Source organism: Cyclopterus lumpus, chromosome 1, assembly GCF_009769545.1.
Source record: "Cyclopterus lumpus isolate fCycLum1 chromosome 1, fCycLum1.pri, whole genome shotgun sequence".
Classification (NCBI taxonomy): domain Eukaryota; kingdom Metazoa; phylum Chordata; class Actinopteri; order Perciformes; family Cyclopteridae; genus Cyclopterus; species Cyclopterus lumpus.
The window spans coordinates 9456766-9737526 of NC_046966.1; the positions used below are offsets into that span (position 1 = coordinate 9456766).

A 280761-nucleotide genomic window follows, 5' to 3' on the forward strand; every position below is an offset into this window, starting at 1 on the left:
TAAGCATCTAATTAAAGCAGGCTTTTGTTTCCCTGTGTGACAACACAAGCTGCTCTACGAAGTGAACTTGGAGAGACATTTTGAGGGACAACCTGGCACAATGTGTGTTATACGCTAAAGATAAGAGCAGGAAATGATTTGTAACTGAATTTAGTTTAATATGAGATACATGGTGATATTAACCAGCTCTCACACATGCCATCTATCTGTCACAATCCCAAGCTGTCACCACTTTTCACACATTAGACACAGAGAATATTAGTAGAAACTGGAAATCAGATAAGTAAGTGGAGCCTCTTTCTGCCTGTGTGTTTCACACTGAACCGTCCTCCACTAGGTGTCAGAGCTTGCCTGCGTATCTGCAGCTCACTGGCTCTGTGGCGTTTCTCAGGCCGCAGCTTGATCTTGAGGGACAGCAGTCGAGATCAATTAAGTCAGCATACAGTAAAGGAAAGCAGAGAGCGACTGACGGCTGATATATGTGCTTCTTAGCCTCCTAAACTTCTTTACGGTCTGTTTAATTTTCACATCCCGCCGGGCTCTCTGCAGACTGAAGCTGTTTGGACTTAAGGGGCGTGTGGGTGGCATTAAGTTGGTTTATTTGAGCAGACCAGTACGCATAAACCAACTCTGTCTGTGGCAGCTATCATGGGAATTGGACGGGGAATATTCCAACTCAAAACTAACATATTAATACTCTAGAGGAAATGACCAAATGTATCATGATGGGGGATCAGTTGCTGGGGTAAAAACATTCACATTGTTTTACCTTTCATTATAACCTATAGCTTTTTATTAAAGATGTGTACTTTTAATCATTGTTGTAGTATTATCATAGACTTAATGACATACATTGAGATGTTTATGGTTTGACACATTGAGATATAAGTGTGAAATGTTCATTTTAAACGTATATCCTCCCAGGTGATAGAAACTAGATCAAGGAGAGAGAACATTTTATATTTTGTTCACAATTTACGATAATCCTGAGAACAAACTGCTTCTGCTTGGTTGCTGTAATCTCTTTTTTTGTTGGTGGAGCATTGTCAGTTTATAACTAAAGAGAAGTTTTCCAAAACAAATTCTCAGTGCCATCTGGCTTTGCTTTGCTCTTCATTGAGTTGATTTCTGATTTAAATAGTCTAGTTTGAACTCATGACTTCTTTTGACTATTCTGTATTTTTTCAGTGATCTCCTACAATTAAAGAGTAGTTTAAATGAGCGACTTTTTAGATGTTACAGTGTTTTTGGTCAAATTTAACTTTGTATTGTATCAGAGCCACATAGATCAGTAAACATTAAGGCTACAAAATATATAAAACAGACGTATTGGATACATAGTGTATGAAAATAATAACTAAAGAACGCAAAAGAAATCAAACAATGATGTGGTGGATAAAAATGTCAGCAATGAATATACCATAACAGATCATATAAAAAAAGATATCTTAAAAATAGATGGGAAACTAAATTCTAAAACCTGCTCACAATAAATAGTACAAGTCCTCCAAAAGAAACAGTTTAGAAACAACTAGAGCCACATCTGACATGAAAGTATCTATGTTGTTTACATGAGCCTTCTTGATGTGCTGCCAGGTTAAATAATTGTATCTGTGAGGATGTCAGCTTCAGGAAACACAATGCTTTGTCTTACTTTCACAGCTTATCCACAAGCAGCACCTCACCTATCAGCGCCGAGGACTGTTACTATACGACCTCATTCCTCTTTCTAAGTCTCTCCCATACGGGTCCTTATCAGGCAGCGTTATCATTGTGTGTTTTACATTTAGAGTCGAGGTATTTTCATCCACGGCAGCTCACAGCGACCACACAGGTAAGATTTCATGTCTTGCTCAATGACTCGTGGGTATTAAACACGCTGGCTTTGACCCCAAATCCTCATGATAAGTCACTATTTCCTTCACTCATTACCTCACCCACTTCCCCTTTTTTTCTCATGCTTCTGATTCTGTGTTATTTTCTGTTTGCCACAAAATGTGAGTTCTCCTTTTGAAACAGATGGCGACCATTGAATCAAAGCAACGTGAGGCCTCGGTTGACCATATGACCGCATTCCCAGCGTGGCCCCACCGAGGGTTAAGATTTATGCTCAGGGGCTTTTTAATAGAATCCTTTATTCAATTTTTTTGAGTCATGAAATGAAGTCAACTCAATCATCTCTCCTATAATCTTCCCCAAACCCTCCCCACTCTCTCTGACTGGCCAGTGAATTCCTGACCATCCCTCATCGCCGTGCCTCACCCCTCCTCCGCCTCCCCCATCTCCGTGTTTATACAGAGGCTGGTGGGGAATTAGCATTCTGGCGTGATCCATTTGTTCTGACGTGGTTCAGTGGGAAGGTCCTGCCTTGATTTATTGCACTTGTCAGTTAAACTTGTGCGGTACGTTTTAGTATACAAAGGCTGAGTTGTGTTTGCATGTTTTCCTCTTTCATTTTGATTCATTCTCGTATCAGAGATCTTGGTGCAGAGTTGGAGTGACTTCTGTACATGCTGAAAGACTCGCTGCTGGTCGAGGTTTATTATATATAACAGAGGTTATGAGAAAGAAAGGCACTAAAGGAAAATGCAAGATTGTATTTATGAGGACCAATATTGTTAAGTGTGCTTGATTCTTTTATTAAACACACTATCATGATATCCAGTGTAGTTCAAATGATGCAAAGAGTGAACTTGTGAAATTTCTTCATACAGTAAATTGTACGTACATAAGGAGAGGAACATGTGAATTCTTATGATTGGGATCATAGAATTTTCTGTGTATTGTATAAATATTCAAAGTACAAAATAATTGTAATTTAGAAAGTAGAAATACAAGTAATGTATTAATCGTGGTTACCCAATTCACATAATCTTTACAGCATTTGCAGAAATATTTTTTCTCAATCAATTTAGTCTCACATCTGATCCTTACCATTGCAGATATACAGTATCAACCCACTATTGGATGCATTCAGAGAGCCCGAAGGCACTTCAAATGAATCAGATTATGTGCATAATGTAAATTAAACGGACCATTTAAAAGGGACATTACACTTGTTCAGATATGTTGTGCAGCAGTGGAATCCTGTATTAATTTAATTTGCCCGTTTCAATTTTCATTAACTTCACGGTTGTTTCACCTGTAATCCAGTATGAGTACGGGTTCAGGTCCCGGGCACATACTCTGTGTCAAAAACAAACAAGAAAATTAAAGAATATCAAACTGTAATGCTCAAGTCGAGTTCAGTCAAGCCTGAAGCTCATTTCTTACTCTGCATTTTTTTTAGATATGTGATTTAATAATTCTTGCTGTCATCGCTGCTCTGTCCAATTATAATCGAACTTAGGACGTTGAGGCCCAAGTTCTATCAAAAAGAGGCTCGTACATGATGCATGGCCCATAAAACATGCTAATGGAATACTTCCTTGACCCCGTATGACCCTTGACCCCCATACTGTACTCCACAGGAAATGAGCTCTGGGCCAGTTTATTTACAAATGGTGTCATACAAACACAGAAGTGAGCAGGGAATGAGGAACACTGACATACAAATACCTAGGAGAAACATAACTGTGTGTGTGTGTGTGAGAGAGAGTATTCTTCAGAGTGAGTGTCCTGTGTGTACTGTAGCAAATAACATTAATAAAGTCAGTTAATGCTTTCCCTTTTCCCAGACAATTTACATCATAGTTTTACTCTCCATTACTCATTTCAGTCTTTATAAAAACAAGCTTTTATCATAGAACAACAGAATAGCTCATACATAATATTCTAAAATCGGACAATATAATTTAATAGTCTCTGCAAATCTCGGCTTTCGCTTGTGACAGTATGAGTATGAGAAAAGACCTGTTGTCATATTAAGTTTCTATGAAGTGGATGCTTACATTAAACATTCTTAATGTCAGCATCCTTACATTAAAATGCATGTTTTTGTCTTGCATTCATCAATATCTTTTTACTGATATTACTGTAAAAACTCCGCCACAAAGACATTTTCAATTCTTCTGGCTATTTAGATCTGTGCTGAATTATCAGGCCACCACACGCACTGCTCCAACAGGATAATAAAGCTGTCAGGTGGAAGAGTTGTAATTAGGCAGCTAGGTGTAAACACCTGTGTGTACCTGTGTGTATGCCATGTTTCCAAAAAGCTGCAATAATCACACACCACAGCCATAGACACAGACACACACACACACACACACACACACACACACACACACACACACACACACACACACACACTAAAGCCACAGCCACACACGCACAAATTAAACATATCTTCTCAAATGCACATTTTTCTTAAAGTCCCATGGGAGCGCCATATCTTCTTAAAATACTAACTGCACATCTATCTCTCAAATCAAGAGCTATCACCAAACTATAATAACACAGTACTACTAAGTAGGATGCTTCATCCCCCGCACCACGCTCAGTTTCAGCCCAGATCTGTGCACTGTTGGCTGGGCACCAAGCGCCTGCTGCCTCCCTGAGGATGTCCAGGTCCAATCTTCTTGCCGGTAGTCGATGCAGTTTGGCAATTGGGCCTTAGAGGCACCGTGCGACCGAAAGCAACACACTTGCTGTGTTTTCTCCAGACAGATTCTTTGTTTGGGCTTTTCTTAAGGCCGGGATGGCCATCTGCAAGCAAGAGGCTGCATATCCACAAGAAGGAAATTAAGTGTCTCAACAGGACAGGAGATTTGTCTCAACTGATGTGAATGAATTTCAGTATTTGTCCCGAAGGGTAATTAAAGGTCAGCTATTGTTTGTGAAAGTGCTGCTACTGAGAACTATGGAAAGAGGACGTGTTATAGTTCATCTTTTTTTACGAAATAATAATAAATGCCAACTGTTACAAACAAAGTTTGTCATCATTTTGCTCTCAAAAAGCCATGACCCTGTTTCTCTGGCCGTGCATCCCCCCAAAACCCCATGACCATTTGGTTCATATTCAGCACATGTCAACAAACAGGTTTATATATAAACTGATCCAAATAACAGGAAAAGAGCTCTTAGTAGCAGCTCTCCACAAAAAGTCCCCAATGATCCACCACTTAGATGTGTTAGATACATACCAGCAGGTCGGACTTTATTTCAATATATTTTATCCCTCATCACATAATGCCACATGCTCTAATTTGACCACATTTAAGAGAGACAAGAACAGAAAAAAGTTCCCATGAACTGAGAACACCTTTCTCTCTCGGCCTCTCTACTGCACGTGGGAAAAAAAGGATTGCAACATCGTTTTACTTCAGCCTCAAAAACAACATTACAATATAAATATCCTGTCAGTTCAACAGACGGAGGTTAAAGGTGATAAGGTGACTGATGTTCAACTGTTGGGTGGTTTTGTATATTGTATTTCTTTTTGCGTTTAATTTTTAAAAAATGCATACGTGACACAATTTTTTTGGAATCTGAAACAATTTCTCTGTACTATTTGACTATTAATATTGACATTTGTTTTAAATGTACTTCAATATATCAATAAATAAATCAATAAAAGTCATGAATGGGTAAAAATATACCTCATTCGTTAAATTGCCAAAACATTTGCAAGGTGTCGAAACAAAAGAGGTGACGACCATGCAGAACACACACGCACACACACACACACACACACACACACACACACACACACACACACACGCACACACTCACACACACACACACACTTGTCCCCTAACCTTAAACTAAGTATTCACCCTAAAATGTAGTGATTTACATTATGGGGACATGCATTTTGTCCCCACAAGGAAGGCAAGTCCCCACAATTTGACTTACAAACTAATTTATGTCCCCACCAACAACATGGGAAATACTAGCACTCACACATATAAGTGTATGTATTACGTGCTTGAATGTGTGTGTAGACCCTGCGGGGGTCCCCGCTGAGTTAATTCTGTTATCTGAACAAAGTCCATCAGACATCTATTTATCTTGGTATGTGTGACAAAGCAGACTGGGGAGTCTTAGTTAAACAGTTTCTTCAAAACAAACTCCTCCTCCTAAAGCTGCTGTTGGCCAGAGGACGTCTGAACTGGAGTGAGGGGAACTGAGGCCAAAGAGATGATCTCTGGAGAGAAGAGGAGCAAAGAGAACAACATCTTTCACCATTGGATATGCTCATGTCAGAAGGAGTTTATGAATCTGGACCTGTGGCATGTGTGACAAAGGACTGTGATGTTAACGTTGTCATTACTTTCCCTCATGTCACTTTTATCGCTACACTTCCCTAAATTCTTCCTCTACAGGACACATTTATTGGATTTGACAGGAGCAGATTTATCAAGCCTGGCCAGACAAGGGCATCCTCGGTCCTTGATCATTTACCTCCAATATTGCTGTATTAACCTCTGGACCTGATAATACAGCTACTATCTGCAATCCATCAAGTCAAACCAGGTTTCCCATTTTTGAACGGCTCCCGATGAGATAAGGCACTTTTCTGAAAAGCAGCACTGGAGAATGTACAATGATCGTTGTCACTCGATGAAGCAACATTTCAAATAACATTAGTGTAGATTGTATTTAGATTAACGAGCCATTCATCGTGAATCTGAAGAAAGACAAATGGCTGGTGCACTTTGTGAGGTAATATGTCATTAGCTGAATTTCACTGTTGACCTTTCAGCAACCTGTTTAATGTCTAAGAAAGAAAAAGTGAAGTTAAATCAAATTTGGCCACATTGATTGAGACGAATGACGATATATTTTCAGAGCGACACTCTTCCTTATCTTAATGTAGTTGCCGACATTCACAAGGATCATTAGCAAGTTATTTTACCTCAGTTCAATGTGCCTGCAGTCATACAAGTTGTGTATGAAGAGACTTTGGAGAAACCGCAAATGGCAATTCATTAGTTTTCTTAAGCACCTTTATGCACCTTCAAAAACACTATTTACATCGCTGATTATGAGTGAAAAGCATAATATTTATACATGAGCAGTGCCAACACGTATCCTCGCTCTCACATCACTGATGGATGAGCATAAGGTCAAACTGTGTGACATTGTCGATGGACCGCGGTTCAGACCACCGTTGTTGAGGAGAAATTTACCATTATACTTTTCAAAACATCACTCGTCTGTAATGTTGGATCCATTACAATAATTAAACTGGGATTCAGTGTTGCAACACAACCTGCCTACTTCTACTTTCAACATGTTCTACTAGGTTGGACTTTGAGACCGAAATTGTAATAAAAAGTAGCTGCATGCACATATAGATGTGGTAGTTTATTAGACCATATAAAGCTTAAGCGTAAGTTCACTCAGGAAGACTATACTCTTGTGTGCTTAGGTTTGTAGTTTATTTCTATGTCAATCACTTCTCACGCACGCTCACTCATTACTTACTTGCTGTCATTTCTTGAGGCTGTCAGTCATGACATCAGCTGTTTAATTCAGCGGGTCTCCTCTATCCAATAAGACAATGGAACAATGACATCGTTAGCCTATCATCTTGCTGCTGTCTCTTAAAAATATGACTCTCTCTCTACCTTCAGTTCTTTCATGTTGCCGTTACGCACCCCTCCACCTCCCAGTCTTCGCAGGGCCATCATCAGTTTCATCAACTCATCAATCTATCAGCCTCATCAGCACCACCACCAGGTCTGGACTCCACTGGGGGATTTATCTTGTTGTAATTGGGGCAGACTCTGTTACAAATCCCCCTGTAGATTCCAAGAGCCAAAGACTCTGTCAGAACGTTATCATATCACATATCATCTGTTAATAATGAACAGTTATCTTTTCTTTATCTGACTGCTCTCTCATGATTGAACTGTGCGATTGCTCTGACACACACATTTCCAAATGTGTGTGTCCACACCGGCTGGATGTAGAATCCATTTCCAGCAGATGCAGCTCCTTTAACGGCTGCCAAATGCTGGTTGAAAAATCAAACTTTAACTGTATGGAAGAGAGTGAAACCACTCCAACTTAAATACAATAGAAACGACGTCAGAGTCAATACAGTGTGTTTACATAGACTGACAGGTCCGTCAAGTTTCAACACTCAGCAGAGGTCAAAGCCACTTGACCCACCTAAGCTCCATTCAGGCTCCAACACGTTGACCAACTGTGGATTGTGTGTCTCCAGCTACTGGCAAAGATGGAAATGAAGGATAGATTTTACAGGACTGAGGCAAAAGCTCTACTGTAGCTTTGTTTAGATTGTAGTGTGATGTAAGATTGTCTGTAAGTACATGGATTCTGAAAACACTATACACTTCACAAAGCAACAAGTGACACAAACAAATCAGAAAATAGATGACAGGCTTCTGGCAAAGCATCTTAGATAAAAAGGAAGAATCAAGGATTCATTCCTTGCTCTTCACTCTACGACGCCACTGTAAACAGAAGGCCAGACACGGCGGTTCAGAGTACTGTCTGCTAGTGATGACTGTATTTTTAGGCTAAAGAAACCTCTGTAAAAAGATGTATTAAAGTAAATGGGATCATTCAATCAAATTAAATTGTTTCCATGTTGCCGTATAGGGAGCAGTACAAAGATTCAAGTTCAGGACCTCCCGCCTTGACCGGCCTAAAGGCTCAAAAGAAGCTATTACAATCAGATTTAATGCTACAGAGGAATTAAAAGGTTTGTGAATGCCAGCGAGGAATGTACTGTATCATAGTCATTGCAGACTCTACTGCCCTTTACACACACTCATTTCCCAAAACTGCTTCTTATCAGATAACAAGCATGCATGTTTCACAGCGTTGTCTTTCCTTCCATCCACTTCAGCTAGAAATCTCTTGATACACGTTTTTGCTTTTCAAATGCACATGCAACTGATCACATTTTTTACAGTAAATAGTCAAAATGATTGACTGTTTTTTGGAACAAAAAGGAATTTTCCTTTGACTCCCTTGTGACATAATTAGATGGGCAAGCTGAAGCCATATTTTCAGATGGATGACATTATTCTTCCCGGGGCAATTTCTCACTCATCTGAAAGCTATTTCTATGTATCCCGTCAATATCACCGCAGAGGGAAACCTGCCACTGAATGATGACATGGTGACGCTAGTAAACTATCTCTCAATAAATAAACAAAAACACTCTCTTTGCATTAAGGTAGGTGCATATTGTCATTTAACAAACAAATCAAGTTGTAGCTGAAGTATATCCAAGTTGAAAGAATGTTTCTTTTTTGTAGTAGTAGTCGTCCCCATTGATGGCAATCCACGAAGAAAATGTTTAAGAAAAATAAAAGCTTTAAATTCTCCCTCTCTGAAGAGGACCAATGTCTTTTTGAGTCAGTTCCCTTTTTAGTTTTCTGCAAGGATTTTCTTCCCGGGACTTGGCGTCCGGTTCTTTAGATGAAAGACAACATTTATTATCCAAGAGTTTCAATACAGCTATAGGAAAAAATATTGCTGACTCACTGATGGCTCAGAGAGATCCAAATAGGAATAATGAAGCGAATGAGAAAATGTCAACTGTACCCTGACCATTAACCTGAAACCCTATATTTTAATGGAAGCCTGTGGACAGTCTGTTTGGTCAGTCTCATGTTGTTTATGTGGGTCAGTCACTTGCTCAATTCAATGGGTCAGTTATCTCTACATCAAAAGAAGGACGACATGTCTATTCTTAAGTGCACATAAAATGGTGTCTTCTGTTCCAGCCAAGAAAATGTTTGCAGCAATACCAAAAATGATGACCAGATGATCCATCATGGAACCAGTCAGATGGCTTTCTCAGCACTCGAGGGAGCTTCACTTCATCTTGTATTTGAAGCTAAATGTAAGCATTGCTTGTTTTGTCAGGTTCTATATCTGTAGGAGTATGTAAAAGCATTAAATCAATATGTCCTATTCAACTCAGTGTGACCTCTCAAATTGTGTTTCTATTAGCGGCTAAAGCCGTGCTACTGTAGCAGCTCTGTGGACGCTGCACTTTGAAGTCAATGCTAACATTAGCACAGCAATTTATCAGTGACCACGCTAACGCGCTAATATTAAGCATGTATAGTGTTTACAATAACCACCGTCTGTTTTGATCATGTTAGCATAATTAGTTTATCAGTTTATTAGTTTCGCAGGTATTTGGTCATAAACCAAGGTGTTGAAAAGTTTAGGGATCGCCAACATTATTACAGTATTCACGCTGAGGGCCACGTAAATGTCTGCCCCAAATGTCATGGCAATCCTTACAATGGCTTTTGTGAAACGTTACCTGAAGCTACAAATGTTAACATTAGAGTGAAGTCACGTTAGAAAGAACAAGCCGAGTGATTACCAAAGTTATTAGCATTCATCTTCTGGGCACCATGTGCAAATGTCATGGCAATCCATCCAATAATTAATGAGATATGTGTGGCTAATGATAACTAGATTACATACAAGTGACTGGATCTTCTTTTTTTCTATTGATGAATCACGTAGTTTGATGACTTGTTAAACTCCAGTTTTCAAATTTAGTTTTTCAATAGTTTTAGTCACACAAAATAAATATTCCATTGTCCTTCATCGTATTCAGTCAGCCGCAGAAACAGAGATCTTGAAATTAACCAATAAAAGACAGAAATGGTATGACTAGTGAGGGAAAGTAGGAAAATATGGTTTCATTTAGCTGGTCTTTTCATAAAATGTTCCTTCCTTTAAAAATGCATGTAAAAGATGCATAACATTTTTCAAACGCTGCATAAATTGAAGACATCACTTAATGCTTTGCAGGAGAGGACATGGAGCTACTGCATCTGACACATTTTGTTAGTGCGTTTGGAGAACAACAGAACATTATAAGATCCAGACCTCATTCCACTCTGGGAGACTTTCCACCAACATCCTCTGGAGAGGATGCACTGTGACCAAACATCTGATGAAAATCAAATCAAAATGATTTAATTTGACATGTTATTTTGAACTTCAGGGGAAATTTAATCCAAGAATGTATGCTATTATATAAAAGATTTTTTACCACAGTTAAATATTTGATTCTTACTCATTAAGTAAAACAGTCCATCTTGACAGCGCCATATTACAGGCTTAATATGCCACACATTTCTAATCTATGAGTAAGGAAACTGGCCAATTTTTCTGAATCCCACTGATTTATGTTGGCATTGGCAAACACTACTATGTCTATGTTGGTTTTCTCCCCATGTTGCCCAAAACCTTGTCTCTGGGAACCACAAACTTGATTTGGGAGTGCCTACATGACAAATAAAGATGACCCAGGAAACATGTACACATAACTCTCTGGGAAAAAGATGTCACCAAACACTCTAGAGGGATCATGCAAGTGTGGGACGCAGGAGTTGTGTCCAAAAATAGATACAGACCACTTGTCTGGAGATGTTTAGAGGAATGCAGCTCCCACCCTTCCTTGTTTTCACAGGATGGATAAGGGAAGGAGACTGTTGAAGCACCAACCACATTCAAACTCATCACTCATATTAAATTGAGTAAATTTGGGATTTCTCTTTAGCCCTCATCCCTGGAGAGACAAAGAATTTGGGCTTTTAGCTACAGGCAATAAAACTGGCAACACTGTGTTTTCCAAAAGGCATTGATCAATCAAGGAAAGACGCAATATAAACAGGCCTTATGCTGAAATGTTGACTAAAATGTCAAAATGAAGAGGAGAATGTGTAGCTGTATGTTCACCAGCAAGCCAAACATCTGCCTGTCAAACATGATGCACCGACACATAGCATAATATTCATGTGGTAGTGCATAGAGTAAATGGGAGCAGGGACCATTTTGAAAACGCTCGTTGTGGCCTGTTCAAGGAAGTTCGGACATCTGATACCTGAGTCATCTTCCACAAAACGTTACATGTGTTTTAATGTAATGCCAAGAATTAAAAAATAGTTACAGTCGACAGTAGATTAGCCATCTACAAGGTTTTCATATCTACAGGGTTAACTAAAGCAACTTTCAAGCTGAAATAAATGGAACCAATTAGCTGCCCTGAAGCTAATGAATGGTCTGCTGTGAAAAATGGTCAACAGGACAAAGTATTCACAATCTGTAATAAATGGGCTTCAGCATGTAAAACCCCCAGTATTTCCCTTTGAGAGTTTGGCCTAAACACCTCATAAACAAAGATTGTCTATGACCCCATTTACAGAGAGACCTCACTCTATTCAGCTGTGAACATCAAAAACGTGAGCAACACATGACACAACGCCACTGAAGTGCTTTCTAATCAACCCAAACAGGGGATTCTTCAAATAGTTCCTCCCTAATGCTGCCCGTCTCTTCCCTCGCAGTCCGACAGGCTTCTCTTTAAAACGTGGACAGTTTGGGTCCGGTCTTCCAACCCAAACAGTGTAATCTCATACTCTGCGGCTCACGGTACAGTGAGCGCACTCGTCCAGGCGTAGAGAGCGGGGAGGGAGGGAGGTATTGGGTTATCTTCCCTGGAGATCAGACACACACGAAAGTGCTGTGCTTGGGAGGCCTCCACCAGCTGGACTGGGCTGCTGCGATGGAGCTCCTTCATTCCTGAGGTCCTGCTGATGTCTGAGGGGGGCTCTTTCAAATCAGTGCACGCTGACAGGATTGGTGCTTATACTCATTTGATAATTTAATTAGTCTAACTCCAAAATTAGATATCCACCACAGCCACGTTTTGGCCAGCACAGAGATCAGTGTGTAGCATTGCACCATATCATTTCAGTGATTGAGCAAATGAACATTTGATTTAGTCAAAACACATTGAACTGTTGAACTGTTCTCATATCTCATGTGATCCACATCTGGATTATTAAAAAAATGTATTGCAACAATCAGGTCATTTTCTTCATTGTTTTCTTCAGAAGTCTTATGTTACTCTTTACTGTAGTCGAGTTGAATGTTACAATTCATTTATACATGTAATACATTTTTACTTTTCAGGGTTTTGTTTTTCCTAATTTTCCTAATGGATGATTGGAAAGATGTTTTAAATTAGAAAAGGCAATTACTGGTGGCATGCAACCAACAAACGTCCTACGTGAAAAGCTGAAACTTGCAACAATGCTTTTGATTTTTGTCATTAGGGGGGACGTTGGCTTGGTCAGATATGCATATTCATGTTTTGGTTTTTCACCACCACAGATAATTAAATGTAAATAATATAATATATTAATAGATGGTATCTGTATTATCAGCCAAACCACAGTTATGTCCATTATGGTGGAGGTCATAGTTCAAGTCCACTTATAGAATATCCAACATGGGAACACCCGCTTTTGACATGATGGTTGATTTGTTTTAATGCATTGTATTATTTTGGGCGATGATGATGAAGTACGCTGTCAACTCGTATAAGTGAAGATGTCATATCATCTCCTCTTGATTTATGGATAGTTTTCTCAGTGGAAAAAAAATGAATCACTTAAATAGTTGTACTGTCACATCCATACACCATCATCCACACCAGTTATTATTCATCATTTTATCATCAAGGGCCTTTAAAAAGTGGACAAAATCTTTAATAGTGACAGTTGTATCAGGGACATAAACTGCTCTGAACACATCCAATCATCACAAAGCTTTAAGAAGGCACTTATGATAAGCCCTTTCAATCCCCACTCCCACATCAGTGTTATCATATGAGTCCTTCATCTGATCACAATCACGGATGATGAATCACTGCAGCATTGGTACATATTTGTCTTCATGGAGAATTTAGCGTCAATCTGAATCTTCATTGCGATGATGTTTGCTGAAATATAAAACTAATGTTTGCTGAGCAATGGTGTTATGATTCTATATCATAGCATACAAATATATATTCATAATATATTCTGAATTGATTGTTATTATGGGCTGCACGGTGGTGTAGTGGCTAGCACTGTCGCCTCACAGCAAGAGGGCCGCGGGTTCAATTCCCGGTCGGAGCGGTCCTTTGCATGTTCTCCCCGTGGCAGCGTGGGTTCTCTCCGGGCTCTCCGGCTTCCTCCCACAGTCCAAAGACATGCTGCAGGTTAATTGATCTCTAAAATTGCCCATAGGTGTGAATGTGAGAGTGAATGGTTGTATGTCCCTACATGTGCCCTCGATGGACTGGCGGCCTGTCCAGGGTGTCCCCTGCCTTCGCCCTATGTCAGCTGGGATAGGCTCCAGCGCCCCCGCGACCCTAATGAGGATTAAGTGGTATTGAAAATGGATGGATGGATGGATGATTGTTATTATTGTTAGAAAAATACAGATTTCTTACTATTATGTAGTACTGAGATCCTTCACTATATGTGAGAGTACTGTTACCTCAATGGAAAAATATACCATTGCAATTAACCGTACTGAACTATTATCAATGATATATATATATATACATATATATGTATATATATGTATATATATGCAGTTTAATGACCAACTTTTACTTTTCCTTTGGTTTAAAAAGTAACTAGTAAAAATAAATGTAGTGGAGCCTCCAATATTTATATATATAAGTAGATATATGACACACATTTAAAAGCATGCAACTCAAAATTGTATTTAAGTACAGTACTTAAAGCTACTGCAAAGAAGTGTCCACACTACCACCAGTTTTAGCACCCGAAACGGATACATTTGGAAAAGCTCCCGAAGACGTCCAAGTGTGAACGGGCGTAAACGGATGAGTTTGGAAACGATGACGGAGAAAGTTACGTTCGTTACTTGATTGTGTCCTAGCACTCACGGCGTGTCCTTCCATCACAACATAAAGTATGACTATATCCAAGTGTGTGAGTTCCTCCTCTAAACTTTCATAAGCTGAATTATTCTTGTCAACTGGCATACAGCCCCATTACCAAACTGCACATAATAATTGAAAAGTGTGTGTGCAGACACAGAGGAGAGGCAGGTCAAAGTTACGTTGTCAAGATGTTAAACAGCCAGCTTAATGTTACTACAACAATGCTTTATGATTGTAATTGTTTAAGTTGGTAAAATACTACAGTACATAAGACCACTTGGTTTGTGTTATTACTAAATGGGTTCTGCACATTAAATAGATATATCTGTGGCTTATGTAATCATAAATTTGCGGCCTCAGTTGCGTTGGTTTTGTCCGGCCGTCTTTCACATTTCACTGAAACAACAAGTGCAGAGATGCTGCAGACCCAAACGATGACTAACTCCACTTAGAGGGTTTATTTTAAAAAGCAAAGGTCAAACATGGGGTTGTATAGACTAAATTCCTCCACAAGTTCATAGTTGGATTGGCCAAACGTCATATTTGAAAAAGATCAGGTATGAATCCATGTGTCACTACATTGTGAAAGGATACGAGGAGAGCATCTATAAAATGTGTCTCAGCCGTGTACAAATGACTCTCGATGGAAGGAAGGGATGACGAAACATGATTCATTCTGGACAAGTGAGCAATCGCATGGATCTTCACCTCTCCTGGATACAATGAGGCCTACACATGCAGGTTTGGTCGAACATTAAACAGAAGTGACCCTCTGCCTTTGAGGGCCTCACTCCCACCACATCGTTCAGATGCGCTCGAAGCGCCTTCGCGCTGGGAAAACAAGGCCTCTCCTAATGGGCGCCGTGAGAGCCCGGTCAGGGTACACCTCAGAAGTGCCAAATCGTTACCCCAAACATTTTTCAGTGTCGCGCTGAAGGCCGTGATCAGCTTGTCAACGTGTAGACTCGGGCTGTGTTAGCTTTTCCTCACCTTCCCCCTCGGCCAAAGTTGTGAACCGGGGGAGAGTTTATTATTTCTACTCAATTAGAGCTCAATCTGATACTCCAAAAGGTCAATTTTTAGCTCCACACCTTAATACACAAATAGATAAAGTGACTCCTTAATTACTTACTTGTCACTGTGATTGAGGATGGCATCAGAAGGACAGTTGGCTATATCAAGTCCTCATTGGAGAGTATACATCCACTGGGTGGGATGTTGCAGAAACATGTCTCCATAGAAACAATCACATTCATAATAATCTCTAAAGTGTTGTGGAAGTGTAGGAATCTTGAAGCCCTCCAGAAGTGTAATGTCCCAGTTAGGGTCCCGTAAGGCCTTTAATATCTTGCAGTCGACATTGGAGCAAAGCAACACGACCATTAACTGTGATTGTATTTGGCCATAAGGTATTGATTTTAATCTGTTCTGCAGTCGTTTGTGTTTCAACACACGATGACACCATGATGACATAAAAATGGAAACCAGCTGAGCTCCCTGCACAGTTGGCACTTTATTAAAGCTTACATAAACCTTTTGGTGCTGCTAATAAATTGAGCTGCAGTGATTATTGTCGAGGTGTAATTGCGATATTCTGGGTCCTCAGAGACACCGAAGCCAAAGTCTCGATAAAAGTTACACAGATGAAACCACAAGGGATTTCCTCACCTCTGAATAAATACTTGTGCTAATTAAAATGCAACTCATTTGATGACTCATGAGATGTATGTTTGAGTATCAGTCTTCATCCATCCGTCATGCTCCAAAGTTAATAATTTCAACTGATTTTAAAAAGTCACTAGTATTTATTCAAAAATATTGAATTTGACTTTTAACGCTTGCAGTGGCAGAATATGGACATTTAAATGAATTGTAGCTATTTAAACTGTTCCCAGTATCTTTTTTTGGTGATGTTTTTTCTATAAAGTTCTCTACTCGCTTACTAACTAGGTTTCACTAATGCGATCGTGTCACTAACCATAATATTTTGGCTAAGAAATGGAGTCCTTTTGCATCGTCTCGTCGGAGGAAGGTTTGTGCATGGTTCACTTATGTAATGCAGCTAGGCTAAAGCAATACTAATACCTGGTTAGGGTTTGTAAAAAAGATCTTGGTTGGGGTTGAAATAAGCATTGTTTGGGAATCACTGGTTTACACAATCATTCAGGTGCTTGGAGCCAAAAACCCTTAAACAACCACCATAACACATTTGGCAATAATCCGACCGTAGTGCAAGGGGATGGCGGTGCGCAGACAGTTACCTTCCAAGCGCTGAGAGGCAGGTCGGCTGCACATGCAGCCTGCGGGACAGGAGTATGAGGGTGGAGATCATTAGCATGGCAAAACAGTCATACTAACGCAGACAGACAATGGATGCATTGATGGAATCAACACCCCCCCACGCGGACTTTGGTTGGCCTTTTAATTCCTGTAAAGGGGTCATGGTGGTGCTTTGGATGCAAGGTCATGTTTCTCTGCTCTCCATCTCTCTCTTCATCTTCTGTCCTCCTCTCATTTTCTATGGAGTCTTGTGTCCATATAAAGTTGCGGTGAGATACCTTTTTTACATTTGCGTCACGGGATTACACATTATCAAAATAATGCTGAGACGAAAGTGAGAAAATTGGTTCAGACATTGAAATAAACCACTAGCCTTCTCTTATTGCTTCGGTTAAATTTCATGCAGTGTTAATTATACTAAATAAACAAGGCCCAGTGTTTGTCCTGCCTACCTCATTCTACTGAAAATAGGTCACACAAAAACCCGAACACATAGCTACACACACACACACACACACACACAGATCCAATCTCGCTAACACGCAAACGCACGCAAACATCAACACATACACATCCATCCCAACCGGAGACCCTCGTGAATTCAAGCACACCCAGACGAGCCTGCGTGACTGCAGTAATGAAACGTCCAGCATCCAGCGAACACATCACAGTGTGTCTCGAAGTATATATTTCATTGAGTTGATAAACATTTCTACATTCTGAGAGAGGACCCAGCGGACCCCGCTTTGGAGGACCGTTGCTCCTGAGAGCCAGTTGGTTTCCATCTCGTTCATATTCGGGATGCAAAGTACATTTACCACATTGTGCTGCAACTCTTTTTGAGTAAAGAGTACATTTTGAGGTTGCTTGGTTTTCGTTTGTTGCTCCTTTCAAATACCAGTCCTCCTGTAAGAGCAACATTACCCAGATACCTCCTCTTCAACTTTGGAATACGGTGTCATGATGTCTCTGCCCTTTTGATAAATTACTGTCTGGAGCAGGTTCCCTGTCTGCAGTCTGTCCTCTTGATTACCGCCCAAATGCTCAGCAGCTGGCTATCCACAATTATTGTCCATATAAATCCCCTGTACTGTATATCTAATTATTGCAAAAGTCTGACCAAAATATGCCTATGTTCTATCTCAACAGCTTGGCCTGAACAGGACTTTGCCAGAAATCATTGTTTATGCACAAATAATGTCTCAATAAACATCCAGACAAGAAACAATTGTTGCTTAGTCTGATCATTTGGGTATCTGGGGACTGTTTTGGTCTCCTGTATTTAAATGTAAAGTTGAACAATAACCAAGAGTTCATCTGCGGTGATGCATTTGAATATTTTGTTCCTTAATTTCCCTCGATCCTTCTCCCACCGCATCCACATGTCTGCACTCAATGTCTACGGCAGCATCTTCTCGTCCTGTTTTTTGGCACTCTATGTCATGTTACCTTGCACGGCAGATGGATTCTCACGCGTGAATGACGGGATCACATGTCACACACAAATCTTGCCGGGCTTAGCGTTATCGTGCTCGTGTATGGTGCACAGGCCAATCAGTGTCCTGCGAGGAGCTATCGGCAGCCACAGGCGTGGTGACCGGACTCAAGAGGTGACTGCTCTAAAATACTAAATATTGAAAAACGAGCAGCACAATGAGCAGCACAATGTTAGAAGTTATACAATTTGAGTTAGTGCCACAGAAAGTCTCTGCACCTGCTTTTCAGCAGTAAAGAGACAAAAGAAAAACATCCAGACTGTAACAAACCAAACAAATAAAATCTGCAGTTGAGTGAGAGAGACTCGAGTGCCAAAAACCATAAACACTCGACCATAAGCATCACCGCGGGGAGCGGCCTTCACCGCAACGCAGCACTCTGTGGCAGACGAGATCAGATCTGGATCATAAATCAGACAAAACAGACGACAACCAGAAGAGGTGGAGCTCTCCGTCGATCCAGAAAAAATAGACAAATCTAAACTAGAGTGGGTTTTAACGCTCTCAGTTGTTTGGTTTACGGTCACTGCTCCAGCTAATGTAAAACTACCAGATACCAATCTTACGCTGTGTATGGTTAATGTGGCTCTATCCCACAGATCAATCATCTGTTTCTTCTCTGTATCAAAGAGCAGAGACTCGTGTAATTAGTGTAATTCAGGAAGTGCATTTTGGTGCAGCAGGCGATGATGACTCTATTTTATGGTTATTATGAAAAACAGTACCCCGCGTCCTGGTAGTGATCAAAATGTGATTTGTTTGAGTCTGGCTTAGGTTTGTTGTTCTTTTACTTTGGTGGAGCATTTGTACATTTGGATTTAAACGTTATGACAAATTCCTTAAAAAGCAATGAGACTGTATCCTATGGTGCAGTTAAGGTAATATAGCAAATGACGTAAATGAGTGTCAGGGTGTTTCAGCTCTTTGAAATTTCCAGCCAACAAAAGCTGAGGATAATCAAAGCTCTCAATTACTTAATGGCAGCATTATGCACAGTTATCAGCCATTTCTAAAACGTTAATCTCATCTCTAGCATGTAAATCCATTACAAATCTCTGAACATTTATTTTTTGACCAGGACGCTTTGAAAAGACTAGAAACGCTATCTGACATCCATCAGAGGCTATAAATCATCATAAATGGAATAGTTCTTCTAAAGAGAAACAGGTTCTCGTGGCTCGATTGCTTCCATATGAGAAACCGTGTGTAACACACAGACACACACATATGTGCGCATGAATAGGTGCATCCGTTTCAGCCTGAACTAAACCATAAACCTTACAGACGCACGCACGCATGGCAGACAGTGATGTTGGAGACCTGCAGCTGTTCAGATCGAAGTCAGCGCTGAATAGACCTGCTTCATCAAACTGTCCACATCTCCGTTTGAGTCGACTGTAGCTGCGTTTCATTCATTGTCCATTCAGCACCTCACAGAGTGGTCCAACAGGAATTTAACAATCTGCGGACATTCGGGGTTAAATCTCTTACTTATTTCATTTCATTAAGACATCTTTCCAAAGCAAATGTTTTGGATCCACTTGCCTCGATATTAAATGTTTTCTAAGCCCTCAGAAAATGTAGGTTTTGGCATGCTTCTCTGCTCTGTTTAAATCCAGTTCAGCTTGAAGTCCACGCTGCACTTTGGAGCTTGAGGGGAAACAACGTGAACCCAGAATTGTATTAAGTCATGTTTTAGCAGGATTCTTGATACATGAACAAAGAAATGAATGTGTTCTTATCTGTTTTCCACAGAGCTTCATATTTTTAAAGTCAGGTGATAGATGTGTTATATTATGAAACGCAGATATACACTTTCACATACGGTGTGTCAGGTATTTGGCTGAGATTCACTTTTGGCTGAGATTCACTTATTGAAACTTAATCCCGTGCTTTAGGCTGGTGCTGAACACATGTTGGCTAATCTTGTATTTAGGAAGACCCCCTCGGAGTTTGCACAAAGACTTAATATCTCGGCAATAAGATGTTTATTGTCCTATATATAAGAAGCTTAAGCATAAGTCTATGGTGCAATATTAAACTACCATACATGGGATAAAGACACACATAAAGACACACAGGTTTATTTTGCAGCTTTAAATGAGCTAGCAAAATAAATATGAACCTTTAAGTGCTTTGTTTGGTATGTCTTCATTACAACAATAACTCACTAGTACGTCCTACACATTCCCATGAGCACCTCTCCTCTCCATAGCGACAGCAACTTCGGTCCTTACATCATCACCCAGAGCAGCTTCGGTCCACTTGCTGCTCCCAAACTCACTTCAGGTTGACATTAATTTGGGTTCCAGTTAGGGAAAACCAGACTTTGTGATTGGCTCAGACATACATGGTGGTGATCGGCAGCTTGCAGGAGGGCTTTCCATTAAGAGGGCTAAACTTGACCTCTGACCTCATAGGAACTGCTAATATCCCAGAGTATCCGTGGGGTTAAAAGCTCAGTGAGTTAATAGTTGTGATGACCACACGGCGGGAAGTCAGAGGTCAGAGGTAATAGGAAATGAGGCATTGACAAGACCATACATGGTGTTTCCTCTGTATGTGTTGTAACTGACCGATCCTGTGAGAATTTTAAAGGCTTCTGACGCGATCAAAATCTTCATCATCATTTTATTAGTGTTACAAATTAAACCGTTTCCATGGTAACTACTGACTTTCGTAAATAAAGGCCTTTGCACAATTAGTCCGTATTTCTCGTCTAAAACAAACATCCAAAAAAATACAACCTGACGGTGTGTCAATCATTTACAATGAAGCAGGCGTTGGCATTGAACACTTTAGATCTCAGGCTCCAGCAATGCTCATTTATATATATATATATATCATTTTAAAAAGTTACATTAATGTCACCATCAAAATGCTTCTTAACCTAAAGGCTGTGTGTTTTAAAGATTTAGATTGATCTCTTGACTTTCTGATTTCTTTGACATATTTAAGCTATAAATAAGAAACGGGACAATTCTATGCTGTTGATCTTGTGTTTTATCTTTTTCTACGGTGTTTATATTTATTTTTCCACAAAACAAATATCTTGAACGTGATCTTGAAAGTTACAACATTTAAAAATGAGTATTTTAGTTAGACGTCTGACGTTCCTGAATAAGCTTGTATTTCCACAGCGGCCCGCTGCTGTCTGCTGACTTGTTCATGTGGATTTAACAGGACAATAAACAGCCTGTTGCGGTATTTCCACTTTGTGATCTCTATCAACACCACATGAGAGGTGAAACCCTCTTTGGCACTGACTGCAACATTGGACGTATCTCGATTTCAGTGGACTTCCACAGGATAAATATGTTTGACCAATGAAATTATTTATTTGAATGCTTCTGAGTGTGGACCGATGGGACCTCGGAACAATGGGCATTTGCTTTTGGGATAACGAACTGTCGGGTACATGGGCCATGTGGTGCTTTGGAATAAAGGGCCTTCTGAACAATGGATGGCCCTCTTCTCAACGCCCAATAATGCGCAACAAACACGGCTACGACTACTTTACCCAACAAAGTAATAACTGGCTTGAGATTGCAGTTGGGATACAATGAAGATGGTTATGTTACTGATATTCAGTTGCTAACTTTATATGTTGGTCACGGAACGGGGCTAGCCACAACAACTAGCGATAGCATCGGATTTGGGGTCCGATGGGTCTTTGTGTCCCATACATCTTCTGTCTGGATAGATATTGGTGTGTAGAGTGGACACTGGAAAGTGGAATAGGACAACGCAAATAAAAATAAAGAATTCCTGTGTGTCAGTATGTAACTACGTAAATGGGACACGGGATGGTTCTTTAAGACTAAAAGGATATTGTCATAATATAAATGACGAATGTAAAGAAAGATTCCAAGTATTCACCGTATCAGTTACCGGTTACCAACAGATTGTCGTTGCCTTTCTTGGTTCTCAGAAAACTGTTATCCCATTATCTTATCTGTTCCTCAGCAAACTTAAATATGTGGTTGCATGTGCAAAATACACATGTTAACATGCTCATCTGCTGACATGCCTGATACACACGTCACCCTCCCGGGTCAGCGTCCATCACTCATCACCTCATATGAAGAGGTTAAATTGACTTTCTCAACATAAAAAAAAAAAAAAAAAAAAACTCCTCGCTCTGGTGTTGTTTTTTTCGGTTCTGGGATCATTATTCAGAATGTCTTCATTCAGTCTTAAAACTTCTGAACCCTGAGGGTCTTTTTCAGCTTCAATAAAGGCGGATGTGGAAATAGTCCAATCCAAAAATCCTCTCCTACTTGGCACTGGAATGTAACGGCTGTATGTGCTCTTTCGGAGGAACATTGGGGCCATTCTGTGTATCAAGTTTCCTCAATTTACAGCGAAACAAAGCAACACGTCCTCCACCCTGCAGCAGCACAGGGAAGTGAATCATTTTCATGATGGAAGCTGTATGTTTCACACTTTCATCAAACAAACCTACACAGTGACACACAAAAAAAAATCATGCATTCTTTTTCAAATACAGGATTATTTTGTGAAGTTTAATTGTTTCTGCGTTTGTCTCTCTGAGGCCAAACTGTGATATCTGTGTTTGACACTTGCCTGAGTTAGAGATTGCTAAATGAGCGCTGTGTGGATAAATAACTCTTGAGTTGAAAGTTTGAAAAACATTCGTCACGGCCGGCTGCACAGTATCACACGTGGATCATCTAGATAACACTTCCATTAAGACCACTTTGATAGAACACTATTTCCTCCTTTCATTTGTGGTGACGAGAGGAGATTAATGTGCGCTCAGTCCAAGTGCAACATCTGGCTGCTGAGAGGTGACAGGGGTGATGGCCGGTGAATGAAAACACAGGGTCTCTTCTCATGAGATGTTAAAATATTCTGTATTAGAGCCAATCAAATAATGACAGAAGAAGCCTGGATTTGTACTGGGTTTTTTTTGCAGTGAAACCCAATAAGCTCATTAGATTTGCTGATAGTTTAAAGCTAAAATGAAAAGATTAATTTAGTTGTATTGCAAGCCATGTAAATCTCTCAAGTCTTATTTTATTTACATAAAAACAAACACACTATGGGAAAGATGGACGGTGTCTAATTGGCAGAACGACTTGACCGCTGACAAGCTGACAATGCCGTGCAGCCATGTGTGGAGGTAAACACACAGAGCCTCTTCCCCTCCGTCCTCCCGACTTGATCCTGACACCCCCGCCTCGCCACCTCTTCTCCAGCTCATTGGGTCGACACCAGAGGAGCTTTGATCCCACTTGTTCTGGTTCACCAACGCCTGGAATTCTCCGATCAACAGGAAAAGTATCCTCTCGGTCCTGTGAGACAGCTAAAAGCTTGTCGGTTTTCAGGAGGGGCGGGGGTCTCGTAAACCTGTCGGACCCGACGGTGTCCTTTTACCTACCCAGATCCAGTCTGAGTTTTCCCGGACGCTCTTAAATGTCGCTTTATGGGTACCCTGTCAACCCCGGGATCACCAGAGGTTATGGCTGACCAATAAATACACTGCTGTGGTTCGGAAGCTCCCTAACTCATCTCCCCTTTTCAAACCCCAAGCCCCAGTTCACTCTTCCTGTCTCCAAATATTAGGAGACTATTAGGAGGAGACCCCAATAAACTCACCACCTTTTCCCCACTACTCCTCCATTTGCCTCCATCGTTCACGTTATCTAAGGCCAGCTTAGATTTTAAAGTGACAACCTCCGCTTCTCAGTTCTGTTTTTCGGTTTTTATTGCCAAACTGGCACGCTCAGTATGAATAGATTTTAATCTGAAGCGTTTTGGGTTCTTACAAAAGTAATGATTTCATTCCAATTAATTTTCTTTTCTTTTTTTCTTAAGTCTCTATTTGACATTTTGGAAATCAAAGAGAGATATAAAGATACGTTTATTCACTGTCTTGTGGATGGTCAGAGGAGAAGATTGAGACCACTCTCATGAGTTGTCCTTTTTCAACCCGGTCGATTCCAAAAGTAACAAAACCTTTTCAATTAATACATTATTAATTATATAAATGTGTTACTTAGATAGCTTTGGAGGTGGTGGCATGCCGATTTTGTCAGGCTAGTTTATTCCCAGTTCCCAGTCTTTATGCTTTAAGCTAAGCTCAGGTAACCGCCAGCTGTACGTCATATTTACCATGCAGACATGAGAGTCAATATTCACATTTCAGAAAGGAAGCGTCTAAACCTATTTCCCAAAACAAAGAACATTCCTCTGTGGCTCTAAATACTGAGTTTATTTCTGTCTGTGTATTTATCTCCCTGAATACTACCGATGACATAATATCCAGGAGTCCAAGTATAATACACAAAGAAAGAATAAAGAGAAGGAATAGATGTTCCCAGAGGTTAAATTTAAGTTGCGGGTGTGTTTCCTCAGATGGTTGACTTGGCTGATGAGAGCGATACAGAAGCTCCAAACATTATAGTGAGAACGCCACATGGCATCTAAACAATGTCTCGTCTTTAGAAACCTCTGGGAAATGTTCAATGTCAAGTGAACATCCATCACACGGAGTAAAGATGGCGCATGTTGTTGTACTTCCGTGACGTTCTCTCTGTGGAAGACAAATAGAAAAATGTTCCCTCTCTCTTTGTCTTTCTTCCTCTGTTTATCTCTCTCTGTCCTTTCTAAACACTCGCTAACATTATCTGTCCACTTGGCAATGTGGTATTTTATGCATTTTTACTCTATTTCATGCGTTTTTTGGTGGTCAAACTTTACCGTGGCTGACCTTTCTTTGCTTGTTATGTCCATCAAAGCAAACATTGTTGTTTTCTTACATGCGCAGCCACAAATTGGGGACAGTTTTAGACGGGGACACTAAACGTGGTCAGTGCCGTCCATAAAATCAGCATCTGGGGTCAGTGACACTGGTTTACACGGCGGTCCCTGGTTATGGTTTACATGACAGATGGAGGAGTTATGGCTAAACCAACATGTATCCCATATATCACAGCAGGGAGGATTCAATGTTTCACACATTTCTGTCTTTGTGTTTGAATGTGTCTTGAAGTGGGCTGTTTGGAGAGTTTGTGTATCTGTATTTATTTATCTTTTCACATTTGGTGCCATAGTTTTATGATTTACATTATTATTATTCTCATTGACTATATTATGATAAAAAAAAATGTATTTTGAGGTTTCCGTTTTTTGATTTTAATATACTTTGGGCTTTATCCGTTCCTTTCAGTCACAGTACAAACAAAATACACCTAAATCAGCCAGATGGAAACACAAGTATGTTATTCCACAGCATAACCGGTTGATTAAGTTGATTGGCGTCGGTCAGCAGCTGGTATTGAGCCGTAAACAAGGTCGGTTACATTGTTATATGTTGTTGCAATATAGTCTTTTACCTTTTGTCCAATAAGACACTTGTGTGCTCCAGCGGCACCTTTTATGTGAAAACATGGGACTGAAGCACCAACACGACTGAAACTGGATTCTTTACATCCTGCAGGTTTTGAAAATGCAAAACAGAAAAAGATGCACCTTTCTCCATTTCTTTGTGGTTCTTTCTTGCCTTCTCAAGAAGGATTAACATGTTACGATAACAGGCCGCACACACGCTGGCTGAAACACCCCTCAGAGGCTGTGAGTGGAAGTGAGGCTCGACTGACTGTGTGAGGCCTGAAAAACGCCAGCTGGTGCTGAAATAGGAAGTCACTTCACCTGCTTTCTTTACATTAAAAAACAACGTAATTCTCTTCACAGCAGAAGACCATGTTCCTGGGCTTTTAGCAGAGCTGTGATTTTATATTTTAATGAAGTTGTTTCACTCATGCATGTTTCTTTATTCTTTGTACAGCTGTATAAAGAAGTACTGGCCTCCACTGAGGGACTATTTATTTCAAATTATATTCATTCTCCCTCAGAAGCCGAGGTGAGACCGGTCCTGGATGTGGAGAGATGCAGCCATTTTTATTCATCTTATTAATCTTGTGTTTTTCTTTATTGTGAATGTACCACACAATGACTGGATTTATTTCACGCATGGACAAGAAGCACAAATCCTCCAGATCCATTTCCAACCGCCTCTCTGATAAATGGCCGGGTACTCAAAGATGTTCCTTGTCTCGCAGCCACTCCTCCAGAGCCTGTCTGTACATTAACTCATTTACATCACAGCTGTGTATTACATTATATTTAGGAATCTAAGTATGTGTTTTAGCAAATGCTGAAAAACTAGAGCAGATTATCAAAATACACTATCTCAAAAGTATCATTGGGTAATAGATCACAGGGTAAAATTATACCCTTTTCCCACCAAAAATTAAGATTAACATGCCAAAACCTGAAGATAAAATAGGCGAAAGAATTGCCCCTTTAATTTTTTGTGCGCACCGGAAAGTCATTGGCAAAAGCTCCATAAGGGGCACTTGGTCGTGCACCTCTGACATTGTGTCCGTACTGTGTATGCAGTCTAAGCTCTTGAGACATGACAGTCAGAAGTAGTTCACTGATAAAAACACTATTTACACGTTTTTATGAAGAAGGTCACTTTGGTTGTTGTTGAACGTCTTAAAAATCTACATTTGAGTTTATATTTTGTAGCCAAATCAAATTGTTTACAGGATATTCAACCTCCATTTCTTTATAATGCATTTTGTACTGGACGTCTATCCTTACAGGCCTTGTATAAAGACATTAAAGTAGTACATGAATATGAGATATGAGTTACAATTGCTCGTCGGCATCGTGGAGGTTGGTTAATGGTGCTTTGCTGGTTACACTCGTTGCTCTCTTGCTTCTTCACAGTACATTTTGTTTGTCAGTCCTCTTGTGTTTCAGAGAATACTGCACAACAGTGCGTTGAGCATTAACACTTGAATGTGATTAGTTCCTTTTTTTATATCTGCCACTTGGAAAGCCGACAATTATTGTAGTATAGTAGTTATCTAAATCCTTGTCAATTTTATTTATTATAGATTCATTCCAACTCATGTCACATACCATCACGCGTGTCCACCCGGGTGTCGATAAATACCTGTCACTACTGCAGAGTCATTTGTCCTGGGAATAAATGCAGATTTGTAACATTCCCGCTGAAATCAAAAGACAGATGTTAGAGGGCTATAGTGGGTTTTTCACATTACATCTTATTGGTGTTCAAATTTGATCCAAGGTGGAATTTAATAGGGGGGAAAAGACATTTCTTACACTTCAAATGTGGGACTTAAGACCACATATTTGACTCAAGCTTGCAAAATAACTTACTTGTTCTAAACGTATAACTCAGAAGTAGAGAATCGTAAAAAGAAACATCTGCCTGTGGCGACCACAGCACCTCAGCTGTCAGAGCTGCATACTTCAAAAAGGTTTTCATCTTCAAAACGACACGTAATTTTTTACACATCCCTGCATCTGATTTTGCATTTCAACACAATATAATACATGCCTCTCTGCTGATGATTAAATACCTCAATTTTTACCCCAGCTGCCTCTGGAACCACAGCACCTCAGACCTCAGAACATAATCCACTCACCCATTAACTAAATCCATGATAAACACATGCCAAGACCGCAGTAACACTTCCCCTAAATGCTCGTGTGTGTCCCACAGCCTGACCCTTTGCTCCCTCTAAGTGGACCATAACTCTCAACTAAAAGTCATCTGGTCTGGTTTACAGCATGCAGGGGGTTTAACTCTATCTCTATCGCTATCTGCACCAATCAGAGCTGCTCTGTAACATTTATCAATTGTGTTGATTAGTGACGACATGACAGGGGCGACAAAGTGAGACAAGATGGAGAAAGAGAGAGTGAGAGACAGGAATGAAACAGGGCAAATGTTGATTTTCTTATCATAATTGAGCTTAAATGCTACAGCAAATGATAATTGCGTGTTCGATAGAAATGCATTTGTTGAGCAATGACAATTGAGGAGAGCATTTAAAATCTTTCAGGTGTGTTTTCTGGCACAAACAGCAGGAACCATATGGTTTTCAGAGAGAAAGACACATGAAAGGAGATCAATGCAGGTGTTGCCTTTCCCCAAAGGGATTGTGGGGATCATTGTCCGTCAGCAAAGTAACAGCGATCTGAGACGGCACTCGCACTGACTCGCTGATAGGATAAGACAGAGCTGTCGGTCCATGTAGGAAAGTCGATGGAGGGAGAGATATAAAATGGTCGAAGAGTGGGAGAATTAAACGATATTGAAAGACAGATTGGGAAATAGACAGCCCTGAGAAACTGAGAACTGACAAGGACTATTCATGAGGTGATGAGTTTGTTTATAAATCAATGAGTTTGGGTGCGAAGCAGATGCAGGGAATTTGAGACCAAGTTAAGACCGAGACCAGAGCAATCGAGTACAATTCAATAATAAACAATCTAGTCTCATAGTCTCTATATTCTTCGGCCAATGTAAAAAAATATTCTGATCCTACATTAATCAAATCGTTTAGATATATTCTAGTGTTAGTCTTCTCTTATTGTGTTTCTATTCCTCAGAAAGCACAACCAAATAAAGTACACAAAGCCTTTATTAGCATTGGCGGCGTGGGATGATTTCTAGAAACCTGAACACTGGAGACATCTTTTGTCAACTGCTTAGTCACCTGTTGTCAATCACCTGACCAGCAGTGCTAACAACATCAGCAAATGCTGTTGGGAAAAAACTTTTGTAAAACGCACAGATTTTTTTGCACAGAGTTAGATAAGAAGATTGACACCACTCACGTATGAAGTTGCAAGCAGCAGCTGGTTAGCTTAGCATGAGACTAGAAACAGAGTGCTGGCTCTATCCAAAAGAAAGACAATAAAGAATCTGCCAATGAGTATGTCAGAAATAACCACTCCTCCATGTTCTCGACAGGGCTAACGACTAACGAGTGCAATCCCTCTGTTTTCATCCCTGTTAAAGGTTTTACTGAGATGCTCTTTGCCTCTTTGATACCCGATTCTAAAGGTATGAAACGTTGCAGCAGATGTGTTACAGAGGCCATTTCTTAACAAAATCCACACTTTGTGGATTTTTACCGCAGCTCAAAGCCCACCGTAATCTTTCATGTTAACCTTTTACGGCAACGAGGTCACAAAAGAACATCTGTGCATTAAAAAAAGTTTGAGAGTTACTCCAAAGACAAGGCATGTTATGCAGACTGACAGACGAGTTGCTTTTTTTCCGCTGGAAAACAGAGAGGTTTGTAATTCAGAAACAAGGGAGAGGCGGAATAAAGACATATCATTCTAAAGAGTGAATAGGGGTGGCCTTAGCTGGCCTTTGGACCTTGGTGTTGTTCAAGACGTTCTTAATGACATTCATCAAAAGCCTGAACATCACCAAAAGGCTCATTCACAGTCCGGTGCTCAAAGGTTGACCACGGACTCAAACACGTGAAAACTCTCCCCCTTTGCAATTTTTTCTTCCTCAATGGAAGCTTCTCAGCCTTTGTGGGTCGGCCACTGGAACGAGATGGGTTTTGAATGATGGCTGTCCATTTGTGTGGAGTAAAAATGTGGAGTGAAAAGAAGGGCAAAAGAGGACCCCTGTTTGCGATTTGCCTGGAGACTTCACAAAACTAACATCCTATAGAGTGGTTTCTATAGAGGCCAGCGTTTTTGTCTGTGGAAGTCATGGGGTTAATGCTATTCTGGAAGAAACTGGGTTCCAGTTGGTTCCTCTATGTGGTGAAGTGGTCCTTGTTGACTCTGGGTGTTTGTGTGTCAGTGTCCGTGCATTTTTGACAATCAATCGACGTGTGTGTTCGTGTTTGTCTCAGTTTGTCAAATAAAAGCTATGAGACACTGATGTGTGAGTATTAAGTTATTTCAGCCTTAAATAAATGTGTGTGACAAGAACACGACATTAAATGCAACTTTGATTTCTCATAAAGTTAAACTTTGCTGTACTGATACCGCAGACCAATAGCAAACTGGCTCGACATAGATAGTCCACAATGGAGGATCGTATAGCTCGTTAGCTGTGTTGCTACAACCACTTTTATTTAATGACGAGAACCCACTGTGTCGACATCATTTTGTGATGGAGAAACAGACTTCACTTTATATCTTTTCAATGGAGAATCCAATTTCCATGAGTTTGGAGCAGCTCTGTCATTGCCTTGGTTATACTAACTCATAACGGTTGCCTAAAGCATGGGTACAGTTTTCCTGGCAGGTGTGTCCATTGAGTTATCGAGGAGGACAACTGGCAGCCAAGTGGTAATCGTGGAGGCTCATGACGGGGGGGATTTTAGCTCCAAGCATACTGGCCATTATTGAGGTGTAAAAAAGGAGAGTATAGAAGTCTATAGGAGTACAGAGCCTATATGCCAACAGACCCCTTAATCCTCAGGCATGAGGAGACTCCCAACACTCTAGTGAGTCCAAACAGATTGACACCGTGATTGAGACGTTTAGATTTGCTTTTTTTGTTTTTCTTCTCCCACGTGCTGGCGAGAATGCGCTGTTTTGGGTGTAAATGATGTGTTTAATTGCGAAGTGTATGCCTGGGGGAGTTTTCTCTGACCGAGAGTTCATTTCCAAAACACTGGAAATCCTTTTTGTTAAATATCTGCAGTCGCTTAAAAACCAGAAGGTCCCAACTGCTATCGTTTGCAAACCAAGAATACATTAATCTTTTGAATGTATCATCTTGTAACAGTTGGTATCTGTTACTTTATTGTATTCATTATGTTTGTGATCCCTCTAGTAGCACAGCATGAGACCTCGGTTTCAATTGGTCCTCAAACTAACTTGGACCAGTTAAAGATACTCCCCCAGTGTGTTCAGGTAAAGCTAACAAATGATTTTGGTACAGCGAGGACATTAAATAAATCATTTTGGACATATAATAACACTGTCTGTTCTAATGTAGTGGATTCCTCTCCAGTGCAGCTGGTGCGTACATGTAATAATCCCAAAGCAGCATTTGAATGCGCTCTACACTGATTAAAGCAAACAATAGAGAAAGTGAGAAATCTACTGTTTATGTAGGAATTGCCTTGAACTGAATCAGCATGTTGACAGACATCCAACCGCATGCGTGTGTGAATGCTTTATGAAAAACAGGGGAATATGCTTTTGGGTGTGGAGAGTCCAATTTGATAGATTTTTCACCAGCTGGGTGGTAGCTTTAAATGCCCTTGTTTCGATTGTCAAAGATATAAAGATCAAATTGATCTTGGTATTTATTATGGATTAAGGAAAAGAAAGACTTTACTTTATAAATGAGCAGGGCTTTTAATTTTGATGCCCTCATGATGAAAGAGGAAGTGAAGAGGAAGTGATGGAGGAGAGATTGGTGCTAAGTGGATTGACCCCAGACATCATGATTAAGGCCACAAGGAGGGTTCTGGTCAGAGGTTATTAAAGGATCATAAAGGGATCTAAGGGGTTATAAAGGACAGGTCTGGAGAAGATTAACCAACAAGGCTTCACATTCCACACCAGTTTACACACTGGAGACCAGTCCGTTTAGCTGACTTGCAAATACTTTCAATCACTGCGTCGTTTCAATTCCAGACACGAGTACAATCCAGGTTGTGTGTACCTACTCAAAAAAACATTTCATTTTTACAAATAGAAATGTGCAACTGTAGTTTGACTAGAGTAAATAGCTGTCTGAATATGGTAAAGAGGGATGTATGCAGCATGAGGACACAATGCGACAATGTTGTTGACTAGACAACAAAGTGAAATGGCCAGACATTTCTTTCATGTGCCTCTTAGAGTTATTTTGCTTTATAATTGTCATTTTGTTCACAGTCAGGCTCTAGTTCATAGTAAAAACAAGGCACGACAGTGGCCTCATGCCTGAGTTTCCCTGGATCCCCCAAAGCCCCTACCTGCACCATCCTCCGTGCACCAGACAGGTCCAGAGAGGTTAAACTGGGCGGTAATGGAAACCAGAACACCAGCGATTCCTCGGCTAATCACATGCAGCCACCAGCGAAGACAGCGGCACCATCACTCTCTCACAACACCACCACATCGCTCTCTCTTTGCTCTCCTCGTATGACGAAGCCTTCGTGTAGTCCCGCCCCCTGCTGCATTCACTGGTCATCCCTCTTGTGAATTTACAGCACTGTCATTTCATTTCCCTTATCCTTGTTGGAACTCCTTTTCAATCTGTCAGTCCTGCTTTAAGCTCTTAATCTCTCTGTCTTTCTTTTCTCTTTCACTCTCTCTGACACACACACACACACACACACCATTCAGACTTGTGTTTAAGCCATTCATCAGTAGCTAATCTCACTTGTCTGCTTTGAGGTGTTTTGGGGCCACGTGCACAATATGAAAAATAGCTCTTGGGCAGAGTAAAAAACAGATCACTGTGTGTGTGTGTGTGTGTGTGTTTGTGTGTGTGTGTGTGTGTGTGTGTGTGTGTGTGTGTGTGTGTGTGCGTGCGTGTGTGTGTGTGTGTGTGTGCGTGTGTGCGTGTGTGTGTGTGTCTGTGTGTCTGTGTTTGTGAGTTTCCTCACTAGTGACCAGAGGTCTAACTTACATAAATATTTGGTCCCATAAAGACCGTTAGCAGCGGCGTATGAATCATAATGCTCGTTTAACAAGAGTGTAAATAAACAGTAAAGCGAGCCCTGGCGCCCCGCCGAGCTCGCTTTCCTTCCATAACTCAGTCTGGGCTCTGCCTGCTGTGGACGGACGTGTTCGGCTCTCCACCTGGGCGACAGGTCCCACTGTTTGCCTTACTAACCTGTTCAGCTTGGCTGAGTCGGACGAGAAATGTAAATGAACTGAAGGTGGGTGACCCGGGCGTAGACTTGTGGAACAGATCGCTGGAGGCTGAAGCTTTGGACTTGTTTGGAAAAATCCTTTTGACTCTTGTTTGCTCAGAGGTGATTTCATTTACGGGCTTTGTCTTGAGGAAGGAGTCAAAGTGTACGATGCATGGATGATGATGTCATAATGCAGACCAGACGGACGGAGTAAGTGCGTGTACACTTGTCTTTGTGTGTGTGTGTGTGTGTGTGTTGTACAAAAGCAGTTTTCAATTATTTCTATTTACCTGAGGATTTCAGATTATGGTGGTTTGTAAATAGATACGACGAGCTCGTACGCTTATGTCCAGGTGGAATTGCATTCATCAAACCAAACATCTGCACAGGTACAGATTCGACACTGACGAGTATGAACTGGAAGAGAGGTCAAAGCTCAGGATGATAAACGGGCCGTAATATCACTGGTGAGACCAACACTCTTCACAGTCTCTTTTTTAAATTGATTTCCTGGACCACTGTGCATGTGGGAAAGGTAAAGTAGCATTTCTCTTTTAAAACTGATATAAGAAATCATTTGGTTTTCAGTTGGACATTTTGGATTCTCAAAGAATGCCAGTAATACAATATATTCCACTTCATAAACGTCTGTTCCTCCTGAGTCACACTTCACTCTCCCATATCGTCTTCCTCTACATGCTCTGGTACACTTTGTCTTGACAAAACACTCCTTTGTACTCATCTCATCAGCGCTTCTTTCTCTTTCTCCTCTTCCAAGCTTTTCTCTCTCCTATACACAACCACACCGGACCAGGAATATTTAGCTTCAGTTGTTTTCTGGCCACTGCTCCTCTTGGCCCTTACTGTGCACACCATAATTCTTTTTCCTTACAGTCTTTGTAAATTAGAAATCCAAGTCACTCCATAAAAGAGAATCAGCTGGATGAAATATGAAGAGCAAAATGTAGATGCGCTTCAGTCAAAGAGTATACATTCACGACATTCATATCACCAGTTTTCCAACAGGGCGTTAATTTATTTGATCCCTGAACCCTCTTTTCACTTGCTCCTATTCAGAGAGGTCAGACCGCAGGTTCGACCATGCAGCAGCAACCCTGGAGCGGGGGGAGATGCAGGGTCTTGCTCAGGGACACTTCAGCAGGGTACGTTTGCTGATACTGGTTTAAAATCAGCAACTATGCCCTGAACTCTGTTTTCCAGAAGTTATGTTTATATGCTACTAATTGCAACAGAAAACACATTGCGATTGCTTTGATTCCTTTTTAGCCATGATAGTGGCTGTAGGAAAGACAATGTCTGTTGCCTGTCTGCTGATCCAGATGGAAATATCACAACAACTATTGGATTGGTTACCAATACATGAAATGTTGTACAGGTATTCGTGGTGGACTTCTGACTCTTCACAGTTGACTTTAGTGGATTTAAGTGAAATATCTCTGCTTCTGTTGTATGCCGCGGAACCTGGTACACACATGTGTGCACCCCTCAGGATGTATTGTAATACATTTTGTGACTGTAGCTTGTATTTTAAGTCAAAATGTATTTTAAGTCAAAATGTGTCCAATACTTTGGTGCCGAATTCTCACATCATCCTCTCTTGTACTTTGTGTGCAGCCTCACAGAACAGGAAATGGGAAACATTTATCTCTACAAGTAAACATCTCCGACTGCAGACTGATGCAATGGGAAATGTATTTTATGATTTGGAAATAGGACTCTTACCACGCTGCTGTCGGCTGCTGTAAATAAAATGACAAAAGGAACACTTGCTCATGTGGGTCCCAAAACAACTAGAAGTAGTTTGACGCCCAGAATGCAAACACTCCTTCAGCTGGACCGTGTAATCCAGGCATCTTTTTTCCTTTTTCCATTCACCGGGCATCTGTGTAAGTGGTGTCTTCAGAGCTACCGGCTCCTGTGTTAACCTCCGACAAGCTCTCCTTTTGTTTGCTGCTGCACGGTTGATGTGGTGACCTCACAAACCCGACGGTTATTGTCTCACGCCGTTAAGTGCCTCCTGATTGTGGGCTGAGCTGTGATAATGTCTACCAGATTCTCCTGCTGTCTCACACGCTGTGCATACATGCAGCAGCACGTAGGCATGCATTGCAGCGCACACGCAGATCCACACACCGGCCGCTCTTGGCTCTCGATCCCAACGGCAAACAGTTTAGTGAATCAATGACACTTCAGTTTTCAGATGGAGGAGGAAGCCGCGTCAACACGCAGCTGACATGTTGACAAGCGGCTGTTGAGACATGTGTTTGTTTTGGAGGCTGCATGGAGCAAACTCATACCCTAATTAGCCTGACTTTCTTAAATATGTTCATGTTGCTGACCTGAACCTCCACTTTGCCTTGGTATCCCTGCAATTTGCACTGCTATTAAACTGCCATCACCAACAGACCTTTTTTTTCATTTTCTTTTAATTATTTAAGGACTTGGTGGAGGATAAGGTCTTGTATGAGGGGCAGTGTTGATAGAGCCCACAAAACACACACACAAACATATTCAGTACATACTCACACATGCACCTCAGCAACCAATTTCACATCAGCCCTTCACCCTTCTTCCTCCTCTCACCCTTGTAACCTCAGCCTCCTCCATGGTGACTCCAGCTGTCAACAGATGGCCGATCCCACACGCTGAGTGTTGATTCAGTCAAAGATGTGAAAACAAACCAGGTGTCCTCTCTTCTTCCTGTCTCTCCTGCAGCTTCTAAAACCCTCCTTTTTTGTGGGGATGAATCTAAATCAGTTGGTTTTTTTCGTTGATACTTTGAAATCTTAGTCGGTACATTATTTAAGTAGATCATCATCTCACTTGCTATTTTTTAACTGAATTACATGGGAACCCAGATTTCCCCTTGAGTATTGCCAAAGCCATGGAAACTTTGTACCAATAGGCAGATCCAAGGTCAGTGCTGGCCACTATTTTAGGCACATTTTATCATCTTATGGGCACTCTGGGGGTTACTGTTCTCAAATCTAACGGAAACTGGGTTTGGAAATCTGTTTATAGAAGCTACAGGAACGAAGACGGGGACGGGGGTCCTTATGTCCTTTTTCATAATAAACATCATTACGGAAACAGAGGCTTTGGACATACCTCTCCTTTGGCCTGCTTACATTTGTTCTGTTAGTCTGATAATATGTTGTCTTTTGCAGCGAAACGTGGCTCGATTTCCGGAAAGCGCAGGTTAATTAAAGTTGTAAAAGTTGGAGAGCCCATATTTTCTGCTCAGACGGAATCTGATGCTTAACCTGGTCACCCATTTAAGAAAAACACACACATCTTAGTGCAGTAACAGCTGAAGATAATCGATATATATATAAAAAGAAAATGTGTGGACACAGTTTTGTACCTTGAATGCTGACAATAGAGGCAGAAGTCTAACACAGTGTTCCCCTGTTCCCGGGCCTGGCACCGAAGGTCAGAGAGTGTGTGTGTCAGTGGACAATGATCCAGTCGGACAACCCCCCCCCCCCCCCCCCCCACCACACACACACACACACACACACACACACACACACACACACACACACACACACACACACACACACAGACACACTTCAAACAATGAGACTTTACACCGCGACCAGTCTGTTGGCATCTTTCAAGACGGGTATTAGGTGCACGGAGAGGTGAGAGACGAGGACGGAATTCATGTGTGTGTGTTTTTGAGTGGAGGTTAAGTGTGTGTGTGCCTCTCTATATGAGACTTGTCTGCTCACATCCACATATCTAGCCATGCGTTTCTCATACACAAGAGGATCAGGCCCTTAAAAGCAGCACAGATGAGCATCTGATCAATACAAACAGTCCAGAAGTGTTAACGTCTGCTCGTCTCTCCAGAGTAATATTAGCCTTTACTCTCATTGATTTCTAAAGGAAAGATCATTATGGGTGGCTGAGCTGTAGAACACTTAAGCTTTTTTTTCCTTTTTCTTTTTGTGAGTTCCTTCATGGCTCAGTAGTGGACCTATCTAGCGTTGCCAGAGATAAAGCTTTGAAGGACCAAACACTCCCAAAGCTTTTGCCAGGCTTCATTTCATGCACCTCATTTCACTTTGCATCCTTGTAAACCTGAAGGTGAGAAATATGAAGAGAATTGGAGCATAAAGAGCATTGGAAATCCTCCTTGTTTATTGGTTATATGTGCGTAGACTATTTGGCTGCCATGAATACTAACAAAAGCGTAACATGGGTCTCAATACTATAAATATTATACATTTACTCAAATTTGCTGAACAAATGCTTGTTTACACAATCAGCAGTTAAAGAGGAACATTATCATTCATTTGGAATCCTGTTTCTGGCCACATGATGAATGCAAGTCCAATATTCACTCTCTTTTAGCTCTGTTTTTGGTCTCTACCAACTCCAGTCTCTTTAGCTGCTAAACGGTCCCCAGCTAGTCGCTGACTGTGTGTGTTTGCTGTTTGGTGCTGAGCAGGTAGCGTACAGTTTGTTTTGGACACAAACAGCACGTGTTGTTGCAAAAGACAACGCTATTAGAGCAGTGAGAGTGAAGCACAACAGTAATGTTGTGGGTCTGACAGCTAAACATTGAACTGAAACTCACCATAAGGGGAACTGCAGCCTCAGGTGATACTTATTTATAGGTTCATCACAACAACACCTTTCACATTGTTACATTGTTTTCACGTTGTCATTTGATACGTCCATCCATTATCAATAACCGCAGGGGAGACGATCCCAGCTGACATTGGGAGACGGCAGGGTGCAACCTGGACAGATCGCCAGACTATCGCAGGGCCACGAACCAGACCCACGGATCATTTAGAGTCATCAATTATCCTGAGCTGCATGTCCTTGGAAGCTGGAGAAAACCCATACGAACACATGGACAACATGCAAACTCCACATCAAAGGGCCTCCAACCCGGCATTGAACCCCGGCCCCTCTTGCTGAGAGGCTCCTCAGTTGATGTATTGTAATTATGAAATATTGATTATAGCCACTTGAATATATATAATATTGAAAAGCGGACTAACTCATCGTTGTTTCTTTGTGTTTTTATGTGATTTGTTAAAAATAAAAAATAACGCCAGCCCATCCTTTAGGCTGGTGTGATGGCATAAACACATATTGAATAGATAGTGTTAGTCAGACACTTTTCTCCTTCTGTGCATTTCAGATGATCAAACACTCAAACTAACTGAAACAGCGGGCACAAATGATTTCACATGGTGCATTTTATTCTATCTCTGTCAAAAGAACAAGAGATTTACAAAACACTGTAATACCATTATCTGAGTCATTGGCAAAGGAATGCAGTGTCATTTCAAAACAAATATAAAATACATACAGGGAATACATACAGGTTCCTTAATGAGCTGAAGAAATATCGGACAAAGTGATAAACGGCCATCGTGTCATTATCTTAAGAGTTGTCAGTTGGTGTTGAAGATATAGACATAAAGCTTCATCAGATGTGTGTCCCCATGTCTACATCTGCAAAACACTATAATGCCTGTCATGTTTTACCCCCCTCAAGGTATAAGGCAATTGTTTTTATTCTTCACAGGGATTAAGAAAAAAAAAACCTGTGACCAACCTTTGCCACTGTTTCAGTGGAAAGTGACATGTGGACTTTGATCTGTCACTTCACATTTAGTGTGACGGTTTATGACTCTCTTCCATCTGGGAACCATCTTACAGGGACTTCAATGGGGAGTAAAGCTCTCCTCTTTGTATCCCTCCGTTAATAGAAGAAGGAGGAGGAGAGAGAAAGTCCTGTCGTGTTTTCACAAGCGGGTCATAAATTGGCGATACGGAGAGGCGGGACTCATAATACCAGTTAATGGGTTTCCAGTAAAAGCCAAAAATCATTAGAGTAGCAGCCTGTTTTTAGTCTTGAAATGAAACACATCTCAATGGAAATATGTAATGTGATTGAGATCAACTGCAGGATTAAAAGGGGGGATGTTTACATTAAAGCGCAGCACGATTAACAGTCAAAAGGCTTTTTATTCATCACCGACGGCTTGTTTTGAAGTTCAAGACCTCTCAGCTATAATAGAACCAGTATTCTTTCTTGTTTCTACAGACTAAATATACATGGCCCCCATTTCAAAACATTTGCTGATGTATGATATTGTATTCTATTATGTCTGTATATTTACAGCCGTTAATCAGAAAACATTGTGAAATGGCCCATCCCACGAGAAGAACTGCTTGTTGGAGATGAGAAATAAGTCGGAGATTGAGAAGCATGTTGAACATCTCATTCCTCAAGAACTGCACATTTTCACTGCGATGCAAGTGTGTTCATCATATAATGCAGATGCTTGTAATGAAAAGTGTAAACAAATGTATTGCCCAGACATGTCTTAGAGACTATAACTTCTTAGTGTATGGGATATTAGTGAAAGTGAAGGTTTTGATTCAAAGAGTCAGTTGGGGTAAGTTGTTGTCTTTCCAACAAACAGAAACACAAGAGCAGAAGTGCAGAGAATGGATGAAACAGTGTTTGTTCATTCTTAACCAAGGTGCATAGATAGTACCCCCTCAGTATGGGATTCTTAGGGGCTATGAAACTATGTAACACCGTCCTCAACTGGACACTCGCTGAATCCTTTCAGCCGCAACCCGAACAGAGGTCTCTCCTTCACTGGTTGAGGGAATACATCCAAAACCAGAACAACGTTTGCTCATGTTCAACCAAAAAAAACGAGCGAGCCCAGTCGAGTGGAGCCGTGCCGTATATGCAGCTATAAATGCCTTAGATTGTCCCTTCTGTTTCCCGGTTTCCACTCTAGTGTATGTCCCCGGTTTGTCTCTGTGTGTGTGTGGGGGTGTTGTTTCCACTCTAGTGTATGTCCCCGGTTTGCCTCTGTGTGTGTGTGGGGGTGTTGTTTCCACTCTAGTGTATGTCCCCGCTTTGCCTCTGTGTCTGTGTGGGGGGGTGTTGTTTCCACTCTAGTGTGTGTGGGGGGGTGTTGTTTCCACACTCTAGTGTATGTCCCTGGTTTGCCTCTGTGTGTGGGGGGGGGGGGGGGGGGGGTGTTGTTTCCACTCTAGTGTATGTCCCCGGTTTGCCTCTGTGTGTGTGGGGGGGGTGTTGTTTCCACTCTAGTGTATGTTCCCGGTTTGCCTCTGTGTGTGTGTGGGGGTGTTGTTTCCACTCTAGTGTATGTCCCCGGTTTGCCTCTGTGTGTGTGTGGGGGTGTTGTTTCCACTCTAGTGTATGTCCCCGGTTTGCCTCTGTGTGTGTGGGGGTGTTGTTTCCACTCTAGTGTATGTCCCCGGTTTGCCTCTGTGTGTGTGTGGGGGTGTTGTTTCCACTCTAGTGTATGTCCCCGGTTTGCCTCTGTGTGTGTGGGGGGGTGTTGTTTCCACTCTAGTGTATGTCCCCGCTTTGCCTCTGTGTGTGTGGGGGTGTTGTTTCCACTCTAGTGTATGTCCCCGGTTTGCCTCTGTGTGTGTGTGGGGGTGTTGTTTCCACTCTAGTGTATGTCCCCGGTTTGCCTCTGTGTGTGTGTGGGGGTGTTGTTTCCACTCTAGTGTATGTCCCCGGTTTGCCTCTGTGTGTGTGGGGGTGTTGTTTCCACTCTAGTGTATGTCCCCGGTTTGCCTCTGTGTGTGTGTGGGGGTGTTGTTTCCACTCTAGTGTATGTCCCCGGTTTGCCTCTGTGTGTGTGTGGGGGTGTTGTTTCCACTCTAGTGTATGTCCCCGCTTTGCCTCTGTGTGTGTGGGGGTGTTGTTTCCACTCTAGTGTATGTCCCCGGTTTGCCTCTGTGTGTGTGTGGGGGTGTTGTTTCCACTCTAGTGTATGTCCCCGGTTTGCCTCTGTGTGTGTGTGGGGGTGTTGTTTCCACTCTAGTGTATGTCCCCGGTTTGCCTCTGTGTGTGTGGGGGTGTTGTTTCCACTCTCACTCTCCCGGCTCCTGGCTCCCTGATTGCTGCCAAGCTGTTTCACTTGCTCAGAGCCACACACCTGCAATCCATCAAGTCATCATCAGCTCTGCAGAATATCAACCCCGGCTTCCCTGCTCCACTTTGAGCGAGCACTCTGTGGAACTAGAGCTATAGCAGACATTTATCAGGCAGCCAACTCCCAATCTTCTCATAACTGTATTGAATGCCTTGAAGTCGATACTAGTCACACAGATGGTGAAGCGTGAATGAAACAGTTGATGTCATTTAGAGCAACTTCAGTGGGCCGCCTTGATATGTCGCTTCATTATAGGCAGAGCGTGTTGTGGTCCCAAACAAGTGACCGTTGAAAGAACTGCATCATGAGGCATCTGGTTGTTAATAATAACCGTTATTGGGTCTATGCATAAATAGTGTTGCATAGAAAGCTAAAAATGCACATAAAGTGCAAGACTTCTAAAGTGGCTTGATAATAAAGTGTTGGTGTGTGTGTCGAAATATACATGTTTCAAAACTGTGTGTGTGTCTGTCTGTCTGTCTGTCTGTCTGTGTTTATATATATATATATATATATATATATATATATATATATATATATATATATATATATATAACCAGTCTGGGTGCACTTAAACCGTTGTCTTTGTTGATAGGACGGCTGCTGAGTTCCACTAGATCCAATCCACTCTCCTGCTGGGTTTTCTCTGCTGTCGGGGAGAACAGGCTCTAATGCTCTGAAAGCAAGCCTGCTGCTCATGTAGATGGACAGAATAAATGACTGGTAACATTAGAAGAGGCAAGACCAGTGTGGATGAAAAAGAAAAACATTCAAAAAGAGGAGGCCATTTAGGATGTCTCACGTAATAATCTGTCTCAGCTAGCAACCTGACATTTATCTGAGTGAGATGTTTGACACAAATAGGCTCAAGATGGTGTCTGTGATATATCATACGAAACAAGTTCTCACCATATCTTATGAAAACTGATATTCCTGTTTTTCATAACAAGCTCAATTTGTATTTGGTGCAATTAAATTGCTCAAAATGTTTAAGTTAAAGAAATGAATTTTGTGTAAAATAAATAAATATGTTTTACTTCAATATGATGGCAAGGCTATGCGTAAGATGCGCTTGTATTAAGATTATGATATTTTTTATTTCATATTGTATACGTCATGTTATACAACACTCTTTATGTTTACATAACGCTCATATCGTGATTCAGTTTCCCGAATATGCACTAAAAATGCTGCCAATCTTTCATTTATATTTGCAAACGTGGCCTCCATTATTCTCGACCAGGAAAGGCAGAAAAAACACACTTCAAATACAATCAAAATCATCGAGATGCCAATTTGCCTAGGACTCATATGATCACATGACATCGGTGTTTGGAGATATATGGTGGAATTGTCCTTCTCAAGTTATGGACATGGCAGATTCACACAGGATTCAGATGAAATGACCTCTGCAATTATTAACAAATAATAGAAGGTTAAATGTAAAAAGGGCTTTTGACAACATCTTGAATCATCGGCATCGGGCATGTTGCATTACCTACTAACACGTTACAGTAATGTCATCCCTCTTAATACATTTTAGTAACAAGTAACCTTACAATTTGAAGTGCTCTCAGTAACACTACATGTTGAAGGGTCTGCTTGTTTGCTGTCTAGCCGTGCATTTAAATCTCTGTGCGTTCAGTAGGGAGACTGTTGTGGACGTGTTGGCTTACCAAAGGTACTGGACGCATGGTAGCATGTGTATGTAGAATTCGCCTGCTAACCATAGCCACTGATAAGTCACCAAACAGGAATCAACGAGTTTTGTTCAGAGTTGGAGGGTTTCACCTCTTTTCTGTGAGCACCACTGAAGTGCTACATGCCGTCTAAGCCATCTGTTGATTGTCAGTGAATATTTCCAACTGGGGCCTCAGCTGGCTGGTTGTAGAGGTTTTGGTACTTTAGACCCATGGAACTGGCCTGAGTAGCAAAGTTAGTATTTAACAATAATGAGTAATTAAGAAGATAAAGTGACTGACTGTTACCACATGTATTTAGTAATTGATGCAATGTTTCAAGTAAGGTGATTATTCAAATATTCCATCTTCGTTTGAAGCGCTGACATGACAATAGTCCAGAAGAAATCCATTTGGACCATTCTGCTATATTCAAGTAGATCCAGTGCCAAGTAGGATCGGGTGTGATGTTCATAGCACAGTTAAAATTAGGCATGTGGAGGCTAGGAAAGCATCCCAGCATTAATAACAAGAGAGTCAGTGTGGGCTTTTGTTCATATTTAACCATGGCAACTGTCCAAACCTAATTTTAGCCAAGTCCTGTTTGGCAAGTGGATTAGAATAAAACAGCTATCCAGAAACAGTCTTTCTCTGTTTCCCACTGTTGGCTGTCAAAGCACCAACACTCTGTCCACTATTGTAGCTCTAACAGTTTGGAAAGAGAAAGTCCTGCATGAATCCCACCTGCCAGACTTGTGACTTCTGGCCAAACTGGGAACAGAGAGTCAGACTCACTCATACTGGCTGTCCAATCTGCCGGGGTCATGACTTCAGCTCCATCCCAGCACTCTGAGGAGCAGATCCCAGCCTGGCCTCGGCTCTGGACTCGATCCCCAGCGCTGCTCTGCTTTTTTGTGCGTCGATCATGGAAAACACGTGGATGTATGCGGCATCTGTGTGTGGCGTTTGAATAAAAGTTGTGTGTGCCAAAGCCAACAGATTTGTTCCTGATGTGCCAGACGTACATACCATTAAGCCTTCAGAGCCCATAAGTAATTTACATCACAAAGACGGCATCCTTTCTTATTTGTCTGCACAGGTTTTTATACAATGAATTGCCTCGGAGCAGAACAAACTGCAGATTTAGCTCAACACAATGTGCTGCTGTTTGCAGAGTTGTTACTATCAAAGCTGGAGCTTGAAGATGTGTGTGAGCCAAATCCACTTAAATTTGACAACGCCCAAAAGCTCAGCGGAGGAATTCTTTAAAACTATGCCATGTAACTTGGTGTTTTCAATTTCTCTCCGACTCCTCTTGGCCTCCGTCAGATTTGGCTTAAATTAAACGTGTCAATTTGAAACAACCCCTTAATCACGCATTGTCATGGGACTGTTGACAGAGGAGGGGCAAAAGGCGGCTGCCATTAGCGTGTCTTTTCCACCAAGAATCTCAGAGGTGATGTCATGAAAGCTGTCACATCCAGGTGAATCCAAAATGAGAACACCCACACGCTTGTTCTGTGCCATCATGCTCGGTGCACACTCATGCGTCTGATGGATCTGTGAAATAATAGAAATGCACTGCAAACTTGCAGCTGATCACGTTTCTCTATTTTTTGTTACTACATTCCAACATCTTTTGCATTCCTGGAAATCGGCATCCATTTGTTACACTGTTGATTGTATTATTCTTCTGTTGATGTCTAGGTTTAATATGTTCTTATACAGCTGGCCAACATTGTCTGCAACTTCATGCTGTCTACTGAACTGCTACCTGAAACCTATATGTCATTGATCGTGGGCTCCCAAAAATGACAACTTTTATTGTACCAAACGCTAAACTTGAATAGGATTAATTGTGAAATTATCAAGGGCATTTATTTGGTTCAATGTTTAAGAATGTGTGGGTAGTCAATTAACTTTGAAGGGCAGTTTTTGTCCCAGGCCCTTGTTCTCACTAGCAGCCTTTACACACAATAATTTACCTTAAACACGTCCGCGGTCACTGAGCGTACACAGGACATCCCATCCAATGAGAGTCTGAGTTGTGATGACCATCCCGTCATATGGCCTCCTGCTCTCAGCGTATTCCTGAGAAGAAGAGCACACAACTGCCTAGCATTTAAAACACACAAAGTCTTGCACACTTGAATGTGGCACCAGCACTCCAGTCCGCCCTCTCTTTTCTCAGCATCCCATAATATATACAGTAAACACATGTTCGGCCCTATACAGAAGCTGAAACCATGGCAACAGGGTCAGATAAAAAACATGCTCTTGACAAATATATGAAAGACAAGAGGGATTCAATGTGCTTGTGAAGCAGGAAATAAGGAGCAGGGAGGGGGAAGGGAGGGGGAGCGTAGAGGAGGGGCGGCCATTTTTTTATTACCTTCGCAAAATACTTTTGCGGAGGTTATGTTTTGATCGCTGTGTATTTATTTGTAAATATGTCTGTTTGTTATTCGCATAACTCAAAAAGTATTAAACCGAATCGCATGAAATTTGGTGGGATGATTGGCTGTTATCCGGGGACCATTTGATTAGATTTTGGGAGCGATCGGGTCAAAGGTCAAAATCATAAAAATTTAAAAATCATCTTTTTACCATAGCGTGTCTAATTTGCATGATACTAATGCCAAAATGTTCAGAACTTAATGCCCAATTGTGTGATATCCACCACGACACAATGCCGTCATTACCCTTGTTAGCGAAATGGGGGTCAAAGGTCAGGGACTCACGACCTTCCAAAATGTGCGTTTTGTGTTTTCGGCTGTTTGCAGAGACCTTTATGCATGATGGTCAACGACTAGGACCGGAACAAATGCTCAAGCAGGACGTTAAATGCTTTCGAGTTGAGAGGCCCCTCGACCACGGTATTCACAGAGGAGGCATTATGATTCAGGCTCCACAGGGGATGGCTCCAGCGAGTTTGGACAGACTATCCACAGCACTGGAGTACACAGGAATCGCCCTCCACACCCACCGAAGGACAATCAACATCGTGACCGTGTACAGGCCTCCATCGCAGGGTCCTACGATTTTCAAAGATCGTCTTCAACAACTGATGACCACACTGGACACAGAAAACCTGACGGTCCTCCTCGGAGATTTCAATTTTGACAAGCTGGACACCCCTAACCATGACATCCTCCAGCTGATGGCTCACCACGGTTTCAGCCAGTGTGTAACCGGACCAACGACTGACCAAGGATCACTGCTGGACCACGTCTACGTCAACCAGCCAGTCACTGTACATGTGGATGTCGTGGACACATATTATTCAGACCACGATATCATTTGCGTCTCTCTGCAAATGTGACTTTTCACCTATGATGAGATGTATTCCTACTTCTAGTTCTTGTATATTATACACAATTATCACTGGTTCATGTATGACTGCACACGCTTAGGTCAGTTAGAATACTACGTTTTATTTTCGGCTGATGTATTGTTAGTAACATCTAGTTCATGTATTGTGTTTCAATAGGAGTATATATGGTGTTGTAAGTCTTCTCAAATTATTCTCAACGCAAACAAAAGTTTCAAAATTAATAAACAAAATCACAGGTATTAATCTTCATGCATTTGGCCTTGATGTTTCAATGGTAATGTTCAGGGAACTTGTTTCACGAACGTCCGGTTTTGGACATGTATGTTCAGGTACTTGTCTAAATACATATCAACAGAACAACCATTTCTGTGTCTTATATCTTCGCAGCACATACAGTCCAAATTGTATCAAATACCACTACATGGTTTTCTTTCGAAATGAATAAATCAAGGCTGATGTTCATACATAATTCTTTTGTGATGTTTACCACAATATCTGGTATCAAGTTACATCAATTTACTGTTCCCCACACTCTCATGCCAAGTACCAAAAATTGGCTGCGGCGAAGGTATGCGCTCTACCAAGTGCCCGTTCTAGTTTTTTTTGCCTTTGTTTGGAAAAGCATCTATTGAGTGGCATTTGGTGTCATGCCAGATGCTCTCCACTCCAGACAGCCACAAAGTAAACTGGATTAGTCACTGAGAAGCCTTTCTCCCAAATCTGACAGCCAAGGAGAGCTGAAAACTTCAAACGCATTCAGGACGTTTCTACCTAAAGACCAGTCGCTTATTCAAATGGAAATGCCATTATCATCCCTCTCTGCCAGCATCCATAGCTTTCTGACTGTATGTGCTGTACATGTGAATGGGAACTGCAGGATTAAAATGGCCAAGAGGCCGACTCTCCAGGTTTTATTCAGCCTCTCTGGTGTTTCATGTAATTCTGTGCTAGTATTTGTAGTTTACTCATTTAAACGCTTGTATTGTGTGTGTGGACAATGTTTCTGTCACGTCATTGTTTCTTTATTTCATTGCAAATGTCGACTTCTTTCACTGTTATCAAAGCTAATGTGCCTTAAAATGATTCAATGTTGTTAAAGTGAAAATAATGCTGCTTTGCTTAAATATGTTAGTTAACCCGGAGCATACTGTGCACTTAATGCTTGAACATACATGTTATATTTGAAGTATGTCCTTTTTTCCACAGAAATGTTGTATCTTACATGTGTTTATATTGACAAATAAGTGTAATTTAAAGTGCCATGTGTGCATTTCAATTTTGACCTGATGGTTGCGCTATAGATGAGAAGTCAGGGGATCAACAAAGTAATATCAATGTCAATATCTCAAGTGAAATAATCAGGATGCTGCTCTGTCACTAAGTCTATTAATCTGAATCTGATCTGTTAGAAGTGCAACACAGAATATTTGATTCATTACTGATTAACAGGTTTATCATCTCACCACATTAATCCTCAACCAGAAGTGTGTGTGTGTGTGTGTGTGTGTGTGTGTGTGTGTGTGTGTGTGTGTGTGTGTGTGTGTGTGTGTGTGTGTGCGTGTGCGTGTGCGTGTGCGTGTGTGTGTGTGTGTGTGTGTGCTCCCCTTGAGAGGCCAGCTGCTGAGGATCAGGGAAAAACGTGCCAACTGATAACAGCCACATCACACATCACACACACGTCACACACACACACATCCCCCTCTTTAACCCTCACAGCCACAATAAACCCCCAAAACCTCCCGTTTATCGTGTTTGCAGGACCCTGCTTCAAATCACCACCATAAACACAAACACACACACACACACACACACAATTCTAGTTATTGGAAAACCCAGACTCTTGAGACTGTAAATCTTTCGTAGCCCAACTTAAAGTAGATGAAGACGGCATAGTTTTAACTCAACACTTTCCCTTTTAATGATCCAGCTGATGCATTTGGTGCTCTTGAGAATTTCTCCACATGTTGATTAATGCGTGTTTACGTGCCACATTTTGAGCCTCTCATTCAGCTCCGACTGTGATTGTGAACTACTGTTTATTTTAGCCCAGTGGAGGGAAACCTTTCATCTGCCCTGCCACTATAAAATAAAACTCAACACCAGACTCAAACTGCTGGACAAACACAATAAACTCCGGACCACAAAGCAATCTCCACATAGAGATCCCAACAGGAAAGTCGGGATCTGCCGTGGCATGGGAGATTACCCAAAAGATTAGTCTGTTTATTTGGGTTCATTTTAACATGGAGGGGCATTAAAGACATTAATAATGTGTTTGTGTAGGTTTGGTTTAAGTGCTATGACACACCTGCTGATGAAAGATGATTATTGAAGTGGACAGAATGCGTTTATCCTTTTTTAGTTCAGATGGCCATTAATGTGAGTTCATCTTATTTTGGAAAAATGTTAACTTCTAAGACTATTTACATGTGAAATTCCACTACAAACCATCAGTGGAAGAATGGCAGGAAAACAGCAAGTTTACAAAAAAGAGGTACAAAAAAACAAACATTTGGATGTTTTTCTTCTCTCATTTAAAGCCCCATTAGTTCTTATTTAACCACATCCTGATACGTCCTGTTGTGATCAAGGTTTTGTTTTACAAGAGACGTCACATTTACAGTGAAAATGAAAACCTTTTTTGCAGCGAATAACCTTTTAATTGGGCAATTACTTAATTCAAATAGGATGCTCTTGCATGTGTGGACCTGATGCCGACCATCCATCCAGACCACATACTCGTCTGCTCTCCATCATGTCCCTCATCATGGCCGCCATTTGTGCGAGCTTGTCTATCAGGACTGGTCCAGAACAAAGACCTGGCAGCCTGTAACTCTATACAGGGACATGAAACGCTGACCTCTGACCCCACGTGTGATACAAGTGGCAGTGTCGTCCCACAGGTCAGTGGTAAACGTGCCAAACGCATTCCCGGCCGCCATCGCAGCCGTGCCTCTGTGGCGTGTTAGCGCTGAAGCGGCTCAAACACTTGTGACATTTGTTTTTGTGTGTCAGTAAATAGTTTGGGGTTTATCTGAGCTAACTTGTAAATGTTATTGTTTGCATGAAACATCATACAGACATATTTTCCATCAAACGTCTCGTCATAGAAACATTGACTCCGAGGAGGAAATCCAAACATTGTATGTTGAGGGTGTGGAGCACATTGTTCAAATTAATCAAATCAAACCTTATAACCACACATCTGTTTCCCAGCTGGCATTAAAAACTAGTACCGGGGTCCTTTTTAAAGTCCATAATCTAACGCACAAATGATGTTCAAGAGTCAGGTCATCCAAAAATACAATTTAAAAAAACTATATTTTTTCAAATTACCACGAGTGGAATCTAGGGTGAAATTGTTTTAGTTTTCCTGGTTTCTGTTTGAACCCCAATGTAATGAAGTTGAATGGCATTTGGTGAATGGTGCTAACAACAGGGATTTTAACAAGTCAAACATCCTGTTTAATATGGAAAAAAGTTGTGTTGATGATTTGCCAAAAATGTTCAAGTTGTGTCACCTCTGCACATGAAACATATATTATTTTGTTTCATCTGAAGAGCCTCCTTTACTTGTTTTTTTCAATGTGCAGGATTTTTTTTCTATGGAAATGAGATTGCTGATTTTGAACAGTGAATTTCTTTTTTTTTAAGCCTGGATTCAGGAGCACAAACTCCTTTACAATTATTTTTACTCTGGCTAAACCACACACTGGAAACTTTATGATAGGACTGTTTCTCTCTAAACTCCCATTGAAAACTGTTCACAATGTGTTCTGGGAATTATCCATAGTAATAATAATCTTGCAAATATTTTTTTAACAAGGCAGCAGAAATCTCTAAAGCAAGTATCTCAAAACCTACCTGTGTGGCTAGATACTTGTCATAATTAGGTTATAAAGTATAGATTTTATAATGTGCATGATTAAAGCAGCTTATTACTGTTAACTGATGTTAAAGTTTGTGCTACTTGGGCCATAAAACAATAAAAAAAACATTGTTTGTGTAAAAAAAGAAAAACTGAGTAAATTCCTCTCGAGTAATTTGACGTTTGTCTCGTCACAGCTCAGTTTCATCTCCTCTGTTAACGGCAGTTACACTGGGCGGCACTCTAGCTAACAGTAAACACCCTCTCAGGTTTACGGCTTCCAGCAGGACTCTCTCTCAGCACGCTGCCACGGTATGGGCCTGTAAACTGCAGGGGACGACTTTCAGTGTATGAATTGACAGGCACTCTTTAGCAATGTAGGGCTGCAGATGAGGGCGGGGCTGTTGAATCACCTCCAACAGCTCTGACAGGGAAGGCGTCAAGTTCTGGCATGAAGACCAGTTTCAGTTCACCAGCTGCTGGATTCAATGGAACGGAGGGAAAGGAGACAAAAACATGCTTAGTCGCGGACATGTTTTTAGACACACACACACACACATGTACGGACATGTATTTACTCAACTAACAACACAGCAACCTCTACACACACATCTGGGTCCCTTTACATTGTTGCTCATTGCTTGAGTCCATTTTTCCCAGAAGAAGTTGAACGTTTTCCGTCAGTTAGAATATAAGTGCTTCAGAAACACGGGAGAACTTCTAAAAGTCCCAGAAGGCTTTTATTTACCTCCCACCTGTTATAACACCCCGTCTCTCTCTTTGCTGTATGTTTGTCACGTCTCCAGCAGAAGTCGTCTAAAATTCAGATATTCCTGCGATAACTTTTGTCAATGTCACTATCCGTAGTTTTACACACCATATCAGCTATCCATACTATAAGTCCCACTCACACTCGTTAGCTTTAGACATTTTGAAATTTATATCTAATCTAATCTAATTTATCTGCTACTCAAAATATTTCCATTCAGTCACTCTTAATAATTGACTGATTCACTTTAGTCGATATTAGCTTTTGCAGTTTGGCTGCATCATTACAAAAAGGCCTCACTTTTTGAGTTATTATCTTGGGACAGCAGGAATGATGCCGTGCCTTTTTTATATTTGTAATTTTAAAACATATTTCACTTTTTCAGTCATCCTATATACTGCAAAATGTTTTCTTTACTTAGTATTTATATATTTTGTTCATGAAAATGCTTATGGGAGTTACTCTCTTACAGTAGCTCTACATGTATATTAAGATTGAATTAATTATTACTCTTCATATAGATTAATTGTAGTAGGGGGAAATAAACACAAACAGAAAAGGTGATCATTTACATGCCATAATTGATGGTTCAGGAATCTAAATGTACACAATAAGGAATCAACTGCAATTTTAGTTGCCAACATATTAGGAAATGAAACCCAGATCATCCTTATTTTACCTTCCTCATATTTGGTCAGATATACAGGTTCCCAAAACGTTTCATTCATTCATATGATGATAAAAAGAACTATTAACAGTTTTTCTTCTTCCTCCTTTTAAATATGTCATTGGAAGCTGAGGAGAAATAAATCTGCATTTTCATTCATTACTTAACAAACAACAGCAGCCAATCACAGAAGCGTCCACTCCAAATATCTGCTTGTTTTTTTTCAAATATAATCTTGGCCTGGAGAGTCACATTAGTCAGTTGTAAACCGTTTATATAATGAAACCACATGACTCGCCATTTTATTCAACACAGTTTCTCCTATTCTCATTTTAATGATGCAGTTGGCAAGTCTAAACAGTCCTTTAATAGAGCCATTACAGAGCAGACAGTGAAACTGACATGAAATCCAGAGGGCCCCGATAAGAAAGCTGAAATATACAACAATATTAGTGCAACAGCAGGGAGCCCTGGCTATGGAAAGTAAGATTGTGTGTGTGTGTGTGTGTGTGTGTGTGTGTGTGTTTGTGTGCGTGTGTGTGTGTGTGTCTCTCTGTCTCTCTGTCTGTCTCTCTGTCTCCATTAGACACGTTGTACCTGTCTAAAGGGGTCTGTGTACACAGTCACTTTGTGGGGACTCACCTTCCTTGTGGGGACCAAATGCACGTCCCTATAACATAAATCATAACATTTTTAGGTTGCAGACTTGGTCTAAAGCAAGGCTAAAGTTTCCAATTAGGGTAGGTCTCCAGGAAATTTATTTAGTCAATGTAATATCCCCAAAAGTAACGAAAACACATCCGTGCTTGTGTGTGACAGGTGGCAAGAAGAGGCAAAGACAATGGAGAGAAATCAGGCAAAAAGAGAGAGAAAGAGAGAGAGATTTCCCGTCAGACTTTCTCCTTGATTCCCAGCCAACATGTTTCTAATCGAGGAAGTCTCATACTAAACTCACCCCTTCCCCTCCTCTCCTCTCCCCTCCTCTCATGCTGGGACCCTGCCCCCTCCCTCCTGAGAAAATGGAACTGCCTTCTCCCTCTCTCTCTCTCTTCCTCTCTCCCATCTGAAGATTTAACACAGAGCAGAGCTGGCGGTCACAGTTGCTCCCTGGATTGTAGCAGAGAGAGAGCAGCCCTCCTGCAGCCTGTTAGCCCACCACCATGGATGTCAAGCTGCTGGCACTGATGGCTCTGATGGCCGTGGCCACACATGTACCAACCTCCAACGGTGAGTCCAGCAGAGGGACGGGAGACTCGGGCCGAGCTTTTAATGGTGCAGAGAGATTGTTGGTTTGGTCCTGTTTGAGGGTTTTCACTGAGTCTTGGGTGAAGAAATGTTGCTGGATGAGATGTTTTAAAAATGGGGATGTCGTTAGCATTTGGATTATTTTAATCTTGGCTGTGTAGGACGTAACATTTCTGGAATCAGTGAGAAAATCAGGTGAATGTCTTAAATCTAAATGAAAATTAATTTTGGCTTCATGTTTTAACTTCTTGTTTTTTTAAAGCTTAACTTCTGGCATTGTCGGCCCGTGGCGGTCAACTGAATTTTGATGGTTTGATGGAGTTTTATTTGTTGCTGGAACAGAGACCTTTTGGACAAATTCCTTGTTGCACTTGTGGCGGTTTCACTCCAGCACTTGGGATGTGTTTTGTAACATCTCATCGACAGTTCACAAAATGTAGACATGTATTCCAAAATCATCCATCAGTCCTTATAAGAATTACTTAATATCTGAAACAATTATACGATTAATTGATAACAATTCCACAGAAAAGTAATCTGCAACTAGTTTGATAACAGATTGAGATGGAAGCAAGTTTTTAAAGGAAAAGTGCGACAGCTAATTTAATGTGTTTGGATCTTGAAGATGTAAATGATTAATTGTGACGATAACACTTCGGTAATTAGTTAGTTAATTGCAACCCTTTATTATTAGTATATCAGTGGAATTACATAATATTGCCTGTGATTAGTAATCGACATTATTACTGCACGTTTGTAAAACATTTTAAGCAATCCTTTTTTTCTAATTTAAATATTTGAGCAATAAATCTGGTTGCAATTTTCCCAGTGACTACAGTAATAAGTATTTTGGACTAAAATCCTTAATGTACCATATGAGGAGAGAAGTTTGCACCGTGACCCCACGTTAATGTTAACCTTGGTAGGAGACAACAGGGTGTTGAGGCGTCTGGACTGCATTATGCTAAGCTTGTTGTTTCAACCTCAGTAAGACCCCCGATTGCATATTAAAGAGTTAGGTCTAAATGTGTGTATTTGTCTTTTCCCTTTGCTTTCTTTTAATTAGTTTCTAATTAGGGATAAACAATGCGGCGGTGATAGCAGTGGATGCTCGCTCCTGGGCTGCGTGCTGCATAGTGATCCCCTAGTTTGCATGAGAAAGGACCCTGAATGGGTGTGAATCATTAGGCTGATATTACTGAGGATTTAGCCATTTGTGGCACGACATTTGGTGTTGCATTACACACATGCATATCAATGGGAATATGTTTAACCCCAGAACAAAGGTCTGTTTGCTATACGTGACTCACTTGATTACATTTATTTTAGTTTATTATGACAGGAATATATTGATACAAATTTAGCTTTTGTACCCACTCTGTAGCCTCAAAGAAGTATTTCCCTCTTTTAAAACATTTCTATGAAATAAATGGAATAAAACACTCTACAGGGCCTTTAATGTAAAGTGTGATTGTACTTTTGTTTCTCTTTATCTTTTTACTTTTTTTATTTTTACAACCATCATCCTTCAAAAAGGCGAATTAAGTTCAAAGCTAAAATCAGTTTGTTATTGCGTGCAGTCTGTGGTCCTCTGGGCCCCCACAAGCCTCCATGGAGTCCCACGGGTGATTTGTAATCATTTTAAGAATGTACTTGAGGTGATTTCCTCAGAGGCTGTTGATGCCGTCTGAGCCGCAGAGTGCTCTTTCATAAAAGGGGCAAATATTGGAAATTGAATGAGGAGGACCCTTCTCCACCAGAGTGGCCACGCTGAATGCTCTCGGAGTGAAAAGCTGAAATTCTGCATGTGTGTTTGAGTGTGTGACTGGTCAGAAAGGGCTAATCTCTTTTTAATGAACATGATGTTCAGAGCAATAGCAGGTAAACTCATACGCTCCCATGCTTTGTAAGGGCCTGTTACAGTAGATAACACACACTTTGCATTGGTCCGCTGAGGGAAGTGATGCATTTAGTTACAAGTGAAATGAAGTAGAAGCTGCTGTGATATCATTTTGTATCTAAAGTTAAGTTGACATTAACTAAAATGACTCCATCTCTGTTTCATAAACAATGACATGTTTAAATTGTTGAAAGAGAAAAAACATAAAACAGTCACTTTAGTTCTGAACCACAAAATTATCAATTATTGAGTTGATATAATCAAGTTAATTATTTGTGAAATGCCACAATGAGCATAAATGTATTTAAAAAGCCTACAATATTAAAATATGATCATAAACTTCAAAAATAATCAATAAATAATGTTTCTTCCTTAAGTTAACAGTATCCTCTATAATTAAGTGTTAGAGTGTGTGTGTGTGTGTGTGTGTGTGTGTGTGTGTGTGTACTCATAAATCTGTTCACACATTGTGGGGACCCACAAGATGACACCATAATGTAAATCATTACATTTTAGGGTGGAGACTTTACGGGTAGGGTTAGATTAGGTTGCGTTAACTAAGCTTAAAAGCAAGTAAATCAAAGTGAATTATTTAACTTAACTTTATGAAAAACTTCTGTTTCCTGTTGAATGTATTATTAAGTTGAACACAACACCGAGTTTCCTTTTGAATGTTGTCCAATGTTGTTTATCCTTTTTTGTTTTACCGCTAATGCTCATGTGTGACCTTCCTTTGCAGCAAAGCCCATCAGTCTGGTGGAGCGCTGCTGGTGTCGTTCCACCCTCAACACGGTTCCTCAGCGGTCCATCAAAGAGCTCAAGTTCCTCCACACACCCAACTGCCCCTTCCAAGTCATGTAAGTGAATGATTGTGCATTTATTTGGGTGATTAACTTGAAGAAATATCGTGCCTCCAATTATCTTAAGGATGCTTCCACTCAAGAGAAGTATTTTAGATGTTGGTGTATTCAGGTGCATGTTGGTCAGAGTCAGTGCTGCCTTTAGAACAACTCTAGTCCAACGCTCTGACAAATAACCTGTTTGGCTTTTAAATTGCTTTTTTGTGAACCTGATCCGTGGCTGATGCTCGCTGGGTGATTTGATATCTTTGCTGTGCCTGAGTGAGTGAGTGAGTGTGTTCTCCCACCCCGAACACCGTTATGCTGAGACGCAGAGACGGTACATACTTATTTACACGTTTGCTACAGAAATCCTTCAGACATATTCATATTATTAAATGTGATTAGTTCATTAATAATAACATAACTAATGTTAATAAATTAATTCTGAAATTATTGTGAAAAAACAAGAATCTTTTTTTATTTTGTATGATAATAAAGAGACGATACACTCACACATATATGCACACACACGTCATACAACAGAAGATTTGAGAGCAGCAAGTATGAAACTTCAAAACGCATTGAAATTTATTTGTGAGCTGTAAAAGCGTCTCTCAATACATCACCCTTTCACCATGAGTTAGCTCCATTTACTTTCCATTTTATTATTGATAGATACACCATTTTAAAGTCGCTGTCACATGACATATACTCCTTGCTATTAGCCTGGCGTTTCATTATCCTAATTTTGTTTAATGCTTTTACTTTTTTAAAACTTTTTTTTTCCCTCACTTTTGACCTTAAAAAAATGTATACGCCCAACATAAAAGTAACAGTGCAGATAGAGTGAAAGTGGATGTGTGTGTGTGTGTGTGTGTGTGGTGTTAATATTCTTGTATTATTTTCCTAATGAGAGGCCTGAGTTTAAAACAACATGATCCTCTCAGAAAGAGGAAAGCGGTAACGGCTTGTGCTCAAGGGGGACATATATGTTTTGCAAAGGAAGCAATAATTAAGGGTCAAAGTGATTGCCTTTGTGTTTCCACTGACCCCTGTGTCCCTTATACACTTTTTTTTAATAACCTGCCCAGCAACAGTGAATATAATGTCACCAGTCTGGAAGACATTTACTAAAAGGCCTCATTCATTTGTTCGCTATAGAAAACGGGGCGGCAGAAGCCTCACAGCCAAAAGGCCGATGGGCTTCTGCCAGAAAGGGAGGGGGGCTAATGACTGTTAGAAGGGGTGAGCGAATGGCAAAAGGTCAAAGAGGACACATCGCGCTCCAGCCGGGACACAAACTCCCTCTAACCTCCCTCCAGAAAACTGCCAGAGGAGTCAAGAAGTCATTCAGACGAGGAGCTCACAGGGTTGCTCTGATATCTCTATTGAGGCAGATGAAAGAAAGCCAGTAACACTATACCCGCTGTCCCGCCTTGCCCCGCTGCCCTGTGTCCCACCGTGCACCCTCATCCTAGCCCCACACCCGCCCCAGCATGCTGTTGGTATTAACTTGCTGTGAAGTAATTACTACCTGCTGCTTGTGGAACTCAAATTCCAGCCAAGTCAATTAGGGTTTTAGGCTCTCAGTTGGTCATCCAGACAAGCAGACAGATAAACAGGATGAAGGGAGATACATCAAAACAGCAGAGAGCTCCTGAGCGGATGAGCCGACCACCCCTAATAAAATAAAAGAGGAGGGGAAAAAAGGAGACATCCCTGGAGGAAAAGCAAACACAGATCGTGTTACTGGGCTGTTAGTTTGAGGGATTTGGGGCTGATGCCTGGGTTGATGCTCCTGAACTGCTCTTTTCGGTTTAGGTGCCATTTGCTCATGTGCTCGCGCGTGCGCATCTAAATGGGGCGAGGAATAGGGGAGGTGGCGTATTAAAGGGGGTAGCGAGGGACTGAGGAGGAGAGAGTGGGGGTTCAAATTGAATCAGAAATCAAGCAGTGATGAGACAGCAGCGATGAGGCGCAGAGGAATGTGTTTAATTTGCAGAGCCGTGTGATGGAGAGACAGAGGGCGGAGAAAGGAGGAACAGTGAGGCGAGACACCTCCTGAGTTGTTAACTCTCATACACAACCTTTTGCCACCGAGGTGTGAGATCCACATGTTTGGAGGGGAGGAGGGGCGAGACTTCCCTGCCCCTCCCCTCCCCCCTTCACGCCAACAGATCTGACACTCTCTCAACAGCTTCTGATAACAGAACAAATCCTCTCCTAAATATTTGGTTCAGCGCTCCATCACCAGGTCATCACTCACTTGAACGGGCAAGTGGTCTCATTTTAAAATCCCTGCAGCTCCGGCTTCTGAGTTGTAAAAGAAAAATTTCATAGGAGAATTTATATTTTCACGGTTTAATAGAAGGAGAAGAGAGATCTTGTTTCTCGAAAGGTTTTTTTCATTTATTTTTTCAATGTGAGGGGTGTCCCCTTACTCATGAGCCCAGATTGTGGGTTTCTTTTAAACCAGTCTGAAGGAAACAATCTCCCCTACAAACTCCACATCAAAATACGGTTTCCGGTGTTCCCTGTGCGGTGTGGGGACACCTTTACAAGCCACACGGGGCAGTGCGAGCCTCCTCTCCAGCTGTCCCTGAGTGGAAACAGAAAGCGGTGATTTTTCACCGCCGACTGGAGAGTGACAGCCTGTTATGAGCAGTAATCCTCCGCTTTGCAGCTCGGATGTGTTGTAAGATGTGGTGATGCTTTTAGAGCTTAGCTGAGGTGTTTCTGAGCTCAGCCTTCATAAACCATATCAGATATTATCCTGACATATTGTGCTTATTTTAACATCAAAGTCCATTGATTTATTCAGCAGGAATCCGACCACTTCTATTTTCCGATATGGAATCAGGATTATATTTCCGTTTAAAGAAATAATGCAGGTTCACTTAAAATTGAATTCTGACTGATATTAAGGTGACAGCTTGTTATGAGTAATAATCCTCTGGTTTAAACTGGGATGTGTTGTAAGATTGTTGTGGGTTTTTGGAGATAAAGTTGAGCTTTCATTGAAGTGGGCTTTCATTCAAAATAAAAGACATTATTTGGATTTATTAGTCATAAAAGAACTTAAGTTAAAGACATATCTTTGGATATTGCCTCTTCAATTTAAACAATGTCACCTCCCAACAATCAGTATAACCACCTGTATAGTACTTTTGGGAATTATAAATGTTGCTCATTGTGCATTTACTTTTAAACAACCATATTTTACATTCCTTCCCACCATTATCCAAATGATAGGCAAATGGCTAATTTTCCCACATTGCAAGAATCCATTACTCTCCATTATTTTCAGCACTTTATGCATCAACTTGCAGAGAGTAAGACATGTGGGAAAGATGTTCTGTGAAGTGAAAGACAATTAAGGTGATTAAGGTAAACCTTTAAAGCCTGATTGATGTTGGTGTCAAAATCCGTACTCCATCTCAGAGGCGTAACTCTATCAAATCTGAATACACAGATAAACATTTATAGATTCACTGTGAGGACAGACGCTCCTTATAAATGATGACGTTTTAATTATATCAATGAGCTAAAATTATATATATATTAAGTAGGGATCAATTTGTAGCCCACAGCTGACTCCATGGAAACCTTATACTTCCTGTTTCCATCTCCCAAAGTCATCTGTTTCATCTGAGGGGGGCTACAGTGTCAGACTTTAAAAATCCCTGCTTTGGAAAATGGTCTACAATCATCAAGTACAAAAAATATAATAAAAACCTTTATTTACATCTCTGATTCACAGCTACTGCATGCGCTAAACGTGTGGTCCTTAAAAATGCCTTAAAATAGATTCCTATAGAACCAAAATAAGGAGCTCAAGTTTTCTTGGAATCTGTTTTAATTAAACTGCCACACTTTTTCCTCAAGGTTGCTGTGAGGACTTATTACACTTTGCTTGACCACGCAGCTAATAACAGATATAATCTATCGACTGTCCAACATCACCAGATGTTCTCCAGCAGTCTTTGAACCTGATTTATTTCATGCAAGTTTGGATTAGGCTGAAATAGTTTGCTTTCTCTGTGTCTCTGCTTCATGTGAACAACTGTGTGAAGACATTTAACAGATATACTGGCATCTAATCCCTCAAATTCTTCTTTTTTTTCCTCCATCAGTGCCAAACTGAAGAACAACAGGGAGGTTTGCATCAACCCGGAGACCAAGTGGCTGCAGCAGTACTTAAAGAACGCCATTAACAAGTAAGAAAGAAACCCTGACCGTCTTTGTGCAGACGCAAGCTGACAGAGACCGAAAGGAGATACCGCTCTCTCTCTGTCTCTATCACTGACACGGTCGATGTAAGAAGCTGAGTTATTATCTGTGAATTAATTAGCATGAGGAAAGAATAGTGTGTCTGCCTCCTGTTTTCTCAGAAGCATGTTTCTGTGACTTCAGAAAGTCATGTATTTATTGATTTCTTTTGACATTTTCCATATAATTATCATCACTAATTGCACATCAGCATCAGAGTTGTCCCGGTCGGATTGCAGCATTGTGGGTAACATCTTGTCATAGTAAAAAAAAAAAAAAAGTGCAGCAGCTCATTCAATTTAATGAGCTATGCAGTTAAAATGTGTGCATTCCTCATTAAAAAAAATGCTCCAAACATGTCTGGTGGTGATTATCGCCAGGCTGCATGTCTGCTTCTTAAAACACCATAAACACCTAAAGCACAATGTAAAAAACAACAATATAGTAATTCTGAGGATCTATATTTACCGTTTTAGTATGGAACAGGGCTTTAAATTAAGTCTTATAGCAGTTTATTGAAGTCTGCATGTGGAGAGATCTTTTATGCATCATAACTGTTGAGCAACAAGTGTCCACTGAGTCAGTCAAGCCTTTGAGCTTATTCAATGAGGCGTTACATGCAGCAAATATGTGGAAACGACCAAAACTTCACTTAAAGAATTAATCGTCGGAACATAAAAAGCAAATCGCAACTTGACTTTTTTTCTCCTTCATCTTTTTAAAAGAGACCTTTTTGATAGCATGACTTCATGTCAGCATCACCGTTTTCAAGCTCTGTTACAGTTACATACATTTGTTCACCTTTGAAAACTGCGACCCAACACCTGAGGCCCCCGACATGTCCCTGTCTGTCTGATACGAACAGATGTGCATTAGCAACCCTGTCTCCTAGAAATTACATTCATATGCTTTTTACTACTACCTTTTTTGAAAGGAATCATTATTGCTGCCTGGATTATGTACCCCGACAGCATTTCTCTAGTGTCGGCGCTACATGTATGTACTTCACGCAAGTCTTAGGGAGGTTTGTTATTTTTTTTTAATATATTTTAAAGGGAAAGTGAGTGAAAATACAGTATTTGGACAGTTTGAGTTTGTTGGTTTATTTGTTCTTGACCAGACAAGCCCGTTGTGACATTTTAATGGTTAGAACATCAAGTTTAATCATTAGATATGATTTAACTCCACAACAACATTTTCAGTGAATCTGCTGGTTCTAATTCCCCGTACTGATTTCCCCATCTGGTCCAGGAAAAGAATAGAAACAACAACCGTATTCTCTTTACAGGCTAACATACAAGTTATCCATCTGTGTCTCTCTCCAGGGTGAAGAAATCTAGAAGACGCAAAAACAAGATAAACTAAACGCAAGGGAAGAAATGTGTGTCGTCAGGCATGGTCTTCCCGAGTCGAACCCGTATACCTCCCTGTCACTGCTATGGATGTATGTAAACACGCTGTATGTACCCGTCCACCTCTCTGGACCGCTTGCAGAACCAGCACTTCACCGCTAAACCGTGTTGTCTCAAGCACCGCCACCGATCCCTCTGGACGCCCACGCAGTCACCTCCAACACTCCCTGTTAGCACCAAGTGCAATTATACCTTGAGATGGCGGGATGCATGCTAATGTCAGATATGTGTGTGTGTGTGTGTGTGTGTGTGTGTGTGTGTGTGTGTGTGTGTTTGAATGCAACATATGACTAACTCTAAATGTGTGTCTGTATATAGTATGTTCTCACTTAACACAGCCAGAGAGGAACAATTTGAGGTTTCAGTCTCACACAAGGCTTTGTGGGTAATGGCACCTTTACGTCGTGGGAAAACAAATACTGACACCGGTCTCCGAGAAGCAATTAAAAAAATTGGCATTTTGTTGGCTGCCCTACAGTATATATTCATTATGAAAGAAGTGTTTCATTTAGAAAACACCAAAGCTTAATCCACCCAAGTTATTTTCACAGTAATATCTCAGCGCATACAGGTTTTTACTCCATGACTGAGGGGTCAAGGGGCAGTAACAGAGGCTGTCCAGTGGGGTTAAGCCTTCACAAATGACCAATCAGGGCCGGCCGTGCTACAACCGTATCTTAAATTGTCTTCACGTTCCAGCATCAGGAACAAAACAGATAGAAGCTCACAAACACTGTTAAGAAACAAGCACTGATCTTGAGGTGCCATATATTCAGTATACGGGGTCAGAGCCATTGACATAATTATATTTCACTGTTTATTATATGCAAGATTCAATATGTGATATTGTGACCTCTGTCTTATATAAAACACAATTTTGTTTTTTACCAGTCACAAGATATTTGAAGCGCTGTTGTTAGAGTTCATGTGGAAAAAATGAAATAGAAAGCTGATTTTATGTGAAGGCCATAGTGCCATTGTATTGATAAATACTATAAGGAAGTTAAACACTTATCAATGCATCATTTTTGTTATTGAACATATCAGTAAACCAAATATTTTAACCGTAAAACATGCAACTTGAAGAAACCTGTGAAAGCATGACTTTCAATTTCATTTATTGTTATAAAAAAGGAGTAGAAGATTGTCATAGTTCCTAATTTTTTTAACTCAACAAAGGGACTAAATGTAAATGTATATCATGACTAGAGCAATCTAACTGCAGTATGTTCATACCAACACCTGTCCTTGGTAGGAATGAAAAGCTAAAAACTGTCACATGAAACAGACCATGATAAATATCACAATGGTAATTTGTCCATTGTGGCAAAAAGGTTTTTGATTAGTCTTTTTATATATATTTGAGCCACTTTATTATCAGATGTGTGATTTTAAATGTAACTGTTTTATTTTTATATTGTGTATAATCTTACTAAATGCTTTTTAATGCAATGTACAGTAGGCAGTAGCTACTAAATGAAGGCTAGCCCATAAAATGTAACAAACAGTATTAAGCTTAATTGTTAAGATGTCATGCAATACACATGTAATGGTTTGTTACTCCACAGTATTCAACACTGAAATACCTTTTTTAATCTTTTTTTTTTAACAATGTTGATAAAAAGAAAATCGTCCAATCAAATCAGATATCGTCCTCCTTGTTTGTTGTTGTTGTTTCTCCGTATTGTTTCCTTTCTCAACCAATGGGAGATGTATCAATGGTAAACTGAATAAAATATATTCAGGTCAACACACAGTGATTGAAAACAAAAGCCGCTGTCATCGTGTTACATGTGACAGGAAACTATTCGGCCCACCAGTCGCCCCCATTGAACACTTGATTCAGTTTTTTTTCATAGTTTTACTGAGGCTGATGTATGATGTGTCAATAGAGCCGCTGAGCCAAAACCAAACAAAACTTTTGAGTTGAGATGCCAGCGACCGACATGTGCTTTCAATCTGGACACTCCCAGCACCCCACGGGCTTTCTTTTTACTTTCCCTCAACTGTTGCCATGCCGCAACCATTTTTCCCCTAAATTGTTTGTGGTCGTTTCTATGTTCTATGTTTCGTTCTGTTTTCCACGGTCTGTCTGCTGAGTGCCTGCTCACTCGGGATACTCGTATCATATCTCAATATCAATTTGCAGCTAATGGTGCAATAATCCTGTAAGTGTCAGTCATTTCCCATTAAACTAATAGAAGTTAATGGACACTCATTTTATATGATTATACTCATGTGTTTCAACACATTGCTGAATAAGTTAAAACCCTCCAGTTTCCAAACGCACTGATATGTAATGATAAAAGTCTAATTTTATTCATTGTGTAAATTCAAATCAAAACCGCCGTCTATTCCCAAAATACTTTCAAGGGTTAAAGATGACGTTGTTACTTCTGTAAATGTAAACCTTTCTCATATAAAACGTGATAATTATCTCAATAAAAGGAACAACTCTACTGCATTACATGTGGAAAAACCTGTTTAGTGTGACTAAATAGTGTCAGACATTGACATTGACTCTTTTATTATTTTGCAAATGGAGCATTTACAGGAGGTTTTTGTGTCTATTATTTGGACCAATTTCAAATTCAGGTTCACATTGATCGTGTATTAGTAAATCACTCAAAATGGGTGCATGTCTTTGGACCCTGAGACAATGTGAAATATATTTTTTAAAGCAGCTTCTGACACATATTACGCTCTGTATTGTCACTCTTTATAAACCAAGAGGTGCTCTTTTCACTGTGATGCTCAAGCCCTTTTTAAATAAAGTCAAATGAAATAAAGTCACGTGTCTGTATTTTATATGTGTTTATCTGTATAGTTGGAAAGACACCCTGAATATGCAGCTGGCTTGTCAACGCATCCAGCAGACGTGGATCAACATGAGCACCCCGTTGAGTTTCAGCCAACCTTAGTCCAGTATTAATTTTTCTTTTAGCTTTAACTTGTTCTTCCAACTCCGGAGATAGATGATAAACTGAACTCAATGATGATAGATGATGTTAGACTTTCTTCTCACCGGTTTATTTTGGCTCTCAATCGAGTACATTTTATTTATACAACCAAATATCACATTTGGATAAGAACTCTCTAGAAAACCTTTAAAGGGAAATAAATGTCCAACACCTCAGGAAGAATAACTGGAGGAGTCACTGTCCCATGACAGACAGACGTCAAATAAATTACAGTATAGACAATCCAAATGACAAACAAAAATATACATATATCGTGAACATATATGAAGAAAATTAATTTAGGATGTCAAGCATCTTCCTGGTGTTGCCCAACAACTGAAGCTTGAGCCACACAACCTCCTCTCTGCATCCCTTTTGACTGTAAGTTGCTTTAGGGCTGTTGGTGAGAGCCACACACTCTATGTGTGCTAAACATTTGGCATTTGGCATAAGTCATTTCACATTACAGGGAGTCATTTGGTCTAATACCTTAAATGTTACTTGATTCAGCTCTGAGGTGGAAATCAAGGAGAAGACATTTCTTTATTTCGAGGACTGTCATAAGGAGTTACGTTCTCATTTTGATGGTAATAAATAGTGTCTGCAACCCACCTCAGACAGGTGGGCTAAGTTGTACTACAGACCATGAAACCACTCTTTCCACAGAGAATTATATCACAGGAGACCAGACTTCCTGCTGTGGCTTCATACAAATAATCCAGGTCAAAAAGAGAGGCTTCGCAAGGCCAAAACCTAACGCAAACAGTCTTGTATTGCAAAGGAACAACCAAGGTCTGATATATAATTCAACAGGACTATCACTATCAGGACGTTTTCCACCTTAGAACTGAAACCTACTCAGCTAATCTTTTTCCAGTAAAGGAACAAAGAGGAAAGGCACATGCAATGGCCATCAACAACCCTGTAGGATATTCTAACACAAGTATTCATTTGTGCTGGTTCATTACTCGTCCACAGTACCAGGGAGCCATGTCGCGTTATAAAGCTGTCAGCTCTAATAAAGTGGGATTAATTTCATGGTACAGCTCTTACCTCTGACCTGCGTGTAGATATAAGGAATATGAGACATACTTTTGGACATATACCAAGCAGTTTAGAGGGCAAGAGTTGTATGTCTGGCCATTTTGGGCACATTCAGAAATGATTATGGGATTTCTATGCTGTGCTTACTCAGCTGAGACCCGACTGTGATGGAGTTGGCCGACATATGTGTGCAATGTTTATCAGTATGTATTTTTACTGACACGTTGCTCTGATCCAGGGCAATTTAGAGGTTTTTACAACGAGAGCGAGGCCTCAGGTCAATGTGTGAAATATTCTGAATAAAAGATAAAATATAACAAGCCAGTTGTGACCAATAAAATAAGTCCACTGGGCTAATTAAGAGTCTGTATCAGACGTACGCTGTCCAATGGAGAACAATAAAAGCATAGATTGATGAAGATACGTATCAACATATGAAGCAACAAAGAAAATGTTGACACAAATGGTCCAGGACCTCACAGAGTTCAAGGAGACAGCCAAGGATATATGATGAAGCGTGTGTAAGTGTACTGCCAGTACACAGAAAGTCTCTACATCTTCCGTCGCAAACTAAAAACACATCTTTTTCGACTATACCTTGAATAGGGAAGGTAGAGCCGTAGTAGCACTTTAGTAGCACTTAAATATCCCTTACCGATAGCACTTTGTTGTTTAGCACTTTAGTAGCACTTAAATATCCCTTACCGATAGCACTTTGTTGTTTAGCACTTTAGTAGCACTTAAATGGCTCTTACTGATAGTACTTTGTAGTTTAACGTTATTGAAGAAATTGTACTTGCTTGATTCTTGTTGTTCTGAGTTTAGACTCACGGTTTAATGCACTTATTGTAAGTCGCTTTGGATAAAAGCGTCAGCTAAATTACATGTAATGTAATGTAATGTAACACAACTATCATAGGACACGGTAGAGTGGGTCAAACTGTGCTTTCAGTCAGCATATAAAGGACAAAAGGTGATGCAGGAACTCGTTGGCTGATCAGTAACACGATGCATCATTTTCATTCGTTCATCCTTTATTAAGATCAAATTGATGTTGTTGAACATATGTTTGACTGAAGCAAAGCACTTCCATAAGGTTCATCATTGTACGAGAGTTATCAGAACCCAGTGTCATGAAGATGACTTTTACATGTGAAACAAACGCTGAAGCAAACAGCGCTGCCACATCGCGTTGTGCTGCTTGCATTATCCCGAGCATGCCAAAGGCCTTAGACTTGCTTACCCGACTCTCTCATTTACCCGCTCACCCGTTTCCATTTTCATTTTCCATATAACCGTAGGATTTCCACTGATTCCCTGTCAGATTGTCAATTTTGTTATGATGCTCATAGCCTTTGCATTCCAGCTTTCTCAATTACTTTTCGAGGGAAACATATTTTCTCCCGGATCACGGTCGGAGCTTTAAATGCATGACTGTGAATTGAAAAAAAGATCTTGGTTTTCCTTTGAATAAGTAAAAATGTTATCAGGAGAAAATTCATTTCCATCCAAACATAAAGAACAATGCAGTGTTGTTGTCTGGGAACGTACATTTTAGGAGCCAAATGTACCTGTTGTCTATTCCTGCAACACCTTTTTGCATCTGACTTCTTTGTTTTCCATTACAGATCCACATTCAGGGAACAACAAAGTTTGGAACTGAGTGACTTCAAACTTCTGCTGTTTGCAATTGTTGTTCCAGACCTACTGTGCACCTGCACTGAGCGCAGTGGTCAACCAAACATCCAAAAGACAAGACAAAGTCGTAAAATAGTGACAAAATGAAAACAACACTGCTTCGCTTGGCACACAGCAGCCTTCAACTTAAATCAGCTGAGACAGAGAACATAACCAGGTTGGACAACAAATTGCCCGGCTGATTTGGTGACTTGGAGGTTGTGGGTAATCTGCTGTGATTTGAGGCTCTCAACCATACATCTTTGAACAACTTAATACCAGACAGCTGAATGGAAGTTAATAGGAAACACGTTGGCTGAACATGTGGCAAAACCACACAGGGAAGTGTGTGTGTGTGTGTGTGTGTGTGTGTGTGTGTGTGTGTGTGTGTGTGTGTGCGTGTGTGTGTGTGTGTGTGTGTGTGTGTGTGTGTGTGTGTGTGTGTGTGTGCGTGCGTGCGTGCGTGTCTATACTGCAGCTATCTTTGTGAGGACCAATTCATTTTTAGACCTTCAGAGTGAGGACATTTATAGAAAGTGGAGACAGATCTTAAAAAACCTGTTAGATGTTCAGGTTATAAAATGATGTTTTCTTTAGGTTAAAGGTTGGAGTCGGCCATTTAGTTGTGATCGTTAATTTTAGGGTAAGGGGCTGTAGAATGCTTCATTTCAATGAGTGTCCTCATAAAAATAGGAGTACAAGGTTTGTGTGTGTGTGTGTGTGTGTGTGTGTGTGTGTGTGTGTGTGTGTGTGTGTGTGTGTGTGTGTGTGTGTGTGTGTGTGTGTGTGTGTGTGTGTACAATCTGTAATTTCTTTGGTTTCCTGAAAAAAGTCACAGAATGAAAAGAAAGCCAGGGGAAGGAGAAGCTAACATGATGTTTCCTGCTCAGGATATATGAACATGGACCTGAGGCTGAAAGGTCAAGTGAACACACACACACACACAACGATAAAGAAAGAACCAACGCATATAGAAATGTGTGGTTAACTATTCGGTATAGGTGCTGACTCTAAAGCAAGCACAAATGTACCATCAAGTACAAGTTGTGACACTCAAAATGTGAAGATGCAAATTCCTGGGTGATGTGCAGATTAAAAATGCCACCCAACAAGTTCACATGGATAAACTAAAAACTGCAAAAATAAAAAGTAAATGGGACATTTTGACTAGTAAAGATGTAGAGCTATAAATGTAGTGTATCAACCTTTATGAACCTGTGGTTGAAACTATAAACAGGCCTGGGGCAAAGCTTTGTTAGTTTAATTGTACTTTGGCTAAACCTATCCCCCAAACAGGATCTTAGCAACAGGAGGAGAGAAGGGGATGTTTTCTCAACAACATAAATAGATATTAGAGATAAACTATGACCTTTTTACAATACCTCTAAGCAGCTTTGGCTTCACTTTTCAAACCCATGATGGCGTCTGGTTGAACCACTGTGCACGAGACTAGAAGAGCAACACTGTGCATTCAAAGAGAGCGCAGTTTCACGTCTTTCTGTAGCCTTTACAAACAAAAAGTATAATGAATTAATTCTTCTTCAACATGAACTACAATCACCAACTATTCTTACTTACACTTGTAACAACTACTCCCAAAGCCAAGGAGCACATCTCTAGATTGTTTTATGGGGTAACAGGTTATGTTAGGACTGACCCATCCAGTGTGTGAGAGCCATATATACAGTTGTGTCAGTGCTGGCTGTTAATACACAATAAAGTATATGACGCCACGGGAAACTGCATACCTGATTAACCTCACCCAGGAGTTGACCGCTCTGTGGTCCCCCATATCTCTGACTGTGTGGTGACCCCTCCACATAAATGCAAGCCATGGCTATACCCCCCACAGACATTCAGCTCCAGGCCTAAACATACACACCATCAACAATCTGCTTCAACAAACACAGGCTCCAAAAGACGAATGAGGTTTGAGCTGCCTACAGTCATCACTCTTTTTCAATAAAAGAGGAGAGTCAAAGGCAGTGCCGTTGTCGAGGGGAATAAGGATAAAGGAGTTTGTATTTCCAACCGTCATAGAAACCACATATCCCACAAGACACTTCTTCTCTATCAAACCGACAGCTGTTAGCGTAGCCAGCTCTGGCGGGGGAGGGGTGGAATGTGTTCAGATCTATCACGGCCGAGCGTTCAATGCATCCCTAACCTTACAGTGGAGAAAGGGGTCATGGGTAATGCTATTGGAAACAGGTTGATGGCTGTTTCCATACAAATGAATCCCCGATGTTTGACCGAGAGACGAGGCGGTGCAAAAGAGGTAGAGAAAGGGAGATGAATATCATCATTTATCAACGATGAATCCCAATTGTTCCACAGCAGAGAAAAGAATGCCATACATCTTTGTTTATTCTCATTTTCTTCCAGAAAAAAAGAAGAAATAAAAAAGGCAGATGGAGGGGAAGGGTGTCATTATTCACGGCACATTTTGGAAGACGTCACGTACAAAAGGCTTGCAATGATCCCCATTTAATGAGTAATTCCACTGTGATGCGGGACCAAGCGGATTGTGTCCTTGTTGCCTGGTCATTAGACTGGTCTGCTGGCATTTAACAGACAAGCATCATTAACTTGGTGGAGAGCAGACTTCCCAGATATTTCCATTTGTAAGGAAGGCTCTTACGTCTGAACCACTCTGACCACCCTGTAAAAGCAATGTATTCAACATCTAAGGTGCGACCAACATCGTTTTGAGAATATGCAATGGTTTAATAAAGTTGCTAATATTGTATGTTTTGCTTCATGTAATTGATAGCTTCAGTCACAAGTTGCTTAAGATTTTACATACAATAATGGGGTTGATGAATTATTAGAAATCAAAATACCCAACAGTATAGAACATATTTGTATTTAGCTGTACCTCAACCAACAGAAAAAAAGGAACTTGCACAATAATGCATGAGTAATAACAATCAAACAAAAGTAATTTAACACTCACAGGGAAGTTGTTCTGTATTGCAGTATTGCTCTTTTTACTTGAAAGAAGTAACTGAATACCCGATCCCATCATCAGCAAAGAGATTCCATGCATCCTTTTACAATCTTGATTATTTATTAGATATATGAAACAATTTATGTGATTAAAATATAACTTTTTTCAATGTTGCATCATTAATTGCCTTGAATGAAATTGTTCGTCATTTCAATTCGTAAAAGAATAATAATAATAATGCAATAACAATGCATTTAATTTATATAGTGCTTTTTGTGATACTCAAAGACGCTTTACATAACATAATTATAACATCCTAAAAGTTAAAGAAAAACTAAACTAAAATTACAGGTACAACAAATAGGGACTTTCTCAGTTGCTCGGACCCTAATAAATAAAAAATAATAAGAACATAATGAACATGCTGACCTTATTTTCAACATAATATGACTTTATCTGCATTTGAAACATATGTTTTCACATTAGATTATAACTTTTCACCTTTTCTAGGGATTAATGCCTGCCTGAGTATGTGACTGAAGTTTGAATATCATAATAAACCTGTTATGACATGACGTTTTTTACAGCATAACTCCATGCAAGAGCAATTAAGAGGCGGGCCTTTGAAGTCCACATTTCTCTGAAGTCTGATGAGCCACGGAGAGCCGAGTTCAGGCATATCCGCCTACGTTTCTCTGAAGCACATCTTAATTCGCTCCCCAGGTCTGAGACCACACCCATTACTGCCGCTGCTTTCTCTCAACTTCCTCATTGTTTACCATTATTCTCGGTGTATTATTGTTTTTACTGGTCGACTGTGTCATCTGTTGGATCTTTTTCACACATCTGTAACACTTTCTGGTGACAGAGGAGACGGCTTGAATTTTCTCCACGGTGTTCGATGAAGCCCTTCATCTCAGAGAACGAACATACCAATGTTCGTGTTACCATAACCTATTCGGCAGGATTTACAAAAACGTCGCTTTTACACCATATTTAAACAAGTAAAACATCTTGCTTACTTAAAGAAAATGAATATTGTGCAAACCTAAATGCAACATTAAATGCATTATGAATGATCTGAATTCCTGTAAAGTCACGGCGTGTTGAACAAGGTAACGACAAGCCTGGCTCCTCCTAAGCAAGCAGTTCCTCCGGCTTTGGTCCAAAAGAAAACACAAACAAGCATCCAACATATTCTTTTCTCAGTGTGGTTATTGGCCAAGACGTCACATTATATTGGACTGGACTGGCGGACTCTCGAGAGGTTAAGTTTTTCTCATACCCTGTATGGAGTCCAGACCGTGAACTTTACTTTACATGTGAAAAGGGCAAAGTGAAATCCTCATATGTGTTTCATAAGTTTCTGTGTCATACGGCCTCATTTTGTAGGTGTGATGTAAAATACAGTGCGTGAACAAATGAGCAGGACACAAACACCAAAGGCAGTCAGCAAATGTAAGCACATGTAACCAAACTCCCTTTGGAGATAAAACTGCAGGCAACTGACATCCCGGTACAACAGTTATTTAATCACGTGAAGTCAAAGCTCAACACATGTGATTCAGCACCGTGTTTTAGGCTTAGTTTTATTGTTGTCTGTTGCAGACAATATACAGAAATGATCATGGTTGAGACGGAAGGGTCACACAGTGTAATGTGAACCATAATTATCAAATGTAAATGCACAACCAGTGTATGTGTCCTCTGGTGTTAATGCTCTGTTCTGAGTTACACTCCAAGCAAGGTAGCGGTGGCATCAAGTTTAGAGACGCAGGCTTGTTGCCTGTTCAAATCCCCAGACTGACTGAGAACTGTGGGTAGGAGACACACTGACACGTCTCCATTCCCTCATCAACGATATGCTTAACCCCCTTGTATTACAGCACAGCTGGTCAGAGGCCCATGTGTGTGTTCAGGGCAGCTTCCAGGTGTGCATGTGCTGAGCGAAATGATGGTGAAGGCATAACAAGAAGATTTGCCTCAATAAATACGTTGAAGTCTTAACAAAATAACTATGTTTTACTGTGGCAAAACACTGAGGGAAAACCATACACTCCTTGGATATGGCATCACAGGGTACGTTTTAGAGATTGTATCTGGGTTTCCTCCCCACTGCAGTGTTTGTCAACAACTGGACCCAAGAAGTCCATATTTGGGGAGGTGGATTGAACATGCAGCATCCACCTCAAGTGTGACACACGTCAATCAGGTCAATTCAAATCCCTTCAAACATTTTAATGCTATGTCTGTTTTCTTTATAAATCTATAATCTGTTTTTCTAAACGATGATGCGACCACTTAGAAAAAAAGTAAAATAAAGTTAACAAACATTATAGTCAGTGACTACAAACCTCTGAACTGAGCTGTACAGAGTTATTTGTGATTATTTGTCATAGATAGCATACATGTAGATATCGACCATGCGGCAACCTCCGGGTCTGAAAAGGGAAGCCAATCCTGAAGTGCCTTAACCTTGTATTCTTTCTAATAGCCGACTCCTCCGGTTACAAAAAATAATCTGATTAATTTGATTTATTACCCCCAGTAAACATTGTAAACATGAGTTTATGGTCACTCAATCAAGTCTTCTTCAATACAGCATTATGGTCCCATTTAAAGTAAAATAGACCATAAATCAAGGTATGCTTCAGGGAGTGGCTACTTTGTGATTGACAGGTCTCTACCACAGTGTTGTCCTAAGTTATCCTTGTTTTCCTCTTACAACTTTCTCGATGTGTTTTTGCAGTTCATGAAAGTTAACGGAAACCTTTTTGATCTCCTATATGTCTTGTACTTCTCTCCACCCTTTCGTGTCACAAAAAATCCAGATGGTGACAACTGAAATGCTCAAGACATCAACATGGCAGTTCCCACACCACTCGGGGACGTCACAGTCACTACATCCACTTCTTATTGAACGTCTGTGATGTTATAGGCCTGTTAGCACTAGCATAGCTTCATCAGCAGATGACAGTTTGTAGTGTGGGAAAGCCAAACAGTGCTTCTATCTCATCTTCATTTCACTCCAAAAGAGGAGGTTCATGCACAGCCCGACAATGGTCTCTTGAGCTATAGGGACCGCATCGAGGGCTAAAAATCTGTCTAAATATTCTTTGGCAACAATGTTGTCTTTTGGCTTTGCAGCAACAATGCAGAGGCATCTCCTTACATGGCATTAAAAAAAAAAAAAAGGCAGCTATAAATAAGAACAGAGCTTTTCCCCCGTCATCAATCATGAGAAAGTTTGTAACGACTGATGACTTGACATCTTTTAGACATTAAACTGACAAAGTGTAAAATACATTGACGTCTGACCCCGTTGGTCAAACTTGATTCATAACACGGAAATCCTTGTTTTTTTATTTGTTGCCACAAGGACACATTAAAAAATAAGCATATACATAGCCTCTCACATACGGTATACGTAAGCAAGCATAAACACACACTCACGAATACACAAAGTGTAAACTTGGGGTGTAAAGATTTATCAATTTGCAGCTAGTAGACAAATAACTCAAAGTGCTCACTATGGGTGGGAAAGTACAATAAAACGCTGCAGTGGAAAACAGCTGATCCGTGACTACCTCCTGTGGAGAGACAGGTCACATGATTTGACAGCCAGAGAGGGAGGCCACGAGGGTCAAAGGTTGTGGAACTACCTTGGGTGGCATAGTTTAGCTTTCCCCCGCAAAATCGTCCCTCAGGGAGCCACGAGGAGCCTTTTAATAGATGTGAACCATCCTGGACCAATGCATGCTGATCTCAGTGCCCCGCTACGACTTCACATTTACACACGATTCCCCTGCTACACATCAGGGCACACTGGGAAAGAGCTGCATGGATATGTTAATGATGAATGTATATATTTAGAGCGGACGGACAAACGGCGGCCCAGCTGAGTTTCAGAGACTTTCAGGGCATGTCCATGCTAATGTGAATAACATTAAAAAACTCAACGTATGTCAAAACGTTTCAAACCGTCCTCCTCTGCCTTTTCCTCCTCTCTTGATTTATTTGATGAAAAACTAAATTGTTCCTCAGTTCTGGTAAGATGGAGCTGGTTGGAAATTATATTTTAGATTATTTTCATTTACTGATCACACAACCATCGTAATGCCCTGGCTGGCATGCCTGGATGGAAACCACACTTTTAAATTGTTTAGGTATTGATACAATTTAACACAGGACTGCTGGAGGCAATCGGCCGAAAAACACTTCCATCCATTAACAAAGAAGAAATCCTTGCCATTTTTTATTTGAAACAGTTTGTAAAAATGGTCTTTTTTAAATGAATACATTCATCATTGTTCCATGATCTCTAGAACGACACACAACAACATTGTTTGACCATACACAGGTATGGTTATGGTTTGTTTAGGATTAGACACACAAGTGACTTGTTAGGTGAAGGAGAGGTCATGGTTTGGTTTAAGATATTTTTTCCATGGTAAGAAAAATATAGTGGTTTGGGGTCAAATATTTTCATAAAATTAAGGTCTCCTGACTGTTAGGGGACCTTCGTCATCACGGTTACAACAATAACCACTTGGTAACTGCTCAAGAACATATATAGTCATGGTATAGAAATCAATGCTCACTGTCGGCAGGTAGCAGGAAAATACAGTCACACACCTTCCTCCTTTGCTCACGACAGAACAGGAACATAATTCCTTTGTCTTGTTAACTTAAACTTATGTTGTTTTGGGCATTTGCTTTGGAGAACCGTCTTGGTTTATGTTGACTTAAATGGAGGACCCATCTCTCTGTATCTATCTCTCTCTCAAAAACGATAACTAATCTGGGTTATTTTAACATGCATCACTCACAAAAAACACATCCAATCTGTATGGTTTACCTTGTCATGTATGTGGATGTGCATGTGTGTGTGTGTGTGTGTGTGTGTGTGTGTGTGTGTGTGTGAACATAAACTGATTCACCTCAGATGTATTTTTGAAGTGCTTTCAACAACAGAGACTAACAACAAAGTACATTTCAGAGAACACAGGACATGAACAGAACAACTATCAGACAATCTCTCACATATTGAGGAGATTGCAGGCGGGGTAAGGTTGGTCTAAAGGGGATTTCAGAAGGCCACAGGAGGCCACTCAACCAACATAAAAGATTCTGGTGCTTTCCCCAACCATTCAGTCCTTGCTCAGTCTCCACTAGATGGTCTGATAGCCACTTGTAAACAGCTGGTAGATCCATAATTCTAAGCACTGGCTGCCACCAGAACCAGACGGAGACAGCAATAGCCGTAGCCCACTGCCGCCACACATAAAGCACTTTGATTCATTCGAGGGAGGACCAGATTAGGTTGGGAACAGCGAATGAAGATGTCAATCTGAATGAGAAATGAGAATTTAGGGTCACGGCTGCCATCGTCCCTAAAACAGTGCGTCCTTTGTTGGAGTAAATGGCGTGTTGAAGTCGAGAAATGCATCGGAGTCACGCGTGGTGAGCAAAGACAGAGATCTGAAAGTGTGTGAGTCAAATAAGTAATTTCTTCCTCGATGAAGCTGTTGTCCTCAGCTGATTGAAATCATAAATCTTTTGCTTCCCAGGAATTATTATATATATATATATATATTACATTGCACATACTTTCCAGATGATTGAAACAGTCTGTGTGGCCAGTGGATGATTTTGGTGTCTGGGAAGCATCAGAGGCCGTTTGTAAGGGAGAGCGGGTGTACTGAGAGGATTCACAGGACGTCCCACTTAGCCACATTTTTGTATCATAAAGGGAGGTATTTATCAGCAATTAAAAGGTCATATTTATATTCAACATAGTCATTTAACATCAATGTGTAAATGTAACTCATGTCAAACATGATGCCTTATGTACTTACTTACTGTAGAAAAAGACCATGGTTGAGATGACCGAGACCACCATGTTGCTTCCTGTTTGCCTCGTTTGTGCTTGAATAACGCTGGACTAATCCCTGTGCTTTAAAGAAAGAAATACAAAACATAAGGTGGAACATAACATCAAATTCTGCCAATCTCGTTTGTTTTATGATTTTGGTCTTCGACCTAATGGCTCTGTGAGGCTGCACTAGGTACAGAGGTGTTACCATGCTAACATTTGCTAATTAGCACAAAATAGATGATGACAAATTACAGCTGGGCCTAATGGGAATGCCATTAGTTAGTTTTGCAGGTAAGTGTTGGAGAAATTTAAATTTGACCTGATGATGGCACTAGATGAAAAATGAAGGGATTAAGTCTGCAGAGAGTGGGTCATGGAGAAGAAAACAAACAAATTGTGCTCTCAATGTAATATCATATTATTTATTTTGGGCAGTACAATCCTGTGCTGCAGAACAATCAGCCATAAGTTTAAAGAAGAACTTTCCCAAGAGCCCAACAACATTTTTAGTCAACTGGTTGACCAAAGTTTGTGACTCTTGTCTTGTAAAATACATTTAAGGGATCTCAAAGATAGACTTTTTACAGAGATTTTACAGATAAATGATGTTAAATACAGAAGGTGAATTACTAAAATGTGTGCAAATGTAATTTTTCTGTATCACTGAACAGCCACAGAACTTCAAGCTGCTTGTTTTGTCTGCCGCTTCTTCCCAGGCCAATTATGTCCTCTGGTGTCTGAGGAGTTTTCATGCAGTCAGTGGGTAGAGAGAGAGAGATGGGGGGGGGGATGCATGTGTGTTAAGCATATCACTTCCAAAATGACAGGGTATTTAGCCATTTGTTGGGTGTGTGTGTCTCTGTCGACAGCTCTGTCAACACAGCATGACCGTTCACACCGCATTTTATCTGTTGACTGAGGAGTGAGCCATCACCTCGGAACAGAAAACCCGGTGTTAAAAAAGTCATTAGTCTTGATTAGCTATCTTTGTAATTATTCATTTTAACATGAGATGGAACCAAATGCTGCCATCTGCTCTGGCAACTGCTGCCGCACACGTCAAGAGAGCCTAAAACACAGAGCAAACATGCAGGCGGCCAGTATTCAAGCTGCAGTATGAATGCAGGCAAAATGCCTCGGGCACAACAAAAGACAGACGCTCGGCTGGCTGGTTAGCCGCCGAGCGCAGTTTGACCATAAAATATTTGGCAAATGTTTTGAAATTCTAATGAGCGAAAAATATAAACACAGATACCAATAAAGTAAGCATAGATTACAAATTCAAAATAAACACACAGCTAAATACAGGAAAAGACGAGTTGGTGTACTATTGGCTCAAGCCGTCGTGCCAATGCCACTCCGCCAAAGTAAGTATGCACTTGTGACACAAGCCTTTCAAATAAATAGTTTACGAAGCCAATTCAAACCTGCAAGACAAGCTAACTGATTGTTTTATTACTCAATACATTTGCGAACATATTCTTTTGCTTTCTTTCTGTTATTACATGTTTGTGCAGTATCCAGTGTACTGTGAGTTTGGGGATGATTGCTGAGTAAACTTTGGCTCTGACATGAGGTGATGAGTTTTCTCAGGCAGACTCTATGAGTGCAGAGCTGTTTCTGGACTGTTTGTTGCCCAAAGAGAGGCATCCACTGGCCCTTGGGGGGCTGCTGTTTTCATTACAATGTTTTAAGGCAATTATAATAACGTCATCATTTGTAACTTAAATCAACTTCTTGTCCGACTCATGCCATCTTCATCACATCGTCTGTGTGTTAGTACCTGTACATGTACACTAGTCTCTGTTATGTGTTCTCCTCGTTTTCTCGTCAGTCCTTCGCATCACTATTTCATTTCATATTAAGAATATGATGTGAAATATAAGAACCCTGGTTTGGTTAAGGTGCAGGTATTGTTGTTATGATTTAATAGATATTTCAGTCCATTATGGTCTTTTCTTGCTGCAGCGTGGCTAAAACCTTGACTGTTGTGTCTGTCCTAACTCATTTCTGATGTAAACACACTTTTTGCAGAATAACATAAGCCATACTCCAACCAAGCAAATGTTAGCATGAGCCAGTCTCGTTGTACAGCCGTGGCCTTTCCTCTGTTGCTCATTGGCTAGAATTGTGTCGTGTGACTGGGTCCAAGCCACTTTGTTGGTTTCCCCTTTACAGAACCGCGGCTGTGTATGAACACCTGATTCTTATTCAGCGCACACACAAAACCGACAGTTAGTGGACCGTAAGTTGATCGCTGAATTGTGTATTGTATTAGAACCACTGACTGCACCTTTACATTGTGGTGGTGGGGAACCCTTTGAAGGCAATTTGTGATTTCTTTCAACAAAAAGCACACGCAAAATAGTTGTGCATGTTTTGCAAGTCCACTCATATTTACAGACACGCCCTTTAAAGTGGGACTATGCAACTTTTAAAAGAAGGAACTAAACATTCTTCCTCTTTCAAATAAAGATTTGAATTCATTATAAATAAAACGTTTGGTCAGTTTTGCTGCTACCGCCTTGTATGGTCTGTTTGGTTTCTCTGCTGTTTCTCTCTCCAGGGCTGCAGACCTGATTGAGTGTAATCAGTGTGCGGCCGGGGCCACAGACGGGCACCACGCACGAAAGCCAGAGCAGCAGCAGTCCTTAGTTGGCAGATCTGCACTCTTTTCACCCCTTACCTTTGTTGGGGCTTTTGGTTTCGTTTCCTCGTTTTTACAAGACAACATCCATACAGCGTGCACTCCCTGTATACGCTACTTATTTGACAGGTTCCTCCCATCTATTTGTTTGACGTACTTTTTGGTTAATAAATCACTTTAATTGTTAAGTGGGTCTGCAGTTTTTGTAACAGTTGTAGAGGCGTGCTGGGACAAGCTTACGTTAGCTGTAAGCCAATGTTAGCAAACTTACTCTTGTGCTACTGTTATGTTACATTTTTAGCATTTATCATTTTCATATAGTTGCCAAAGGTATTGGCCACATTGGATTCTGTTCAGCATAAGTTACAAGTGTCCCTTTAAGGCCTTTAACTTCAAATGAAGCTAATTGTTGGATTGTTTAACACACAAACTCTTTATTTACTTAACTGTGTAGAAACAACTACAGCAGCTTGAATGCATTAAAGAAGAGACTTTCTGAAAGTGCAGTGCCGTAACGTGAGCAGCGATAGTGAACTGCAGTTATTAAGCTTCGGCATAAAGAGCCGCTGCACACCACGATCTAAACGTAGTCTGCAGAGCCCTGTAACCCCGCTGCTGGGGCTTGGACGTGCAAATGCGTGTAGATGAACGGATCTCGAGATATGCAAAGAACATTTTATGCATGTACACATACAGACAGAGATTCCTAGTTTATATTGTGCATACGTTTCAAACGTCATTAAGAAGCGTAGTGGGGAGCAACAGAATATGCAAGTTCACTTTAAGTCCGAAGAAATCCAAAAGCTCAATGGATCTAATTTTGAAATAAAAATGTGATTTACAGTGAACTGTGCAATATAACAACACGTGGGAATTCTATGAACAATCTGGGGCAGTTAAATTGTGCACCTAAAACGAGTCTAAACTACCACGATGACCACCTTCCCTTTCCTCTCCACGGTCTGAAAGCAGTCGGGTTCACAACAACCGCCTGCCTACACATCAGCCTTTGTTCCCATGCGTCCCTCTGGAGTGCTGCACCCTGCTGTTAATGCAAAACCACTTTATTCACACAAAGGCTCAAATCCACCGAAAGCAGATACATCATGTTCAAGTCCCCGTCAGGCCATTCTGAATACTGGAGGAGAGATCTCAAGACTAAAGAGGGTCAAGCTGTTACAAATTAAATTAGAGCGCAATTTCCAAATACTTTAAAGGGGAAGTGGTTCTGTTGACAGTGTGAACACATGCACTGCAGACATGTATATTTGTCTTCATGTGTAATGGAGGACCATGCAAGTGATTCATCATTGTACAATCCTGTCTGTTGTATTAGTGATGTTTCCTGATTGAGCTGACTGAAGTGAGGTCACCCGAGGCTCAGAGTTGAAGGGTTTAAGACCTCAATAAAAGAAAAGTCCTGTTCACTGTCAGCTTCAAGAGAGACAGCAAAGGGCGGCATGGCCAATATACGACCTGCTGGCTCTTCATCCCATCAGCCTCAGCTCTACTGTGTCTCGTGCTAACTAAAAAAAGTAGCATGCTAAAACACTAAATGAAGATGGTGAACATGGTCAACATAATATCTGGGAAACATCAGCATGTTAATAATTCCATTGTGAGCATGTTAGCATGCCCCTTTTGCATTTAGCTCAAAGCGCTGCTGTTCAGCCTCATGGAGCTGCTCGCATGGCTTTCGACTCTTCTTACACCAATGTCTGTGAAATCACAAACTAATGTCAGTATTAGACTGCATGATGTCTACTAAAATAACGTATAAAGCATGTCATTACCGGAGAACTGTTCACACCTAAACTATTTGCTGACATATATCGCTTGCCATATCAGCTAAAAAGGTGATGATATGTCCGCTTTCTGTTCACAGCTCGTTTCCACTGCACGCCAAGTGGCCAAATTACATTAAAAAATGTGTTTTGGCCAAAATAATAAACGCAATACATGTTTTAAACCAGGATATTCCTCCACCAATTAACCAGCTGTTTTCAATGCAGCAAAATCAGTGTGTCTGTTATTAAATGTAATAAAATCAATTTAATCATATCACTTAAAATGTTCTGATCACCCTGGGTGGAAACTATATAGTGAATGACGATGGTTGATTATATTTCACAAATGAGGATCATCAGAATCTGTTTATATTTGATGAGGAATGATACTCACAGTAATTTCCACTGAAACCAGAGGCCCTCCAAAAAGATGACATATTGGCGCTCGTGTCTGCAATGAGATCAACAGCAGATCGCTAATGTCATAGTCAAAACAACCCACTTAATCATCACTACAATCTATCACATACACTTTGCCTCTGTTTGGACAAACTCATACCCCACGAACGGTGAAATAACAAGCTTTTACATAAGGCTCATGGAGTGTTTCCTTTCCTCATCAGGACCAGATGGCATCAGCCATTAGTTAAGAACTTGATCTCGGCTGCAAAATGGTGGATTTCACAGTCAAAGCCAATGCCTTATGCGCCATCGCTACCTGAAGTCGATGACAACGCAAAACAGATGCTTTTTAACCCGTGAATATTAGTGATCTATTAAAAATAGAAAAGATAATTGTGTCCTGCAGTGTTTAGTTTTTCTGTCTTAGTGATCACCTTCTGGGATGATTTCCCCTGAAGCTACCTGACTTCGCACTCTGAACTGTTTATATAGACACGCTGAATATACACATGAAAGGACAAGTGCTATTAGGTGAGGTGAAATGAGCCTAATGTGTGTTGAAGGCGTAAAAGAAAATATGAAACATGCTTTGGTAGAGGACCAAAAAAAGCCTTTCAGATAACATATGAAGCCAGCGGGTACTGGTCTAGGTCTAAGTAGCTCCGGGTCCAGGCGTCTGCTGCCAGCTGAGCAAATAAAACCACAGGAGCTAAGCGGAGGGTCACAGGACAGAAAGTGAAGGAGATGTGGAGGGAGATAAAGGACATTTATACTCAGTGTTTGCATTAGGAGAGATGTAAAAGATGGATGCATGGAAGACGATGTGAGTCTAACTCCTGCAGTGCAGTGATCATTTACGTTACACGCACAAATTAACATTGTTGTTGAACATCTTATTCCAAACCACTGGAACCTTAACAAGAGCACTAGTGAGGCACTGGGACAAGGAGTGGGTCTTCCCCAAAACTGTTGTCTCCAACTATGTCCTTTTTTGCTGTGCAGTGTCCACATACTTTTGGCCATACCGTGTTTGTGTGTAGAAAACTAAGCAAACAAGTTAACAGCCTGATATAGACGTAGTTGATCAAAATCAATAGTCCAAGTGGAATGTTTTTGCTTTTTCAGCGGGACAGGGTTTGTTTACAATCTTTAATCTCTTGCAATCTCTCATGGCAACATGTGCAATGTTTAACAGTATCTCCGCAATTATTATAAGTACTCTTGATCAACACAACACATCCAGCTGTTCCAGTGACACCTCCTGCTCCATGGCCACCCAGCGTGTCTGCTGTCATCTTGATAGAGAGCAGAGATGAATTTTGAAATAATGGGCCTTTAACACAGTATTTGGGATGATTTCTTTACACGTGTTCCATCGCACCGCCACACTGAATTTATTTTAAGAGCATCGAATACATATGCCAGAACAAACATCATGGTCATTTGACATATAAATTACCCCAATTTACGCTCTCTGCGAGGTGAGAAGCCCGTATAAACATGCCGCTCTGAATCCTGCAGAGCTGCCAGGACACTGCAGCTCAGTGGAATCTGTATTCTTTGAAAAGTCAGAGCTGGAATTTGCCCGCATACAATTCATCACACATATATATGATGAGAAAACCAGAAAATGATCCTGAGCAACGTCTATTCAGGGGGTGCATGTGTAACTTTTAATATATTTACATGTTTTGTTTTTAAATTCTTTGCAGTCCTCTACTGTTTTAGGGTATCCGTTATTGACCAAAAAACAAGACTAAAGCAAAGAGTACATTTGAGTTCAGCATAGAAGAGTACAGTAGAATAAAGCCACCTTTCTAATCTCTTGTGCCAGACAGGGAGTCTGTTTACCTGCACAGTGTTTACGGGAAAACCTGGAATCCCCCTCTTGAACAATAAAAGGTGGACGTGTGCACCGTGTGTGTGTGTGTGTGTGTGTGTGTGTGTGCGTGTGTGTGCGTGTGTGTGTGTGTGTGCTCAGCAGTCTGTTGTCCAACTGCATCTCTGATTTGTTTAGGTGTGACCAGCTCTGCTTGGAGCCTGGCCTAGTGCTCTCTCAGAGAGAGGGAGCAGCCCTAACCTCCGTCTCTCGATGCGGAAACAATGGCGACATGCCTCAGGGTGACAGCAGGAGACAGGAACAGGCACAAACACAGGAACTGTCCATTCTGCCACTGAGGCAGACCTGCAAAGGCCTGAGAATCCGGAGGAGGAACTCTCTCTCTCTTTCTCTCTCTCGCTCTCACTCCCTTGCTGCATTGCTCTCTCTCCCTTTCTCGTTATGCCCTAATATGACAAAAAAGTGAGACACTTGATTGTATGCCGTTATTAGCCGGAGGTCCCCAAGGGGGAGGCTCCGAGCGCCACTGAGTCGAAGGGAATGAGATATTTTAGGACACAATGATCTTTCAACTCATAGGCTACCTTGAACCAGAACTCAGATGATCTTCAATACAGCGTGGTGCTCATTTCGTAAAAGATGTTCCCATTAAGAGTAAAGCAGATCATAAAGCAGGTTATGCTGTTGGGCGTGGCTACCTTGTGAGTGATAGGTCGCTACCACAACGTTGTTCATGGGGGTGTTGTCTTGGTATTCATCTCACAACTTTAACCCTGTCACAGTGTGGTGACCTATAGTAGTTCATTGTATGTCCACTTATATGCATTCTATGATTTGGAACAACTTAAACCCAGTGGTGCAGGTATTTATGGCAGGTATAATGCTTTTAGCAGGTTTAATGTTCCGCCGGTCACCTGAGGCTGATGGGAATGCCATTAGTTTGGCCACAAACCAAAGCAGTCTAAACATTGTGGATGATGAACTTTAAGGGAATAGAAATAAGGTAAAATAATTTCACGGCTTTTTAAAAAGAGCTATACGAAACATGGAAAACACCCAAACTAACAGAAGGTGCCCTACACTCATGCTTGCCTGTGTGTAAGTGGGTGTAGATAGAAACACCAGCAATACCATGGCAGTTCATAGCAGAAATAATGAATGTCAGGCTCCAGTTTATAGTTGAAGAAGGGTGTAGTCTGTGCTGATCAAATGGGCCTTGAGTTTGGACCGAAACACCAAGATTGTATCCTTGAAAATACAAGTTATTGTAAATCAACTCCAGAGTTTTCTCTTGACCTGAGGAAAACCTTCAATCCTAAAAAGTGAATAAGAGCAAAACCACAGATTTACTGTTGATTTGGACTTGAGAAGAGCCTTTGTTGTTTAAGATTAGAAATATTATTTATTCATGTATAATAAGCAAATTGTAAACACTCAAATTATTATTTATATATATTTCTTTGAAAACTTGTTACTGAAAATGTGGTCATACTTTTTGTACGTATGTATTTTTAAGTAAAAAACAGACTCTTGATTTGAAGATGATAAATGAAAAGGTTGTGTTATGTTTGGGTAATTACCTGATCGCTTTGACCACATGAACACACACCTACTTTAAATGAGCTATAGCCAGTCTTAGCCTAATTCATCTCATGTGCAGCTTCATGAAAAGTATTAAATACATACATTAATCATTGCTGATGTTACCTTGATGTTCTTTATCCCCAGGGCCACAGTTATTTGGGGGGTATGATGTTGAAAAATGAATGTGTACTGAGCTCATTTGTCAACAGTGTTCTCTCGTTATAATGTGAACAGTAATAAAAAACGTGTCTGTGGTTTAGATGCTGTCCCAAGAAAACAATGAGGTATTAATTTGTACATGAAGCATTTGATTCTGGTCCTGACTGTCTGGTCGAAAGGTGCTTTGTAAAAAACCTTTGAGGGATTATTTTATGGTGCAGATTTTTATTTCTCTGAGGATGTCATATCACCAACAGTAAGCAGTGAGTAAAATAATTGGTGCACTGAAACTTGACCCTGTCACAATGAACTCGGCAAAACCAAATGAGGGCTTCACATTTATTGCAGTGAACTGCCTCGCTGGTGAAAAAACTGTCTGCAAGCCAAATCAACCTCTTATGTTCGCATATGCAGACAGAATGCTGTCTGACATGGTGCAGGGAGCTAATGCCAGCAGGTTCAATGTGACTTGAGGTTGACCTCTTAAACAGACATGTTATTTTTTTTGGGGGGGGGGGCGCTTAGGAGCAGTAGACATGATTTATGTGAGATATACACATAAATAAAATAACAACCAATCACAGATAATTGTGTTTGCAGAAGGATATCAAGCCTTCTTGCACTGCATATTCTAGCCCCCCCTCCCCCCCAAAAAATGCTGTATTCCATTGCCTATCCTACAGTATAGCTCTTGGTCTAATCTCACTAAATACATAAGGCAACTCATAAACTGTACTTTACACAATGGAGATGCTGATAATGGTACGATTGCGCTATAAACCTGCCAAAATGTGATGTACACCAAAACACTGACTTCCTGACTTGGTCATTGTGCTGCACTCAAGGTAAGTACTTGAAGCCTCGAGGGGCAGCGCTATACAATGACTGACCAGATTACATCACTCAGCGCTCAGAGGGCACCCACCTCGCCTCACAGTCACACCCTCCTGCTACCTCCCTCCCTCATCCAGTGATGTGGCATTGTTCAGTATTGATGAGACTGACCTTGAGGAAATCCCCTGCAGCTTTAAACTGGAGACTGTCAGTCTGGAGAGTAATGCCAAGGTAAACACAGTTAATCAGCCAATAAGACACCTATCTGCTGTTCTCACCTACCGGCAATCAGGAATGTAAAACCAGATTGGGAATGGCACTGGGAACACTGGGGCCATAATGTTGGGAGCAGAGCCGTCTTCCTCCCTGCATGCTGCATTAGCCTGTCAAGGCCGAGGTCTAGTCGCGTTCCTCTTTTCAGCAGGAACCCCCCACTGAGTGAGGCATCGCTTTCAAAGAATTAAGATGTGCAGCGTGGCCCACAAGGCCTCTCTATAGGTCGGGTGTGAGAACCGGTCTTTAATGCTCGCTTCTATGTGTTTTTCTTAGGGAGGGAAATAATACAACAAAGATGCAGTCCAATTGGGGGTAGTGCAGCCCAAAAGGATAAAACGTTGTACATGTTAAGCCAATAACTTTGCTGGGTTCCCTGTGAGGGTGTAAATGCAACAGGTCGACTTCAGAGCCCTCAATTAACCTTTTATGGAGAAATGGAGCATAAGTCCATCCAGTGTTACTTTATAGGGAAGACGGCCTTCTGCTGTGTACACATTTTCCCTTTTCCTTAATCAATTGTTAAATGTCCCCTCAGTGCTGTCTAAATACCCAAACACAAAAATAGAACATTTTTGTTGTGGATTCCCTGATGAAAGAATGCTGTGCTGTTAAAACCAAAAGGAAAAAATACATTTTAGGTTGAGTTCAAAGGATGGAATATTTGGGCTCCACGGATCAAACTAGAAGACATTTCACCCGAGAACACAATGGGTGTTGTGGTGCGGATTAGCCATTGTCTATTGTCAGATTCTCCCTGCTTCACCCTGTGTTACCCCACAACACATCCCCTCCCCTGCTCCTGGAGAAAACATAGGGTGAACCAGCAAATCCCTAACTCTTTTTGTTTTGAAAAACATCCCACTACTGAGATCTTTGTATGGCCTTGGCCTGCGTTGCCAGGGCGGTGAGCGTCCACGCTCTGTAAAAACAATTGATGAAAAAGATGATGGCGTGAAGCGTGTCCGAGAACATGGCTTCCCAAAGTGGAGGGGAGAGCACATCTTCCAGAACTCATTTTTCTCTTTTCTTTTTAAAAGAGAAAAATCCTTTCTTTCTCACTCATCGTTAGCTCTGCAGACTGGTTGCTATATTATGGCTCGTTTGTGGAAAAAAATACAAAGTAACAACCACTAACTTGAGAAAGAATTTGATGAGATCAATTGTCAGACATTTTTCTTTGTGGAGAATCAGAAATGAGCAGCACAGTAGTACAGTTACAAATATGTTCATATGCTACTGTATGTTTTTAGTTTTGGTATGGTTTAACTGTATGGTCTTCAAATGTCGGCACTTATTGTGTTAATTCAGGAGGATTCTTGAATCGACCTTGCAAATTAAAGTGTTTGCCCTAAATCCAACTGTCAAAGATAGAACTGTTTTCCAATGTGTGCAACTATAAAACAGCTGCACGTATCCAAGCAAAATGCATGTATTGTGTGTTAGCAGGGATAAATTCAATTTCCTGTCTATTGTGGCTTTGAACCAAAAGTAACTGTTTTCACTTCCTGAAACATGATTTCCCATCATTAATAAATAAGGGCTCTCATCAGACTTAAGGTTTGCCCCATCTCCATGTGTTTTAGATTTCCTTGGACGCCTCGAGGATAACGGATAGTGAGCGGATCAGTGATTGGCGTCGGCGGCTGAAACAAAAGCTTGATGCTACACTGCAGAGTTCAGCAGAGAAGCATCCGCAGAACTAGAATGTTCTAGAAGAGCACTGTGTCATCATCATTGGAGGGTATAACTGCTAAACGGCTCGATATTCAGAACTCTGATTTGTTTTCACAAATGCTTAGTATAAATATACACTAATAAACTAAATTGTTGTCCCATGCATTCACAGGTTGGTTTAAAAATCTTTGCTTTATACGAGTCAACCTGCAGAGCCATGTCTCTGGCCTCACCCCATAGTTCAGTGATGTCTAATTGAAACGTACAGTAAAAGTATGACGATTCACTTCCCTCGCCTCATTACCTTGTCTCATAGGTTCTCTCCATCCTGCCCTCCCATCCACCTGCACATTCTAACGAGGTGATCGCAGCGCTCGAATACCAGACTGTGATCACATCGCATGCCTGCCCCATGTGTACACTTTCCTCTCTTTGTTAGCCCACAGCCTCGCACACACAGGGAGGCCCGGGCTGTTTCCTGCAGGCGAACGCAGGGAGGTGTGTTTCTAATTATAAACATGATGCAGGGTTAAGCACACTCTCTGCAGGCCACCACAGCCACCAGGATTTATGGTCCCGGGGTCCAGGCTCCCATCCCCCCGAAACCCACCAGAGACGCAAAGCTGTTCACTTTCCGTGGCTTTAAATCAGAACAGTATGGTCGGGAGCTGCCAGTCTATCGCAAACTAATAGTGCTGTATCCTGCAGGAGGTGAGAAAACAAATCTGCTCCTTGCACTCTTGTTAGATACATGTGACACTTTAATGCCTCTATTCCTGTGGGCTTTTCATTATTAAACTTGATCTTTTATGATTATTCTCACATAATGTTGCTTTTGGCCACTCCAGTCCTGCAGAGAAAAATGTATGACAGTTTCAATCAGCAGGTGCAGAGAGCCCAGCAATGTCACTCAGTAGCTTCATCATAAATGCTGCATTAATATCTGCAGGTGAGCAGTTAAGGTGGACTCTACTGTAAATTAAGTGCAGTTCCCTTTTATGACCAAAATTGTAAAGACAAAACAATTAATCTATTGCTTAAGCCAAATCGGTGTGATAATACACAATTTTCCAAAAAACACTTGTCCTTGACATATTTGTTAATGACAAATCAATCAATATAATAACACTTCTCTTGTTTGTATTCCTTTTAGAATAAAAAAAGTAAAATATTCTGTTTTTAAAGGTAAATGTTTACCTATGTTTAGTGCACTATAGTGCTTACACTCTTTATGTTAAGCTAAGCTAATCACCTCCTAGCTTTGGCCATGGAAACCCATCAACGTGGGAAGATCTGGGTAATTTCATCTGAATCTTATATTCGAGTAAATGTTTTGCTTCACGCGCCACTTGGAAAGAACGCTGTATCCAGTTCTCTTTATATATCCATGCGCCAAATCCTATACACTGCACATTTAAACGTTTGTGCTAATAATGTATTGTTTTGAGATCGTATGGCTCTTGTTTTAAGTTAAGCAGGGATTCATTCAATGAGGAAATGAGCCATACATCTTGACAATATCAGGTAAAGAATACAAGGACTGAAGAACAGTTTGTTATTATGATTGGTCAAGGTCAAACACCAGTAAAAGGTCACATAAAAAAAAATTCACAAATAATAGTTTATACCAAAAAAACATGATGATCTAAAATTTGAACCACGGCATAATGAATCCAACATAACTTTGATTATTAAAAAGGAGAGGAAATCCTTCACAGGCAGGAAGGTTTCCCTTTTTTGTAATAAAATATTGTGCCAAAAACAATCTGGAATGTTGTAAACAATGTTCGGGAACAAACTGCCTGCATGGAAGCTGTGTGATACCAGGATCTAGCATGGCTGGACAATTGATCATTGCAGTAAACCCCAGGGAGTAATAGCCTTAGTTAAGCACGACTAGGGAGTGATGCAAACATGATGGTATCCAGGTCGCACTGTGATAAATCCCTCTTTGGGAAAACACAAGCGGTCAGGCATACTTAAGAGTATTACACATCAGTTCTAAAAACACTGCATGGGCCTTCCTACATATTGTTAATGACAAATGAGTCATAGAAAAGCAGCCAAAATCTTCATAAACACAGGAAATTGTATTGAATATAAAAGCAGAATCACTCCAGCAGGGATGGAGTCGAGGTCAATGCAATATTGTTGATCATAGGAAGCTCGTCTCGGTTATTAACAATGACAAAAACAAACAGAGGTGGGTCTGTAGTTGGAGCAGGACAGCAACAAGTAAGTGGGGTTTTCCTTCAGTGGACCAGGGCTCTCCAGGGTCCTTCAGGACATGAAAGAAGCCTTCTGGGCTGCCAGAATCCCTTTCAATGCACGGAGGTTTTGCTGAGGAAAAAAACTCCAATCCAGGACCTTTGTTCTTTTGTTCATGTTCTCAAGTAATCTTTTGGGAACCCAAAGGTGGACTGAGGGTGTTCTTTATCCAAGGTGTGACGGCAACCACACAACAACATCCAGTGCGATCTGTTGGACATTTCAGTAGTAGATGTCCAGATTAAAAGAACGCAGTTATGTAAACAGCCAAAAACCAACCATTCAAAATATGACATGTAAAGTGTAAACCATACAGTTCCCTAGCATTGCCACCTGGTGCCAGATCAGGAAGCATGTTTATGTTTTTGCACCCATGCCATCATGCAGAAGAGGGACGGAAAAAGTAGTGTAGAGAAGCAGCAGGTAGTGGCTGGATAACAGTCCCCAGTTCATTCGATCAAGGGGCCACTGCTGCCTCTGCATTGCTGACCTGGTTCACGGACACGGTGCTCAGCTGCTAAAGACCATAAACGTCTGTATATCAATTGGAATCTTTTACTTTTGTCTTAAAGAAGGCTGTTGTTAACAAGTGGTTAAATGAAACTACAGAGGTTTGTTTATAGCTCAACGTTAGCTTTTTACTTCTGAAGGTTGCTTTTTTGCTTCAAAATGCATAAACCTGGTCTTTATTTGTGAAGATGATATTACTGCACAAAATGTGTTAAATATCATATATTTGTGTTTGCTTTGGAGCTTTTTTCTGCACTAATCCAAAATCCAATGAAAGAATTGTCTCTGTGTTGAGGGAACCAACGCGATTCTAACTTCTGGAGTTGGCCAACAACAATACATCCCTGCAGCTCTGATTTTATAAATTTTTCAGCAACATTATATGGAGTCAAGTGTCACCTGGCGTTCTAAACTTCACAATACAGTGAAGCAAGTGGTGGAGCTCTATGCAGACCATTAAATGGAGGAAACCGAACAATTTCTTTGACAGGCCTTTCTTCTATTCGATTATGAATTTGGAAATAATGTGACTTAAATTGTTCTTGTGGAGTAGAGTGACGACCACAACCGATCAATAGAGGGCAAAAAAGTGCTATACTAAACTGCATATTAAATTAGTTAAAATCAGCACAGCCTTCAGCATCTACAGCAGGAGAATGCAAGATGCACATTAATGCAGCAGGAATATTAATCAAACAAACATTATCCGACAGTAAAACACTGACAGCGACCATTTGACTGCAGAATGTTTCAGAACATCACATGCATCAATCACAAGAGCACAGAAAACCCCTCAAACTAATATTATAATGTTTGATAACCCTGCCTTTTATGTTATTACAAATACTTTTACATTTTTCGATAGGCAAAGCGTGCAGCTGCAATGGAGCATGACAAAAGACTGCACACCTGTGGAATCACATAATGCGTGTTTTTAATGGTCTTTTCTCTGAAAAAGGATCAGTGTTCCATCCAAAGTTATCCATCTATCACCTGCATCAGGCCGAATTTAGTCAGACACATCAATAAAATCCAAAAGACATCAAGCTGCTTCCGCATAAACTCCACATATTGTATGAAGACACAACACACTTTTTCATGTATTGGACATGTATGTAAAGTCAGGCCGTGAACAAGGGCACAAGAGATTTCTGATGAGATAGCACCACCATGTGGACGTTTAGTAAACACATTATATTTTTGGCTTATAACGCCTGAAACATGAGGTCAATAAATCAAATCTTTGTTTATCCGGGATACGTCACAAATGCCTTTCTTAATGGTTAAGGGTGGCATCTTTGAAATTATAATGATGGATAGGTTTTTGGGTACAGGCCTTTGTAAAGAGCTTCTACGGATTTATTATTGGCTTGATTAATGGTTAATAAGCTATGTACCAATGCTTTATGGGTAATTTACTAACCATTAATAAGAATACCTGTTGGGTTGCCAGGCTGTGGGAAATTCTCCATCACATTTGCCTTGTATATTTTAGATGTCAGAAAGATGAATGTTTGACCACTTGTCATCTGGAAAAGGGTTGCAGGACATCAGGAACAGCATTTATTTATAACAACTTCAATAATAAAAATATATAAAGATGTACAACTGAAAAACGAATGGGTTACCCACACTTGTTTATGTATGTAATTGTCGTTGACTCATGAGTTTCCTTTATTAATGACTTACTACCATGTCTAGCAAAAAAGTAAGACGTCGTCAGTGAAACGTTAATTTTGGAGAAATCATGAGTGAAACTTGAGAAATAAACTTTTTTTAATATTCAAATGATGATCTTATATTAATAGACATAAACAAAGCAAATATGGAATCCTTTTTTACAAGGAGCGTCTCCCCTCTGTAATCTAATGTGTTAGCCAATCACCCTGAGATCAAGTCCATATCTGACTATTATTCCACAGATCTGACTATGGTGATGGAAAAAGTGCAGAAGCTCATACACTCATCATTTGTATCAAATAACACAAATTACCCCATTAAAAAAAGTCCAAACCCTTATTCTGAAAATGTTAATATTATTATTATTATTATAAGTGTGTGTGTATATACACACACACACGTATAACAATAATATTTATTAATTAATAATGTATTAAAAATATTTAGAATATATATAATATCATATAATATTATTTTGTGAAAGCTTTTACATGACACAAAAATCATTTATAGCATTTAGTGTGTGTATATATATCTTAAAATCTTCTCTGTGATGGTATTACCAAATGCCCCATTCTAAAGTAGATCGGTCACTGTTCACATCTGAGTCGTTAAATAAAATGTGCTTCATTACTTACCTTTAAATAGTTATTTTCTTAGTAAAGGATTTTGTGTGTACTTTTGTGTGTCATTGTTTTAAGATGCAATATTTCTGTTTGTAAAACATTAGGACAAGCTCACTTTTAACAAGACTTTATTAAATGTGTTTCTCCTTCGAACATTAAGACCCTGGTTACAGACCAAAGCAATTTTGGTCAATTATCAAATATTTCCAACCACAAGCTTCATTAAATAATTAATTACTCATTAGAACATATCTCAGTAAAAGTTCATACCAACGACAGTCTTCCACTGCATAATCGTTTTCACTGAGAACAGATCATTCTCATTATAACAAGTTATACCGTAATTTGGACAGAATTAGGATAATTCCCTGTTGACTATTACCATTTCAATCCGTACAATTTGAAGCAATAATAATTTTTAAGTTCCAAACACCTTCTCAAAACCCTGTTGGTCCACCACACGTCCAAAATGAGTGGAGAAATACAGCGTCTGTGGACTGCTGTATCTCTTAAGTTTCAATATTGTCTCGTTTACAAATTCGCCTGTATCCGCGATCGTCATAACATCCGACACAGGGAGATAGATATCGCATCGCCTGCCCCAGAAGGTGAGGTGGGACACTTTGAGAGTGGTCTGGGACGAGTCCAGGTACATCATCCCCACAACCCTCCTGAAGAAGTGACTGGCAGTGTACAGCATGGCACCAGCAAACAGCGCTGTACCCGTTGTGTAGCTGACCAGAGAGAAGGGGACAACTCCCTGGAGGTAGAAGATGAACACTGGGGGCAAGATGACCACAGTGAATGCAGTTTGGAGCAGTTTCAGCCTGGACACAGCTCTGAGGAGCTTCATGTGTGGCAGGGTGTAAATCATAGTGTACTTGTGTGTGGAAAAGTCAGAGTACCTGCCCAGGGCTGTGATATTAGGTAAAAGAGGTCCCCGGAAGCTCTGCTGGATGGGTGTGTGACCTGGTGCACAAGGCTGCACACCACCAGTTATCCGACCTGGAAGTAGACATGAGCCTCTGGAACAGGACAGGATGTTTGACGTAAACCTGCGCAGCAGCAGCACTGAACTGATCTGTAGAAAAATAACAGGTGCATTAGACGCTAAATAAATCTTTCATTGATTAGAAAAGGTATCTGCAAACATTTTGATGAATCCATTCATATCATTTTGCAAATTATGTTTTCAGCATGACAAATATGAACATTTGATGTTCTGCTGAATGTCACTATGACAGTAAACTGAACGCCTTTGTTGATCGCACAAAACAATGTCAGCAAGAAAATATTCAGCAGATTACTTGATGGTGAAAATAATAGTTACAACCTCTGCACTTAATTATACTATAATAATAATAATAATAATGCAATACATAAACACACACATAACTCCCTAACTCAAAGTTGAGTTGTTTACGACACAATGTAAACATTAGTAACAGGGCTATTTGATTGCATAACATTACACAGGTGTACTTAATGAGCATTATGACGATGTTTCACGGTGTTTCACATCCGGTTCAGTCCTCAAGGAGAAACGCAGCCAGTTGAATGAAAGTATGAACAAATTAACACGCGCAATAAATCATATGCACCTGTGTTGTTTTAATTAGCTTTATTATTAGAAGTGATGTGGAAGGAACTAACTAAACATAGTTAACAAAACATCTCCTGACCGAGCTGTCATACATTAACTTAAGCAGCTCATGCGGCTAATAATTCAACTTTCATATTAGTTTCCAATATAGGACTTTGAGAAAAAAAATGGGGCTCACCATGACCGACGAGAGGCTTAATGCAAGAGAGAAAATGTAGAAACGCGATTCTTCTTTTCAGATTTCAGTGTTGGCTAACATGACGGGAACCCTCTGACCCGGAAGTACTCAACAGACGTGTTGGTGTCTTGTTTTCCCCTTCACGGGTCGTAAACTTAAGTTATATGCATTTCATTGAGATCTTAATGAAATCTGTCCTGACTCCAACCCTCTGAATATCGCTTTAAAGGTCATTCAGCGTGCGCAAGAGACGCCTAACTCGAAGTGTCATATCCGCCGTAACGTGAAAACTGTTCCTGTTTCTGACGCGTCGTTTCCGACACTGCGTCCCTATGGACCAAGCATTACGGTAAGAACTGGTTTCAAAATAAGAGCACACATCCGGTGAACGTGATAGTCGGGCAATACGCCTTTAAATACAGATACAGTAATACATTTAACTAAATGAATGTGTGAAAAATCATGATGAATTGAAAAAAATATAGGAAGGTACCTCTTCCCATATTGGGTCATTCTGATGTTGAATTAAAAAATAAAAGCTCTAGAAAACCACATTTATGAGCAAATGTATCTCTAATTTTTATTTTAAAGGATATGTGCATAGTTACAAACAAATACATTTCACTTCAGATTAATAGTAGACTACCTTAAGATGTCCTTTAGAGTTACAAAATAAAGGCCCTTCAAATCTCCTTTATGAGCTAACTTCAAATTAGTTCATGATACAATTTACGTCTAATTTTAGATTAGATTTTTTTTAAATGACCAATAGTTAAAACTAATTTCACTTCATAATAATGGTAGACCACCTCAAGATGTCACTCGGATACAATCAAGACATTCTGATGTATGATTACAAAAACAAGCCCTTCAAAATCTCCTCCATGAGCTAATTTCAAATCACATTTCATGAACCAATTTACCTCTAATTAAGATTAGATTTAAAAGGAAATGGTCCATACTTAGAAAATAATTTTACTCCACATACATCTTTTTAACCAAACAAAAAGACTTGGCTTTCTCACCCATTAGAGGACTTTCATATACCCTCTATGTTGTCATTTTTTGTTTTAGGGGGTAACAAATGTTTCACGATACTTTTGGGGAACAACAATGTGCTATGAGGGTGTGTGTCATAATTATGACCATATAGTCATTGGTTTTACTTTACTATCTACTGATAATTACAGAAAAGGACTCAGGAACATATGAGCTTAACAAACAAGATCAGGCGGTTAGGGTCATTTAATAAGAAATAATTAGGAGGACAGGGGTCAGTCAGCAGAGCTACGTGTGTGTTTCTGTGCGTGTGTAACATCGTGAAAGACTTTGGCGTTCTTGGTAAGCATTGTATAATGCATTGTGGGGCGTTCTCCACCGGGATATGCGTGGAACCTCTGCCACTTCTTCATCTTTGTTTTAATCCACAGACTCTGTGTCCTTCAACAAGCAGAAGCACAGATTCTAGAGTGTCATTTACCCTTCTTCATCCACTGACATGCATACAAACACACACACACACACACACATCACACACACACACAAAACACACACGTACTCTCTCTCTCTCGCACTCATTTGGACGTTGGTTTACATGTTAATGTTGTCAAAATAAAATAAAATAATGATTGACACATTATTAGGGACCCCACATTCCCCCAAAGTTGTGTCCCCGTGTCTCCTCTATCACCTTCTGGCCTCTTTTAAACTTAATATCTGTTTAGTTTAAAAACTGAGCATTTTGACAACAGATAATGAAACGGACTGTCTCGCGTGTTTTGTATTAGAAATGATACGTCGCTTTAGGGTTGCCGTAGAGAAAGAAGTAACTGGAATTGGGGCTGAACGACATGTCTGATCTCCCGACTCTTATAACTCTTATAAGTGCACCTCACACACGAACCCAAAACGCTCGTTCACATGACTGTATCTGTATGTAAAGGCGTATTGCCTAACTATCACGTTCACCAGAAGTTTGCTTTATTTTGAAGTCCGTTCTTCCACACTCGTACCGTAATGCCTAGTACATGCGCGTACCGAAAACAAACCGTGTAGGCTGGCGTGACTGTTTTTGGAAGTGTACGTCCCTTTCTGTCCTTTGACACGCTCCAGTCAGAAACACGTAAAAAGAGGACACAACGATGCTGCAGCTCGGAGATGAAGTCGCCCTGTACTCGGTCGTCTTCGTGCTCGTCCTGCTGGGGACGCGCAGCCCGGTGTGGTCCACCGCCCTCACTGCCTCGCTCTACCTCTTTCTGGCCATGTTCCGGTTCCCCCAGGTACCAACCAGCCGGGTCCGGCAGGTGCTGCACCCGGCCAAGGGCGTGCTGGGCTCCGGCAATGTGTCGGTGGTCGCTCACCGGTGCGGTGGGCACGACGCACCGGAGAACACAATTGTTGCCATCCGGGAGGTGAGAAGAGGATGGGAGGTTTGGGGGCTTTTATTTTTTTTTCTTTAACCCTTCACAATGTGTGTGTGTGTGTGTGTGTGTGTGTGTGGGCAAGGTGTGTGGGCAAGGTGTGTGGGCAAGGTGTGTTGTGTGTCTTCATCCCCAACTAGATTGAGACAAAAATAGTTCCATAGATGAACAGATTGCAGGGAGTAACATTATTATTATCTTTCCATCAGGATATCATTGCTCACGTTCAGCACTACTGCTGCATGATTGATCCACACTGCCATTCATTGCAGGCTATTCATTGCAGGCCAGTAGTTGCAGGCCAGTAGTGAGAAGTCTGGGACTGTGAGAAACGTATACACCTACAATACTTGGCCTCCAACACTTTTTTATTCATCTGTTCTTCTCTAGTCTAGCAAGAATGGGGCCACGGGCGTGGAGTTGGACCTGGAGTTCTCAGCAGACCGTGTCCCAATACTGATGCATGATGAGACTGTGGACCGGACCACCAACGGGTCGGGACCACTCAGCCAGTTGAGGCTGTCCGAGTTGGGTGAACTGGACGCAGCTGCTAAACATCGACTCCGGTAAGACAGACAGAAAAAAATACATCTTAGAATTCACACAACACACATGCAGACAGATGGGCAGACATTACACTTGTTATGGCATTTTTTGCAGCTGATACTTTTAGATTTAGGATCTTAACATTACTGTTTTTTGCAGAAGGTAATGTTGTCATGTTTAAAGTAGAAACTGTATGCACTCTATTAATCCTTGCTTAAATAGCCAGTGGCAGTGTGAGAAATGCGAGCTAATTGGCACAATATGTTGGGGGACAAAAGAGATAAAATGAAGGGACAATAGGGAATGTATATAGTCATGCATGTTTTCGGGGCTAGCTGGAGGTTTGGTGTTGAATACTGTGGGCGTCATTATATTTTAGTGCTTTGTGACTTTATGTTTGGTTGCAACTTGCTAGTAGCCTGTCTTTAGCAGCATGTCAGAGTACTGTCCACTGAGTGGCTTGTTTGAAATGTACTTTCTGAAGCAGAATAGACTGGTACAGAATATATTGTCCATATACAGCCGGTCGGGGATATTGAATTGATCATTTTACAGTTAAAACGGTGTGAATGGATACTGGAGGGCTCCAAGAGAGTTGTAAGGAAACACTTAAAGGAGAAGTTGAAAGCACATTTAACAAACATCTGTTATCAATACAGAAACAAGAATGGCAAGTTGCTATTAATACGGAGGAATGCCGTCAGTAATACACGTGAGACAAATGCCTGCAGGCTTCTAAAAACAGCTCACTTCAGGACAAATAAAAGAAGAAAGAAAAAAAAAAGTTAGGACAAAGATGCAAACGTCTACACAATAGATTTAGAAAGTATAACAGTGAGTGAAACAGAAAATGTAATTGAATTGGCATTACAAGAAATGTAAGAAATAAAAAATTGTAGTCCTTTTTATTTTTATTTTTAAACATGAGCACATCAGACATTAGCCTGACTATACTATGGATCTTACTGGTTACAGGGCATCACAAACCAAACATGAAATAATATTATGACCGTCCCAGAATAATAAACTACACATAACTATAAGCTTTATGAATGTTGCCCCTAAGTTACGTCAATACAATTTATTTGACTTGATTCCTTCGTGGCTTCATAATGTCGAGGTTTGAAAAGCACTGACACATGAGTGTCCTTGGTCACCAGGGAAAGGTTTGCTGGAGAGAAGATCCCAACTCTGGAGGAGGCGGTGGAGGAATGCATCAAACTGCAGCTCACCATCTACTTTGATGTCAAAGGTCATCCAGATGAGGTGCAGCCAACAAAATGAACACACAAGAGTTTATTGTGTGCACTCTGTCTGTCATACTCGTTAATTTAATTGATATGTACCGAGTCAGCATTTAATCGTGAAGAGAACATGATTATTATGTTCCAAAGCCAGCTGTTTTTCTGCTCTCGTATACAACGAATTTAACAAACTAAGCTCAAGTAAATATGTAATTAATGTGCTTTCCTTACTCAGAACATTTTATGGGATTAAGGAATGGAGAGCTGCCTTTATCGTTGTCGTTTAAGGCAGTGCAATTCTTGAGGTCCACACTCATCGAGACACACACACACACACACAAACACACAGCTGCTAGTTACCACCAAGTGGTTGCACAGGAACACACACACACAATGATCCTACAATAACCGTGTGCTTCTCTCCCTCCTGCCAGGCAGCTGCAGCCCTTAAAGAATTGTATAAAAAGCATCCGGTCCTCTACAACACCAGCATTGTCTGCTCCTTTGAGCCAAAAGTCATCTACAGGGTAAGAGGGGTCTTTGAAGTTTAAAAAGATGAGACTGGGAACATTTTGATAAGATTGGGTAAGCAGCCTGCACACATTGCTGCAAACATCACCAAATAAAAGAGTTTGTTCTAATTCAATCCCTCTCATGTTGCCTATATGAATATATATATATATATATATATATATATATATATATATATTATTGTGTGTGCCATAAGCTAAATACCCATGTTTTCGATGATTGAGTATGAAGCCTGACCACTGTGGGAAAATAAACGGCCACCTCAGGTGATGCCGTTCCAAATTACTTTGCATGTTTGACATATTTCCAAATATATAACTTTACCTGACTTTGACAGAACAGTGCCAATACAAACATGTCGTCCATGAATTACCTGATCCATAGAAATATAACTGACAACAAATGGCACACGTGCTAAATTAATGTAACAATACAAATTTATTTTCTGCTAATTGAAAAATAGATTTAAAAAAACAGAATGGGCTGGCTTTCTTTTTTACCATCCTGGTACTGATTCATTAAACTAAACTATTTGCTATGATGACATTCCTGTCATTTGTTGCATTGTGGTTGCATGTATCTCTTTGCTAACATTCACCATTACCTTATCTCCTGCTCTGTTCCACTCCGGCCCAGATGAGGCAGAGCGACCCAGAAGTGGTCACAGCATTGACCCACCGGCCATGGAGCCTGAGTCGGTTCGGAGATGGTGCCCCGCGTTTCTCGTCGCTATGGAAACACCATTGGATGACGCTAATGGACGTAGTGTTGGACTGGGCGCACCATCACGTGCTGTGGAAGCTCTGTGGCATCTCGGCCTTCCTGATGCAGAAAAACTTTGTCTCCGTGTAAGTTTCCACAGCTGAGGACAACCATCATCATATTCACGTCATATTCTCTCATCGTAACGAGAAGACTGAGACTGAAATTCCTGATAAATGAAGAGAAAAGAAGGACTGTGTCTAACTCTGTTTTCTGTCTGCAGGGACTATGTTCAGTACTGGGCCCAGAGGGGGGTGGAAGTGGTCGCCTGGACAGTCAACACTAAAGTGGAGAAAGATTACTACCAGGAGTTGCTGCAAGTCAACTACATCACAGACAGCCTTGTGGAAGACTGTGAACCCCATTATTGAAGAAACATGAACCCAGAGCATGATGTGATAACAACTTAGTCATTGACAAAAGATCAAGTAGATATGAAAGGACATTTCACTATCGACTCGTCACCCATAATGTGGCATCAGGTAAGATGCCACATGCACGCTGTCTTTATTGTGAGTGTGTTTGTTTGAGGCAACCGAACTGACCAGACTGAGGGCCGTACTCGATAACAAGAGGCAATTATGTGCATTTCTTGACCTCTTGGCAATAAGTCACTGTAAAGAAAAACCTTTTATCAAATGTTCTTTATTCACCAACTTTGCAGTCGTGTCTGTCTTTCAAGACCTGAAGTGTAGTGTCATACACCGTCTGTGCTTTTTACTCCGTAACGGCCACTAATCTGGTGGAAACTACCTAGAAGTAATTTTGTCACTCATTAAATATGTATATTATTTAAGAGTAATATAAATGATCATTTCATATCTTTGGCAAATGTACATATGGAACTGAAATGCAGAAAACAACGCATTAATGAGTGGAGGTTACTCTGAGACAACAGCTGACGGTGACGACTACAAACTGAGCTCTTTTGCACAATGCAGCAGCAGCTCACACACAACATGACAGACAGTTGGTACACTGTATGCCACATAAAGTAGGCCTTTCTTACAGCAGACATGTAACTGCAGGAGAAGCACAGGTGTAACACTGTCAATGTCTAGGTGAATGGGAAAACCTAAATGGAATGCAGCCGTTATTAATGTTCACCACAACTGTGTTTGACAAGGTAACTTTGCCATTCGATCAGTTTCCAGACTCAAGTGCTCTGAAATAAATGGATTAAAAAAAGATAGACTACTTCGGTCTTTGATCCAGCTATCAACCATTTGATATATTCTTGATTTAATCTAAACCGCTTTGACAATTTAAGAATGATCAAAAAATAATTTCATGCGATTGAATATGTTTTTGTGGTGAAGCAGAGTGGGCGGTAGAGTGGAAATATGTTTAAAATGCTGGGGACACCAAATGGGTCCCTGGAGATCAGATGTTTCAGCCATAAATGCTTTAACATCTTTAAAAACAAAAGGGCTACATGTATTATCTGCTACAATGCAAAGTGGCCACAGTGCTGTTGGTGCTAAGCCTGTGTAGTGTGGACTGTTGATGATTAGCCTCTCGCCCTGGAGTCTCAGGTGATTGACCCAGATAGTAGAGATGAATGGGGGAGAGATGGGGTGTTGAATATCAACCTGGATAAGCCTGTCTGAGCCGCTTCTTGTCTCGGCCGATCTTCAGTGACTAAACAGACTGTCAGCTCAGTGTGGAGTCGCTCAGACGATCTTCACTTGAACGACAGGTTAGCTGAGATGACTATTAGGTCTTTGATATATGTCAAATATTTCACATCTACAGGGTAGCTTCAAGGGTATCCAGCAGTATACGCCTGTATGTGAATGCTACAGTGGATGGCCACTACAGTGGATGGAGTTTATTACACCAAGCATATCAGTCCTTAGAAATATGAGTTAAATGGTACATTTTCTTCAGGCTCTCTTAGTTATCAATAAATAACTTAAATCTGCAAACTGCAGCTAAGGGACAGCTTTATTTCAGTTCGTCTGTCTCACGTCTATAGGTGAAAGGTAATCGCTCCCTCTCGAGGGGAGTGCAGTGACGTCACGGAGGAGGGGGGTGGGGGGGGGTTGCCCCGTTCCGTAAAGCAGTCCGAACAGAGACTAAAGAGAAACAACCACGAGAGCGGAAATGAAGAGACTCTAACTTCAAAATAAAACCCACACACATTAGGAAATTGTCATCCACTTTAACGTCCTAGTGAAGGACTATCGTCAGCCCACTCAGCACATTTACGGAACTAGCAACCCGTAGCTCGGTGCTATCAGAAAAAGTCAGATAGCAAAAAGCAAGAGGACTCCACACAGATTAAAAATGTCTTTTCAAAATCCTTCTGCACCAAAGCATCTCTGAGATATGAGCCAAAGAACACATCAACATGAATCGATTTAGCGCTTACAGTCACAAATGTTGCTTATCTTTGGCTTTTTTTTTTTAAATTCATTTTTCTTCTTCTAATCAACAAATACTGCTATATTTGGATGTATTGAACACCATAAGTAATATACAAGTGAAATATATGGTTTGGTACATGAGAAAATTCAAATTTGCCCAAATGCCCATTTTGCCTAATTTATCTGTACTAAAACCTCTCTAACTTTGTTCTGCTTTACTTTTTCAAAGTCAAACTGTGCAGAGAGACTGATCACATAGTGAGCTATGACCTCTGAGGTGCTTTTCTGTTTCTGTGCATCCTTCCAAGAGATAATCATCCTGAAAGTGCTTTTTTTTCTAGGCGAAATTAGAAATTCAACTTTTGCTGTCTTTCATCTTTATTTACTCTTAACCAGTAACACATATAATAATATTTACACATCTTAACAAAAGCACACATGATTTGCCTTTATTATAACACCAACATTATTCAAATAGCCTTTGTGGTTGCAGAGATACGCCCTTTTTAGTTTAGGTATGTTATTTCGAGCAGAAACTTAGAAAATAGCTTGGGGCTTAAATATTGTAAAGATTTATGGAATTTTGTAAAAAATGAAATTCACAAACCATGCCTCGTTCACTCGGGTTAACCTCATGTTTCTTTTTAAACTACGGTCTGCCATATAAATAAAACACCCTTTTTCATAGTGAACAGTACGAAATAACATTGCAGTACCTCCCTATCTTACTCCCTATCTATTTTAAAGAAAACCCCTATGCTATTGATGTCAAAGTCAGGTTGGAAAAAACGTTTCTCTCTAGTCCAACATATAAAGTGAGTACAGATAATAAAGTGCGATAGATACAAAAAACAAACAAAAAAATATTGAGACAACATATAAAAAAGATATCATTCTGTATTTTTGCAGCAGTCAGACAGGGAGTCTTAAAGGAGAGGGAGACAGTTCAGCTTCCTGACAGCATGGTGGAAGGAGCTGTTTGAAAGTCTGGTGATGCGACCACAGAGGCTCCGGTATCTCCTCCCAGAGGACAGGAGGCTGAAGAGACTGTGTGAGGGGTGGCAGGAGTCGCTCACAATCATGGTCACTTTGCGGGTGAGGCGGGTGTCATATATGTCCTGCAGGGAGGGCATTGAGGCACCAATCCGTCCAGCTGCGTTCACTATGCGCTGCAGGGCTTTTCTGTTGTAGTCAGTGCAGCTTCCGCCCCACACAGTGATGCAGTTTGTCAGAAGGCTCTCAATGGTGCCTCGGTAAAAAGTGCACATGATGGGGATGTGTGTGTGGGGGGGAGTTCATGCCTTCTTTAGTTTGCGGAGAAAGTAGAGGCGCCTCTGGGCTTTCTTTGCTAGTGATGTTCTGTTGGCTGTCCACAAGAGGTCCTCACTGATGTCCACCCCCAGGAATGTGGAGCTGCTCACTCTCTCTATATCAGCACCATTGATGATCAGTGGTGGGTGTTGAGTGTGGCCTCTCCGGAAGTCAACAACAATCTCCTTGGTCTGGCTGTTATTCAGAAGGAGGTTGTTGTCTCTGCACCACGTGGTTAGGAAGCTGACCTCCTTCCTTTGGTGGACGCACCAGAGTTGTATCACAACCTTTTGAGAGAATTTTTTTTACATTTCTATTAATACTAAATAGTAAAAGTCCTCTAAAGACTGTACGTATTTTATTAACTATTCGTGTTATGAGTGGTGCTCGGTGATCTGATGCAGCATAGGTAATCAAACACCTCTCGTCAAACTGGCATCGCAATATGCTGAATATCTATGGTATTTTATTTTGAAAGCTCCAGTCCGGAAGTCACGTTCTTCATTCTCGACGGCTTGACGCCGGCCGAGCATTGAAGCTTTCCGTCCTGATGAAAATACCCACAGTGTGCGTTGTCCTTGTGTTCTGTCGGAGAGCGCAGGTGTCGCAGTCGGTCCCGAGCAGAGGGTCCCGCGTGGAGTGTCACTGTCACGCGCGTCAGGAGCCACAAGGTCCCGCCTCTGACTGACTGACTGGCTGATCCCCGGCGCGTGGAGCCGCTTTCTCCTTGGATGACCTCCACGCAACCTTTCGTAATAGCAGCAGACGTCGGTCCATTACAACTCAACACCTGCTGGTTCGGAGCCGCAACGGAACCGATATCCAACAGCCGGAAAGTCAAAGCGAGTGTCCTGCAGGCTTCAGGCCGACCGTGGAGCAGCTGACCCGGGTGAACAAGAAAAGAAAAGCAACACAAAAAAAAGAAGTCACGCTGCGAATTTTCTTCTTTTTTTTTTACCATCGTTAGGGGGGAGCTGGGAGTGGATCAATGCACTTACCTGGTAATTCATAAGAGAGACCGGTCTTTAAACACAGACACTACATGATGTACACAATCACCAGAGGTCCCAGCAAACTTGTTACGCAGCGGAGGACAGGTTAGTGAATGTATCTGATGCAATGTCGCATCATTGCTTCTTTTCTTTTTAAAGGGGAAGGTTTGGGGCAATTGCAATGGTTCAGTGGTTTTCATGCAGTGCGTTATAGAAATTACATGCATTATTATTATTATTATTATTATTAAATGTAAATATGCACGAGCGTAAAATCAATAAAGTCTGGATTTTGTCCCTCAGGTCCCACACAACAAATCGAGAGCAAATTCAGCGACTTGAAGCTCAAGCCGACGTCTTGGCTCTTATCGAAGTAAGTCTTGTTCGCTGCTCTCCGTCTTGGAACTGTTTTGTTTTATTTCTGCAGGATCATTTATGCCGGCTGTTTGAGCCACTTGGGGACCAAATTACTCCGCACGTGCTCCGTCGGTGCGATTGTGGATCGGTCGTGATCGGGTCGCACTCGAGTCGTGCAGTTCACGGGCTGTGCAGTCGGTTCGTCACCTTTGACCCCCCCCCCACCTGCCCTCCTGTTGCTTTGTAAACAAGGCTCGGGTCTTGAGCTTCCTTCAGGTGCTGCTCGGAAATACCGACATCACCTAAAGACGCGCTGACTTGCTCATGACGTGTATATGTATATGTATATGTATAACCAATGCCGCCTCAAAGCAGTACTACCTCACTCCTCCGTGTCATTGAGGACATGATCACTTTCATGAATGTGGGATGTTTTGCAGAGCGGTATTAGAATGCCTTTAGTTTTTATTAAGTGTAATAAACTGGTAACTGAGTTTAGGTGAATTTGACAGCAGTAAAAGTGTTTTAATACGTACAAGTACTTCCATTTAAGTTGCTGAGTAAATAAGAGTAAGAGCTTTTATTTAGACTTTATATCTGTATCAGTATTTAATATGTAGCTTAACGGGGGAAACGCATTCTGGAAGAAGCAAAAGCAACTAGTGATGTATGTTCCAGCAGAAAAACTCCATCAACCAGAATGCATTGCAACTATAAGATGCGTTGCATGTTGGAGATGTTGATTGACATTATGGAATAAAGTAACCGTTGGTCATTTTAGCGTAAATGAAACAAAGTTCAAACTCTAATTTTTTAAAGCTCTGATGAAACTTGGAGTTTTTCGTTTTGTCAATTTATACTGTCCAAGCTCAATAATGAATGTGCTCAACTCCTCTGACCAGAAGCAACCAGCCTCATCTTGTGTCATCACTGTGAGATGGACCTCTTGTGTGTCGTTGTGTCACGTGTCGATCCCCGAGCATTCTTTAATTATCTCCGTCAAATCTCTGCAGCTCTCCGCCCCCAAAGATTGTGTTCAATCGTCTGAATGGGAAGAGCTACCACGGTGCGGACACACAGAAGGCCGCGAGCCCAGCCGAGGGGTTCCCTCCTGCTCATGAAGAGAACGTCAGATTTGTGTATGAAGGTGAGACGTTATGAGGGTTGAGACTGGGACATCAGGTTTCTTCTTACTCTTTAACCTCAACTTCCTTGCTGAGGTGTAAATGGCTGACTTGTAGAGCTGAATCAGCATGAACCAGTTAACGGTTACACATGGAGAGCAGCCACTACAGACGGCTCTGTGGTGAGTGAACTATTCATTCAGGTTTTAAGGTCCCAGTCAGGATGCTCGTACATATTGTGCACCAGGATAGAGACACATTCGGTTTTTTCTACATTCAATAAAAGATACTAGAGATATTGGGGAGGGGGTCCTCCTTTAAGACAAGGGTGTTTTTACTTAAATGCGGGTGTTGCCCAAAATGATTAATTCTAATTCATTTATTATGGATAGCCCAGAGAACTTGACGTAGAGAGGGCAGAAATGAGTCCCAGCATCGCGTGAGAAGTGTCACGGTAAGCCAACGAGTAAAATGTATAAGTTGGCACCGGTCCAATGCAAGCGCTGTATCTACACATTCGTCTTAAGTTCTCCGGGCTGCACAAACTGTAAGTATATAATGCGTTACTGAACGTTTGTGCAAGGCGAGCTGAAGAGCCATCAATTAATAAAGCCCAAACCTTGAGGCTTATCAGAAGGTACGCCAGAAAACCTTCACCCTTAGCAAATACACCCCAAAACATGGAGCGGTTCAGTCTTCTACAACTCTAGATGTTATCTTTCAGTGGACAGCGCTATGCAGATGTTGTCTCAAAGTCAACAGCTGCTTTATTTGTGATGGCAATCGTTGCACTTCAGGGCTGAGTTGAGAAATATAGACGGAAAAGAAAGAAACGTTAAAGTGTAACTTCACCTCAATGTCTGAGCCCAAGTCCACACACTGCAAAAAAAAGAAGAGAAATGAACAAGGGGCCGATAAATGAACGACTTCTGTGTGTTGAAAGCCTTCCTGCAGCGTCAACAAATACAACAGCTACAGCGACTTAGAAAATAGCTCAATGCATGAGGCACTGAATTGAACAAGTATTCTTTGAGGTTAATTCAGCGTATATATTCTGTGTGTGTGTGTTTTTGTTTGCTTGCAGCATGGCAGGAGGTGGAGCAGAAGCTGGGGGACGGGGAGCCAGCTGACAGCCAGCGGCCCATTCAGTACACTGAGAAGACTCCCGGTGCTGCGATGAAGAGTACGTACCTGCATCTCCACCTCTGATTAGCGCACTATTTCCATTCATTCATCTGATTATGACATTCAATCTAATCTCACCACCAAGTTTTATGGCATCAACGGATCATGTTCTTCCTGCTTAATGACCCCCCCTTTTAACCAATAATCCTGCCTTTTTTTTTTGTTTGGCTTAGTAATGTCCTTAGTCAGAGGTTATCTAATTTAATAGTCTGCTTTAATTTTGAACTCGTCTATGAGAACCGGTCTGTTCCAGATAAACCAGCTCTGACTGCTGGTCTGGTCTTGCCCCACACACACCGGTCTAGTCCAGTTTCTTTTGTGGCTCAATGCCCTCAAAGGTTGTGACAAATTCCCTTTGGAATAACTGAGGCAGACAACCATTCACACCTACGGGCATTTTAGTCCTCAATCAACCTCAGTACCTATATTTGACCTTTTATTTAATTACATACTGTACTATGACAATGCTAGGGATGATTCATTAGTTAGGAATTTGATTGCTTTTGGAAATTGAAAATATCCATCAGACCTAAAAATACAGACTACATTATAGTCATTGTTGAATTAAAAGTAATATTTATTTATTGCATATGACATTTAAAGGATTTCTTTCATATTACTTATGTAATTTGTATGATTAATTTACATTTTTAGAACATTAACTTATTTTTCTAACAATCACCAGGGCTTCTCAACCTTTTGTCACTTGGACCACTTTTGATTTGGCTTGCTAACTTACTTACTTTTAACCTGGTATTTGTGAATTATTGCGCATTTAGATATAAAAATAACTAGCTCTGTAAATTACCCCAAAATATATATTTAATTTAACTATTTGACAGTACCTCAGTGGTTGAGAAAAGCTGATATACTCTGACATTTATGGCATATTACACTGACTATCACGTTTCTTTGAAAAACGTTTTAATGGCATATTATGACTTTTGCTGTCTTATTCTGACACTTGTATTACTTTTTATAATGTACTCATTACATTTTAATGTCATTTGAGTATTGATTATTAATTCTTACACCAAATAAATCATTGTAATAAGTTACTCAATCAATAACCAATTATAGTATTGATCATTTGTTGCTTTTAATTTTACTTGGGTGTCCATGTGACAAATGAATAGTTAATGAACGATCCTAGAATATGAATTAGTCTTTAAATCCTCTTTGTTTCTTTGCAGACTTTGTGCCCATAGACCTAGAAGAGTGGTGGGCTCAGCGCTTCCTTGCCAACATTGCCAACCTGTCCTGACTGAGGCTCTGAGGCGGGACAGGAAGCATCACGCTGATGCTCCCTTGTGAGGGCGTCCCGAGGGTGAAGAGGAGGAGAGTAAGACTCCAGGAGCTGAGGCGCAAAAGGGTCGTTCATAATTTGGAATCTGATTTGTTGCCCTGTGCTTCACGCTGCTGTAGAGAAAACTGAGTGCACAATAAAAACCAACCCCCCTGAACCGCCAGCGACCCGACTGAACTCTCAGGGCTCTGACTCGGCGTTGAGCTGCTACGGAGGACCCGTCTCTCCACATGGATGACGTATCAGAACATGTGAGAACCCTCGAGTGTCCTCGGCTGTGTGTACGACTTGGCTGATCTCCGGATATAAATCTATTGGAGATCAAAAGCAGTAAAATGTTTTTAAAAAATGTCTTGTGTGAAGTCATTTGTAATTAATTAGGCACTAATAATTAATTAGCAATTATTGTACTGAGTTTTTCCATGAAACCTGACTCGATTGAAACATTTATTATTGTGATGGTACCTGGCTGGATTGTTTTTGTACCATCACATACATAAGATGACAGAGGATGCTTATCCATTTCATACATAAATACAAGTCATCCTTCTTACCATTTTTAAATGTACAAAGTTGGTTCATAATGCAACATTCAAAACAGAGTACATAAATTGCTAAACCTGTCCTGAAGAAACAATTCAACAACGTGGTAAACCCGGACGTCAACTCTTGAGGAATCTCGTGTCATCTGTCCAGGAACAACTTCTTCCAAATCTGCCGTAAGTTATTGTCAGAAACGCTCAAACCTGCCACCTCGCACGGTTTCTACTTGATTGCCTACGTGCCGTTCTAAAGTTTTAAATCAGGGCTGTAACCGGTCTTTTGCGGCCCACTCCCCGGTCACCCTTTGCCCCCCTGCCTGTCCTCTTGCCCCGCCTCCGGGCGGGGGCGGGGTGGCCCGGCTTGGCCGTGGTGAAGGTGATGCACTGGGAGTCCAGGTAGTCCAGTAACTTGGCAGCACCCAGACGGATCCCGGCCGCTTTGAGTCGCTCCTGGAGCTGCGACAACGCCAGAGGCCGGTACTGCAGGATCTGACTGTACAGTTGGGGGTCGGACAGGATGAAGGAGCGCACCGCCCGGAGACGGTCTTGGTGGCGGTTTGCTGTCTGGGAGGCAGAGATGCCGCCATCGCTGTCTGAGTCGGAGGAGAGGCACAGCTCTGGGTTGGACCTGCTGAGAGAGAAAGAATAGAAAACATGCCCATACTGTATTCATGGGAGTTTTTTTTATTTACCATATTTATGTGACAATACACCGTCTTATGAAAAACGTTTTGTCTCGCTCAATTGATCTTATACATTTTCCCTCCCAAAAAAAGACTAGAAACACATGCCTACTGAGAACAATTTGAACTCAAATACAATAAAATGATTCCAAAAAATAAATATTTTGTAAACAATGAACGCTGCAAACTGGAGCGGTCAGAAAATTGTGTACAAAATAAAGATTGAGCCGTCTGAAAGTTTGTAAAGCAACAACACGCATGTTCGATGCCTGAAGTGTGCCGTTACTCAACACCTGAGATGATGCGAACGCTTGAAGAGACATAAGACCTTTCAGATTCTTCAATGGCAGCAGTTGAAGAGGTGTTGGAGCCCTGCGAGGCAGAAAGCAGCTCCACCTCCTCCTCTCTGGTGGGCTTCAGAGGGGAGATGGCAGCGGGCCCTCTGGGCTCTTTAAACTTCACTCTCTGGGTGCAGGAGGCCGGTCTGCCGCCACGAACGTCTGACCCGGTGGTCGGTCGCTTCGTCGGAACTGTGCGGCTCGCAGACGGTGCCTCCTCCTCTTCCTCAGAGCTGACCAGCTGGTGGGTGTACTGGTGGATCTCCTTCAGTTTGAGGATCATCTGGCGCTTGGGTAAAGGCCGAACACCAAACCTGCAGAGGAAAGTAAGAAAGGACAGATGGACGGGGGGCAACGCAGCCAGAGCCAGACTAAGTTGACAGGGACACTGTGGGAGGTAATCGGATCGGCTCCTCAGTTAATTGGCTTGATAAGAAAAATAAACGTGGCCTTTGTTCACCCTTTCTTTGAGGTCGGCGTTGGGCTACGAGTAAACCTACTGACCTGTTGAGTTTGTTCTTGAGCTCCGGTGTGTCCATGTCAGAGTAGTGGGGCAAGGGGGTGATGGGCACCAAGGTGCGACGCCGGTTATTATGTAATGGTGCTGATGAGACAGACAGGAAGGCTTTGTTGAAGACGGTTTCAGCACCAGAACATCACAAATCAGAGATAACTGAATGCATCAAATTCAAACGTTCTTTAGGTAAATAGTGACCACATAACACATCCCTTAAAATAACTGAAATGAACTACCCTGTCTCTCAGAGATTTATCTTTTAAAGGCATAATGGACTTTGGTCAATATACACGCTTCCCCTCAGCTTGCCTTCCCTACTTGTTAGGAATGAATTTCACGGTGAGTTTGCACACCGTTAACATACCGGAACTAGTTAATTGTGTGTGGACAAAATGGAGCAGCACTGCGTTCTCCAAACACCAGTTCCTGGGTCTGCAATGTATTCTGGGGCTGACACCAAAACCCAAAGAATTGGCTAATGTAACGATTTTAGACAGCTTAAAAAATGTGTTATCCAACGCCATCATGATGCCAAACACATACCCAGATGTGCTACCATGTTGTATTCCTTTGGCCAGTCATCCATGGCAATACAACAGGAAACACGAATGTTAGGGCGGTTTTAATTATCGATTCATTGTTGATTAATTGGCTGTTTCTTGAGCAGACGGTCCGATTGGTTTTAAAACACCTTTCTGCATAAATGTGCACATGAATAGAGGAAATGTGACTCCATTCCAACAGCTACCGCTTCATTCTGTAATGCTTTAAGATAATTGAAGGCAGGATGACATCAATGTGTCTGCATGATTTGGGGAAACAAAAAAATAACTGCAATACATTTGATTTCTGTAATTCACTAGAATGCACATCTGAAGTTTTATAAAACCTCCATCTTAAGATGGAGGTTTTATAAAACTTCAGATGTGCATTCTAGTGAATTACAGAAATCAAATGTATTGCAGTGAGTCAGACGACTTACCTGGTGTTTTGAGCTGAGCGCAAGGGTTCACCCTCTGAGAGAGAGGAGGAGCCTCCTCCTCTTCATCTTCCTCCCAGCTGTCCCATATGTTGGAGCCCAGGAGGCTGTTGATGATCTCTGGAGTGGTCTGGTTTGTGGGGTCAGGAGGTGAAGGGGTAAAGGAAAGGCCTGCATGAGCTTGTACACTGGTGGATGGAGGTGAGCGGTGGGCTTTGGATGGAGGTGAGGCAGTCACATGGCTGTTCAATAAATGGACACTGTGACTGCCTGGGGAAGGTCGGTGGTCAGTAGGGGAGGACGACCTGGCTGCATCTCGTTGTCCCGGGCCACGCTCGCCTTGCTGGCTGGATGCTCCGCTGTCCTCCAGCCTCAGACTGAAGCAGCCCGGGTTTGCCTCCAAATCTACTGCATCGAAACCCCACGAGTCACTGAAAGCGATGGGGGGCTCGTCCATGGCCACGAAGCTCTGTGCGAAACTGGATTCAGCAACATCTGCCTCTCCCCTTTCTGCTCTCTCCTGCTCTCCTTCATCACCTGTGTCTTTCTTTCCACCTCCCCTCTCTCCTTCTCCCTTGTCATTTCTTAATCCTCTCCCCTTGAGCTCAGACCCTGTGTTGTTGTGACTGCTGAACTCAACAGAGCGACGACTTTGACGAGAGGATTCACTCTGCCTCTGTGAACCTTGAAGAGCTCTGTCGGAGGAAGACGAGGGTGGATGGGAGCGGTCAGACAGGGGTGACAGATGAAAGCTCCCCAACTCTGTCTTCTCCGGGCTTTCAGACGGCGCCCTATCCTTTCCTAGACTTGTCCAACTCTTATCAAGGTCGCTATGTAGCGGGGAGGTGGCAAGAAGAGCGGGGGCCCTGTGGAGCTCTGTGTGCAGGGGAGTGCTGCTGTAAGGGTGGGGCTGGACGTGGAAACGTGTGTCCTGCTTCGAGCATGAGAGCTTAGGTTGGCACGGGGGAAGTGCACACACGCCTCGATCCTTGCTCACACCACAACTACTGGGGCTTTGAGAACAAACGTTGAGGTCTAAGCTGGAGTGACAAGTCTCATCCAGGTTCAACTTGGGAACACTGCCCTCTGTTGGGCCAACGTGGGCAGCGACTCCGACAGGACTGTTGGAGGTTTGCGCTCTGTTGTTAATAGGTAAAGCAGGGGAAGAGAAAACAGAGGACATGGAAGTGTTGTTGCCTTTAGGGAACAGCTGTGTCCGGCACATGCTGCTTTTAGTCTGAGTGGAGCTGGTTGTGGTGCTTCTTCCGGGCTGGACCGGTGTGGATGGGATCAGCCAGGACACTTCTGGAGAACAGTCTGCTGGATTCTGCTCACACCAGGGACCTAGATGACTTTGAACTGGCGCCGCAGATGGATCATCAGGACTCGACTCTAAACTACTGGACTGTTTATTCTGCAGGGTGGAGGGTTCATCAGGTTTCGGGACTGGCTGAGGTTTTAACTGGGTGTAGCTCTGCGGTTTCTGGACGGCGCCAGAGGGATGTGGCGAAGAACTGCGGGAACTAAGAAATACCTCCATCTCCTCGCTTGAGTCAGACAAAACAATGAGCTCAGGTTCCTTCTTTTCCAGAGGGACACAAATGTTACGAGGACCATGACCGTTGCCCTTTAAAGCCAGATCCTCTGTTCCCTCGTCTCCACCGTCACCCCAGTCACTCACTGGACCAGGAGACTGACCCGGGATCGGCAGGCTGGACGCATTTGCTAAAGGGCTGAGGGAAAGGTCGTCAACCACGCTTGCTGAGGACCGAAGCAAAGAGGGTTCAGATGAGGGTTTATGAGGGGACTGGTGTTGCTGGTATTGAGGGGTGTGCGTCTTAGTGGGGGCAGAAGTGGAGGGTAAGGAGGAAGGGTCTGCTTCCTCGTAGACCCCCCAGGAGTCTGAGAAGAGGCGGTTGTAGCTGAGATCCAGGCCAGGCTCCGGCTCAAGTTGAGAGTTTGGCTGCAGTTGTTTTACGCCGAGGCCTGATGGACTTCTTTGGGGTTCCGTCGCTTTTGTTAACACGTCTTCTTCCTCGTCCACCTTCTCCTCCTCCGTGCTGTCTTCATCCTCCTCCCTCTTTCTCTGCGTGGCGGCAAACTCATAGATCTCCTCGAGCTCTTCCTCGTTCACGTTCTCTTCGCGGATCTCCCGGTCCCCTGACGCAAGGTCTTCGGCTTGATGATCTTCCAATTCTCTCTCTTCGTGCCTTTCTCCATCTACACCTGGGCCCCAGCCGTCTTCATCCTCTCCGTCCCACATGGAGCGGAGCAGTTCCGCGAAGGCCTGGTCCGTTTGGTCGTTGCCGTTCTCCTCCCGGTTCACGTGGTCTTCCTCATCCTCCTGAGTCGCTGGGTTCTGTTGGTGACGCTCGCAAAGCAATTGTAGCTCCTGCAAGTCAAACCTTCAACACAAAAAGAGAGAAGAGAAGAGTCGTCACAACACGGACAAACAATGTTATCTTTAGGCTTCAACAATTTTTATAAGCATCTCTTGAACTACTAAGTAATACTTGAGCAGCACACAGAATCACAGTAAAGCAGATGTGGGTTCTTTACAGTTATCAATACATCATGCTGCTCAACAAATACAATACAACAAATCAGAACAAAAACCTGAAGGTCACCAAATCATCCAACATTTGTTAAATTGTAAGAGAAGAGTGTGTAGAAAGGTCCCGGCTCGTATACTGCCTACTAACCGAGATGCCAGCTCCAGCACATGAGCCCGTAGCGATGCTGGGATGGAGCAGCGGGCCGTGTAGAGATACTGCAGCAAGGCCAACACCGCCTGTCCCGGGACGTCATTCATCAACACTCTTTGGACTGCAGGCCCGCCTTCCTCCTGCACCCCAAAACCACTTTCATGTACCTGTGAGAGGAGCAGGGAAACAAGGAGAAAAGATGATTCTTTCGCATTCTCTCTTTTTGTTTATTACAGCTTTATAATGCAACAAAAACAAAAAGACAGAAAACAGTGACAGGGCAGGATACAACACAATAAATCCCACAAAACTATAAACACAAATAGACTGGTTCTAAGCACCTGACAGCCTACTCAACAACAGGTGAGGTGCTCAGGTTCCCTCCATTGGGACCAGGGTAGAGCGTGAAAGATACTGATCCTAAAGCCATTTGAAAGCATGTTTACAATAAAGACATTCATTGGATACAGGTTTACCACCAGCTGTAAATAATGGGTTCTTCCTTGTGGGAAAAAGGGCATGGATAAACCAGATGTTAAGATATTTATGTAATGCTTTAACCACTTTGCACAAAAACAAAATGAAAGGCCCTTTAGGCATATTTAGGGTGATAAAAGACGGAAGCTAGCCAAAGAAGGAGAAACGTTGTTTAAATGTAGAACTTGTAAAACGGTCATCTAGATTGACTAGCTGAATATATAAAAAAAACATGATTCATATGATTTATTAGAGGGGCTAATACAACTTATTGAGTCCTCTTCCACTATACGTATTATTTAAGAGTCAACTATGAAAACAGATTTGTACAGAATTATGCAGTCCTGGTTCTACTATTTGAAGGGTGTGTTTGGCAGTTTACCATTTCTGCCAGCAGGGGGCATCGAGCATACAGCATGAAGGAATGAGCAAAGTAGACCTCTCCACTGTCCACCTGGAGCTGCAGGTCACTGAGCTGAGGGTTGTTGACCATGCTGCTCAGGTCTGAGGCCAGTCTGGATAGCGCCACCTAGAGAGGAAACACCAGCAGGAAACACTGGGGTCAGGGCACTGCAGAATTATTACGGGAATCTCCTCGTCACATAAAACACTTTTTTTTTTTTTTTTTTTTTTTTTTTTAAAAAGGACTGTAATGAAGAGATCTGCATCTCAAAAAGACACAAGATGTTCTACATAAATACAACTGATGAGATCAGATACAAATGATGAAGAAGATTAGAATCCAGAAACCAGGTCGAACATGTCAGAATGAGCGATGGTGGCCGGTCTCACCGAGTGGTGGCCGCCTCGCTCATTTGCCCCCGGCTGAGCCATCGTCCTCCTCGCTCGGCAGCGGGCGTCCTCTGAATGTGTGTGCGTTGGTTCTGGTAGGAAGCCGCTCACACAGAGGTCGGCCTGCTCCTCGGACTCCTCCAGGACGAAGCCGCTCAGGCGAAGGTTTGTGATCTGACCGGCACTCTTGTCTATGGGAACAAAGACGACCAGGACCCAAAACTGATGACCAAATAAGTCACTACTCAACCATTTGGGCTGGCGAGTTGCTCCCATGGGTTGCAACAGTGTGGCAGTATACTAGAATGCAAAAGCAGAACTGTAACAAATACAGGAATGTATTAAGATTCAAGATTTTTATTTGCCATTTGTGCCTGGACCAAGAGTCCAGACACATTGGACTCTCAGTCAGCGTTTCAGAAATAACATTATACATTATTACTACACAGAATAACCCGAACAGAAAGGTTCAAAGTAATTTAGCCAGATTTGACATCCCACACAGGCAAGTAATCCTCTTGTGACAAGTACAGCTCATCGCTTATGGTAACGGTACAACATTTTTATTTTATTTATAGTCACCCCATTATAAATTGACCACTGATAAAGTTACCTTTGTCAGGGCCTGAAGCAGTGTGACCACACTGGGTGAGGGTCACGCCATCTTCAGCCAGCTCCATCAGGTCCATGAGGAGTTCCCGGCTGGTGGAGAAAGCCGTCTGAGAGGAGGACATCTGGGAGGAGGATGGCAGCATGGAGGCCCTGGTCTCTGGGTCAGGGGTTCCTTCACTCACCAGTTGGCCAGAAGACTGAGGCTTGTTGGTGGTGCTGGAGGAGGCTGCATCAGTCTAGAAGTGGACGAGAACAGCAACAATTTAACTCTGGGCTGGGATTTGATCCACAGGCAGCTGATGAATTATAAAAATGTCTCCCATCACAGCTTCAGACACTTGTGTTGACATGCCCTTTTGTATTTCTAGGGTAGGACGGAGAACCACACACACACACACACACACACACAGTCTGGTAGTTCCAGCTTGAGAGGCATTTGATTAAAGCTCAACATTCAGTCTGATATAAATTCCCCATTCAGTTCAAAGAAAGTACGTAAATGTGTCTTTGGCCTCTCACCGTTGCCGATTCCCACGGTGTGATGAACTCCCTGAGCTCGGGAGTGTAGAAATCAGACAGAGAAGCGGAGGCTCCGCCCAGCAGTGTACACTTCTGCCAGAGGACGGCAGCACCGCTCCAGCCGGGCAGACTGCTGGGGCAGCGGGTCGGGGTGGGGGGGGAGGGGGCGCGGCTGCGCGGGAGGAGAGCAGAGACGCGCTCCTGCAGCCTCGTCAGAGCCGCCTCTGCATCCTGAACGAGCAGGAGTGGAGGAGGGCGAGGCACGGCGCCCTTTTTCCTCTTCCTACGCCCCTTACCTGCACCAGGAACCGCGGAGGAGAGAGACAGAGAGAGCTGGTTAGAACAATGACGAGGCAGGCCACTGCACGGTTATCTTAAAGTATGCAAAAAAAACAGCATTCATTTGCTTTATGTATATTTAATACACCAAATTGTTGCATTTCGAGTTATTTCATCATGTTCAAATAAATGAAACCGTGGTATCGGAGTTGATACGTGGTGTACACAATATTTGGATATAAAGAACAAAAAGTAATTTATTCAAAACAAACCACACCCTTTGCATAATTAAATGGATAATTAATGAGTTCATAACAATTTTGAAAATGTAGCATAAAAGCTGCTGCATACCTGAGTTTGTGCTACACGGTGAGCTCTAACATTCGCTGCATATATACTGCTGTTCCTGTGCTTGTACCTGTGTCTGGCCTCCGCTTCAATGCTGAAGTCATGGAGATGTGAGAGGCAGCAGCGTTCGTTTGGGATTGCGTCTCTGACTTCTTGCCCCGCTGCTCCTGTTCCAGCAGGGAGGAGGACAAAGCCAGGGCCACCATGGTCTCGTCGTCCAGGGGCGCGGTCTTCTTTCTGGGCTTCTTCCTCACCGGCAGGCCCGGCTTGGACAACCCTTTTCTTTTGGTGCCACCAGCCTGTGTGCTGAAGAGAAGAAAACAAATAGACAAAGTCCTCATATTATTATTAGGTGATTGGCAAGCAATGACACATGAGGTCCAGTTCTCTCCGTTACTCAGTCTCACTGAAACCATGCAACCGTAAGTCAAAGAAACTTATGCCTATGTGTGGATCATCATCAACAGCAACAGTTTGGATATCACAGAAATGCTTGTGGAAGTAAGCTCAGAGGTGTATTATTGTGCTACTTTGGTGTTGCTGTGACTCACAGGGTGTAATCAGTGGGGACATTTTGGGTTTCCTCAGTCTGCCTCTGCAGAGCCTGCAGCAGCACAGCCGGAGCGACACCCATGTCTGAGGAGCAGCGCTTCAGGTGGGCCGAGCGACTCTTCTGAGACTTGAACTTCTTGCCACAGATGGGACAGCCGGGGACACCGGGAGGCGGCGGAGGGGGGGCTGGAGCGCTCCCTTCACTCTCATCCAAACACCTGTAGAGAGGCATCACTCGCACTTTCAGTGTGTCCGCTACAACAAGTGTCAGTTCATTTCACTCAGGGGAAAAGCATCAGTCAATGGAAAAGTCCAAACCTGTTGAGATGCTGCGTTCGCCCCTCGGGTGTCATACGTGACAGATCTCGGTGGCAGATCTGACAGAAGAAGAGGCCTCTGTCCTCCAGGTCCACCGTCTGGGCCTCTGCTGCCTCCCTGTCCAGCTCCTGCTGCAGCCGCAGGGCCAGAGCCTCGTCACTGTCCGGGGGCTCCGGGTGGAGACCTGAACCGGAAGAGTGCGGCGTACCTAGGTCCAGCGACACAGACAGATATGAGTTACATTGTGCTGAATATAAGAACATAATGATAGAGGAAGATAGTATTGTGACTTTAATGGATTCATACTATAATATAGATCCAGTTCAATAGTCATAAATGATTACACTTATTGTATCTGAATGATGTTGTTATCTGCACATCCACATCTCTTCAAATAATGTCTCAGAAGCACTGATGGGCATCATCAAAGCACCGTGGGGTTAAATATGTTGAGACTCAGCGAGCTCTGCGGTTTGACATCACGGAGAATACAAACATGAATTCCCACAAATGTGCCACATGTCCTACATCTGGCATCACGGTGCACTGAAGGCAGACACACATCAACCCAACAGGAACAAATGACCTACAGCGAGGTGTGCCAAAGCCAGATGTATCATCTCAAATCACAGATGATGATGATGATGCTGGCAACAATGCTGCAAACTAACAATCTGTGGCAACAAGAGCATCGTGTCATCTCACCGTGTCTTTGTGTCAGAGGAGGAGCGCCATCGTTCTCGTGGTTTGCCGGGTGACCCTCGTCCTTGTGCACCATCCTCTGCGGACCGGCTCTCTTGAACTGCTGCATCCGGTGGAGGACTTTGTCTCTCGCCAGCGAGCCGCTCGGTTCTGGTTCTGGTTCTGCTGAGGGCACAGAGGACGACTGGGCATCTCCTGAATCGTGTTGTTTCCCTCCACGGACCACATGCTGGTCTGCACCAGTACGAGACCCGGAGTCCCCGTGTCCCCCTCTTCTGTGGTTCCTCCGCCTCTTGTCTCCGTCGCTCGGCTGTCTGGACTCACCCGGTTTCTTGCGGACTCGTTTCAGCAGCTTCGAGCAGAGATCCACAAAGTCCTGGTCCGAGTCATCCATGATGGAGCACGTCGTCTCACATTAGAAGGCCACGGCAGCACGTCCCCATCTGTGCCCATACGCAAGCAAAGAGAGCCGGTTTAAGTGGGAGACATTGGTGGACAAAGTTCGGCTCGGGGATCAACAAGGGTCCGTATTGACAGAGTTAAATGCTGTCGTCAGCGACATTAAGGAGCCGGTGCTGCTCGCTCACTGCACGGAACACAGCGGTGGACTCCTTCAAGGCCGCAGCACATGCACCGTTATTGTTGGGACAGTTGACACGCAGATAATGTTTGAAGCTGCGCTGTCGTTAGCTGGCCGCTCGTGCCCGCACGTTACTCCTCACCCAGGTTTGATGAATTCGCTCTTTGGCTTTCGTCGTTCATCGGTCTGCGCGACGAAGAGCGACTCTGACTGACTTTTAAACACAAGCATGCGTCATAGATCCATTATTATAGATATATTATTTTGCTGATAAAACAAGCAAAACAAAAACCCGCCGGGGTTTGTTTTCATTTTAAAAGCGCGCAGGCTCAACCGCTCCATGTTGAGCTTCCGGTCACGTGACGGTGAACGAACGAATGCGTGTCTTGCACGTCACGCGACTGCAACGCATCGATATCATGGATCTATAAGGACCTCCGGAAGCGTTTGAAGAATTTACAATCGCCTGCAGACTTTAGCGCCATGTTTTTTTGTTTTGTTATCTTGACACAACCAAATGTACATTTACATAGGAGTGAATTGTTTTACTTCACATGACTAATTCAAATAAATCAATACGATTGCACTTTTTTTATAGAAAGGTCCTGCGCTTCCGATCCACTTAAAAATTACAATGTCATATTGTAAGTGAATGTGCCCTCATCAAATACAAAGGCGCAACATAGTGTTATGTCAAGGTTTCCATTAGAAATTAGTTTTTGTTATTTTGTTTTCTAAATGTAGTACAATACGCCTTCCCTTGATCATTCATACTTCAGTAACCTTTATCTGAAAAGTGAGCTCCATCTGCGAATTGCTGCGTCACCACTTCAAACTCACCTCTTTACTTTTCAATCTGTAGAAACTCAGGTGCAGGATGACGTTAGTCATTTCAAAATAAATAGTTTAATGGCTGTTTTAGGGCAGAAAAGTGTTCTGACCACAATCACTATTTCTTAAACTCCGCATTATCGGCAACTGGAAAACCAAACACTGCTGAGCAGAAACACATGAACACAACGTAGTACACAAGAGCGATGCCTCCTTACTTAGCCAACAGAGTACTGGAGTTCTTCTGCTGCACAGAGTTTATTTAACAATATGGTATAGAAGTAAGAAAGGAGTCTTTTAACCGGTTTATACAGTGTTTTCATTTTTCGTCCTTATATTTATAGTATTTTGCTTAATAACTTGATTTACAACAAGAGAAAAAGTAAATCCCCCTAAGTTAAGTTTTTGAGAGGAATGAGGGTTGATAACTCAGGGTGAATCGCAAATGGGCCCTTCATCCATAGAAAGTACACCGCTTAGTGTAGAATTTAGAGGATGAAGAGTCATCAGAGATGTGGCCGACAAACAACCGGTGATCATTCCACCTCAGCTTAGGAGGCTGGTCTCTTTCTCACACCCTTTACACCATTTGTATGACAAAAAGTATGACAAAATCTTTTTAATGTCAAAGCAACACTGTCCTACACCGGCAAGACAGATTTTCCAAATTCCAGGTCACTGAGATGTGGGTTGCACTTTGTGTTTGTGAAACCAGTCAGAGCTGTAGTTATTTTAGTGACTGTGAGTGTTTGTGTCAGTGTCATCGTGTGCCCCTGTATGCATGCCCGTGTATATAAACAACTGCCCCAGTCCATTTCCTATTTCAATACAACCGAGTGCTCTTCATACACACAAAGAGGGGAGCGGTCCCTGAACGCACCGTCTTGGAGTAATGGTACAACACTAGATTACAATTGCCAGGAATGACAGCTTGAGAAGAGAACGAAAACCTGGCCCAATTCCCAGACAAAGTATTTTTTTTACACTTTCAACACAACAATGCTTTAAGTTTCTTTTCCAAAGGTACAAAATAAAAAGATATGAATAATATAATGCAATTGTACATTTTCTTTAAAAAAGAAAAATAAACGAGAAAGGCATGTAACCATACCAAAAACAAACCAAAAATAAATTGAGTATTGAACACATTTGGTCTCAACCAAAAAATATATTCTTTGTGGTTTAAATTCATTTAACAACCAACCTTTCTTTAGGAAACAATTACATTCCCCCCTTTTTTTTTTTTTCTTTTTTTTTCTTTTCCCCCCTCCCTCGACCAAATTCTTTTTACAACAGTTGAAACCTTTTATATGTCAGTACAAAAAAAACGTTCTCAATCTTAGAAAGAACAAACAAAGCCCTCTAACAGGATAACGAGTCTGAGGGGAAACTAGGAGGAAGAGGGGTGAAAGTATGGGTCCCCGGGAGAGAGATTGTGTTCTTTAGTTCAAAGCAGAAATGCTATAATCCCTCCACAAACTTCTCCAGAGTGTCCCCTGTAGCATCTCCCGCCATCCCCAAGTCACTGTTCAGTCCCACTCTGTTGGGCGTGTTAAGCTGCGGTAGCATTGCGCTTTGTTCTGGTGTCCCCAAGTGTCCCTGTTCCATGGACCCTGACAACGGGCTCCCCAGTACCGGGTGGGGGGAACCCGAGTGTGGTGGGTGTGGATGCTGCGGTGAGGGATGGTTCTGGACCTGCGGTGAGGGACTGGAATGTGGACGCTGCTGCTGCTGGGGCTGCTGTAGCGAGGGCGGACAGGGGGACTGGACTGGAGCGGGGGAGCGGACCTGGTTGTTGAGGGTATTTGCTAGTGTGGGCTGGCCGGGTAGGTGGGCTCCACCCTGGGGCTGGACAGCCAGCAGGTGGGTCTGGGGGCTCATGGGGCTGGGCTGGGCAGGGGTGCCCATCTGCTGCTTGAGGATGGCCTGCTGCTGCTGGGGAAGTTGCTGCTGCTGCTGGAGCATCCGTTGATGTAGTAAGTTCTTGGTGGAGTCCATACCCATGCCGGTCTGGGCCATCTGAGCCATGGGTGGGAGCTGGCCCATAGGAACCCCAACTGCTCCTGAACCTGCCTGCATGGCTAGCTGCTGCTGTTGCATACGAAGCTGGGAGTATGTAGCTGCTGTACCCTGCGCCTGAGCAGGGAACTGGCCAGGATGGCCCTGAGGCACCACTCCCTGTTGTTGTTGTTGTTGTTGTTGCTGTTGCTGCCTTAAGAGCTGCCGACGGTAAAGCTCCTGGATCTGGGGGTTGGTGTTGTGTGCTGCGTTTATTAGCTGCCCTTGAGCCCCTAATGCAGCCATGCCCTGAGCAGGAGGCTGCTGTGGGGGCATCGTCGGCCTCTGCACCGCGGCTCCTGGCATGGCCAAGGCCTGCATTGTTGGCATGCCGGGCTGCTGTGGCTGACCTGCTTGCTGCGGCTGGTTGGCTTGGTACTTGGCCGTTCGCTGTTTGATGAAAGCAGCCATTAGCTGAGGGTTGGATTTGAGGATGTTTAGGACTTGTTGTTGCTGCTGGGGCGAGCTGGGAGACTTGAGTGTGCGGAGAAGGTCCTGCAAGGCGTTTGGTGCAATAGCACCGGGTCTCTGGGGTGTTTGTGGCCGGACACCAGGCTGCTGTGGAATCAGCATCCTCTGGCCCTGCTGAGCTAGCTGCCCTGGGGCCATCAAGGCTCGCTGCATTGTCATGGCCTGTTGTGGAGTCTGGCCTGGGACAATGCCTGGTTGTTGAGTCGGAGCCTGCAATGGCCTTGCAGCTGCGGGCCACTGACCTGGAGGAATGCCCGGTTGCATGACCTGTGGTCCCCTTGGCCCTGGCACCATCTGCATGGGTGGCTGCATTGGTCCGGTCAAGCGCTGCTGTGGCTGCTGGGGGTTCATGGGTAAGCCGTTCATGTTGACCCGGTAGTTCTGCTGGTTCTGCTGCGCCTGTGCCATCATCTCGATGTGCCGTGCCATCTTGACTGCAGCAAGGGGTGGCTGCTGCTGCTGTAGCTGCTGAGGTGGCTGGGGCGGCTGGGGGAGAGGGGACTGCTGTTGGTGTAATGGGGAAGCTTGGGGTCCATGTTTGCCCTGGGACACGGGTGTTTGAGGCTGGCCATTGTTGGGAAAAGAGGGGGACATGACGCCTGCTGCATTGGGGGTCTGCGGCTGGTTGCAGAGAGGCTGTTGGGGTTGCTGAGGAGTGTTTGGCTGGGCATGGGAAGTGGGAGTGCTGGGAGCAGCTGTGGCCGGTGGGGACGGTAGTGGCATGGTTCTGCCTTGCATGGTAGCCATTCTTCTCCTCATCAGCTGGGCCTGCTGGAGCCTGTGCTGCAGCTGCTGCTGGCGTAGCTTGTGCTTGATGTTCAGGCAGAACGGGACAGGACACTTGTTCTCCTGACAGTGCTTTGCGTGGTAACAGCATAAAGCGATAAGTTGCTTGCATACAGGGCAGCCACCGTTGGTTTTGCGCTTGCAGCCCTTTGTGTGCTGCACCACTCGCTTCATCTTCTGGCAGGACGGCAGAGAGCAGTTGGCATTGCGACACTGACAAGCGTGGACCAGGGACTGGATGCAGCGTTGGATACTTAATCGTCGGCTCTCCTGTGGGCTCTTGGAGGCCTCTCCACTCTGGCTGTTGCTGTCGTCGTCCAGGCCAAGGCCCCATTTCACCATCTGGTGTTCGTGACCCCTCACGTTGTAACAATTAATGCACAGATCAAAGTCCTGCAGACGGGAACACAGTAATCAACACACTTAACCAAGTCTCATAAATAGTTTTGACAAGAGTTTCACAAATGTACTCATGCGTTTAAGAATATCAGTATTTTTAAGTGGTATATAAATATCATTCCAGATTTACCCTTGTTTGTCGAGTCTGTAATCAACACTGACTGTCTTTTATTTTTATATTGTGTATACAGTTTAATGCACAGGACACAGAAGTAATTCCTGAGTGATAAACACATCAGAACATACCAACGGTAGTCGTAGGAACTCACCTCGCACACAGTGCAGTGCCAGCGTGTCTCTACATGGTGCTTGCACTCGTTGCAAGTGTAGACAAAGCGGTCCTGTCCCTGGTTGTGCAGCTCAACTAGCATGCACATGGTGCTCCACTTGCACCTCCTGAGGGAGCTGAACTCCCAGTGTTTGTCCCTGGCCAGAGTCAAGAAGGCATCACGGCCATCCATCAGGTCACAAGAGAGCATGGGGTCAGGGTCAGTGATGGGCGGCAGGGTGTTGGCCATGGGAGCAGAGTGGAGGTGGATCACAAAGAACACCTTCAGACAGAAAGACGCACAGAAATCTGAGTTAGAAAAGCACAAGCAAAACTGAAACGCTATTAAGACATATTAAATGATGTCCACTTTAAATCACTACTTAGACTGGAAGTATTATTTAGTCAAATAGTAAATAGTCTAATGTTTAGGAAATGCCTGTTTATCATGAGCTTAATATTTTAAAACAATTAAGAAATAAACCTCTTTGTGTTTCTCCAAGCTGGCATAAAGCTTCTGGGACAGATCACTGGCTACATTAAGCATCCCAGGTTTCTTCTTATTGGTTCGGCTGACGCTGCCCTTATTTTTATTGGTCTTCTTGTTGTTCTTCTTTTTAGCGTTTTTGCTGTCACCTGGCGTACCACCCTGCAGGAGACAAATATTAAAGAAAACAGCTGATTACATGTTCTCCACCAAGTTAGGACTCATTACAGTAGGATTTTGTTTATCGTCATCATAACATATGTTCTTCAGTTACATTGTGTTGTCCCCTTAATTCAACGTGTCATTGTCAGATATGCTGAAAACAATATTCCAATTTAAAAAAAAGTAAAAAAGCTGTTAATGAAAACCAGTCGATAGCTTTGATAGCACCATATCATCAAACCATGACACAATGTTCCCACCTCAGGGGTTTCAGTAGCAGCCGTGTTCTCCTCCTTCTTCCTCTCCTCCTCCTCCTGCTCCAGCTCCTTGATGCTCTCCTCCAGCACGTTGGGCCAGAAGTCGCCTTCAAAGTACGGCAGCTCATTAGCGCTGGTCAGACGGTCCTCTGTCGCTTGTTTGCAGATGTCCTGAGAGGAAGATTAAAAGAACATGGTCAATTCAAGTTATTCAAGATGTATATTATTCGTTAATCCAACATGCTGAGCATTTGCATATGTATTGTGTTTGCCTGTTATCAAAGACAAAATAGCAAATGTGTTAAACTATAACACAGAAAGCTCCCAGGAAATGTGATCAGGAACACAGTAAATCAAAAAGTAACAGATACCATAAGTCTCCCTTCACAAATAAATTAAAAGGTTTGCATCTACGCGTAAATATTGCAAGCCGCTTATTCAGACGTCAGCCTTGCGTAAGTATTTAAAATGCAGTTTCTCCTCCTTACCTTGTAGTCATGCAGAATCCTCTCTGCAAAGGCCTTGTCCAGCATCTTCCTGTACCACTCTTGCAACCTCTTAGGCTTGGGGATCTTCTGGTCAGGAGGATGACAGTGGAAAATGTAGTCGTCTCCTTCACTGGGTGGACATGCCCAGATGTGGCCCTGGGCATACCTGCGGGGATACACAGACCAATAATAAGACCAGAGACTAAGTGGAAATTAGGTCATTGGCTTCCTTAAAATTAAACCACAGCACAAAGTTCACTCCAGAGACTCTTCCTCATGGTGTTTCTTTCAACTGGTGAGGTGGAAAAGAAGCAATTCAGCAAGGCTTACCCGAGTTTCTTGACATATTCTAGATAGCCGATGAGGATCTCGTGGTACACAGCTGTTCGTAGAATCCGAGGTCTGAAGAAGTGAATACTGTCAAGGTATGATATGTAGACCCGTCTGCAGAGGTAGAGAGAGGGAACATGGTACATTTCACTCATAAAAAAGAACCCGTCCTTTAATCGCCATGTGCTACACACAATAATTGGCTGTACAGACCTAGTGTTGGGGAATGAGCACTCAGAGCCGTACTCCTGCACGTGCATGCCAAAGAAGCACACATCCACGCCGTCAATCTCCTCAAAGGCGTAAAGTGCTTTGGTTCTGTAGGGAAAGGTCTCGGGCATTTCACCTGTGTCCACAAACCTGTGGCAATGAAGAATTGAAAATAAAATATTACAATATGTGAAAAACTAAATGTGATCTCTAGGTAGATGGTGAAACTAGAGCATGTTGTAATATCCTGTATTGGGCCTGTATATCACCAGCTAAAACGTGAGATGATGGTGTACTCCTGAACGCAACACAATCTATACAAAAGGTGCCGACTGTGCAAAGACGTAGATATATATATATATATATATGATGGTTTCTGTTGTAAAGGTATGTTGCCACAGTTTAAAATATGTATTATCTGTATAATACTCTACATAAATGTTTTATAGGAACAGTTTCAGGCATTAAAACAAACATTTGGACGATAAAGCCTTCTAAAAGGCCGCCCAAGAAATTGCCTTCTGTGTTGCTGCTTTTAGCAACACACAAGAGCATGATGGGACAATTCAAGTGAAATGGCTCAATTGAAAAGAAAAGCGGCCTTAAATCAGTCAACCTGAAGATAACAGGTTCTCGAACGAGGGCTTCCTCCCCGCGAGGATGGTACGAGCAGACTTTGATCATGTGTGAGGATCAAACAGTGAACAACTCTCTGAAGTACGGCAGGAGGGTGTGCACGCCATCTTGTCAAACAATCAGGTTCCACAATCAGTACAATCGCTTTACAGAGGGCATTCAGCTTTGCATAGCAGGGGAAATAAAAATATGCTTAGGACAAATATGGTCTGCGACAGTAAATCAACAAAGAGAGACAGGTGTTTTGGTTGTCTAGATTATGGCATCCCTCATCTTGACTGTTGACTCCTCAGTTGCTCATATATTTGACTACGCCACATTTAGTTGCGAAATATTGATCCAGTAATTTAAAGTATAAAGTCATTAAAATGCTTAAACACAGCAAAGCATACATTACACACACACACACACACACACACAGTTCTCCTGTCTTCCTGTCAGTGATGCTCTCACCTGGCTTTCATGCCTGGTTTTACTTCCGTCATTTTGTCAGAGCTCGCCACCACTCGCACAAACACCTCGCCGGCCTCCGGGTGGTTCTGTCTCTTCAAGTATTTATTCACACGGTCCTCTATGTACATTCCCAATCGTGTCGACTGCAGCCCTACAGTGTACAAACATACAGGATAAATCTATGAAAAATGGCAATTCTTTTAACCGGGATAAAAGAACAGCAGAGAGGCATACGCAGCCCATGTGCAGGTGGTTTATAGTATCTTGTGTCTTCAGTGCTTGCAAGACAAAACTGCAATAATCTGTTGACATTTCAAACACATATGGAGGGATTGGAACTAACTTTTTGCAGAGAACTTGTTTTCCTTTCGCGTTTTTGCACTCTTCTTTAAACAATTCTCACAGATGAATCTGGAAAGAGAAAAGGTAGATTTACAATTAACATTAATAATATATGCCAAACTATTATGCAAATTTACAAAAAGTTCAAGTCTCACCCAGAGGGCCAAATGACCTCGTAGTGTAAGACGCATATCTGGTGCATCTTCCGTCCACAATCTTTACATTCAACAAACCTAAAGAAAAGCGAGCATACATTCAGACATCTTTTTATCAAATTAAAAAAAGTTCACAGAACTCCTTTCAAGGTGCCCCTGAATAAGATATTCCACACTACCTGAGTCACCCTTTACTTACTACAATAAGTTGGTCAAATAGTAAAGATTTAGCAGTACAATGGGCAACAGCATTGTCCTGTTACTTCTACATAGGCGCTGACGTGGACGACTAATGCATTGTTTTTTAAATTTATTTTATGCATATGCCAATTGCTATCCCAATTCTCAAAACTGTCCGAACCATGATCCTGAGGGCCATCATTTTTATAACTGATGATATCTTAACTGCTGACACAGCAAGCAACCAATGCCAGTGTGCCTTAGTGAGAGGACATCTTATTTAACACAAAGTCAAAATGACAGTGTGAACTATGAGAACAGCCTGCGTTCCCTGATGGGGAAAACTCATTGGTCAGACAGAGTTTTGACACGAAGCAGCTGTGGCTGCCAAGTTGCCCCGAGGCCTCACTGAAATCTAAGTGACTGATCTGAGGGCTCCAGAGAAAATGTGCAGATTGTTCACCAAAAACACAAAGCCAGATGTGAAAGATGTAAGATGGGATGAGGAACATGCAACTGGGAAAACTTTTAAATAAGAAAAACAGAAAGAACATGACATGAGCCCCTTCTCACTGAGGGTTTGCGTCTACTTACGGTTCAGAGTCGAGCACATCGTTCTTCTTCCGTTCAAACTGGTCTTTTGATATCATCCTGGGGTGTCAGAGAAAAGAAGGGGAACAAGTCAGGAGCGGTAGGGAGAATAACAAGACACATAGAAAAACACTCGATTTTATTTCCATCTTCAGTTCTATGCTCTTCGCTTTTCTCATTGCTGGCAGTCTGTGTGGGGAACATCCTTCAATAAGACTCTAAAAAACCCTTGGGCTGTGAAATACACAAGTTGATTATTCTGAAATGCAAATGCTATAAATAATGAATATTAAATCACAACATTTTGGATGAATACCATGCAAGCAACATGTAAAACAGGAAGATGCTTCTCACAGCTGGAGACTCCATTTTATTAAAAACTGCATCTAATAATTGTTTTCGAAGGCAAGACTGACTACATAGTTGCTGTTTAGAAGCAGAGCTGGTATTGAATGAGGGGAACATTTCCTTTTGCTATTCAAAAATAACTTGACGAGGGGAAGTCTTCCCTCACAATACGTTTCTAAAAAGAGGCAACTGCAACTTTCTATAGTTGGGGGCTATCACTAGCCAGTTCATCACTAGCCAGTTTACTCACGTCTGTGGCTGTGCAGGATCGTCTCCCAAAGTCACACTCTCCCCCTGGATCTCATTGAAGCACTTCTCACAGAAATGATACCTGCAAAATTACACATTTCAAATTCAGCACATTCCACACTCGCTTAGTATTCGGCTACTTGTGTTCAATACAATTCTGCACAAAATAACACTTGTCTTTAATGTTTTATAACAGATAGCGGGAAACCCCTGAGCTCCCATTTAGAGTGTAAATGAATTGTGCTGCAGGAGCCTCATGTTGTCGTTCAGGCTGTGCTGTATCACGACTGCTTCTGAGCTGCTCGGCATTAAAGTGGCCAGTTTAGGTGTGGAAAAATGGGCTGCAGTAACCATGTTTATGCAGCAGGGGATGCAAGGGATTGTGGTGCAGGCAGTCATCTGCTGGATTTCAAGTGAAAGGAAAAGGCACTGATGGGCAACGCCGTTTGTGGCCAAAGCGTTATATTTTCATCAGTCAGTCCCACCGTAGACGGTGAGCAAAACACAATCAACGCACTGCTGTGTTGCTCTGTGCCTCTTTAGAGTTTAAAGTCTTCAGTGTGTTTTCCTCTATGTGCACCACTGGCACCAACTTGCCAGTGGTAAAAAAAACATGTTGTGGTCCCATGCCGTGTCAGGACCTGGAGGCAGAGCCATTAAAGCCAAAGCTGCCAGATTGACACTACAGCCTGGATCACAGTGGTCCCTCTAGAGCTACCGAGGAACAGACTCCAGGCTGCAGGCGGTGGCTATTGCGGTTCAAATAGCTGCACTTATTTCCCAACACTTAATGAACAACTGTGCATGCAAATGTGTGACGCGTATACAATTATTCAGTGAGATTACAATTCCGACAGATTTTATTTTATAACAAATACATATTTAGGTTGAACGACCAACACATTTATGCATACACAGACGCTTGTACCTGTTCTGGTAGCTGTAGTATGTGCCTCCAGTAGGTATGGTGCAGAGCTGCTTGCCATAGCAACAGAGGGTTTGAGGGGAGAACTCGTACTGCAAGTTACAAGCAAGATGACAAAAGTGGTGAAAAAAAAAACCAAGATGTATTTATTCCATAAATCATTTTCATTAAGACTAGGAAATAAAGTTTACTCTTTGGTTTAGCTTCTAAATTTGCCTCATCTTTAGTGCTGGGCAACGTGGACAAAGCACTAAAATATTCACAATGGCATGGTGAAAAGTAAAACTCATACTCATCCTTCTGAGTCGCTTCACCAAACAAAAAGTAGTAAACATTGGCATTTTAGTAATTGGGCAGCAATGGAACAACATTTTTTTTTTATTACAGCCATTATGGCGAAAGACGACAAAAAAAACATCCCTACTTCCTTAATTGCATCTTTAACACCCCTTTCATCTCACCTTCCTCCCGCAGCAGTATCCCAGGCCCTGCATGACAGGGTCGATCTCGGACTCAAACACCTCGGCCAGCTTGGAGCAGTACTTGTAGACACGGGATGTCTTGCGGTTGTAGAGCCAGGCGTTGTTGAACATCAGCCAGACATCGTCAACGTATTGCCAGGGCTCTTGGTATTGGCCTGTGTCAAGCTTACGCTTTATTGTGGACAGGTCTATTGGGTTCTTAACAATGTCAAAGTAGTCCTGCAGTGAGAAGCACAAATAAAACGTTTGTGTTAAGAGATCAATAGAACAAAAATAGTGCAGCTGAATTACAGGCATCTATCAAAACTGTACAATATTTAACAAACACCCATGGGCAAAACGTTGATCATGTCAAAGGTTTTATTTGAAGTAACAACATTAGGTGGCAAGTGCATGTGTGCTACGTACAGGGATACCCAGAAGCATGGGGTCTACTGGCTGTCTGAAGGGCAGTGACTCGGGGTCCTGCCTGTAGAGAGACTCCAGAGTCGGCATCAGAGCCTGGCGCAACTCCTCAGGCTTAAAGACTGGAAAATGAACGAGGTACATGTTAGTAATCCAAAAAGGTTAGGGGGAAAGCAGAGTTTACTGTGCAGGGAAAAAACTAATTCCCATGCTGGCGCTTCAAAGACAGACAACTATTGACCTGTTGGTAAACAGCAACATTAAATTCTGGCCTAGCTGCATTTTGTCATCAGTATTACATCACCTGTTTTTAATTATCAAAACACTTCAACAACGGAAACAAAACATCAACAACAATATAATTTGTCGGCTTTATTCTACCAGCAGGTGCACAGCCTGTTTGTTATTTGTATAAAATGCAGCCAGGCTCAAAGAAGACTTTCAAGAGTCTGGACATCGTTCAGACTCAGTGCCAAACTCATAATAAGTCATGACTGTCTCACAGTTAGCACAGAGGGGATGTATTAACATTACTGGCAATGACGGAAACCCACTCCGCTTACTGAGTGGATGGGTCAGACTCCATACAGATTGTATTCATTCGTTGGCATCAGACTCACTTTTCCTTCGTGACTGAGGGGGGGATGAAGAGGCTGTGCTGTTGGCTCCACCCTCTTCCTCTTCTTTGGGTTCAGTCTTCATTTCAGTTTTTTTCTCCTCCACCTCCATTGGCTCTGGCTTTTCCTCTGGCTCCTCCTTCTTAACCACCGTTGAAGCAGTGTCTTCCTCAGTCTATAGACAAAAAGGCAAATGACGCATTATATAAGTCATGTTTTAAAACTGAACATTATATTATAAAATGTTGGATAGCATTTGTCTCTCATAATCAATGCTTTGATGATCATCCCATGAAATGGTGCGAGTCATGGGCCCACTGTGACGGAATGAATGCAACTGATACATCAAGAACTTTAGAAAGACATTGACAAAGAAATAATTTAACATGGATTGATCACGCAATGCCCGATATCTGAGCCGCTTAATAAGGTCTGGACGATACCTATCTGACCTTTCTTCTTCTCTTTTCACACCATAACAAAAACTGGTGAATGCTTATCCTCAGATACGATACTTTGTTCCTTGCATTGTTTAGGTTAAAGTCTACTGGTAGTTTAGATTCACTGCCACAATAAATATGTTTAGGAGAAATAATGATGTTCAAACAACTGCAAGGACTTTTAAATATCATATAACAAACATGTTTTTTTTTTTTAAATGAATTTACAGGGACTAACACCAAATGGTAAAATATATGAATTGATGAACAAATGTATAGATAGATCAGAAATCTATGCAGACTACGTAAAGATATATCTAAACTTTAGAGGTAAGAATGAATCATTGGAAAGAGAGTGCACAAATGAGTTTACAGCAGCATACATCAATGAATGGATAGATGAATAAGTTGACATTTATTTAAACACATCGATTCAACCCACCTCCATCTTGGGCTCAGTTTTGCCGCCAGCGGCCTTAAACTCTTGTTGGTGTGCCCCTGCTTTGACCTCCTGGACAGGCAGGTCTGCTCCGACATGCTGTGAGTGCAGGTCGGCACTGGCAGCTGAGGCCGGCGTGGGCACCCGGTTTTCCATACTGGCCCCTGGTTGAGACAGCTGTAGCGGGAGGGAGGGATAAATATTGAGATCGAGATGACAAATATGAGATATTGGCACAGCGCAGTTGCTTTTTTGCATGCAGGACTGAAACCACAACACAGATGAGCACCTCCGTATTTGGTTTCATTGCTCCCTTAACGTTCCCATTTTGATGGATGATACAAGCAGTGGTGAAGATGCAGTTATCAAACAGAAAGGTGGATGGGACAGTTTGGCACATGACAGTCGGAGGGATGGGAGTTTGCAGGGGAGGGGTCAGAGTGGAGGGCATGCTCTCAGTCTCACCGGCGTGGTAGGGGGCTGAAGTAGGGGCTGCGTCTGTGCTGCTGCAGGTAGTTCCACCTGGGCTAGGGACTGGGTGGGACGGGGCGGGGTGGCACCCTGGGCAGGGGCAGGGAGTGTGGGGGTGGAGCTGCGACTAGAGGGCTGGGGGTGCGGCAGGTTAGTGACCCCCCCAGCCGTGGAGGCGGAAGCAGGAGGAGGCGTGATGTGCAAGGGAGTTTGGGAGGAGGCTAGCTGAGGGCCCAGCAAGGGGCCAAGTGCATTCATGGGGGGGTTAGCGTTCTGTTGTTGCTGCTGGAGAAGGACACACACAAGTGGCAGGCGGACATACGCACACACACACACACACGAGATTAGCAGACAAACATACAGTCAAAGTCAACCAGACAGAGACAACCCACAAGTTGAGGTTTAGTGAGCACCTTGTGATTGGCATTAGAACATTTTAAGAGCAATTAGTGCGGAGTATGATTGGTGATAGTAGTTTGAGTCCCCTGGAATTAGCACAACTTTGTTGCAACACCAAACAGGATAGATAGCAAACAGCCAAACCAATCCGTTGTCTGACTTTTACTACAGCTCCACACCCTTGTCATGTCTCACCTGGGTGACGGCAGCTTGTGAAGGTGGCTGGCCTATGCCAGGCCCCACAGTGACATTCATGACCCCCGTTGCAGCGACTTTAGCTGATCCTGGAGGGAACTGGGTCTGAGCCAGAAACGGTCCCTGGCTGGCCGTCTGGCCTACCATGTTACCACCACCAAGTCCGGCTATCATGCCCTGGGCCTGGGGCATCCTGGAGGGAGACAGGCCCATCTACAAGGCAGGAAAAGATAGTTTAGTAGGAGGACAGCAAAGGGAGTTTCCACTAACCAGTTGACTACATTTTTAAATCAGCCTGAGGTAGCTTGTGTAGCGCGAGCGTGGATTCCCCAGCAACGGTGTGTTAGCATATGTTACTTATAGGCCTCTGTGTGTGTGTGTGTGTGTGTGTGTGTGTGTGTGTGTGTGTGTGTGTGTGTGTGTGTGTGTGCGCTGTGATTTGCATGCCCCTCTGCCTTCTTTACCGCTGGGACGGAGCTCATGTTCATTTGCTGCGGGTGGTTCATGGGTGAGGCAGCTCGGGCTCCCATCGGTGTCTGGGGTATTTGGGCATTGGGCAGAGCCATGTGGTTGAACTGGTTGATTCCTGTACGGAAGAGGGGTCCAACATGTTAAACAATGGACAAACAGAACTCAACAAGTATTGCAGAAGCACTATATAGTCAAAGACAGTGAACGTTTATATATTTTTCTTTTTTTAAACGCGTCTCTTCTGTGCTTGCCTTTCATGCCATCTTCAGCGAATGCTTCTGACACTTTTCCTTATTTAGACTCCCTGAAAATGTGGGCTAGTGTTTATCCCTCATCATAATTATCTTTACTGTTCCTCTGCATCTTCCACATCTTTGTTTTCTTTGTATCTCAGTTGGAAAATACTATGTGCAAATACCTTGTGACACCTGCATGCGATTCATGATCTGATTTGGCATGTTGGGCAGAGGAACAGGTCCATCTATAAAGAAGAAAGAAAAACGAAAAACATTGAACCAAAAAAAACGGCTTGAAAAACAGCATAACCGGCTGCAATGAAAAAAGGCAAGTAATCTAATCAACATTTCCGCATATTCTCAACGTTTTACAAGAATAAAAAAAAAAAAACATGATAAATGGATGTATAAAGGGCAATTGTCTGGAAATTCAATTAAGAAACCTATGCATAATCTAAAGATAAAATACCCAGATGGGAATATTCCTTTGTCAGTGAATAGAGTATCTGACAAATCAAGAAACCTCATCACAATGATGTGCAACATTTCACACAGAGGCATAAACCACAGACATTTAGACATCACAGATATCTAGCTCAGTTTAAAAGGCCTCTTCATGTTATCGGTATCAGTATGACGCAACCATAGCTGGGAAATATGTCAACTGGACCGGCTTTGAAGCTGTGAAAAATTATTTTTAATAACAAAAATGGAAACAAACTGTGTCCTTGATATCCCTGGTATGTTATGCAAACAGTTGTCCATGGTTTCTAAAAAAGTGTCCCGTTTCAAAAATCATACAATTATTTGAACTTTTCCTGAAATGCGTGTAGTCTTGTAAACATTGTACTCACTCTGTGGCCTTGGGCCAAAGGCACTGGGCTGGGGGAGGCCGGGCTGCTGGGTCCCCTGGGTGGTCAAAGGTGCCTGGTTGATGATTTGCTTCTGTAGCCTTGAGCGCCTCTTCTCCTCCAGTTCCTTTTGGATTTTATAGATTTTCTCAGCCAGGAAGTGATAGTACTCATCCTGAGGGGAGTAAAGGTAAAGTTGACAAAAACAAGCATACTACATATTTTGTGGATATGCAAAAAAAGAGAGACAGATAAAGTGAGCAAGTTATTTCCTAGTTGAAATAGTTTCAGAAAACCTACCCGGCTGTTAGCGGACTCGTACATGTCCCCCTCCACTTTTCTGGCATAGGCCACCAAGTTCTCCATTCGTCTATCCTTCAAAGCTGCCGGGTCAGGGGTTGGGAATATGGCTTGTACTCTGCCACAGAATTACAGGATGTGCATCAATGAATATCTAATTCCTACTGCTGTAGTTAAAAACTTGCATTTAAAATCAGGGTTAGAAAGAACAGTCCAGAGACGGTGACTAACAAATAAAGAGACTAACAAGTCTCCAGCAGGGCTATGCACTTACAGTTTGTGTACGAGGTGATTGCGCAGGTCCTGAGTGACGTGCTCATGCCACGATTTTCTGGTCCCTGTGGCTGAGATGGGTGATGCTGTGGGCAGGTTGCCTATTGAGCCCACAGCAGACCCATCTGACAGCAGCTGACTGGAGGCGAAACAGGACGATGGTTAGAAGTTACAGCTTATGTGCGTTTTAAAATATAGTTCTTTTTTTTCTGGCAACTGCACTTATAATTGCATCAGAAGCTGTGCATTTAAAGTAGCTACTTAAAGTTTCTTGCAATTAAAAAAAAACATTTAGGAACAACAAATGCAATGTAGTTATTGGCTGGGACGGACTTGTTAGTGTTGAGTGTGTTGGGGAGGGAGTCTGTGAGCAGGTTTGTCTGTTCTGAAGTGGTCACGGCCAATGTCGCACCTCCAAGAGCCATCTGGTTACCTGTAATACAGAAGGAAAACAATGTAAAAACTCAGCATAATACACCATTTCTACTACTAAAGATTACTATGTTACTATGCAACAAAAACATGCATAGGAATCAGTCATATCTGGATAGTCAGATTTGTTAACATACATTGTTTTACCATTTAGGAGTCTTGAAGTTGGCCATGCAGTGTAGGACTGCAACTAACAACTTCTTTCATTTTCAATTTATCTGTCAATTATTTTCGTAATTTATCAATTGTTTTTATCTTAAAAATGTCGACAACTCAAAGATATTCTGTTTACCGTCACTACTGAGAAGAGCACAAAATAAATACATTTAGGAAGCTTGAGTAAGAGAACTTTTACTTTTAAAAAGAATTACTCAACCCGATTGATTCAAAATAGTTGCAAATAATTTAACAGTTAACAACTAATCAATGAATTGTTGCAGCTCTAGTGCAATGCATTCAAGTCGATCAATATATATATATATATAATTTGGTTATACAAATATATGTTTGGTTAGCATATTTGTTTGGTTTTACCAAGTGCATTGATGGATCTTATCTGCGGAAGCGGGGCCTGTGTGCCTGCTGTCTGTCCCGTAGCCCCCCGGGCCTGCACAGCGGTCTGGCTGCTGTAGGGCAGCCCAAGTGCCTCGTAGGCTCTCTGCATGGAGCTGGGGTCTATGGGGGTTGAGGTATTGATGGTGGGAGCACTGGGCTGGCCCACACCAACTGAGGCCATGGGGTTCTGGAGGCCCGTATTGGGGGAGCTCAGCATGGCTAAGGAGAGAGACGGAGCAGTCAGGCAAAAACACTAAAATACAATCATATTGAATATACTGTCAGCAATTTGAAATGTTGAACATCTTGCTAGCTCTACTGCTGCACCAGCTAAAGAACACAAACTAAATACAAATGTTGAGGCTGTGTGCCAAGCCCAATAAATATGAGAAGAATCTGCTTTGGTGAAAACACACCAACAAGACTTCGCAAAGACCTCGTACCAAACACACACATGCATACTCACTTTGACCTCTGGCAAGATGAAGTCACATGGCAAAATGATAAGGTGAGAATATAATGTAAGGCTAAACGATTGAAAAAGCAGCGAACTGAATAAATGCGTAAATCCCTTCAGGGGACAGAGCATTAGCATATTTTTCTGGGTTCAGGCTTTGGTCGGGCTAAAAAATCTCTTAGTTTGTGAACAGACATAAATTGGAGGAGGCAGGATCAAGAAATACTGCATTCGGTTTGTGTTGGCAGGAGAGATACAAGCCTCTACATCATGTTCTTTAACATGCAAGCCAAACAGGGACAGACCAAGCCTGGAATGCTTTAAGTGATGAAAGATGCTGAGCAGAGTGGTGACGTAAAGAAAGGAAAAAAAAAAAAGAGAAGGAAAGAAAATGTAAAAGTAACTAGTGTAAGTAATCCAGAAAAGAATGTAAAAGATGGTTGGGCACAAAAGAACAGACTGAATGCGTGACAAGTTACATGGAGTGTAAAAGACAGGAAAACAGTTTTAGTACGAGGCAAAGTGTGTCAAATTCGGCTCTGCTCGAGAGGGGAGTAGCAGTAAACAGCCAATGGCTAAGCAAGACACCTCGAGCACACGCTCTCCGTTTCCTCCCTCTCTCCTTCCATCACACTCCTATCCCTCTTGTGGATCGGATTACAAGCCCAGCAGGACAATACTCGTACTCACCGAGTGCTTTGAAGAAATGTGGAGGAGCAATAAATTGCCTGAAGTGTGAAATAGAAAAATATTCTACACACAAACGCAGAGAGGAAACAGCCGACCAATACCGTCACGTTTTCAGCTGATTGGCTACAACCGGTGATCAGCCCCTCAGTGTCACATTTGCACACATGAGCTACAAGATAGTTTTACATTGGCACACAATACAATAACGTCACAGCCGCACACACGAAAGCAACTATATACAGTTATATTGTAATTAATTCAGAACACGCTGCTCAGTAATTACAACCGACTCGTCTGCAGAAAGCATCAGGCTAGAAAGCTAAAGTTAACCGAGGACGAAGAGAATTGCATTTTGATGTGTTCAAGCACTATTTAATACAAATTTGTATTGAAATTAAATAACTATCACAAATGGAATCTTAAAAAAAAAAAAAGATGAGCCTTGATGTCAATCATAGTTAGAAAGAAAAACTGAATAGGCCAAGAACACCACAATCGGTGAATCTTTGGCTGATTTCAGGAAAGCCACAAGCAGGTGTACGTCTTTCTAAGGCTGCCACTACGGACCACTAGAGCTCAATATACCAGCATAATCTGGAGATAAAGACTGGGGCCTTTGTCAGACAAACACTGAGCTTGCCATGTCTAGATGCCCTGCTCAGTGAGCATAGTCAATGAAAATAATTCAGCCTTGCGTTTGGCGTCTGTGGCGTTGAACGACTTGACAATGGTCAAGCGACAGCAGGCTCCAGGCTGCTACTTGTACTTACGTTGCTGGGTGCGCTTGTCGCTGGCGTTCTTCAGCGGCAGGCAGACGGGACAGTCGTGTCGTGTGCAATTTTTCCAGTGGGAGATGATCTGTCTGGACGACGCACAGTGAGCCACTGCAGAGAAAGAGAGACGGAAAGATGGAGACTTCCAGGGTTTAGTATTTTAATGATGACAGTTTGCTACCAAGTGCTCAACTCTATTAATCAATCAGGAATGTCACATTCATCTCGGAAATGTTAATGAGACAATATTTGAGTTACATTCTGTACGTTAGACTGCACTCATGGCAAATAACACCGTTTAAAACTGTAACAAACCATTTAAACAAAACGCCCTCAGTTTATAAAGAGCATACAAAAAGGAGAGAAGGACTCACTGACAAGCAGTGACTTGTTACAACAATTTAGATACGATTCTTTGTTTTTGGTAAACTGTTGATTACTTGCGCGGCAAGAAAAGGAATATTTCACCCATAAAATGACCAATAACTCACTGTGCCTTAAAGTGAGTTATTGTAGGACTTTGTTTTTCTTAAATGCCTACAGTCTACAGTCAAAGTCTCATTTAAAATACTTCTCAACTACCATTGTATGCTTTCTGCGAGTATCTGCTGTTATTGAAGAAAGAGTTTTAAATTGAACGATTTTGCATAGCATTCGACTGGATAAACGAGAGTTGGATGAGCCTATACTGCACAAATTGTGAGAGATTCTAATGGATTTTTCATGTAGTTTTACTTTGATTCTCCATTTATTGTGGAGGCATGGGAGAGAAACTAAGTGTTGTGAGTAACATAGGGTATAAGCCCTGTAGTATAACCACATTATACTACACAAATAGTAAAAAATTAGCAAAGAGAAAAAACTAAAGAAGTAATACAAACATTTTAAAAAAAGACTATTGGACTAAAGAAAAAAGTGTAGATTGTGAGACAGATGGACAGTGAGAGCTAATGAGAGAAAATAAATGTGTCGGCCCAAAACTCAAGGTTCAGATCACTTCACTAGTTCCCACTCTTGGAAGGCCACTGATTTGGCCCAATGTAAAATGAACTATAGCCGATTCCTGGTGCGTGACTGAACAAACTGAGGCGCTACATGTTATCTGTGGTTAGGAGCTTAATCTGATAAGAATTCACCAGCAGGCTAAAATGTGCCTTGCTAGCTGCCTGGCACGCAGAAATATTATGTACAATTACTTCCCAGCTCCAAGAATTCTGCACACAAACAATACAAAATGTAAAAGTGTTGCGTAAGATGGTCAATACTACTGGCCAACTAAAACATAGCAGGGCTATCTTGCTGGTGGCTTTCTTTCTGCTCCAACTCACCCTGGCAGGACTTGCCAGCCTGGCAGTGGGTCATGTGGTTGAGGACGTTCTTCATGGTGCGGCAGTGAGGCAGGGCGCAGGCTCTCACTTCCCCGTTGGCCTGCTCTCGCCGCTGGCACTTGTGTGCGTGAAGCAGCAGGACCAGCTGCTGCTGGATCAGCTTGCGCTTCTCTGGGTCAGCTGTGGGTCCTGCTGAAGACACTGCCACGCCGCCGCCAGCCAGTGGGAGCATCGCCGCCTGCTGCTGCGTAGTTGACAAGGAAAATGACAAATGTCAAAAGTTGTAATAGGTTATAACACTGCGTGCTCTGACAGCTAACATCGAACAAAAACCCAATGAATCATCCCCGAATTTTTAAAGGTGTTTTTAGGAATCGTCAGAAATATTCCTTGAGTCTCAGCTGCCTGGAGGGGCCCGTTTGTGTTTGATTGCCAGCCGCCACTGTTATACCATAGACTGTAAAACAAGAGACTGTAAACAGCCGACAGTTAAGTAAACATTTCTACTTTCTCAAAGGAGAACACAGAACAAGGGATTGGCAGAGCAGGTATACACGCTGTAGAAGAGCAAAAAAGCTATTTAGTTTGAGTTGGACTTTTTAACCGACCGTTCAACAAGCTTGCATCTAAAAGAGAAAATTAGTCACCCAATTAGTCAACTAGCAATCATTATGAATCAATTCAAACCAACCAATGCGTCAGCATTCGGGCCACTGCAATAGTAGCGCAATTACTTTATTTTGTCAATAATAAACTGGTAACTTTGGAATAAGATCATCAAATATAATGTCATAACAAGGCCTTTGGAAAAATAGCAATATAGTTTACTATCGCGATACATATAATGATATAGTGCATCATATCTCAGCAACTACTATCAATAAGAAAAAGAAATCCTATTTTTTAAAAGATTTAAAATGTCCTTCAAATTGCCTGAAGTCCCTGTGTGTCCAACAAGCTTCTCCTCCGCTCCGGTAACGCCACATGTCGCTGCCCATTTCCTTTTAACCTATGGCCAGTGACCTCCCAGCCGGTCACATGATCTGGCCAAAATCATAACATGGCGTCTCACAAGCAAGCAGCCTTACACTGTAAAGCGGCGCTATGTGATCCCGAGTCATTCCTGCCGACACATGATGGATGTAGACCCAGGATCTACGAAGACGTGACGAAACGTGTCAAAACATCGCTTCCTCCCTGCAGAGAGAGAGTAGCCCTGACGTGCCACCTTAGACGACTAGACCACCAATTGAAATGCTACGATTACGTGACACCACAGCACGAAAGCCGTACAGGCAGTAACATCGCAGAGTTTCTGAAAACACGGGAGGAATGTGACATAAATGGGAAGAGCCCAACCATAGAGACAGACAACTTTACTTAATGCACTTTATTTCATACAATGTTTATGTTTCTACATGCAAGTTAAGAGTGATCAGTGACACATAAGAAAATACAGTATGCATTTTATTTTTAAATGAAATTGCGGCACAGTGCATTTTAGTAAAAAAAGTGTTCAGACAATGAGAATGAGAATCCAATATGCACTTAATTGATTGATTGCTTTTTATGGAAAGTACATTTCAGTTCAGTGTGTTATCTTGACTGTGCAATACAAATACCTTTTGAAGTAGTTTTGATGTTATTTGTAGACTATCCATATCCATGTGGTATATAGCGAGCTGTATTTGCATCTCTATTTTTACATTTTCATTAACGATAGAGTAATGATATATATATATATATATATATATATATATATATATATGATAGATGTATAGCATCGTGAGACATGTGAGGTGCTTGCCAATGCACAGCCCTAGTTTTACTGGCATGAGTGGTATTACCATATGCCCCGTGGCACCCTGCCTGTAGGTCTGTAAGCCCCAAAAGGACCACAATTGCAGCTAACATCTATTTTAAAAAATGATGGGCCACCATTAGCACAACTGATTAAGACAGCTATGACATTTAGAAGTCTTGATGTTAAGACATATTATAGTTTACTTGGAGGTTATTATTTTCCCACATTAGTCAAAACAGCACAAACTTGCCATCAAAAGGTTCTGCCTTTATTTTAAATGCCAATTTGTCACGACAAGACTCCCTCTGCTAATGCAGGCCTCATCGTGGCTGTGCCAGAATGACTGCCAGAATGACTTGGTGTGGTCGAAACCAGCCGATGCTCTGGCACCATGACAGCTCAGCATGACAGTAGCTTTTGGCAAGATGGACTTCTCCAGCCCTCCACGACAAAAACATTTACAACCTCGTCTCCTCCTTCACCCACTCCCTTCTCAAGCTAATCTTATAGAGTTTGCACGAGTGGAAACAGTTGAGAACATTGCCAACATAATGTTCTTTCTTGGCAAAGTGTTTTTTTCATTTGGCTACTTCGACGGCTAATAACCACAACTTGTTAAGTTTCTCAGCTAATTAGGGCTCATAAATTAACTTCCTACACTCACACGGTAATATGTACCATGAGTTTCAATTTATTTATTTAACATGGCTTTGCAGCCGTCTATATTGTGATGAATATCAATACCGTAATTAGTATCAGCAGCAGAACACGTGATCAGGGATCTCTAAAAGTTATATTTGCTCCCTTTTTCTTTTTACTGATCCGTTACGTGACTCCGATCGGTTAGTTTATACGCAAATTTAAAACTTTTTTAATCAATTAACTTTTTAAACAGAGGGTAGATGTACTCGCATAGCACACCCTCAACAACAACAACCATGACAACATACATTAAGACGTGAGGCACCATCAAATCTGTGTTAGTCCCAAGCTATACAATCAACTTGCTGCCGCTCTCTTATCCACAAAGCTGCTGGGAGACCAGACTAGACTGCCATGCCAGGCCAGGCTGTATCCCCTCAGGCTGTTGACACCTCTCCAACAGACCAGATAAAAACGACCCAGCTGAGTCGACGAGACACTGGCAGCCTTTCAACACAGCTGAGCAGGCCGACAGACGGACAAATGCACGCGCACACACCCCCTTTGCTTCGCTCTTCCCATTCAGCTCCCCGCTCACTGACACACTCCACACATCGGCAGTCAGGACAGTTGCCAACTATCATCGGAAAGCTCTGCTGCCGGGCCAGACTATTCAGCCGAGCTGCCCTCCCTCCCTCTCCTCCCTCAATGCACTCGCCCTCTGCCATTCTAACTGATTAAGTGGTTTACAATACCAGTCCCTACGTGACTGACAGGGCAAGCAGCCATCCAATAAGCCAGAGAAAGCAAGGGGAGTGTTCATGCATTTACAATAACAATGGAGCGGGAGGGAGTGACAGCGGCCTCCAACCAACACAGATGCCCAGGAAAGAGATTTAACCTACGATTTTAGCACAATAAGCCCCACACAAAGACTTGGTCTAGTGGTTTTCATCTCTAGAGCGGTTGATGACATGATAATCACAGGAGACACACACGCACACACACGTAAATGCTGACAGTTGTGCTATTATTACAGCTTTTATTCTTTCTTGTGGTTAAAGCATGTGCACATACTCCATTTGAGAATGAATCTCGAAACACACATTCACTACATCTCGAAGTGTCTCCTCAGTAGCTTGCAGCGTTGGTGTTGTGGTTACATACCGCTTCAGTGTCTTCGCTCCGACTAAGCCAGTAAAATAGATTGCTTCCTACTGATTTCCTGTGAAACCACAATGGTGGAAAGCGTACGTATAAGCAGCGACTGACTGACACACAACAGTTAACAGGAAGGTCTATTGACTCCTCGCCAGACGCAAGAGTAGAGCAGCCAAGTGGAGTGTACATTTAATTTCTTAACAGCTCAAAGATCAGAAAATTAGTGGATAGAGAGAGAAGACTGTGCAGATTAACGAATATAGTAACCAGCAGAGTGTACAAATACAGATGTATATATACACACACACACACACACACACACACACACACACACACACACACACACACACACCACATAAAAAGGAGCATGCGAGTGGGCAAAGCCAATTGAAACAAAGCGTGAGTGCTATGGTGTTATGGCCATGAAGCATCTCCATTCTCAATGACCAGCCAATTAAAAGCTACATAAAGCAGAGTACAAGCACTTACATTATCAAATGAATTACAAAAAGTAACCACTGTATGGCGAACAAGGCCCAAATGTTGAAAAAAGGAAAACGTTTCAGGTTCGCCAAAAAAAGAAAGAAAAGAAACTGCAATTGCAGAATGATGATCTCTAAGAAAACAGACTCAAGCACTACCATATAAAAATAAAAATCGAGAATCATCAGCATCAGGCCTCAAGTTTGTCTGTCAGGAGTATGCCCCATTACAAATGGATCAGTCATTTGTGACCAATGTTTTAAAATAATGGTACTTTTCCAACCATCCACACAGCAAAGTGTCCCATATGTCTCGATACATTCTCGCCTGAAAATGCACAAAACCTATACTTAAAATGGTGATGAAACGGGTGTGTGACTCACCTTGTTCATGTTGCCTGCCTGCTGGGCTGCACCTAGGGTGGCAAGAGCTCCCATCTGCTGCCCTCCCTGGGTGAGTGTTTCTGCCAACACACTCCCTGCTCCTCCTGGTCCTGGAGCAGTTCCCTGCATTGTCGGCCCCTGGTACTGCATGCCTGTCACCCCTGCTCCCCGTCCTCTCCCAGCTTCAGGTGCAAGACCACCATTCATCCCCTGCCCAGGCTGGGACTGCCCTCCCTGTGGCAGGAGCCCAGCATGGCCCTGGCTATTGTTAATCATGGCCTGGTTGAAGACTGTTGTGTTCAAGCCCATTGTTGCAGTATTATTGTTGTTGTTGTTCTGTCCTGCAACTCCAGTTGGTGTTCCTGCTTTTTGGCCCTGTGGGGACGGGTGGTTGTTGGGGGAACCCTGGCCGAGAGGGCTCTTTCTCAGTGGTGTGCCCAGCTGAGGCCCCATACTGCCTGGCTGAGGGCTAGCTGAGTTCAGCCCTGCGCTCGTGATACTGGAGGTGCTACCGGCTCGAAGTAGCTCCGAGAGCTGCTTGTGTTTGGCGGCTGCGTCCGGTACACCACCTGGCCCGCCAGCTCCAGGTGCTGCTCCAATGTTTAAAGGCATCCCACCCATCAGGCCCAGATCTCCATTAGGGATCAACTCATCTGGAAGGTCATTCTCCAAATCATCCCAGGATAGTGATCCCAGATCTAGGAAAGAAGGATAATTCAAGAGAGATTTGGTTAATTTGATCCAATCAGATTTGAAAGATGTTTAACAGTTTCAAGTGTGCACAGTGGAGCAATTTGAAAATATTGCATATCATGATTTCAACAGTGTGTGTCAGTGAGGAACAGTCACTCTCCTAAACTACACCACCTGTATGGTCAATCAAATGATCCTGAACAAGATGGATTACTTGACAGGTATCTCTACTTTCCTCTTAAGACAGGTTTACAGTATACTCGTGTGACACACCGTGGAACGGACCTCCAGACGCTGCCAGATACGAGAATGCACAAAGCCGTTTAAGCTCAACCCTTTCTGAAGAAGCACAAAGTCAACAAGTGTTATCAAAACACCACCATAGACCAAAACGGAACTTCCAACAAGGAAGTGTAATTAACTAGAAACTAGCATTACATATTCACGGTCATACTTTAATGCATTTTTATAATCCCCCAAAATAAATAAGTCAAATATTTACAAGACGCATGTATTGGAATGGAAGTGGAAAGCTTCAATTGGATTAACATATTAAGTCAAGGGCAGGATGTTTTTTAAAACAGTAAATCTCGCATATTATTATTAAAAGTTAATTAATACTAATCATGAATCATCTTTATTTTTAATGTAGTTACTTTCAGCAGTTTTCCTAGTCATCATGTCTGAAAGGAGTTAGTCCCTTTTTTTAACCTTTGAGACAATAAGATAAGCCAGGGGACACCAAAACAAGCATATACCTAACTTTACTCCTCCTTCAAAGTCCACCTGAGCTGACATGCATAACTGGTGCAGCACTGTGGCCTTGTCCCTGCAGCACACAACACAGAAACAAGATGCAGCGCGATAATAGCAGCATCACTACTGGCTGACAGAGAATCCAGCAGCACTCAGGGTGGAGAAGGAATATTTATGTCACACCATCCAGAGGTGCGGACGTAATGCGGAGCTATGATTTATTAGAAATGAAGTGACAAACAACGAAAAACGTTGTGCATTATGACTGACGAATCAATATTTATATTTCCTTGTTTGGAATGTCACTCAGGCTTGGGTAGCATCTCATTTGGCATGCCTTCCTCACAGTTCACCGGGGTACACAGTATATGACGGTATGAGTGCTGCATTTTTGCCGGCCAACCGAAAAGTTAGCATCGCACTGTTGCCCTCGACAGGAACCAATAAGCACGGTGGCAAACGCAACCATACATCTATGAACAAACAAATCAATCACTTTTGATGTCTTGTTTATGTTAAAAAGGGCACTTTAAAAAAGGATTGCAATTTATGATAATGCAGAAACAAAGATTTCATTTTTGGGACGGCCCACCTTCATTTTGGGATGGCTTAGTTGGCTGTTGTGTGTTCTGCAGGCAACTGATCACAACCTTTGAGGTAGGTGGGGCACAAGTGGTTTTCAAGAAAGCAGTCACAGTAAAGGGTGTTGCCTGTGCTTACCTTCATGACATGTCAGAGGTGTATGACCACACGCTGTAAAAAAAGGTCGTCTAAAAAGAGAACCTGTCACCCTTCATCTACCACCAATCGTTGGTTGCCATTTTACCACTACTCGTTATACTATAAACACATTTTTTATGCGTAAATTTGAATAAATAAAGTTCTCTTTCGTCTGAGCTATGGTGCCAACAGAAAGTGCTTCAGCAACAAAACGCAGGGGGTCACATGGCAAAGAATATTGAACCTTGCGAATCATCCGGCAAAATCCTTTCCGATAGCGTTACAAACTGTTGGGCTGTGTTTTAGCACCCAATACGACCCATTACTGAAATCTCATATCTCATGGATAAAGCAAAACGTCCACAATAATAAAGCCCCTTGCACTGTTTACATGCAGAACTGGTTACAATGCTAACTCAGTTCTTCAAAGTTCAGATTGAATGGAGGATAGATGCTTTAATGTTTTATAAGGCAACAATCAAAACAGCTCATTCTTATTTTGAAATAAAGGAAAAATGAGTAGAAGGCATTATCAGCTTGCCTGCGAGTGGCTAGAAGCACCGTATAGCTCAGAGACAGCAGGTTACTGCACCTGCAAAGCTGAAGGTAGTGAAAGCTGAGGAATGACACTTTACCCAAAGTATCCAAATCAATTTAGCGTATCAGTTATTAACATGAACGATGAACAGGGCCTTGGTCTTAACGCAACAGGATTGGAGATAACAGAACTGAGCAGAGAGAGAAACAGTCAACCTCCCGTCTGCTGCTGCTGGATGTCTTCATTGAGATAGAGTCAGAATGCACCCTTAAACGAGGGCCTACGTACTTCCCAGAGTAAACACAGCCTTCCAGATCTGTTGCGCTGGCCTGCTGTCTGTCCCGGGCATCAGGAAAGCAGGTGCTCCGTGTGGAGGAAGCTTGTTAAAGGCTTGAAGGGACCCTCCATATTTCCCTTCCTGGCTTCTCACTAACCAGCAGCAGCCACATGGATGCTCTCTTACTTTAGACCAGTGGTTCTTAAACTGTGGGGCGCGCCCTTCTAGTGGGGCGCAGTGGTATTACAGGTGGGGCGCAGGGGGAAATGCAGAAAGACCTTTATTGAGAACTTCACATATTACAAAAGTACAGACATAAACCTACGTCATTAATAACTACATGGAGAAATGCCCGTACCTTCGTTTAAATGTTTACGTTACGGCGTGAACAAGTTAAGCTTGCGCATCAGCCAAGATTGTTGTCGACTCGCCACATCTTACTTCGTGAGATCGGCATTTCTGCCGTTGACTCTCAAAACAAAATACAGATCTAAGATCAACATTCAGAGTGGCCGTATAAAGTCTGCACCCGTTTTACAAGATTTGTAGTGGAAAGCCGGCTCATTGCAGCCACTAAAACAGAAACAAATGTGATGGCTCACACATATCTGCACTAATTTAGTTTAGTTTCTTACAGGTTGCACTTTGTTATCATCTTGAAAAGATATGCAGTGCAAAACAGGTTAATTGCAGCCCCAATAAGCTATTTTTGACATATTAGGTTTTTTTTTGCCCAGATATAACTTTATTTGCATTGTTCTAACAAAGTGATTGCACATTGTATTTTTTGTCTGATGGAGCAATTTGGTTTACTTGAAACTAACTGCAATTTTCTACTATTATTTGAAAAAGCAAAGAGTCACAAAAAGTTATTTCAAAAGATTCAGCATGGACCATTTTGTTGGGGCGGTGGGACATTTTTCTTCCTCCGAAGTGGGGCGTGACAGAAAAAGTGCTTTAGACACATGTGCTCAGGCCTGGCCCCACATTCATTTCTGAATGGACACACACACACACGCACACACACACACACAGCAACTTTGCCCCCAGGCTGCTTGGCTGAAGACCAAAAATGCAAAGCAATGTTTTGGTTAGGTAGCGCCACATGCAGTCAAGGGAGCCCCAACCATGGAGGGAGGGGGAGGGGAGACATGGCCATTAGAAATGGAGAACTACTCTTCTCTTCTTCCTGCTGTTGTTTTCGCCCACTTTCATTCGTTTCTCATTACTTCCTGCTTTTATGGTAAATGGACCTGTACTTGTATAGTGCTTTTCTAGTCTTCCAACTACTCTAACACTACATGACATCATTCATACACTGATGGGAGGGACTAAGGTGCCACCTGCCCATCAGGAGTATCTAACGTTTACACATATTTATACATTGGAGGCACAGCTACGGGAGATATTTGGGGTTAGGTGTCTTGCCCAAAGACACATCAGGCTAGCAGAGGCGGGGATCTAACCACCGATACTTGGATTGGAGGATGTCACCACTGAGCCACAGTCGCCCCTTAATAGTCATCCTTCCCTAACTGACTGCTCTCGCTTTTTTTGTGTTAAATCCCCTGTGGCTCCTGTCTGGGAGCTCGAGGCTATAAATACCCACAAAAGCAGCCCAAGCGGTGGTCCAGACTGGGGTTGTCTGTCATCTTGCCCAAGGATGCCTATGTCTGGCTTTAAAAAGGGACAGGTGTAGCGTATCACACCAGGAAGAGGAAGACAGCCACTTAGAGCTGGGAGAGTAATCTATCATCTGCTTTTCCAACAATACTTTTAGCATCCTTGGAGAAGGTTTAACATCTGAAGTTTGAAAGAGGTTTGAGGCAAAAGAGCTTTAATAAAATACTGTACAGATTCAATTTTCTGACAATCATGGAAGAGTTTCTGTCAATAGTAAACACAACTTGCATAATAAATGATAGAACTTCAGGTTTAAGCAAATCAGGCTTTAGTGAGTGATTCATGACTCACATTTTGTGGACCACTGGAAACATTGCCTCCATAGATAAATGTGTCAGTTACGCAGCATGCAAACCACAACGGCTTTGTTTACATTCCAGTTAGCAAACCCCACGCCTGGACCTCATTGCAGTCCACCGGTTGACAGTTGTGCTGGGAGTAGAGGGCCCCTCCCGACAGGGAGAGGGTGCAGCGGGCAGGGTGCAGTGATGATGGCAACCCACCCGACCAGTCTTAAAAACACACATCCCATCTCGTGTACCATGCTTTGAGGGTGTGACTTTTTGCTGTGTCATCGCCATTCATGTCTATACAATTAGTGCAATTATGATTAAATTATTCACTAAAGCACACAATTCTTGACAAGAGCACAAAGTTAATCATACATCTAGCCTCTTAATTTGAGTTTAAAAAGGTTCTTCAGAACAATTTAACTTAAAAATTCAGTCTCCTCTTCTCTCTCTTTAAAGAAAGTCTAGTAAATGAAATCACTTGGAACTATGAAGGTAGTCACACGGACCTTTGATTTTATCTAGTAATTCATCATCACTGAAACTATTGTCGATCTGTGAGCCACACAGATTCCCTCACGCTTTGGCATGCATGTGAACCGCGAATTAATGACAGAGTTTAACGTAACAATCAAGAGTGTGAAAGAACGTTTTACTGACAATCGTTATCCTCCGATATTCAGGAAAATGTGCACTGACTTTAGAGCTGGTGAAATTATTTTTGGGATGGTGGCCATAAATAAATAGTCTGAAGACCAGGTGCTATAATTAAACAACAATCAGCAATTAGTAGGGCCCTCTGTATAGTTATGTGCCCACCTTTGTGCTCATCCGATCTGTGACTGATCCGGAATATGATCCGAACCGTGAGTTTTATGATTTATTGCATCACTAGTTGAAACCGTAACTGTAATGATGAAAAATTGTCATTAGGTGCAACGCTACTACGAAATGCCATGAGAGTGGTGGCAGTGAACCAAAACAGTAAAGTAAGCTTGAACTCAAAATAAAAGCAGAGGGGCGTTGCAGATTCTGGTGATAATTCTGTGTCGGTTCTTCACTACGAGCAACGCCTTTCACATTGTCATTTGATATGAGATTTAAGGAGAAGATCACGCCGAGATGGTCTCTAGAAAGGCGTCGCTTGCAAAACTGTAGTTAATTATGATGAACTATATAATTTCCACCTCCTTATTCAACAGCAAGAGCTCAATCTCTGCACTTTATAAAGTGACATCACATTTGTTGGAATGAGTAAGTCGGTGTCCTCTAGTAAAATGTGAGGTCCAGTCAAATGGGAACGCAAGAGATGTAATGCTTATGCAAAGCTTAAGTTCAAGAAATATCTGAATTATTCAAAGTGTACTTTAAAAAAAAACATTTTATTCCAAAGGAATTTGTGGTGGAAAATCTTTAGTTGAAAGCCAGCTTCTTTTTTTTTTTTAAATCCCCAAACACAAAAAGATTTATTTTTCCACTCACTCACAGATGCAGACATCTCCGTGTGGAATCAGTAAAAAAAAAAAAAAGGAGATTTGTATCATAAAAAGGAGATTTGTATCATAATAAGGGGAAACAAGCCTAAAAACAAGCCCAGACACAAATTATCCAAACAAAAAATGCAAACAAAGCCAGCTAAAAAACTAAACGATGTTGTCCTAAACGTTTCACACACCCTCCTCCACCCCTTGTCTGTTTTGCTGCTCCCCCTTCTTTTCCTTAGGGTTTTTCTGGTTGCCCTGTAGTCAGAGGCATAAATGGCTCCATTAGCAGCTGCGTCAAGAGCTTACCGCCTGCCTGCTAGGCATTAAATGTGCCATTTGCATCGTAAAAGTGAACATTTGGGTGTTTCCCTATCCCCTTTTGCAAAAAGATTCTGCAATACTGCCATGATTATGATCCGCCATTAAGCCGGCTTTGCTTTTTCACAGTAAACCAAATAACGGCAGCATAATGACGACTCAGAAAACACACCTGCATCATATGGGAACAAAAGAGGCGTGGTGTTTAACACAACTGCGTCGGCGTATATTAGGACATAACATATGCGTCGGGCAGCGACTTGCAGCAGTCCATACTGTCCCCGGTATACGCCGGTTTCTCTTGTCCTCTACTCGGAGGGTAAGGAGCTCCCATCAGCGTTATTCACCAAATGTTGCTGCCATTTTTGGTTTCTGTAAGTTAGCTGCTACAAGCGTAATTTGAAATATCCCGATGTTTGGGGCACACGCATGACACGTCTCCAAACGTCACACCCGTTTCGCCGAACATCTCCGTTGCTGGCACAGCGGTGGAAGAACTCTGTCCCCACGTTGTGACTCCGTACCTTTCATATACAACAGCGAGGCAGAATAACGCACCACAGCTGACCCTTCAACAGGCTGTGTGAAAGCTACCGACATGGCCCTGACTGACATGAGTTGAACCAAGATCTCAGCAAATTAATGAATCAGTTTTACCATCACAATGAAAAATAAAGTTTGACTGTCGATGGTCCTCTGCCAATATTTTGTAAAACATTAGCTTTTTTGCTTTTCTAGTTGTTGATCTCTGATGATGTTACATTGTGAAGACCCAATCCGTGTTTAAACTGACAGAACTAGTTAGGTTAGCTGCACCGCTAACGGCTCACGAACAAATTTCTGCTGGGTGACATGTGTTCAGGCTCTGTTGAAAATTAATATAATCATTAAAACATGACAAGATTTGTTTTAGTCAATAAAAATACAATCTTTTATTTTATTTTTAAAGAAGAAAAAACACTATAGATGACTATAACATTTTGATTGTTTGATGCTTTACACTGATTTCAGATCCAGAATGATTTTTGGGACAGATGGAGCCTTGTAGACCAGCGACTATAATCAAACAAAGGAATCTGTGTCTGCCAATATAGATCAGCAATGATCAGCAATTAGTATCTGCAGCAAAAAAAAGTTATTTGCTCCCTTTTTCTTTTGTGCTGATCCAATCTGTGATCCAATCTGAACCATGAGTTTTATGATCCATTGCCCAACTAGTAGCTCTGGAAGTGCATTTACATTTTGTTATGCATGTTGTCTGAATAGAGAGACAGGGGGCACATGTTTGCTCTGTGCCACTGTAGGAAGGAACCTCCCCAAACACACATACAAAACAAAGTACACACACACACACACACACTGCAAGCATATATGCTTTACTACACATCCAATTATGCAAACACGCCCCATAAACATGAACTACAGCACACCCCAAAATGTGACGTGCAAATCAAACCAGGGGCTACTGAAAAAGGCAAAAGGTCAAATGTCAGGGACGAGGGGTGCTGCTCATAAAGCTTCAGGCATGACTATCATCAAAGACTGAAAAGCACACTCTTTATCTGCAGTAATTTACAACCAATGACAGTGTGGCCCAGTGCGGTCCCATGGGGTCCGTTAGGTCCCAATGGTAAGAGGCGAAAACAATAAAGAGTAGGCAGGCCGGGTTTAATGATTGTTCATTGCAGACATGTGGTGCCTCTGCCATGTGTGGCGTAATTCATCGCTGTCTTGTCAGCTGCTTTTGTTGAAAGGCTGTCGAATTTTATTATTTTTTAATGCAGACCAACTTAAACGAATCTTGATGAGGAAAACGCGCCATTTGATAGACGTGATCACTTCAAGAAAAACATTTGCCGAGCTACGAATTCAGATCTACATCCCTACAACTTCCCTGACATATGATTACAAAACATTAAGTATTTGCACAAATATAAGACTCTTTTTCCCCCCAGAAACCCATGTTTGAAGAGTGAGGGTCCCACATTGGCGAAAATATACTGTCAGGGCCTTAAGTATTTGGACTGTGACAATTCTTCTACTTTTGCCTTTTTACACAACTGCAATGCATTTTAAATAAATCAGTAAATATGGGGTTGAAATGTAGACGTTCAGCTTATATTTCAATGGATATAAGAAAAATATGGCATTAACTGTTTAGGAATTACAGCCATTTTTACACAATTCACCACATTGTCAGGAAGTATTTGGACAAACCAACATAATGGTGAATATATTGATCATTTGTAATACTTAGAGGGAAATCCTTTGCAGTCAATGATTGCCTGAAGTCTTACAAACATTTTATCTAAAGTAAATGAAAAGCATGCTCACTTGGGTTGAGATCGGGTGACTTAAAGAATATTCAATTTCTTTGCCTTGAGAAGCTCTGGGCGGTTTTTACAGTATGTTTTGGATCATTATCCATCTGTACTGAGGAGCACCATCCAATCAGTTTTGCAGCATTTGGCTGAATCTGAGTAGATGGTATATTCCTAAACACCTCAAAACTCATCCTGCTACATCATCAATGAACACCAGTGACCAGTTCCATTGGCAGCCATACAAGCTAGGGCTGCTCGATTATGGACAAAATCATAATCACTATTATTTTGATCAATATTGAGATTGCGATTATTTATTAAATTTGAGGAACAATATCTTTTTATTGCGCTTTAACATTTAAATGAACAAGAACACTGCTTCCACTTCCATTGTTGTGTTACAGTCTGGCTAATATACAAATGTACACGTCTTAATAATAACGTCACATAAAATGTTTACCCAAAATGTGACTAAAATGTTTACCCAAAATGCACGACATGTACTGCTCTATTGTTCTGCTTGACCATAGGTCAGTCGTAGTTGCAAACTACTCGACACCTTTGTAGTTCCCCCGATGTTTTTCATATAGTGCAGGTGATTCCTGTTTGGCGAAATAATGGAGGGGATCACGTATCTCTTGTCGAGTGTCTTGACCATTTTTCTGAAGCCTTCATTGATCACAGTATTCATTGCTTGCATGTCTTTGGCCAAATGAAATGCGATTGCAGACGTTATTTCGGTGTGTCTTTGGGAGGTGGACGGATATGCAGGGTCGCGGTTATGCTTTTCTGGGTTGACGACGTTGCACATGGACAGAGATTCAGTGCGCTAGCGTTAGTTTTAGCTTTAGCCTTAACACATTCGTCATACTGTGGTTTGTGGTGATTTTTTAGGTGGTTAAACAAGTTCGTTGAACTTTTTGAGGCTGCCGCTGTAGAGTCCGCACACATGACACACCATCCCCCCCCCCCCCCATCTCGTTCTCGCTCTTGTGGTTGGCTGACTGTTAGCTTGATTTGATGTGTGGCAGAGCAGCATTTTAAACGCCAATATCGCTGACGATCATGCTCATTTAATCGTGGCAGCCAAAATCGTGATCGCGATTAAATTCGATTAATTGTGCAGCCCTAATACAAGCTCATACCGTAGCACTGCATCCACCATGTTAACCAGATGATCGGGTTTTCTTCCTATCAGGAGCCGTTCATTTCCTTCTCTACACTTTTCTCTTCCCGTCATTCTGATTGAAGTTAATCTTGGTTTCATTTCCCAAAAAAACCTTCATCTAAAACTGATCAGGCTGATTCAGATATTTTCTGGCAAAATCTGGCCTTCTTGCTCTTCAGTGGTTTGCACATTGTTGTAAACCTTCTGCATTCAGATTCGTGAAGGCCTCTCGATTGTAGACTTTGACAAAGACACATCTACTTCCTCCAGAGTATTCCTGACATCAGTATTCATTTTATGAAAGGGGTTTTCTTCACCAAGGACAACATTTGTCACAGAGCACCAAATCGTCAGATCAGAAATCACAAAAAGCGAGGCAACATTTTTTTTTGTACATTACAACAAATTCCATCTACAACAATATTACAACAAATTATATATTGACTGTACAATCACAGGTGGTAAAGTCACAACCAGATTGGCCTGTGGGTTCATAGACTTGCTCTGTGGGATTCATGTTTTTATATTTTGTTGCAGAATTGAGCTCCCGTTTGAAACATTTTCTGTCAGTCACCCTGTGTTCTTCTCTCGGAGGCAACAACCATCTTATCACCCCACCACACACAGACCTGAACACAATAAATAAAAGGAAGTCTCTTCAGTTAAATGCAAGTGGTTTAAAAAAGATCCAGCATAGAAATCTGCTTCGCTACATTGGATTTCTTTCAAGATGAGCAGCATGTCATGAATTGACACGGCATCCGATCTTGACATAAGATTGCATTATTTGAGATTGCAAGAGAATCTGGGTGCAAAATACCACCGACTCCAAAAAGCCATTAGATCTATGATGGAAATTATAACCAACGTTTCAGTTTCCTATATAAAGTGGTTCACTGCTGTGTAGTAACAGAGTCAAGCGGATATTAGAAACACTATTTGCCAACATCCATAAACTCAGTTGTCGGTGTGAAACCCCCCAGTTAAAACTAGTGTAGTGTAATGTAATGCATACGCGCTGCAAAACATGCAACTTTACATTCTTCAACCATGTCTTTTTTCTTTTACCGTTTCAGAGAGGCGTTGCTTTAACTGAGGTCATTTTGTAAACTCTCGTGTTTGGTGCCGTCATATTTTATCGCGGTTCAACGTTACCTCGTGGATGTGTGATCTATTGCAGGACTGTAATAAGCACTGCATTAGCACACGGCTTACCCAATAAACTGGCTAGCGAGTGTCCTTGCAGTTACACGCGCACCACAGAACCAAACCACAACACTGCAGTAAAACCAGTCACTAACTACCGCCAACCAACGGGACAGCACACCGAGCTGACCTGGGGACTTCACAATGTGGGTCGTCAAAACGGTTAAGATGCCAACTCTCAAGGCAATGTTAGGTGTGTGTGCGTGTGTCTCCCCAATATGTTAGTGTTGTATCATTGTGCAGGCAGTGTTGAGGCCTTTACCTGGTCCATCAGACGCCAACAGGGCAGGTGAATTCAGTTTCGGCCGCTTAGAGTTGGGAGGTCCGACGTCCAGCAGGTTTTCAGCCATAGTTGTTCTCTGGTCCGGATGGTCGCTTAAGTTGATGATTTCTGATTACTTTATGCCAGGCAAGTTGTTTTAAATCAACCCGAACCTTCCCGGTTAACACATTAGCAAGCTGCTAACGTGAGCTAACTGGCTACTAGCTACGGTTAGCTAATTGCCTGCTACCAGCTAAATTAACTGTTAGCTGCTGCTCCGCCGAGTGTCTTTCAAAAGAGATGCAACAGCGCCCCGCTTCGCCACCGCCATTCACCCCATGATAATCCAACACCCAACACCCACATTATTATCGTTAAATACCCCAAAATAAAATATCCCCCATGTAAAAAAAATCGAAATACCAAGTGAATGTCTAATAAAAGCAGGTGAGCTGCTGCATTCCTGGGGAAAGGTCGTAATTTCTAGATGTTCGAAGTACCCATTTTTGCGTGACGTCAAATTTCTTCATGCAAAAATCGCGCGAAGCTCCGCAAAATGCACAATTGCATAAAAATGCCGTGTTTTTGCAAATCACCTCGAAAGTCGCGACCAGGTCTCCGCTCGCCTCGCGGTAAACACTACGGCTCCTGAACGGCGTCAGGGGCTGAATCGCCGCACTCTGAAGGGGAAATCAGATATAGGGAGCTTTTTTGCCCGACGACCGCCGATCCTAGTCCTGTTTTTTCGCACAAAATGTCTCCGAGGCGATGTTAAGATTTCGTTTTCTGGGGAAGGACGCTGTCATATCGCGGTAAGGATGCTCGATTTTCTACGTAAAAACCAGTGTTGGACCGAAATCCTAATTCCGAGCCACGACAAGATGGCGGCTGTTGATTCCTTCGATACAAAAAAGTTTTTTTTTTTCTTTTACAGATCGTCTGTGGAGGGGGAGGGGCCGCGCAATCACGCCCTACGTGAAAACACTGCGCATGTTAACCGCTGGGGGCGCCACAGCACCGTTTACGAATCAGATCATACGTTTAAAGTCATTTTACAAGTACATTCAAGTTATTCATATCAAACTCTATATTAAATAAAATGTCCAAACAAAATACTGTTGCACATACATTTTGTCATGTGTTGCAAGTTATTTTATTATTAACTTAATTGTGTCATCAGCTGGCTGATCAAAGATGTGGGACAAAGGTGTGGGACCTTCTTTCCTAAACTTGGCCAAACTGTGTGAATATAGCCCGACTGCCCAAATCTCTGATTTACTCAGCAATTTAAAACTAAATTGCAATTCAGTCTGATTATCAGGCTATGGTTTAACATGGATTCATCTCCATATTATACTTCACCAGTGCACTCAACTGTTTTCTGCTTGGAGATTTATTTCTCTCATACTGAAACAAAGAGCAATACAGTTATATCACTCCCACTCAAACAGACACACATTGAACCAATTTGATAATAAGTGTCGCCTTTTCATTGTTTTCCGGCAAAATCTGACACATGCACATGTATAAAAAAAAAATCATATGAGACATAAAATAACTGCATATGTACAAACACTGAGTGCTTTGTGCAAATGTGTACAGATAACGATCATGTGTTGATAAATGATACATGGGTAATGTGCACAAAAACATACATTATACATCTCATTCATGAAAGTAACACAAATACACAAAAATGTAAATCAAACAACCATCTAACTTTTGTCCCAGTATAATGTAATACACGGGTTGAATTTATCATTTTTAAAAAGTGGGGCTGTCACCATTTAAAGGAGTGATTAGGCAATGCGGTTTTGCTGTGATGATTTTCACAAGTGCTAATAAAACACTCGCCCTTATTTTTCTGTCACAAAGCAGATTTACATTTCTTAAACAAAAAGGGATGACTGAATGCCATTAACCTCCCCTCGATGCACAAGGCGGTTTTCTGCATTTTTTTAACTGGAGCGCTGGACCTCTAAAGACACTTCTTTCCCTCGGCCAAAACTAAAACAATTATTATCATACAAACATCATCAATACACTGTCAGAGAAGGATACAATCCAAGTAACCTTAAATGAGCAAAGCTTAGTGATTTGAAGAATCCCTCTTGCTGGCAGTACATGCTTCTTGTTCAACATAAGTGTGGACATAATGATATTGAAATGAAACAAAAAAAGAATGATAGACTGAACATGTTGTGTGTCTGGCAACAAAGAAAACTGCCCATTCGTCCCCCACCCTGTATCACAGATAACAGAGCCAGCAGTGTTCACTTTAATATTTTATTCATGCATGTGTACAGATGTGCACTACTGGAGAGGTGGTGTGCCCATCAACAGGTGGAGCCCCACGTCTTTAATCTACAATGGCTAGTTTCTATCTGCTGTGCAAGCTCGGGCTTTAGCGACACGTCCTGAACGTCACCACGGATTAACTAACGAGGTGAGGCCGAAGGGGCATCTGGCAAATTGTCTGGGGAAAAATCACAGAACTTTCATTCCAAACTGATACCTGATATTGATGTCTGTTTCCAGAAGTTTGTGTGGTATGGTTTATTAGGTTTGGCAAACTTGAGCGTGTTGAGAATTTGCATTAAATTAGTAACATGTCCGTTAGAAGAATATTTTAAAAGCAATGACAAGGATTTGTGGCAACAAAGCAGATTTTGTGCAGAAACGTGTGGGTCCTGATTTAGAGTGACGGTTTCCGGAGAAACTTCCTTGGATTTTAATGCATTTATGCTACTAATGTTATGATTATTTGACACAAATAATCACAGCTCACACATGCTGACGAAACATATTCCTCATTCAAAAGGCACCGGGTGTGTATGTTTAGAGTGCACAATGGTAGGGGTAAACAAAACAAAAACACCTTATATGCTATAGATGGAGACAGCTACATAATTATTGATGGTTCCTCCTTATCTCTGAGTGGCCATAGCTTCTAAAAGGTAAGAATATTAAGCCCAAATGTTGACCCGTCTCTAAAAGAGGTGGCGGTGATTTGTGTTTGCAGGATTAAATTTCCAATTTTAGAGCTTTCTTTTCTCCATTTTAAAGAACGCAACTAAGTGTGTGACTTTCCTCTAGAGATCAGGTAGCAACAGCAAATAACAGTTTAACAGTGGCCATATAGTGGATTGATTTCCTTTTGCATCCGACGACAGTGATCTCTAATTGTGTTATTGACTTGTGTAGAAATGTAATATCTTTCTTGCACACATACACCCAAAGTACAGAGGGGAAACAAGCGCTCTCAGGAGTAAAGAAAAAAACAAGAAGTGAGTAAAGAGCAAAGAGGACTACAGAGGTGCCAGCTTTTCGATGAGAACACCACCACCAAACTGTTCCAGGCAACCGACAGACTGAAAAAAAGATGGAATTTGTCAAAAAAAATAAAATGCAGAAAAACCTGCACAACGGGCATCATTTCCTCAAGCGTACAATCATAATCTATCCTCGTTATGAAAACAGCATGATAAAAAACGTTCTGAAAACCAAGATACAGTCGTACTTTTTAGGCACCACAAAACATTCAGCTAGTTTAGGTTGCACTGCACCTATAGATCACTCAATTAAAGTGGCAATTTAGGTCAATTGATACAGTAGAGGGCCCCCTCCATATATAGGCTGTGACTGGATGAAGTTAAAAGTCCCACCCCTTCAACTGCACATCACACAGCTAAAGGCAGACAACAGTATTGAATACATCTATAGTGATGGACTGACCAATGTCTGTTTTTTATTTTGGCGACGAAGGCAACGATTGGAGCTAAATTTGAGTGTGAGGTTTTAAATACATTACTGTTGTAACTGTGGTTGATCTGTGATTCGACACTTTAACCAACGGCAATGTGGACCACCCTATCATCCATCAATAACTTCCCCGTGATTGCCCATCACAGTCCCACTTCCCGTGACACTCCACTCAAAACCTTTTGAGTATCAAACTCTCACCCCTCTGCTGGCCACCACAAATCCGGTGCGTTTGTCTTTTGGTGAACAACTTCCACGAAAAGACCAAAAGCAACAATGAATTGATCGAAGGAACAAGTATCGTCTGATAGATCTTATCCCTCTGTGCCTTCGAGCTCTGTTGTTGACCAAAAACTAACAAAACACATCAATGAGCACTGGGTGCCATTTTCTTTCAATACAACACAAATGGACGCTGTATTTTCATGTTGAGTCAACGCCGCATTCACCATCCTGCTGCTGAAAATATTGACTATCACCACACTAGCCTCTGAATACAGACCCCAACAAACGAACCACTTATTCCTGTTTGAGAAACATTTTCTAAAAACTACAGGGCCCAGGAGCGCCATGCTGGTCTCTTGTATGGAGTATCACTTTAAGTATATTTAAAGTGCCTTCCTGCTTTGGTGATGATCTCCCTTTTTAAAACCCCCATTTCTTCCAAATCTAAATTCCCTTATCCCATTTGTTTTTGTGCTTTTGCTTGTACTCGTTGCGACAGACAAGATCTCTGTTTAAATGTTCTTAAAAGCTATTTCAACATTACCATCAAAGACATTAGCAACCATTTGAATAGCCACTTCATGGTAATATCTTCCAAATACAAAGTGGTCGAGAAAACACTGTGCAAGACCTGTGCTTAAAATGTGCATTTAGCTACTACACAAACTAATATCTATGCAGCGTGCCTTGAAGCGTGTCTCTTTTACTGAGACTCTAGCACAAATTAATACTGTATTAAGCCCTCAAGTCAAAGCTGAATACATAAATTAACACTGCTTCATGTGATTCCCTCATTCTTCCCATAGTTCCCTGCTCAGCCCATCATGCTGCACTGGCCCTTATATAGAATCTAAAATAATTGTCCCTTAAGTAAGGTCAAGACTTTGATCAAGTTAAAACAAATGATATGGCACAACAATATATATATATATATATATATATATATATATATATATATATATATATATATATATATTTTAAAGAAATACTTGCATTGAAAACAAAAGCATGGAGTAAGAAACCACAGCATGTTCCTTTTCCTAAACTTGTTAAAACTTTGTTCAGTAATTTATATTTGTTCATTCACTGTTCTAGTCCTGAAGGCACTTAATAACAAAAATGAATTTAAAAAAAAACCAAGAACAACACCGACAGTCTTCCTTCCCTCTGAATCCTTTTCAGCCTTCTCCCCTAATACACTGCTGTGCTCAACACAGGTCTAACCCACCCCAGCACTTAGGCAACATTACCATCAAAGACATGAGGAGCCATTTCTTTTATAGCCACTGTTTGTGTCAGAGTGACCAACTCCCTCTGCGTCATCCAACTATGCCTCAAGAAAGGGACATCCTGCCCGCTCTTGCAATCGGTCCCGGAGAGTCAGACAGCAGCTGAGGCAGCAGGGGGACAGAAGTCACAGGAAGAGGAGAGAAGGGATCAGAGACGAGCATAAAACTCCTCGTTGAGTTTTGATAGCTCGTTGGCCTCCACCTCTTCCTCGTCCTCCTCCTCTTGAAGTGCGAGAGGAGCTGGCTGCACCTGGGAGGGCTCTTGTGCAGCACTAGGCTCCGGGCCCAGTTCAGAGTGGGGGGCGAGGTGAAGGTCTGTGGCAGGGGACTGCCCAGGGAGGTGTGGAGGGTCCCTATATCCCTCCTCCCTCACCTCTGTGGACTTTGCTTGGACAGGCTCAGGCCCTGCTCGTGAAGGCCTTACAGCACTTTGTGGTTGAGGAGTGAGTGTGGAAAGGTGGGAGGAAGAAGAGGGAGGAAGAGGTGCTGCATGGGCAACAGATCCCGAAGTCGCATTGACTGTCGATGCCGTGGAAGAGTGTCCGAGGCTGGCGCCCAGCTCCGTTTGATCTTGATATATACTTTCCCCACTTTTGGGGTACAGAAAGGTCCTCATTTGACCTTTGCCCTTAACATTAACTGTACCTCTATAGTCAAACTCTAAGCCCATGGCACTGAGCACAGCATGGCTCTCCTCGCTCACCTGCACCCGACACTCCACCCCGGTGGAGTCCATGCGGCTGGCAATGTTAACCGTGTCACCCCAGATGTCATAGAGCAGTTTAGTGGTGCCGATCACTCCAGCTGTCAGCGGCCCGTGGTTAAACCCAATACGGAGCTTGAAACCAAAGCCCAGCATGTTCTTGTTGAAGTCGTCCAGGACGCCCATCATCTCCAGGGCAAAGTTGAAAAGGGCCCTCAGGTGAGCGTGTGGAGAGTCGTCATCATTCTCAGCCAACTGCCGGACATTCAGTCCGGATGCAGCCATGTAGGTGGCACCAATTGTTTTGATCTTTTCCACGCTTTTGAATTCGGGTCTGCGAAGGAGCTCGTCAAAGTCTCCAATTAGCTCATTGAGAACACGGTAGCACTCTTTTCCACCCTCGTAGCTCTCTTCATAGAACTCACTGAAGTTTACAATACTGGCAAAGATCACGCCCACAGTGTCGTGATTCTTGGAGTAGCTCTGGGTCACCTGAGGAAACAATGAAATGTGTCGAAATATGTTGAATGTTAAAATGTGCTTATATTCATGATGACAGTAATGCAACAAGGTTTCTCATTTTTATCATTCATCTTCTTCATTTAAAAAAGTTATGCTCTGGATTACAAAACAAGCAAAACAAATATATGAAGTAGGCATTAGGTTTTAAAAAAATAACCTTGAGCTGGTCAGCGACATGGATGGGGATGATGTTGCCCAGTAACCACTCAGCCTGGTCTCGCATCGTCTGGATCTTGAAGCGGTGTTTGTCAGCCTCCACATTGCCATGGTAATGGAGACGGTAGCTGACCTCGAACTCACGGTTCAGGAACCAGACCAGGAGAAGAAGCAGGAAGAAGGCCAGGACAGCCTCTGGGACCAGAAGGTCAAGAGGTCGCGGGGGAGGTTCAGGGGTGACCAATGCTGAATCACCATCACTGGATGTGGAGATGTTCAGTCTGAGTGAGAATTCGGAGACAACAGAAGAAAAGTAAGAGTGGTTCAAGATGAACATAGGAATAGCAGACATCGGAAAACGGTTCACAGGATTGATCAGAGAGATGAAATGGAGGCTGGAGAATTCCACGCAGACTGTTAAACAACAGCTGCTGATGTTCCACCGTGCATCTCCTGCACCGGCTTGTTGTGAGGTGCCGTATGAAGATGAACATATTTCTAATGCGTCCTTGGTTTGATAACAGGATTTTTGGAGTCAGTCCCTCAAAATCATTAAGCAAGATTGTACTTTAATCCTTGCAATTTTACCGCGATGTTCAAATTTATCATAGCGGAGGCAGAAATATTGGTTTCTCCACTGGCTTCAATAAATCACATTGAATACTCACAACACGCTGACTCCATAGCTACATGTTCATCTTGGGTTGTTGTCAAAAAGCATTGTGGGAGATGTGGAAAATCACCATCTGAACTACATGAGGGATACAATTATCTGTGTATTATATATTCTACCCAGATAAAAAACACTGCATCATCTTCTTCATTTACAAAGCAAGATGAAGTACTGAGAAGTGTAGTTTGATATGTCAGTTGATTTGTGATCTGAAGATTTACTTTAAACAATATACACATTGTAACCAAATTATTTGGCAATTAACACACATACTACGTACTAAGCGTACTAAGAACGGTTTGAAGGGTTGTGTGTCCTTAGAAACCCACCTCAGATGTTCCCTGCTGGTAAAAGCTGAACAATACCTGAAGACTGCAACATTGGCTCATAACATTATTTTGAACAGCAGTGTGCTCAAGTATGATTCAAGCAGAGTTTTATCCTGTAAGCCTTAAGAAGTAGCTGCCAATCAAAATGCTATCTGATAAGGAAAAAAAGAAAAGGAAAAGAGTCTTTTCCAGGCCTCTCTCCTCCTCTATAGTGTAGTCAGCTAACATGTGGCTATATGAGTCAATTCCACCCTAGTGACATTTAGCAGCCATTACTGCTGGTGCCCCCAGGGGGAGACAGAGGAAGAGAGAGAGAGGGGTATAGGTGAGTAAAGACATTGAGTCAAGACAGAGCTGCAGTTATAAAATATATGGAAAGCAAGCCGTCGCTTGTTGACCCTTCAAATGTCACTCATCCATCATCGAGACACTCACCCATGAACTGGCAAGCTGTTATTACCGGAGCTGAAAGACGACAAGAGTGGTGTCAGTCAGAAGAAAGGAACGGTCACATGCACCACATGAACGAACATAATGCAGATCATATTAAATAGAAATTACAATGTTTGAGAATAATGAATTAATATATGAATAAAACTAATCTATCAAGCACAGACGCAGATGAGGATTGTATAATGTACTGAATTATTATTTATTTATAAATGAAAAAACACAAAGCTTTACATTTCTGTGTTCACATTGAGTTCTTAATTCCTAGTTTCACTTACATGCTGCTTACATAAACTGCATACATTGATTTCTTTGACACTTTTTGTGATGATCAGTGCTTACATATTTCACTGAAATCTTGTATGACGTCTTTAATGAAATGCGAGATGCCACACCTAGTGCATATAGTATAACCATGTATGTCTGTGAATATGTACAGCCTGTGTTGACTTATTACTAGTCTATTAGGATAGAGGGTGAGAGATGCAGAAGAGGAATATGAGGAAAAGAAGAAGGAAGACTAGCCGTCTTCTCTCTCTCTGGAACACACATTGCATTAATGATAATGGGGTTAGGAAGTACCTAATATAATATTGTACAAGGACATTATGTGAGTTATTGTAGGTCTATTCCTGCACAATGTGTGTGTCTGTGCGTGCGTGCTGCAAATAACACATGCTCACCTGTACCTGTGCACAGGGCTGTACAGCAACAGAAGCAGGGCGACCCCTGTAGCAGTGGCCAGGACTGAGCGCATCCAAAAACTTAGCTGGCAGAAGTTACAATACTGGATGATTGCCAGGATGGTGGCACAGCACAGGAACATGGTCACCTGGAGAAAAGAACCTCGTCATTAAAGTGATTTAACAAACTGCAGTAGGCCATTTTGATTAATTGTTCAGCCCTATTTTGCTTGACTTCGTTCTGCAACTGGTACATAAAATGTAGATGTTAACTGCAATATGAACACATTCAGAGCTTCAAAGACATTACATTCCTGAAAACTGCATGTCTAATTAACAACCCTGCGTGAGACTACCACTTTGATCTGCAAGCCCCCGAAGAGATTGGGAGAGTGGAGGGGTGAAACTGAGCAGGCGGGGAGAGGAATGGAGAGAGAAATGGGGTGTTGAAATCCCTGAAAAACAAGATCTCAAAACACCACACATCTTGCAAGCAGCCGTTGGCTCAGAGCTGGAAAGAGAGGATCAAACTTATACAGATGGCCTTTAATCAAAACAGCACAAATAACGCTCTGAAGTATGGCTGCTCTCAATCTTCTCACATGCAGGACTCGGAGAGGAAGAAAGGTCAATATTTCTGGTGCCAAGGTCCACAGGCGAAGCCTCCTGAAGCCTGCTGGCTCTGCTGGCCTCCGAGGATCTCTGGCTTCAACCCACCATGGGCAAGATTTTAAACTGCCGACTCCTCTCTGCTTATTTTGGCTTCAGTCAGTGAGGGCAAATCATTTTAGTAGTTAGTTAAATCAGCTGCAGGACTAGTACTAATGGTGATAGTGGTTGAAGCCTTAACAGCTGGAGCAGCAATATTGTTAAATATTAGTAAGGAACAGAGAGAGAGAGATGTAGTGCAACAGCATATGTTGGATATTTGAACTTACCATCTTAGAATCATTATAGTTAATTCTCTTAAATGTCTATCTATTATTTAACTAATTGTTTCATTGTAAATATGGCACAGCACTGGTCATCAAGCAAACTGCCAACAGTGTGATATGAAGCCCATTTCTCCAGAATTCCTCAGACACACACAGACTCTGAGTGCCCACTTTCAGGACAGTGTTTACTCTTTGACTCTAACACACGCACACAAGCACACACACACACACACACGCGCGCGCACACACAGGCATGTTTACCTGGAGGGGCAAGTGGACGCTGCAGGTGAGGTGGGACAAGACGGAGATGGCAGGAAGGGAGACTAACACCGCCCCAATCGCATGACGGGGGACCCAGCCAGAGACCACCAGGAGCAGGGAGCGGGTACAGTTCATCACCTTCTCCAGATAGAAGGCCATACTGCAGAGGAGAGGAGGGCAGTGTGTTAGGTGGAGACAAACAATGACTTTCCAGCAGCATTAGCAGTTCATTCTGAATAAATAATGATACCAAAATAAGAATCAACAAAATCTTGAAGGAACAAAACAGTCACACACAAAACAGTAAAGTAAAGGAAAACATATTATCGTTCCCTGTATGACTCCACCCCTAGTCCTTTATTAAGACACATTATTAAAACATAAATATGCTGTCCCAAGTCCCAACTAGAAGATGTATTGCCTTTTTTACATAAAGCAATAAGTATGAATGAATTCCTTTTCAATTTTCTCCACACCCATTAAACACACAACAAAATAAAAAAGATCCATACAATCCATTTTAAGCACTTGAACAACTGGATGCCCCACGTATTTATTTTGGTGTGGAACTCCACCTGCTACCAGGACGTAATGTGCCGTAATGAGCCAATACTGGTCCTTCACAAACAATGAACCAGAGCCAATCATATCTGACATGGGAAGTTAATCGATTGTGGTGTGGGAGCCAGAGACTGGTTTCAGTGGAGAGTTGTGGTGCAATGGGATGGTCAAACAGTGGTTTTCAATGCTGTGCCACTGAGGCCCAACACATACCGGGGGCTTTTCAATATGCTTACTTGATTCCTTTCTTTGCGAGGAAGAGAAGCAAGAAGAGAGGAGCCGAGACAACAGGCATTTTAAATGAGACATCGTTGCCTCGAGGCCTGCATCTGAAAGCGACGTCTACCACATGATGTGTGGCGCTGGTTCATCAGCTCTCCATTGGTTTTGTTATTGCGCTGTACTTTATGATCTCTGTCAGATGAGCGTAACACAAGGTATACTTACCTTGAATTAAATTCACAACATGGCGTAATGTGTGCGATACATATAAAGATATATAGAGATAAATATTAGAGATCAACCACCCACCCAAAATAATAATGTCCTCCAATTTAGAGATCCACATAATGGAACATTTCACTCTCCCTCTACCAGTCCCTGTAAGCCATGTTGCTTTCAAATGTATGTATTGTAGATTATTGATGTGGGGCTATGAGTATTTTCTTTCACAATTTACTTTAATAACTGCTTTCAGTAATTGTAATGTTTTTGTGTGTTATAAATGTTAGTATGAAAAGTGCTATACAAATAAAGAGAGACATTTATAATTGGGTGAACTATATTATAAACTACAGACATGAAAACATGAAATACAGCAAATTAGTGCTGAATGAAAGTTTGATCGCTCATCTGATCCTCTTAAATTATTAAAATTTATGAATACGCAGGGGAACAGTTCTATTTATCGAGTCCTGCCATGGTTTGAGATTACTCAAGGTTGCTCTATGGGCCCCATAATGTGGAAGATCAACGGATGATCCGAGTATTTCTATCTGAATCCTATTTGGTAACAAACACTTCGATATCACTGCGCCCTGATGGCACAGCACTGACAACACAACAGCTTAAATCACATTTCAGACGCTTTTCCATCCTGCCAGGAAAATAATTCCACACCCATAGGCACAGCCTCCTCACCGTATGGAGAGCACCAGGGAGGCCAGCTCCAACAGGCCGGCCAGGGGAGCCAGGGCCAGGGCAGCGGGAGCTGGAGGGCCCACAGTGTCTGGGCTCACCAGAGGTGGAAGGAAACAGGCCAGTGTCAGGGCCAGGAAGACAAAACAGCTGAGAAAAACATCCAGAAAGGAGCTGAAGGTGGAGCTCGCGAATGTCTGCACTTGCACCAGGTTCTTCACCTGGAGAGGAAGAGGATTGGGAAACTGAGGAGATCAGAAGCTATTTCCAGAGAAATCATGCATGCAGCAGACACCGGTGTTTCACCATCATTTGAGTGTCTACTTAAGATAAAACTGCAGTTTGAATTAATTAATTTCTTTATTTATGAATTACATTTTAAACATTTGTTAAATACTGAATATGATGAGTATCCAATGCATACACAATAAACCACAAAAACATAATTCTGTTGTTTTTTAGTATTAGGTATGCAGTAGTACAAGCTTGGGAGTACATATGCATGCTTATCTTGTCTGTCGTCTCCCTTACTTAGCTTTGAAAGAGTAAAAAATAAACAAACAAATTAAACTAAATCTAGGTAGTTATGTATTGTGTGGTTATAAAGTTATCATAGTAAATAACTACCATGATGAAAGGCGGTTGTGTAAAGAAAGCTTTATGTCAGTGTGTGGAGGAAACCATTTAAATTTCAAATGCTTTTCAATATAGTTTCTTTGTTTGTTTGTTTAGTTAAACTTCACTAAATGCAGTTTGAAAGTTGGATTTGAGTTGGATTTTTCTTATTTTACTTATGTGTATACATATATTGAAATTGAAACTAATGGACAAATGAGTTACCGTTTCAGCTGAGCCACGCACAAGCACAAAGACGGATCATCAATGAGCATCACTGTCGACTTGCATGAAATGAACTGAGTTGAATGTCAATGTTTTAGAGCTCTGTAGTAACGCTGGTGTAACAGCAGGGGGCTGCAAGCCTGTGAGGTCAAAGCATGCCAAGTGGAACTGGTCCTGTGAGTGTGACAATGTGTTGCACTAATGTGGCATAACATTCACAGTCAGACGCAGGCCAAAAGCTATCTATAAACCACTAGATGTGTTATAACACTATTGTTTGTCCAAGAAGTCGTCGAAGGTTAGTGCCGCGTGAGGCAATGATGAGTCTTATAGTTACAGTGCGTACCTCCTCCTTGTAGCTGCTGCGATACGCCTTTTCCAGAGGACTCTCAAGGAAGTTGAGGCTGATCTTGTTGATGGGTGGCTTGAAAAAGTAGTCCTTCATCAGGCTGTGAACCACAGAGAAACAAGACAAAATAAAAAGGGAATATATTTTTCCATAGAAAATTGAATATTTCTGAAAATGAATAAACAACAAATTCCAATGTGTTTACTTTAGAATCTACTTTTACAGCTGCTCTACTTTGAGTGGATGTTAAAATTCTGCAGATGGGATATTTCAACCGTTTCTGCCTTGTGACATTGTTTTTAGGGCATTTTCAACCCTGCATTTCTTAGTCCAGTTGAATCAGACTCTGGTTTGTTTTCGCCCTGGGTACAATGTGTCTGGACAGACCAGAACACACCAATCGTACTCTGGCTGCCTTTTCTTTGGCCTTTGAATGTAGAGGTATCAAGTTATCCAATGACAATAAGTGTGGAACATTTGCTTTCTATTTTTACGAGCACCCTGATGACTTTCTGTGTGGAGTTTGCATAGTTGTCTGACGACACGTAAAATGTGAGGGTGAATGTATCTATCTTATGCTATTTATAACTGATGTGAAATGAAACATACCTTGAAATAGTGAACATTATATAGAGACGTTGTAATCATTCATATAATTCAGTTAAAATATATAAAGATGAGATCTTACTCATGACCAAATGGATCCCTTCACCCTATAACCCTTATCATAGAAAATCCGTCACTCTTGAGTAATATACTCAGTTCATAAATTCTACTGTCAACCTCTTACCTGTCCTCCCTGATAACGTCAACAAAGTGGGCATCACTCTTTTCTCTGAAGTTCTTGGTGCGCAGCTGGATCAGTGCGGAGTGATCCATTCCGGTGCCAGCTGTCCCAGTGCCACCAGCCATGCCGAGACTGGTGCCAGTTCCCGTGCTAGTGCTCGCCTTCTTCTCTTTCTCCTGAAGCATGTCGCACAGGGAGTTCTGGCTGGCTCGCACCGGGTCCTCCAGCGGGGTACTAAGGAGACCGTTGGCTGCTCTGGGACTGTGACCTGGGATGAACTGGGTCAGGATGAGAAGGTGAAGAAGAAAGAAGAAGAAGAGAGGGACAAGATTCAGAAAATAGAGAAAAAGCAAAGAGAAAGCATGGATGTGGGATTCCTCTGCCTTGATTCTCATTGGGCCGAGTTTGAAACACTTCTTGCACAAAATACACTGTGCCACGTATTTCCTGGTACCGGTGACAGCCCTGCCGCATTTCTTTTCTCTTTTTCATTGAATTTGTACTTCCCCATATTGATGCTAGCTAGCAAACAGTACATCTGCTTTGAGCAGTGCCTGGTGTTGTACCTTGGCACTGCTGGTCTTGTGCTCCTCCTGGCAGCCGTTCAGCACAGCAACATCTTCACCCTGCTCGGCCCCCGAAGACAAGATCACACTACGGGGCACAAAGGGAGGCTAGAGAGACAAAGGGACGGTATGGGAGAGGTTGAAAACATATCAAACAGAAGCAGATTGAGATAGAACAACACTTACATGAGGGTGGGCACTGTGGCTAAAGAACTACCTGCACTTAGATGACATTGTTTCCTCACAAATCGGACTGATACATGTTTAATGTAAAAAGTACAGAATTCCATAAGTTTAGTATAAGTTTTTTATAGTGTATTTATTCAAACTTTGACAGTCTGTAATCATTAATATCACCGTGATAAAAAGGCACTGACTGATCTACGTTTATCTAATCGACTGTGACGCTAACATTAAGTGAAAGATGCTCTTTGCTTTAACGTGGGAAACTACACACAGACTGCAAACGTAATGTTTTCATGCATGCGGTAATGTCACGCTAGCATGGGGACATCTAAGCAGCAAAACTAACTGTACAAATGTTGACAGAGGAGACAGAGACTAACATAATCAATAAAGTTATGCTTCTGTCCCTTGTGCGTGAATGCACACAGTATCCCTCAGTTGGGACAGCAGCTCTGCTGTAAAGTGAATGCTAATGTGAGTGGTATTGCTGTGGTTTCCACCACAGAGACAGTGTGAAATAGTGCAACCGTCATCATCAACACAAACCATAACAGAATTAACAGTAGAGGAATCCATCTCTATATTCCACCCTCAACTTTTTTGTTTCTTCTGACTTACCCCGATCCTGTCTGGAGGTTGGTGGGACAGCAGGGGCTCAGCAGCCTGCGCTCCCCCCGAGATGCGGTCCGGTGTGCGGGGCTGAGAACAGGAGGACAGGCCGGCCGCGACCAGATCTCCGCCTGACAGTCCCACTTGCTCAAGCTCCAACTTCCTTCCTGAGATCAGGTAGGTTTTCAGCCCTGAGAAGAAACACAAGCAAAAGATGACCTGTGCTCAGAACTTATTTCATAATTGGTTCTCTATGCAATATTCAGAATATTAATATTGCATCAAACAACACATTTTTTTAATGTAAAGGTATAGTGGAGTAATGTTGTCCTGAGCAGAGAATGAAGTTACTCTCCCTTGCATGTTTAAATTTGGGCCGCTCATGCTTTTAGTGCATGTAAGTGCGCATGCCCAGACGGTTAGCTCACGCCCGCCGCTCTGCACTGCGCTCACAGAAGCTAGACACTGTTAGCTATGTCAGCACTGTTGTCGTTGTTTGCACAATTAGGGGTGTTAGCATTATTAGCTGCTAGCCACCAAATGTTGTAATGAGCACAACGAAAGAGATTTTCCTAAAGATAATCAAGGCTTGATGGTGACACAACCTTTCAACAACGCATTAGGCTGGACCACCGCAAAGTAGTAAGCAATTTGTTCATGCCAAACATTTACTGGGCAACGCATCCTCTAATGAGAGGATTGCTGCATGTTCCATTCGTTTAATCTGATGCTGAAACAATAACTCAGTCTGCAGGACAATATGTGATTGTCATTTTGATTAAATTACATTCTCAGGTATACATTCCTAACCTGCTGGTTATAGCTTCAAATATGCCAAAAGTAGCTTGTGTTTCCCTGTTTGAGATCATTATGAAAGAAACAATGTTGTATGTCGATGAGACTAAATTTGGTTTGAAACCTCATAGTAACACATTAACAGATACTTTTTGAGTGACAGGCATTCTTTGTTTTTGACCTTTTGTGAAAATATTTTTCACTTGAGAAAATAGTGGCTAGTTGCAGACACACAATCATCAGAAAATCTTTGTTGCTGACCACACACTGAAAAGAAGGTGGTAATTCACCAACTATGTTTGCATCTCAGCGCAGAGCTCTGGCCATCTTCACACAAGTGTGGGGCCAACAAGGAAATATACAAACAGTGGATTAGAGCCGTGGCCCCTAGCCAAGCACTATCAGCCTGTCCAAACACACAGTAACCTGGATAGCTGGCCTCTATGTTCAAACAGCTGAAAGGTGCTGACCTTGTTAGCACGTTGATGACTGAAGGAGTAACCAGGCCATGAAGGAACCTGGTCCAGGAGTTAATGAGCATGTGGCAGTATAAAACCTCTGACACAATAACAATATCATTGACGCATGGTGTGAAGAAAAGCTTTATAAACAAATGGAGAAAGATCGGTGCAGTGAAACTCCTCATGACCTGACTGTAAGTCATGTTAACCGGCATCATGTAGTTTCTTATTCAAAAGAAAGAGGGAAAGATATGCGATGATGTGTCAACCTGTGTAAGTGTGACTGATGAGCATCCGACCCATATGTGAAAGCATGTGCGTCAGTCTGATGCTGAGTGTGTGTGTTGATAAGTCCATTTGTGTACTACACAATGTTTTTGCAACATTTTTTGTGAATCTAACCGACAGACACACACACACACACACACACACACACACACACAGAGACACACGCACACACACACACACACACAGACACACACTTCACTCCCCCCCTGTCTGCCTGTCTCTCCTCCGATTGGTTGCAACTGCAGTTTTAATATCTCTCCATCTCTTTAGATCCTCCCTCTCTCTACTCTCCTCATACTTGTTACACCTTTTCTTCTCTCCACCTTTTAACATTTTTAGTGAGTCAATGTAATAGAAATCAAATATGTTTATAGAGTAACAACTTATATAAAACAATAATAAGTAGGCCATTTCGTCAACTCCTAGTTTTCAATTTCAGTAAATGCTGCAGAGCTTCTCCAACCTGTTATTCACAATAACCGCCCAAGGGAATCGTTGGACTCTGGATTTTTAAGATGTAATGATGGGAAATAAGACTACGATGCATAAGATGCAAATATAAAAAGATACACCAGAGGTTAAATTGGCCACTGTGAAACTAATGGGCATCTCTCTTCTGCTTCTGTGTCTGCATAAATAAAATTGGTTATGAATCTGTAACTCACAATTAAATCATCTTGGGAGTCTGGAAGCACTGTGTGTCTTGTTCCAAGGCCTGGGACAGTGTCGACTTGGCAGAGGTCTCTCTCTCTCTCTCTCTCTCTCTCTCTCTCTCTCTCTCTCTCTCTCTCTCTCTCTCTCTCTCTCTCTCTCTCTCTCTCTCTCTCTCTCTCTCTCTCTCTCTCTCTCTCTCTCTCTCTCTCTCTCTCTCTCTCTCTCTCTCTCTCTCTCTCTCTCTCTCTCTCTCACACACACACACACGCACACACTGGCAAGAGTTGTGCACCCGAAATTATCTTAAAATCAAATGTCAGTACATTTAATTGCATAAGAGGTAAATAAGCTAAAGGCTTAATGTTTGTCTTGTTGGCAATTCAGTCGGCCTTTTTCACAACAGACATTTTTGAAAAGCAGGTGTTACTAATAACAATAAAAATGGCTACGTTCTGTTTAAATGTCCCCGTGAAGCGAGGCCTATGCTTGCCAAAGTGAGGCTGGCACAAGGTGCTTTTCAGACATGACTGTTACAAATAGTTCCCTGATTAAAGCACTATTGAGATGTCAATTAACAGGATTTCACAAAGATTGTGTGCCGATTTGTTTATTAAATCCTTTCGACACAGGAGATCTTAGAAACCTTGATTTTGCAGGCCAAATCAAATTGTTTAAAGATATTCAACCTTTGTGTTATTATAAAGACTTCTGTCTTTACAGGGCTTGCATAAAGGCAGTAAAGTAACAAAATGAGAAACGAGTTGACAGTTAATTACAATCCCTCCTGAGCATTGTGGAGGTTGGTTTATGGCGTTTGCCGGTTACGCTCATTGTCTTCTCGTTCTTCGCCGTACATTTCACTCTGATGTTGCTGCTGGTCGAACATAAACGTCTTTGGCTCGTGACAGTGAGCCGGTATCAACAATACTAGGGCACTGAAACTAAAGTGGCTAAATTTGAATCCAGGTATAATACATTTAGTTATTTAAACCTTTTGCTTTTCCCATTGTGACAGGTCAAAATGTCTTCTGTGAGACAGGCCTAAGAGGCAGATAATCGAAAGGTATGAAATCTATGCAGCACAGCCCACTGACAACTCTTTATGTAAAAAAAAACATCAAAGTCCTTAATGCATAAAAAAAGGATTTGCATAAAGATATTTGGCATTATTATGTATGAATATGTTATGTGCAGTTTGCAGGTGGATGAGATCAAAAGTCACAGAAGCACCTCAAATGATTTACTGCAATATATTGAATAAAAAAAATGTTATTCCATCCTTTTCTTTACTTTCATGTCAGTAAAAGGCCAGAAAATACTCTGGCTAGAGATGTGGAGGCATACGTCGACCACAGACAGATACTCTAATGTCCATGGGAGGCAAAATGCTGACGAGTTAGAGACGCAGATACAGAGGAGATGGCGAAAGCAGAGTGGCGAACAGCGAAGAGATGGCGAGGGGGAGGAAGAGTCCAGGAGTACTCTGAAGGTCCCTGAGTTTAGCGTGCCTCGCATAACCCACATTCCTTGTCGTCTTCCAGTTTAGATTTCTAACTTTATCAACAGGTTGCTCTAATACTCTAAAACAGGCCTTGAATTGTGAAGGCGTTTAGAGGTTTGACATAATAGACCAGTGAAAAATGTTTGTTTTCCGACCATCAACGGCACAGTAGGTTGATGTGAGTGTGTGCGTGTGTGTGTGTGTGTGTGTGTGTGTGTGTGTGTGTGTGTGTGTGTGTGTGTGTGTGTGTGCCTGAGCGCCAGCTAGATGCTAGACAATAAAGTGCCACTGTGTCTTGTGAGTTTATCCAAGCTTGAGGGTACAACAGAGCTAATTCTTTACTACAGAGTTCGTGCAGCCAAAGTCATTGAAACACATCGGTCTCTTGGGTGTGTGTACAGCCGCACATTTGTGTGTTGATCATTTCCAGGCTCTGTAAAGGCAGCACTCTGGGAAAGAAACTGACATGAGCACTTTAAGGTCTCAATGCAGCTCAATGGTTTTTATTGATTTATTCAGGCCAGCTGGCTGGAGCAGAGGCGGTTCAGCTGAGGACAGCCACTGTTACTACAACTGCAACTAGAATACACACACACACACACACACAAAGAAATGTCCATACAGTATGTAGATCTAGTCATATACACAATGGCAGACCTGAGGACCCAACATAACAACAACGTGTGCAAAACATGGACATTACTAACATTGTTGGGGCTTTGTCATAAAAAAAACAATTGGAAGCAGCGCAATGAGGTAACTTGTTGTTCCTATCTTTCATGCTTTTATCTTTTATCCTGTATTATTTTATTGTAAGGTGACCTTGGGTGACTTGAAAGGCGCCTCCAAATAAAATGTATTATTATTATTATTATTATTAACTGTCGGTCACTTATTCTGAGGTTTAATCCATTTAAGTCTAATTTCAGGCTCAGGTCCAGTTTTTTGGGTCAGATTCAGATTGTTTGAACAGAAACGTCCGTACCAAGTGTTGCTCTGAAATTTCTGCAATAAACACTAACGTACACATGAAAATAAATGTTACATTTTTGTGGAGCCTAATTTAGTTGATCGTGTGTGTGTGTGTGTGTAGATAAGCACATGCAACCCCACACCCTCCAAGAGGACATAGCGCTTCACAAGACACCCTTTCCAGGAAATATGCAGCATCTGCCTGTCGGAGACATATTGGATGGTGACATATCTGAACGAACACACACAAACATGGCCTTCCCTGCAAGTATGACTCATCCAAGTAGTGCACTGCAGTGTTGTCGCCTTTGCCCCACATATCCTCATTTATTAGAAATTTAGACAAAATGCACGTACATACACACCACATGCACAGTCACTTCCACAAGACTAAATATAAAGGGTGCATACACGTGAATGAATGAATGAACAGAAGCATCAATGGGGAGGAAGCGTAGCTGAGTCGTCACATTCCACATGTACACCACAAGACCACACACACCATAGACACACACACACATCCGAAAATTACTCTCCTATGAGCACACCAAACTCACTAACACAGCCACGCATACAGACTCAAACACATTGCACTGGTGCTGAAACATCTGCTAAATTCATCAATTGAAAAATGATCCTTTAACAATTTTTAAAATGAACAAAAATTGGAAACATTTGACAGCTTCTCAAAAGTAAGGATTTGAAGCTTCGTCTCAAGCTCACGTCATCATAAAAGATAGAAGTCTAATGCTCGGGAATTTATGATGGTTATTTTTAACAATTTATTGACTGATAAATGATTGCAGTGTTTGTTGATTGCATGTCTGTACACTCTGACCCTCTAACATACTGCACACACACAGACACACGCACGCACGCACACACACACACACACACACACACACACACACACACACACACACACACACACACACACACACACACACACACACACACACACACACACACACACACAGAGAGAGAGAGGCCCGGCTCAGCGGTCCCCATGAGAGAGTGTCTGGGTGAATGTTTTAGACTCAGGCTGACATTTCAGGCGAACCCCACAGGACCGTCCCAAACCTTCCTATGTACTTCCTGCCAAATAACCTTTGACCTTGTGGCGGCTTTCGAGCGTATAATCCAAATCATTTCCAGCTCCCCTTTGGTCCAAACACACAGAAAAGGGAAAAAGTGTGTCAACATGAGACAAAGAGGAACATTAAAATGCAACATTTACTCAAACTAATTAAGCATCAAGTCAACCTCAAAACTGAGTTAGAAAAAGAAAAATTAAATTAAATTAACATCCCCTTCTCTCCGTGAGATTCATCTAACCTTTCTCTCATTCTTCACTTTCATCTAGCTGCTTGGAATAGTCAGAAAATAAACAACTCCAGCACTAAAAATAGACTTCAACTTGTTTTCCCTTTTTCACAGACTCGGCCTTCCTACTGTCCAACTTCTACTCAACGACAAACCTTCGCCTTCAACTTCGTCTCTTTTGTTGTGCCAAACCGTATATCTTTCGCAGCCTTTCACTAACTATTTTTATATCTCACTACTCTGTCTTGTTTCTGCTGTCCTGTTCCCTCATTTTTCAGCCATCTTCTTTCACTTAAACCTTCTCCCATCTGTCTCGTTTCTTTCCCTCCCCCTCTCCCCTCCAGTTCTCTCCCTGGTCAGTGGCGGGTCTTGAGAACAGGCCTCGTGCAACAGCAGATGCCTCCATATTTGGACACGCTGATGGAACCGAGGGATGAGGCTCGCGCACGATCCTCCTTCAAGTACGCTCCCATTCCTCCCTCGTGTCCATCTATCCATCCATCCCTCCCTCCTCCCTTCCTTCCTTCTTCTGTGCCATCATTTTAGTTCCTCACTCGCTCCAACTCCTTTATCTCTTTAAAAAAAAAAATCATACTCTTTGGATTTATTAAAGCCTTTGTTGGCAGCGTAGCAGATCAGACGACTTCCTCGGTTTGGGACAAACACAAGTCCTTTGTCACATCATCCCTGCAGGTACAGTACGGTATCCAGAACTTGTTCGAACTGAAACCCATTCAAAAGACTTGAGAGTCTGAAACGCAATGAGAAATAACACCACTTACAGATCCATGGCTGCCTCGTACATACAAACATCATGGGGTTGTTTTTTAACAAGAATTTGAACAAAGATTCCAAAACAACAAATTGATAAGCAAAATTGGAATCATGATACCCAACTCATAGTCACCCCCCTCTCTCGTTCTGTTGTTTTCCAAAAAGCATCCGACTATTGGTTAAATAATACATGCATCCTGTATGTATTATATCTATGTATGTTATTCATTCAAAATCTGCTTGTCAACGGCTCTTCCCTCAAAAGATCCGACAAGTGTGTGCGCGGGACACATGACAGGGACAGGAACAGTGACACACTCTGACAGTCACTGCATCACACGCATGCACACACACACCCCTACACACACACACACCTACACACACACACACACACACACACACACACACACAGCTGTTAAAAGGCATTTTAGTGTCTCACTTCACAGAGCCGCCCCTAGAGTTTCTCTAGGGGCGGCTGTCGCTCAGTGGCAGAGGACAGTCCTTGAGCAAGAAATGACCAACCTTGCTCCCTCTGCAAAGGGGAAGCCAATGACGACCGGCACGTCACTTTGTTTCATGCGTGAGCAAACGCATGTTAACTCCAAGCATGCTGGGAGGTTAACAGTGCACCACGGGATTAGAATACCCATGTGCATACTTATTACTTATTATTCTCTTCATTTAGCACCATTTCAGGGTCGCACAAACACACTTGCATTGGATGGTCTCATTTGAGTAACAGAGTCACTGCATGGGGCGATTCATTCTGCTGTATGCCGTGGATTCGTCAACCACTCACACACTTGCATGTGCACACGCACACGCCCACACATACCTCCCCTGCTGCCCTAAGCTAGACTGTGGGAAATCCTTGGGAAAGGGTCATGACCAGAAAACATGCTCCATCTTCTGCCTTCTTCTTCTCTCTCTCTCTTCTGTTCTTCTTTCTAATGTCACACAACTCAGTCTTTCCACAGACCACCAGGGAACAGCTCAGCTTGACATGCTGTTTATAGTAGCACTTGACTGATTCAGGTTTTTGAAAGCCAGTACTTACATTTTTAGACAGACATCTCAACAGATTTGTTCCAAACTCTACTTTTTTTTTGGGGAGTTTCAGGTCTTTAAAAAGGGCGTATTTCTTATCTCACTACGGTTCAGAGGTGGTGTACAGCCGGAGCGCACCAGAACACAGCTCCAACACCTTTTTTTCTTCTTCCTAGAGACGAAATAGAATTTGCATAATCAGATTTAAATTCATGAACTGTTTCGAGGCGTGTGAAGATCCAAACATTACTACAGGCTTATGTAATGCAAGAGAGCTCATATTGTAGCCGATGTTGTAAGCAGTAATTTCAGTAATCCTCCTTAATTGGAGAAACTAGCTTTCTACCTCTGACTCTTCCCTGTAGTCAACCGTCTCCACCGACTGGACTAAACAACTTCATGTGACTTCTTTGAGACCAAAGGGCACGCTGAGAAACAGAGGAAATTATCTATTGAAGGAGGCAAGACGGCACACCTTGCAAGTAAGGCACTTTGGCTAACCGATAACTGCCCTCTTGACATTCACGACAGTGTGTGACTCCCAGTGAAGTCACACACACATCATGGGGGAAGGTATGAATAAACAGTTAAACTGGTACAACCACACTCCACCATAAGACAGACTCTGTGCGTTTGTCTCGCTTTCTTTGCTTATGCTTTGACATATTGCGTTTGTGATTCCACACCGCTGTGTCAGGGCGAAGAAAAGTCTGGCTCCCCACATTATCATCCTGGTACAGGAGGGGGAAGAAGAAAAACACTCTGGCTTGTTTGTATTTCTTCAAACCAATCGTCTTGGGCGGCGCTAAGCACAGGATGCAGCGACGGTGTCTTTGTAACACAGATGGCGCGGCTACAGTCATGCAAGGGAAGGAGAATGCCAGCCGACATGGGCGACCAATGACAGGCCCGTACCCACAGTCTACATCCGCTGAGTCAGACTGGTGATTGGCCAAACCTCGGCCGTACTTTTTCCCCCATTGGCCATTAACTCTCTTTCTTTCTCTGTTATAAGCTCTTTAGCTATATAAACCAGTGCAAAGGAAGCTCATGGATTTTTTAACAGTCTTGAGGCCACACTCTGAATGTATTATTCAGAACAGCCGTTTAACACAGCTCCACTCCAGCATACTTGAGTTGGCGCACACACACGCACAAACACACAGGACTCTAGAAACAACCAGCTGCTGTTGCCACACTGGCACATACAGCTGTCGCAAAAGTGGAATTTTAAACAGTTGTCTACTTCAGACATACACACAAAATACAGATTAACGAGCAGATAAATAGGAGATATTAATGTGGCCCAGTGTGCAAACACAAAAATGCAGAGAGCCATGAGCCGGCCTCGACCCACCCACACACACACAGACAACACACACACACACAACACACACACACACACACACAGACAACACACACACACACAACACACACACACACACACACACACACAGACAACACACACACACCACACACACACACACACACACTTGATTCTTGACCCCTGCTAGTTTGACACTCATACATTCTGTATGAGGTGTTCAGTTAGTGACAGTGACAGGCATGTCATAGACCTTGGTCCCCAGGAAATGAATTATCAAAACTATCCATCATCTGATGACCAGCAGTGTGTGTGACACAACGGGAGGAAACATTTTCCCAAAGTGACAGCGCTGCAAAAGTTTAAAAAACCACTCCCGGTGGTCTGAGCTGCTGCTTGCCACAAAACCACAATGTCCGTGGTTCACATCCAGCCAAAGACCTTTGTTGAATGACATTCCCCCTCTTTCTCTCCCACTCACTGCTCCAACATTTATTGTGTGCCTCTGTACAGTACACTATGAATAATTTTTTTTAAAGCCCCAAAAAAACATTGGATCTTTATTGAGGGTTTATGCAAGCCAGCTCTATTAATATCTTAATGTTGAAATATTTGCTACTTATTTGACTCATTTCACTGAAAGGGCAAACCAATACTGCAGGGTGGTGCCAGAGAAGAAAATGCAAGTCACCTTGTCTGTAATAAAACAACAAATGCGACCAGGTAGCGAGTGCATCCACCTGTAACAGGTCACATTCCAGTAATTCATTTCAAGGTTTCATTTGGTTCTGAGATCATACGTTAGTGTCTGTTAAATACAATTTGTCCAAACACGGCGATGTAATTCTTCATTAAATGACTGACAAGCAATCATGAGCATGTGTAACGTTTGGTCTCTATAGCACACAAACATAGACGCATGCTGGATGGACTGGTCAGACCTGTCAAAAAGAATCATAGAATACAAGCAGGTGACTCATCCGTTTGGATTTAGTTCATCACAGAAATGAACTCGGACTTCGTCTAAAAATAGCTAAATGCATTAACTGCCAGGAAAGACGAGTTCAGGATTAAGTGTATGTGTTTGCACAATACAAATCCAATTAGGTTAGGACAGGACAGGGTTGGGCACACTTATCAACACTGAACACACACGCAAACCCATTTGACTCAACACATTCTTGAGAAATAGGAATGACACATGAATAAAAACAAAGCCGATTAGACAACTGTGTGGGAGGGAGAATGACTGTTTGACACCACAGATCCTCCAAGAGAGATAAAGCGGTATTACTAGTCTATTAGGATAGAGGGTGAGAGATGCAGAAGAGGAACATGAGGAAGAGAAGAAGGAAGACTTGCCGTCTTCTCTCTCTCTGGAACAGGTATTGCATTAATGATAATGGGGTTAGGAAGTACCTAATATAATATTGTAGAAGGACATTATGTGAGTTATTGTAGGTCCATTCCTGCACAATGTGTGTGTGTGTGTGTGTGGCACAGGCAAGTCAGGCCGAGCAGCATCGATAACGATTTTTTTCTGTTGAACCTCCTACTTTTGCTCAGCTGAATTTTATCTTTCTTTCAGATGTGAGCGTCATCTTAACGCTGTGTGCGTTGTCAAATGTATTTCCAAAACATTGGGAATGAAAAAAAAAGTAAAAAAAAGAATTACATTAAATTGATTCCTATCCCTTTACCGCACACAAGTAGGAAAACAGTGCTGCTGACAAGAGGAATTTGACAAGCTGGCCGGATTTCAAAACTGCTTTTTAACCGTATATTAAGTCCCAAGAAGGACAGGATTAATTCATTAAAAAAACATGAACTCTAATCTTCTTAACTGACTGCCACAGCGATGAAAGCCACACTTAGGGTCAATACACAAGTTACAGTGTAAATGGTGCGAAAACAAACAAAACAGCAATCTAGCACTACAACAATTACAATGTATGATCCCACAGCAAAAGACACTTTTTAGGGTTTTTTTGTCGCTCTTTCCTGCGTCGTGGCCTTTCCTCTGAATTCAAATGTTCAGCTCTCCCGTTTTTTCTTTTCATTCTGATATCATACAGGACGACAACCAGACGCAGACAGAGACATACAGAAACACATTTGCGAGACCACCGAGTTAAGCGATCACAGTTGACCTTTGAACCCTGTAGAAGCAGCGTCGCTGAAAACCAATGAGGTAGAAGTAGCAGGGCCGAAACAACACCATGTTGGGTCACAGGCCTCAGGGCAACTGTCTCCTCTCAATTTTATACAGAGCATTGCTCTGGCATAAACGCACATAAAACACAGGCACACAGGACAGGAGATATTTACTGAAATACACACACACTTTGTTTGAATGGCCAATGCAGCGATGAGGTTCTCTTCGAAAGGTGACGAAGATCTGAGGAAGAGAGGCAATTACAATGATGCAGAGAGCCAACTAAACTGCTGTGACTCTGTCCTGCTCACCTCTCATTCTTGCTCTTTAATAACATTTAAATCAGCAGAAAAAGGCTGAGAAACTTTGGCTGCAGAGAGTAAATATGAAATACCCATCTGTTTCTCTGCTACTGCTTTCAACGTGCAAGGGCAGATTAAAAAAGTACCAACGGATCTTTTCAGATGTATTAATTGTACACGTTTTTTCTTCTATATCTTGTCTTATTGCCTTGTTGATGAAAAATGCAATACAAATAAATGTGCCACTCCTGGTCTTGTCTTTTGTGAAAAAGACCTGCGTTGAATAAACTAAAGTGGGGCAGTGCTTGTGACAAACAGACAACCTTCCCTAGACAGCCTGAATAAAATCTATAAACATTTCATGACACCAATGAGCCAGGAAAACTTCACCATCAGATAAGTTACTGTTTGTCTTGACCCATTAGTTTGAAAGTCCCAGTATCAACATAATTTCACCCAAACTCATGAATGTACTTCCATGAAATTTGGCAGTAAGATCAATGAACTACAGACAGTCTATTATGGTGATCTAGTTGATGCATTTCCCTGATTCCACAGGAAAAAACAAGATGAAAAAGAGGATTTTAATAGATCCCAATCTGCAGAATAGGATTTTAGGACAATTAAAAAAAACTATTAACAAGTCGTTGACAAATTATGGCCTCTTATAATGTAAAGCACCTTTTTCAACCAGCTACAGAACAATGGAAATGTTGATGGGGTGGTATAGAAGTGAGATGCTTCTCTATGAGATGGTACAAATGTTTCCTTTACCAGAAAACCGTGGCTAAAGCCAGAGTGTAGAATGGCAGAGCCCATGACCCACTGAGGCTGGTCTGCCATTTGCTTCTGCATGTTTAAGTGACATGTTTGATTTAGCTCAGACTAACCAGCCTGAGGCCAGGAACTTCCCAAAGCAACACACTGCATTGGAAGAATACTTTGTTTGCATACATAGGTGTATATATGTGCACACAAAGAAAAAGACACGCGCAAGCAATCACCCATTGGTGCGTGCAGACACACTTACAGACTCACACCGACTGAAACTGACCAGGTGCCAGTGTTAACCTATGATACCATTAGACCAGTCCAAGGTCTGAACCTTGAGTCTGCAACATACTGAACTATACTGAGCTGTGACTAAAAACGTAGACGGTCTAATGCACACACACAAACATGCATGAAAACTCCACAACCTCATTTCCCAAAGCTACAACACTCAACAAGGGGCATCTAAAAAAAAAAAAAAGGAATAAACTTGGCAGATACAGGCAGGAGAAGAGCAGAAGGGAATGGGAGTCACAGATGACAAGAGTGAGATTCAGGTACAAGGCAAAGCAGGACAATGGAGGGTGTAAATATACCAGAATCTCACTGGATATCATTGGGAGGAAGATGGGGGGGGGAAACTGCACGTTAAGTGAAAGTAAAAAGTGAAAAGTGAAAACGGCTAATTGCTGAGACAACCCGAGATAGAGAGGGAAGAAATCCAATACGCAGATGTGGGAGAAACGTACTTGTCCTAATGTGTTTGAATGAAAAGCCCTTTTAAAAACCCACCAACCAAACCTACACACACAAACACACACACACACACACACACACACACACACACAGAGAGAGAGAGAAGATGAAGGAAGTGCAGTAGATTGTGACATTCACTGGGATGACCAAAGAGTTACCGTCTGAGAATTTGACGGGTAGACACAAACTGTTGAAAATAATATATTAGAGTTTTATTGCGACTGAAATATCATGTGTATTTGGTGACTTTTAAGACTCCTTTAGGGATTTCAAAAAGACAAATCCAGCGACCACGGCATCTGAAGCCAGCCAAGTTCTGCTTTAGTGACTGTAATTTATCTTTTAACATTTTGTTTGCGCAATTGCGTTTAATCTTATGAACAAATTCACACTATTGAAGTGCATATAATACACACTGTATGTACTATACACTGTATTTGTGTACTTCAGAGGTTTGCACAGTTCAAACTTTATCCAACATAAACTTCTCATCTTCTTGTTTACTGCATAAACATATTGCTTATTTTGCCTGGTATTCTAAATCCTCACTGCATACCTGCATAGTTAATGCATTTGTCAACAGGGGTATGACTCATCCCTTCATGTTTAATTCAATACATACGGCAGATGTGTGAGATGTGGCAGTTCATACAGTCTTTACAAAGTCTATGTTTCATATGCTGCTCTTTGGTGGGACATTGATTTCCGCTGCGTCAACCCTTTCCATATATCAACTACCAACTCGCTGAATTCATGGTCACAGAGCCAAGTTTGCTTAGTAGTGGTTGCTTAAAGGAAAGCGTGGTGATGGGTATTTAGGGACTAACAGGAAGAGAAAGGCTGAAAGCACGCTACATGCGGCAGATCCCTCGGCCTGCCGGGGGATCTAGAGCAAATCCTTAATTAGAGAGCAACAGCAATAAAGCAGCGTTACACAACAGACCACATGGAAAGGCCGGATGGCAGGTGAGAGACTGGCGGAGAAAGAGGGGGAAACAAAAGACAGAAAGACAGAAGAGCCAACAGACCGATAGGGGGCGAGGAGTCAATACGATAATGTATCGTCTTTCAGTGGAAACATACTGTGATTAAATCATACATAGATATCGTGATACACTGGTAATAACCAATAACTCGTCACGTATTTAATTCACAACAGAGCATACAAAACCATGTGGTTATTATTTAATGTAGACTATTAAGCTATTGATACTAGAAAACATACTATGAAATGACCTAGATCATGACTGAAGATGTTGGCCATATTGCAAGAGGGTGGGGAATTAAGGAAATATCACACATTATTCATTTTATCACTCGCGCTAAGGAATGAAACATGTGGGAAGATATACGGTGTCAGCCAAGGAAAAGAGACACCGTGATTTATAACACCTGAATTCCTTAACCTTCTCTTAACACTAAACACACGGTATTCTGGTTGTGAGACAAAACAACGACAAAAGATCATTTGTTCATTGATTTCAACTATTCTCCGTAACAAATATCCCCAGTCTCTCTATTTCCTACACAAAGCAGTCAACAAGAAGTGGTATGTGGATTGTTTGTCAACCCCTCTTTCTCACTGCTAGAGAAGCAAACAGTTAAGGTCATCTCTCTCTCTCGGAGCAGGAAACTGTGCGTCTCTGTTTCAGCAGGAAACGAGATGCCATTCTCCCCCTTTTTCACTCCCTCAACAAAAGCTGCATGTCAATATCTCACTCTCGTCACGGTTCGCCAGTCTGGAAATAGAGAGTGATGGCACCATTCAGAGCCAAGTGTCAATACACTCGGACACAAGGCCTGACAATAGAACAGACCGTGTCTATTTAGCGAGAGACCTAATATTAGAAGGCCCACGAGGAATCCCCCGCTGGAGGGTTTAGTTCCATTGATGCTGCTCTCCAAAGAGTATTGAGACAGACCGAGTTTGTGTGTGTATTTAGGAGTGTGCGGGGGTGTATAATATAAGCACTAGATGTTGAACAAGTTGCAGTCAAGTCAAATTTCTTTCCATATCTTTGACACACGGTAAGGTGTCAGTCTAGTTGCTCATCACTATTCCAATCCTATGAGCCGTGGGCACAATATGATGAACTCCTGTTTAATCCACTGAACTCCAGTACAATACCTGCCTCAGAACAGTAAAGCCTGTCAGCCCTCCTATTATCAGATGCAATCTCCGGCTCACACATTCTGGCCCACCACAACAACAAGCTTAAAGCACAGTCAAGAGGTAGAAACCAAACATCGCACTGAGCGTTTGCTCAGCTAAACACAAGAGAAGGCCGGATCTGTGTTTCTAAATGATCAACTTATTATCTAAATGATCAAATAAAATATCCTTTAAGTCCCAGTGGAGCAGATGTTAAAGTGTCTTCATCTTCTGTACTGAGTCAGTTACAGGAGTGATTGAATCAAATAATTAGATTACGTATATATATATATATATATACACACACACACACATACAGAAAATATGTTTGTTTACATATATTGTTAAATTTGACTGGGGATGTTAAAGAGTTAAATGGCATTTTTCATTTAATCTCGACTTTATTGTGTGAGGCATCTCTGCTGTATAATGCCAAATGTATACTGATCTTGGCATCCTTGTGCCATCAGTATCATTAATATTGATATTATGCAAGTTGTCAAAATGTGTCTGCAGCAAGGATTTAAAATCCATTTGGTGTATTTGCAGATTAAAGGTTTTAATCTCAATGACACAAGCCTCTGTCATTCAAACACAGAGCTCCAAAATAAATCTGTAGAGTGCTGCTCCAAACATGCATGCAAAACCACTGATAGCAGAAGACAGTTAAGTCATTATAGAGATAGTATTACATGTCCTTGAGCAACAAAATGGCATTTAATACTGGTTGCTCTTGTCACACGTTTTAAATGATTTGAAATTGGTTTGGTAATTTCTGAAACAATTGCGATTTCATATTAAGCGCTTCTGAATGTAAAATGATAAATGATGTCTCTGTTCCTGGTGCTCAAATCTCTTAATCGTGTCGCCCAGTCTCCTGCTTCCGTCAGTATAGCGTTTTAACAGGACTAACCAGTCACATACAATATGTCAGTGTCGTCTAGGCATACAGTGGCCCCACTGAACCCTGGGGACCAAGTGCTAAAGTGCACCCCACCCCCACATCGGAGTATCTCCACCCATGGTTGGATGACGAAGTATCTTTGCAAAGGTGCACCATATTTGTCTCGCATGGCAATCAGGCCAGACTGGTTTTTGTTGGGATCGGGGGCTAAACCCGGAGCGTGTCAGACAGAAAGTATGAGACAATGTTTTCTTTTTAGTAAGTAAGCGTGAACCTGAAAATGAGCATGAAATGTCCCCTTTAAAAAGGTGATAAGCATTCATTTGTAGAACCAGTGTTCAAGATCAGGGATTCGCTATTTATGATTACCTTGAATTCCTATAATAAATCTTCTGCACACTATTGTTCCAATTTATTGTAGAGAACTCATAAGGAAGTGAGATGTGAACAGCCACTTACCTTTCAGTTTCTCCACCACGCTCTGTCCGGCTCTCTCTGCCACCTGCCCGTCCTCCCTCTGGTAATGGTCATCCAGGAATCGGGCAGTAGCTTCAGACAGGTGGACCTTGCCCGCCACGCCCAGCTGCTCCATCAAGTTAGCCAGATTGACATCATTTGACCATACATCAAACTTGAAGCGCTTTATTCCCAGGATCCCACACAGGACGGTGCCCGTATGGACGCCCACGCGCATGTTGACGGTCTCACGTGTCTCCTGGCAGAACTGCTCGATGGCCTGGATCATGCCCAAGCCCATCTCGACACAGCAGTAGGCGTGGTCCGGCCTCGGCTCCGGGCAGCCAGCTACACAGTAGTAGCAATCTCCCAGAGTGCTGATCTTCTCACAACAGGTTAGTTCACAGAGATGGTCGAAACGTCCAAACAGATCGTTGAGAAGGCCCACCAAGGCCGGTGCCGACTTATTGGCAGACATTCTGGTGAAACCCACAATATCCGCGAAGAGGATGCTGACAGGCTCCATGCGTTTCATATTGAAAGGCCGAAAGATTATCTGTCCACCTGGGATGGAGGTCTTCTTGCGCTTGTGATTGTTGTACGGGTAACTCTTGGCACTTGTGGCACTTTGGGCTTGTGAAGCTCCACCACTTCCTCCACCACCCATTGAGACGGCTGAGGCAGAGCAGGCACCAGAGGAATAACGCTTGCCAGAGTTCTCACCACCACCCTCATCATCACCTTGTTTCATCAACTCATCTGCAACTCGCCGCGGCATGACAGAGTGGATCATACGCTCTTTCAAGGCCTTCTCCACCTCCAAGTCTTTGCCATGCATGATAGCCTGGCCAACTTTAAGGAAGGTGCTGCGGGAACGCACCTCTGACATGATGAACAGGTGGATGCCAATGACATGGGCACACAAATGGAGCAGAGCTTTGGCCGGGCCAAGCCAGCGCAAGGTGTCTCCTTCCCAATTGGAACCTGAACCCGTTAACCCTGTCCCCCATCTAGTGTCATGACTCTTTTGAAGCAATGGCAGCCATTCTAATGCCTCAAATAATATAGAATACAGGAGCCCAAGCATCACAGAGGCATACAAGCGGACATGGAGGACGCTGTATAACAACAACAAAACCTCCATGCACAGGGAAAAGGTGCCCACGGGGGAGATGCAGGGGGTTGGAGGTGGTGCTACATTGTCTGGTGAGGGATATGAGGCGTTCCCACCACCGCCAGCCCACTCCAGCTCAGTGTAGCCGGCAGTCTGTATCTGTGGAGCCAAGGTAATGGCGAAGGTGACCGCGATCAGGAGCAAAGAGGTTTGGTTGTACAGCCACGTGTAGGGCTGGGTTAAGGTGAATAGAAAGAGGAGCACTAGGAGGACAAAGAAGGAGGCTGTGGGTGCCAGGAAGGTCACAGGGTTGCAGCGGTCACTATTGGCCCCGAAGTACACCCCCCAGAGTACAGCTGCCACTGCCAGGTAGAACAGGACATAGCGGAAGCGCCGCTGTGTCTGAGGGAAGCACCTCTCTTGGCACGCATCTTCCAGGATGGGGGAGTCAAACTTGGGGTCCCAGCACTGAGCAGCCGAGCGTTCGAACAGTGGCGGTGCCTTCCTGCGCACCCTCGAAGTGGAGACCCCAGCCGGTCTGGAGTCTGCCGAGCTGCAACTGGAGGAGATACTGTATTTGTGGAGGTTAGGGTTCATTTTACTCACAGTCCTATAGCCTCCTGCTCCACTCCTGGCAGACCTCAGTGGCTCATGTTGATGCACGTGTGGCGCGCTGTTGCTGATCCGCACGGTCATGGTGCCGTCGCCACTGGAGTCGCAGCTCACTTCCGTGCCGTGCATGAGAAGCTGCCGGTGGTGTTGCGGAGTGGCCATGTTGACGAGGAAACGAGGGGTGCAGGGAGAGGGCTTGAATCTGAATAATGTCTTCTGGTGGCCCTCAGGTAATTAGACGCGGTACGTGGGTGCACCGTGCGTGCACATGGGGGACGGAGAGGAGGGGGGAGGTGGCGGTGAGAGAGTGACGGGCACGCAGACAGAGAGGGGAGGGAGAGAGAGAGCAAAAGGTGTTTGTGGGAATGATCACAGTGCATGAATGGTGAGCACGGCACAGACGTCTTTGCTACGTACACGGCAGCCCGCACACTCACTCACACAAGACGCGCCGTTCCAGTTTCTTGAGCAGTTCATTATCCGACCCCGGGTTTGCGTCAGTACTCGCATTACACGTGTCCTTCTACAAAGAGGCTCTGGGTCTGAGCCCGGCTTTCTCTCCAGCTGCGGTTAACACACTGCCATCACTCTTTCTGCCTCCGGAATTGAACATCCTTCTCGGAAAGGACTGGTTAGTGATGCAACGGTTTTTTGGTATGCCATCATCAAGTCGGTGTTGACGTCACACGGCTGGAAATGACCTCCTCTGTGTGTGCGTGTGTGCGTGTGCGTGTGTGCGTGTGTGTGTGTGTGTGTGTGTGTGTGTGTGTGTGTGTGTGTGTGTGTGTGTGTGCGCAATATTTCGATACTGCTGACATTACAAAGTCAGACAGCGTCAGGGAAAATCCCCAGATGTGTCTTCATTCCGAAATAACGTGGTTGCGTGGAAAGACAGCATTCGGGTCCAGGGCTTCTTTGTGTGAGCGGATACAGATCGAGGCTGTCAATAGTTGGCGTTGTGCACAGCGAGTGGCTTCAAAAGTTACGCTGTCCCTCTTTTCTCCACAACATGCGCGGCTAATGCTCCATTTACGCTTCCTTTCTCCACTTCAAAAAAAACACCCAACACAATAGTGTCGTTATGATCAGCTAATAGTGCTGAAATAAAAAAGGTGTGGACAGTATGAATTCTCCAGCATAAAGCATTACATGTGTGTAAGAAAAATATGTTCCTGAAAAATAAACAGTCCTCACTCAAAAAACGGTTCTCGTTTTACATAAAGTCTGTAACTGTTTAGCATAACAAAACAATGCCGACTTAAAACAGTTTATTACGTTGGTTTGAAAAAAGTTGTGCGATCTGTAATTAAGGCGGCGTTACCTTCCACTGCAGCCCTTCTCATGGCTCAGTGTGCTACGGATTTGCATGTCTTGCTCCTATACATTCTCCTTTCATCTTTATTCCGGTGGCCCATGAAAATAGTCCAGACTGTGTTTATTCGGGAGCCCTGTCCAGTCCAAGAACCAGTTCATAAGAGGCCTGACAGGCAGGCCTATTCCCACGGATCCAGCCCCGTCCTTTCCTGAACTCCCACTCCGGATCTCCAACCTTTATTCCCCCTCCGTCTTCCAAAGAGGGGGTCGGGGTATGTGTTATTCAAAGACGCGTAATCCGAAAAGAGAAGCGCAGAAAAGACCATCCACTGGCCCAAATGAGTGTCGGTGTGCCTCTGCTGGGAGTGTCTGCAACTTGTTGCGCGCAGTTGGCAAAATATACTGGCTACGAGGAACAGCCTCTGTCGGAACAGGCTGGTCTATAAATAGTGATGATCAAAACTCGTGCAATAACAACACGAACAGCGTGTGCTTTTCATCCACTCAATCTGCGGAATAACAGGAGCGCTTAATACAACGACCAACAAACGTAGTGGGCTACTTATAAATCACGCCGTAAAGCGCGTGCAGAACGTCAGCGATAGGGCCCCTCTCGTTTCCAAGAGCTACCAAACTTTTTTTCTTTTCTTCCCAGGCCGTATTTCCTGCGTTTGGAGAGGAGACCCAGTTAGGAGTCGCTGGTTATTTGGAGCTGAGGCTGGATTTCCTCCCCTCGCATTCCCCCAAGAGCAAAGACGTAGAAACTCCCCAGAGCAATGAAGGAAACCCCTCCGCTATCTCCTCCGTGGGATTATCAAAAAAAAACACGCCCCACAATCGTCACCATCTCCTTATCTCAACCAAATCCTGAGGTCTGGGGAGCACTAGATTTCGCTGGCATACATGTGTCCAACAAACACAACACTGTGCGCTCTGGCTGCTGTGCGTCCTCTTCCGTCCGCCGCTGGTTGCCTCCCTTCCCTCCCTCCCCCTCCCCAGTATATCGCTCCCTGCTGGAGTTAGGGGCGAAATAAAAACAGACCGACAGCGGGAGTTGTGAGGCTGCTCTCCGTCTCTTACCGGGGCGAACGTGACATCTCCACTCTCGTTGCTGCGGCTGCTGCCACCATCTTCGCTGAGACTGGGTCGGAAACCCTCCGCCAGCTGTTGTGGCGGTGAGGGGTTGATGTGACCAGCCTGTCAAGCGAACCACGGTTTAAAAAAGAAAAGAAAATCGGTTTCCGGTCTTGCCTTACAAGCGAGATAAATAAATAGGTTTAGTCAGGTAGATGTTTCTACACTGGCAGAAGATAGGAGAGCGTACCGATGACGTACGCTGTCTTTAGTGGGTTCAAGAAGCTACAAATAGTCCCGACAGTTGAACGTAGAGCTCACGTTAGCTCGTGCCAGTTGACGTTGACTTGTCGTTTAAGTTTAGCTATGTCAATGCGAGCAAGGAAGAAACGTCTTCACGGCTAATAGAAACATGGCCGAGCCTCCATGTGTGTACACCTTTCGCTGACTTAATAAGAGCAATACTTTTTACATTTTTTTTTTTTTTACTGGAACTAGGTGTCCGCCCTGGAGTCATTTTTACACCGTCTCTTAAAACCCGGTTAGCAAACGGCCGACAGCCCATCTAAGCCCCGTATCTTTACAAACTAGCAGCTAGCTAACGTTAAGTGGAACCCACGTGACGCCTTTAGTTTGAAGGCAGACTGGCCTCCGGTCACCTCCCGCCCCGGTTGTCTGACTTGACGGTCCGTGAGTCAACGTCCAGACTACCTCATGAACATTATTGACCACAGTCACAGGCGGCGTTATCAACATGGCTTGTTTTTGTTTTGAATCATTGGACACTCGAGGAGAGGTCACGTGTTTCAGGTGGAATACATGCCTAGAACATGAGATACACATTATTTTCTAGATATACATTCAAGGGTCCCAGTAATTATCATACTGTAATGCAGCACATACACACGGATTCATAAGGGGTGCGTTAAGTTTAGTGTCGCCTATTGACCCAGACCAAACTTTTAAGCAGTGTGGACCTGTTACTTTAATATAAGGCTCTAATAACATGAGAGATTTCAAACGAAAACGTGACTTGGATTACTCATAAAAGCTCATTGACTGTGTTCACCAGTAATTCTTCTACTGATTTGTCACTTTTCCATGATTACACCAAGCAACATTGTCTATAGGAGCCTTAACGAGAGAAGCACATTGTGTTGTTACATACTTATATTGTGTACTGCATCAACTAAAAATAAAATATGTAACTTTTGTCTCCTATTAGTTTTTTTGTTTTTTGATGTGGGTCATTTGAGAGGTGATCTGGATCTTTCCTATAGCGCTGTTTTGAGTATTGGAACAGTGCAAACAATCCATATTCATATGTGTGGAATGTAGTTACATACATTGTCATATTCATGTAATGTGTTTATGTAACTTTGTAAATGCTGTTCATTCTGTACACATGACATCTATTGCATCTGTCAATCCGGGGAGAGGGGTCCTCCTCTGTTGCTCTCCTGAAGGTTTCTTCCCTTTTTTCCCTGTGAAAGGTTATTTTTGGGGAGTTTTTCCTGATCCGATGTGAGGTCCTGGGACAGGAATGTCGTATGTGTACAGATTGTAAAGCCCTCTGAGGCAAATTTGTAATTTGTGATATTGGGCTATACAAAATAAACTGAATTGAATTGAATAGTTCAGTATGATATGAAGGAAACATATAAAGTCTAATACATTATTTTTTTTGTCTCCAATAAAAGCACGCTGTTGTATTTGTTGTACTTCTTAATCTCAGATAAACACAGGCAGAGGGGAACAAGCCTTCCAAACAGGAACAAATATCAAGCAGCAATCGTGTTTTTGTGAACCTGTGGAAATGTGATCTATTGAGAAAAAACAAAAGCTGGAGTTGTTGTTTTTGTTTTTTTTACCATTCATTAATTTTGAATTTCCTATAATATTTTACTATCGTAATATATTATTCACTTTTCATATTTTCTGGGGGTATTTCTCATAGCATCTCATTGAGGAATCGTTTTTAAGGGGGCACAACATTTCTACAATGCAAAAAGATCACTGAATGTAGAAAAATAAAGAGGTATGACAGGAGCTAGTCAGTTGGAAAACCTTCAAGTTCGAAGGCTAAATATATTAAAGATAGACATGCTATCAGGAAGAAAGGAGGCTGGTTTACTGTTCAATGGCCTATGACACCATACGTCTTATTGTTGGCACATTGGCTATCAAATAACCAAGGTGGTATTCATGAATGGTCACTATATCGGCATTTCTATGGACCACATTGTACTTTCAGCTGGTGATAGTGTCGTGATGCGATTGTGAACAGCGATGAATAATAATATATGTGTGTCCTTTGCCTTTGAAGAAGTAATAATGTTTAAACTTTGAATCCAATAAAGCAATAAGCCCCTGTGCACCATTCCAGTGAGTGTGTGCGTGTGTGTGTGTGTGTGTGTGTGTGTGTGTGTGTGTGTGTGTGTGTGGCGTGTGTTTCGTGCTTATGTTCAAGAGCTTACAAGAGGTGTGTTTGAAGAGTTGATAAAGCTGCAGTGATAAGTCTGTGTTAACATTGGTCCTTAAACCCGGGGGCACTGCCTGTAAACTCAGCAAACACAGATAATACACTGTATTATTACCTCCATATTTACACACCCTCCATATTATAGCCCTTATTACATACGCACAGGTGTGATCATGCCCGGTGTCATGTAACACAAATTAACTCTTTGCCTTGCAGCTCAGGGTCAGCAGCAGGGCAGCTGCAGATTTTCCTCCAAGTATTAAAAAGAAGCACCATGAGGCAAGCTGCCAAAGAATATGGTGACAAATAGGCTTAACTCAGCTCATATTAAATGGTGAGTCTTTTTTCTTGAATGTGTTCTACTTTTGAAAGGCCCATGTGCAGTATTACCAGCAGTATTTAGTTTTGCTGTGCTCAAACCCCACTTTGGTCTAGACTTAAATCTTTCAACAGCTGTGCAATGGACTTCTATGAACCTTCGTTTGTGGTGCCCAGAGGATGAACCCTAAGGACTTTGGGGACCCTCTGACTTTTGCTGAGGTTTACATTTTGGGTTAGAGTGAGATATATCTAGAGAAAGTATTTCTCCAATACTTAGTTTTACAACCAATTGCCTGAAACATATAATGGCATTCCCATCAGCCCCAACTGCACTTGGTGTTCAGTAAACTAACACGATAAGCATCATAAGCATTACCATCAGCATGTTAGCATGGTCATTGTTAGCATGCTGACCGTAGCATTTGATTCAAAGCAACTCTGTGACCGAGTACAACCTCAAACAGGCAACTGCAATATCGTGGCCTCCGCGCTCAACCAAATGTCACACGCTGAACTAAACGCTGAACAAAGAGGGTAAACTGGAGAATGATCCATCCAGATATCAATTATCTATGCCCACTAAGGGAAAAGGAATGAATGGAAAGAGACAGGATGTACGATTATTTCAGAATATGTCAACACTGCAAATTATGAGAGAGCCTTCGAAGGAAAATGTTTTCAGAATAATTTCTTAAATGTAGCTGCTCCAGAATGTATTCATAATGTGGTCTATACGTGTGTTATTTTGTTCACGCAAATTTAGTTTGAATTACTGCGATATTCTGGTCGACAAAAAACACTCTCTATCACGGTGTAACTGATTGTTCAGGTGTTGTGTAACTGTATTGTTGCATGCAAACACAGTTCTACATCGTTTATTTACATTTATAATGCAATTTGTTTCTATTGTCTACAAAATGCCTTGGAGTGTCTGGCTCTGTAGTAAAAGGATAATATTGAATAGTGCCACCCCTGAGGTCACTTGAGAATCACTGCTATATATTATACTTGAATGAGTCATTGTCACAGGGTATCTGATTGATACTGAATCAGTCCAGAGAGAGTTTATGTTAGCAATACCAAGATAACTTCAGGCAGACCACCGCTGTCAAATACTCACATACACTCTTTTTGGCAAAACAAGAAAAAAATCACTGCTGACACCTAATTTATTATTACAGAGATTATAAAAATATGTAATCATAACGAACTAATCAGCAGAGAAATAATACGAATATGTATATGTAATATGGTTTGAGTATGGATGACTGACAGAACTGTGTTATAATAGTATGTTGTTAAAACCCTCGGAGCAAAAGTGGAGATTCTTTTTCTCCACGTTTTATGAAATTGTCTCCGGTTTTCTCCTTTGCCTTGCATTACAAATAAAACTGATATAAAGAAACAAAGCTTCCTTTTTTCTTCTAAAAATCTAGTCAGTCTGACTGACACATAATTGAGGCGCCTCCTGGTGGCTGTTTTCAGTCACTGCTCTGGATAATTAACCCGCCATCACATAGCAGCATTTGTATTGTTTAATGGGTTGTTGGGCTAATGCGTGCTTATGCAGCTTTTACACATTTAATCATGTTTCTCATTCATACAATGCTGTTATGTGTGAACAAATTAGTCTGCAATATTTTATTCTGAAGGTGCAGTTTCGCCAATCCAGAGCAGTGTGTTGTGAGGATGAGAGTTCGTGCTTTTAGATTGCATTTGCCCCTTATTTACCAAATCCCCATTTGCTGCATTTTGCAGCTGAACGACTTAGCATCAATTATGCATTGTGTGAGTGGAAGACACTTAATCTGTCATGTCTTTGTATCCATAAAAATGAAACCAAGCCTGCAGTTTTTAATTGAGTTGTTTACTCAAAAGAATGACGAACCTAAAGGAACAATGACAAGATTACATTTTCAAAGGAAATGCAGCCGCTTTGAGGTAAGACTAGCAACAGTTCAGAGGGCTGAGAAGGCCGCGGTGGCATAAAATACAAGCTACAATTAAATGATGTAGTTTTATTCAGTCAAATCAGTTCCAGTGCTGCACTGAGATATTTTGAAATAAAATGTGCTTCTATAACGAATGTAGTATAGTACAATAGGGAAGAGAGGACAGTGCAGTGCAGTGCAGTGCAGTACAGCGACTAAATATGGTTCAATACCTGCTCAATAAAACACCAGAACAATCCTTCTATTTGGTTGGGCCGCCGTTGAAAATAATCTTCCTGACACAATAACGACGACCTACCCTGGTTTTACTGTAAAAACACAGCACAGTAGTTTGAATCGCAATCTTTAGACTTTGCAAACAACACAGAGGACAAAAGAGTGGCAGAATGCCCCGTGTGACGACACCACATTGGAGAGGTACAATCGCTGGCGGTATCTTTCTCTGAAGCAGAAAACTTGAATAAATAATGTACAAACTTGAAAACAGTGAGAACCCAGAACACATTCAGTCTCAGATTTCATCCACATGGATGGTTACATAGGAAATAGATGTCTTGGGGCTTTTTCCTGTTGTAGGTTTCACCTGCAGACATTTCTTGCAGACAGCAATGGCTTCAGATGGAACGTTGACTTCAAGCCTCTTTTGCTACATTTTTTTCCTACTTGTTTTTTTTACCCATCTAAATACCAGAAGGGTGTCCTCGGACAATGTGTACCAGAGAATTGTTGTAAAACTAACCCAGGTATGCGTGGTACATCTTTGCACATGTTCGACTCTCTTTCCCACTCCCCGCTCAGTCTCTCCATACTCAGTTCTGAAAACCACAGCAGTGAGGATTATTTCAGGAAACCCTCTGGTTGCTGCCGCCATCTGCCTCCTCTATTCCTCCTCGTGCACCCCCTCGCCTCCGGTCTCACTGCTTCCTCCAGCGATTCTTGGGTTTCTCCTCACATCCGGGACCCTCACAGGTGCCAGGGAGCGGAGGCGGAGGTGCGGGTGCAGCCTTCACTGGTGCAGGCGTGGCTGCGACCTTGCCGACACTGCTGAGCAGGGCCGGGAGCTCGTACGAGATGGCCCTCTCTAGCTTCTCTAGTAGACAGCCGCCGGTCCAGCTGCAGTGGGAGGAGAGCTGCTTGAAGCTGGAAACCGGGTTCACGCCAAAGAAGTCCTGGTAGGCCTCCTTGTTGGGCAGGTCAAACTTGCTGACGTTGGTCTTGGCCAGAATGGATTTGAAGATATAGTGCTTGTCGGGGTCGTTGACGATGTCTTTGAACACCTCGTAGGGGTCGTTAAACCAGCCCAGCTTGTCGTAGTAGGTCTGGAGGTAACGGTCAACCAGCAGGGCGTGGATGCGCACGCGGATGCCATGCTGGCGGATGAATGCGATCTTGTTCTCCATTTGGTTCTCAATCACCTGCAGGGGAAGACAGAGGCAGACATGAGAAGAGACATAAGGCACAATGTGTAATCCAAGTCTTTGGTGAGTTTTAGCCATAATTAGTTTGATTTTAGGATCAAATCTCAGAGACCTCATAAGTGTATGGAACTCTGTAAAATGTAGTCATGTGGATGGTGTTTAATGCGATAAGCCAATCCATTTCTGTGCAGCGAATCATACTGTCAACAAAAACAAGTCAAGAAGGAGCCATATCATGCCTGGTTGAGGTCGTCCAGCAGAGAGGTCTCCTCCTTCATGAACAGCTCTCGGCTGGTGTCTGCAGCATAGTCCTGAGGCCAGAAGGAGCTGACGTACACCCGGGGGGGCTCCGTGACATTGATCAGGGGCGCCATACTCCAGAACAGGGCCCCGTAGACCCTCATCAGGTTCTGGGTGGAAAGACTGTCGGCCTTGTTGAGGATGAGGCGAATCTGGGACTCGCGGCCCTTCATCTGCCTGAAGAGCATCTCAAGCTCTCCACCCACGTCCAGCTTGGTGGGGTCGAACACCTGGAAGATCAGATCTGCTCGATCAATGAACCACTGGCACACCTCGTTGTAGGGGTAACCTGAGGCAGAGCAGAGACGAGACACAATACATGAAAATAAAAATGTGTTCGCTCTGTGAAACATGTCAACAAAATGTCAACAACATTTCACATACAAAAAGCTTTCTTTGCCATTTGTTTTGGGTATCAGGAATAACGTAAAACCCACGTTCTTCATGGGCGTTACAGATTTCTAGTTAAAGAATTATCACATGTTGTAGTACCGAACAAAAGTAATGCCTTTTAGCCTAATACGCTATGAGGAAACCTTTCATTTTACACTTTTGATTTGTCTGCATTCTTGGTTTTCTGTACAAAGCGTAATAAACCTGCTTGTTAAAAATGCATTATAAACAAGCCTGATACATTAATGGCCACTCACCTCTCTCCTGCTGCTTGCGGTTTTCAATGATGCCGGGTGTGTCGACGAAGGTGACCCTCTCCAGCAGCTTGTGGGGCATCTCGATGCCCACCAGCCGCTCCAGGAAGCCTTGGCCAAACTTCTCAAGGGGAGAGAAGGACCGAGAGCTGTCTGCTGCCATGACGATGCCCTCTATGGACCGAAACTTTTCCCCGTTCATTATGACCGTGTACTCTGAGGTGGTGGGCTCAGCACCTGGTGGAGGGATGGAGGGAGAAGGACTTAACACCATGGGCACTGGTGGGTTAAGCTTGTTCATTGGTTGGTTCATTTTTATCTGATACATGTGGTACACATAACGACTCTGGTTTACTCTTGTTATAAGAGGACAATAGGTTTGATCAGTGTGAACCTGTGTAGAGTTCCTGAGGGGTGCCGTGAAGACCCAGCAGGTAGTTGATCATGGAGGACTTGCCAACGCTCCAGGGTCCCAGGAACAAAACCATGGGCTTAGAGGTGATCTCGCCATCTACAGTCATCAACATAAAGAAAAGGTTTGAGAGAGAAAGAAAGAAAATATTTTTCTTTTAGAAAAAACAATTCAGCTACAGCTGATCTCGGGTAAATTCAGAATACTATTTTGCATGAATATTCTTGGACTTCTCACATTAAAAAGTTGTGTGATCGCCCCTGATTGTCATCTTGCGGTTATAAATGTACACAAGTGCACAGAAAATAACCAAATCAAATGGACAGACATTTCATGAACACATTAGTGCTCCTCTGACAGCCCAGGACACGTCTTTCCATTCTGCACCACAAGGGGTGCCAGAGTCACACGCCACAGTTTGAAGACTCCATCCTGCTCCTTAGCATAAATAACTCTCACTGCCCTCAACAAGTGCAATGGAACAAAGTTGTAGGGAGTCTGGCCCACACAACGCTGCCTTTAATTTTCAGCAGACAGAGTCCTTATTGTGCTTCTCTGTGCGCCTGGTTTGAATAATGTCGGGTCCTGGCTTGATTTCTTCTTAATCACGACTTTATTTGTGCGTCACTGCTTTTGTGCAACTCAAATGTATTAACTGATAGAGTTGATGTGTTTTTGGTGGATAGTAATGGTGTCTAAATTATGTTTTCTATTTACATGAATGCTTTGCCCATGTGGGCCTGTCAATCCTTGACAGAACCTGTGACATTTGCCCACACAAACAAACGTTTGATGTGGTAGAGTCCTCAGTTAAGCTCCTGAAACAAAGATTGCTCCGGAAGGCTGTGCCGTCAGTGTGTGTGTGTGTGTGTGTGTGTGTGTGAATTAATATTTAGATTAGGTCCCGATGAGCAGTCCATTCACCATTTACTACTGCTTCTTCTTATAATGCTGTGTAATCCAGGGGTAATCTCAAACAGGAAGCTGGTTCACCTGTGACTTCATGCTGCCTGAGCTCATTGTACTTGAAGGCTTGCTCCATTGGCTGGATGGCAGCGTGGTAGATGTTTAGCAACTTCTTCATAGCAGCTGGAGAGAGAGAGAGAGAGTTGGAAGTATTAATTGGGAAGTAGTGGCAAGAAGACATGTTGGACAAGAGTATTATTAATGTTACCATTACTGATTACAACAGTTCCTTTGGCAGTGCATGATGAATTGCCCTCATAAAGTTTATTGAATCGAGCTGAGGTGATTAGAAGACCGGCTCTGCTGCAGCGCTTTGAGATGAACCAGTCTTCTTTCGGAGAACAGAGAGGCTTTCATGGCCGAGGACAGAGTTACACATTTGCACTGATTAATCACCTGCCTCAAGACGTGTCTGCACGCTCACACGCATGCACATAGTACACACACTCACACACACACGCACACACACGCACACACACGCATGCACACACACACACACACACACACACACACACACACACACACACACACACACACACACACAACAGCCCCAGGATCTAGACATCATGAAGCAATTTTCTGAATAGTTTTGGCAGAGAATCCCCCCAAATTGTCCCATTCTTGCTTTCATTCTCATGCAAACACATCTGTTTTTCTTTCCCATTGACAACGTTGCTGTAAACAATCTTCATTTCAATACACAACTTCAGGCGTTTCCACTGCAAAAGTCTGAAAGCAGCGTTTGTCAATGAGAATCCTATTTTTGATCAGCAGGATGTGGTTTTCACTATGTGCATGTCAAATATGTGTATGTATGAGTGTTTGGCTGTATCTGTTTGTGTGGGTGTGAGAGAGGTGCTTTATGCCCTTTCATTGCATTTCAAGCAAATCAAACCACATCATGCCTTATTTCACTAATGAGATGTCTTTGTTCCTCACCTGAGAGCTCTGTTGAGGGTTCATTAGTACCCAATCGCAGCATGTCCTCAATATGGGTGCGGTCCCTCAGTGTCGGGCCTGCTGGCTGATGTTCTGATTGGAGGATCAGAGAGTTAAGTCAACTGTTAAGGTTAACATGCATTTACCTGTGATGGGAAGTATTCATGTTTAATCTGACTGAGAGGGCCTGGAACACAATTTTACTGTTTTCTGCAAAATAAAAGTGCTCCTCCAGGTAAACGGTGTCCTGAGTTGTGAGTGACAAGACCCTCTGGGGAGCGTACAGGCCCAACTGTTATATCATGTTGTTGTCCATCTATTCCTTTCCTCTGCTATTTTGGTTTGTTTATTTCTGTACCAGAGGTTGTTGCTAATTCCCCTTTAGCTACACACTGTGTCATATTCAAGGGGATTTGCATGCCTCAGATAGAAAGATAGAGACCTGATATTTCACAGCCCATCTCAGCTAAATGTCCCATCACACAATAATCATAATTTGTAACAACTTTCTAATAAAGCATACAGAGCTTCATACATGGGTATGTACAAAAACTTTTTAGGGCAATAAATAACAATTTGTATGGACAAGTTTTGCTTTGACAGGTTGTGAAACATCTCTTTGGCTGGTGTTAATACTCTTTTAAATAAGTTATTAATAAATTAATTTTGGTTTGGATGTCCGGTAGCTCATTTCCTGAAGGGTAAGTGGTCTTAGAGAGGTCTTCAAGGTAAATTCAATCTTAAAAGACAAAGGAAGGTATGCTAGATCAGGATGAACACCATCCACAAAGGGTTTGCATGATGTGGCAACCCAAAACCTGGTATTCTTATTAGGTTATTAGGTATTAATTACAACTTGAAGTGTGCCTTGTTAGAGTAAAAATAAACAAACTACAACAAGTAGGTTGATGCAAAGTTTCCAAATTCTTTTGAAATTAGATTTCTTTTTTTGCATGTTTTTCTGTCTGTTGTTTGTCTTCTTTCTGTGAGGTATCATCCTTTTTAAAAAAAAAATGTTTAAGAAAAATTGTATTAGCATTGTATTTCCGTCAAAATGTGTCTTCTTTAGGATCAGGATTACTTGATACTTTCCATTTATTTTTATTGGTAAATTATTTCTATCCCCGCGTAAATTATTTGTCTTTCAAGATATAATAAATAATCCACCACATAACAGTTTAAGAAATATTTTGCTTTGTCATCTCAAACTCTCAGGATAGAGTGACGAAAACAAAAATGTGACAGTAATTGTTTCAGAAATGTATTGCAGGCTTTTACTGACTGTTGAAATCAATTACTGCGGATATCTAAAGTTCAAAGAGATAACACACATAAATGACATTCACACAAGGGCAATGCATGAAGTGATGAAGTGGGATCAGAGTAATAGATGTGGATCTCTTTTAGGACTCAGCCGGCGTCTTTTATAACAAGTGTCAACACCCAGACATCAGATAATGGCGTGCTTCCTTAATTACAGAAGCAGCGACTGGAAGGGCACATTTACTGTAACAGGATCCCTGCTGCTCTACTTGTCTACTGACAGGATGATGGCAAGACAATGGTGTCAGGGAAAATATGTACATGTACCTTCTGCTACAGCTTTTCTTTTAGATGGGGGAGGAGAGTCTCACTTATGACACACTACAAACCCAGATGGTGTTCTCTTTTTGTACCTTTGGTTTTTGCCGGTGCAGGCTCCTCTGAAGACACCTCCTCCACCATCGCCTCCTCAACGTCATCTACTGATGCCTCCTCCACCGCTTCCCCTTCCACAGTCACATCCTCTGCAGATTGTGGTGCAAGCTCCTCCAAAACAGGCTCTAGCTCCACTTCAGGCTCTGGCTCTGCAACCACCTCAAGCTCAGGCTCTGAAATCAACTCTGGTTCTGGTTCAGGCTTAGGAATCACCTTGGGCTCTGCAACCATTTCAATCTCAGGCTCTTCAGTCACCTCTGGTTCGGGTTCAGGCTCTGAAATCATCTCTGTCTCTGCAACCACTTCAATCTCAGGCTCTTCAGTCACCTCTGGTTCGGGTTCAGGCTCAGGAATCATCTCTGTCTCTGCAACCACTTCAATCTCAGGCTCTGAAGTCACCTCTGGTTCTGGTTCAGGCTCTTCAGTCACCTCTGGTTCTCGTTCAGGCTCTTCAGTCACCTCTGGTTCTCGTTCAGGCTCTTCAGTCACCTCTGGTTCTGGTTCAGGCTCTTCAGTCACCTCTGGTTCCGCCTCAGACTCAGGATTCACCTCTGGTTCTGAAATGACTTCAGGTTCTGGCTCTGTAAACACTTCGGCCTCATGCTCTGCAGTCACCTCTGGTTCTGGTTCAGATTCTGCTATCGCTTCAGACTCTGTTTCCTCAGATTCCTCTGAGTCTGTTTGAGGAAGCTCAACTGGTTCTGGTTCGGATTCAGCTGCTTCTGGCTCCAGTGCAACCTCTTCCTCAGCAGTTTCCTCCTCTGCAGCCTCATGTAGGAAAGTTTCCACATCGTCCTCCTCAGCGGCTGCCTCTGTATCCTCCTGTGTGTCTTCACCTTCCTCTACTGCTTCTTCTTCAGCAGCAGCTTCTTCCGTCTCTGCAACTTCTTCCTGAGGTTCATGCACTTCTTCTTTGTTGGATAATTCCTCCTCTGCTTCTTCTTCGTCTTCCTCGATTTTCTCCTCCTCAACCACAGCTACCTCCTCCTCCTCATCTGATGCAACCTCCTCAGACACTTCCTCCTCTTCCTCAGCCTTCTCCTCAGATGTCTCTTTCTCCTCTTCTACCTCTTCCTGAGACGCAGCCTCTTCCGTCTCTTCCTCTCCATCATCTGTAAGCTCCTCAGTGGACGCATCCCTCTCCAATGAAGCTGCCTCCTCCTCTTCATGCTCCGAGGTCGAAGCTGAATCTTCTTCTGTATCTACAGCTGATGGAGGTTTGCAGGGCTGACATATGGTCCTCTCTGGGGCCGGGGTGTCGTTGGAAGAGCTCTGGCTAGCGTGCTCCTCTGTTGTATCACATCCACAGGAGAAGAGATCTCCCTCTGGCTGCTGGAGCTGCAGACGCACCAAGGGATCCTCATCGTGGCTGGAGGGGCCCGTCAGAAGCTCTAGGAGGAGGAAATATGTGAATATGTGATTAGACAAGAGAACTCTGGGCTGGTGTATTTGATCATTATGCAAATAAGATATTTTGTTAAAAATGTAAAATTCATCCCTGATCAGAGTAGTGCTCATCATTAACGTTTAAATGGAAGATGTTCAGAAATAAACTTGACCAATCAGACTGCGCTAACTAGCCGGACCTCTGCAGACCAGTCACCTTTGTCTGTTACGTCAGTGTTTGAGCAGTGCTCAGTCACTGTGCAAGAACAGAGCAGATCAGATGTTCAGCACCTCCCAGATTTAAGACTCACATTTCAGCTCCTTGAATGGTGACACTAAAGAGAGGACTATTTGAAGCAGACGTAGAGTGGACTGTAATATGGAGAATCTAAAATAAGACAGCTGAGTGGACAGGGAGGCTTGGAATAGAATAATGTATTTATTGTCGTTGCATGCATTCACATTTTACTGTTTTGTGGAGCCATTTCTGCGTTCAGGTCACACTGTTGCTTTTTTTTTGACGACACTCAGAACACAACTAAAACACTGGTGAATGAATGAATTTGGGATTACATTTAGTCCCCCGTTTATACTCTGAGAAATGTGTTTCAAAACACAATATTTCTCAAAAAAGGAAAACATACTTCAATGTATGTCTGTTTTAAGTTGTTTAAATCTGTACAAACACAACGAAACCTAAACTGAATGTCAATCTGTAAATTTGATGAAGGCCAATACGAATGTATTTGTCTTAATCCTGACACATAAGGATCTGATATAATAATATCGACATCCTTAAAAATATATATATTTAAAGGATTTAGTCTCTGGCACAGAAAATAACAATAAATAACGAAAACATGACAACGATAACAAGTATAATAGATATACAACTTATGTATGTTATATTGTATATATATATATATATATAAAGTTTCCTCCGACGCAAAGCCAACGATTGGTTCCCTCTCTCACTCTGGACGATAAGATACAGAACACAATGTTCATCACCATCCCTCAGCATCATAAAGTATATTATAGTTACTATTATAGTTAATATGGCTTCAAAACAATCACAGCTAAAACAGGGAACTCCCTCTCCATTACAGCACATGTATACATGTACATATACGCTTTACAAGCAAAGTGTTCACCGTGACCTCTATTTAATTATAACTGCCTGCCAGTTTTAAGGCTGAGGAACGCGTAGTGGTACACAGTGTGATACGAGGCAGCTAAATGTATGTCCAGTTCATGTTACAAGTAGGGGTCAGCGTGCGGGATGAAGACTAATAGCTATAGCCAGCTGTCACAGGTTTTACATGTTCATAAGGCTTCTGGATCAATGCCCATCATGAGCAAGCAGGCTAATGCTATGGAAGAGGTTAACATGTGGTGATAGCTTTAGAGAGTACATACACTGTTGGCCACTTGGGGGGCCAAAGTTGTAAACGTATCATTGACATATCAACACATTTTAAGTTGATATGGCGAACTTGTTGATGTTGATTATTTGCACATCCAGCAGTTACAGATCCACGTTATATATTTTTTTGAGTTGTGTTTCAGGTCACCTGTCCAATATACTCTTTTAGCTCTGTTTTTGATCTCCAACAGCTTCTCAGAGAAATATCTGTGTCTTTAGCTGCTAAACTAGCTTCTAACTGTGTCTGTCTGCTGTTTGGTGCTGAGCAAGTAGTGTCCAGTGGGGTTTTAGAGCTCGTTCACTGACAAAAAGCTGCCCGTGAGATCAACAATTGCACTGGGAGCAGTGAGAGTGGACCAAAACAGTAAAGTTGCAGCCTGACAGCAATGAGCTGAAACTCACTATGACGCTCTGCAAATCCAATGCGAGCTGCAGATTTTGTTAATGATTCTCTGGAAGTGCATCACTATGCGCTCACCCCTCACACATTGTCATTTGAATTGATTAAACTAAATCTGATTTCCATATACGAACAACGAGAATAGTTAAGAGTAATGACATCTGACCAGAAGCTTAACCGACCAAAAAGCCCAATGTCCTGAATCTTTCAAGGCCCTGCACACCCCCACAGGTGTTTTTAATTACACCAGACTCTAACTCTGTACCAATAAGAATGATAACAAGGTAAGTTGTCCCGCCCTAACAGGTGGAACAAAACAAATAGGCAAATGAGGGATGTGTCCGTCAAGCACAGCTTGTACACTCCCACATAGTCATGAGCAGAGGTCTAATCAGGCAACAAGTAAAAACACCTGTGCGGATGGACCATAAGCTTTAGCTTGAGGGGCTGTAATCAATTGGGACAAACAAATCGGAAGTGAGTCAACAAGAGACAAACATGGAGTTGTTGTTTTCTGCTGTTAATTGTAGGTAACTGAAAAGGGAATTACCCACAGCAACAACCCTTTTTAATCGCAACCATTCTGTCTTGTTGCATCAAAGAAAAGCGAAAAGTGCTTGTAAAATGAATAGAATAAACAATGGCTCATTTCCATTTAGGCCCTCCAGGTCCAAGGTCCTGGTATTGTGCAGGCAAGGCATCCTAAACCCCATAAATGGCTGCAGTTACACCTGTCCTATGACATTTCCAAAAGTCTGCTGTGGAAAAGTCTAAAGCAATAGCATAAATATTAATTTAGTCGTATTATCAGGCTGACATCATGACATGTTTGAGGGATGCTACACCACAATCTGAAACTATGAGTTTGCTGATACTATGCTTACATGACATGACAAGTTGGCTATCAGCTGCTTCATGTTTTCAATGTGGATGTGTAAAGCATTGAAGCTGAGTCCACCAAACCACGATCAGGTGTAATGCTCCTCTAGCTATCCCAAATGATGCCAGCAGGACTCTGTGTACTCTCCTTTTCCCACACCATTCTCCAAGGCCCTGAATCACACACCAAACCATTTCATTCTCATAATGTCGCTTGTCACCTTGTGTATGTGGAAGCTTTGTTAGCTCGTCACCTCCTGAGGGAATTAGCAGCTTTTGGTGCCCAGAGAACATCAAGTTTAAATTCCCAAAGCATCCACACTGCGTGCAAACTGTGAAGATGAACATGTTTGGTCCCGTAATGTTTCCTGTATTGTGATGATAGTTTTGCTCTTGACTTTTACCAAAGGTCTGGTCTCATTCCAAGTCTAAGCAAAGGCCAAGATAAGAATCTGGTCAGGACGTGTCACTGTTTAATGTAATACGAACCTGGTCAAACCGCACAAGTGACCCAATGGATTTCCAGTGCTTGGCTGGGCCATCACTGATCACAGTGGTAATGCCTTCTAATTGGAGTTTAAGTCTCAAAATAAAATTAATCCAAGGGATAAGAAATAAATAATAATAATCCCATAGCACACAAAACCGCTCTATGACATTTGGGTTGTGAAGGTCTGCCGCTATTAAAAGACTGAGCCTGTCCGGCCTCCATTGTTCTGATTGAGACGTGAGGGGTTGGAGGCTGTCTAAAGACATATAGTGGTGCTGAAGCGTCACCTGCGCTGGCTCATGCACAGCGGCAGCTGAGGATATGTTGCCTAAGTTAGGTGACGTGACATAAAAAGCTCAGTCCCTATTGCCTGATGACCATTTACTGGTTTGTTTACGTTATCTCCAATACGGTACGTCCTGGTTCTGTGATTTTGCTCTCTGACATTAGTTGCAAGGTTTATGTCGGAAGCACCTTCATGTAATGATTGAGATACGAGCAAAACATATTTCTCCACACTGCATGCTTTGTTATAGTTACGGAAATAAAGCAGAGAGATCATTTTCTGCTGTGGTAGTGGCCAGCGGAGGCTCAATTAAATTAAAGGGAATCAGTGAACATAGTTAGGAAGAGTGGGGCAAGGAAGTATGAGAGACAGAATATAAGTGAAAATAAAATAGTGTTATCTCGGAGACCTATTTTGTTACGATTCAAATTATTAGGACAAATACACAAAACAATATATTACTGAATAATTTGGAAAGAACAAATATGCTGTATCCCAAGTAGGCGCCATCATAAAGTAAAAAATGTGTCCAAAACTAAAATGCCTGCAAAGCTAATGACATTCCCATTAGCCCCAGCTCTACCTTTAGTAGCAAATGCTAGCATGCAACATGGTAAACATGAAACCTGCTAAACTTCAGCATGTTAGCATTATCACTGGTAGAATATTAATAGCTGTAGTTTGTATTGTCATCTTACATAGAAATGTTTTCCCCATGACCTTCATAGCATTGTCACGCATGGACACCACATGGGTTGCAACAGCTTTTCATCAGGATACTGTGGGCAATAGACATGATGATTTATTAGCATCATTGTACATAGTTTGTGTGTTTTGGAGATACAGATAACCCATGATTAGAATTGTGCTGCTTTGGTAAATGTGAAGGCTTTTCAAACCTTCATGCTGAAGGAAGGTGGGGTAGTAAGTAGTGTTCCTTTCAGCCAACACTGTTGTTTCAGCAGTGCATGACAGATCTGAGGGAAACTGCAGAGTTGTGTGATAATTCTCAGTGGATTGCACAAGTGTGCTCTTTATACATAGTACTTTAATCCAATATAACACCATTGATAAGTGCAGCTTTGAAATGTGATCTTTGATAGTATTTTAAAATAGTACATTTATTTGTTATATCATTTAAGTGACCTCAAGTATAAATAAAACATACATCAAGTTTTTCTTAAAGCAAAATGGATGCTGTGTAATTATGTATGTGTGCATCAGAGTCTGCACATCCCAAACACAGCACGTTGTGAATCTAGAGTTCTGAGTGTAGACTGCAGATCTTTCAGTTTAGTGTGCTGTGCCTCTCTGGTGGTTCCTCAGCCAGCTGTTGCTGCATTGAGGCCTGGGCTCGGAGCACAGTGTCGCGGGGATAGAGCGGGACAGGTGCCTGGGTGCTGGATGGTACATCTTTGAGACAGAAATAGCCCGACAATGAGTCAGAGGGTGAAAAGAAGGAGGGATAACTCCACTTCTATTTCCAGTAAATGGTGGCGCTCCACTCCTCCCTGTGATTGTCATGAGGCCGGCCTGCAACTCGGCTGCACTGTTGCTCACATCCAGCAGTTACAGATCAACTACAGAAGCTCTTTAAAGAGCAGGAGCAATAAATGCATCAGCACCAGTCCTGATGGCATGCACCATGCTCACTGCAGACTTACTCGGACTCAGCCTGGATGGAGGGTTCGTTCATTTGCTTTAACACTTGCAACGTTCTCCTTTTTAGACATCGGAGCTTTGAGCAAAAATACACAGGAACACTCACAGCATGACAGCAGTGGGTTTGCACATCTGGTTCATCTTAAATACATCAGCATCTGTCTCAGCATTCACACACACATTCTCTCTCTCACTCTCTCTTACTTAATAATAAACCTCATCATTGCGTGTGCCATATTTGTCAAGTCTCACACTTTGTGAGACATTACCACGCTCACACAAATCTAAATGCATTATGTGGAGGGGGATTTCACTTCAGCTCCGTCATCACTTCAATACATTTCCATTTCAAACTTTTAACGTCACTTGTAACTTTAAACAGTCCAACTTAAGGCTGGTCCTACACGCCTCCTGCTGTGCTCTCTCGTGCCTCTTTTAGCTGGGACATGGACACGGAGGCTGCTGACTGGAATGACAGATTAGCAGCTCTGAAGACAGCGCAGAGAGGGAGTGATGAGGCTTTACTGAGACATGTAATGCCTTTAGCTTCAGACATTCAGTGTATTTGTAAGAATGTATGATTGGCTTAGGATTTTAAGTGTAGCTCAGTGGGCATTCCTGAGCATCTTAAAAAGAAGTGTATCAGTGACATAACCACAGTTTCAGTGACTTTGTCTGAGTGATGCCGGACTACGGCAAACTGCAGAGGTCAAAATGACCAGGAAGGACAGACAAGGGTACTCTCTGCCTCGGCTTCAACCAAACAGGACAAGTCCCTCCTGTAAAACGTGTAATCAAGCAGAGCAGCAATTGTGGTGTATACATCTCTATCGGTGGTTATATTATGCATCGCTAGTGTCATTGTGGTGTTCCCAGTATAACAATTGATTCATTAATTTAACGTGGAATAAAGGTGAGCCTGTAAAACAACATTGAGTGAAATAGACAAAATCCTCACTTGAGCACTGACTGAGTAGCACACGTACGCGCGCAACTGCTGTGAGGACACAGTCAACCCGAAATAGATCCAGTGGGAAAACTAATCATTTCTGCCAGCTTTTGCTTTGGCTGCAGCAGAGAGTGTCTCTTTGTAGTGAGTCCAAGTCCCTTTGTCAGAGCCCTCCAGGGCAGAGAGAATAAGCAGCAGCAGACATGATGGTTTCCATCAGCTGGTGCCACCTTAGCCCTGACTTTTTCAATTGTACAACCACAAAGCTCCACACGGCTCCAGGGTAACAAACAGTACATGTTTCCTGCCCAATCAGCTGAGTTACGTAAGCGGTGGTAAGTATAGATGGCAGTTCAAATTTGAAACATATTTCAACACAACTGCCAGGAGGCAACATTATCAATCCTGAATGTAATTTTCTCATTTTGTTGGATATTTCTACGCAACAACTTAATAGAAATATACTGATCTTTTTAACGTTTCCTTTATTATTGACATCTAAAATACTTTTTCGCATTCAACGCAGGCAGACATACAAAGCTCTGATCTGTTCAAAGACTAAATTATTATGCAGATATCTGGTGATCATCATTTCCATGTCACATACCACACCTGCTTAAATAACAAAAGAAATGCATCCAACAGCACGGACACCCTGACATTTTTAAATATAAGATATAAGCCCATTCCCTCCACCTTACCTGCAGCAGACAGGACCAGCAGAGACAGCAAGCAGCACACAGACAGCACAGACTTCATTTTGGCTGCCAGGGGCCTTCCCCTCATCTCCCCCGCCTATATATACTGCTCTGGCTGAAGGTCAGAGGGCATGCCAGTGGAGAAACTGCAGCCATATCAGCCATTGTGTCAGAGCAGCTGTCTGGCCCCATCAGGAATGTTTAGAGCAGAGAGAAACACGAAGAAACCGGCTGACCATGCTGTAGTCTTGTAGTTTTATCACCTACTCTGTCAAACTTGTTGATTTGAATGACCTTATATATATATATATGCAGCTTTTAAAGCAGAAGTGTATTTATTGCTTTCTACGACAGCATTCAAAGGCAAAATGTTATTTTTCTTTCAGACGTATAATATAATATATCTGTAGCAATTGCATTTAGCCTAAAATGAGATTAAAATGTGTTTATCAGAATGAAGTCAGGGCTCCAGAGCTTTGCTGCTAAATGAGTTGCTCTCTGTCGCCTTCTGGTGGTCAAAAAGGTCCACATCATGCATCATTTAGGGAAAGCAGGGGAAGCAGAAGGGTGTAATAAAAAAAGTACAAATTTTATTTTTTTTTCATCTTTACAAAGGCATGTTTACCCAAGTTTTTATAAACAAAATATAACAGCTTCTCATCGACCTGGACTGATGGGAAAAATAACAAAAACACAAAAATATTTAAAAAAAAGATGCTTGTCATCAAAAATGGAAAACCAGACAAAGACAAATGAAAAGACAGAAAAGCAGAACACAATAGACAGCTGTTATGTCGTGTCACAGCAAGAGTTTACAAAATAATAAAATGGCAACAAAATAATTTCTTCCTCATCATTGATTCAGGCAGTACAGAACAGCAAGTGCTTCATATCAAATATTTCAAATTCCACCAAAAGACAACAGTGCTGCAACACAATGTACAGAAACATTTGGGGAAAGGTGTCCAGCTGACCGATCACAAACCTCAGCCTAAACTCAGCCCGTGGCTTACCATTTGTCAACAAAACACTAAACCCTTAAACAAAGAACATATTAGCATTTCTCACCATGTTTGACGAGAAGAATACTACTCTACCCAAATATAAAACTGAACTCAGCGAGTGATCGTGTCAGCACATCTGACACAAGACAGTTTCACACTGAACGCATCAGTCATGTGTTCATGAGAAGAAAAAAAAAGAAACCTGCAAAAAAAAAAAAAGCCTGTTTTAGAGAAGAGAAAACAGCAATTAGTAACATGCATTCAATTGGCAACAGAACATATAAGATCAAAAGACAGATACAAAATCCAAATAAAAAAGGAATGTTTACAGCATCAAGTGAGCGTATCAAATTGAGTATGACAGGCGGGAGGCTCGAAGCACGGATTTCCAGTCAAAGTCCCGAGAAACATAAGCAACGCAACATGAGGTGGACAGACGTGGTGCACTTTAGAAAAATAAATGGAGATTTGGGGAGAGATCTTCAATTCAGTTCAGTACTTTTCATTAGGAAGTTTGCACTTTTTGTGGCATCTGAAAACTTGAACTACAGAACAGCATGCACCTAGTTTTCCATTAAAAGTTGCTGATCTCCTCTTCAATTAATTATTTTTCCAAAATGATGCTTGTTTTGGGGTTGGAGTTTAGCAAGATGTGACCTACCTAATATTGTGATCATATTTTACATTTATGTGAGCCTATATCACAACAAGAGCACACATAATCTGCTGCCAGAACACCCCTCCCTGCTCTCTAAGCAATTACAAACTGTGGAAATGACGCAGATCATTTCGCGGAAGAATTCTAATAAATCAGTCACGTAATAAAAGTGTGAAGTTACATGAAGGGTTTAGGCCTCGGCTCGCTGCTGTCAGCAGAGCACCAGGTTGACAACGAGACTACATTCTGCAGGTTTAGTTTCACACATACTGTAGGTGTAATGTACACACCTATCAACGGCGCATAGATAACTTCACCTCACGTATAAAGGACACGACTAATGTGCTGAAGATGGAATTGCATAAATACCATAAAACTAGTGCATAGTTACTGAAATCAACAAACCAAGAGCAGGAGATGGACTGGAAGTCTTTGGAGGAAAACCGGGAGGCCTTCATGCCATCAGAGCATGTGAATCATGTTTCAGATTCAAACAGCCAGATTTTCATATGCAAGGACGAAGTTTGATCAAGTCAAATCGTCTCGGACTGATTGAGATTTAATATCAGCCATTAAAATGCCATTTGTTTTCCGTAAAATTATTTTTTTAATAAAAACATCCTTTTTTAAGTTAGGGGTGAAACAATCGCCACCCAGTAGATAAGAAATGAAAATTAAAAATCTTTTTTTTTTTTTTCATATATCTCAAGGCCTCCGGTTCTCTGTAAAAAACCCGACAAACCTCCACATTTAAATTGTTAATCTCAAAATAACAAAATGTTAACCTTCGACATTCAGTAACCCTGACAGAAAAAAAGTTAACAAAAACATGAACATTAAAACTAAAAGACGATTAATGTAAATTGTTCAACAGCTTATTTTATAAGGGCTTATTTAGATATCAAAAACACAACCTGTTTCAAGTAAATCAGACATAATTTCAATAAACATCTTTCCTCAAATTTACTTTGATATTAAGTTTTAATTAGTCCCTAACTTTTTAATTTAGAAATGCCTTCTGTTGTAGTTTAAGTTGAGTTTCGTGGCCACTGGCACTAGAATATCACCGAGCCGACCAGGAAACAAAAAGACTAAGTAATTAAGACTGGTGGAAGAAATATCTGCAACTCCATGTCCCTTTTCAGATTCAAGAGCTGCTTGCTTATTGTGTTGTTACATTCAACTCTCCACTGTACTGGCTCCAACAATTTGTCGCACAAATAATACTGTCAGCGTGCCAGTGACGACAGTTAACTGTGATACTGCGACTGCATGTAGCACACACAAACACACAGGAGGACGGACCGGTGACGAGAGCTTTTTACACGAGGAGACCCTCGAGTTTCCAAGTCGCCACAGGCCGGCTCTGGCATTGAAAAACAGCTTCCAGAAATCCCACAGGGCCTCCTCTCGCGATGACCATACGATTTTTTTTTGATTTTACAGTACAAGACTGACACAGAGCTTAACCACTGGATTTAGGAGTTTGGGTAATGCCAACGAAATTATTTTTTTTAAAGTAGTCAAGCTCCTGGAGGGAATCTTACAGTGAGTAGGTATTTAAGTGTTTGTGTGTGTGTATGTGAGTTCATGGGGTGGGGGGGGGATCAGTTCATCGAGCAGTCCTCGGCCTCTGTGTCGGTGTCTGTGTCTGAGCAGGCGGTGTCCATGGCGACGTGGGCGGGGCTAACGATGACGGCTCGTCTCTGCTCCTCCTCGGCACTCGCTCTCCTCTCCTGAGCGCGTTCGATGTGCTGGATGGCCTAAAGGCAGCAGAACAAAACATACTGAATGCAATGTAACAGATGGCTGCAGCAGAAACAACTCTTCTTATTGGCACGATGGAACGATAACTTGAGACTGTGCTTACTCACAGCTGGCTACACAAAGCAAAACAAACTCCTACCTGCACAATAGTGTCCAGGTTCTGTCTGGACGTGGACACGGTGCTGGTGTGGACAGAAGGGCTCATGGTCACCACGGTGACGTGGTGGTGGGGGTGCTGGGTTAGTGTCGGGGCTGGAACGATGACCGTGGGGTGGCGGGTTGGGGCAGGGGGGGTGGGAGACGCCAGCACCTGGAGGGCGGAACCAAATATTACTTCATCTGAGACTGTGTGTTATTACTGCTCAGCCCTGCATGACTTGAAGCCCAGAATGCTTCACTTCAGAAGCCTTTTGTTTTGAAGCGTCTCTGACCTGTGGACTGTGTGGTTGTCTGTCGGCAGCGTGGATCTGCTGCAGCCGTAACAGCGTCTGGCTCTGGATGAGCGCCTGCTCCTCCTCCACCTGCTGAGTGATCACCTTCAGACGCTCTGGTTGCAGCTGGGAGTTCAGAGCTCGCACCTGCACACAAACACACAGAGCACGCAGGTCAATCACAGCAAGAACTACGTCAGCGGCAAATTTAAGGGAAACTCAAAGCACATTGAAGGCCTTTAAATTACTGCAGAAATCCAGCATCGACATCAGAATAATTACTTGAAGTAAATGAAGAGCAATGAAAGCTACTGTGAATAATTCACAATAAAAGAAAAAAGTAACACACTGATACAACTGATGATACTTTGATAAATAGCATTCATGAATGTTAACACAAGTAGTGTAATAAAAGTCTGATTTGTTTCCAATGTCATTCCAATATTTGCTTTTCTTCTTACTGCTCAGCTCCATTTGGACTCTGTAATTATCTCAACGGTTTACTTTTTTACTTTCACTACCTGCTGAAGTTTGTTTGTCTCCACCTATTCAGTGCCCATTGTCTTAACCTGCTGTTCAGGTAGATCCAGGATGTGAGCCTATCAGAAACTAACTGGTAATTTTGCCAACACCACCAGCCACCACCTTGTTAAGGTGACCGATTGTCATGTACAGGACACAGATGTTGATTAGAAGTTGAAAAGACTGGTAAAACTGAATAGTTTGTCTGGGTGTTTTGCTAGTTAATGTCCACTGTGACGAGACCCTTTCATAGCCTGGAGATATGGTCCACTTCTCTTATCCACAATGTCTTTAACTCCCCGTCAAGTGCACTAAAAGGTTGTTTTGTATTGTATTGCTCTAATGCTCCAAGAAAGAAAGAAAAATTATTTGTCCTCGCATGCTTTCACGATCAACAAAGAATACAAAACCAGAGTGAACTCTTGATGAACGTAAAAAGGAAGCCGCGTTTAACAACAGAAGAACTAGTCGTAAGCATCGGTTTTCAAACTCTCCCAAATCTCATGCAGCATAATAAGTCTCATTTATCCAGTCGTATCCTCACTACTTCCCAAACACATGCACCTTTGACTTTCTGAAAAACAATAACAACTTGAAACTTCAGGGTAACACAGGGAAAGTAATTGAAATACAAATGTTAATTTTGGGGTAACATTTCTTTAAAACTAGTAATATCGGTGAAGTTGTCAAACAATCACAACGTAATTCTGTTAAGTGTGGAAAGCAGTCGCATAATGAGTCATGGTTCATTATGCACGTCTGTGTAGCATTTTGTTTCAGTTGGCACAAACAAACAGTGTCACAATCAACAAATGGTGAAATATCTTAATCATAAGACGGAGTGAGAGAACACTCCTGATTGTCTCACCTGTTCCTCCAGCTGCAGACGAGCGGAGCGTTCCTTGTCCAGTTGCTGTCGCAGCTCTAACATCTCCCTCCTCACCTCCTCAACCTTCTCCTCCTCCAGCGTGTCTGGAGACCCGATGCCTTCATCCTTTTCCTCTGCTCGCCTCCTCTTGGGTGATGAGCCGCTAAACTCCTGGAGTGACACAGAGACCAGGTAAGGTTAAATGTAAAACAAACGGTATAATAAATATGACATATTAGCAAATTCATCAAACCAACATTGCACTAGTCTCTGCACAGAATCAGAGAAGCTTCCACTCTATTTGAAAAAGACACATGCTGCTTGTGCCGAGCTGAACAAACGACCGTTTGGGCAAGAAAACAAAAACGCCAGGTGCAGCAACAACTTGGCAAATAAATGAACCAGGTAAACACACACACGGCTGAATACAGATTGAGAAAGTACTGCACTGTCTTTGCCAACACTTGCAAGCTATACAAATACAACATCTATGTTTGGCTGAATTATACCTGTATATGTTGCAATAAATCACAGATATTAAATCAACCCTGCGTTACGCTGTCTGTGCTTCTGGTGGAACTCAATGAGAAGCCTCGCCAGAGCAGCGAACAAACTACCTGATGCCGTTTGATCGCTAGCTGATAGAGACGTGGTGTGACACCTCCTACCCGCTCCACACTCACACTACACGCCCCACACTGGCACGGCCTCGTGAAGCAGTCCACAGAAGACCGACCTTTACCAGAGGAACGTCTGCAGCTCTATGCTTCTCAAAACATTGCGTGCGAAAGAGCCGTCGCAACACAGAAGTCATTTGGGGCTGATGAAAACAATAACATTTACCAGACTACAATTATGCAAATATAATTATTACAGGTTGCGCAGCCTGTTCTTATTCCCAGGTCACGTTTGTCACGCCTGAAGCTCAAAGACAGACACAGAGAACGCATACATCGTGTCGCGAGGCTTGGGCTGCATTCATTCAAAGTCCGGCACCTTGCTGCAGGTTTGTAAGAATGTATGTTCTTGAGCTTTAGAACGGAACCGTCGTGAAACAATCAGAACATAATGTTTTCATCTTTTGATTCAAGGCGTTGTTCTCTCGAACAATTGGCGCCCCACACTCTAGCTCGCTCGACCATCACAGCCCGCTTGCTCAATGAGCGGGAACATTTCTAATGCCGTGTTTACAAATAGCAGCCAACAATGCGACTACATACGACATCTTTTGAAGATGGCCTGAAAGTAGAAAACCCTACATCTTGATAAACAGGATTGTTCGTGTTAATGAGGTATAAAAGATATATAAAAATGGGTTACAAACAATGATGAAAAACAATGTACCTGAATGAAGCGTTTGAGCTGGTTGTTCTGTGCCAGGAGCTGCGTCTTTTCCTGCTCCAAGGCAAAGATGTAGTCTGATGTCTGCTGCAAGATGGCCGCCTGGCAGGGATGGACCCAAAAAGTGAATATGAGAATGGTGCATGGACCAAAAACATAACATTGTGTCATGATCTGCGCTCTGTCACAAAGCGTCAGTGTTTGCATGTTTTCTGCACCTTGCTAAGTTTCTCTCCGTCTGTGTGGGGCAAGACTGTTTTGAGAGACTGGAAACCGGCATTGATGCTCTGCATGCGCCGGCGTTCATTGCTGTTGGCAATCTCACGGCGGATTCGTCTCTCCTGGTCCTGGGCCGTCTCCGGACTGAGGGGGATGTTGGCCAGGCTGGGGGAGCAAGGTCAAAGGAGAGAGGCTCTCATTATTCTGTCCACATCGGCGTTGCGTCCATGAGAAAGCATTAGCTCTTCACAGACGCACATTTCAACCTTCATCTAATTTTGCTATTTATGTAAAAAGATGAAAGTTTCTCCTAACAAATTATTCTAACACGCTGTCAAACATCACAGAAAACGCAGCAAAAAGACAAAAGTGACTTATGGTGAAATGACAAAAAATAGTTAGTAATAAAAGAGCAAAGATAAAATGACCAATGAGCTGATCTCTGACATGGACTCCTTAATCCTTTAACCTGGACTCTTAACTAGGTTTTAGTCTCAACCTCACATTCCTCAGTTTAGCCGCATGGAGATCTTGGAGTTTGGCTGAACTCAGTGCCCCCTCACTCACACACCGCCCCACGAGATTGGATGTTATGGTGGCAAACCCCTCTTTGTTGCATTTGATCAGGGGGAGAAGTGCGTGAACCATTAAGCCTAAAGATGATTAGGTGCCAAGAAGAAGATGTTTACAAAAATGAAAGAGGTCAGACAGAGGACACGATGCACATGGCTCTGAATAGGTATTCTCTATAAGAGTGTGTGGGTGTGCAGCCATACTCTAATGTTCAGAGCTACATTTTGTCGGACTTGATTGTGTGTTTACAAGCCAGTAAAACCAACTTTAACTAAAAAGCTGGGGGGAAAACACACCTTAAAACAACATATTTACCATCGCATTATGCATGAACATTAATCTCTAAATTGCTTAATTATGCTCTTCAGTTCAATCTTATTTTGAAAAGCCCTCTTAAATGCATCCTTATCTACTGGTTAAAGCCCATATAATTAATGTAAAGCAGACAGCGGAGTATAAGCAACATGTAGGGCTTCATTTCGTCTATTGGGATTACATCGTTTATCCATCAAAAGTTATTGTATGTACACATGCTTAGATTGAGACGTTAAAGTGGGCGTTAAAGAAACATGAGGATACGTTTGTCCTCTGATGACTTCAGCCCATCATTATATTTACTGTCGTCTGGTTTCCACACATCAGATATCCGATCAGAAACGGGAACATACAAACAAATGCATCCATCCCACGCAGTTGAAACGTGCCGCTGTTATTAAAGTTTAGAGATGAAATCAGCTGTTGTCAGCTGTGGCTCTTCAACATGGCCGCCGGAGGGCGCGTCGGGCAGTCTGGACAGCAGCAACAGTGAAATGTGACTCCGCCAGCAGCAGCAGCTGCAGCAGGCCCCCTGGCATCGTGGAGAACAATGCTTTCCACCGTTAGCACGAAGCTAAGCGGCCACTCTCTGGTCTGCTGCTCCGGGACGGAGACACCCAGTCGCACTCACGACACCTTTCAGTTAAACACGCCAAGACACACGCGTGGACGCGAGTCCGCGCGCACACGACGCGGTTAGAAAACGAGTGCGTCCTGGTAGCCGACTCGTTAGCCATGCTAAGCTAAGTTTAGCACACGGCACCATGGCTGCTACGCACACAGTGCCGTGAAACCCCAACAACTACCGTGGCCGCGTTCAAAACACCGACAGATTAGTTCCGCGGCACGCGCTACTCCGTGAGAACGGGAACGGGCGCGAGAAACTTTGCTTTGGAGCGTGTGATTTGGTGTAAAGCGGCGCGGCGGCGGGGAACACGTTAACTACCACGTGGTTGGCGTTCAACTGAAAGCGAATGTATCGATTTCATGCCGCCGATTTACATATTTCCGAGCGGAATGGCTGCAAACGTGCCCTTTTGGGTTAATCACATGTCACTGGGCCCCACGGCGCAACAACATCGGCTCAACTGTCTCCCGTATCGCCGCCGACCGCCGCAGCAGCAGCTGGCCAACAAGCTGCTAATGTCTCCAACCACGCTGCTGCCGCTGCTGCCAAGGCATCGCGGCGAAGCTAACGCAGAGCATGCTAACTGAAGTCGGGCTGCATCTCCCTCTCTCACACACACACACACACACGCTACAGCGACACGAGGGCTGATTTGTGCAGGCGGTTTCGTATCAACAGAAAAATAGTCAGCTACACACCTGCAGAGACCTCCAATAACGTCCTTCTCCGTCTTCTTGAAATGCTGTAAGGACTGGATCTTGTCTGTCGGCATCATGAAATATTCCATGCTTCCAAAGCCACCTTCTGTAGTCCGTGTTTTCTGTTTTTTTTTTTTTTTTTTTCTTCCCTTCTTCTTCCTCCACTGCTGTCCTTGTTAAAATATCGCCTGGTGATGTAGGTTTTTTTTTAGCACCGAGCTCTCGCTGTCCTCCTCAATGGCGCATATCTAAAATACCGCTTGAAAATCTGCCAATCCGAAGAATAGACTTAGAAAAATAAAAGTAAGTTCAAGCTGTGTTGCTTCCCACAGCTGATGGGGTTCCCTCCAATGTGTGTGTGTGGCTTCTTGCCTCCGCCTACTACGTGTCTGTGTGTGTGTCTGCTGCCTCCGCCTACTACGTGTGTGTGTGTGTGTGTGTGTGTGTGTGCAGCTGATCTGTGCGAGGCGGGAAACAGCTGGTTGGAATCAGAGTCCGTTTTCCGGAAAGCAGAACAAACAGACCAGAAAGAGGGTCCGCGTGTAGCTGCGCTGCCGCACATGTGATCGGAGTGTGCGCTAAATACGAGCACCGACTGAGTAATAGCGCAGACTCACACTAACTGGCATTAGATAACATGATGCCTGTTTCTGTGTGTGACACCTACTGCTGCACACACTTACATTACAGATGTTCACACCACAAGGAGACATCATGTACCGTTTGGTTTTAAATTACACGGATTCTCTATACATCCATCTCCCTCTTATCAAATCTAGATTACCAGCTATTGTATATATAAATCAGTATAAATGAAATCCCTTTCGATTAGCTGAGCGTTGGTCAAAACAAGCTATTTTGAGGCATCACTTTGGAGTTTGGTAACTTATATTTGTCTTATTGACACACACATGAAAAATATATATATATTTACAAAACGTATGAAGCATTTAACCTTGCATAACAGTTTACTATGCAGGGACACATTTATGTAAAAGCTAATGTATACATAACATATCCATTATTGATAGTCCAACATGGTACAGCAGGTGGCAGTAATGTACAATAACGTGTTTACAACTATTGAATAATGCTGAATTGAATGTTAAATGTTACGCTCAAAAGAGCTGTAAACATGTGGATCTGTAAAAGTAAAGCTGTTGTGAATAAATGCATAATAACCTGAGGGTGGAATAACATAACATATTTAGGATATAATGGAAATGATATAGAGAATGGATCCAGAATTGGCAATAAAATCACCATTTCCATTTAAGAAGTTGTTTTTGTGAATGAGGAGACTCAACCAAGTTTAATTTTATCAACAGATTCTAGAGTTAAATATGCCATTCACGATTCAGACTACTGATTTGAATCCAAGAGTGGCTTGAAAAATCAAAGACGGAGGAATGAATGAACCACTTTCTCTGTTCAGCATGTGGTTGTGTGCATAAAGGCCTTGCTGAAAAAAGGTCAACACCTGTTGTCTCTGTCCACATCCTTCCATCTGAACTACTTGCTGTTGGTGAGGCCACCACAATAAAACGACTAATGCTTCAGTTCTTCTCGCCGTTGCCTACTGCACATTATCGTATTGTACACAATTTACATTCTCAAAGCTGCATTTCAAACTAGTCTTCATTCATCAAATGTGCCTTATGTGCAGAGTGGCTCTGAGGTGGTACTGTATGTAAACAACACACCGGAAGTAGTGTTTTTTTGGTTTTTATTTTTCCATGCAATAAAAGTTTACTATGCAGACAATAAAACATGTCTTTATATATTGTACAATGTCAAAAGATAAATATTTGGTCCTTATTGCACCTGATAATTAAAAAAACAAACAAACAACAACCAGATTCTCTCCCTTTTTCCCCACACATCGTAAGTATGACACACCGAGCTAAATATACAACCTTCCTCCATTCACCTTAAAATAAGATATATTATGTATCGTCTGTAATAATACAAACCTGTAGTAGTAGACTACTCTTTATGAAGAATTACTCTATATTCGACATTTAGATATGTTCGTGTATCTATGGAGTTCAGATCGACGTCTGCAGCTAAGTTCAACATTACAGCTCTGCTTAAGAAATTATTTATGATATGATTGAGCATTTTGTGAAGCATACAATTAGTCTAAATTCTGGAAAAAGTTGGGCGTAATGCTGCGGATGAGTCGTCTCCAAATAGCAGATACTGTACAGAGATTCATTACGTCTTTAACCCTGTAACGGTCTAAAAAACATTTTAGGGCAACAACATCATTACGAGTATGATTTCCTTCAAACAGGCCTTTCCTTTGGCAAATAGAAACGTGGAATGCTTGAAGATGGTGATGGAGTGTCGACTTGGCATGATAGACAAATAAAAAGGAATGCAAGAGAAATAAACTCTCTGAAGTATGATTGTCATGCCCAATATTAGAAGCCTACAGTGCACATGTAGGTGTGATTATCCTTCGACTGTACCATGCTGGGAGGTGTTATGCTGGACGCTTTTGGACACAGCGAAACACACAAGTCTGACATTGTTACTTTGTCAAAGTTCAAAGATCACTGAGCTGTTTGGGCGCCTTCTGTTGGCACTGATGGTCTTGTTCTCTTTGCAGCAGATTCCTCCATCGCAAAAGTGTAGTTATACTGAAAGAAACCCAACAAAACAGAGCAAAATGAGTGTATTCTTTGTTAGGAACATTGCACGGTCTTAATTCAAGGATCACAGAGCTGAAATTGAGAGCCAGATGTGACCCTACCTCATTTTCAATGTCTTGAAAGGACTTTATACGAATGTTGTTTAATTGAGAGTTCAGTTGAAGGGCCTAAAAGAGAGAGAGAGAGAGCGAGAGATGGCAAACAGAAAGAATTGAACACATGTTTATATCAGAAGCTTGGGGTGACAACGCAAAAATCTGGAGATAAGGGGAAAAAAGAAGAAAAAACCCCACTGCATTTTGGAATGAAATTCATCAAAATGTCAAACGCACCATGCTGTTGGCCTGGATATCAAACTTTGGATGAAGGCTAAAGGGAACTCCATCTAAAGCTGCAGAGAGTGAAGGCAGGTAACAGTTGAGTAAGTGCTGTGAGAAATAGCAATATGTCTCCTGTGTGCGGGGAGAGACGTAGAGTACCTGTGATCCCCTGGGTATCAGCAGGTTTGTCCGAGTTGTCCTTGATGTTGAGGCTGTGGCGTCTCTGACTCATTTTATTTTGTGGCAGTAGATGAAGGGGGTTGCTGCGGAAACAAGTAGATAGGTATTCATGCCAAGAGTAAAACATCAGCACAATACAAACTGTCCTCGACTGTGGAGTTACAAAACATCATTCTCACAAATCTTTACATCTACTTTTTATGAAGAGAAACTTACAATTATGTCACATTAGTTACCAATGTTCATTTTCCAGTCTGTTAATGTCATTTAAAAGGGCTCTGTTTAAACCAGATGAGCCAAAATATGCCCCCGAATAAACAATGACAAGTATTCATTTTGTGTATTATTCTCTGGATATTAAATAAGTAGTGCACCTGGGTCGAAGGGGCAGAAGAGCAGACGGCTGCTCCAATGAGATTCTGTGCATGTCCAGGCTGACACTGCGGGGCTTTGCCTGAGGCATGGGGCTGGAAAAATGGCCCTTTCTGCACCACAACACGTAGCCATGGACGTCGCTGGAGAAAAAAGCACATTAAATAACACATGAAGTACTGAATGCACATCTGAATACAGACCACCGGTTATGGAATTTAAGAATTGTTTTGAAAAAACAGCGGCAAGTCAAATGTTTGTGTTTGTGAACGTTACCAACCCCACATATGTGTAGTGCTGCAACATCATTTTGCTTTTGGCAGTCACTTTGATATCCAACACAGCTGTGTCCACACTGCCCACTGGGACGACGCGTACACACACACGCTTCTTCTTCCAAACGGAGGCCTCTGGACACACACACCGAGTAAATAAGACATTAAATACCAGAAAAACATCAATATCATAAAGTGCTTGCATTGCTATCTTTTGCAAGGACCGATTGTAGCTTTTCACCATGGTAGTGAGGATATTAGTGCATCTACTTATTTTAAGGTTAAGACTTGCTTTCAAGGTTAAGGTTAGAATTAAGTTTAAGTCAGGGTAAAGGATGGGCGTTTAGTTGTGATGGTGAGAGGCAAGAAGTCCTCACAAGTGTAAAAAGACTCACTTGATTCGAGGTGCTCTGCTATATAGCAGTAACCATGAGGAATAGACTCCTTGTCTGAGATGAGCTGAATGTCCGACACAACCACACCAGCTGTCAGGTTCTAGAGAGAGAGAGAGAGAGAGAGAGAGAGAGAGAGAGAGAAATGGATGAATGTACATATCTCCATTGCACCTTATTAACTCTGCTTCCTCCCCGGAGTCATTGTGATTTCACATCTCATAGGGTCCATTGGACCTGGCGGTGTCTGATGCCTGGTGAGCCGGCCTCCCGTGTTGGCCCCTGCTGATGAGCCCAGCCCCCCCTCCACTCTACCTCCTTATCTTTCATGGATTGTGGAGGTCTGGATCATGGTCCATGCCTACTACCAATTATTCATAAATGTCTGTCATATTCATTGAATGTGTTGTAACTCTGTAATGCTGTTCATTCTGTACACATGACATCTATTGCTTCTGTCCATCTGGGGAGAGGGATCCTCCTCTGTTGCTCTCCTGAAGGTTTCTTCCCTTTTTTTCCCTGTGAGAGGTTTTTTTCTGGGAGTTTTTCCTGATCCGACGTGAGGTCCTGGGACAGGAATGTCGTATGTGTACAGATTTTAAAGCCCTCTGAGGCAAATTTGTAATTTGTGATATTGGGCTATACAAAATAAACTGAATTGAATTTATAGAAGACCGGAGGGACAAGTGCAATACGCAAGGAATATGGTGATCATATCTGTATATCTGTGATTTGATCTCGGTCTGTTACCTTGCTGTAACAGAGGTAATATCCAGATTTCATCGCAAAGCTGCGTGTAAAGTTCGCTGCTGCTCCGTCTTCTGTGATGCTGATCTGCAGAGGGACAGAGAAAGATTAGAGCGAGAAGAGGTACATTTAGACACACTGCATCTGACTAACAAGATGAAAAATGGGTGTGTAATAAGGGAAGTCATTTGGCAAAGAGAACGCCAGGTGGCCACCACGTTTCACTCAAATGACACTTGACTTCCCTGTTCTCTTTAGCAAGGCATTACTCCCTGTCATTCTGAGGGGGTGAGAAATATTCTCCAAATGTGGAATGATAGTGAGTTAAGGAAACGCTTCAGATTAGATGGTGCAAGGATAATGTTTGTGGTCACGAGAGATACGCTCACATCTCTCCCCCAACACAATAATAAAAGTGATCACAACACGAAGACTTTGGCAGCTGGAAAAATGCAACAGTGTTTGCTGGTTTATAGCTTTGCATGGCGACCATGCATGATAAATGAGTATAGCAGCTATCAATCAGCATGTGAAGAAGCTACTGTGCAAGTAGGCCTGTGCTTGTAAACATTTTGAAGCCTACTTTTAAAGTATGGCGTACAACATATTCAACAGAGATGTTCTTGATATAGAATAGTCATTATAAATCACACCATGTCTGAATAGAGACTAAATTCTCTGATTAGTCCGATCGATTTAACTGTCCATTCAAAGTGTGCATTTTAATTTTTTAATCAACCAATCGCACCTCTTTAGAAGAGCGAGACATACCTACAGCCACAGCTCCTCACTACGGTAACAGTTTCCGTCCCTGCCTTGCTCAGGGAAGTTTTCTAAATCCCGGCTGAACCAGGACTCCTTGATACATTTGTTGAGGCTAAGTTAGGAGCTCTCTGAGAGTATCCTCAAAATGTCTACAGTTCATTAACATATTCAAACTGCCCTCCAACAACATTTTACTTCACCCTAATGCTGGAGGTTGTGCCATTTTAACCCTGTAATACTGTACTTTGTAACGGACCTCTATGTAGGACAGGGGGTCAGCAACCTTTCCTATCCAAAGAGCCATTTGGCCCTATTTTCCACCAAATAAAATGTGTCCGGAGCCGCAAAAGCTATTTGATATCACAGCTTATAAAGTGTTATGCTTATATATATATACAAAACTATAGTTTTTTGCATTTATGAAATTATAGAAACAGAATAAAGACAATTGTTGACATTGTATTGCTATTTTACCGGTTATAACAAATCAAATTATTATGAAGAGTAGAAAAAATATATACTGGTCAGACAACTATGTAGGTTGAGTTTGGAGACTTCCCGAAAGTAGATTTATTTGCTCTGTTTGCTGCAGCAGTTGAGAAATCGCTCTTCTTCGCTCGTCTGCAGCTTGATACTGTTCAGCAGTATCAAGCGTCTTTCAACATTACATGTTTGATAATTCCTGTCACATATCAAGCATACAGGTAAACCATCATCGTTGGCAGTGAAAGCAAATGAATACGCCCACGCAGAATTAAACTCTCTATTGTTTTCCGTGACAGTTTAAGGCGGGGCTCTGCATATCACGATGAGCCACCTGCAGGGAAAAACCCTTGACAGCAACGTAAAAGGATGTGACACACATTTTAGTTAAACAAATATAATTTTTTATTTTATTTTCAGTGACACAGTATTTAGCTCAAACCCAAAGATAAGAGGTGTTCCCTTTGAATGATTGTCCACTGGGGAAAACATAAATAAATAAATAAATATATATATATTCTTTTTTTGTCAAAGCCTCAGGGAGCCACAACAGAGGGGCTAAAGAGCTGCATGTGGCTCCAGAGTCGTGTGTTGCCGACCCCTGACCTAGGACTATAACCCCATCCACACTTGATCCATCCACGTTTCCTTCCACTGTGAGTTTGCATCATGATATGACTTCAATCGGTCAAGAAAAAACAACCTCACTCTAGTAAATCCCAGTACATCCCAGTATAGAATGGGTCTTTCAGGTTGTCAGTTACTCAAGCGAGGAAGGGAAGATATATTGTAATTCTCACAATAATCAAGCAAACTATTTGTGGTCACCGCTGAGTGAAACAAGGAAATGCCTGGTTCCTATTTATTTGGTAGGTTTTTAAATGCTTTAAAATTGTTACTCCAGGGGCAACAATGCACTATTGTATATGAACAGTTGTACACAACATTAATATCTGTATAAGTAAACATACCAGGGTGAAATCAATGGGGCAGGTGCTGGTGTTGGAGGTCCACGCCACTGCTGTGACTGGCCGGACGACCCCACGCTCCATCACAGACATCTGAGGAAGGAAGAAGGGAATAGTAGTAAATAAGGAAGTCACATCCATTTATTTTTTTTATTGGTAGAGACAAACTTATATAAAATCTTGTCAGCCTCTCATCTGACAGTGGAGTTTTTGAATAGAAATGACTCTACTGAGGTAGCAGAGAGTCATTATCTGTTGTGCGTGTGTAAAAATGTGCTTTCTCTGGCACTGGTTGGCATTACAAACCTATTTGCATTGCAAACCTATTCACTGTGTCCATGTGACAAAAAAAGGACTCACTAAAAGGTAAACAGGCTCCCATTGACTCTAAGAATTAATGTTATCCTTAAGTCACATTGTTTAGGACAGAAAGATCCTATTCAGTGCAAGAATTCCTCCAAAAACTACATCAGTGAAGTGGCAGTCCATCCTGGGAACTTCTGCATGTTCCTTTATCTGAGATGTTTTATTTTTATTTGCTTTTTACCAAGAACCCCTATTCTGGTAGAACGTAGGGGTTGTTATGGATAAAGTCTTCTATCAAGGGATGCGTCTTCATATATCACAATATGTGTTTGTCAGGACACACAGCGCCCACTGTAAGGCAACATCTCTGATGGTAACTAATGCATGTTGCCTTCAGGTAGAAAAGCATTGTTTGCATACATCTAGTAAAAGTTGTATGAGTGGCTTTTGTTTTTTAAATCTAGAGGTATCTGGAGAACATCGCCGTTTGATTTGACTTGATTATCAAATAACCAGAAACTGGCCATTTTTAGTCAACTCTGAATAAAGCCAAAATCTGAAAAGTATGAGCAGTGATTTTAAAACGGACAACATATTTAAATGCGTGTAAACTAACAAATTACACATTTCAAGTGAGACATGTAAAAGGCATAATCACTTGCCGACAGCCTGCTTGCGTAACAGGCTCCTAATTGTTATTGTGTGAACTCGGTTTGGTATCAGGGTGGGAAATCAATACCAGGTAGATGCAGGTAGCTCGAGGTTAAATCGATCCACGTTGAGTTTCTGACACTTTAAAGTGCTTCATTGTTGACAACTTTGACATGCGCGCTGGTATCAACTCGGTCGATGTTTCCAAACCAGCTCGCGTGTACAATAGAGTTATTAATAAGAAAACCGGACCCGGAGTCCTTTTCGAAGTACTTCTCGGTCACTTCCACGCCAAGGCGAGTTTACTTTACCAAAGGAGCCACTGTTCCATTGACACAACTTCGTTGCAGCTTGTTCAAAATGAGCTCGCCAGCTTTTGACAAATACAACCCGTAAAACACAACACTTACTGTCTCTGGGTCCACTTCTGTCTCTTCGAGGTGAACCGGGCTGGCACGCGAACAACGTTTTTAGAGTACAGCCGCAATGTGTTGCTCGTTTTCTCCCAAGCAGGAAGTACTGACTCCATTCTGACTCCAACTCCCATCAGCCCACGGGGCAAGACGTCACCGCTAAACGCCGACTCGAGTCTGCACGCCAGGTGGCAGCATTACAACAGTCGGAGAAACAGTCTGTTGTCCAATTTCACGCCATACATGCATTAAACATGTGTTTTTTTCTCCCCCCATTGCTAAACGTGTACCCGCACTGCTATGTTTGATATTCTTTGGTTCTCAGCTGTTTGTGTTGTTCGTGTACCCGAATGACAAAGGGCGAAATAAACATTTAGCCTGTTTTGGCTCGTTCACAACAAACATATAGGCCACTGCAGATATAACTAGGTGTGGACAGAGGGGTGCTGAGAGAAGAATCGATTCTCATTTGCATGAAAATGAGGGTGAGCAGGGCAGACTGGAGGAGGAGAGGGGAGAGCGAGGGGAGGATAATGAAAAAGGGTAACAGGGAATGAGAGATAAAGAAGGGATGAATTGTATGGAGTAGTGGGGGTTTTAAAGGGCAAGGAAAAGATGTGTGACGAGACTGGTGTTAAAAACTAGGCATGCACACACTACTGGTTTAATGGATAACATATAATTTCTTTCTGACCCCCCCCCAACAATGACTCAATCCTACCAATATGTAGCCTTCAATGTTGCTTGTGTCGCCAAAGCCTAGTGTGATTAATTGTGGATCCAAACGACTAAAAGCACATTAATGAACGAAAACATTGCACTGGCTGACGTGTTCCTTCATTAATATTTACATGGGCAATGTAGAGTATCTTGAATCGATCCCACATGCACCGTTCTGCTGCTTAAATTATATCAAAATCAGATTATCTTATGTCACTGGGTCATGATTTCTGGAAAGTGCACGTTGCTGTTGAGTTTTGAGCAATATAGTTCCATTATATTAAAGAGGAGGCAGACATTTCTATATGGCCGTTATCTCCAAAACAAGGCAACGCACACTAAAAACAACCTAGATTGATACATAGCATTTAAGGTAAGGGAAAATGTGTATTTTTTGTGTATTTTTTGGTGAACTGTTCCTTTAAGTAAATGCATTGAAAATGGTCCCCAACAAACACACTATTAATCCTACTCCTGACTTAATAGTTTTTTGAAGAAAAAACCCTTTGAAAAGATGTTTATCTTCAACAGGGATCACTGGGCCTGGACCTTGGTGCCACAGAGAAGAAACAGAGGGGAAAGGGAAGAAAGCATTTAGGACTAACATGGTTCGTTTTAATCTTTTCATGGGGACAATAAGAAAAATACAGAATGTCATCAGCCTTATCCTTGAAGGTGCGGTTTTAATGTAACACACACAATACAATTCACAACAGCAACAGCGGGGTTAAATCCACCTCCAACCCTCCCAAGGTGAATGGTTCTGGGATATTTACATCTGTTTTGAATCGTCAGTGAGCCCACCGAATATGAATAATGTATCCAACAAAACCAAATACCTAGAAATATAAGTCACGCTTATCCTTTGTTTATCATTTCCACCATGCAACACAGAGGCATGAACATTAGGAATACGCTCCTTTGATGGCTACAGACAATACATTCTCACAACAGACACTCCTCTTAATCAACTCTAATGTTGTGTGTGAAAATGAGAAAAAAAGACACTCGACTGGAGCATCCAGAGGTGCTCAGGTCCCTGTTGGCATGGCAACATGCAGAGCAGACCACAGGGGGTGGTTGTAGGGGGGAGGGCTGCAGCGGGTGGACTGTTCCATCTCTGTGAAAACAGAAAATCAGTGTTTATTCAGAGCATTAGCTTTATTGGCTGATTGGCCAATTAATGAGAATGAGCCAGCTGTAATCTGCTGGGACTGAAACAAAAGTGAGAAGAGGCAAATTGCCAGTGCTGTGTGTGCGTGTGTGTGTGTGTGTGTCTGAATGCCTGCACATCGGTGTGTCTGTTTGTTGGGGGTGCATGCCTGTGTGTGCGTGGTAGTAAATATGAGAGTGATAGACTGAGTGAGCGAGTAGGTTCAGACGCTCTGGTACTTCCCACTATGCTGGGGGGGTTTCATTCATCTTTTCCATCAAGTCAGCCTCCTGTCTCGAGTGACAGACACACATGCATTCAGCTCATGTGCAAACAAACACACACTGCAGCCTCAATAAAAAACATGATTTATCCCGGCCCACACACCCACACACAGGGCTTACCCACAGCTTGTGAACATGTGTATAGCTACTGAGGTAGTTGAGAAGGTGTATGAGAAGTCATCTTTGAAACTGATGAAACATAAAGTCCTGGAGAAATACAATGTAATTATAGACAATAGGCTACTATACAATACGATGAGGTCACCATAATATCAGGATGGCACCTTTAGCTATTCTAGGGGACACACACACACACACACACACACACACGCACACGCGCACGCACACGCACGCACACACGCACACACACTCGTATTAGTATTGGTCGTATCATCATCATCAACATCAACATCAACAACAACATTGTTTCCATGGTGAAGTGATGGCCTCCTCGCGGTTTCAAATCAAACTGCAGCATTCCCCGGAGCCCGCCGACATACTGATGGAGAGCTGCGTCAAGGGAACCAGAAAAAGCCAGAAAGAGGCCGGAATTGAATCACAGTTTCTTTCAAAATAAAAGTACTAACGCGCTTTAATCTGACTCGAAAGCCATTTTTAAACCATTGTTCCATTTCTGTGTTGGTCAATGGGTTTTGCAGGGGATATCATTCTAGATAATGTTGCCGACATTTAAACTGTGTCGATATTGAGCAGCTCTTTGTTCTTCAGTGACCATATAATTATGTTTGGCTCTGGATATTATAATCATGTTCCTGTTCCGTCCGGGACAAGTCTGTGGAAGACTCCACGTAACGTTCATGTGACAACAGCATGTACACACTGTAACATGTTCACAATACAGACGAGCAGGCTCGTGGATTAGAGCAGGTATACATGTCCAGATTAATCTGCTTTGCTTGCACAATATATGCAGTCTCAAGGGATCGATTATAATACAGTGAAGTAGGCAAATTATGCTGTTGTAGGGGCGAAAAAGAGCCCAGAAAATGTAAAAGTGATGAATCACAACATGGCTCCCGGCCCCTGCGTGAGGTCCGCGGTCTGTCCTCCGTTCAGGACAACACAGCTTTGCATGACCTTTTTTTTTTCTCGGTTGGACCATTTGTGCGTTTTGTCGTTTTGCCTCGACGCATATGCTGTAAAAAAAACAAAAACAAAAAATATTTGCACGTCCACAAAACGTGGCCCATCTCCCGATGCATGACTTCATCAAACACACGCCTTTAATCGGGCCATTTGCGTTAAGGTGTATTAGTCTGAAATGTTAGAGCGGAAGTAGTCTTTTCTCGTGTTGTGTAATTTGACAGAGGACGGCATTGCTCCATGGTGGTGTTTTTCTGGGAGGAGTGGGACAACAGCCGTACGGGGAAAGAAAATAGCAATAAGCAACAACTAAGGGTGCAAACCCGAATTTGCGGGACTTGGACGGAACCAGATAGATGAAGTTCCTCGGGAACACCTTCCCCAGACCGTCTTTTAGGTGACCGTGTCGGTTCTCACTTTTAATTACCGAGCAGGATACGGGACTCATGGATAAAAGGAGAGCAGGCGGAGACGACGACATCAAAGGGGCTCCCGGGTCATTAGATATAGCCATAGCGCCGATCGGACCAGCATTTAACACGCGGGAGCCGAGCAGCCTCTCACAAACAGGAATGAGCTCTGTAACGAGCCAGTTTTGGTAATTATCCGGAGCCTCTCGGTCGTCTTTTCGGGGGGAAGAAAAGACGTCCGTGGCGCGTCAAGCTACTTATAAAAACAACAGTATCTTTCTAAAGGCTAACATTTTGTGAGCCGTGCCCCCCCACCCCCCCCCCCCCAACCACCACCACCACCCCCCTCCATGCCAAAGAAGAACCCGTTTCTAGAGCTCGAGTTTTGTACCGTTTTCTTCGGATGAGTAAAAGCTAAGGCTGCTCCACTTCTGTCTCTTTTGCTTTGTTACTCAGACCAATGCAAGCAGGCAGCTCCAGCTGAGCCAACACTTCTCGCAGTTTTGAGCCCTGTATGCTTTTTTTTCTCCCTTTTTTCTCCCTTTTTTTATGGGAAACTTTTCAACCTCTCGTTTTTCTAAGTGCTGAAAGTTGGAGAAGGAAACCCCTTTTTGTAGTGATCCTCCTCCTCCTCCCATCTCTCTCTCCACAATAAGAGCCACACTGTAGGTATGGAGGACCAGGCCCGCATGATGTTGGGTCATATTGGACTTACTGGACTGCCTCACGAGGATGTGGGTGATCCTGACAACATAAGGAAACATCACAACATGGGTCAGCCGCAGCAGGACATTGGTGACATCCTCCAGCAGATCATGGTCATCACAGATGAGAGTCTGGATGAGGCCCAGGCCAGGTAATAACATGACCAGATAAGGCCTGATAGAAGGCAGAACATGTTTTAAGAGTTAGATTTGGGTCTGCAAGGGGGGGGGGGGGGGGGGGGGGGGGGGGGGGGGGGGGGGGGGGGGGGGGGGGGGGGATGGGGAATAGTCATTGCAGTATCCCTTCAAGCGTGCATGGTCTTACACACATTGTAACACTGTAATAACAACCCCCAACTTCCAAATTGTTGTGGCCCCTCTCCAGCTGTGGATCACCACCTTTCACCCCCACAGGTCTTATCAACAGCACCAATACAACACTGGCTCCGTAGCACTCCTCCCCTGGGGCCGGGAATCAAACACTTACTCATAATAATTCAATATCTTATTGCGTCAGCGTCCCACAAAGTAGAAATACCACAAACATATGAAGACTTTGGTTTCAAGTGAAGTTTAACTTGCAGTTTGGTTATTTTATTTGCAATATTGTTATACACCCTGATTGGTGAACGCATCCTTAATAATATTGTGTTAATTACAATCATAATTACCCTACTCTTGTAACTCACAATGCGATCACAGTAGTTTGCTCAAAATACTATCTCAACACACAGGAAATACTGCAAAACACCATATATACACAGTAAAACCAACTAATCTATTCACATTATATGTGTAACTAAAACTGTAACATTCATAGAAAGCTACTTATTATTACTACAATGCATTGTCTTTCTCCCTCTTGTGCTCAGTGTGTCTCTCTCTTTTTGACTTCATCTTGTGATGTACATTTCATTGTCTTTTTTTGTTCCACGAAGCATAAATCAAATCATATTTCAAGAACTGCCTTAAGTATGACATTCAGAGTTTTATACCAGGTTGAGATAAATGATCCAATACCAGAGTTGTTTTGGATGCAACATGGACATGTGACAGGATGTACAAATTCAAACAGTCAAAAACTGCCACACAACTGCCATAAAACAGCACATTTCAGATCAAATGTATGCAGGAAAATAATAAAATATCCATGCCTCAGTAATCACAAAACTGACGTCAGAGTATTAATATTGTGTCGTAGTTTGAAGTTATATAACAATATTGATTGTTATACTCTTCCATTTGTGCCATCCCTATTATGTGGACACCGAGTTGTTCCATTTGAAGCTCTCAGAGTTTCTGCATGATTGTGCCGTCAATCTCTTCTCTTGTCTGTCTTCACGAAGGTGAGTAAGTCCAGGTGAATTAGACAACTATGTGCTTGGGCCTGTTTTCAGTCAGACGCTTTAACAGGTCTGGTTGCACACTCACTCATCTGAATCCAGTCTGTTCAATACTGACTTGCAATGTGTCTACATGATCTATTGTTGGTGGATGTCAGTGCCTGTAACCAATAGAATGGCATATAATTTACATTCTCTGTCTCTGTGTCTTTCATTTTCCATAAAAGGAAACACGCTTTAAACTGCCACAGAATGAAGCCGGCTCTCTTCAGTGTCCTGTGCGAGATCAAAGAAAGGACAGGTGAGTTGTCCATTCGGTTCCTGGTCTTATGAATTTTTCACATCAGCCAGTGAGGAACTTCCCAATATTTGGTCAGTTTGAGAGTATATGGATCATCTGAGACAGAAAGATATCAATATATTGTCCAGCCAGGTCTTCCCAGCCTTCCTTCATCTACCTCTCTGTCTTCTCAATATATTGTCTCACTTTCTTCCTCTCTTGCTCTTGTGCTCGGTGTGTCACATCTTCCATCTTCAGTTTGTGTTGACATTTTTCTAAAACTCATTTTCTGATGGATGCTTTCCTTTAAAAGCACAACCAACCAAGGTGCAGCGTCTTTACCAACAGACACTTTTGACTGAGGAATAAGAGCGTTGTTACAACTATCTTACACCTAAATGTTTGATCCTGGCACTCAATCACACTCCACTGATGCGTCAGTTCACTTGAACGGTAAAGGGCCCAAGTTTGTGTTTTACATGGTAGAAAATCCTCTTAACTTGTCTTGAGAGTGGAAACTCCTTGCAGACACGAGCCAGACAGAAGTGTGAGCTTCACAGAGCCCTTGTTATTACCTCATTTCATTCACTTAGTGTGTAAACGGGAACCCTGAGGTTGGCAGGAGGAGGGATGCAGAGTTTCCAAGGCAACTCGATGTCATTCAGCTTTTTCACATTCTGACAGCCTCAGTTGTACATTTATCACACCGCAGCTTTGATTCGGAGACAGACGATCTTTGGGTTTCGTGTGAACGGGTCATCACGAGTTATGTGCTCTGATCTGGGTTTCATGCATTGATTTCAGTGAGTGCTTACTGCTACCCCTCTGAGCTGTAAACCTCCCTCTTCATAAGTGATAAGATAATCAAAAGGATACGGCTGGTATTATTCTATATCTTTGTTAGTGTCAACGAATACCATGAACACTTCAAAACTAGCAATGTTTTAGTCTCAGTACTTCCTGCAGCACTCAGCCCATCTGCTCCTACTAGACACATAACAGAAAAGGCTCAGAAGTACAGCTGGGAACTGTAATTGTTGCCAAAAGTTACTCAAACAGAGGTAAATAGTGAATTTGCTCGCCATTATAATTTTTTTGTTGTCTTTTCAGCAAAAAATAAGGCCTTATGAAAACTTGAAAACTTAAAAAAAACTAAAAGATCAATACAAGTCCAATAAATACAAGCTCAAACTAAGTCTTCTTGTCTTTACGACAGAGTTACTTTGCAGTCCACCGCCGCGTTTCTTTGTCCCGCCACTAGGTCGTCAGGCCGCTCGTCCCCTCAGCAAGTTACAGCTTTGTATGCTAGCCGCTAGCTGGCGACATCCTCTCCGCTGCTGCGTTACGCCCACCACCCGAGCTCTTTCCCCCCCTTCACTTCAGGACTCGCACAACGTGTGCCAGTCGTCCAGAGCGAGTGGGCCCGATTCTTTGGGCCGCCACCAGATCTGTTTCTGCGGTTGCGTCATCTCGCTCTTGTGTCTCTTCAAGTTCTCTTTCGCCAGCAGTTACTTCCTGCCACTGTGCTCCCCCCCTGTTAGCTGCCTCCACAGGTGTGTTCAATTAAGCTGCTTGCTTTGGCCAAGTCCGAGTCGAACAGAAAACACACTGCAATTCAGCACAAGTACATGCAACACCAAGCAACTGCACATCAAAGGTAAACCTTAATAATGAGCACTACATGCAAAACAAAACAACAAACGCAATATATAATGCATTTAACTCATAACACAGCAACCCCAAATACAACTGCAACAAAAACAATGAAAGGTCGCATGCCGTTATTGCATCAGCTTCTAATACAGTGAGCTAGTAAAGAGATCAAGGATTACCAGGATACGTCATCATATGCACCATTTTACATGAAAATCAACATCTAGGCACCACTTTTGGTAGCCATGAAATATCAAACGGAGTTTGCCATTGACCCATACACTTACGTATGACTATTATACATATAGTTTGGTGATGACCCATATTTACCCTGAAGCAATAGTTTGGTATGAATGGCCAGATGTGTTTTGGACCCTTGATCGGTATCATGATGCCTACAAAGCGACGGAGAGTTCCTACTTTCCGTTGGTGTCTTGTTGCATCTTCACACTAATTTGAAGAAGAATACGATGCTGAGTAACTGATGACGATTCTTAGAGAAACGTAGCTCTCAACACATTTGATCTCCAAGTGGTTTTCTGGGCTTCCAAGAAGTCTCCATATCTAGATTATTGTGGAAGTTCATAACATAGATTACTCCCCTCTCTCTCTCTCTCTCTCTCTCTCTTTGTCTCAACTGGGCTGCCTCCCCATTTCTGCTGTCAGTGTTTCGTTCCTCTCCATCCCAAGTTAGAACCTTTAAAAATAACTCCTCACATGACAGCGACAAAACACTGCTGTTTTCTTAAGATATATGTTCCCTGCATTCTCCACTGCATATGTCGGCTCTCTTCTCTGTTATCATCTATGCCTCTTTTCCCCTCCTTCCCCACACTATTCCCAATACAACTCTATTTTTATCAACCTCGGTTTTCTGGGAATTTTAGTCGAGGATTACAGCGCACAAAATAGGACAGAGGCAAAGTAAGAAAACAGAACAAATGACAAGAGCGAGGGAGGGACAGATTGATGGATGAGTTGTAGGGAGAGGCAGTAATGGTTGTGTTTCATGGTATGGCAGACAGTTGATAATCTCCAGACCCCGGAGTCCTGTCAGCCTTCACTACAAACAGATTCTCAGTGGGGGACAGTTTGCCACCCATGGCCCCGACTGGGCTCACAAAGCTGGATTTACTCGCTCTGTTCCACCAAGCGTCATGGGCCGCAGCTCATCTCTTTATCCTGTCTTCTGTGCGTGTTAGTGTTTGTACACTCAACGGAGTCAACGGGCAATCTGGAAGGCTGGCCCAAACTCTGGACTAATTATTATGTAATTAACAGTAATGGGACCCGGCCCCATTTCAATATACTTGTCGTTGTTTTCCTCTCGTCTACTCTATCTTTGCGGCTTTTTACTCTTTTCTTCTACACTCGGTTGCCAGTTTATTAGGCATACCAAAATAAAACTAATGCAGTCTACTGAAGTAGTCCTGTAATAGAAAGACGTTATAATATTCTGTTCTTGATTAAACCAAATGGTCGTTTTGTTGGCTGTAGTTTGGTGCTGTTGAATTGTATTGCATTATTCGTACGAATGGGGGATTCCAATATAGAAACATTGCTTGGTACACTTAAAAAACGAAATGTATATTTTACTGTTACTATAAAGGAAATTTCCTTTTTGACCGTGTTGTTTTTCACAGGTATGTTTGGTTCAACCCACTTTTAGTAGTTTAGAGGAGTTGGGAGGTTGGACGTATACATTAAGGGAGAAGGGAAAAGGGGGATTCACATGATAAGAAGTGTTTCTCTTTGCTTCTTTGTCCATACCTCTGAGAAACAGGTGGATGTCCATTCAGCCATTGAAGACACTCGCACAGGTGCACCTGCATTCAGCCTACAAGAGCATGCAGGACTTTGAGAACAATGGGATTATATTGTAATCTGGTTAATCTGGCACATTTGTATGTTCGGTGCAGTATACTCATATTTGGATGTAATATTACATACATATTTCACATATTAAACTATATTACTGTACTGTAACATGGTTTTGAAAATTGCTAGTGTGAAATAATTGGAGGCCATCACAATTGCTAGTGTCTTTAGATGTGTGCGTGTGTGTGTGTGTGTGTGTATGCGGATGCTGTTTGCCAGATGCGGAGGCTGTCATTGCCCTCGTTGCGGGATTATGAATGTGATCTCTGGAACTACCTTGTAATTGCCACCTAATTTGCATAGCTGTGCAAATTAACGACCTCTCAAATGAGCCTTAATTTTTCACTGGGTCTTTAGTCGCTCCTTAAGAGCTGGCGTTAATTAACAGCTGTGTGTGTGTGTGTGTGTGTATGTGTGGTGTGTGTGTGCGTGTGTGTGGTGTGTGTGTGCGTGTGTGTGGTGTGTGTGTGTGCGTGCGTGTGCGTGCACGCTCGTGCAAGGGTGCTTGTGTGGCTGTTTTTCTTTGGGCATGAGGATGCCAAGGAAAGCTGGCATCACTGCCATAGCAACAGCCAGTATTTCTTTATGTAAACCTCCCTCCTGGCAGTGTTTTTGTTGTCTGTGTCTCCTTCCCCTGCCTCTTCCTTTTCTCTCTCACTCCAGTTGCCCCAGACACTTGATCTCCTCACCGCCTCTTACTAACAAAGCTGTGACTGAGGTTTCCCCTGTCATCCAGTATTATATTGTCAGCTCTTTCCAGGCTATTAAATATTGGTTTCTCTGAAGTTTTCTGAACTTCAACTGTGCTGTTTGTGTTGTATATTTGATTTGATGTGAGAAAACTTTAAAAAAGCTGTTGTACTGTTTCACCTTGAGGCCATTAGGCGGCTGTTGCTATTTGTTGTCTAGTTAGAGACTAGGCCAAACCAGGTGTCTAGGACATATGAGATTTAACACATTGGCTGGTTTCTTTAGCACCCAGGAGATCATTATTAATATTTACGAGGAAAAGGAGATTGCACATTTTTGTTTGAGGACATTCTATTGATGGGACAACTCAGAGAAAAATGCAAGTTACGAGCAAAAATAGTCTGAATCTAGTGTGGAATTCTGTTTGTTGTGGGTCTTGTATTGTGAGATAGTGCTCTCTGCTGGCTGTGAAGGGAACCCTAACTGCCGAACACACAAACTCTATCGAGTTATACACAATTTGGTGTTGCACACATTATCATATTTTCAATGGGAGCACAAAACTAGTAACAACTTGTTTCCTATAATTCTTTCTTCTCTTTATCACAGATTGGGCTCATAGTGTGGCAATGCCTGTGCCTCAAATTTTAATGCAGCAATAATTCAATCAAATCATAAAAAACTAATATAAAAACAGCAAAGAAGCTGCTAGTTATGTAAAATATTTATGAAGCAATTTAAATGTGACATACTGAAACAGGCTACAAATCTACTGATGTCATGCATTTGTTCTGACTTATGTGTGTGAATCCTGTTTTTCCAGTTCGACATACCTGAACCAGAAGTTGTGAATGAATATTTCAGTATTGCACAAGCAGGATTTACAAACAGTCTCTATTTTCCTCCACAGCCCTGAGCATCCGAGGCATCCAGGAAGAAGACGGTCCCGACCCTCAGATCATGCGACTGGACAACATGCTGTTAGCAGAGGGGGTTGCGGGTCCGGAGAGGGGCGGGGCCTCTGCAGCGGCGGCTGTGGTTGCCGCGGCAGCCGGAGGGTCGCCGAGTGAGGGGAACGTAGAACACAGCGAGTACAAAGAGAAGCTCGCTCAGATTCGACGGATGTACCATGCTGAGCTGGAGAAATACCAACAGGTGTGATCTTCTTCATTATAGCACATGTCACATGACTGAGCCACTCAGAACTGAGTATGAAGAGTTTTTTTTGTGGGATGCCAGAGAAGCCAAGTTATAGATCCCACCAGGGTTTTTGGCTGAAGTGCAGCGAGTGGAAAACAAACATCTAATGTTTGAGTTTGTTGAATTCTTTCTTTGTCCCTCTCTCTCACCTTCATACCTGCCCCCCCCCCCCCCCCCTCCCCTCCGACACACAGGCATGCAATGAGTTCACCGACCATGTGATGAACCTGCTGAGGGAGCAGTCCCGTACGCGGCCCATCTCACCCAAAGAGATAGAGCGAATGGTGGGAATCATCCACCGCAAGTTCAGCACTATCCAGATGCAGTTAAAGCAGAGCACATGTGAAGCCGTCATGATCCTGCGCTCCAGGTTCCTGGACGCCAGGTGGGTTTCGTGCTTCTATTTGTTTGTTTTGCTGCCTCCTCTTAACGTTCATCTTCCGGTGCGTGACGGTGTGCTTCCAACATCGGGGAGATGAGTATTTTCTGACTGTTAATTATTGCAATTGCACTTTTCTGGCAGGCGGAAACGAAGAAACTTCAGCAAGCAAGCAGCGGAGATTTTGAATACATATTTCTACTCTCATCTGGCAAATCCCTACCCCAGTGAGGAGGCCAAGGAGGACCTGGCCAGGAAGTGTTCCATCACTGTTTCTCAGGTCAGGCCATCAGAGACCCACTGGGAAAAAAAGGGAACATGAAGTAGTTGATAGAACACACACTGTACAGTATTTGGACAACGTTTGGTGTAATGAAGCCAACTGAAATTCTTTTGACTTTGTTTTGACCTCTGCAACTCTCTCAGGTGGCGAACTGGTTTGGAAACAAGAGGATTCGGTATAAGAGGAACGTTGCAAAATTGCAGGAGGAAGCTAACCGGTATGCTGTGAAGACAGCTGTGGACGCTGCCAGTGTATCTTCACAGGCCAGCCAAGCCAACTCCCCAGCCACGCCAAACTCAGGTACACAACAGACAAAACCTTGGTTGCCAACACGCATCCTGTTTTATCCGATTCCCGTCACGCGATTAAAGCAAGGAGAAGATACGTTTATAGATAACTCTTACGTATCTGTTGCATTCTTAGACGTAAGAATGTTGAGGATGAAATAACTTCTGGAGAAGTTCAAGGAAGTACTCTGAAGATGTGTGGGTGGTAGTAGATTGCCTTTCACACGGTGAAATATGATCAAAACAAGGCTGCAGTTTGAATGCATTATGTGACTGTGAGATCCCGCCCTCATTAAACTGTCCCATAAGACATCAGTTCTCTCTAAATCAGGTGTATATTGCGGGCTGACCATTGGCTATATTATTTTAGTTGACCCCTCAGCTCTCATAAGACTAAAGAGTGTTAAAGTGTGTGTTGACGGTGTGCCGACAGGAGGATACCCGGTCCAGTGTTACACTCCTGACGGGAGGTTGTGAGGACTCGCCTGGAGGAACTATCTTCCCTCCTCTGTGTCCATGTGAGTAGCTATGGTTACTCACTGTTGCTATAGTTACGCACTCTCCAACTGAGTAGTCATGGTAACAGCCTTTCCCCGTGTTAGTGCGTGGTATGGTGTGACACATTTTGTAGACACTGTTGATGTCGTTTACATCGGGCGACATCACCAACTGAAACCGGACACCGGATTGTTTTTATGCATCAAAGGAAACATTCACACAAACGTTTTATTATGCTTAAAGGGGATTGACTGTGCACCTTCCTGTATAATTGTTGTTCGGTGTGTTTTGGGTTAAAACATGCATTTATTCAGACATCATGAATCCTGTGAAGAGTCAGATTAACTAAGCGAATGCAAATGTCGAGAAAATGGCTCGGACTAAATTATTTCTATTTAAATCACAAATTGATATATCAACAGTGTCAGTGGTTCAAGATGTATTTTGTTTTCCGTTTACATCCAACTCTGAACATCTGTTTCAGGGTGATGACGGCTGGTGATTCCTCTTCCCATCTCTCCCCACACAGAGCACCAGGGAGCAAGCACTACGTCACCTCCAGCTTATGCTCCCCCTCCTACACCCCCCCTCCCCCTACACCCCCCACCCCACCCTGCTCCTCAGACTAATACAACCCAGACTGTAGGTTGACGTCCAGCCAAGCTACGAACAGAGCATTACCAAAACTCTGCAACTGTTCCGTTCTGCTTTGTGATGCTGATCGTTTTCTAACATCTCTCAAAGTTTTTTTTAATCCCTCCACTTTACGAATGTGTTGACACCTATTTCTTTCTTTTTTAGTTTTACTATTACTCACGCCATTTTTCTTCTGTTATTTTTTTAAAAAGATAAATAAATGATGAAAAGAACTTTTTTTAATGTACTACTTCACCTTCAGTGAATCATAAACTGTATGAAGGTTTAGGGCCTGTGTGTCGCCTTGAACCAGATTCATCATTTTATTTCAAAGAATTAAAATAAGAAAAAAAGACAAAAAGAAAGCATGAAGTCATTTTTAGATGTTGAACTACAATTTTATTATGTATTCTTTCTTTCAAGTTTTTTAAGAAAAATGTCACTAAGAAAATGCATTGATAGAGTACAACAAAAACATCATAAATGGCAGAAATGACCAAAAATGAATAAAAACATTGTCACTTATTAAATTTTTCTTTGCTTCAGACAAGAAGTGGTTTGAGTTTGTTGCCATTTAAATGAATTTAAATACGATATTGCTTTAACAGGTAATGCTGTTTTTTAAATGCTTTTGAAGCAACCGAACCAGAGGCTTCTACCCGGGAGATCAGACTTGTGTGTGTTGCTCATTAACCTGAAGTTAAGTTTCACACTGAGACCATGTGGGTTGTATTTGTCTGGGCCCTCTAGTGTTGAACAGTGCCACTGCATGTACTTGGCCTCTGGATATATTGAAGCTGTTTTTCCTGCCCACCCTGGTTTGTTTCCCCTATCTATTCATCTTCAATGGTGGATGTAAACACATCTTGAAACCTGATAAACAGAAGGGCATAATAATAATAATATATCCTTTATTGATCCCTGTGGGGAATGTCTTGCTCAAGGACACTTTGACATGCAGTAACTATGTGGAAAGCGGGGATCGAACCGGGTACCTTGAGGTTACGGGACAACCACTCATCCTCAAAATCCTCCAAATTATGACATGACAGGATTCAAGGTCCATATAGGATGATATAATAATTTCTTTATCATGAGTCTTAGTTGCCTATTATTTTATTAGTTAAGACTACACTTCACTCCATTACTGTAACAGCTTTAATTTCTTAAATGCACTTTCTATTGCATCTTGTTATTCTGTAAACATTACAATTACAAATCTTACATATAAGGCCTAACAGTCAGTGTTTTGTATCAGAGTATTGAAACAAACTATGAGAAGAAATTATACTGATGATGCTCTCTTCAGTCATATCGGAGGGTTCTTTGGTGTGTTACTTTAGTTTTCTACACATTTCCGGATGTTTTTTCATTTTATCGGATTATTCTCCAGCTTTACTTGAGGCTACTCACAAATATCCCAAATTCAGTGACCAAAAATAGGACAGTTGTACTTTGAGTTCTTTGAATTCTACTTTATCAGCCACTTATCACTGTTGGCTCACTGGTCAACACAATCCAGATACATGGAGTGTCTGACTGGAGAGAAATCATTTTCTTGGAAAGCAGAATAATACTAAAGTGATGAAATCAATGTCTCCATGTACTGTTGTTTACACACTTAACAATTAGTGTCCAACTTGTGTAGCTTCCATCAGCAGAATATGTCCTACAACTTCTGTCCATGCAATGCCATTAACATGAGTTATTTGTAAGCATTACTTAATTAACACCAATGCAACTGAAATGTCACATATCATGCAGGCACATTAGACGATTTTGAAATCAAACAATTAATGAAAACAAAATAAGATCGTAAAAATAACCATGTACGGTGGTGAAACTCTTCATACGTGACTAGAACTAGTATTTGAATAGGAGAAGGGGTGAATGGTAAGTTAGGGGTTAAAGGTTGAAAGTGACTGTATGAAAAACAGATAGAGAAACAGGGAAAGAGATTTTTCACAGGGGACGAAGTGGGACTGTTCTCCGTCATCATGGATTTCTCACCTGGGGTTCTGATCCTGTTTTCTCTGTTCTGTTCAGGTAATAAATCTGATTTACTTTGAACACAATTGCAGCTTTCCTGCTAATTAGCTTGACGTCTGCAGAGATGTATATTTTTTCTTGTACTTTTAAAGGGTCACACAAACTGCTGCTTACACAGCAATATAAAATAGTATATGTAAAAACTTTAACAGCCGTGTCCTTTCAGAAACGGTGTCCCGATTACTCTGGATAATCCATAAATCTCACTTTCATTCATAGTTTCAATTTAAGAAATAGTTCCTTTGGAGGCTGCTGAAAGCTTGTTCTGTTGATTGTCCAGAGGAACGCGGAGATCTTTCAATGCTGTGAGCATCAAAACAAAGTACAAATCTCAACATCTGGGCAAATCAAACACAAAATGGACGGTACGGCTACCAATCTTTTGTAATTTGGGTACATTAACCCTTTAATATAGTAATACAGATCTTTTAACCAAAGTAAAAAAGATCTTCTCTGAAACAATGTCTTTGAGAGAATTGCATTTAATCTCTGTGCCTTTTTTGTTGTTGTTGCTTTGTCATCAATAGCACTGCTGTTCAATCTGTGTATTTGCTCAGCATGTTTGCTTGGGGCTGGTTCGTGTGTACACTGTATTTTACCCAGACTCGTCTAAAGGTTCACAAAGTAGCATTGCATGTTTGTGTGTGTGTGTGTGTGTGTCACCAGTTATCTCTTTCTGTGCAGTTGCTGGTCAGGCTCCTGACGTCTCCGTGGAGCCCCGGGCTGCTACTGTGCGCCAAGGGGAGTCGGCCAGCTTTAGATGCCAGGTGCAGAGAGGTGCCCAGCCAATCCAACTGGTGTGGAAGAAAGCCAATAACCAAGCATTACCAGGTCAGGAGTTATAACATGTAAGCCTTGTTCATACAATATCAACATCTGTGAAGTTTCACCGCATTCTCCTTTTCCCTTCTAGACAATGTGAAGACGGGTCCTGATGGCTCTGTGCTGACGGTTGCCAACGCTGGACCTGAAAACCAAGGCCAGTATCGCTGCGTGGCCTCCAACTCTGTAGGCCGCGGCAGTGCCTCGGCTGTGCTGAACATCAAACGTGAGCTTCTGTTCAGTATTTAGTCGAGCCCGTTCCTTTACTGCTCAGGTTCACTCTTACCTTATCTTATCTCACAGCGTCCTCTCCAGTAGCAACAGGTCTACACTACCTGCTCTGGACCAAATGGCACTCAGACACAGTTAGCGACATAGCTGGTGAACATAGGAGAGCATTGAGCTTTCAATTGATACACACCAAAAACAGGAGACAGCTAAAGGCTTGTGAATATAGGACTTAACATTAGTCAGGTGGGCAGAAGCTCAACTCCACATAAATTATAAAAAATGCTCTGTGACACCAGTTATGAATTTAACTGTGGATCTGTGAGACTGCGAGAAAAACATCACTGTGGTGTAAATAAAAGCCGGTCGGCTTCTGGAGTGTTTTCTGAGAGTGACAAGGAGACAAGAGACTGTCATCCCTCGGTCTCACAGAACAACAGTTACGTTCATAACTTACCTCACCTTGAACCTCACTCTGACCGCCATACGTCTAAATAGGATGACTATACAAAACAGGTCACAAGGAAGAGAAGAATATAATTGGATGAACCATGCTGTGCTGCAGACCTCAGAACAGCAGTGCTCACTGGTGTTGGGCAAATATTTTGCAATGCAGGAATGTCAAAGGCAGCCTCAGCCTCGTGTCCTTTTTGGATGGAGATGAAAGGAGTTGAACCATCGCTGTACGGGACACGCCCTTGGCAGGCCAAAATGGAATCACAAAGTCCCAGCTGTTTATGAACCCCTCGCAAGCTTCCCTGGTCGGAAGTGACACAACACTTTCTCTAGACTGTCTACCCTCTTGCGAGTGAGACGTGCATTCATTGTCACAGAATCAAAGTTGGGTACTAAGAAAGTTTACCTGCTGCTGACGTTGCGGATTGCTCTTACATCATACTGTAAAAACCAGGGACTGAACTTGAGCAAGCACCATCTCTGTGTCCTGGATTTCTTGATCTAGAGAGGTAAATTAGTCTTTCAGATATGGCATTGAGACCCTGTAACTGAAGGGGGGCTAAGGCAGCAGAGACCACCTGAGTAAAAATCATTGGTGACAGTGACACTGGAAAACTTGGCCTTGAAAGGCAAAGCGATTTCTGTGTGTGTGTGTATCAATCAATTTGAATGGGAGTACCTTCAGGTATCGGTTTGGTGCCTGAAGTTGAATACAGGCCCGTGACCAACACCTTTATCTGAGCTCTTTCGTTGACCTCCTGGGGGGGGGGGGCGGCGGCCCACAAGTCGAGGCCAGACAGACTGCTATAGCTTTTGAGGCACTCCAAAGCATATGAGACAGTTTTCCTTCAATGCATTAGAGCGCTCAGCCCTATCCAGCACATGCTGAGAACCTGTCATTACGGGCAAATTCATCACTTCATTCCTTATGGTATCTGGCAAAGAAGTCTGCGCCAGCCATATTTCCCTATGACAGCTGAGTATAAAGCTTCTTCCACACATCATTTTCGGGTGAGCTGACTAAGGGGAACCAATAAGAGACATCCTGATCCTCTACGCTTAGGTATTTGTCGAAAAGGACGTCAGGAGGATAGCCCACGATTAGTAAAAACACGGGCTGACCCCTTCACTCTCCATGATGTATTTTCCGGTTCTGGTGGCAAGTCACCATGTCCAGTTTTCACTTGGTAATTGACATTAGTGAACCTTGTATAGTATACATTGAATAGAGGCTGGTAGATGAGCAATCCCAAAGCATGAGGGGAATTCTCAATGCCCATCATGGGTTCCATTGCTGACTTGAGATGGCCGCTGAAACTCGGTTTTAAGTGGTAACCGGTTCTAATTTAGTAAAAGCCCGGAGTATTGATATTGTCTGGAGTTAAGGGTTCTGCTTTTGGTACTGGAGTGACATCTCCGTGGTAAATAACAGCAAACCTCCTCCCTGTCTTTGCATGAGGGCTGTTGTTGTGCTTTACTCTGACACACACACACACCGACTCCAAACATTAAGAAGTGAGGCTACATTTTACTCAAATAGATGCTGATAACTCTTGTTGTCACAACTGCAATAAAACCCTCACAAGTAAGTAAGGTATTACCAGTAATTTATTAAAACATTTGGCGAACAAGCAGAACATAAATCTGCATAAATGGTGAACAGTCGCCCATCTTTGTCCACTGCAAGTAATGTTAGCGATGCCATAAAAGTTTGCTAACAAGAATGTTTCAGAAATGAAAGCTAATCACAAGAATTATTTTTTAAATAAAATTATATATATATATATATATATATATATATATATATATATATATATACATATATATATATAATAAGAGTATTAATAAGGAACCAAACTGATAAGCAGTATCAATAAGATAAAATCATAACAATACTCATACCTATCGCTGACTGACAAAACCATCTGCCCTGGGAAGCCATTATGTCTCCCAACAAAGCCGGATAAGGACACAATAAAAAAAAACCTAACCGCAAACAGCAGTAAACGGTAAATCAAGTCCACACAAAGAATGTGTCCCGCACCAGTATGCAAATGTATCCAGCAGGCCCAACACTAAACCCCACCAACTGCCAACGGTGATATAGAGCATATCTATAAGGGCTACAATAAGTACCAAACGTTGCACTTGTTTAACCGGTGGGTAATCTGAAAGAACTATAACTACAACTGTTTCCCATACCAATTTAAATGTTTATATACAAGTATTGTGGTCAGAAAAGTGGATTATTGCTGGTTTAATATGTCCCTCACGTCTGTGTGTCCTTTGTCAGATGCTCCTCAAGTGCGGCTGACACCTGTAGGGCCCCTGCGAGTCAGGATGGGTGAACCTGTCTCGGTGGAGTGTCGCGCCACAGGCAGGCCACGGCCCACGCTTTCCTGGAAACGCCAAGGCTCCACCCTGCAGCTGGTAACCAAGGAGACAAATGATGTCAACACTATACAGGTGAAATATGAACACAGTCATACTTATTTCCACAATTTAAGATAACAAATAGAACATAATTGCCAACTCTTTTCTCAGTGGCCTGTAGTGCGTCCAGAGGACTCAGGAGTTTATATTTGCCAGGCTGAAAACAATGAGGGTGTGGCAAAGGTCAAAGTGGAGGTCATTGTTGTGGGGCAGCCGGGCGCACCAGTGGCTTCAGTGGAGGCGACAGAAATGACAGTGGTGGAGGGACATACAATCACAATGGCGTGTCAGGCCAGTGGTAGGATGTTTGTATGCGTGTGCGTGACAATATCTCTCAGCGCTGCTCTCACTTCTCATTTTTTCACTTTGTTCTCGTTTTCTCTCCCTCGTTCCAGGTTCCCCTCCTCCGGTCATCACCTGGTCCAAGCTGCGAGCACCGTTGCCATGGAAACACTCAATGGTTGGTGGAGTTTTGACACTGACCAGCGTGGGGCGCCAAGATTCAGGCCAATACATCTGTAATGCAACCAACATACATGGCTACAGTGAAGCGTACACGCAGATGGAGGTGGAGAGTGAGTGGACGATGCAGATTAAAAACACAGATACATATCAAGATTGTCACTGCTTGTGATAAAAGGAATGTTTTCTCCTTCATGCAGGTCCTCCATACGCCACCTGCCTGCCGGACCAGGTGAGGCTCCAGCCTGGGGATGCGCTGCACGTTCAGTGCCTTTCCCACGGCTCTCATCCCCTTCAGTTTGAGTGGAGCCGGGGTGAGAGGGTGAGTCTGCCTCCAGGAGCAGAGACCACGAAGGATGGAAGGCTGCGCATCGCCCACGTTAAACTCAGCGACAGCGGGACGTACAAATGTGTGGCCACCAACCACATTGGCTCCAGTGAGGCGCTGGCCAAAGTCATCATAAAACGTGAGCTGGTGTTTGGGTTGAGGCAATTCAAAACGTCCGTCAAAATAACTGCTCTGACTCGCTGCTCTTTATTTAACTTGTTAATGTTTTATCTTTTGTCTTTTTGCTTCTTTTTACAGCTTAATCCAACTTCTGGTTGTTTGGGGTTGTTGCCATCAACACAGGTTAACAGCTAATACTGAGAAAATCACTGCTGTTTAAATTTCAGGTGCGGTTAATGTGGGGTTAAGTTTGTACTTTTATAGAAAACTGATACTGTTGCCATTGTTGCTACTGTCTCATATCTTCCTTGTGATAGCTTTGCTCTGGACTCAGTGTGGACTTGTGTCCGCCAGTATGTGTGTGGGAGTTTCTACTGGTGGAATGCCTCTGCACCCTGTCTGCCTCCCTTCATGTCATCTGCTGAGTTGACACTTTTAGATCAGGATTTTCTTTGTTTGGTCCTGAAACAAAGAAAAGCCTGATCTATAAAAGCTCTGATTATGCTATTAAATTCAAATAAAGACCAAATAAAACAAGAGTCATTAAGTTCAATGAAAAAAAAGTGTTTAAAAATGGTTGCAGGTTTCCTTTACTCATGCTATAAAATATGAACGCAGGTGCTCGGATCTTCTTCTGTGAGCTTTAGAGCACACTTTGCTGAAAATCTCGACGCTAAGGTAAAAATATGGTTAACCTGGTTATTACATTTGTCTCTGAAGTTAACATTGTGATTATATGTGTTTGCTGAGGAGACTCGCGTAGCCCTCAGTGGCTCAGCCTCCGTTAACGGATAAAACCAGAATCTCGACATTCACTGGTCAGGAGCCTTGTAACTCCATTTCAGCTTGATTTTGGTAAATATTATTATAATGACAAATGCAATTATCTATAAAAGAACAATACCGACTTTGACGACGCAGTGCACAATTATTTTAAGAATAGAGGGCTTTTTTTATTTAACATTTTTAGACTTTAGTCTTTTGCTACAGCACGCTGACGTCACACAGCTCCCACTGGAGCCACACAAATGATTTATTTATGAACTACTCTGCAGAATGTTAAAGAGCATCTGCACCAGAGACCGGCTGACTTCTGGTGAAACACAGAAAAGGGAGGTAAAGAGGTTTTCATTGGTTCCATTGGTCCCAACTATGCAGCTGCCTATACCCAAAAAAATCCCAAAACACAAAAATGATGATTATAAAAAACTTCACAATTCAGTGCTACGTAGTTCAGTTCAGTCTTTTCATGTTTTAAGCAATTACTGTTAAACATGTAGCGCTTAAAATGTGTACCAGTGTAACATTGTTAAATTTTTTGGCGTTGCCATTTTTTCCAAAATCCAGCAGCACCGCCTCCCTACTTTTGTACAAGCCCATTAGTATAACAAAAGATGTTGTAAATTATGTTTCTGCTTTTAAATCTGATAGATTACGCACCTGGTGTCTAATCTGAGCACTGCATCATAAAGTAATTTCTTTAACCAAATGGTGGCAACATATAGCTTTCAGGCACACACACCCATTGCCTTCAGGCTGAGAGCAATTTGAGCCTTCACACCCTCAACAACTGGAGGGACAGATGCAGTTCACAGTCGAGCTATTGTTTTACAAAATCCTATATTTAAAAAAAGCAAAAAACACTTGGCTGGTCATTGCAGGTCTCTGAGTCAACATGGACTTTAAACTCTTCTTGAACAGCCAAAGTTCAGTTTGATCAGACAAACCAGTTGCAAAGTGACGCAATGACGGCTGCCCACGACGGAGACAATTTAAAGCAGCTTCGACTAAATGAGGTGTTAGCGCGACATTACGGGTTTGTGGCTGCAGCCAAAGGTTGGAAAGAGAGCTATACCATTTCCAAAGCTGCTGCCAGGACGAAGCCTGTGTCTGCTGTTTGTGATTGTGGCCTCCCCTCACGAAAACCGGCTTTACCCTTTCCACCATTACTCCCCTCCATCTTTACAAGCATCTTCAAAGCTGGGGAGGAAACATCTGCCCTCTGTCACCTCACTCCACCCCCTCACTTCACAGACAGACTGGAGGGAGGGAAGATGAAGGAAACAAAATAAATACACTGCTGAGGATATTAGAGGATGGAAATCTACATGCACTTTTTTAAGTTAGATTGATAAAGAGCTATTGAGCTGGAAAAGAGGGAAAAATGTATCAGCGACAGAGAGGAAACTCAAATTCATTAAATCGGATCCCTCCACTCTCTCTGTGTATGCCTTTGTATACATAACTAGACATGGACATATGGTCTCTAATGGAGTCTGATATAAACAGTGAGGTTCATAGGAGTCCAGATGACGTCCCTCAAAAAGAAGCCTTGCATTGGTTTATATTACAGTAGGAGTAAACAACAGCGTTACATGTACTCGGGACCACACTTTGTTTATGTTAGGCTTAAGAGGCGAGGAAAGGACAAAAACAACAAGCAATCAGTCTTGTAGCTGTATTAGCACACAAGGAGGGGATTAAAGATTGTATTCTCGTTATATATTCCAATTATAATTTAAAACGGTAGCTAATTTTGGATAAAGATCATTGTCATGTCACTGCAGTAATAATAATGGCACAACCGGATCATTCAGGAAGGAACCAATGAGGTGACGGATTCCTCAGGAAGTTATAGGTGGAAGAGGGGGGGGGGGATGCCTGTCAAGTCTGTTGCTATGGTTTCCACCTGGTGAACTCGGATAAGCTGTGGCGGGGCAGTCGTTTGTTACTTTAGGACGTAGGAAAGCCAGCTGATGGGCTGATAGGGAGCACAGTTCCTGTATTGTGTTGGCTGGGGAGCCAAGTTGACTACCAGAGTGCATAATAGCAACACCGCCTTCAACCTGATCTCACATTGTGTCAATGAAATGTTTCTAACTAGGGCAACAGGAAACCACAACACATTGCCTGTGAATAATTTCATATATATCAGCTAAAATGTGGTCATGCACAGAAAAAGGAAGAGTCAGTTGAGGCTGGCACGAAGCATTTAACAGCGGAGTCAAATAGAGTCAAATATTTCCCTCAGGAGACTAAACAATCTGTGTCTGCTGGATAATAAATGAATGAGCAATTGTATTTTGTAACACTTTTTGCCATCACAACTTCTTTACAATCACTTTATAAGTTGATAATAAGTCAATGTTGTGTTTTTATCTTGTTTTGCTGTCCAGAATAGAAAATCTATTCATGCAGGTTCAAAACTCACAAATATTGCAGGAAGACCACTCTTTAATTTATTATTGTTATATCAAAATGTGCTCAAGAATTCACATGACAAAACATGTTCATTTACACAATCCAATAGTAACGTTTGAATATCCTGACACATCATCAGGTAGAGACTAGTTACTGAAAGATAGCTCACTTTCCCTGGAATGCAGTGGGATAAAAAGGATAGGTTTTGAAACAACAAAGGGGTTTGTGTCTGGTGAGGAAATATGACGCTGAATACATTCAATCTGGATTTGTCATGGCAGGCAATGACGGGTGAGGGAAAGCAGAATATATATATATTTTTTATTTACAGCTGACATTGGCATAATACATATACAGATGTTTTTTTTCTCATGTATTTTGGAGGTTGGTCCTAAGAATTAAAGGGTCACAAGTCATATTTGTTAGGAACCACAAACATAGGAGAGTTTTATAGTGTGAATGTTTAATTCTGTATTTATAATATTTTTTTAACCCTCCTGTTATGTTGCTGGTCAAATTGACCCATTTCAAAGTTTGAAAATCCAGGAAAAATATTTGTAAGTACTTTTTCTGTATAACACTTCTTCTGCTTACCTTATTTAGTTTAATCAACATACAAAAAAATTATTAAAAAATATCATGTATTTTGCAATGCTGGTTTATATTACAGAGATGATGTTCGGGTCAATTTGACCCGACAGTGAAAGTGGAGGCTAAAAGAGGTCAGAAGTGTCAAGTTTAGACCATTTCTTTCTTTGTAAATGTGAGACAGTCTTTCTTACTCCCTCCCACCATGTTTCACCACATTTCTCTCTCTCTCTCTCTCTCTCACACACACACACACACACACACACACCAACACACCAACACACCAACACACAAACACACGAACACACACCAACACACACACACACACTTGTTCACAGCCCCATATATAAAGTTGTACACATTTCAAACTTCAAACAAAAAAATCAGGTGGTTGTTATGGTAACCCATCTCTATCCTGCTATGTGCCCATCAGCCCATGTGAACCACACTTTCCAGACTAAACAAAGTTTCTTATCTTCTCACTTTCCCCCTACATACACTTTTACTGGACATTAAACACTAATGTAAGGGTTTCTTTCATGTCTCTCCTAATAAATATGGTGCTATAGGATTTCTAATAGACTGTCTCTCTGACTGACTGACAGAGTGACACACACCCTACTTCATCCCAATCTCAGACGCACACACACTCTCTTTCTAACGACCCCACCTGTGCGAGAAATACAGATACTATTTTGACGGGAACCTTTATTTTTCCCCGCGGGAAAACTGTGCCCACACTTAGCAGAGGAGGGGCGAAACATCCCAAAGGGTTGCTGAGCAGTCCTCCCAACAGTACACACTGCAGATACATAGGACTGCACCAAGAGAACGATTGCACGCTAGCCTTTGGTCATCTTTTATAATATAATTGATGTATCTGAACACTATAAATAAACATAGCTAAAGTTTACTTTCAATACAAATCCTTATGACTAATTTGGCTTGCTTTTGAGTGAGTGGGTCAATATGACCCTGAACAGCACATGTGTCTCATCTCTATTTATCTACATCACCTCATGAAAAAAAAAAGTTTCAAAATGCAAATAAAATTTAGGAGAAAATACATGTTATGGTAGACTAAAGCAATTTATATCTAGGTTTTTCCAATGTACCTAAAGAATTGTTTAAACATGTATTTTTCATTAAAACAAGTCAGTTATCCTAATTGAACACTGATATATGGAGGGGTGAATAACTCCATTCCACTAAAAACTTCATAATTGTTGGTAATGCTGTTGGTGATGAGGTACAAACTATATTTATTAGGATTTTTTGGTTTCTGACAACTTTTGGATGATTCAACATTCACCGGGTCACATTGACCCGGGAACATCATTGCTGTACCTAAGAAATGAACACAACAGGAGGGTTAATGGACCTTAATGTTGACTTATATAGGCATCACGATGAAGGATGTGGTTCCAGGACAATACTCCTAGTTCCAGGAGACTGTCTGGCCGTAAACTACCATGTGACACATTCTGTGGAAACCTTTCAGAATCATATTTTCTGAGATTCAGACTGAAGAGGGTCACTTCCTCCTCCAGAGTCACACCACAGATTGACTTCAGCAGACACCATACAATTTAAAACAGATGTCTGTCTTAGTTTGATGTGTGTTGTGAATGATTTATATTCTCTTAAAATCTTTTTTTATTTATTTAAATGTTGTATTATATATGTTGAGCAGCCTTAATAGTAGGGTGGCAGGAAGGCGCTGAAAACACATAATAACAGCCCTGTTGTCAGAAGCATCCAGCAGTGGTTGGCATTAAAAACACAGCCAGCTCCATACGGCTGTAAATACACTGCTGCTTGTTGCCACAATATCTGGTTTGACCAGAATCAGCATCTACCCTAACCCGTCACATAGAAGTGGGGGTGAGACACACATGGGAGTCATCTTCATGTCCATTCATGGATGTTAACCACCTTGAACTTAGGTTTTAACCTACAGGTCAGTTATTTACATTTCAGGGAGAGATGCTGAGCACAGGCATATGAAACATAAGTCCATATATGGAGATGGTCAGAACATAGACATGCAAGACATTGATCTCTAAATAGAAAAGAGTTGACCCCACTGGTCAACCAGATACACCTGTTTAACTAGAATGTGTCCAATCACCCAGAGTTCATCTGTGAATATCAGTATATGTAATTCTATAAAAAAGATGGAAATATATACTAATACATGCTACAATTTGACATACGATGTTATCAATCTTAACATGCATACAAGAGATATAAAATATCTCCACAGTTCAGACTGAACTATCTCAACAACTAGCAGATTGACCTATTGGCCTATAGTGAAATATCCATGCAAATGTTTTTTCAAATTTGGCCAAAGAAGAGTTTTCCTCACTTTGGAGATCCCATCAGTTGTCATCTAGGACCCATCATTAGGTCTAAATGTGAACATAAACTGCAACACTTTTTTGCTAATGTTAGCTTGTGTTCGAGCATCTAGAATGGCTGCAGACTCCCGAAAGAAAAGTATTGTTTTACATGTTTACATTATTTACATTACAAGTGGATGCTTAGCCAAGAGGACCAAAACGTTACCTTTTGTAAACATGCTGTAAACAAAGGCACCAGAAGTAAAAAAAAAATTTCAGCTTTGAGAGGAATTTTGCACAAGAGCAAAGAAAGGTACCAGAATAACATTACTTGTGATGTGGCCGGACCCACACGGAAAGTGTGACCCAAATTCCAAACTCATTAACTTACACACAACATACAGATGTTTTTGGAAGTTTTTGTCAGGACAACTTTGTCATTACTCCCTCTGACTACTTGTCATTTTTCCCATACTGTTTGTTCTTTTGGATGACTAATGGTAACATTGGGCTGACGTCCATTTTATGCACACATGATTTTGTTTCCGAGAGATGCTGAGGGGACATGAACTTGCATTCTCTCGTCTTCTTCCGGCCTACATGTGCGGGGGATTTGTCTGTCTCCATGTGTCTGCTCATTTGTCTCTGTATGTCTGCTCCTCTGTCTGCGTGAAAATGATGACATAGAGTCAAGAGGATGCTTAGGGAGGGAAACAAGGTCATATCAACCAGCTTTTCTCTCTCTGTGAACAATCTGAGAAAGGCTGAGGATACACAGACTGCTTGCTGCCACTGCGTGTAGTGTGTTGTGCATCAATTGTATACGGTATGTTTCACTCACTGGAAACTGCAGAGCGTTGTTGACCACTAGCTTCCTATCCACCATCACTGCTTGTAATGGGAACACATCTATGTGGAGCACAAGCTTGTGAGTTTGGCATGTGCTAAATGCTGTTGTTGTATGCTGCAAGGGAACCATGACTACTATCATCAGGGAACCATGACTCCTATCGTCTCACACAGATGTAAAAAGTATGAATCTAAATGTCTTACACATTTACATTTACTTTACATCTGCTGTGCTTTGTGTCTTTGTTTTTGTGTCTTCGTGCATCAGAAGTAGAGCAAAATTCAACTGACCTCTGGTAGCGGCAGCAACCTGTCAATCACAGTAAGCCAGCCCTAAACCATACTACGCGTCTATTTAAAGGGACCATCATTTACTAAATGAACACCATGCTGCATTGAAGAAGACTTAACAATATCAATTGAGACCATAAACTCATGTTTACAATGCTTACTGGGGGAATAAAGCAAGTGAGAAGTAGAGTCATTTTCTCATAGACTTCTCATAGTATTCGCTCCCTGCTGGTCAGTCGAGAGAATACAAGTTTTAAGACACATCTGGATTGGCTTCACTCGCAAGAAGTGGAGGATGATGCTGTTACGCGGGACTTTACAGGATGTGTTCACAGTATTGAGAAATAGATCATCTGAGTTTCGGGCTGTGCTCAGAACCCAACACACAATCGCTGTAGTTACGTGTGCAAAATTGAACAACATAGACATGACTTTTGCCTTTGACATGATGCCAGTGTTGTATGTATGTGGTCATCGTAGCATTCTGATACAAGAGTTGATACGAGTCAGCTGGATATTAAGTTTTCAACCAACTTCACTTGTCAATTTGAGCCAATAAAGTTACAAACTAGAAATGAGAAACTTGTCTTTGTCTCTGTGTTTGGAAATCCATGCCGTGAACATGTGACCGTTATTACTGTAGATTGCATTGGTGCTGGTCAGATGAAGCAACAGTGACAGAGGGGGATGGGGTGTAATGGTTAAAGTTGAAGCTGATGCAATTGAGTTTTTAGTTTCCATAGTTATAGACTCACCCAGCCCTCACCAAACCAAAGCAACCCGAACACTCTTACTGAAGTATCTTCACATATTTTGTATTATTCCTTTACTGGTTCATGCTAGTTGAGTCATTATGTAGAAATATATTTGAATGTGTGTGGATTGTTTTAGCTCAGAGCTTTACGTCATTCGATTAGTTTTATACAACCCTGTTTTCTCTGAACCACATGAGTGTAGTCCTGTGGAGAATTTCACTTTAATGGAGGTCATCCAGCATCCGTCTCATGTCTGTTTTCTTGCTGTCTGGGGGGTTGAGAAAACTCAGAGGGCTTTTCCCTGGAATGGGTGAAGGGCTGAACATTTAGGGGGGAAAGGAGGAAAAGTAGGAGGAGATTTAGAGTAGGAGTTGGGGAATGGAACAGATATACGATTACTTACTGGCAAAACTTAAGTACAGCAGCTGCTTAGATTGAGTGTTAGTCATCGGCCTCTGTTCCCCCCTCCTCTCTTTCCCTGTCTCTCATGAGAGTGTTGTGAATAGCTCCTGAAATAGAGCTCGCTGGAGCGAAAAGGGAAATGTGAAAGACGGTGTAGACAGAAGGGGGGTTTGTGCAAGCAATTTGATAGGGTGCCAGTGTGAGAAATGTGTTCACATGGAAGACATGGAGTGAAAGAAAAGAGCAAGAAAGAGTGACGTAAAAGAGGCAAGGCCACACAGATATGTGAAAGGGAGGAAAAGAGAGACAGAGAGAGAGAGAGAGAGAGAGAAAGAAAGGGGTGGGGAATCAGGCGGAGAGCGTGGCGTGCTCACACTGAAAGTCTGAATCTGAAAGAGCAGGGAAGCTGGTGAAGGTTCACAGTTATTTCCCCTGCCATACAATTATCCTCGACAGAAAGGATTTATCTCTCTCAACTGGATTTAATGGACCTTGGACCACGGAAAAAGTCAGAAAAATACGCAAATCTTTCTTAAACGTTGCGACAGGATCTTTTTATTAGGACATCAACCAGAACTACAAGATTTACAACTAATTCATAGTTCTTCTGATCAAGTCATCAGCTGTGTGGGGGATATTGGTTTGCCTTCAACATGGAGTATTGGAAGGAGCTACTTCTTCTGGGTAAGTCCATCAATGAAAGTATGTGTGTGTGTGTGTGTGTGTGTGTGTGTGTGTGTGTGTGTGTGTGCGTGTGCGTGTGCGTGTGTGTGTGTGTGTGTGTGTGTTGAGAAAAATTTGAAGAAAATAAAAATACGGGGACATTTAGAAAGGTTGTAGTAGCAGCTCCTCAGTAAATAAACCCAGAGCCTGGATGAGTTGCATGCAGAGGTCTGATGGCACACAATGACTCATGTAACTACCATTTTACTACAGCTAATAGTTCATAATTATCCTATATAAGTATAGTGCATGAAATTGGCTATGAAAATATAGTATTACATCATATACATGATTCATCAGCTCATGATCAATGTCTAAATTCATATGCTAGTAGGATGTTGAACAAAAACTTGAGCCTGTCCAAAGTTTCTTAATTGGTAATCAATAAAATCATTATCATAATTGTGCATGTTTACTGCTAAGGTATCGAGGCAAGAATTTCTTTAAAAGTTTTTCAGTACTGTCTTTTTAAAGAAGCAATTGGTCCCATCATTTTGAAATAGGTGTATAATTGTTAACTTGCGACTTAATCAGCTTTTATTATTCAGCTTAGCTTTTCATAACTTTTGGGCTATAAGAAATAGAAGTTGCTTTCATAAGCAATTCACAAAATACACATACAAGACAAACAATAAGGGTTGGCTATGACTTCCCCTTTCAATCAGGCCAAAGGTAATGCAACAGGAAGAGAGAATAATATGCAACATACAGCTTATGAAGACACACAACTATCTCATCACCACTATGCGCCCTGGAGAATGAAAATCTGCTGCAAGCTGAGCATAAAGTCACTCTTTGTATATTTTCAGGCTCTGTTTCTGTCCACAATGTTGTGGTCATAAAGTTAGAATCAGTCACACTCACTGTCTCTGTCAACCTCTGCCTGGTTTTCCCACCGTGGTGTTACTGCTGGAGCTCCAGCTTCATCAGAGAACAACAGAGGGCTCATTGTGAAGCAGGGAGGGGAAAACAGGAGGGATTTATTAGTTTTTGCTGTTACCATGTGAGGGGGGTGGGGGCTGTTTTCTATTTTAACGTGAATCGTAAGTCAGAAAATGTGACATGTGTCTGTTGTGGTTTGTAAATAATCTGACCAGCAAGGGGTTGGGTGGGTGGAGTTTAAATAAAATAATGTCCACATGTAATTCAAAAAGTGGCATCTGGGTCTGCAAATTGAGACAAATGAGGAAGTGCATTCCTTCTAATAGCCAGCAGGGATCTACTCGTCTGATTGTATAGAAGTCTATGAGGAAAGGACCCTACTTCTCACTTGATTTATTACCTCAGTAAACATTGTAAACATGAGTTTATGGTCTAAATTGCAAGTTTTAAGTCTTCTTTAATGCACCATGATGTTCATTTTGGTCCCATTTAGAGTAAAATAGGCAGTAAAGCACGGTATGCTTTTGGGTTTGGTTTCCTAAAGTCGCTACCAGAAAGGTTTGGAGCAAAACTTAAAATGCCCGACAAAGAAACAAAGAAAATGTTGACCTAAGCAGTTGATCTCTCCAAGTTGAGTATGCCCTATTTTAAATAGTTGACTTCAGACAAGTATCTGGAATGAAAGCTTTTTGAAAAGTACAAAGCTTATTTACCCTCTTAGTTGAAATAAATCAAAAATATTATCATTACCTCTACTAAAATGAGCAGAATTACTTGATAAGCAAATGTTTTTTAAGTAATTCTGCTCAGTTATTGGTATAGCTGACATTTTGTTAAAATGATATGTTGACAATGACTGAGCCAAAATCAAGCACCGCCCACCGGCCGGAGCAAACCGTCTCATTTTAAAGATTAACAGTAGCTTACACTAAAACACGTTACTTCCATAGAAAAAATACAAATTGACTAATTAATTTCCCCCATCACAAAAAAAGAATTGAACTCAAATTTATTTGAAAACAAATAAATTACTTTCCAAATGAGTGGTACACAATCTTTAAAGAAGACCTCGCCCCTGGATTGCTAGAATCCTTAAATTGGACACTCAGCCAAGCTATGGCTCCACCATCATGGAAAGAGCCCGTGATATCAGTCATCCCGAAAGATGGCACAAATATACAATGTTGTGAATCCTATCGCCCAATTTCTATATTGAATGTAGATTACAAACTGTTTACATCTATAATCTCAAAAAGAATAGAACACTTTCTTCCCGAATAAATAAATGAAGATCAGACAGGATTTATAAAAGGTCTACACACAGGATAACATGAGACGAACCTTACATATAATAGAACAGGCTAATAAACAACATCTAAGAGCATCTCTGGTCAGTCTTGATGCGGAAAAGGCGTTTGATAGAGTCGGCTGGTCGTTTCTGTACACAGTGCTAGAAAGGCTGGGTTTTAATAACCAATTCATTAGGTGCGTACAATCCAACCGCTAGAATCAAGATCAATGGACACCTGTCAGGTAGTTTTAAGCTTTCTAGAGGCACTCACCAGGGTTGCTGCCTTAGCTCCTCCCTTTTTGCAATATTCATTGCTCATGCTATCAGACAAAACAAAGAGGTTAAATGGATCAATATAGAAAAGGGGGAACATATAATAGGACTTTTCACAGATGACATTATTACCTATCTCCAAAATCACAACTCTTCAATTCCAAAACTTTCACAAAAACACAGGTGCTCTCTCTTAACTACACACCAAGTAAGGCAATCAGGCAATAATATAAACTGAAGTGGGAAGCAACATCAATAAAATACCTGGGAGTGTTAATTACTCAGGAAATGAACAACATAGATGAAACGAACTACAATTTAATAAATGATAGGATACAGAAAGATATAACAAAATGGTCAACACTAGTATTGGATTTCAGTTCAAGAATTGAGGTGGTGAAAATGAATGTACTGCCAAGGTTGCTCTACCTCTTCCTATCACTACCAGTCAGAATCTCAGTTTACAGCATGGGACAAACAGATATCCCGGTTTATCTGGTCAGGAGCAAGGCCAAGGGTAAAACTTAAGACACTCCAAACTGACAAGGAGAACGGAGGCCTAGCACTGCCACATCTCAGAGAATACTATTACGCGGCTCAATTGAGATACATTGTTTATTGGTGCTCCCCGGAGTATCACGCTGGATGGAAACATATTGAACTAAATCTGGGTCAATCTCAACCCCAGGTCAGGTGGAAAAGAATATACTGACCAAAAGGGAGAACATGCCATTATAGAAGAATCACTGAAGATTTGGAAGGAGACAGTAAACTTCTGATTTGACCCCCTCAGACCACCAGGTTTAGACTGCGACACATAGATAATACTTTTGTACGCTGGAGAGAAAAAGGAATAACGGCAGTATGTACACTTATAGAGGGAAACACCTTTAAATCCTTTGAACAATTAAAAAGAGAATTTAATTTAGGAAATGGGGACTTGTTCAGATATTTAAGACGTTTCTATGATACAGAAATTAAAAAAGGAATATCAGCAGTAGGTAATGAAGTGATTGAAGTGTTGCATACAAACAAACCCTCTCAAAGTTGGTCTCCAAACTGTACAGTAGTTTACAAAAACGGAAGAAACACACTATATGTAAAACTAAAACTGAACATTAAACTGTCGAAGAGTGATTTTCATGTGTAGAACGCAACACACTTCCACCAGCTCTAGAAGATGCAGAGAATTTTGTTGGAAGAACTTAATCCGCTTTTTCATTACATCCCACACAAAACATAAACAATTGGGTAAAGAGTCCCACGAACAACGCTGGGGGCAATGGACTGTGGGAAAAGATGAGTAATGTTCTCAGCTAACCTGAAAAGAATGGATCAACAATTGACGAACCCCTATTAATTTACTTTACTCTCTATTTTTTACTTATGTCTTTCTTTTCTTTTTTCCCCCTTTTTTTTGTCTTTTTTGTCATTTACAATGTTTTGTCGCATTTTTTTGTTCAGTGAAACAAAAAACAAAACACGTTCCTGAAAAACATTTGAGGCAATGCAGTAACATCATTTTGATTCATGTTTCATCAGCACTAATTTAAGGGTTTGATCGTAGTTCAGGAGCAGTGATTGACAACTGCGTTAGAGACTCCTCTGCTCTGATTCGTGGAGAACTGCAAGGATTATTAACAGATTATCTGTGTTGTGTATTACTTTCTTTCAGGAAATAGTGATAGTTTGAGCAAATACAACAATTATTTTCTATCAAAGTTACCTAGTACCTTTACCCACTAACGTTTAGCACACTGAGCTCGATACTTAACTCTAAACCCAACGGTGGGCCTATTCTAAATAGAGCATAAACACAGAAAGTGCATCTCACAGTTCAGGGTCCGTCCCGGAGGAGCAGTTTGAGGTCTCAAAGATGAAACCAGACAGCAGCTGGCGCTCTCAATCTCTCAGTAAACCATTTTCCCTTTTTATTAAACTACCATCCTCCTATACCAGAGCTGCCAACTTTTCAAAAAATCTTGTAGTGAGATTTTGTCGGGGGTGACCAAAATGTTGTCGCGCACGCAGCCACACACGTTGGAATATCAGGAAATTGGAATTAATTTGGCGTTGTACCCATGTTGTGCCCTGCATTCTGGTGGTTTGTGGGGCCCATAGTCGTTGATAGGGGCGGCCTACTGGAGATGGACAACATTGGTTACATTCTGTGAAGCAAAGGTGGTCCGCCTCCAGGAAATGTTGGTTTAAGTAGATGTAAATCTAAAGCTTCATTACTGGAAATCTTATAATAGCTCATCAGCTACTCTGCATGCAAAAAGTTGTGTCATATGTTGCAATTATGGGAGTTCCCCATAAAGACCTGACCGACAAAATAAAGATACAAAAAGGGCACAATGCAGAGGTGCAGTTGCTCTGCTTTATTGGGCCTTCCTTGTTATTGTACAATTTTGCCTTAACTGTGAATTGAAACTAAATGACCTCTTTCTCTTTCCCCACAGGCCTATTGTGTACGCTGGGGGAATGTCACCCTGAGTGTGACCAGGGCTTCAAGTCAGAAAGCCGTACCTGTATTGGTAATAATCTGCCATGACCTCTAACTTCAACCATCCCTCTCCACTGTCTTGTTTCTGTCCACCAATGTTTCTACTAAATACGAGAGCTACTAAAGATAATCTACTAAAGATAATCTACTAAAGATAATCTACTAAAGATAAGAGCTACTAAAGATAAGTGGGGTTCCTTATATACCTCTTACTAAAGTTAGAAAAGAAGCCTTTTTTGGTGACGTTCCACAGTGTTTTTCCATTTTAGGCATTTAAGCACTGTTGATGCTCAGAGTGGATTGCAATGAAAACAACAGTAGTAGATTTTTAAATTCCTAGATCACCACGATTAGCCTCAAACAAGCTAATCGTGGATTTTATTTATGGATCGACCTATGAGATTTATCAATATAATTGTACTCTCTTTGTTTTTTGTATTTGTATCTAAATACAGATGTGAATGAGTGCGAGGAAGGACTTTGTGGCGAAAACACAAAGTGCTTCAACACGAATGGCAGCTTCTACTGCCAGTGTTTGCCAGGCTTCAAAAACAATAATGGGGACTTTAACTTCACGCTCGGTGGACATTGCCAAGGTGAGCGTGTGTGAGTGTGTGTGATCAGTGATTCTCTGGTGTCAAACCGGTTTGACCCATCTTCACTTGTTCTTCTGTCAGATTTCAACGAGTGCACAGGTGTCGACAATATCTGCGGTCATGCTGCCAATTGTTCCAACCGGATTGGGAGCTACATGTGCACCTGTCATTTTGGGTACACCAACGCCAACTGGAGCACTGGAAACTGCCAAGGTGACTGAAGTACTTATTCAGTGTATGCCAACACTTGTGACTGGTGCTGTGCTGGGAGTTCACTTAACAATATGCTCAATAGAATCATAAAGGTGAATTGTGACCATACAGTTGCGACAAAACAAACAGGTGAGACGTCAATCAAGTTTGGATCTGTACTCCCCTACACAGTCCCGGAAACTCTGGTGTGTGTGTGCTTCTTGTTAGATCATCATGGCTGCCTCTGACAATAAAAAAACATCTTAAAAGAAGCAATCTGACGAGCACAGCCGTTGAACGTATTGACAGGCCAGATGCAGGTGTGAGAGTATAATCGGCCTCAAGTACATGTAACTATTACACTCTAAAACCAAAAACAGGATCAGTGATGGTTCAGCTGACACAGAAAACAACACACATATTGGCAACGCTGTAAACATTGCAAACTAATAAACACATAGTTCATGTGACTTGTTAATTAAAACAGCAGTGTTTCTGCCAACACGTTTAAACAGAGAAATTGTTAAAGCTAACCAAAGCTACTTTCTGCTATTTGATTAGAATCAACATACTGTATCTGCTGTCTCATAAGGTCCTCTGCTCTTCAGGGTTACCACAACGTGACAACAATCAAATGTCAAAACATATACTTAGTATACTGGGGTCTTAATTATAAAAGAGTTAACATAGTATAACAGCAATACAATAAAGCAAACTGACCCTACTTATAGTATCTACTTATTAGGTTTGCTAACATCAGCTAACAGTAACCTCCACAACCTACTGGTCATACCAGACAAGGTTGAAGTAGCAAAGTAGTAAAGTATTGTTGCTCTTGAATGGAAATAATCTCCACTTTTCTTCTGCAAGAGGAGAAGAATGTGTCATTATTTTTTTTTCTTTTCTTTTTTTTAAGTTTAAAAGAGATTGTTGTGATAATGTCATCTTTTGCAAAATCCTGACTCTTTTCAGTAAAGAACAGAAAACGACTCCTCTGACAACAATTTAACAGGGATACATAAGGGCACATTTCTCACATTCAAGTAAAAACAAAAGAAATCAGGCAATTCATAGCTTCCCTGCAGCTAAGGAACATTTCCAAAATTAGAAACTGTGTAATTTCATAGTTTGATCTTGAAAAGGTCTTACATGCTCTTATTTCATCATGGTTCAAATATTGTAGCTCCATGTACTCTGACCTAAACCCCTAAGCCCTTTCCTGCCTCCTGCTAGTACAAATTGCAGCTCTCAACAACCTCTAACGCTGGTTGCCGCCAAAGTGCAGAACTGTCTAAGCTCCGTTTGTCAACAATGAATGACTCACATGACTGTTCCCGTAGTTATATGCAGAAAGGTTTCTTCCATTTGCAAAACCTGCTATATTCAGATGCGTTTCAGACTGGTCTCTCTGAACTCTTTGGCCTTGAGAATGTCATTGATGATGTCTCTGTTCGCTCTTCTCACACAGACATTGATGAATGCAAAGAAGCTGACGATAAGAAAGAAGACCTCTGTGGAGTAAAAGGGACTTGTACAAACAGTAATGGGAGTTACTGGTGCATGTGTTCAAAAGGATACACCAATTATGGCAACGAAAGGACAACATGCTCAGGTGAGTGAATGCATACACAACTCCTCTACGCCACCGGCTTCCAATTCCTCAACCGAGGCTTCTAATGGTTCATCCGCTCCTTGGATAAACTTCCCAACACAGATGTCATTGTGGTAGCTCTGGGTACTTTCTGGGTTGACTCATCTGATACCAGAAAACCCGTGGCCTGTGTCCCATGTGATAATGAGGATGAGTTTCTGTTCAGGGCTGCTGTTTTGTTGCCTAGATTGTGTCACATTCCTCTGCTTTCAATGCACTTTTGCGTGAAGTTTCAAACTCAACCGGTGAGATGATTATCTTTCCGTTTCTTTCCGTTCCATCTAGAGCTCGACTGTGACAGCTTCAATGGAAACGGGAGGCCTGCACCGGTGAGCTGCATGTTTAGATACAAAGTGATTAACACACTGCAACAATGCATTAAGTGCAGGGTCAGTTATAAACAAGCACTGTGGGTTTTTCTTAAGAACAATTCAACCAATTTACCTCCCTGCGACTCTGTAGCTTTTAGTATACACATGCTTTAGTAGGGAAAACTGAAAAGTCTTATTATTCTCTCTCAGTCTCTCGAAGGCCTGGCAGACATTTTGTTCATGATGAGAAACAGCTGTTTGGCTCTGTCGGACCCGAGCACCGCTGGTGAAGGGAACACTGATGGAAACGTGCTACTGCAGGTCAGAACAGCAGATACAGAAACACAATCGCATACATTCTTACAACCATACGGTATTCTCAACTGTCCCCCTCGTGTCCTGCAACTTGGACAGAAACTTTTCACAGGGGCCGAGGCCATCTTGGCCCCCGGTCTGGACAGCAGTGAAGATGTGAGCAGACTGCTCGGTGTGGTGGAGAACGCTATTATGCTCATTGGCCCACAGCTGAAAGACGGGCGCACCAAGTCAGTGACCAATGAGACAGGTAACCGTGACCATGAGCTCAGATTTGCCTTATGTTATACTGTAAAAATATCATGCATGAGTTCAATACATGATGATAAATTAATTATCTGCTCAAATAGATGCGGAGATTGCAGTGCAAAGGGGAACGACTCCCCCCATTGGACCAATCCATCTGACCAATGAGAATGCTACACTCGACACTGACTGGACAACAGCAGCTGGGATGGGATCCTACCCTGGTAAACGTCTCCTTTTGGCAACCAGGCCAAAATTCTATGGTTCATCAATGAATATTCTCATATTTCTGATCGTCTTTTACAGGTTTTGCACTGGCTGCGTTGTTGAGCTACAAGAACCTTGAGATATCTGTTAACCGGTCCTTTAACAAGCTCACAGGACATGAAAAGGATGGTGTGAATCCGTCCTTTCAGATCTCCTCTAGAGTTGTGTCTGTTGTGGTCTCTAACCCATCCACTCAGAACCTGAGCCGCCACGTCAACATCACCCTCAGACACCTCCAGGTAGTCACACCGCTCTCTCTGTGTGGTCCTACTTTTTAAAAATCATTGTAGTCAAAACAGTTGGGAGTAATGCAATATGAAGAACGACATATAAACATAGATTTTTGCTTCTGGTGATTTTTAAAAGCAGATTGCTTTTGTTATTGTTTGGTTCACAGGACAAAGAGGAGTCGGCTAAGCTGAGCTACATCTGTGCGTACTGGAATGAGAGCGGGGCCTGGTCCACAGATGGTTGTTATCAGTTGTGCTCCAATGCCACACACACCGTGTGCACATGTAAACATCTGAGCAGCTTTGCTGTGCTCATGGCACTCTACGATATAGAGGTAAGCACAGAGTCCATCTTCTGTCCTCTCCCAGAATGGATACAATATATATATTTTCCACAATTTATTTGTTCTTATCGATTCATTTAAAAAACAACTTCACCGTTTCATATAGTTTTTGGCCAAAGGAGGCAGCTGTATTAGTAAAGCTCTGATGAATAACCTGAACAGCAGCAAATGGAGAAGTTAGCAATTAGCTGGTAGACCATAAATAAGCAGATGTTTCCCTCAGGCGTTTATAGAGACCAACTAGTGGACTTACATGTGTCAGGTGGCCAGGAACATGACTCCAAATGAATGATAATGTATCTGTTCAATGTGTAAATAGGCAGTTGATTGCTCACAAATGTGTCATACTAACTTTATCAAGTGATAATATATCAATGTTGTGTTTACAGCTTGTTTATTTCACCTCCAAGTGGCCAAAAGATTAATTAATGCTAATAGCCAATACATTTGCTTCTCTCTTTTCTCCTCCTCATTCACCTATGTCAGAGTAACACACACACACACACGCACACACACACACACAATGTTGTAAATGATCGTCAACTAATGCGTCTTCTCTTCTAGCACACCTTTGGGCTCCAGGTGGTGACTAAGATAGGACTGGCCATCACCCTCGTGTGCCTCATACTGTGCATCCTGACATTCAAGTTCTGCCACTCCATACAAGGAACCCGCACCACCATCCACCTGCACCTGTGCATCTGCCTCTTCATGGCTGACCTCATCTTTCTAGCTGGCATTTCACAAACTAAACCTGTGGTACGTTTTGTCAAGGAATTAGTGACTCATACTCGTCCCGATTGGCATCGTATTTACCAAGAAAGTTTTGGATTAAAATGTTTACACTGGGCTGAAGTGTTGCACTTATTTTCCTGTTTACGTGCAACAAAGTCAATGTAAAGTTGGATACCTCTGTGTCCTCAGAGGCTTTTTCTCAAACAGCACTTTTCTTGAGAAGACTGACAGTGGAGCAGAACAGCACAACATGGCCAAATAGGAAGTTTGTTTGTACTTATTGTTAGAGTACAGAGCACTTCTAAATGACATAGAATTGTCACACTTGTCTTAATCAGTGGTGGATCGTTGCTGTATTTAAGTACAATTTTGCAGTAATTACTCTGAGGATTTAACAAAAAACACATGATCAATGTGAGCTAGATTTATATTGACTAAACCATCCAACAGTATATGAAATAGTCAAAGTTTTGAGTACTTTTAATACATAACTTGATATTTACTGACTTTACTAACGATTTGAATGCAGGACCTTTACTTATAATACTACAGTGTGCACATTTATGGTCTTTATTTTTAAAATTAATCTGATCATCAAAAATAGCTCGGACACTTCTTGATCTGATTAGTACTGTTAGACATTTCCGTCCTCTGCTCCTTCCTCTTTAACCTCTTCCTTCATGTGGTCACATCTTTACAGGGAGGCTGCAGGTTCGTTGCCGCGATGCTCCACTACTTCTTCTTGGGAGTGTTTACCTGGATGCTGTTAGAAGGGGTGCAGCTTTACCGCATGGTGGTCCTGGTGTTCAATGCCAGCATTCGGCCCCTCTACTTATTCCTCACGGGTTATGGAACGCCCCTCCTTATCGTCGTCATATCTGCCATCATTAGACCAAAAGGCTACGGCACTGACCAATAGTACGTGTGTGTTTGAATACTTAAAGTGTGATAGCAATTACATCAGTGCATTACACAGACCTGCTGTTATCTATCTCAGTGACCTCAGGAAAACGCTGTCATGCACGTGTGTTTCCTTCTTCTCATCTAGCTGCTGGCTGTCTCAAGACGGCCTCATCTGGAGTTTCTACGGTCCTGTGTGCTTCATCATCATCTTCAATGTCTTCTTTTTCATCGTCACCGTCTGGAAGCTGGCCCAGAAGTTCACCAGCCTCAACCCAGACCTCTCCAAACTGCATAAAATTAGGTATTAATGTTATAAGCAAGTATTCTTTGTGTGTAACAGTGTTTTTTGTGTGTGTCCCCGCTCTTGCTGTTGTGTTAATGTGTGATTAATGTGACCTCACCTAAACCACTGCGCATAACATCCATATGTATGGATGGAAAGAATGTGGGAGTTTTGTGAGGGGGAAAAATGCAGCTAATGTTTTTTTAGTACCAACTCTGCTCTCCCTTCCTCACTCCGTCTATGCATGCTCATTTTTTACTCCATGTCGACAGCACTGCATAAACATGTGCAGCTACAGAACATATCTTAGCTTTGATGAAAGAACAAGATCCATGGGTTTCCATGATGGTTAAACTTTGATATGCTATTAATCTGCTCTGTATCTCAATGTGGATTATATATTAATGGGAATAAGAGGGACACCTCACCAAATATTACCAAGGGCCCATGCAGAGTTGAAATCTGCAACGATGTTTTGCTTCAAACTAATCTTTTATATTCATCTCTTCCGTTCCACTGTTTAGGGATTTTCCAGATGCTGCAGTGGTAACTGAGTCATCCAGGTGTTTGGGCTCATGCTAATCTTTCCCTTTCGTTCTCTATCTGTTGCCTTTTTTCTGAATCCTTCCTCCCCCATCCTCCTTTTTCCTCTGCAGAGCGTTCACAGTGACAGCCATCGCCCAGATGTGCATTCTGGGTCTGATGTGGGTGTTTGGGGCCTTCCTGTTTCAAAAGGGCACCACAGTGGAAGCATACATCTTCACTATCCTCAACAGCCTGCAGGGGGCGCTGGTCTTCCTCATGCACTGCCTACTGTCTAAACAGGTAGGACACTGCAGCTGTGTGTGCCTGTGTGTTTGTGTGTGCGCGTGTGTGTTTGCGTGTAGCTACGTGTGTGTGTGTGTGTGTGTGTGTGTGTGTGTGTGTGTGCGCGCTCTAACTGGCTCTGTCTACATGCAGGTAATATATCGACATACCAGATCTACAAGAGAGCGTGTAGCGATTAAACAATGTAGGGTTTTGAGCAGTGGATTTATTTTCTGATGTTCTGCTGCCCCCTGCAGGTGAGAGATGAGTACGCCCATTTCCTCTCCTGTGTCTGCACACCACAGAAGAAGAGGTACTCCGACTTCAGCACTACCAATCCCTCCAGTAGTCAGTCACAAGTAAGTGTAAAGGCGCCTCCCTCACTATCACAAACACATGTACTCAACTTCGGTACTTTTGTACAATTTTTCGGTATCACACTTTGAGTGTTTTCTCTTTCTACTACCTAATACTTCATCTCTACAACATCCAAGTAGATATGTTGTACTCTTCTAATTCGCATTTGCCTATAACTGACATTTACAGTAGCATGTTACTTTGCAGATTCAAATTTACAAGTGTAATGCATTAGCTCCATCGTGATAGTATATCAAACATTTTTATTTCATTCATATAATATAAATAGCAATAACATCTATGTTGAATTATTAATTATTAATTAATACTCTATGTACATTTAGTTGATAATACTGGCCAGACAATTATGGAGTATTTTAACATGGTGGTATTGATACTTTTACTTTAATAAAAAATATACTTCTTCCATTGCGGCAAACACGTTGTCTAACATTGTTTCTGAACTTTGTTTATGTTCATTCAGGCTTCTCGGAGTGGGCAGCACACCGGAGAATCCCAAATATGAAGCGCTCTATCAGTTATTGTAACCCAAAGACCGACTGTCACAATTTGAACTTATCCAGGCTAATTTAGCCCTGATTTTAAAGGTTTGGAAGACTCAAATGAAAAACTCTGTCTTTATTTTCTTTCATGATGTCAATTGAAACCATTTCAGTTTTGTTGTACCACTATTCGAACTGCTTAATGGTACCGGTACTCAGGGTCCCCGAGAGGTCACAAGTTAAATCTGAGGCGGTAATAAGAAGAATAAAATTTTAAAAAACCCAGTAGAGTAGCACCGCCTGCTGATCAATTGCATTGTGGGTCAGAAAGCCTGCTCGACAGTAAATGGTGGATCAAGTTGTATTGATGATGACTGAATCAGTTATTTAGTGTCATTATTGTCACGGCAGGCAAAAAGAAAAGTAGAAGTGTTTATTCAGGAACTCTGTAAATGAAAGTAAAAAGATAATTCAGTATCTTAACGGTTCATCAAAAACATATCATAATCCTAACATAAGCTGTATTACCTTTCAAAGGTTTAAAAGTGAACATACACACTGACGTAAACTATTTAATTTCAAGAGCAGCGTGCAGACTATAACGTCTACATTATGTAGGCTACAAGAAAATATGAGTGATGTTTTTTAAGCTTGACGCATGAGCAAACAGTTTGTGCTGTATTTTATATTAATATTTTATGTTAAGAAAATAAGGGTGGGTGTGGTTTTTGTTTGTTGAATCTTCACAGAAATACAATTCCATGTACTGTATTTGAATGGGAAAGAATCGACTGGCTGGCGATGATTCTGTCCCACGGGGTGCCTCTGAAGTTCCCTTCATGGTCCTGCAAATCCAACAGGTGCTCCTGCAAGGATTTGAAGATCTTGATTTTTAACAAAATAAGTGATGTTTTTGCATTACTTGTGGCTATTTGTTTCGATAATATTTTCTTGTAATTGATTTGCAATTGAGCTGTGCCTTTTGTCTCCGGTGTTTGTGAAGATACATTTTTTTCTTTTCATAAGAAAACAAATCCATCCCCAAATAGCTACTTGAGAAATTCACAAAAACAGGCCCACCCTTCTGATAAGCCTGCAGCTTCCTGCAATTACACTGTGTTTATGTAATACAATTCCATTTTGTTGTAATGTTTTCTTATTACAGCTGTTTGACAATGTCTCCACACATTGTTAGTGACTGTAAATTATGGCATCCCTGAAATAAGAACTTCAACCGCTTTGATGAAGTCTAATGGGAGTTGTACAGACCGTGGTTTGTTTATGTTATTGCACTTTTCCATTGTACGAAATGATAATCCAGCACATTTTCACTCAGACGGTGCAACAATCAACTTGAGAGACAGCCTCACTCACAGAACCTGAACAGTTTACTTGTTGTACAAAAGCTATCAGTTATATATATTTTTATATTTTCTATAAAGAGAGAGGCCTTTTGGAATACAAAATCTTTTTTACGTGATTGGTTTTGTCCTGCACCTTTTGTTTGTATTTAAATTGCTTGATTCAGACCATGTGTTGGTTTAACAACTAAACTGTTCTCAGGTTCTTATGTGGGGCTGCCCTCTTTTTGTGACCAGTAATACCTTTTATCCATGCATTGCAAAATGTATTTCTATGAAAAAAAGCTACGTACATCATGCAGCATTTTGTGAATGTAAGACTCTTAGTTTTAGATCTTCTATGAACTTATTTTTCTACTTTGTTTTGTTGTCTGTCGTTTGGTACTATTTTCTTTAAAGAATATGCACCATCTTTATTAAAGCTTTTATTTCATCTGTAAAAACTGTAGAGTGGTTTATTAGCAATAGTCAGATAGATAGATAGATAGATAGACGGACAGATACAGATGTCAATGTAGTAGACTGATGAAAATTAGTCCGAATGACTCACACTAAGTTTACCTTCAGAATAAAAGACTAACATTTTCCGGATACGCCCACTTACTGTTGCATCAAATATAATATATCAAGTAGTGATTAATGACCATGACTTCGTTCATAAAACTCTGACATGATGATTGTGAAACTCTACAACCCTTCAAAATCTTTGGTGGATGCAGCCCAGGCAATAATTCACTCAAACTACTATACATTAGACTATGTAACTTTTAAATTCATAAATACAGCCAACTGAGTCAGTAATGTCTATTAGAGAGCAACATCTCTGTGAAGTTGGCTAACATTACCTGTTCATAACAGACCCAAGTCAGGCACAGCAGAAAACCCCTGTGTAATAATGTGCTCAATCTTCTTTCAACAGATTCTACTTTTCGCAGGGGCGTCATTAGGCCAAAATGTTCTGCAGCCCCCACAAATAATTTGGCATTATTGGCTTTAAAAGTTTTTTTAATTATATTAAACTATTGTTTCTCACATGGACACGTTATTTATATCTCTAAGATGCTACATATGTTCTGGTTTGTATGTTTTCTTCCCCAAATTACAATCCAATAGCCCATCATCATACTTAACAATATAAACCCCGGGCACTAGGACCTTGGGGAGGCTGCTGCGATGACGCTCTCACTCTGCCAAGTAACGTCTCTCAACGACAGACAGGGAGTTTAGCTCAAAGTCAATGATGCAAGGAGTGACCTGTAAGTCCAGGTAGTTACAGAATGTGGCTGTCGGTAGTTGTTAACAAGTGTTACCTGCTTACATTCAGGTTTACCTGTAAATCCAGGTAGTTACAGGTACACCTGCAGCGCACACATTCACAAATGTAACACTCCCCTTGGGGCTTAGACCCCCCCTTTCTTGGAATCCTACAAACGCCCCTGACTTTTCGCATTTATATTTTATGCTCCGTTATACTTCTACAGTTCAAGGGGACATATTGTATCTATGCCATTGTAATTATACCTTACAGACCAACCTAGCTCATGAAAATAAGATGAACCAGTCACAGTCAGACCATTAACACCTGGACTGATGGCGCCCATGCTAGCCTGCAGGGCTGCTTAGAGGCCACAGACTGGAGCACTTTCAAAGAAGCCACTCAGGACACCCATGAATACACAGAGACTGTGAGCGACTACATCAGCTGGTGCACATCCATATGTGCACCTCCCAGGACTGCGTATGTTCCCCAACCAAAAACCCTGGTTTAACAGGGAAATAAAACATACAATCAGGACACGGCGGAAGGAGACCAAGAGAAGCTGCAGAAGTCCATCAGAGCAGCGAAAAGGGCTCACTCCCAAAAACTTGAGAGCTACTACCACAACCACAACACACGCAGCATGTGGCAGGGAATCAAGTCTGTCACAAATTACAGGAGAACCACAACAACCACAGACCCCCGAGATGCCACCCTTCCAGACAGCCTCAACACCTTCTATGCCAGGTTTGACAGGCTGAACACAGACAAACCCGCAAAAGCCCCCTCTGACCCCACGGACATTGCCTTCCAGGTGACACACACACACAGGTCCTGAAGGCTTTGAAGAAGGTGAACCCCCACAAGGCTGTGGGACCAGATGGAGTTCCTCCCAAAGTTCTGAAGGCCTGTGGGGAACAACTAGCTGGTGTGTATGCTGACATCTTCAACCTGGCACTATCACAGGCTGTAGACCACCGTATCTTCAAATCCTACATCATCATACCAGTCCCCAAAAGACCAGACACACCCACTCTGAATGACTTCAGGCCAGTGGCACTCACACCAGTCGCCATGAAGTGCCTAGAGAAACTAGTTCTCACACATATCAACAACACGGTCCCAGACACCGTTGCCCCCTTCCAGTTTGCCTACCGCTCCAACCGATCAGTGGACGACACGGTAGCAATAGCTCTACACCACACTGGAACACCTGGAGAGCAGCAGAACGTATGCCAGGATGCTTTTCCTGGACTACAGTTCTGCATTCAACCCAATCCGCCCGGGCAAACTGATCGAAAAGCTGACAGACCTTGGCGTCCCAACGCCCACCTGCAACTGGATCCTGGACTTCCTGACAGAAAGACCACAGGTGGTGAGAATGGGAGGACAGGTGTCTGCTGAGCTCACAGTCAGCACAGGATCCCCACAGGGCTGCTGCCTCAGCCCAAACTCTTCAGCCTGTACACCCATGACTGTGTCTCCACCCAGGACAACACCATCCTCATTAAATACGCGGATGACACCACCATCCTGGGGCTCATTAAGGGAGGGGACGAGTCAGGGTACAGGACCATCATTAACAACATTCTTGTCTATGGTGAGTAGAACGACCTCATCCTCAACACAGACAAGACCAAAGAAATTATAATGGACTTCAGGAAGAATCCTCCAGCCTCTTATCATCAAAGGGACTGAGGTGGAGAGGTTCCGACAGCTGCAGATTCCTGGGACTGCAGGTTACATCTGACCTGAGCTGGACTCTCAACACCACAGCCACTGTGAAAAAAGCCCAGCAAAGGCTTTATTTCATCAGGCTGCTCAGGAAAGCCGGTCTGAGCCGCCACCTTCTCACCCAGGCCTACAGAGGACTGGTAGAGAGCATCCTCACCGCAGGCATCACTGTCTGGTACGGTACGTCACACAGGCAGAGAGGAAGGCTCTGCAGAGAGTCATAAAGACTGCGGAGAGGATCATAGGGACAACACTTCCTTCCATGGACTCCATATATGTGCAGCCCTGTCGTAAAAGAGCAGAGGGAATCATCAGGGACTCACTCTACCCAGCTCACTCCACCCAGCTCACTCTCTGCTCAGACACAAACAATGTTCATACAACCTGAGACACAGCAGAGATCATCACCCACAGAACACGCTTCTTCAATAGCTTCTTCCCGGCCACAGTCAGACTGATGGCAACACAAAACCACTGTAACTAAGAACAACAATACCACACTACACTTATGTGCAATATGTGTCATTTTATTTTATTACTTAAAACAATATAATTTAAAACTGTCTAATTCAACACCCCTCTGTATAGATCACCACTTCTCTACAGTGTTCTCTTTTGTATTGTATATCTTGTATTTATATTTTATATCTTGTATTTTTCTCTTTTATATTTTATATCTTGTATTCTGAACAGCTGACTCGGAGAGCCCTGCATAATAATTCCAATGTGTCTGGACTGTTGGTTCAGGCACAAATGGCAAATAAAAATCTTGAATCCTTGAATCCTTGAACTCCTAAAAATGTGCAAAGAAAACTGCAAAAGAATTCTGCTCGTATCGAATAATACATCTGGCGCCAGCGTGCTTGAAGTTGTGATGCACTACTAATACAAATAAAACATTTGTATTATTCCTCCACTGTACGTTGTATTTTACTTCAGTACATTAATTCCCCGCGGCCATTTACAATATGTGCCATTCTGAGAGCCACTCATGAAACGAGCAGTATATCCCCCCCCCCCCAATGAAATCAGACATTCATGATGCAATAAATCCGACTCTACATGTTGTTCTCCTGGGAGGATGGACCATAAACTGCTGCGGTGACGCAGGAGTTGATGAGTTGTGTCCTGCGCCGCTTCCAGATGATCCAGTGCGCGCGGCCGTCCTCACGTCTATCGGAGCTTCTGTAAACTCGACTTAAGAGTTACTGACACAGCTCTGGACTCTGCTGCTGTTGACTTGAAACTCTCGGACAGCTACACTGTGACTGTTTGTTGTGCACGAAGTCACTGTTTGTGCGCACACAGATGCATCTGATGGGGGGCGTCACAGCGTGCCTCGCTGGGCTCGGGGCGGACAGACTGCTCTCTCTCCCCGGGCTCTGCAGCCTGTTGGCGGGGCTGGGGATCCTCGTGGTTTGGAGGGGTTCCTGGAAGTTCCTGCATGTCGCTCTATGCACCATCAAAAGAGACTTAATGTAAGGATTTTTTTAAATGTATTTTGTGTGTGTGTGAAACATGCATGTGTGTGCGTGTTTCTATCCCATTCCTGTCAAACTTTCTTTCAATGCCCAGTGTTCAACTCTTCTCTACCTACAAGGTGTCTGGTTGTTATCCTGCGGGTGAGGTTTTCCATTCGCTGCAATCTGCGAAATAGAAGCACTATCCCTGCTCTGTTTGCCCAGATGGTGTCACTGCACCCACACAAAGCTGCTTTGATCTATGAGGCTACAGGAGAGGTGAGGACTCGGACGAGGATTACAAATTAATGCAGTTTGACTGAGATGGATGGACTCACCACATTTCCATCTTCATTTTATTCCAGGTTTGGAGTTTCAGGGAGCTGCAGGAGCGGTGGCCATGCTGTGGCTCACTGGGCGCTGGCCCAGGGGTGGGCTGAGGGAGATGTGGTGGCCTTGTACATGGAGAGCCAGCCCTTGGTGGTGGCTCTATGGTTGGGTCTGGCTATGATCGGCGTAGAGGCTGCACTCATAAACCACAACCTTCGACAGCATTCACTTCTGCACTGTGTCGGCGTATCTGGTGCTCGGGCAATGGTCTTCGGGGCAGAGATGAGAGATGGTAGGAACATTGGCTGATAGGTATGCTGGGTACGCAGACGGCAGTTCACAGTCACATCTGTAACACATGGCTTTTGATTGTCTCCCAGCGGTGTCAGAGGTGAGTGGCTCTCTGCAGCCCCACATGGTTTTGTTCAGCAGTGGTGAGCCGGACGGTGAAGAGGATCTCTGCATCCTCCAGGCCCAGAGCCTGGACACCCTGCTGGACCGCTCGCCCAAACACCCACCGCGATACACCCTCAGGAAGGACTTCAACGGTGAGGCATGACTGTGTTGCCATATCAAGTCCTCATGAAATCAGTTTTGATTGCAACACCATCTTTTCCTTAGCAAGTATTTGCCTGTCGGAGGGAAATGCTTATGAGCACACACACAACTGTCAAACAAATCATCAACTCATGTTAAAGAAACACGGAATATCATCCAACATCCAAGTGCAGCTTGAAACATACTTTCCTTTTTATTTGGTATAATACACTTCCATTTCTATTTAAACTTCACTCTTGAAGTGATATATTAGGTGACATATCTGTTCATTCACTCCTCTTATTGTTTTGGTTATTATCTGTATTGTTTTTGCCTTCGTTATCTAATGACATTCCTAAGTTAATACTCTTCAAGTCTTTGCTTGTGCAGGCTGTCAGATAAACAGAGAGAATATGGAAGGAGAGACAGAAACATGTTAAGGAATGAAGGTGGGAGTCTGGGTGCATTCCAAACACCTGAAACTCTGGCAAATATACAAAAGACAAAGTATGAAGGTGAAAAATAAGTAGTAAACATTCCATGTAAAATCCAGCTCCATGGGCACCCACGTTTAAATCCAGCCCTCTGTCCTTTGCTGCATGCTGTCCCTTCTCTTTCCAGTCTATCTAATGAAGGCCAAAAGGCCACAAAATAATCTAAAGCTCTTAAAGTAACTTAAAGTAACAACTCCCTTTTCTTTCCCTGCTCTCTTTCCCTGCTCTCTCTCTCTCTCTCTCTCTCTCTCTCTCTCTCTCTCTCTCTCTCTCTCTCTCTCTATGCAGACAGACTTTTCTACATCTACACTTCTGGAACAACAGGCATGCCGAAGGCAGCTGTGGTGGTGCACAGTCGGTGAGTTTAACTGTGATTGCCACACACATCAGATTTTATGTATCTCATTTTACATTGTCCGGTTAGTAGATCTTATTGCAGTTACAAGTGTTTTAATTAAAACCAGGGCCATAAGGATTTCTGGTCATTGTCTGGTGACGATGGATGTCAGTCACTTTATTCCATCTTTCTTTCAGGTATTATCGCATCGCTGCCTTTGGTTTCCACTCCTTTGGTTTGTGTCGTAATGATGTCATCTATAACTGTCTTCCCTTGTATCATTCTGCAGGTAGGCATCACTCGATACGCTCTCTCCCAGCCATACTCTGCTTTTACTGTCACTCGCCATATTATATCATTGTGTCTTTCTTAAATGCTTAATTTAAACACATGTTGTCATAGAGGTTGTAAGACGATTCCTCTCTGAATGAAATGTACGAGTAGGTTCTTGTGTGCTTGTCTGTCCTTATGCCCCTGGTGTTTAATATTGGTGAATTGCAATAAACGTGTCTTATTGTGGTGTATTCTGCTTCCACTGACTTAGATCAGTGGTTACATCTGGCTGGTATACTGAACAATATCAGACCAGAATCTGTTAAGCTTCTTGGAAAAAAAGATTAAGAAGACCATTATCATTGTGCCTTTCTGTATGTACAGTATTGAGTATATGTGTATTCATGTGAACATATGAATGTGTTACCAGGTACCATCATGGGTGTCGGCCAGTGTTTGCTCTTTGGTTTGACTGTCGTAGTCAGAAGGAAGTTCTCGGCCAGTCGCTTCTGGGACGACTGTGTCAAACACAACTGCACTGTGAGTTCACTGCACCACCATCAAACTCAGTTACCAACCAGTGTCCAGCAGCAGGCCAGTTGACTGGCTGATCTCCTTTTTGTCAAGGTAATTCAATACATTGGTGAGATTTGTCGTTACCTGTTGGCCCAGCCGGTCCGTTCATCCGAGGCACATCACCGGGTGCGTGTTGCCATTGGCAACGGCCTCCGTCCTTCTGTGTGGGAAGAGTTTGTCCAGAGATTCAGAATCCTGCGAGTTGGGGAATTTTATGGCGCCACAGAGTGCAACTGCAGCCTGCTCAACATAAATGGAAAGGTGTGTGATGTCTTAGACATATTCAAGGTAGAGCAGAGTGTTTTCTAAACTGCATCGTGTCTCACATACATGTCCTACATGTCCAGGTGGGGGCGTGTGGCTTCAACAGTCGCATCCTGCCCAGCTTTTACCCCATCAGACTGGTCAGGATGCAGGAGGGGAACAGAGAGCTGCTCAGGGATTCACAAGGCCTCTGTATACCCTGTATGCCTGGTGAGCACACACACACACACACACACACACACACACACACACACACACACACACACAATCACACACAAGCACACACACACACCCACACACAAACACACACAATTAATATAATAAATATGTCTTTGCAGGTGAGCCGGGCATGTTGGTAGGACGCATCAACCACACGGATCCACTCAGGAGATTTGACGGCTACGCTGATAAGGATTCTACCAATGAGAAAATAGCGCACAATGTCTTCAAGGTGGGGGACTCTGCGTATGTCTCAGGTATGCATAACTTTTCTTAGTTATCTTTATTAAAAGATGGGGAAATATTCAGTGAGGTTTAATAAAAGATGGGGAAATACTTTTAATAAAAAACAGTGAATAGTCATCAGATCAAAGTCAAAACTGTACTGGTGAGTCATCATCACTACAGACTCTACTTTCGTCTTTGTCCTCTACTCTGTTATCCCCTCCGGGTACGATGACAATGATTGTTATTATTTCTGTCTCTGTCTGTCTGTCTGTGTCTCTCAGGTGACATGCTGGTGATGGATGAATATGGCTACATTTATTTCAGGGACCGTAGCGGCGACACATTTCGTTGGCGAGGGGAAAACGTTTCCACCACGGAGGTGGAGGGGGTCCTCAGCCGCCTGCTGGGACACACAGTTGTAGCCGTCTATGGAGCTTCTGTCCCAGGTAGAGATGAGACGAGACAGTCGCCGCATGAATGAAGGACAAAAGATGACGTGCTTGATTGGTGGTTAGAGCCTATCGTCTTCTGTTCATTGCCTCACCTGTCTATCTGTGTGCAGGTGTGGAAGGGAAGGCTGGTATGGCAGCAATCGCTCACGCGGGAGGCCGGTTTGACCTTGATGCGTTCTTGATCGCTGTACAGAAAGCTCTGCCTTCCTACGCACGTCCCGTCTTCCTGCGACTCATGCCATCTGTTGACACTACAGGTGAGACGGCGATGCAAGGACATGCAAACACACACACACACGTTCACAAAGTCACAGGTGAACTAAAGTTTCCACTTTTGTCGTCAGGTACCTTTAAAATCCAGAAGACACGGCTGCAGAGGGAAGGATACAAGCCGCAAGACTCGAGGGAAGAGATTTATTTTCTGAACAGTCGTGCTGGCCGTTACGAGGCTGTTACTGATGAACTATATAATGCCATCATGGAGGGGAGAGTGTGTCTGTGAGACAGGACGAGGATGAGGAGGAACTGACTGGATGTGTGTATATTCAAAAGGAGAAAGAGAAGGAAAACAGTATTTCTAAATACTGATGTGGAAATATGATTGTGGCACTGTTTGTTTTTTCTTTCAAATAAACTCATCTATTTTGTTCACCAGATTTAATGCACATTTTAATGTGTTGCATTGGAACAGAAGACAATATGAAGAGTTTTACATAAAAACAAAACAGGATAAATGGAGCTGAAACTCAGCTTTCAGTTTAAAGTAAAACTCACATTAGTCTCTGTTGTTGGGATATAATACTCATGTGCTCATTTAAATACCGATGAGCACACAACACATATTGTCATCACACTTTAAAAACAACATCCAATCTAATATATTTTTAAATGTAAAACCAGAATTACAGTTGACATGGACTGCATGCCAGGGGCTGCACCGTAAACGCTAACATGGTCACAATGACAATGCTTCCATGTTGATGTCTAGC

General features: G+C 42.3%; 14 protein-coding genes across 25 annotated transcripts; 7 read left to right on the forward strand and 7 right to left on the reverse strand.

Annotated features, from left to right (window-relative positions):
- Nucleotides 1-52452: 52452 nt before the first annotated feature.
- On the forward strand, nt 52453-63850 carry cxcl12b (chemokine (C-X-C motif) ligand 12b (stromal cell-derived factor 1)). Its single transcript, XM_034537091.1, has 4 exons — nt 52453-52627; nt 55285-55402; nt 59521-59604; nt 60982-63850. Exons 1-4 carry the CDS (start codon nt 52561-52563, stop codon nt 61019-61021), a joined length of 309 nt encoding a protein of 102 aa, XP_034392982.1. The 5' UTR covers nt 52453-52560; the 3' UTR covers nt 61022-63850.
- Nucleotides 63851-91975: 28125 nt separating this feature from the next.
- tmem186 (transmembrane protein 186) lies at nt 91976-93982 on the reverse strand. The gene is made up of 2 exons (XM_034541797.1): nt 93646-93982; nt 91976-92945 (listed from the first exon to the last, which is right to left on the reverse strand). The coding sequence occupies exons 1-2, from the start codon at nt 93646-93648 to the stop codon at nt 92283-92285; spliced, it is 666 nt and encodes a 221-aa protein (XP_034397688.1). The 5' UTR covers nt 93649-93982; the 3' UTR covers nt 91976-92282.
- On the forward strand, nt 93923-100330 carry gde1 (glycerophosphodiester phosphodiesterase 1). Of its 2 annotated transcripts, none has more exons than XM_034541785.1 (6): nt 93923-93994; nt 96456-96631; nt 97772-97877; nt 98290-98382; nt 99023-99234; nt 99372-99519. In XM_034541785.1, exons 2-6 carry the CDS (start codon nt 96525-96527, stop codon nt 99517-99519), a joined length of 666 nt encoding a protein of 221 aa, XP_034397676.1. In that variant the 5' UTR covers nt 93923-93994; nt 96456-96524. The 2 variants fall into 2 exon arrangements, with proteins under 2 accessions (XP_034397676.1, XP_034397667.1); XM_034541776.1 differs by having other exon boundaries at nt 93952-96056; nt 99372-100330.
- Nucleotides 100331-103332: 3002 nt separating this feature from the next.
- Nucleotides 103333-108155, forward strand: mcrip2 (MAPK regulated corepressor interacting protein 2). Its single transcript, XM_034529554.1, has 5 exons — nt 103333-103925; nt 104124-104193; nt 105191-105324; nt 106386-106484; nt 107680-108155. The coding sequence occupies exons 1-5, from the start codon at nt 103871-103873 to the stop codon at nt 107748-107750; spliced, it is 429 nt and encodes a 142-aa protein (XP_034385445.1). The 5' UTR covers nt 103333-103870; the 3' UTR covers nt 107751-108155.
- Nucleotides 108156-108226: 71 nt separating this feature from the next.
- slx4 (SLX4 structure-specific endonuclease subunit homolog (S. cerevisiae)) lies at nt 108227-119093 on the reverse strand. 3 transcript variants are annotated; one of them, XM_034529531.1, is made up of 14 exons: nt 118878-119093; nt 118159-118598; nt 117454-117661; nt 117135-117353; nt 116654-116889; nt 115957-116252; nt 115439-115673; nt 114826-115016; nt 114416-114562; nt 113554-113723; nt 110855-113256; nt 109860-109959; nt 109346-109669; nt 108227-108965 (listed from the first exon to the last, which is right to left on the reverse strand). In XM_034529531.1, exons 2-14 carry the CDS (start codon nt 118547-118549, stop codon nt 108590-108592), a joined length of 5295 nt encoding a protein of 1764 aa, XP_034385422.1. In that variant the 5' UTR covers nt 118550-118598; nt 118878-119093; the 3' UTR covers nt 108227-108589. The 3 variants fall into 3 exon arrangements, with proteins under 3 accessions (XP_034385422.1, XP_034385430.1, XP_034385413.1); XM_034529539.1 differs by having other exon boundaries at nt 108227-108962; nt 118159-119093; XM_034529522.1 differs by having other exon boundaries at nt 118159-119093.
- Nucleotides 119094-119773: 680 nt separating this feature from the next.
- Nucleotides 119774-156284, reverse strand: crebbpa (CREB binding protein a). 3 transcript variants are annotated; one of them, XM_034547862.1, is made up of 30 exons: nt 155368-156284; nt 143649-144346; nt 139176-139419; nt 137845-137958; nt 135907-136146; nt 135274-135373; nt 134942-135079; nt 134668-134785; nt 134371-134542; nt 133699-133761; nt 133274-133395; nt 132792-133022; nt 132210-132500; nt 131748-131921; nt 130869-131040; nt 130252-130370; nt 129823-130062; nt 129365-129453; nt 128438-128518; nt 127843-127899; nt 127069-127146; nt 126915-126982; nt 126572-126722; nt 125486-125632; nt 125273-125386; nt 124943-125108; nt 124458-124625; nt 124033-124197; nt 123550-123831; nt 119774-123274 (listed from the first exon to the last, which is right to left on the reverse strand). In XM_034547862.1, the coding sequence occupies exons 1-30, from the start codon at nt 155453-155455 to the stop codon at nt 121028-121030; spliced, it is 7137 nt and encodes a 2378-aa protein (XP_034403753.1). In that variant the 5' UTR covers nt 155456-156284; the 3' UTR covers nt 119774-121027. The 3 variants fall into 3 exon arrangements, with proteins under 3 accessions (XP_034403753.1, XP_034403662.1, XP_034403620.1); XM_034547771.1 differs by lacking the exon at nt 132210-132500 and having other exon boundaries at nt 132810-133022; nt 139176-139416; XM_034547729.1 differs by lacking the exon at nt 132210-132500 and having other exon boundaries at nt 132810-133022.
- A 460-nt stretch (nt 156285-156744) lies between these two features.
- adcy9 (adenylate cyclase 9) lies at nt 156745-191848 on the reverse strand. Of its 2 annotated transcripts, XM_034542890.1 has the most exons (12): nt 191390-191848; nt 187029-191262; nt 170400-170581; nt 169596-169703; nt 169033-169307; nt 168240-168342; nt 167057-167274; nt 165356-165515; nt 164160-164308; nt 163462-163491; nt 162026-162305; nt 156745-161838 (listed from the first exon to the last, which is right to left on the reverse strand). In XM_034542890.1, exons 2-12 carry the CDS (start codon nt 188911-188913, stop codon nt 160792-160794), a joined length of 4437 nt encoding a protein of 1478 aa, XP_034398781.1. In that variant the 5' UTR covers nt 188914-191262; nt 191390-191848; the 3' UTR covers nt 156745-160791. The 2 variants fall into 2 exon arrangements, with proteins under 2 accessions (XP_034398781.1, XP_034398790.1); XM_034542899.1 differs by having other exon boundaries at nt 164166-164308; nt 187029-191848.
- A 4960-nt stretch (nt 191849-196808) lies between these two features.
- wu:fb80c09 (sarcalumenin) lies at nt 196809-210538 on the reverse strand. The gene is made up of 9 exons (XM_034541231.1): nt 210454-210538; nt 202971-203665; nt 202229-202811; nt 200577-200669; nt 199665-199760; nt 198654-198770; nt 198263-198496; nt 197552-197901; nt 196809-197309 (listed from the first exon to the last, which is right to left on the reverse strand). Exons 1-9 carry the CDS (start codon nt 210536-210538, stop codon nt 196809-196811), a joined length of 2754 nt encoding a protein of 917 aa, XP_034397122.1.
- Nucleotides 210539-212973: 2435 nt separating this feature from the next.
- Nucleotides 212974-219905, reverse strand: LOC117735605 (transcription factor AP-4-like). 4 transcript variants are annotated; one of them, XM_034540339.1, is made up of 8 exons: nt 218502-219333; nt 217765-217913; nt 217260-217425; nt 217045-217143; nt 215701-215871; nt 214311-214457; nt 214019-214189; nt 212974-213875 (listed from the first exon to the last, which is right to left on the reverse strand). In XM_034540339.1, the coding sequence occupies exons 3-8, from the start codon at nt 217332-217334 to the stop codon at nt 213720-213722; spliced, it is 819 nt and encodes a 272-aa protein (XP_034396230.1). In that variant the 5' UTR covers nt 217335-217425; nt 217765-217913; nt 218502-219333; the 3' UTR covers nt 212974-213719. The 4 variants fall into 4 exon arrangements, with proteins under 4 accessions (XP_034396230.1, XP_034396212.1, XP_034396241.1 ...); XM_034540321.1 differs by lacking the exons at nt 217765-217913; nt 218502-219333 and adding an exon at nt 219475-219905; XM_034540350.1 differs by lacking the exon at nt 217765-217913.
- Nucleotides 219906-221183: 1278 nt separating this feature from the next.
- mvb12a (multivesicular body subunit 12A) lies at nt 221184-228114 on the reverse strand. Its single transcript, XM_034544402.1, has 10 exons — nt 228001-228114; nt 226637-226726; nt 224421-224504; nt 223674-223773; nt 223284-223413; nt 223006-223146; nt 222611-222714; nt 222464-222522; nt 222233-222298; nt 221184-222119 (listed from the first exon to the last, which is right to left on the reverse strand). Exons 2-10 carry the CDS (start codon nt 226724-226726, stop codon nt 222033-222035), a joined length of 861 nt encoding a protein of 286 aa, XP_034400293.1. The 5' UTR covers nt 228001-228114; the 3' UTR covers nt 221184-222032.
- Nucleotides 228115-231478: 3364 nt separating this feature from the next.
- Nucleotides 231479-242055, forward strand: LOC117737921 (pre-B-cell leukemia transcription factor 1-like). Of its 2 annotated transcripts, XM_034544181.1 has the most exons (9): nt 231486-231862; nt 232331-232530; nt 233949-234022; nt 239133-239377; nt 239617-239807; nt 239946-240081; nt 240228-240384; nt 240805-240889; nt 241354-242055. In XM_034544181.1, the coding sequence occupies exons 2-8, from the start codon at nt 232346-232348 to the stop codon at nt 240846-240848; spliced, it is 1032 nt and encodes a 343-aa protein (XP_034400072.1). In that variant the 5' UTR covers nt 231486-231862; nt 232331-232345; the 3' UTR covers nt 240849-240889; nt 241354-242055. The 2 variants fall into 2 exon arrangements, with proteins under 2 accessions (XP_034400064.1, XP_034400072.1); XM_034544173.1 differs by having other exon boundaries at nt 231479-232530.
- Nucleotides 242056-243912: 1857 nt separating this feature from the next.
- LOC117739559 (basement membrane-specific heparan sulfate proteoglycan core protein-like) lies at nt 243913-248546 on the forward strand. The gene is made up of 8 exons (XM_034546044.1): nt 243913-243919; nt 244239-244385; nt 244468-244602; nt 247354-247526; nt 247605-247791; nt 247889-248068; nt 248156-248422; nt 248542-248546. The coding sequence occupies exons 1-8, from the start codon at nt 243913-243915 to the stop codon at nt 248544-248546; spliced, it is 1101 nt and encodes a 366-aa protein (XP_034401935.1).
- Nucleotides 248547-256992: 8446 nt separating this feature from the next.
- Nucleotides 256993-271690, forward strand: LOC117730048 (adhesion G protein-coupled receptor E1). Of its 2 annotated transcripts, XM_034531531.1 has the most exons (18): nt 256993-257342; nt 257451-257518; nt 262466-262540; nt 262965-263105; nt 263187-263318; nt 264766-264909; nt 265234-265277; nt 265470-265580; nt 265674-265824; nt 265925-266044; nt 266127-266326; nt 266485-266652; nt 267226-267420; nt 268097-268314; nt 268445-268600; nt 269239-269407; nt 269647-269748; nt 270231-271690. In XM_034531531.1, exons 1-18 carry the CDS (start codon nt 257320-257322, stop codon nt 270270-270272), a joined length of 2259 nt encoding a protein of 752 aa, XP_034387422.1. In that variant the 5' UTR covers nt 256993-257319; the 3' UTR covers nt 270273-271690. The 2 variants fall into 2 exon arrangements, with proteins under 2 accessions (XP_034387422.1, XP_034387430.1); XM_034531539.1 differs by having other exon boundaries at nt 256995-257518.
- Nucleotides 271691-275827: 4137 nt separating this feature from the next.
- LOC117733745 (long-chain fatty acid transport protein 1-like) lies at nt 275828-280330 on the forward strand. The gene is given in 14 exon segments (XM_034537609.1): nt 275828-276080; nt 276203-276341; nt 276428-276460; nt 276462-276684; nt 276773-276940; nt 277712-277781; nt 277958-278049; nt 278464-278573; nt 278661-278870; nt 278957-279083; nt 279212-279349; nt 279602-279766; nt 279883-280029; nt 280117-280330. Coding segments are annotated over 14 exon segments (1950 nt in total). The 5' UTR covers nt 275828-275910; the 3' UTR covers nt 280275-280330.
- Nucleotides 280331-280761: the final 431 nt, after the last annotated feature.

Excerpts from the sequence above, each read along its gene's own strand:
- mcrip2 (XM_034529554.1), top strand. The coding sequence starts at position 103,871 with ATGATGTACACAATCACCAGAGGTCCCAGCAAACTTGTTACGCAGCGG. Across the intron at positions 105,325-106,385 it reads CGTCAGATTTGTGTATGAAG|CATGGCAGGAGGTGGAGCAG; the intron begins GTGAGACGTTAT and ends GTTTGCTTGCAG. Across the intron at positions 106,485-107,679 it reads TCCCGGTGCTGCGATGAAGA|ACTTTGTGCCCATAGACCTA; the intron begins GTACGTACCTGC and ends GTTTCTTTGCAG.
- crebbpa (XM_034547862.1), bottom strand. The coding sequence starts at position 155,455 with ATGGCTGAAAACCTGCTGGACGTCGGACCTCCCAACTCTAAGCGGCCG. Across the intron at positions 144,347-155,367 it reads GTTGGCGTCTGATGGACCAG|ATCTGGGATCACTATCCTGG; the intron begins GTAAAGGCCTCA and ends CTTCTTTCCTAG. Across the intron at positions 126,723-126,914 it reads AAACAAGTTCTCTGCAAAAA|GGCTGCAGTCGACACGATTG; the intron begins GTTAGTTCCAAT and ends TGTACACTGTAG.
- cxcl12b (XM_034537091.1), top strand. The coding sequence starts at position 52,561 with ATGGATGTCAAGCTGCTGGCACTGATGGCTCTGATGGCCGTGGCCACA. Across the intron at positions 52,628-55,284 it reads ACATGTACCAACCTCCAACG|CAAAGCCCATCAGTCTGGTG; the intron begins GTGAGTCCAGCA and ends CTTCCTTTGCAG. Across the intron at positions 55,403-59,520 it reads AACTGCCCCTTCCAAGTCAT|TGCCAAACTGAAGAACAACA; the intron begins GTAAGTGAATGA and ends TTCCTCCATCAG.
- LOC117737921 (XM_034544173.1), top strand. The coding sequence starts at position 232,346 with ATGGAGGACCAGGCCCGCATGATGTTGGGTCATATTGGACTTACTGGA. Across the intron at positions 239,808-239,945 it reads TCCAGGTTCCTGGACGCCAG|GCGGAAACGAAGAAACTTCA; the intron begins GTGGGTTTCGTG and ends CTTTTCTGGCAG. Across the intron at positions 240,082-240,227 it reads GTTCCATCACTGTTTCTCAG|GTGGCGAACTGGTTTGGAAA; the intron begins GTCAGGCCATCA and ends CAACTCTCTCAG.
- adcy9 (XM_034542890.1), bottom strand. The coding sequence starts at position 188,913 with ATGGCCACTCCGCAACACCACCGGCAGCTTCTCATGCACGGCACGGAA. Across the intron at positions 170,582-187,028 it reads CGTGGTGGAGAAACTGAAAG|GGCTGAAAACCTACCTGATC; the intron begins GTAAGTGGCTGT and ends GTTTCTTCTCAG. Across the intron at positions 163,492-164,159 it reads AGCCCTGTGCACAGGTACAG|CTCCGGTAATAACAGCTTGC; the intron begins GTGAGCATGTGT and ends GTCGTCTTTCAG.
- LOC117730048 (XM_034531531.1), top strand. The coding sequence starts at position 257,320 with ATGGACCTTGGACCACGGAAAAA. Across the intron at positions 257,343-257,450 it reads GACCTTGGACCACGGAAAAA|TCATCAGCTGTGTGGGGGAT; the intron begins GTCAGAAAAATA and ends CTTCTGATCAAG. Across the intron at positions 263,106-263,186 it reads GCTCGGTGGACATTGCCAAG|ATTTCAACGAGTGCACAGGT; the intron begins GTGAGCGTGTGT and ends TTCTTCTGTCAG.
- slx4 (XM_034529531.1), bottom strand. The coding sequence starts at position 118,549 with ATGGATGACTCGGACCAGGACTTTGTGGATCTCTGCTCGAAGCTGCTG. Across the intron at positions 116,253-116,653 it reads GAAGCGGAGGCCAGACACAG|GTAAGGGGCGTAGGAAGAGG; the intron begins GTACAAGCACAG and ends TTCCTGGTGCAG. Across the intron at positions 108,966-109,345 it reads GCCATTGAAGAATCTGAAAG|CAGGTCCAACCCAGAGCTGT; the intron begins GTCTTATGTCTC and ends TTTCTCTCTCAG.
- gde1 (XM_034541776.1), top strand. The coding sequence starts at position 95,787 with ATGCTGCAGCTCGGAGATGAAGTCGCCCTGTACTCGGTCGTCTTCGTG. Across the intron at positions 97,878-98,289 it reads TCAAAGGTCATCCAGATGAG|GCAGCTGCAGCCCTTAAAGA; the intron begins GTGCAGCCAACA and ends CCCTCCTGCCAG. Across the intron at positions 99,235-99,371 it reads CAGAAAAACTTTGTCTCCGT|GGACTATGTTCAGTACTGGG; the intron begins GTAAGTTTCCAC and ends TTCTGTCTGCAG.
- mvb12a (XM_034544402.1), bottom strand. The coding sequence starts at position 226,726 with ATGTCTGTGATGGAGCGTGGGGTCGTCCGGCCAGTCACAGCAGTGGCG. Across the intron at positions 224,505-226,636 it reads GCCCCATTGATTTCACCCTG|ATCAGCATCACAGAAGACGG; the intron begins GTATGTTTACTT and ends GTCCCTCTGCAG. Across the intron at positions 223,147-223,283 it reads CAGCACTACACATATGTGGG|CGACGTCCATGGCTACGTGT; the intron begins GTTGGTAACGTT and ends TTTTTTCTCCAG.
- LOC117735605 (XM_034540321.1), bottom strand. The coding sequence starts at position 219,563 with ATGGAATATTTCATGATGCCGACAGACAAGATCCAGTCCTTACAGCAT. Across the intron at positions 215,872-217,044 it reads AGCTCAAACGCTTCATTCAG|GAGTTTAGCGGCTCATCACC; the intron begins GTACATTGTTTT and ends GTGTCACTCCAG. Across the intron at positions 214,190-214,310 it reads GACAACCACACAGTCCACAG|GTGCTGGCGTCTCCCACCCC; the intron begins GTCAGAGACGCT and ends TCCGCCCTCCAG.
- LOC117739559 (XM_034546044.1), top strand. Across the intron at positions 247,527-247,604 it reads ATGATGTCAACACTATACAG|TGGCCTGTAGTGCGTCCAGA; the intron begins GTGAAATATGAA and ends CTCTTTTCTCAG. Across the intron at positions 248,069-248,155 it reads CACGCAGATGGAGGTGGAGA|GTCCTCCATACGCCACCTGC; the intron begins GTGAGTGGACGA and ends TCCTTCATGCAG.
- wu:fb80c09 (XM_034541231.1), bottom strand. The coding sequence starts at position 210,538 with ATGAGGGGAAGGCCCCTGGCAGCCAAAATGAAGTCTGTGCTGTCTGTG. Across the intron at positions 203,666-210,453 it reads GCTGGTCCTGTCTGCTGCAG|AGCTTCTGACGGGCCCCTCC; the intron begins GTAAGGTGGAGG and ends TCCTCCTCCTAG. Across the intron at positions 202,812-202,970 it reads CTGAATCCGAACCAGAACCA|TCTGAGGCGGAACCAGAGGT; the intron begins GTTGAGCTTCCT and ends GTGAATCCTGAG.